This window comes from Muntiacus reevesi, chromosome 8 (genome assembly GCF_963930625.1).
Source record: "Muntiacus reevesi chromosome 8, mMunRee1.1, whole genome shotgun sequence".
Lineage (NCBI taxonomy): Eukaryota > Metazoa > Chordata > Mammalia > Artiodactyla > Cervidae > Muntiacus > Muntiacus reevesi.
The window spans coordinates 24,150,739-24,434,044 of NC_089256.1; the positions used below are offsets into that span (position 1 = coordinate 24,150,739).

Genomic DNA, 283,306 nt, shown 5'->3' on the forward strand with positions numbered 1-283,306 from the left:
AGCACTGGAGTGGGGTGCCATTGCCTTCTCCGGATATTAACCTTAGTCACATACATAAGATAGTTTCTGCTGTGTTTCTTCACTGTAAATCTACTATTTCTCCCTTCACAGTTCATAAATATATTGAGGATGATACTTTGATTCTATGGAAACCTTAAGGAAACTAAATATAAAGACATAGAAGGGAGGAAGGATAAATTGGGAGGTTAGGATAAAATAGATGACTATGCAGATATACACTATAATATATAAAATAGATAACTAATAAGAACCTGCTGTACATCACAGGTTGTTGTTCAGTTGCTCAGTCACGTCCAACTCTTTGTTACCCCATGGACTGCAGCATGCCAGGCTTCCCTGTCCTTCACCATCTTCTGGGGCTTGCTCCAGATCCACTGAGTCAGTGGTGCAATCTAAACTTCTCATCCTCTGTCATCCCCTCGGCACATTTAGTTACCTATTCTATCCTGATCTCCCAATTTAATCAGCACAGAGAACTCTACTCAATTCTTTGCAATGGCCTATATGGGAAAAGAATTCTTTAAAAAGAAAAAGAATATGTGTAACTGATTCACTTCGCTGTATACTTGAAACCAACACAGCATTGTAAATAAACTACACACAAATAAATTTTTTTTAAAGACACAGGAAGTTAAAAACAAAAAGAGTGGAGGAAGGTAACTCATCTTTTGATGTTAATCCATCAAAAAAGAGAGTTGGAGTGGCTAGTATGTCAGAAAAGTAGAATTCAGGGCAAAGAATCTGGGGATAAGGAAGCTCTTTTCATAATGATAAAGCGCTCAATTAATCAAGAGGACATACTAATCTGAATATAAAGCTTCAAAATACATGAAACCAAACGTGATAGGACTTCAAGGAGTAACAGACAGATCTCAGGAGCCTCAGTTCACCTCTCTCAATTATTAAGTAGCAAGTGGATGGAAAATAAGTAATCACTAGTAATGGAAGGAAGCTTCCTTATACTGATAAGGAGAGCTACAAAACCCTACAGTCAACATTATTCCTAATGGTGAAAGATTGAATGTTCCCCACTACGGTCCGGAGGAACAAGATATCTGCTCTCACTCCTCCTTTTCATTATTGAACTAGGGCTCTAGCCAGTGCAATTAGGCATGAAAATGAAGTAAAGGACATTCAGACTGGGAAGAAAAGTATAATACTCTTTTTACTTATAGATAACACAATTGTGTTAATGTATGTAGAAAATCTTAAGGTGTCTACTAAAAAGGTGTCTACTAATTAGTTCTAGTAACTAATAAGTGAGTTTAGCAAAATCCAGATCAGTATGCAAATGCCAATTTTATTTCCATATATTAGCTTTTAACAAAGATACACTTAACTTAAAATACTATTTACAGTAACATTGAAAAATTAGACAAATCTGACAAAAGATGTATGAAACCAAAAACTATAAAACACATATGAAAGAAATAAAAGAAGCTCTAAATGAGAAGATATACCATGTTCATAGAATGGCATACTCAATATTGTCAAGATGTTAATTCTCTTAAACTGATCTGTAGATTCAATGCAATCCCAAACAAAATCCCACTAGACTCTTTTGGTAGAATTTGTCAAGCTGATTCTAAAACTCATGAGGCAAAGCAAAGGGTCCTGGATGACCAAAAGAACTTTATGAAAGAACAAAGTTAGAAGATTTATATTACTTGACTTCAAGAATTACTGTAAAGCTTCAGTAATGAAGACAGCTTGGAACATTTGCATAAAAATAGACAAATAGACCAACTGAACATAGAAAGTACACAACAGACTCATACAAATACAGACCTCTGATTTTCAGTAGAGATGCAGAGATAATTCAGTAGAAAAAGGATCATTAAAAAAAAAGTCCTGGAAAACTAAACATCCATTTGCACAAAAAATAAACTTCAAATGGTATCTCACACCATATACCAAATGCAAAATGTAAGTGCACTATATAAGGTTTGTTACTTATGACACCAGAAGGATGAGCCATAAAAATGAAAACATTGATACATTGAACTTCATCAGAATTAAAAATTTCTCTTTGAAAAACTTTTAACAAAATGAAAAGATAATCCACAGAATCAGAGGAATATATACAAATCACATGTCTGGTAAAGGAATTGTATCCAGACTATATAAGGAATTCTCAAAACTCAACAATAAGAAAACAACTCAATTAAAAGAGGGTAAAAGATTTGAACAAAACACTTCCTTAAAGAAGATAGACAGCAAACAAGTAGATAAAGACATTCAAGTTCTGAAATACAAATTAAGTGAAATTAATTAAGTGAAATACAAATTAAAACCACAATGAAATGTACTCCTACACACTTATTAGAATCTCTAAAATTAAAAACAGTGACCATACCAAGTGCTGGTGCTGCTTTGGAGCATATACAGAACAGGAATGTAAAATTGTACAATCACTTTGGCAGTTTCTTAGAAGTTAAACATAAGCCACCATAAGAGCCAACCAATCCACCCCTAGATATTTATCTGAGAAATCAAGAGTATTTGTCCAAACAAAGATTGTACACAATGTTCATATCAGCTCTGGTTGTAACAGCAGACAACTGGAAACAACCCAGATATCCACAAGCAAGTGAGTGGATATGCAAACTGTGGAACATTCATGCAATGACTCATTACTCAGCACTAAAAGGAATAACCATTGATAAACGCACCAGCACCTGGTGAACCCAAATTAATCACTCTGAGTGAAAGAAGCTAGACAAAACGTATTTATCTATGATTCCATTTATATAAATTACAGGAAATGCAAACGGATCTAGCAACAGAGCTTGCCTGGTGATGGGCATCAGAGGGGATGGATTGAAAAGGTGAAACTTTGGGAGTATTTTGTGGTGTTGGTTTCATGGGTATATACAAACGTCAAAACGTAACAAATTTGAATATGTGGTCGATCGTATATCAATTACACTACAATCAAGCTGTCATTAAAAAAAACCCCTAAGAATGGCTCAGGTCAAGTTTAAAAGCCTCCGTCCCCACATTCCCTACGCTCCTCGGAATGCCCATGTTAGGGCCCTAAGATGCTGGGTGGAGAGGTGAAAGTGGGAATATGGGGGGTGGGCAGGAAGAGACCCAGGGGGACGGAGATCTAACTCTATTAACGCTTTGGCTGCCGTTGGCACCAGACCTGCTAGGGAGGCTCAGCAGGGTCTTCGCACTGACCCAAAGGTCTCCAACCTCCCTGCTGGCTCCTCCACCCCCCATCACCTTATCCCTTCCACCGCCTTCATGGCCCCCATCCTGGGGGCCAGGGGCAGGGTTGGACTTGGACAGGGGAGGGGCTCTCGCGCTCCCACGGCCCCGCCCACATCCCAAGAGACACACTCCCGTCTAAAATCCTGCTCCAAGGTCCGCTCCACGCCTTACCACAGGCTACGCCCACAGACTATGCCCCCAGGCCCCGCCCCGTGCAGCTTCTACGGCCCCTCCCAAGGCTCCGCCCCTCGTCTTTACGACTCGCGTTTTCCAGGCCGCGACCTGCACACAGGCTCCGCCCATGCCCCGCCCCTAAGTCTCAAGCCCTGCGTCGTCCAAGCCCCGCCCCGTACCACAGCCCCGCCCCCAGATCCCTCCCAGGACCGCCCCGCCCCGCCTCTCGCCCGCAGGCACCGCCCCACGAGCTCAGGCCGAGCCGCGTGTCTCCCGAGCGGCCGCGGACGTGGGCTCAGGCCTCGGGGTAGCGGCCGCGCTCGGGCGTGGCGCCGGGTCGGGCTCCGAGCGGCAGGGATCCTCAAGCACAGCAGTCTCCTGTCGCGGCCGCGCAGGTAAAGCCCCCGCCCTACCCCAGAGCGTAGACACCCTGCCCCGGTCCATCCCCCTCCCTGGAGTCCCGGGGGGCCCTAGGGTTTGGGGCCCGGGGATCTATAGGTCCGATATCCGGGGTCCCTGGGGCCGGAGTCCCGCCTGCCCAGGCCCCGCGCGGCCCCGCCTCTCCACGCCCAACGCGGGCCGCGCGCCCAGGGCTTGGCTTTTCTCTTTTCTCATTTTCTCTTTTTCAAACATAATTGAAATGAAAGGCGCCCGTGCGGGTGGTTGTTCCCAATAGGACCGACAGAGAAGAGCTTTAATATTAATAATTGTCAAAGGGATTGTAAGGATTAGCAAAGAGCTGAGCTTCTGACAGCAGCCTAGCCCCAGGGCGATGAGACTGCCCGCCTGATTCTCAGGCGCGGCCAACCATCACCCCTACATTCCAGTTTCTTAAGAAAACCCTGCAGCCCCAGTCTTCCTGCTTTCCAGCTTTGAGCTGCTAGAAAGGGGTGGACTCCCATTACCCGGTGCTATCCAAGCCATTGATCCCCTAGGGTGTGCGGTGGGTGTGTCCAGGGCAGGGTGGAAGCAGTAAATCACAGAGACCCCCGCTGGTCAAGAGTGTCTGGAAGTCAGAGTGTGCCCGCAGGTCCCCAGGCGGATCATGGCCAGCAATGCTGATCGCTCCTTTCTTTTAGAACCAAAAGAGGACACCTGGCATGTGAGGGAGGAGAGTTTACATCTGCGCGATGCTTCTTGCACAGCGACGACCAGGCCGTGGGGCAGCGTGTAGCCCGCAGCCCTGAGCGACAGCAGCATCCTGTCTGTCCCCAGATGGTCAGCATGGGCCCAACAGGCAGACAAAGCCCCTCCTCCCTGCCAGTCCCTGCAGGAGGGCCCTGTCTGCTCCTGCTCTTCTGCCTGAGGCTGGGTGCCTCCTGCCCGCAAAACTGCCAGTGCCCTGACCACGCGGGGGCGGTGGCTGTCCACTGCAGCGCGAGGGGCCTGCAGGAGGTCCCCAAGGACATCCCCGCGGACACTGTGCTCCTGAAGCTCGATGCCAACAAGATCGCCCGCATCCCCAATGGGGCCTTCCAGCACCTGTACCAACTGAGAGAGCTGGACCTGTCGCAGAACGCCATCGAGACCATCGGCCCTGCTGCCTTCTCAGGCCTGGCTGGGGGCCTGCGGCTGCTGGACCTATCTCACAACCGCCTTCGGAGGATCCCCAAGGACGCGCTGGGCAAGCTCAGCGCCAAGATCCGCCTGGCGCACAACCCGCTGCACTGCGAGTGCGCCCTGCAAGAGGCCCTGTGGGAGCTGAAGCTGGACCCCGACTCTGTGGACGAGATCGCCTGCCACACCTCGGTGCAGGAGGAGTACGTGGGCAAGCCGCTGATCCAGGCCCTCGACTCTGGCGTCAGCTTCTGTAGCGTCCACCACAAGACCACCGATGTGGCCATGCTGGTCACCATGTTCGGCTGGTTCGCCATGGTGATCACCTACGTTGTGTACTATGTGCGACAGAACCAGGAGGATGCCAGGAGGCACCTGGAGTACCTCAAGTCCCTGCCCAGCACCCCTGTGTCCAAGGACCCCACCAGCCCTGCGCCCTAGTACCCACCCGCCTCCCACCGCTGCCGTGGCAGATGGGACCGGCTCTGCCACTGGTGTCCCTCAGGGAGGTGGTGACGTGGCTGATTCTGCCCCGTGCTCCACCCCCACAGAGCATTTTCCTTCAGGTCCAGCAGTTTATCCATCTGACCCACTGATGGATGGGGAAACGGGCTCAGAGAAATGGGAGGTCTCGGGCAGGAAGCGGTCCATTCAGGACGTAAAGCCAGGCCGTCCATCCCCGATGTGTTCCTTCCACTCTGGGAGCTTGTCCCATGGGGCGCCCATAGGGTGGACAAGCATTCAGGGGCGGAAGAGTGCCTGCCCGTGAGTGAGGCTCCCCAAGGAGGTGGGGTGCAGCTCATCAGTTGAAGGTACGGGTCGTCTACACTGTGGAGCTGCTTTACCTCTTCTTCCCCAGTATGTCCCAAACACAGCTGACCACAGGCTCCCTGCAAAGCCAAGTGGTAGAGACCAGGTTTTTCTAGAGAGGTAAGTGGAACGTGTAACCTTTGAACAACTCTTGTTTATTCTCAGAGTGTTTGTTAAGAGTAACACGTACCAAATTTCAGTCCAGCGAGAAGGAAACAAAACAAAATCAAAAACCAAAAGAATAATTAAACCACAGAGAGAACCTGAGACAGGTCCAGCGTGGCTCATGGGAAGCCGTGTCAGCAGCCAGATAAGGTAGCCCTGCCCGACTCCCGCCCCGCGGGCTGTGTCCCGCCAGGGAGCCCATCATCGGGGGTCGCTACGTGCCTTGCTTTTCTACTCACCGAAGCAGCTCCTTTCCAGTGGTTGAGAGCCAAAGGGAGGACCAATGTCTGATGCTTCAAGGCGGGCTGGGGCTGCTTCCTCTCTCCAGGAACAAAAACTCTCTCTCTCCTTCTCAGCTTTGCTGCCAGGAATCTCAGAGCAACTTTACTGCTCGGTTTTCCTATCTAATTCATGTTCAGGGTAGACCTTACCTCCACCTACATACCCCAACTCTTGTCTTTGCAGTTTTATTTTTTAACGGCCTTTTTGTATGAGTGTTTATATTTTAAACTACTTCAGATATTCTGAGGGGGAGCAAACTCGGGGTACACTGCTCGTGGATCTGAGGTATAAAGGACAGGAAGGGCAAAGGTGTATGAAGGTCTGTACTGGGAAAGCGTCACGTGGCCAGACACGGGAAGCACATTTATGCGTGGATGCAGAGACGCGGTGTCCGCAGCCGAGAGACCAGAAGCGGCAGCAGAAACCCGAAAAACACATCTGAGTAAGGTCATGACTTTTCAGCTGTGGTGCGTTAAAGAGAAAATGACCAGCAGATGCCAACCCTCGTCCACACCCCAGCGCCCCACCTGCCCTTGCTGGGGGCACAGCAAGCACCGTGTGAACAGGGGGCTCCGTGCTGAGTGTGGGGTGGGCGCCTCTCTGCCCGCTGCCCACTAGGGTGCGGGGATGGAGGGCAGGGCTCAGACGATGCTTGGAATGACCCCAGTCCTCAGGAAATTGATGGCCTGCCCACCCTTCCAGTGACCGCTAAAGCCCAGCAGCCAGCCTGGGCGCCAGTTCACTTGTGGGACAGACGCCGTGGGAGTAGGTGAGTGTGGGCTGACTGACCATGGGACACAGGCTCCATGGGTGAATCGGGCCCCCTCCCGCATCCATCCCAGGGTGCACACAGCAGGGAGGGGTCCTGCCACACAAGGAGCTCATCACCCCACAGGTTTGGGGACGTGACCCTGGGTCCCTGGATCAGGGGAAGAGAGGGAATTGAGGCCTGGATGGTGGTGGGGACAGACGCCAGGGTCCTGCTGCCTCGGCTCAGGTCCCGCAGGGGCCAGTCAGCCTGGGCACCTCCAGGGCCTTTCCTCGCTGCTCGCACCCGGAATCAGCTCAGAGCCTCATGCCCCCAGGTGCTCTTCTGGGGATACACGGGGCACATGCAGGGCTTTCCCCTCATCCTTTGCTGCTGCCCAGAGCCCAGTGCCCTGCCAGCTTTCCCCCAGGTGTGGGCCTGCTGGCTCTTGTCCACACAGCTGGGAAGAGGAAGTGGGCCCAGGACCCCAGAGCACCCCAGAAGGGTCCTCTCCCTCTTGTCCTGAGCCCAGCGGCAGGGGGCTACCAGGCCCTCCTGGCCTTTCTGGGCTCCTCAGCCCTTGTGCAGTCTCCTGGCAGAGGGTACCTCCCTCCCAAGACCACCAGGATCCCACTCCCAGGAGCAGAAGCTCCTTCCTGCTCACTGGAGCCCCCGTCAGCCCTGGGCTCTCCTGGGAACCCAGCCCTCCCTTTGCCCCTTGCCCCCTCGTTTCTCTGTCCTTCCCTCCCCTCCTTAAGGAACTCCTGAAGATGACACCTAGCGTCTCTTGCTGCCATGTGTGAGCCTGGACACCCCACCACCTTCATGGGCCCTTTGACTGACCTCCCAGCCCCACCTCAGCACCCTGAGCGTGCATCTGCCTGTCTCCTAGTTCTGCAGAGGCCAGGGTCCAGCCAGCCCAGTCGAGGGGACCGGTGTTGACAGTGGTGGGCACGTGGCAATGGGGATGCCTCAGTCGGGTGGCAGGGAGGCAGCAGCCTTTGGGGTGTGGGTGGACCCCAGCTCTCATCATAGTCCAGAAAAAGCCATTGCATACAACCCTGCTCAGCCCTGTCCACCGAGCCCCTCCTGCCTTGGGAGGTGGCTCTTCACAGGTTCTGGGGGTCAGGGGGGGATGATTTTGGGGGAGTTTATGGGGCCGAGGGGTGGCATGAGCAGATTGGCCAGACAGCCACCTCAGCTGGGCCTGTCTTCCTTCTCACAGGAGTTGGGGTCTCGATTCTGGGAGGCCTAAGGGCAGAGGGAAGGGGAGGGGCAGCCCCCCAGGAGCCCGGCCCCCTTGCCCACCACTCTGGGCTGGGGTGGGACTTCGTGCTGGCTTGGTCCCTGGCCTCAGCATGGACGGTCCCCTTGGAAACCAGAGCCCCACCCTTGACCTTGACGCTGACCCTAGGCAGAGATCCCCACACTTGCCGCTTCCTGACAAGCCCTGACAGTCCTCTTTGGGCTTTGGGACCCCAGGCTCTCTCGGGTAGTCCAGCAGTGGGGGACGAGCAGGTGTACCGTGAGCCCCCAGCAGAGCCACTGGGACACAGGTTATCCCTGGCATGGAGCCACCTTCCCGGGACCTCCAGCGGGCACAGCAGCAATGGTGGGCACAGGCCGGGCACTCCCAGGGCACCGTCCCGGGGCAGCACTCTGCACCTGCCCTGCTGGCCACCTGCCTCCCCAGCACTCCCTGGGCTCCCTTGCAGCGGGTTCTCCAGGATCCTAGCCTGAGTTCTGGAGAGCAGGCCCAGCGGACCATGGAGGAGGTGAAATGGTCTGGACTCTTGGCAAGAGCCTGCAGTGGTTACCTGGAAGCTTGGCCCCAAACACAATCCTACTGTCCTCCCCATTGTCTTTGAACCTTCAATAAACCACTGAGCTCATGACCGCTGGAGTGGACTCTGTTGTTGCGGCTTGGTGACCCCACCAGGTCTGACCCACCCTCACGCCGACCTCGCCAAGTCATGGAGCTGCCAGCCCCACGAGCCGAGGACTGGAAGAACCAGGTCGGGATGGGGTGTGGTGGATGCTGGGCCTGCCTGGACGGCTGGACCGGCTTATGATGGCCAGTTGTCAGGCTTTAGGAATTTTGTGAGCCAGCTGGCGTCATGATAGAGGCTTGAGGTTGCCTATGGGAGAGTCTACTTCAAGGCCCTTGACAGCAGCTACAATCAGGATCCTCTCTCCTGCCCAGGGAGGCAGTTAGCACCACTTCTGGGCTCCCTTGGGAGCACCATGGGCCCCCAGCAAGCGGGTTCTACTTTCATATCATCTCTGCTTCAGGCTGGTTCTGAGGGAACAGTGGTCCCTAAAGACATCCAGGCCCTGGCCCTGGGAACCTGCGAAGATCGGGCATGGGCAGCAGTGAGGACTGCGGGGGGTACAGCAGGTGCCCAGGAAGCTGGGAGAGGCTGGGATGGGGTGTACTCTGGAGCCTCTGGGAGGAAGCGGCCCCACATACCTTGGTTTAACCCAGGAAGATCCATGTCAGCCTCTGACCTCCAGAATTTTGAGAAAACAAATTCATGCTGTTTAGGCTGCTGAATTTGGGTCCTTTGTAACAGCAGCTTCAGGGGGCTGAAACAGTCTCCCCAGTTTGAGAGCAGCCAGCGTGCCCAGAGCAGATGGCCAGCCTCGCCCTGTGGCCACCCTCCTCATCCTCACTGAGCCCTGGTCCTTGGGGTCAGTGCATGCTCCCTGCCTTGGCCAAGTGACCAGGAAAGACCTTGGGAACTCACCTCACATGTTGGCCAGAAGACACCCTCCAGATGAAGGGCTGAAGTGCAGGGTCTGCAGCGGGATGGGAAGTCAGAGTCTGCCAGCCTCCATGCCCCCCTCCACATACCACACGTGCACACCGCGCACCTACACTGTGCAAGTGTGCACACACACTCCTGAACACATGCTGGGGAGGGAGGGCAGGACTTGTCAGCCCCTAGGCTGGGGCCCTGGGGCAGATGTAGGGGCTTCCTGAGTGCAGGCTGGGGTAGGGATGGGGTCAGGAGAAGGAGGCCATGTGTCAGGAGGGAAGGCTCTTCAGGGGGCAGCAGCTTGGAGGAAGGGCCTCTGGGTGGGCGCCCAGTCCACAGTGCATGAAAGTAGGCTGGGTTTGGGGGGGCTGTACATAGGGGGCCACTATGGAGGACATGCTGACTGACAGGGTGAGGTCCGGTCTCAGCAGTGGCCAAGCCACACAGTCTTGTAGGAACCGTGTGCGGAAATCAGCACTCAGGCCCCAGAGGGCACCCTGGGCAGGCTGCCTGCTGGGAGTGGGCAGTGGCTGCGAAGGCATGTGGGCGGCGGGTACTGCCAGGCAGGGCGCCTCAGGGAATTCCCACCAGGCCCTGGCACGGTCGGTAATATTTCTATTTTCAGACAAGAAACCCAAGACTCCAAGGTCCAGGGGAAGAAATGACAGACAGGAGTTGGCTTGTGGGCAGAGTGGAGCTGGAATCCAGGCCTTCTGACACCCAGGCCTGGAAGTTCTCACTTGGGCCCTGGAGTGTTGTCAAAACAAAGAAGCGAGTCCTGGGTTTCGCCCTGGTTTGGAGAAGGGCCAGCATCAGCGGCCTCGCAGGTCCCCTCCCTGCCAGCAGCTGCACTGGCCAGGAGAGGGGGTGCCCCTGCTGGGACCCAGGCCTGCCAGGGTCTACATCTCTACCCATGGTGACAACACTGGCCACAGAGGTCGTTGCGGGGTTGGCTCAGCTGTCAGAAGAAGCCTTGTGCCCATCTTGGGTTCTGTGCAAAGGGCGACGGGGAAATAGTTCCCCAGAGAGACAAGCCCATGGCTGACCTTCCCTGTGAGCCTAGCAGCTCTCAGAGGAGAGGGGCCTTCGGAGGAAGGGCTGGAAGAAGGAAGGAAGGAAGAAGCAGGAGAGAGAGATGCAGAGAGAGGGGCCGCTGGGCTGGGAGGCCGACTCGGGAGCCCACGTTAGCAGCTGACCCTCACTAACAGATGGGGCAGCCAAGGCCCAAAGCACTGATAGGGCTTTCCCAAGGCTGTTGAGCTGCTGAACGCCCACCGGGGCTGTGACCAGGCTGCCGGGCAGCAGTGGACGGCGGAGAGACGTCTAGGAGACGCCTATGAAGCTTCCACAGCCGGGCAGTGACATGGGAGCAGTTAAGATGCTGAGAAAACCCTGAAGGAAGAACGCATTTATGTCAAGACTCGGTAACCACAGTTGCCAGACTTAGGATTGTGGCAGGTGTGTCGCTCTCAAAACAGAGGATGTTGAGCTGTCTGTCACCTGTTGAACGTCCCTTTTCTCATCAAGTCATACCAGCTCCCAGTGCCCCGTCAGCCTGGGGCAGGGACCCCATGAGAATGCTCACCCTGTCTTTGTACCCTCCCCGACTCACGCCGTCCCACCCCTGACTCACTCAGACCCTCAGCAGGTCGGCGATGAGGCCCGGAGACTTCTCTGGGCAGGGTTACCTCCGTGCTGGAATTCTCTCAAGGGCCTGTCTTCTGAGATGGTGTGCAGGGTGGGCACTCAGGCCCCTCGGCACAGCTCTGAGCCGCTGCCCCTGCCAGGCCCCACCAGGGTAGCCCTTCCACCCACGTGGGTGAACTGGAGGGGGTCCCCTTGGGTGGGCACCCACCGTTCTGCTCCCCAGAGCACTTAGCACCCTGCTGTCTCGGCTCAGCTGGCATTCCCCTGCACCCACCTCTGGCACCAGCCAGGGTAGACTTTGCTTGGCTGGAAGGCCTGTGTCCTGCTGTCCCTGCAAGATGGTCAGCCATGGAGAGCGGTGCTGCCAGAGGGCAGCCCTGCATACAGTCAGACGGGTCCAGTTCCCTGCCAGGCTCCCCGGGCATAGCGTTCTCCCAACTTCCCGTCCGTGCCCCAGGCTGAGGAGTCGCCTTGGAATCAGAGCCAGTCAGTCTGGGCGTCACAGTGATCAGGACATCAAGACTGAGGTTTTCCACACCAGTAACTTGTAAACAGAACTGCTTCGCTCAGATTTTAGCTATTTAGCAGCCCCAGGAGAAGGAGAAGGACCTAGGCAGGTCCTGGTCACTGCAGCCAGCCCCGGAGCACCTGTGGTTTTTTTTTTTTTTTTTTTTTTAGCACCTGTGGTTTTGACGTTGGCCAGAGGCGCTGTGGGTGTGACACCAATTTAAGTCTCTTTTGCACCATTTGGTGGAAGGGAAGGCACAGACAGCAATTCAGAGAGGGGGGGTGGTGAAGAAGACGCCACTGCCCACTGTGGTCTTGGAGGTGGAGGAAATACTGAGACCCCAGGATGTGGGCGCTTCTCGAATCTGGAAAAGGAGGGAACATTCACTCCTGGAGCCCCAGAAGGAACCAGCTCTGCCCCACCTTGTCTTTGGCCCAGTGAGACGCGGGTGGGACCCCTGACTCCAGGGCTGTGAGGCAATGCAGTCCCTGTTGTTTTAAGCCACAAAATGCGTGATAATTCTGGCCCAGAGACACAAGTCTAAGGCAGGGGCTTCTGTGGTTCTGTAAACACACAGGTAGTGCTGGTCTGCAGTCCTGTCTCCACGGAAATGAAGTAAGACAGGTAGGGTGGGCTCAGATTCTTATACACCCTTCATGGTCAAATGAGCTCGCAACGTTCTCATGCTGATTCTAGTAGGTTCTATCAACAGAGAGACTGTCCACGGAGCATCACCCTTTGTCTCTCTCACATCCTGTCTCTCTGCCCTTTGCTCTCACCACAGAGGCCAGGACTGGCTGGACTTTGATACACAAACAGTGGCGCCACCCGGCTGCTGGGCACATCTGTGATTATAATCTGAGGGCTCGACGGTCCCGTGGTAAAGACCCCGCTGGCCTGTGGCCTGAGCGCTTCTTTGTTGTTATGGGAATTATAGACGTGGATGCGGGTCCCCAAGCTGGAGAACCACTTGGAGGTTTGTTACAGAGCGAAGCCATCGCGGACCCAATGGCCCCCGCTCCCATAGATGTTTACCAAGGGAAATAAACACCTGTCCACACAAATCATCCAGTGATGTTTATAGCGGCCCCAAACAGAAACAACCCCAGAGCAGATAAAGAGGAACGGTGGTGGACTATTGATACGATGGACTGAAGCCACAAGCAAATGGCAAAAAGCAGCAATGAAAGCAGAGAGCCTGCAGGTGCGACAGCTCGGATGAGTGTCAGAAACACTACGCGGAGAGAGGGACACAGACAGTGCCCTTCATGGTACCACAGGAGGGACGCCTGAGGCAGGCAGGACTTCCGGAGACAGAAAGCAGATCGCATGTATGTGTGTGTGTGTGTGAGGGGTGACCGGAGGGGGCACAGGAGACTCCTGGGGGGTGGAAATGCTCCTGGCTTTGTTGAGGGTGTTTCCCCATATGTGTACAATTAGTAAAACTCACTGAATGAAACCCTTAAGGTTGGTGCATTTTTAATTAAATAAAAATAAATCAAAATAAAATTAAGGAAAGATAAGGGCCTTTAACAAAATTAAAAATAACATTCGAGTCATGTAAAGAGCCACAGACTCTCTGAGATGCCCTTTTTCTTCCTCTGGGTTTGCTCTCACGTTGCTGGCACAGCGGATGGTTTCAAGGGCTCTTCTAATATTGACCGTCTTTCTGTGAGAGGAGAAACTGTCTTTGAGTATTACGTGTTACTGACGACTTTGATTCAGGAGCATGTGGTTTAAATCTGTAAATCTACTATCAAAAATGCGACTGGCTCAGCATTTTCTTTCCAATGGGATTTTAGGTCCAACTTTGTTCAGGAAAACTGGCAGGCAGGTGAAAAGGATGAGGGGCTGCTATTGTCCACTCGTGGATCCAGGAGCTGTGCTGGGGCCACAGAGCACCCACATCACTTCGCCCTGGCGTCACCTGAGGGAGGTGGGTCCTCTAGGTACTAAGATTGAGGGGATTCAGTAACTGGCTAAGTTAAAACAGTGAGTGAGAGAACTGGGGTGGTCAGTCCTCTCAGTCTGACAGGAAAGCCGTCCTCTTCACAGTCCTGCTGGACTGGGTCTTCTCAGCAGTGAACACCTGGAGCCCTGCTCTGGGGGGTGGCGGTGGGGATGGGAGCCCCTGGAGCACCTGCTCTAAAGTTCCAGAGGCGGAGTGGACATGAATGAGTTAACAAGCATGAGCGTCTGGATTTCTGCAGATGCTGTTCACTGATGTATGCAGGTGACAGTGAAGGGAGTGTTCTGCGCACTGCGTAGGGTGAGGTGGACCGGCTCTGGTCACGGGCCTGGGAGGTCTCTCTGAGGGGCTAAGGACAGGCAGGTCAGCCTGAGGAAGGAATGGGCTGGGCGGGACAGGGGAGGCAGCCGGGCAGTCGTTCAGCGCCTGGAGGTCACCTGGGACTCTGGGTTCTCTAGCCACTGGAGGGTGTAAGCGTGGCTGGGACAGTATTTCTCCAGGAAATCATGACCCTGAGGAAGGAACCGCAAAGAAAAGCAATTTGTGCAAAGATGTTCTTGAAGTGTTATTTATCACAGTAAAGTCTGTTGAATCTCCGTGTATTAACAAAAGATGATCAGGCCAGCAAATTCCTGGATGTTCCCACAAAGAATGCAACATGGTTGTCAAAATGACAAGGATGTAGCCACATCACAGAGCGTGCTAACTTCCGGGAGCCGCACGCGCCTTGGGAAAGTTTATCAATGGGACAGACGCTCGAGAGCTGACTTGAAAAGATATAATACTGGCATGCTCTCTGCGGTCATTCCCCCTGAGGTTTGCACTTATAACTCAAACAGATCTTGATTGATGCGTTCTGTTTCCACCCACCAGAGCAGAGATAGGATATTGTCGGAGCCACAGTGGCACTGCTTGGCCAGGACAAAACTCAGAGCGGGGACAGGAGGCGGTTGCTCCCTCTGTGTTGCTGGTGTGCTGGTGACATCAATGTCGGTCATCTGCCTCCTTCCTCCCCGGGCACCAGATGGGCATCTGGATCACCCCAGGGGGAGAGAAGCTGCTTAGGTGGGTGCTTGGGGAGTGTGGACAGTCCCCAGTGGGCCCCTCTCCTATAGACAAACCCGGGAATGGGAGCAAACACAGCTGTCCTGACTCTTGGGCACCTTGGCCCATTTGGGCATTTTCTTCTTGGGGGTCGGATTGGGGGCTCTCCAGGAAAACAGTGTGTAGAGAGAAGATGTTGGCAGGGTTGGTTCAGGGGATTGTGGAGGCTGCTGAGCCCCAGATCTGCAGGGAGGAGGGCCTGGTGGAAACCCAGGTAGCCAACAGGCAGTGCCAGGTCTAGTGTGGCCTCTTGGGGAGCCCCCATGCTCAAGGAGGCCCCCACACCACGGAGGGTGAGCCCTTTACCCAGAGCCCATGGATTTAATGTTCATGTCACCAGACACACAAAAGCCAACCATCCCTGGCATGGAGATGGGTCTGAGGCCCGCTGTGCTCCTGGCCCAGATGGCCTCCCCTCTCCTGTGAGGGTGCCCTGGCTCTGGGGGCACTTCTGGGGCCCACCTGCAGAAGGAGCACTGAGACGTGACACATCGTGGACCCCAGCCCCCAGCCGACCCTGCCTGAGGCTGCATGCCTACAAGCCCTGGACCCTTCTCTTGTCCCTCTCACAACTGCTCAGGCCTGGCCTCAGATCCAGTTAAAATCAGAAGCCTCAGCAGACCCCCACACCCCTCTCAGGGAGGGTGGGCGATTGAGCATCAGAATCAAAACATGATGCCTGCTTGAATCTGAACCTCAGATAAACACCAAATACCCCTTTACTACACAATTTTTTAAAAAGCATTCATTGCTTATCTGCAATTCAAGCTTAACTGGGGAGCCTACCATTTTTCTCTGGTACCCATGGCCCAACCTCCCTGCACCAGCAGACCCATAGCCCTTCTGCCCAGCCCATGAGGCCCCCAGCTGCCCAGGGCAGGGACCAAGCCAGGTCTTAGGGACAATGACAGCAAGGGAATGTGAGTCCAGCAGGTGCCTGGGGGCCGCAGGAGCAGAGCCTGACTTGCGTGTGGGCACATCCTTTTTCCTAGTACTGAGTGTATATAAGGTCTGGGGGTTCTTTGTCCTGGGAATTACCCTGGGGGCATCCTAGCCCCAGGACTTCTCTCTCACACAGGGCCCCTGGCCTGCACCCCTTCTCACCTTCCACTCTGCCATTCTCCCAGGCAGGGGACATCCTTGACCAAGGTCAACCTCAGCCTCCCCAAGGCACGTGGCTGACCTGCTGGCCTGGAGGAGTCTCTAGAAAAATCCCTGCTTTGGGAAATGAAGAGGGTCCCAGTTACGATCCTGAGACTCCAAATCTGGCCTGGATGGAGGGGGAGCAGATGCACACAGATTCCTTCTTGGGTGGTTAGGCTGGCACAGTTCTCACCTGCAGCTGACCACAGGCAGCCAGGACTCCCATTGGCTGTGTGATCCTGTGCAAGAACCAATGAGAATTTGAGATGGAAGTAGCAGAGCCCTCCTGCTAAAAGCATGGGGCCCTCCTGCTGCTGAGGTCTTGGCTCCCACAACCCATCTTAGAACAGGTGGGCCTGGGTGATGGAACAGGCCTGTCTTGGCTACCGCCCTGTGGTTTGGACCCCAAGGGCCTTCCCAACAAATCTAGCATGCAGGATTTCCCTTCCACCCAGGGGGCTTCCCGGTGGTGATGGCACCTCCATCCTCCTCCCCAGGTTCCCAGGCTATTGTCATGTCACACCTGGCATCCATCTCCAGGAGGCTGGAAGCCCTCACCCAGTGGAGGGTCAGGAGTTGGACACGGGAGGAGCTGGGCAAGTGCTGGCCCCAAGGAAGCATTCCAAGTCCACCTGGCACACCCACAAAGCCGTGTGGAGCCCAGGGAGGCCTGCCTGGATGCAGAGGCATGAGGGTCCATCTGCCAGGCATCTCCCATGGGAGAGAGAGACTGGACCCACACCACGCATGCTTGGGATTCCTGACCTGACCCTACCCCACCGCATTCGTGGGAAAACTGAGGCTGGAGGAAGATGCTCCTGCAGAGAGAGGCATGCTGGTGACCAGGGATGCAAGGGTATGTCAGGCTGAGGTGGCCAAGTGAGTGCTGTGGCCCTGGGCTGCGCTTGCTGGGGGTCTAGTTCCCACCAGAAACACAGACACAGCAGTACTTTTTGTAAGAAGCATCATAAATATATTTCAGTATAGACAGAACACAATAAATAGCTGGTACAAATATGTGAGGCAGCACGAAGCCGGTCCCTGCATCAGGGCTCCCCAGCCAGAGCTGAGTGTCTGGTTACGTGGTGGACACTGTGGGACGGTGACCAGGCCCTGCTGTTTTTGAGGTAAAACTTTGTATGAACTTTTCCTTTAAAGCAAAATCCCTGCAGGACAGCAGACTTGCAGGAGCAGCTCTGGTCTTCAGCTTGGATGCTCACAGAGCCACCTGTCTGGTCACCATGCTTGTCTAGGTGACGATGTCGTGGCTGGACAAGGGCCAGAGAAAGAGAGTTGGTGGCTCTGGAAGCCACAACTTCTCCCACTTGTCCCACTCCTCAGAGGTTTTTGGGGTTCCTGGTGGGGTTCTGAGGTGTGGCCACGCAGGTCTAGCTCCTGGGGTTCAGAGCCCATCACCCCGTTCTCAGCTTCAGCACCCGGGACAGCGGTTCCTTGGCACTGGAGTAGACCAGGTAGGATCCTGCCGCCGTGCGGAAGGCCTCCCAGTCCCTGCAGCCGAAGGTTGGGAGGCTGTGCACAGCCACGAATCCTTCGTACCCCTGCCACCTGTGGGGAGAGATGCCATCAGCTTCCAGGCTGGGACACCGGCCCCAAGGAGATGAGTGAGTGTCTGGGCTGCTCCCTCTCCCCGGGGCTCCCACTCCACCCTCCCTGACCCTCACCAGGGTCCCCCCTGCCTTTCCCACCCCTCACAGCATGAGGGGCCATGCATCCCAGCCCCAAAACCTCCCCAGGTTTCAATCATGGGAAGCTGGGCCAGGAGGGGCCTTAGCCTGTAAAGAGGGAAACTGAGACCCAGAAAGGGGAACCTGCCCTGTCCAAGATGATTCAAGATCATCCTGGAATTTCTAGATAACTTAGATCAGCAGTAAAAACATTAGAAATACAGAGGCAAAGGTGCTTTTGTTTGCAGACATAGTTATACTTCTAGAACTCCTATGAGACATTTCTTTAGAAAACTATTAAAACTAATAAGATACTGTGGTTGCGTGACCAGACACAACAATTAATTGTGATACACAGATGAAAATGGACATGTGCTTACAATACTCGGAAAACTCCTGGAAGGGAAGGTCGTGAGAACGCCATGGTGCCTCTAAGACGAAGTGTAAAATTTTACTGAAGGACACGTGAAAAATAGAGAGATCTACCACAGCCTTGGATGGAAACATTTAATAGGATAGCACACTAATAACTCTCACATTAGTGTATCCTCTCACTGCATCTCCAGCAGAACCCAAAGTTGTGTCAGCAGGGCTAGCGGTCACCTAGCTGACTCGGGGGCCTGACCCAGACTCAGCCTGCACTCAGGTGCACCCAGTGCTAGCTGACGCATGGGGCTCCATGACCTGTGACTCACTCTGAGCCTGTGGTCATTCATGGGGAAGGTGGGCCCACCCAAGTGAACCGAGGTGTCTAGCAGGGGCATGGCCTTTACCTGTAAATAATACTGTTTACCGAGAAGGTATTTCCGTCGAAGGAGTTTGCAACCACCAGGAAATAATCTTCTCCCACCGAGAAGAACTCCCAGTCCAGAGCACTGCGGGAGCAAGTGAGCAGAATTAGGACCTGGAGATGCTGCCTGGGGACTTGGGGGTTGGTATTCGGCTGGTTCTCCCCCTAATCTCAGGATTCAGGGGGCTAGGTCCCACCTCCAAAATCCATAGAAAGAAGAGCAGTTTCCTCAGTCATACAACCAGTTGGTCTATTCCAGGGAAATGCAAATTAGTTGTTCAATTTTTAAACTTAAAAAATTTAATTGTAATAAAATACACACAACACAAAACTTTCTATTTTATTCATTTTTAAATGAACATTTAAACTTAGTGGCATTGGTACCTTCACACTGACATGCAACCATCACCACATCCATCTCCAGAATTTCTCCATCTTCCAAACTGAACCTCTGTCCCCAGGAAACACTCACTCCCCATCCCCTTCCCCAGCCCCTGGTCCCCACCATCTACTTCCTGTCCCTAAGGATCTGCAACTCGAGGGACTTCAGGTAAGTGAATCACAAAATATTTGTCCTTCTGTGTCTGGCTTATGTCACAGAGCATAATGTCCTCAAGGTTCCTTCGTGGTGTCAGGTGTCAGGATGTCCTTTTTTGAGGCTGAACAATATTCTACTGTAAGAATGGACCACATTCATCTGTCTATGGACACTCAGGCTACAAGGGTGAACACTGAAGCTCTGAATATGGATGCAAAAGTTGTTCACTTGGAAGAGGTTGAAATAGAGGAACTGTCCTAAACTCGTGGCCACTCCCAGCGCCCCCTGGAGGCGAGAACTTGAGGACCCTGGCTGTGAGGTCACCCTTCACGTGCTTCTTCCCTGACTCCAGTTCAGTTCAGGTGCCAGCAGGGTCTGCTGACCTAGAGACGTCCCCCTAAATTTGGAAGTTGTGGTTCTTACTGCAAACAGGCCACTGCATCCTATTTTCAACAAACGCCCCTGAACTTGCTAAGGGTGAGTCTGTGCTCAAAGGCATCTTAGTTCTCAGGGATCTGACAGAGGGCTTCTCAGAAGGACATCCTAGAGCCCTGTCTATCCCAGGAGGCCAATCTGGGCATCAGCCGTGGTCCACAGTCACCACTATAATTACTGCAGGCCCACTTTACAGGTGAGGAAACTGAGGCTGCAGCCTTGCAGGAGTCACTCAGAAGCCCAAGGCCAGGCCAGTGCATCTGCATCCAGAGGTCTCAGGCTTATGGCCTGTTCAGACAGCACACAGTCACACTCTCTTGGCTGCTACTCACCCTGGGTTCCTTCTCAGTGGGGCATTGAGGGCACTGGCCTACAGCTCCAACAGAACCCTGGGCATGAGACGGCCACAGAGGTACCTGGGGACAGGCAGGGGGGCAAGGCCAGTGGGGGCCCTGGGGCTCCTGACTCTTCCTTCTTCTGTTATTTGGAATCCTGTCTCGGCCACTTCCACCCATGGCCAGTTGTGATTCATCATTAAGAAAAAGTGGTGACTGTGGCCACGCTCACTGAGGGGTTTCATGCAGTGTGGCAAGGGTGGGGGCGGTAGTGCGGCCGTGTGGTCCCACGTGCAGTATTCTGCCAACGGTAACTGGTTCTGGAACCAAGGCCCATGGCCTTGCTTTTGCAACAAAATGCTGACTGCACCGTCTTCCCCCACGGCTCGCATCAGAGGCTGCTGGGGCTTAACCCAGTAGGAAATCAAGGTCTGGCATGACTTCCAAAGCATCAGGGCAGCAAGTCTGCTAACAGTAATGTGAAGCATATTTTTAATCCTTCAGAGCCACACCATTTGGTCAAATGGTGGAAATAGACAAATATCCATCAGCTGATGAAAGGTAAACAAAGTGTGATAAACACAGTGGAATATTACTTAGTCATTAAAAGAATGAGGCACTAAGGTACAACATGGATGAACCTTGAAAACATGACAAGTAAAAGAAGTCAGACATATTTGAATGCAATGTCCAGATGGGGAAACCCAGAGGGACAGAAAGCAAGCTGGTGGGTCCCAGGGGCTGCAGAGGTCGGGGCAATAACAGCTGAGGGGTGGGGTTTCTTTTCAAGGTAATGAATATGTTCTAAAGTCACTGTGGAAATGGTTGTACACATATGCAAAATTCATTATAAAAACCCACAAAACTAAATTCTAAAAAAACAAGCACATGAGCCACAGCTTTTAAAAGCAGTTAGAGTCAAGGCTACAGCAGGAGCCGGGGTCCCTGAGCTGACCGTGTGGAAGGTCTGCGGGAGTGGACAGCGAGGCCGCTCCACACCAGTGGGCTGGGCGGTGGGCACCGCGGACCCATAGAGGCTCAGGTGCGCGCGCTGCGGTCTGGGCGGCTTCCGAGGTCGTAGGACGGGGGCCCCTGGATCCCCGCCCCGGCCGCCCGCCGCCCGCGTACCTGCAGGTGCGGATCTCCTGGAAGCGGACGAACGTCTGCGCGGTGACGTTCAGCTCGTATATGACCGAGTTGATGACGTAGGAGTCGTTCTGCACTCGCATCTCCACGTCGTAGCGGTGACTGTTCGCCACGGCGAGGAAGACCCTCTCCCCAATGTGGAAAACCTCCCAGTCTGCGGCGCCAAACGTCTGGGAACGTGAGAGGGAAGCCGAGAGCACGCTGTGGGCAGAGACCCTCAGGATGGCCACCCACACGGCTCCAGCCCCTGCGTTCCGGGCGTCAAGCAGGCGCCCCTCCCGAGGGCGCTGTCCTTTCCCAGCCTCCTCCAAGGCCAGTCAAAGGCCCATCTGCCTAGAGAGCTTCTTACCACCTGTGCTGCCCCTTCCCCAGGCCCCAGTGTGCCCTGGAAGAGGCCCAACTGCTGTAACACCTCTTCCAGGGAGCCCTCTCTGCTCCCTCCAGTTATGAACTCAGAAGCAACATCTAGGTACCTCCTGAGTTACTTACTATACACTCTCCCTGACCTGAGGCTGTCCTCTGGCTCTCTGGACAGTCCCGTCTTGTGTAGGCTACTCCTCCAAAATCACTCATCAACCTGGAGGGTGAAGTGTACATGGGCCCATGGGGCTAGACTTACACAAATGGCCGGCTGCCAAGCCTTGGCTGCAGACCTCAAACTGCATGAGCTGATTTACACGTGGGCCCACCAGGAGGTTATGACCAGCATCTCTGGGATGCTGGGCTGGGAGTGCATGGGGAAGGGGAGGACCAGACGAGTCCAGGTCCATCCCTGTTCTGAGAAACAAAGGAGTGACCACACCAGACGGCAGCTTCAGTGGGGCGGGGATAACATGGCAGCTCCCCAAAACAGGGGCCTGTGGCTGGTGGAACTGTGCAAAAGCTCCTGAGGACTCCAAACCACAGCCTGAGAAGGCTGCTGGGGTCTGAGTTCCTGTGTCAGCACAAAGGGGTTGACTCTGTCTGTTCCCATAAGCAGGTGAGGGCTGCAGCAGCTCTGATGGACACTTTGCATTGAAATTGTCTTTAAATGTTTTGTCTCTTGACTTTTGACTTGTGATACTGGTGGAGAGACCGACCCGCCTGTTGATAATAATCATAAACTCTGGATACAATCAGAGAAGGAAATGGCAACCTACTCCAGTATTCTTACAGGGAAAATTCCATGGACAGAGGAGCCGGTGGGCTATAGTCCCATGGGGTCACAAAGAGTCGGACACGACTGAAGTGACTAAGCACTGGATATAATACTTAAAAATGTACACAATGGCTTGAAGTTTCTGGAGAAGGGCCAGGGGCAGGCAGAAAGTGGAGGGGAGATGATGGCCCTTGAACGCATGTTTGTCTGACTCTCTCTCTGAGGACATTCCTGGTCCTGTGGCATATGGGCTTGGCACTCAAGTAGAGGCAGCAGCCTGGCTGGACACAGACCTTGAACTGCATGACCTGATTTACACATGGGCCCACGTGTAAATAAAAGGACATTTATGACCAGCATCTCTGGGATGCTGGGGTGGGAGTGCATGGGGAAGGGGAGGACCAGAGGAGTCCAGATCCAAGGTTAGGGTTTGGGGCTTGCAGAGTGTCTAGAAACCAAAGGAGACTAGCCTAGAAGGAGGAACTTTCAGTAGGGGGAGGCCTCAGTATCTCCTTATTAACTTCTCTCAAGTCCATTTTAGCTCCTGAAGTGCATACACAGGGGACAGGACCCCAGGGACCCAGAGACAAACAACAGCTGGGCAGCTGGAGGAACTGACCAGAGAGTTAGACAGCAGGGGAACCAGCAGGTGAATGTGACCTATGACCAGGAGAAGAAACAGCAAGTAGAAATAGGTTGACACAGCGCAAATACTGGAGTGAACAGACACAAACTTTATAGTAACTGTGATCAGACCCTATAGGCAAATATGTATGTAATCAACAATAAGATGGGGAGATTTGGAGAGTTATGAAAACTCTAAAAGGAGGCAAGCAGAAATCCTGTACCTGAAAAGCAAAATGCCTGTATTCACAAATCTATTGCATGGGATCAAAAGCTACCTAGACAATCCAGAAGAAAGAATCTATGAACTAGAAGATACACCAATAGAAATTATCTGATTTGAAGCACAGAAAGGAGAGGGGAATGTTTACAATGGTTACAATGTTTACAAAGTAAACAGAGCCTCAATGATAATAGAATGCAGTCTAGTGCATGAAGCTAGGACAAACCTAGACAGCTTATTAAAAAAGAGACATTACTTTGCTGACAAAGATCTATATAATCAAAGTTATGGTTTTTCCAGTAGTCATGTATGGATGTGAGAGTTGGACCATAAAGAAGGCTGAGCACTGAAGGAATGATGCTTCTGAGCTGTGGTGTTGGAGAAGAGTCTTGAGAGTCCCTTGGGGCTGCAAGGAGATCAAACCAGCCAATCCTAAAGGAAATCAACCCTGAATATTCATTGGAAGGACTGATACTGAAATTGAAGTTCCAATACTTTGGCTGCCTGATGAGAAGAGCCAACTCATTGGAAAAGACCTTGATTCTGAGAAAGATTGAAGGCAGGAGGAGAAGGGGGCAACAGAGGATGAGATGGTTGGATGACATCACTGACTCAATGGACATGAGTTTGAGTAAACTCTGGGAGATAGTGATGAACAGGGAAACCTGGAGTGCTGCCATTCATGGAGTCACAAAGGGTTGGACATGACTTAGTGACTGAACAGCAACAACAATGTGCATGTAATTGGATCACAGAAGGAAAGGAAAGGAGAATGAGGCAGAAAAAAATTTAAGTAAATGTTGGCTAAAATTTCCCCAAATATGATTAAAACCACCAAACCACAGATCCAAGATCAGAGATCCCAAACAGAATAAATACACCCCCCCCATAACCTCAACACATCATATTAAATATCTAAAGATAGACAGAGAAGATTTCAGAAGCAGCCAGAGGAAAAAGACATTTGCTATAGGGAAACAGTGGTACCAAAGGTACCCAACTTCTCATCAGAAACAGCTCGATGTCAATGGAAAAACATCTTTAAAGGAAATGAAAGAAAACCATGAACCCAGAATTCTACAACCAGTGAAAACATCCTTCACTGTAAAGTTACTTTCAGATAAAAGTGGTAGAATGAACTGCCAGCAGACCTGCTTTACAAGTAGTCCTGAAGGAAGCTACAGAGGGTAAAACTCTACAAGGAGCACAGTGTCTGCAAGAAGCACGCAGAGGGCACTGGGAACGGTGAGCTGGGTGTCAAGACAACTCACTGTTTACAGCAAACAAGAGGACAAGCTTCGGAGCTCATACCCTAAGTAGACATGTGAGTTTATACATGCTCCCCATAGCCCAATGAACAGGTAAGGATAAATGAGATCATGTAGTTGTAAGGTTATCACATTATATGTAAAGTATAATATTAATTCAAAGATAGATTGTACACCTGAAACTAACACAACATTGTTACTCAACTATAGTATAAATTTTAAAAATTTTTAAAACTTGAACATATTAACACAAGGCCTTCCCTAGTAGCTCAGACAGTAAAGCATCTGCCTGCAATACAGGAGACCTGAGTTCAATCCCTGGGTTGGGAAGACCCCATGGAGACAGAAATGGCAACCCCACTTCAGTATTCTTGCCTGGAGAATTTCATGGACAGAGGAGCCTGGCGGGCTACAGTCCATGGGATCGAAAAGAGTCAGACACAACTGAGCGACTGACACACACATGGTTAATTAAAAAATAAAAAATAGATTGCAGTGTGGATATGGGGTGGGGCAGAGGAGTGTGAGATGAGTTGGGAGATTAGGATTGATATATATATATACACCACCACGCACAAAAAAGATACCTAGCGGGAAGCTGCCTTATAGCACATGGAGCTCAGCCTGATGCTCTGTGATGACCTAGTTCAGTGGGATGGGGGTGGGAGGTCTAAGAGGGAAGGGAAATATGTATACCACAGCTGATCGACTTCCTGGTACAGCAGAAAATAACAACAGTGTAAAGCAATTATACTCCAGTCAAAAATAGACTGCAGTTAGTTGAACATGTATATTGTGATGGCTGAAGCACACAATTACACAACAAACTGAATTAATACAAAAAAGAGGGGATAGAAGGCTATGGATGTGACAAAGAACTTGTTTTATACCTAATGTATAAGGAACTCCTACATATCAATAATGACAGGCAAAAAAATGAAAGTATGGGCAAAGACGTGAATATGCATTTTGCAAAAGGGACTCTGGCAAACCAGCAGGTGGGTGGACATGTGCCATCGTTAGTTACCAGGGTACTGTGACTTAAAAACCACACGGTGGTGCTGCTTCACACCTTGTAAGTAAGACTAAAAATACAGACAAAACCGGGTGTTGGCTAGAGTGTGGGATGACTGGCACTCACGCTGTTTTGGGGAGTGTATAAAACGGTAGAACTGTTTTGGAAAACCGCTTGGCAATTTCTTTAAGAAGTTAAACATCCGCCTACCTCATGGCCTAGAATTCCACTCCTAGGGTTTTACTCAAGAAAAGTAAAAACAATTTGCCCACAGAAAGCCATGTATGAGATGCCTTTAGTAGAATTATTCATGATAATGAAAATCTGGAAACAGCTCAGGTCGTACAAAGAATTGAGCCTAGAAGCCACACAGCGATCAGTTTCTGGACACGGCTGCTTCCTGGGGACACGTGCCTACCCTGAGGTAGGCAGTCCTGGCCGGCCAAAGCTGGTCACTGCGATGTCCAACGATGCTGGAGGGACCATTGCATTCCCTGCCCACGTGGGAAGGGGCTCTGTAATCCTTGACTCCGACCGGCGGGGGACGGGTCTGAGGACCACCCCTCCTCGGGGGTCCCTTCCGGCTTGTACAATTCGCCCAGCGCGGCCTCTGGTCCCCGCGGGTCCGGTACCCCCCACCCCCCCCTCCCCGCCCCCCAGCCGCTCGCCTGGTGTTTTCTCCACGTCCAGCAGAGGGCGCGGCTGCCCGTTCTACCGCTCGGTGCGCGAAGGCCCGGCTACCACCGCCTCCCGCACCCCACCCCACCCCCGCCCCGCGGCCGAGGGTCGAGGGGGCCGAGAAACAAGCTTGGGCCCATCCGAGGGTCGGAAACAAGGGAACTCAAGCTAAAAGAGTGACTCACAGGACAAGGACAAGAACCAGGGCACCTGGCGTCGCTGACCCTGCCGGATCAGGAACTGGGCTGAGGCCTTCCTGGGTTAGCACCCTCTCCTCACCGCGGGTCGGAGGTGGCACTATTTCTGTCCCCTGGGGCCACGCCGCAACTTCCGAGCTGGGGGGACACTTGGGCCCGTGGGGCCTCCAGCCTCATCAGAGGACCGACGTTAGAGACTCACAAGACTGTGCAGAGTGACACACACGTGCCAGCCCAACCAGGTCGCAGAAACCACGGGAGTGGCCAGACTGTGAGTCGCTGGTTCTGCCCCATCCTTTGCTGATGAGACCACCACAGTGGGAAACGCACACGCACGCACACACCTGCACGCACCCGTGTATACATGTGCACACACTTGCATGGATGCGATTTTACACACAATCCTGCACGCATGCATCTATATACATGTGCACATAACTGCAAGCGCCCACATGCACACACCTGCACATGTACACACCCACACAGAACAAGCGGCCAGGGCTGGTCTGAGAAGGGGTCTCCCCCAGATCACCAGAGCTTCCTTTCAGCTCTGAGCCACTCCACCCTCAGCTCACTGGCCTTGAGCCCCAGCAAGAAGGGGTTGGCCTGCAGACAAGGGTCGGTAAAAGGGATGTCTGGGCCTGGGAACTGGGAGAAGAGGGCCCGAGCCCAGCGGGAAGGACGGGGGCGTGGCCAGCGGCTGGGGAGGGGAGGAGCATCCAGGTGGGCGTGGCTTAAAGGGGCTCTCGCCTCGCCTCGGGTCTGTGCGCCCAGCCGGGTGGGGGCGCCCGATACAGTAAGTACGGGGTACCTCATTCAGTTTGCGTTTCAGATTAAAATGATGTTTCAGTCTATGTATATGGGCACGCTTTTACTAAAAACTGATTCGTTGTTTATCTGGCTTTCACATTGAAATGATGCTGCTGCTGCAAAGTCGCTTCAGTCGTGTCCGACTCTGTGCGACCCCATAGACAGCAGCCCACTAGGCTCCTCTGTCCCTGTGATTCTCCAGTCAAGAATACTGGAGTGGGTTGCCATTTCCTTCGCCAATGCATAAAAGTGAAAAGTGAAAGTGAAGTCGCTCAGTGGTGTCCAACTCTTTGAGACCCCATGGACTGTAGCCTACCAGGCTCCTCTGTCCATGGGATTTTCCAGGCAAGAGCACTGGAGTGGGTTGCCATTGCCTTCTCCTTCACATTGAAATAGGCGTCCTGTATTTTATTTGCTAGGGGCTAGCAGAGTCCGGCAGGGGGCCGCCTGACTGCCAGTCATTGGCTGGCAGTGAGCTTCCCTTGAAGCCTGGGGCCCACACCTGCGCCCTCAGCCAGAGGCTGGGCTCCTCCCATTCGGAAGTAAACCGGGGAGAATCCCAGCCCAGGGCTGCACCAGCCTGGGCAGGGGTGAGCTGGCCTGAGGCCCCTCTGTCAGGCCACTCCTGGATTCTGAGCGTATTAGGGACACGTCAGGGAGAGAAGAAATTCCCACATCAAACAGCCCTGCCAAACCCTGCCTGGCACCAGAGCAAGGCAGCCGGGCACCTGCTGGGCTGGGCGGACCCTTCCCGCCCTTCTTTGAGTGGAATTCCCCGGAGCCCTGCCCTGGAATCCCCTGGAACTGCGCCTGCCTGGGCCTGGAGCACCTCGAGGGAGGATGGTGCTTTTGGGACTTGGCAGCCAGAGCACCTGGAGCCCTTGACAGTGCCCTAGAGGGTGGGTGGGCTCCCAGGGATCAGCAGATTGCTTGTTGGCCAGGAGGCCCTTGGGTTCTGGCTTTGAAGGAGCAGAGAACCCAGGTCTCGGAGTGCGTGGGGAAGGAGGACCAGGTGACTGCCAGGAGAAGCCAGGCAGGTCCCAAAGGACCCTGGGGGATTCAGCCCTTGACCCTGTGGGCAGTTGGCTGTCTCCCCTCCTGGGAGATTGCAGGGGGCAGCACACTCCCTGGCCAACTTTGGGGTGCCCTCCGGCTCTCCCCCAGTACAGCGACCCCTCCACACCTTGCTCTTCCCTGGGCTGCCTGGTCTACTGCCCGCTCCAGCCTCACAGAGCAAACGGGAAGCATAGGAGGAAGTGCCCTGGCCCTGGTGAGCACACGGGCCGGTCCCTTCCGGGGCTGACCACGGGGGGCACTCTCACAACACCCTCCTTACAGACTGCTGCCTCCTTTTGTGGACAGTTACATTCTTGGGGCTTCTCTGGTGGCTCAAGCAGTAAAGAATCTGCCTAAATGCAGGAGACTGGGTTCAATCCCTGGATGGGGAAGATCCCCTGGGGGAGGGCATGGCAACTCACTCCAGTATTCTTGCCTGGAGAATCCCATGGACAGAGGAGATGGGCAGGCTACAGTCCATGGGGTTGCACAGAGTTGGACACCACTAAAGTGACTTAGCATGCATGCACATTCTTGGTGGAGACTGCCTTTCCGACAAACCCCAGCTTCATTCTCTGTCTCCTTAAACTCACTGATGACTCTGGGTAGCTCCTCTGCCTGTCCCTCACCTGCCCTGATAAGTGGCGCCTATCCCAGGGCGCTTCATTGGCCCTCTTCTTGGAGACCCTGTCAGCCCTCAGCCTACACCCTGCCAGAAATACCCCATTGCCCTTGGTTCTCATTTCTGCCAGTGGCCCCTCCCAGCAACAACCCCCAGTCTTGGTCCACTGCAGCCCCTCCCCTTCCCCACCCCCTCCACTCCAGGTCTACACGTGATGACTGTAACCACAGATCCCACAGCCAGACAGCTCAGGGAGCACAAGTCCCAGCAGCTGGAGGCTGGGTCTCTGTGGGTGAAGCCCATCCTCCCTTGACACGCCCAGCTTCCACCTCCTTTGGTCCAAGATGGTGAGGCCAAGTGGTTGGAGCCTTGGTCTCTGCCACCTGGAGGAAGATTCTAGAATTCCTGGTGGGAGAGGTGGGAGGTCTGGAAGGGGTTGCCGGGGAATGCATCAGGGTGGACAGCTGATCTCCCGTGCACCCCAGCATGAGCACAACCTTCCTCATGAGCTGAACTCACCCTACCAGCGAGGGACCCACCTGGTGCCCCCCTCAGCCTGTCTGTGTGCACAGCGCCACCAATGCAGCAACCTGCGTCCCTTGCCCGGCCATCCCTTCAGAAAGGGCTCCCCTCGAGGTTGGCGCCTCTCTACACACACTTCAAACTTCAACGCCTGCTTCAAACTCATGTGAGGCCATGAGAGATGCTGCAAAGCTCCAAACCAAGTGCAAACATATGAAGGTGTCTTCAGGACCTAAGAGAATTTAAACACCATACAAAAATACCTGGCAGAACATGAAAATGGGATCTGGTGGGTTCTGGAGGGACTCGGCTTATAAGAGAAGGCAGGGTACTCAGGTGTGTGTGTGGGCGCAGGGAGCAGCAGTACCCCCTTGCAGCCCCCGGAATCAGCTCCTGGGGCAGCTCTGCCCACCGGCTGGAGATGCACCCTCTCGCAGCCACTGTGGTTCTGCCCATCCCCGCCCCCGCCCTGCACTTCTGGCTGATTCTTCCAGCCAGCGTCACACCCCTGGGCTGGCTCTGGTTTGGGGCATGGAGCCCAGATTGCCCCCATCCTGGCTCAGTTGGGCTTGTCTCTGCCCCTCGGCCCAGTCTCCCTTCTGAGGATGCCCCATGTCCGAGGCTAGACACAGACTGGAGACAGATCCTGATGCTGCCTTAAAATACAGAGTTTCAGGGGCTCACAGCTCTGGAGCCAGTATACTGGGGAGCGTTCAAGGAGATGGGCCAGAACCTGGAAGGGATCTGAGACATTTTGCATGACAGACAGTGGCAGGAACGAACGCTGCTCTGAGAAATTCAGGCGAACTGTTTCCCCATGGTGTCCAGAAAACACAGAGGCCCGGCATGCGGCCTTCTGGTCAACCACACAGGTCCCTAGCTGGGCTGTCACACCAGGCACGTGACATGAAGAGGCATCCTGCAGCTGGTTGGAGAGTGCAGTTTGGAGATTATCATCCTATGTGACCTCTCCTATGTTTGCACAAAAGGCCAGTTTAGAAGGCACCTCATCAAGGGCCTCAACCAGACCCCTAGCTCCCTGGGGCACAAGCCAGCAATGACAATGCCGCCCCCTGCCATGCTCGACATGAAATATAAACAGAAAACAAAGGGTCCTCCAGACATGTGATAAAGGACCTGGAACATGAGAGTCAGGCTAAAATATGTACATACACTCATACTGGAATAAACCGAGCTGGTTCTAGAAACAAACCAGAATTTTTTAAAACTATAATGATCTTCAAAAGTATTCAAGAAGATACTGCATTTATAGAATAAATATAGAACGGCATGAAGAGGAAGAGTTCTTGGATATTAGAAAGATGATTCCTAGTTTTATGAGAAGATGTTCCTCAACATGATCGGAGAATAAAGATAGGGAAAGATTCTAGGTTGAAAAGATAACTCAACCCAGGAGATCTGAAAGTCCTCTAACCAGTGTGCCGGGGTGGGGTGGTATATGGAATGATCAAGAAAAACCAAGAAAATCTCCCAGGCCTGGAAAAGCACACCTTGGAGCTGAAAGGGCCCTGAAACAAAGCAGTCAAGAGGCCCAGGAAACCACTGTGAAGAACCCTGCGGGCGCTGAAGGCAAAGAAGGTCAATGCAAGGACACCTGGGGAGGCAGAGGGGCCACTGCACCCCTGGCTTCTGGGAGGCAGGGGGCCACCCTCCGTGTCCTCAAGGGAATGACTTCTACCCTAAAATCCTGTACACCGTTTATCAGGCCGGGCAAGGGACGCGGCCACCACGAGCGTCCACACTTCCTGCCACAGATGGTGGTTCTCACTGAGAGGAGGCTGGCAAGGTCATGGCTCCCCCAGCCTGTGGTTGGGCCATCAGGCCAAATGACCCATGTGGCTGCACAGGGTGAGGGGTGGGCTGTGACCCCTCAGTCCAGATTTGGGGCTCGCTCTGCTCTACACCCATTGGCTGACTTTGGTCACGTGACCCGGCCCAGCTGCAGGGATGCTGGGGAGCGTGGGGGAGTACCTGGAAGGGGGCGTCTCTGAGGTGTCACCCGAAAACCTGAGGTCAGCTGGGACACTGGAGATCAGAATGGGATGTGGTGACTCCAGCCAAAGATGGCAGTAAAGGAAAGTTCCAGAAAAGGGACCACTGTCAGCTCTAGAGACAGTCGGCCTGGATGGCACAGGCAGGAGGGCCCAGGAGGACGGGCTGCAGGGGAAGAGGGCTCTTTGTGGACACAAACTGACTAGAGACCTCACGGTCACGAGGGGAGCAGCGACACACGGTGGAAACCCAGGAGGCACCGAGGACGCAGTGCTAACAGGAGCCTGGGGACAGGCAGGATCAGCAAGAAGCTGGGGGACGTTACCATGTGCAGAGATGGTGGTTTTCTTCCCCCACAAAGGAGAGGAGAGGGAGGGAGGGAGTGATATGGGAAGAAGCAACTAGGAACTGGAGGTAAAGTGTCCTGTGCAGCACCTGGGGTCCATGCGTGAAGTTAGCCACGTGCTGGGCTTGTGGTATGAAGAGTCTGACCTGCATGCAGGGCCTGTCCCCAGGGGCTGGCCAGAGGTTGTCCCAGCCCACCACTGGGAAGGGAGTGGTCAAAACGCACACTTGGCTCTGCAAGAAGGAGCTTATGACGTGGCCAGGATGATGCAAATGCCGACCTCGACTGTTCATTTTAGTCATCCATGGGGGCTTGGGCTTCCCAGGTGGCTCAGTGGTAAAGAATCCGCCTGCTAATGCAGGAGACTCAGGTTTGATCCCTGGGTCAGAAAGATCCCCTGGAGTAGGAAATGGCAACCTGCTCCTGTATTCTTGCCTGAAAAATCCTATGGACAGAGGAGCCTGGTGGGCTACAGTCCATGCGGTTGTACAGAGTTGGACATGACTCAGCAACTGAGCACATGGGGGCTTGGTCTGGGGTCTGACACTGACAGGGACAAGCCAGGCAGCTGGGAGGGAGGAGGGCAAGGGAAGGTAGAAGAGGGTCTGGACCCCGTATCATCATCCTAGACCACGGTGGGGCCCGAGGAGGGGCTGCCAACACTGCCCACTAGCCTGGGACTGATCAGTACACACATGGTTCACTGGGGTGTTCAGTGATGCCCCACCTAATAAGGCCTCTCGCTGCCTCAGTCTGATGCTTTGCCAGGCAGCCCACAATGGCTGGAACCAGCTAAGGGATGATCTCAGAGAAGGTGAAAAGTGCTGTCCCCACAGCTGGCCAGGTCAGGGACCAGCTGCCGGCTGCCTCAGGACAAGAGCGTGACACCCACATAAAGGCGGGTTAGACTGTGGGGCCCGCCAGGGGGCCAGGTGACTCATCTGAGCACATGTACTGGTGGGAGCTCCATGCCAGGGAAGCCCTTCCACATCGTCTGCAGGCTCCCTCACCTGGCCTCTGGGGAGGCGCCTGGTGTGGACAGGCCTGGGGCTGGGATGGGTGTGTGTGTGGGGTGCCATGGGGAGCGCAGGGAGGGTCCTTACCAGAAAGGACTGGAAGAGCTGGAAGGAGCCGCCCAGCCGCACATACAGGTGGGACTTCAGCCGCGTGGACGTGCCGTTGAAAGCGTTGGCCACAGCCAGAAAGGCGTAGGGCCCCACCGTGAAGAACTCCCAGTCGTAGGCACCCGAAGTGGCGATGGTCTGGTTGGCCTCGAAGAGCCGCGTCCCCGGGTTCCACTTGTAGATGACGCTGTCAATGTTATGGTTGTCGCCTGGAAGCCGAGCAGCATTGAGGGAGGGAGACAGGCTTCTGCGGCGGCTTCATGCCAGCGCCCTGGGACCAGGCCCCATGGGACCCTGCCCAGGCCCTGCAGCCCATCCAACCAGCTGGACCCTGATCTCCTGCACCCTTCCCGGGTCCCCAGCCACGTTACCCGTCACGTGATCTTCCTGCCTCTGTGCCCATGAGAACCCTCAGTGGCCCAGCCTTTGGGGGACTACAGACCCCTGTGATTATCTACTGTGTTGGAGGTGGGACTCCCCACCCCCTCCGCAGCCTCACCCTTCACTCTGCTTGCCTTCCCCTTCATGCTCCCTCCCCCCAGATATCAAACCTGGGGGCTGGACGCCCTGTCCCCACATTGTGCTCCTTAGGGCCTCCCACTGCCCCCCACACACCCCGCTGGGCCAGCCTCTCCTGGAACACTTACTGTCCTCAGAGGTACCTGCTAGCAGGCTCCTGGGATCCCTCTGCCCATGAATGGTGGTGGGGTCTCCTCCCTACACCCCCACAGAGCTCCCTGGCAGGTTGTAGACTCAGGTAAATTCTGAGCCTTGGAACCTGCAGAGGTTGGAGACACTCTGCAGGGCCAGGTGCCCCCAGGGTCCTGTCCCCCTTGAGTTATAGCACCCGAAAGGGCTTGCTGCGGTCACTCGGACAGGCATCTGGCCCAGAAGCCAGGTTTCCCAGGCCCTCCTAGGCCTGTCCCCACGTATCCATTGCATCTCACAGAGTTTGTGCCCAGAATGGATGGGGCCAGGGACCCCTCCCACCTGAACAGGTGAGAGGGTGCTCAGTTGTGTCCACCTTCAGATGCCACTGTCATACAGCAGAGCCTGAGGATGCAGGCCAGGTGAGGTTTATTATACATTTCTAATGAAACACACTGACCGCTGCAGGCAATCACGCCCAAGCCCAGAGTCAAGGCCATGGCCCCTACCTTCCCGATGGTTGGCCACGGCCAGGAAGTGCTCGCCGGCCACCTCAAAGGCCTCCCAGTCCCGGGCACTGTGGGTGGGCACCCTCTGGTATGGCGTGAACCTCAGCCTTCTCTGGCTCCACTTGTAAATGACCGAGAACTCCTGACCCTTCTCATTCGGCTCAAAATTAGCCACAGCCAGGAAGATCTGGGGAGAGGACCAGAACAGGGTTCTCATCATCCGAGTGAGGGGCTGGTGCTCTGGGTTTCTTAATGTCAGCCCTGGGACACGGGCTGAGCCCCGGGACAGAGGCTGAACCCCGGGGTAGAGGCCAAGCCCCAGGACCGAGGATGAGCCCAGGACAGAAGATAAGCCCGGGACAGAGGCCAAGCCCTAGGACAGAGGCCGAGCCCCGGGACAGAGGCTGAGCCCCGGGACAGAGGCCGAGCCCTGCGACAGAGGCAGAACCCCGGGACACAGGCCGAGCCCCACAAAACAGGCTGAGCCCTGCGACACAGGTCGAACCCCGGGACAGAGGCTGAGCCCCGGGATAGAGGATGAGCCCAGGACTGGCAGCTTGGGCAGGCTCCATGACGTGACACTGACTCCAGATCTTAATTACTCTAAGACCGGTAGCCAGGCCCATGTTTACCAGCCTATTAGCTCTGTTTTTATCTCCCAAACCCAAGAAAAGCCTTATGCACAGCAGTGTGCTTAACTCAGACAAGGAGGAGAGATCTTAACACACTGCTGTCCGTCAAGAAGCACGTGTGTGTCACACACTTGAGGCTCATGTGGCAACGCCCTACGTGTGACACAACCCAGAGGCCCAGGTCGCGGGTCATGTGATGTGACAGAAGCCGGAAGCCTAGGGTGGGGGGCTCACTTGCTGTGGCTGAAGCAGCCCCAGGGACCCTCTGTCTGCTTAGGGGACCTGACAGATTTTTCTTATTTTTCTGAATTTCCCAATTTTTTGATATAAAGTTATTTTTTATTAGGAAAAAGTAAAAATCTTTAAAATGTCATCAATCATAAGACCAGAGAGCCAGTCACTCCTTCACCAGGCTGCCCTGGAGTGCAGGACCCTGACAGTCAGTAGGGACCGGGAACAGAGATTTGTGTTTCGCTCAGTTTTGCCCCCACTGCATGGGCCTTGGGGGTGGGGTGTGCAGGGCTGGAACTGGGCACATTGGTGACTGACTTGAGAGCAGGCGTGGGAGGGGGCCCAGGGATCCTGCCATTTGGAGTGGAGGGTTAGAAGGAGCTGGGAAGGAAATGCTTATCTCAAGGGGGCAGCCCTCTCCGTCCCACCCTTGGGCTTACTGCCCAACACAGTCCTGATGAAAGGAAGGGGGCCACCTGCCAGGTTCTCCCATCCAAGGCCTCAGGTCCAGCCCTCACCACCTCACCTGTCCCCTCCATCAGGACAGCACGTGTCCCCCGTGTTTACGGGGCCAATAGAAGGAGGCCGGGATGGAGCCCCATTTCCACTCCCATTTAGGTCAGATAAAGAAAGCTGAGCACCAAAGAATTGATGCTTTTGAGCTGTGGTGCTGGAGAAGACTCTTGAGAGTCCCTTGGACTGCAAGGAGATCCAAACAGTCCATCCTAAAGGAAACCAGTCCTGAATATTCATTGGAAGGACTGATGCTAAATCTGAAGCTCCAACACTTTGGCCATCTGATGCGAAGAACTGACTCATTGGAAAAGACCCTGATGCTAGGAAACATTGAAGGAAGAAGGAGAAGGGGACGACAGAGGATGAGATGGTTGAATGGCAACACTGACTCAGACATGAGTTTGAGCAAGCTCTAGGAGTTGGTGATGGACAGGGAAGCTTGGTGTGCTGCATCCATGGGGTCGCAAAGAGTCAGACATGACTGAGTGACTGAACTGAACTGAACTTAGGTCAGATTATCTCAGAGCTTTAAGGAAGCAGTGGCAGGTCTGCATGGAGTGGGAAATGTCTCAGCAGCAGTCTGTGTTCATTTTGTAGGAAACCGAACAGATTTTCTCAGTCACATTCCAGACCAAGAGAAGCAGGTGTGTTTGATTCAAAAGCCATTTAGAACCTGTATGAGGCTCTGAAACCAGTAGAAATGCTTTCCCCATAAAATCTACATAAAGTGAAAGTCACTCAGTCATATCTGACTCTTTGAGACCCCCATGGACTGTAGCCCACCAGGTTCCTCTGTCCATGGAATTCTCCAGGCAAGGATACTTGCCATTCCCTTCTCCAGGAGATCTTCCCAACCCAGGGGTTGAACCCAGGTCTCCCACATTGCAGGCAGATTCTTTAACATCTGAGCCACCAGGGAAGCCCAAAATCTGCCTAAGGAGCCCCAACTCTCAGACTCTGTGGGTTTTTCCAAGATGAAAATGACCGATACAGTCGCACACATGAACTTGCCTTTTTCCCAATGGTGAAGTGTCTCCAGGACTGGGCCTGGTGCGTGGGGATGTCCTGGTATGAAGCAAACTTGCCGTCGGTCCACTTGTAGATGGCGGATGTGGTTTTCCGGTTGGCGGTTGCTACAAAGAGCCCGGCCTCAGGGATGACGAAGACCTCGATGCCCAGCGTCTCTGAGTTAGTGAACAGGCTCTGATGCTCCTCCACATAATCCAGCCTTTCTTTGGCTTGTGATAGAGACATGGAGACCAGTTAAGGCTTCCCAGAACAGGAGCCCTGATGGACGACATCCAGGAGTGACCCCAGGGCCCTGGGACATGACCCTTAGCATGAGGTCAGGCGAGTGGCCCTAAGTCTTGTGCCACCCTCATCTGGAGGCCCAGCAAAGGAGATTCTGGTCCCTGAATGGGCTTTAGGGCCTGCAGAGCCTCCAGGGACATTTGCTGGATGGAAGTGACATGTCAGGTCCTTACTAGATATTTCACAAGGCTCCGGGCTTCTACAAAAAGCTGTGCCCGAATGTGAACTAGAGAGTAGAGGCCACGGCTCCTGGACAGCCCCCTGGAGCCAGTTCCCATTTCCCAGGGACCCCCACCCTCAGACGGCTCCTCTGCTCACCTCCCTGCCAACAACACCACTCTTGGGCTCCGGGCACCAGCATATCTCATCTGACCGGAGAGGGAGGAGAGGGTGAGGACAGTGGATGGGGCACCCTGGAGAAGGCCCATGGTCTACCCTAGTTGGGACTGTGGATGAGAGTCTGCCAGCCCACGAGTCTGGCCCAGGTGGGTGCTTGTTTCCAGGTGAAACACTCAAGCTCACTGCTCTGTGAAGTTCATTCCCTATTCCTACATAACGCTGGCTCTGAGAAAACCCCTAGGCCCCTGGAACCCTGCATGTCTCACCTGCTAACACGGAGACCCACTCGCTGCCCACGCACAGGTATAGCCCCTTGCGGCTGGCGTCAAACCAGAACTGGGCATCCTCCGCTTTGGTGCACGGAGGCCGGGGTCCCAGCGTCACCTTCATGTCGGTTTCTGATGGGGGCGACAGAAGACAAATGTCCTGTGGGTATGTGCTCCCCAGAGGGAGGCAGATTCAAGGGTGTCAGGTGACCCCTGACCCCTGCCTTCCTGCCAGGAAACACTCAGGGTCATCAACAAGGCCTCTGGGAGGCAGGGAGACCCAAAAGCCCAGGGCTTGCCCTCGGTATCTGTGCACAGGACCCGGATATGCCCCTGAAGTCCAGCCACCTGCCCACCAAGTTCTTCCCCAAACCCCAGCTCCTCTGAGAACCCTCAGTAATCATGCCGCCTCACTCTCTCCTCCATCTAAGACTCACTGGCACAGGTTCAGCTAACTTCTGTCTGCTTGGTTCTCAGGCACCTTGACCCCCTCATTCCTGGTCATCGCGGCTTCATCCAGGTCCAGCCCTGTCCTTATGATGCCACGTGGCCTCCCTACAGTGACTCCCGAGCTGAGACCCCAGTGGCCAGGCGGTGAAACAGAGCATCCTCAACCTCGCCAAGTGCCTGGCAGAGGCCTTGGGGGTCAGACTCCTGTTCAAGGCCCAGAAAACATCCCAGAGGTCATGAGACTCTGGGAATTTGGGGACGCTGGCCGAAGACTGGGTCTAAGGGCCGACTTACTCAAGGGGCTCCCCTGACTTGTGAAGCAAGGGCTGTGAGGCTCTAGGAGTCAGGGGTCTCCCCACCTCCCCAGTAGGAGTTGGGGTTGTTAGTGGAGAGAGTTTTGGATTCTTCATGGCAGGGGGTATGACTTAAATAAAGTCAACACTGACTTTACATTGGGGAGGTGCAAACACAAATGAAAGACGCCAGTGCTGGGGACCTTCTAGGCTGAGGGGTCCCAAAAATAGAACTGAACCTCATGAAGATCAGGGTTCCCATTGGGGGGTTGAGGTTTGGTGTCTGTTGGAGAGGGAAGGGGAGAACCGGCCCCAGATGCTGCTCTGGGGCAAAGCAGGTGGCAGGTGGGAGTCAGAGAAGGAATTCATGTCAGCTCAGCCCTGGGTCCCAGGCAGGATGAGCGGTCCATCAAGGGCATTGTCTGGCGGGGCTTAAGCAGCCGACAAGGGAGCCCTGCAGAAGGAGGGTGGATCTGAGAGCATTGTCTGCCTCCCCAGGGAGGGGGTCATCTGCATCAGGCCCCAGCTATCCGTTCGTCCACACAATAAGCACCCTCCTGTTTTATGCCTGGGGAACCTGGGGGTGACCAGGCTTTCGGGGTCTACCATCAGCGTGGGGAGGGGCAGCTTTGGCCTACTAACCATAGGGGTATTTTAGCACCTCGTTGTCTTCCGGCTTCCCTGTGAGGCCATGCAGGATAGCGGGGATGGACAGCACAGCGAGCTCAGGATTCATGCAGGGACAGAGCCTCGGGGTGGCATCCGAGCCAGGCAGCAGAACCAGCTGCCTCACCAGGCCCTGCAGGGGGGGTGCAGGGCACTCAGACCTGTGCTGTTGCAGGACCCGATGACCCCTGGGCTCAGCCCACCCAGACCCTGAAGGAGGGGTGGCCAAGACAGAGGTCTGCCTATAGGTTAGGGGGCACTGGGAGCAATAGTGGAGAGCTGTGCATGGTTCTAAGGTGATTACACCATGGAACAGGTTCTTCCTGTGGACTGACCTAGAATAACTAGGTGCATTGGTCATTCACCTGTATGTTCACTCATTCATCCTGTCCACTTATCTGCCCATCCATCTATTCATCTCTCTGTTCATCCATCCATCTCTTTGTCCAGCCATCCATTCTTCCATTCTCCCACCCAAATGCCCATTCATCCATCCATCCATCTATCTATACGTTCATTCACCCATCTGTTCACCTAGCTATCCCCCTATCTGTCCATCTACCATCCATCTTTCTATTACTCTGTCCATCCATCTAGCTATCCATCCATCCATCCATCCAAGCATGCCATTGGTAAATATTCAGATCTCACCTCTTATGCACAAGGCATGGTTCTCAACACTGGACACAGCAAGAAACAAAAGCCCATATCCTCACTGAGCAAGGTCCCCCCACTCACACTCTAAGGGGGAGACAGGCAATGACCAAACACACAACTGGTCTGAAGGAGGTCATGGCTACAAAGACCATCTGGAGAGGGGATGAGAGGGCTGGGTGTGGGGGCATCTTCTCAGGGGTGGGCAAGGCCTTCACGGTACAAGGGCACAAGGCAAGGCCCCAAGGTCACTGGAGTGCGCCACGGCAGGACTGGGGACTCACGCTCCAGGAGGAGGGCACAGCAGGTGCAAAGGTCCTGTAGGGAAGCGTGTCTAGCTAGCAGGGGTCTCCTCTGAGCCCTTATGCTCCCCATTCCCATTTGGCACACACAACTGTTTAATTAGAGCATTGGGGTGCCAGGCCAGTGGTGACAGCCCCCGGGAGCACTGGTGTTGGAGGGCCTGGGGGGCAGCGCCTCCATCCTTACCGTGAACCGGCCTTTGGTCCTCCGCCGACTGCCGATGAAGAACCGGGCTCCTCGCACAGACAGGGTGGCTGGGAAGGGCATGTCAGCCATTCTGAAAACATTGGAGGGTGGTTTTAGGGCCATGGGAGAGCAGACTGGGGGCCCACTTATGCAGAAAGGAGAGCGGGCAGCACTGTGAGGCTGTATCAGTGTCTAGGAGCAGCTGTGACCAGCTCTACCAACTGGGTGCCTTAAACAACAGAAGTGCGTTCCCTCATGGTGCTGGAGGCCAGAAGTTGAGATCAGGGTGTCAACTGGGTTTGTCCCCTCTGAAGACTGGAGGGGAGTCTCTTTCAGCTCCCGGAGCTCCTGGCTTGTGACCAAATCGTGTGGCCTCTCCTCTGCTCCTCTTTTCATCAGGTCACCAATCACTGACTCAGGGCCACCCTCCTCCAGCATGACCTCAACTGAGCTCGGTTATCCCTACAGGGATGCTGCGTCCAAACCATTCCCGGTTCTGGCAGATGTGAATTTGGGGGACATGCTTTGCCTCAGGACAGGGTCTTCTACAAAACCGTGTGCTGCAGAAGTGCTCAGTGGCCTTCTCCATCTCACAGAGGCCTCCAGTGGCTTCTGTCCACACGGGGTCCCAAGCCCGCCCCCATCCTCCGAGCCCAGGGCGAAGGGACAGATGGTGTCAGAGCTAAAGGGGGTTCACCTTGTTGGTGACCCAGGGGATGTAGGAAGATGTAGCCGGAGTTGGGACTGAACAATTTCTCGCCTGGAGCATGGCTGGGGTTGTGTCAAAGCTGTGAAGGCTGTTCTGCACCTTTACTTGGGAGTTTTGCTGACTATTTATTCCCTCATCCCAGAAAAGGACACTGAGTCAGAGAGGTTACATGATGGGTTGAAAGTCACAAAGCAAGACCTGTACCTCAAGATTTCCCTGGTGGTCCAGTGGTTAAGAACCTGCCTTCCAATGCAGGGGACATGGGTTCGATCCCTGGTCTTAGAACTAAGATCCCACATGCTGTGGGGCAACTAAGCCTGTGCAACACAACTACTGAGCCCCAGAACTCTGGAGCCGGGGGACACATCTAGACAGAAGGCTCTGCAACAGGAGGAAAGATCCCCCTTGCTGGGGAAACTGAAACCAGACCGAGCCAAAAATAAATACATACATGAAAGTGAAAGTGAATTTGCTCAGTCCTGTCCGACTCTTTGCCACCCTGGACTGTAGCCTACGGGGCTCCTCCGTCCATGGAATTTTCCAGGCAAGAGTACTGGAGTGGGTTGACATTTCCTTCTCCAGGGGATCTTCCCGACCCAGGGATCGAATCCGGGTCTCCCACATTGCAGGCAGAAGCTTTACCGTCTGAACCACCAGGGAAGCCCCCCAAAATATATACATATAGGGGGAAGAAAGCCCTGTACTGGATCAGCTGCAGCTCCTTTTGGGCTCCTGGTGCCAGAGTTCACCCTGACCTTCCTCTGGGCCTTTAAGCGATGCTACTAACTCTTTAGCAGTGCTTTTACCGGGTCAAGTCCAATCCATCCAGCGAGGACACGGGCAGGCTTCGGCTCCCTTCCCACCCGTGCGCCCCCCCACCCACCGCTTTTCTAACGGGGCAGCTCCAGGTCCACCAGCGGAGCCTGGCGCTCCTCCTCCAGCCGGACCGCATCCGCCAGGGCTCAGGCCCTAAGCCCGGGGCCACATGTGCACTGAGAGCTGTCCCGGGGAGGCCACATGTACCGGCTGGCTGTGTGGATCCACCTTGCCAGGCAGCACACAGCCCCACGCGACCCTCTCAGGGTGTCGCAGTACCTACATGTCCACGGCGGGGCCGCAGTCCGTAGTGAGCGAAAAGGAGCCCTCGGACACGGCCAAGACCAGCACGTGCCACTGGCCGTCCACCAGAGCCGGGCTGCGGAAGGACACGCGGGTCTGCCAGGCGCCTGCCCCGTCCTCGCTGAGGAAGAGGAAATGCAGCTGGGTGGGCGAGTAGCGCAGGCCCAGCAGCAGCGAGTCACGCTCCTCGGCCACCACCGCCAGCAGGTACTCGTTCTTCTGCAAGAGAGGGGGCGGGGGTGGGGCGGGTGAGGTGAGGGGCGGGGCACTGAGGAGCCGGGAGGGTGAGGGGGTGGGGCAGGTGAGGTGATGGGCGGGGCAGGTGAAGTATGGGGCGGGGCATTGAGAGGCAGGGCGGGTGAGGGGGCGTGGCGGGTGAAGGGGCGGGGCAGGTGAGGGAGCAGGTGGGGGCAGGTGAGGGGGGGGGGGCGCTCCAGACTGCAGTGCTTCAGGCAGTAACCCGAGTCTGTGATAAAATCAAACAAACCCCTCGTGTCCCTGAGGACAGCTACTGTCAGTGAAGCAGAAAGCTGCAAGTGTTGGCGAGGATGTGGAGAAATCGGAGGCCCTGTGCACTGTTGGTGGGGATGGAAAATGGAGTAGGGGTAATATTAATAAAAAACAGTAAGGAACGTTGGGGTACATGTGCCTTTTTGAACTGTGGATTTCTCAGATTATATGCTCTCCAATTAAGAAATAAAAAAATAAAACAATAAGGAGACTCCTCAAAAAATTTATGTCGCATTACCATCTGACTTAGCAATTCCACTTTTGGCAGACACCCCAAAGGACAGACAGCAGTGTCCGGAAGAGGCAATTGTACACCCCTGTTCTTACATGCATTACTTTCAGTAGTTAAAATGTCACAGCAACCAGTGTCCATCAGTGAAGAAACAATAAGTAAGATGTGGTGCATTCATGCAATGAGATATTATTCAACCTTAAAAAGGAAGTTCTGACATCAATGTGGATAAACCTTGAGGATATTATGCTGAGTGATGTAAGCCAGTCACAGAAGGACAGCTAGTGTACAATGCACTCATATGAGACTGCTGAAGGGGTCAGATCCAGAGACAGAAAGTAGAGTGGGTACCAGGGGCTGGGGGTGTTGGGGAGCTATTATTCAGTGTCGAGGTCCATTTTGGGGAGGATGAGAAAGGTTCTGGAGGTGGGCGGTGGTGATCGCTGCACAACAGTGTGACTGTCCTTAATGCCACTGAACCATACACTTAAAAGGGCTAGAAGGGAAATTCCACCTTACGTGTATTTTACCACAATTTTAAAAACCTCTCACAACCCGCATGATCACCTTCTCCAAACACCAGCAACCCCAGCTGAGCATCACTTTCCAGTTTGAACCACAGAGAGACCAAAAATACTTGACTGTTTGTTAATGCAACTTAGAGTCTGTTCATTTCTAGCCTAAAAATAAAGAAGGTTGAGTGCCAAAGAATTGATGCTTTCAAACTGTGGTGCTGGAGAAGACTCTTGAGAGTTCCTTGGACAGCAAGGAGATCAAACCAGTCCATCCTAAAGGAAATCAACCCTGAATATTCATTGGAAGGACTGATGTTGAAGCTGAAGCTCCAATACTTTGGCCACCTGATGCGAAGAGCCAACTCACTGGAAAAGACTCTGATGTTGGGAAAGAGTGAGGACAAGAGGAGAAGAGGGTGACAGAGAATGAGATGGTTGGATGGCATCATCAACTCAACAGATATGAGTTTGAGCAAACTCCGGGAAATAGTGAGGGACAGGGAAGCTCGGCATGCTGCAGTCCGTGGAGTCAGAAAAAGTCAGACACAACTTAATGACTGAACAACAATTTCTAGCCTAATATCACAAAAAGGTAAAGAATCGAAAATGATTAAATCTGCATGCTAAGCAGCTATGTAAAATATAGAATATAATCTTTTAGCAAGTCTCTGCCCATGTGAAAGTATGAGTGAAATTTCACGAAAGTATTACACTAAAGTGGAAAGACTTCATGGTCCTCATGTTTAATTTAACACCTAATTTAGTAACATCCATGTGAACAGTTTGGGTCACTTGGCCTCTGGCCACTCCAGAGCCAAGGGAACACTCGTGGCCCCTGCGCTTATCTTCCCCCAGAAGGGATTTCCAGGAGCTAGCACTCAGGAGTGTGTGCCTGAGGGCCAGTGCGACAAAATGCTCACGGTGGTGGTTGGGGCAAGGCAGGAGTTGGGAAAGACGCTGACGTCACAACCAGCGCATGCAGGCTGGACAGGCACCTCCACTGCCCCCACGTTCATCTCCCAGGACCACAGGACCTGAGCAACCTGGTCCTTCCCAGCGAGGAAAGGAGCCCCACCCAGTGTGCCTGCCCAGAGGAGTCAGGCCACTGCCCTTCCGGTGGCTTGTCACTCACCCCTAGAAACACTTGTAGCTGGAGAAGACCAGTGTCTGGTCAAAACCCTGGGTTTACCCTCAGTGAAGATGAGATGAAGGGAGCAGATCAGCTGATGAAGTGAGTTTATTTATCCCAGTGCCCAAGGGGGTGCACCCAAGGTTGGAAGTCGAGTGACCCAGACAGAAAACCTGGAGGGGTAGCAGGGTTGGTGAGCCAGAGACAGCTGGACGTGATTCCTGGGAGGCAGGAGCCCTGGGAGCCGTGAGGTTGGGGTTCCTGGAGCAGGAGTGAGAGGTCAGTCGGTCAGGACAGTGGAGACATCGGGGAACCTGTCCTGAGTGAGGGCAGCCACCCAGCCCAGGTCAGGACAGAGGGAGGCTGGGAGGACCGACTCACAGGTGGCACCTGAGCCTGGCTGGCCCTCGGGTGACATGCCAGGTCAGCAGCAGGGCTCTGGGGCCGAGATGGAGACATAGCAGGCGGGGTGGGAGCATGCAGGCCGGCAGAGGAGGGACACGGAGGAGGAGGGTCTGCAGCAGGAGGGGGTTGAGCAGGGGGAGGCATCACAGCACACGGGCCTGCAGCAGAAGGGCCTGCAGCAGGCCTGCTGGCAGGGGGAGGAGGTGCAGCAGGAGGACTGGCAGGAGGAGGTGGGCACATAGCAGGCGGGGCGGGAGCAAGCGGGTTGGCAGAGGAGGGACACACAGGAGGCTGGGCGGCAGCAGCTGGGCTGGCAGGAGGAGGTGGGCACGCAGCAGGCGGGGCGGCACACGGGGCGGCAGAGGAGGGACACGGAGGAGGAGGATTTGCAGCAGGAGGATGGGGCTGAGCAGGGGGAGGCCTCACAGCACACGGGCCTGCAGCAGACGGGCTCACAGCAGACGGGCCTGCAGCAGACGGGCGTGCAGCAGACGGGCCTGCAGCAGATGGGCTCACAGCAGGCCTGCTGGCAGGGGGAGGAGGTGCAGCAGGAGGACTGGCAGCTAGACTGCTGGCAGCCCAAGGCCGGGCAGGAGCTGCTGCAGGCTGGCTGGCAGCAGGGGCTGGACTCGCAGCTCACTGGGGCACAGAGGAGGGTCAGGCGGGGGGCCGGGGCGCAGCAGCTGGGGGCACAGCAGGGGGGCTCGCAGCAGCTCTCTGGACAGTTGTAGCTCAGGTCGCTGGAGCAGACAGACAGGGTGGAGGAGGCCATGGTGGAGGCGGTGGGGCTGGAGGACGGTTTGAGTGTGTGTGAGTGTGTGAGCTGTGTGTGTGAGGTGCTTGGGGATGCACAGCTTTTATACCTGGCCCCTGGCTTGTGTTGTCCCCACAGGAGACTCCCAGGCCCTCCCTTCCTTGTTGGGGTTGAGAGCAGGCTGCAGGAGCCCCTCATTAGTGCTGGCGTAGTTTCCACAATAGTTTTCACTCATTAAACCTGTGAGCGTAAATAGCCCATGTTGCAGGATGTTTTCCCATTTCTCTTTTGTTTGGTTCCAGAAAAGATATAGAAAATACCTGAGGTAAGATCCTAAAGGAAATCAAACCTGAATATTCATTGGAAGGACTGATGCTGAAGCTGAAGCTACAATCCTTTGGCCACTTGATTCAAAGAACTGACTCCTTAGAAAATACCCTGATGCTGGGAAAGATTAATGCAGGAGCAGAAGGGGACAACAGTGGACATGTTGGTTAGATAGCATCACTGACTCAATGGACATGAGTTTGTGCAAGCTCTGGGAGGTGGTAAAGAACAGGGAAGCCTGTTGTGCTGTAGTCCATGGGGTCATGAAGAGTGGAACATGACTGAGCAACTGAACTATGGGAACGATGCTGAGTGAAGGAAGGAAGGAAAGCAAGAAGTTTCCTCAGCAAGGAAGTTTCTGTAAATAGATGAGGAAGCCCAGGCATAGAGAAGTTAAGCAACCATCTCCAGGTCACACAGCCCAAAGAATCAGGACTGGGACTGGAAGCCAGCCATCTGTATATAGGATTGAGGTTCTTATCCAGGCCTTCCCCCACACCAACTGAAGTGCTAGATGGAAGCATGTGCCCAAGGAAATTTACCACCAGGCAGCTGAGCTGAACATTTATAACAGAGGCAGGAAAGAGCAAAATTATCACCACAGAAAATCAACTCTGTGGTTTTCAGCACAAACACTGCTAGTTCCTCCAAACCACAGAGGTAAAGTATGCATGCTTACTCAGGTGCTCAGTCGTGTCCATCTCTTTGTGACCCCATGGATTGTAGCCTGCCAGGTTCCTCTGTCCATGGGATTCTCCAGGCAAGAATACTGGAGTGAGGTGCCACTTCTTACTCCAACAGAGGTAAAGTATAAATCCCAAAATACAATGAGAAGAATTATAATAAACAGACCATGTGTTTCGCTGACACCAAATGTGATCACTCAGTTGCTAACAAGGAAGAAGGAAGAGCTAGGATAAGACAGTAAAGACAGGACTGAACACGAACCACTCTGAGCTGAGTGCACCAAGGTGCATGTGTTTTTACTGGAAGGGCCTCATGAATTCAAGAGCATTGGATTCTTAGAGCCCACCCTAGTCATACATTGGCAGTTTTTAAATGAACCGAATGAAGGGCAGCTCCATTTCCAGGCAGGAAGAAATGGCTAACAGTCTGGAAATGAACCCTGACCGGGTGGACCCCAGACCTCTCCCATCAAACAGTGAAAGACACAGAGCTTTTGGGGGAACACTGCAGACTAAGGCTTATTTTTTTCTTTTTTCAAATTATTACATCTTTCTCCTGTGTTGGCAGGCCAATTCTTTACCACTAGTGCCACCTGGGAAGCCCCTTATATCTTTCTCAAGTAAAGAGAACAGCAGTGTATTTTCACATAAGCTAGAGCTTGGGAAACACTCTATGCACGTTTCCCTCTTGGAGAAACATTTAAAGAGATAAGACAAATGATGGTCCTCCCCTGGAGGTCCAGGGGTTAAGAAGCCATCTTCCAGTGCATGGGATGACCAGTCCCTGGTCAGGGAGCCAAGACCCCACACACCCCTCAGTCAGAAAAGCCAAAACATAAAAAAGAAGCAATGTGGGAACAAATTCAATAAAGACTTTAAAAATGGCCCACCTTAAAAAAATCTTGAAAACAAAAACCAGAAAGAAAGAAGACAAAGGGCCAAGTGAGGAAACATACAGACCCACGTGGGAAATTGGGCAGGTATAGGTGAGAAGGGGAGGAAGAAAAGTCTAAACAGCCAGAGTGATGGGTTCTGTTGGTACACAGAGTCTGATCCTTCCCAGGCAGCGACCCTGGTGAGGGTCTGATACTTTATTAATATCAGATGTATTGAAACGTAAAGCTTTTGGATTATTGTTGCTGTTCAGTCGCTAAGTCAAGTCCAATTCTTGGCGACCCTATGGACTGCAGCACGCCAGGCTCCTTTGTCCTCCACTATCTCTCAGAGTTTGCTCAAATTCATATCCAGAGTCGATGATGCTATCTAAGCATCTCACCCTCTGCCTCCCGCTTCTCCTTTTGCTGTCAATCTTTTCCAACATTAGAGTGTTTTCTAATGAGTCAGCTCTTCGCATCAGGTGGCCAAAGTATTGGAGCTTCACCTTTAGCATCAATCCTTCCAATGAATATTCAGGCTTGATCTTGTTGTCCAAGGGACTCAAGAGTCTTCTCCAACACCACAGTTCAAAAGCATCAATTTCTTGATGCTCAGCCTTGTTTATGGTCCAACACTCACATCCATACACGACTACTGGAAAAACTATAGCTTTGACTAGACAGACCTTTGCTGGCAAAGTAATATGTCTGCTTCTTAATATGCTGTCTAGGTTGGTCACAGCTTTTCTTCTAAGGAGCAAGCATCTTTTCATTTCATGACTGCTGTCTCCATCTGCAGTGATTTTTGGAGCCCCCAAAATAAAGTCTGTCACTGTTTCCATTTTTCCACATCTATTTCCCATGAAATGGTGGGACCAGAGGCCATTTTCTTAGTTTTTTGAATGTTGAGTTTCATGTCAGCTTTTTGACTCTCCTCTTTCACCGTCATCAAGAGGCTCTTTAGTTTCTCTTCACTTTCTGCTATAAGGATTGTATCATCTGCATAACTGAGGTTGTTGCTATTTCTCCTAGCCATCTTGATTCCAGCTTGTACTTTGTGCCGCCTGGCATTTCGGATGATGGACTCTGCATATCAGCAAAATAAGCAGGTTGACAATATAAAGCCTTGATACTCCTTTCCCAATTTGGAACCAGTCCACTGTTAAATCTCCAGTCTAATCATTGCTTCTTGACCCATATACAGGTTTCTCAGGAGACAGGTAAGGTGGTCTGGTATTCCCATCTTTTTAAAACTTTTGCATATATTGGGTTTAATTAAATGTAATTAAATAAATTCTACCTGTCTTTTTCACTTTTAAATGCAGCTATTATAATAGTTGGGCTTCCCCTGTGGCTCTGCAGGAAAGAATTCTCTTGTTAGCAGAAACTGCAGGAGACACATATTTGATCCCTGGGTCAGGAAGGTCCCCTGGAGGAGGGCACAGAAACCCACTCCTGTACTCTTGCCTGGAGAATCTCATGGACAGAAGAGTCAGGCAGGTTACAGTCCATAAGGTAACAAAGAATCAGAAATGCTTGAAGCAACTCAGCACATATGCATGCATATTATAAAGGTACAATTATATTTGAGGCACCAAGTCAAGGCCCATCACAGTCCTGCAAGTGTTTGCCTACCCAGCACTGTCCCGACAGGGCCAAGGTATGTCCCTCCTATCCACATTTCCCAAGAGGGATAGCTGCCTTAATATTTGAATTCCTGAGGGCATCACCCAGTGAGCACCTGCCATTTCCAAATTGCCCATCCCCCTTGGCTGTTGGTCCCTGGGATGGATAATTTCAAGTGTCAACTTGACCAGGCCATGGTGCCCAGTTGTTTGGGTAAACATGTCTGGATGTCATGACATGGTTGTTTCTTAGGTGAGATCAACACTGAAATCATTGGACTCTTAGTAAAACAGATTGCCCTACAAAATGTGGCTGGGCCACACCCAAGCAGTTGAAGACCTTGAGACCAGACTGATGTCCCCCTCGGAAAAGACATTCTATCAGCAGGTCATCTGTAGCTGCAACACCAACTCTTCCCAGGAAGCTCACCATACAGATTTGGGTCTTTCCTGCCTCTAAAATGTGAACTAGCTCCTCAACATCAATCTCTGCATATGTGCACATTTCTTATTGGTTCGTTCTCTGGAGAACCCTGACTCACACAGGCTCCCAATATCACTGCATGTGGCTCTCAACATCCACACCTCTGCACACAGAGAAAAGCACTCATACTCATGTCCAGGGCACTAGAGAACGGCTGGCACCAGCCTGTCTGAAGCTGTTTCTGGAGAAAGCTTTACGTATTCAAGGCAGATGTTTATTAAACGGGGTCTCCTTTGTCACTACTGAGGCCCCATGTTCCTAGTGTGCAAGCCCGGGGCCTGAACATGGGTCCCACTCCCCCACATCACTCGCTTCATGCAGGGTCTACAGGTGAGCAGAATACTCTGGACTGGAGGCTGCAGGAGAACCTCGGCCACAGGACACCCAGGCAGAGAGGAGCAGGGTGTGAGGAGCCGAGCCTGATGATGTTACTGTCCTGGATGCAGCTCAAGGACAGGTTTCTAAACCATCCCAGCTCAATGTCCACAACAAAGGTCTTTCCCAGGGCTTGACCAGATATGCACTCCAGGCACAGAGATGGCATGACAGTGACTTTATTTGTTAACAGGCAGACCCCTCACCTAGGTCAGGACAAAATCATGACCAACAAGGATGGAGAGCAGGATGCTGGCTGAATCTCAGGGCCTGGAGGGAACCAGGAGCCAGCCCAGCCTGCTAACAGGAAATTCTGGGGCAGAAGGAGACCCCAGACTGGGCTCAAGGCTGCAGAAGTTTCAGGTGAAATTTAGTGTTGGCCCTGGAAGGAGTTGGCAATGTGCCAGGTCAGCAACAGGGCTCCGGGGCCAAGGTTGGGATGCAGCAAGCAGGGCGGGAGCACGCGGGCCGGCAGAGCAGGGACACGCAGGAGGCCGGGCGGCAGCAGCTGGGCTGGCAGGAGGAGGCGGGCACGCAGCAGGCAGGGCGGCACACGGGGCGGCAGAGGAGGGACACGGAGGAGGAGGGTCTGCAACTGACCGAGGAGCAGGGGTTGGGCAGGCAGCACAAGGAGGCTGAGCAGGTGGAGGCCTCACAGCACACGGGCCTGCAGCAGACGGGCGTGCAACAGACAGGCGTGCAGCAGACGGGCCTGCAGCAGACAGGCTCACAGCAGACGGGCCTGCAGCAGACAGGCCTGCAGCAGACGGGCCTGCAGCAGATGGGCTCACAGCAGGCCTGAGGGCAGGGGGAGGAGGTGCAGCAGGAGGGCTGACAGCTAGACGTCTGGCAGCATGAGGCCAGGCAGGAGTTGCTGCAGGCTGGCTGGCAGCAGGGGCTGGACTCGCAGCTCACTGGGGCACAGAGGAGGGTCAGGCGGGGGGCCGGGGTGCAGCAGCTGGGGGCACAGCAGGGGGGCTCACAGCAGCTCTCTGGACAGTCGTCTACCTGCCAGGAGGAGCCGGTGCAGGAGTCATAGGACCCAGGCAAGCAGACCCGGCTGCCGTAACTCAGGTCACTGGAGCAGACGGACAAGGCAGAAGTGGCCATGGTGGAAGTGGTTGGGCTGGAGGAGGGTGAGGATGTGAGTGTGTGTGAGTGAGTGAGTGTGTGAGTGCTGCTCAGGGCTCTGGGCCTTTTATACCCCGTCCAGGTGTGTGTTGGTCCAGCTGAAGGCTCCCTGAGGCTTCCCTTTCCTTGTTGGTGTTTTGAGCCCTTGTTACTTCTTGTTTATTTACACAAGAGTTTGCTGGTTGTAAAATGCATGTCCTGGTTGAGGGCTGGGTCACTCCTGAGCTGTGTGAGTTTCTCTAAGGAAACACAGGACTGATCTAGGGTTCCGAAGCCGCACCCGTGTGTGCCTGCCAGCTGCTCCCCTCCCAGCTGTCTCCAAGGCTCTGCAGGTGAAGGGCTGTGAACTCTGCAGGTGAAGGGTTGTGAAGTCCATCTCAGTGACCGGGCATCTCAGAGCTCAAAGTTGGGTCAGTGCTGTCACCTGCTGTAGGACGTCTCCCTCAAGCACCAGGGCTGAACAGTGGACAGACCAGCCAAAGGGAGAAGGAGTGAGTGAGAAAAACCAAGACATGTCTCAAGCACAGAGCATGATGGAGGGAAGGTCGAGCTCCATCAGCTGGGGTCTCCAGAGAGAGAACGTGGGCAGCAACGGGAGAAACAGAACATTTTCCAGAGAGAAGGGAAAGAGACATGGTGCTTCAGATTTGGAACTTTGACCAAACACAAGACAAGATGAATGGAAAACGGTGCCTATCTGACACACTGGTGAAACGTCTGATACCAAATATGAGGAAACAGCCTAAAAGCTTCCAGAGAGTTTGGCATCCGACTTTGCTCAGCCAATCAATGTACCTGAAGACAGTGGAACCAAATATTGAAAGTCTGAGGGAAGTGGATAATCAGGTGGATGGAGATTAGAGCATTTAGGATAAGACAGCTATTCTGAAAAGAAGCCAGTCGTAAAAAAAAAAAAAAGAAGCCAGTGGTACACTATCTACAAAAACCACCTTCAGGGTACAAGGTCCAGAGAAAGGGTGAGCCCAAAGGCAGGCAGAATATAGCAAATATTAATAAAGAACAACACAGTCAGCACACAGCAGATTAAGGGAGAGGAAGTCCATTGCTTGACCTTGTAGAAGCAAATACTGCTAGCTGCCCTACCCCTCTGGCCTTCGATACACTCTTTGCCATGTGCAGTTTTGAGTTTTGAGTTTTGACAAACGCAGACACACCCCCACTAGACTGTACAGGCCCCAAACTCCTGTTCCACTGAAATCAGCCCCTCCCTCGGTCCAAAGCCCAGTGAAACTGCTCATTCAAAGTGACTGCAGTGGTGATTTTCTAGGAGGTCACATACGTGGAATTGTACACCAGGTGGCCTTTGGGGTCTGGCTTCTTTCGCTCATTAAATGCAGTGGCCGTGGTGCTGTGGGCACCGGAGGCTCCTCCCTTTTCCTGCTGCGTAGTGTCTGTAGTGAGGGTGCCCCACCATTTGTTCTTTGGGCAGTTGGGAGACATTTTCATGACTTCACGTTTTTGATGATTATGAACAAACCTGCTGTCAACGTTCCTTGTGTACAGGTTTCTGTGTGATCGTGTTTTCACCTCTCTAGGACAAACACCCACGTGTGGCATAGCTGGATTAGATGGGAACTGTCTGTTTAGCTTGATAGGAACCTGCTAAGCTCTTTCCCCAAGTGGCTGTGCCATTCTGCATTCCCACCAGCAATGTGTGAACGTTCTCGTGGCTGTGTATCCTTGGCCAACATCGATATTGTGAGGTTTTTAATTTAGCCCATTCTAATAGGCGTGAGGGCTTCCCAGGTGGCTCGGTGGTTAAGAATCCACCTGCCAATGCAGCAGATGTGAGTTCGATCTCCGGGTGGGAAAATCCTCTGAAGAGGGAAATAGCACCCCACTCTAGTATTCTTACCTGGGAGATCCCATGGACAGAGGAGCCTGGCAGGCTATAATCCATGGGGTCACAAAGAGTGACACACAACTTAGTGACTAAACAGGGCTTCCCTCACAGCTCAGTTGGTAAAGAATCCACCTGCAATGCAGGAGACCCTGGTTCAATTCCTGGGTCAGGAGGATCTGCTAGAGAAGGGATAGGCTACCCACTCCGGTGTTCTGGACTTCCCTTGTGGCTCAGCTGGTAAAGAATATGCCTGCAATGTGGGCGAACTGGTTTTGATCCCTGGGTTGGGAAGATGCCCTGGAGAAGGGAAAGGCTACCCACTCCAGTATTCTGGCCTGGAAAATTAAGAGTCAGACACAACTGAGTAACTTTCACTTCACTTCACTTCAGTTAGTGACTAAACAACAACAATAGGTTCGCATAGTACCTTAGTATGGGAAAAGGCACTGGCCACCCACTCCAGTCTCTTGCCTGGAAAATCCCATGGACGGAGGAGACAGGTAGGCTGCATTCCATGGGGTCGCTAAGAGTCGGACACGACTGAGCGACTTCATTTTCACTTTTCTCTTTCATGCATTGGAGAAGGATATGGCAACCCACTCCAGTGTTCTTGCCTGGAGAATCCCAGGGACGGAGGAGCCTGGTGGGCTGCCGTCTATGGGGTCGCACAGAGTCGGACACGACTGACGCGACTTAGCAGCAGCAGCAGTACCTTAGCAGAATTCAAACTTGCATTTCCCCAAAGACCAGTGATATGTTGAGGTTCTCTAATATAAAAAGTAAAAGACATTTAAGTTGAAAAAGAAGAAGTAAAATCATCTCCGTTCACTGATGTTATATGTGCATAATCCTTCTATGTACAAAATTTTAAAAATTCCATGCCTACACACAAAACCATTACCACTCTTAAATGAATTCAGAAAAACAGTAGGATACAAAGTCAGTATATAAAAAATAGTTGCATTTCTACACACTACTAGTGAATAACCATAAAAGGAAATTTAAAAAATGATTCCATTTAGAATAACATAAAAAAAGTAAAATACTGAGGAATTAATCAAGGAGGTTGAAAACTTATACAGTGAAAACTACAAATCATTGTTGAAAGAAATGAAAGAAAATATAAGTAAATGGAAAGACACCCCATATTTATGGATTGGAAGCTTTAATATTGTTAAGATATCATTACTATCCAAAGCAATCTATATATTTAAATGCAGTTGCATTAAATAACAAAATCAAACATCAAACAAAATCAAAACACAAAATCAACATCTGGATAACTTTTCGCAGAAATAAAAAAACCCATTCTAAAATTTATATGGAATCTTAAGGGACCCTGAATAACCAAAAAAAAAAAAAAAAAAAAAAAAACCTGAAAATGAACAAAGTCAGAGGGATCCTACTTCCTGGTTTCAAAACTCACTATAAAGCGACTGTAATCAAATAGAGTGGTCCTGGCACAAAGTCAGACATACAGACCAATGGAAGAGAACACAGGGTCCAAAAATAAACCCTCACACATTAGGTCAAACCATATTTGGCAAGGCATTAAGTCCATTCACTGGAGAAAAGACAGTCTTTTCAACAAATGCTTCTAGGAAAATTGGATATTCACTTGCATAAGAATGAAGTTAGATCCATACCTAACATCATACACAAAATTAACTCAAAGTGGACCCTCAATCTAAATGTAAGACCTGTAACTCTAAAACTCTTTGAAGAAAAAATAGGACAAGCCTTTACAACCTTGAATTTGGCAGTCATTTCCTGGATATGACACCAATGACACAGTCAACATAAGAAAATAGAAAAACTGGACTTCACGAAAATTTTAAATATTTTTCATCAAAATGTAGTATCAACAGAGAACAAAGGTAACCCAAAGAAATGTGAGAAAACATTTGAAAATCATACATTTGATAAGAGATTGATATCCAGAATGCATAGAGAACTTGTAAAACTCAATAACAACAACAAAAAATCTAGCTGAAAAATGAGCAAAGGCCACAAATAGATATTTTTCCAAAGAAGATATACAAATGTCCAATAAGCACAGAAAATATACTCTATATATCTAATCATTAGAGAAATGCAAATCAAAACTACAGTGAAGTACCACCTGACACCTCCTAGTATAATGATAATTTATTTTAAGAAACAACATAAATATTGGTGAGACTCTGAAGAAACTGGAACACTTGTACACTGTTGGTGGGAACATGAACTGGTACAGCTTTGTGGAAATCCTTATGATGGTTCCTCAATAAATTAAAAGTAGAATTACTCTATAATCCAGTATTTCTACTGGGTCTATGCTGAAAAGAATTGAAAGCAGAATCCTGAAGAGATATTTGGGAAACCACATGCAGAGAAGCATTTTTCACAATAGCTGAAAAGTGGAAGCAATTCAGGTGTTCACTGATGGATGAATGGATAAGCAAAATGTGATATACACATAGAATGGAATACTATTCACCCTTAAAAAGAAGGCAAATTTGGCACATAATGTGATACACACATAGAATGGAATATTATTCACCCTTAAAAAGGAAGTAAATCTGGCACTGTTGTGGATGAACCATGAGGACATTATGGTAAGATAAATAAGCCAGTCACATAGCGACAAATACTTTGTGATTTCACTTACATGAAGTACTTGAGAGATAAAAAGTAGAATGATGCTTTCCAGGGACTGTGAGAAAAGAAGTATGGGAATTGTTTAAGGTGTATAGAGTTTCTTTTGCAAGATAGAGTTCTGAGTATGGATAGTGGTGATGGTTACACTAGGTTATGAATGTACTTAATACCATTGAACTGTACACTTTAAAGTGGTTAAGGTTGTAAAATTTGTGTTATGAATATTTTACCTTAATAAAAAAAATACAAAAAAAGCTATCAAGACATGAAGGAACATGAAGGAAACGTAAATGCACATTACTAAGTGAAAGAAGCCAATCTGAAAAGTTTCCATTCCTGATGGTTCTGAGGATATGACATTCTGGAAAAGACAAAACTATTGAGTCAGTAAAAAGATCAGTGGTTGCCAGGGGTTAGCAGAGAAGAAGAAATGAATAGATGGAGCACAGAGTATTTTAGGGCAGGGAAATTATTCCATAATGGTCCATATGTGTTACTATAATACATTTATCAAAACACATAGAACTTAGCAACAGCAAGAGTGAACTCTAATGTAAACTACGGACTTTGGGTGATATTAACATGGCAGTGTAGGTTTATCCATTATAACGAATGTAGCCCATTTGTAACAAATGCATCAAATCACAAGATACTGATGGTAGGGTAGGCTGTGCTTGTGTGAGGGTGGGGATATATAGGAACTCTGTACTTCCCACTCAGTTTTGCTGTGAACCTAAAACTGCCCTAAAAAACAAGATAGGTTAAAGTGATACATGTCAGGGGAGGTTTAACAGTAGGATTCCTGTGTGTTATATCCTCTCTCTCTTGAGCCCCTTGTTCCTAATCAGTTCCTGTAGGAGCTAAAGGAGCGGGAAGCCACTCCCAGGACTGAGATCAAAGAGGTGGGATCCTTGCATAGGATTTCCCTCATTAACTTTTCCATTTGGGGAAAGGGATTATTTACAACCCTCTTTTGATGTGGATTGCCTTTTGGCCTTATGGCCTCTATAGAGCCTTGTTTCCTTGGTAACTTGTAAAGTCTGGTCTTTTGATCTTGATCTGAAGAAGCTACCTTGTTTTAAGGTATATATACTCACACAAAATTCAAGAAAGCACCCTTGTTCCACCAGAGACTTGGGTCCCCATGTCCTTCTTTCTCTCTCTCTCTCTTTCTTTGTGGCTGATTCCCTGGAGCACAGAGGTCTGCTGAGCTCATTTTCCTGCCTGGGCTTTCAAGACCTCTCAAGACTTCTTGAGAGGGCATCCTGTGCCTACATAAGTGGAACAGACCTGTCCAAGGGCTTTATTGGTTTTCTGCATAACCCAGAGAATATTAGCCTCTTTCCTTCTTTCACTTTCTTATCATTGACTCCAGATCACCAGGTTCCAGTCCATTTAAGGGCCCCAACAGATACAGGACAATTAAGGACATCTGGTTTTTTTAAAGTGAGTTTTGGTTATTCGTGTTTTCAAGGAATGTGTCCATATCACCTTAACTGCTTATTGCATTCCCTTTGAATATCTGTGGGGTCTGTGCTAATTTCTCCTCTTCCATTCCTACTATGTTATCTCAGAGTTGAGGCAACATCCTTTGGAAGAACCAACCCATGTCCTGAGAATTATGAATATGTCCAACTTTCTCCTCCTGCTCATCTCTATCTCCTTCCTCCCTCTCCTCTTCTTCATGTAACTCTGTGAACCTCTCTGGGTGTCCCTCACAGTGGAGAATCTTTTCACCATGAACCTAGAAGTTTTATTATCAGTGCTGTAGTTGGAGAAACCTTGAGGCTATTGGAAGAATAAGACTGAAATCCAGAGGCGGGAGACTTAAGTCCCAAACCTGAGAACACCAGAGAACTCCTGACTACAGGGAACATTAAGTAATAAGAGCTCATTCAAAAGCCTCCATACCTACACTGAAACCAACCACCACCCAAGAGCCAATAAGTTCCAGAGCAAGACATACCATGCAGATTCTCCAGCTACGCAGGAACATAGCCCTGAGTGTCAACATACAGGCTGCCCAAAGTCACACCTAACACATAGACCCATCTCAAAACTCACTACTGGACACTCCATTGCACTCCAGAGAGAAGAAATCCAGTTCCACGCATCAGAACACCGAAGCAAGCTTCCCTAACCAAGAAACCTTGACAAGCCAATTGTCCAACCCCACCCACTGGGAGAAACCTCCACAATAAAAAGGAATCACAGACCACCAAAATACAGAAAAGTCACTCCAAACACAGCAATCTAAACAATATGAAAAGGGAGAGAAATACCCAACAGGTAAAGGAACATGAAAAATGCCCACCAAGCCAAACAAAAGAGGAGGAGATAGGGAATCTACCTGAAAATGATAATAAAAATGATCCAAAATCTTGAAAACAAAATGGAGTTACAGATAAATAGCTTGGAGACAAGGATTGAGAAGATGCAAGAATGTTTAACAAGGACCTAGAAGAAATAAAAAAGAGTCAAGTAAAAATGAATAATGCAATAAATGAGATCAAAAACACTCTGGAGGGAACCAACAGTAGAATAACAGAGGCAGAAGATAGGATAAGTGAGGTAGAAGATAAAATGGTGGAAATAAATGAAGCAGAGAGGAAAAAAGAAAAAAGAATCAAAAGAAATGAGGACAACCTCAGGAACCTCTGGGACAATGTGAAACGCCCCAACATTCGAATCATAGGAGTCCCAGAAGAAGAAGACAAAAAGAAAGGCCATGAGAAAATACTCGACGAGATAATAGCTAAAAACGTCCTTAAAATGGGAAAGGAAATAATTACACAAGTCCAAGAAACCCAGAGAGTCCCAAACAGGATAAACCCAAGGTGAAACACCCCAAGACACCTATTAATCAAATTAACAAAGATCAAACACAAAGAACAAATATTAAAAGCAGCAAGGGAGAAACAACAAATAACACACAAAGGGATTTCCATAAGGATAACAGCTGATCTATCAATAGAAACCCTTCAGGCCAGAAGGGAATGGCAGGACATACTTAAAGTAATGAAAGAGAATAACCTACAACCCAGATTACTGTCCCCAGAAAGGATCTCATTCAGATATGAAGGCGAATTCAAAAGCTTTACAGACAAGCAAAAGCTGAGAGAATTCAGCACCACCAAACCAGCTCTTCAAAAAATGCTAAAGGATCTTCTCTAGACAGAAAACACAGAAAGGTTGTCTAAACGCAAACCCAAAACAACAAAGTAAATGGCAATGGGACCATACCTATCAATAATTACCTTAAATGTAAATGGGTTGAGTGCCCCAACCAAAAGACAAAGACTGGCTGAATGGATACAAAAACAAGACCCCTATAAATGCTGTCTACAAGAGACCCACCTCAAAACAAGGGACACATACAGACTGAAAGTGAAGGGCTGGAAAAAAATATTTCATGCAAACGGAGACCAAAAGAAAGCAGGAGTCGCAATACTCACATCAGATAAAATAGGCTTTAAAACAAAGGCTGTGAAAAGAGACAAAGAAGGACACTACATAATGATCAAAGGATCAATCCAAGAAGAAGATAGTTTATAAATATATATGCACCCAACATAGGAGCACCGCAATATGTAAGGCAAATGTTAACAAGTATGAAAGGGGAAATAAACAATAACACAATAATAGTGGGAGACTTTATTTTTTTATTTATTTTTTTAGTGGGAGACTTTAATGCCCCACTCACATCTATGGATAGATCAACTAAACAGAAAATTAACAAGGAAACACAAACTTTAAATGACACAATGAACCAGCTAGAACTAATTGATATCTATAGGACATTTCACCCCAAAACAATCAATTTCACCTTTTTCTCAAGTGCACATGGAATCTTCTCTAGAATAGATCACATCCTGGGCCATAAATCTAGCCCTGGTAAATTCAGAAAAATTGAAATCGTTCCAGTCATCTTTTCTGACCACAATGCAGTAAGATTAGATTTCAATTACAGGAAAAAAAAAACTATTAAAAGTTCAAACATATGGAGGCTAAATAACACACTTCTGAATAACTAACAAATCATAGAAGAAATCAAAAAAGAAATAAAAATATGCATAGAAATGAATGAAAATGAAAACACAACAACCCAAAACCTATGGGACACTGTAAAAGCAGTGCTAAGGGGAAGGTTCATAGCATTACAGGCTTACCTGAAGAAACAAGAAAAAAGTCAAATAAATAACCTAGCTCTACACCTAAAGCAACTAGAGAAGGAAGAAATGCAGAATCCCAGGGTTAGTAGAAGGAAAGAAGTCTTAAAAATTAGGGCATAAATAAATGCAAAAGAAACAAAAGAGACCATAGCAAAAATCAACAAAGCTAAAAGCTGGTTTTCTGTGAAGTTTGCTCTGCATTGAATTGTTCTTTCAATGAATTTGTAGGGGAGAAAGTGGTCTCCCCGTCCTATTCCTCCGCCATCTTGGCTCCTCCCTCCAAAAGCTGGTTTTTTGAAAAGATAAACAAAATTGACAAGCTGTTAGCAAGACTCATTAAGAAACAAAGGGAGGAGAACCAAATTAACAAAATTAGAAATGAAAATGGAGAGATCACAACAGACAACACTGAAATACAAAGGATCATGAGAGACTACTACCAGCAGCTCTATGTCAATAAAATAGGCAACTTGGAAGAAATGGACAAATTCTTAGAAAAGTATAACTTTCCAAAACTGAACCAGGAAGAAATAGAAGATCTTAACAGACCCATCACAAACACAGAAATTGAAACTGTAATCAGAAATCTACCAGCAAACAAAAGCCCAGGACCAGATGGCTTCACAGCTGAATTCCACCAAAAATTTAGAGAAGAGCTAACACCTATCTTACTCAAACTCTTCCAGAAAATTGCAGAAGAAGGTAAACTTTCAAACTCATTCTATGAGACCACCATCACCCTAATTCCGAAACCAGAGAAAGATGCCACAAAAGAAGAAAACTACAGGCCAATATCACTGATGAACATAGATGCAAAAATCTTTAACAAAATTCTAGCAAACAGAATCCAACAACATATCAAAAAGATCATACATCATGACCAAGTGGGCTTTATCCCAGGAATGCAAGGATTCTTTAATATCCACAAATCAATCAATGTAATACACCACATTAACACATTGAAAGATAAAAACCATATGATTATCTCAATAGATGCAGGAAAAGCCTTTGACAAAATTCAACATCCATTTAAGATAAAAACTCTCCAGAAAGCAGGAATAGAAGGAACATACCCCAACATAATAAAAGCTATATATGACAAACCCACAGCAAACATTATCCTCAATGGTGAAAAATTGAAATCATTTCCCCTAAAACCAGGAACAAGACAAGGGTGACCACTCTCACTGCTACTATTCAACATAGTTTTGGCAGTTTTGGCCACAGCAATCAGAGCAGAAAACGAAATAAAAGGAATCCAGATAGGAAAAGAAGAAGTGAAACTCTCACTTTTTGCAGATGACATGATCCTCTACATAGAAAACCCTAAAGACTCTACCAGAAAATGACTAGAGCTAATCAATGAATATAGTAAAGTTGCAGGATATAAAATTAACACACAGAAATCCCTTGCATTCCTATACACTAACCATGAGAAAACAGAAAGAGAAATTAAGGAAACAATACCATTCACCATTGCAACAAAAAGGATAAAATACTTAGGAGTATATCTACCTAAAGACACAAAAGACCTATACATAGAAAACTATAAAACACTGATGAAAGAAATCAAAGAGGGCACAAATAGATGGAGAAATACACCGTGTTCATGGATTGGAAGAATCAATATTGTGAAAATGAGTATACTACCCAAAGCAATCTATAGATTCAATGCAATCCCTATCAAGCTACCAACAGTATTCTTCACAGAACTAGAACAAATAATTTCACAATTTGTATGGAAATACAAAAAACCTTGAATAGCCAAAGCAATCTTGAGAAAGAAGAATGGAACTGGAGGAATCAACCTGCCTGACTTCAGGCTCTACCACAAAGCCACAGTCATCAAGACAGTACGGTACTGGCACAAAGACAGAAACATAGATCAATGGAACAAAATGGAAAGTCCAGAGATAAATCCACGAACCTATGGACACCTTATCTTTGACAAAGGAGGCAAGGATATACAATGGAAAAAAGACAACCTCTTTAATAAGTGGTGCTGGGAAAACTGGTAAACCACTTGTAAAAGAATGAAACTAGAACACTTTCTAACACCATACACAAAAATAAACTCAAAATGGATTAAAGATCTAAATGTAAGACCAGAAACTATAAAATTCCTAGAGGAGAACATAGGCAAAACAGTCTCCAACATAAATCACAGCAGGATCCTCTATGACCCACCTCCCAGAATATTGGAAATAAAAGCAAAAATAAACAAATGGGACCTAATGAAACTTAAAAGCTTTTGCACAACAAAGGAAACTATAAGCAAGGTGAAAAGACACCTTCAGAATGGGAGAAAATAATAGCAAATGAAGCAACAGACAAAGGATTAATCTCAAAAATATACAAGCAACTCCTGCAGCTCAATTCCAGAAAAATAAATGACCCAATGAAAAAATGGGCCAAAGATCTAAACAGACATTTCTCCAAAGAAGACATGCAGATGGCGAACAAACACGTGGAAAGATGCTCAACATCACTAATTATCAGAGAAATAAATCAAAACCTCAATGAGGTACCATTACATGCCAGTCAGAATGGCTGTTATCCAAAAGTCTACAAGCAATAAATGCTGGAGAGGGTGTGAAGAAAAGGGAACCCTCCTACACTGTTGGTGGGAATGCAAACTAGTACAGCCACTATGGAGAACAGTGTGGAGATTCCTTAAAAAACTGGAAGTAGAACTGCCATATGACCCAGCAATCCCACTCCTGGGCATACACACCAAGGAAACCAGATCTGAAAGAGACACGTGTACCCCAATGTTCATTGCAGCACATTTATAATAGCCAGGTCATGGAAGCAACTTAGATGCCCATCAGCAGATGAATGGATAAGGAAGCTATGGCACATATACACAATGGAATATTACCCAGCCATTAAAAAGAACTCATTTGAAGCAGTTCTAATGAGATGGATGAAACTGGAGCCCATTATACAGAGTGAAGTAAGCCAGAAAGATAAAGACCAATACAGTATACTAACGCATATATATGGAATTTAAAAAGACGGTAACAATAACCCTATATGCAAAACAGAAAAAGAGACACAGATGTACAGAACAGACTTTTGGACTCAATGCTCAATGGGAGAAGGCAAGGGTGGGATGTTCTGAGAGAATAGCATTGAAACAAGTATACTATCAAGGGTGAAACAGATCACCAGCCCAGGTTGGATGCATGAGACAAGTGCTCAGGGCTGGGGCACTGGGAAGACCCAGAGGGATGGGATGGAGAGGGAGGTGGGAGGGGGGATCGGGATGGGGAACACATGTAAATCCATGGCTGATTCATGTCAATGTATGGCAAAAACCACTACAATATTGTAAAGTAATTAGCTTCCAATAATAAAAATAAATGGAAAAAAAATTTTTTTTTAAAGAAAAAAAAATTTGGAGAGTATGGAAGGATTCCAGACTATTCCTGGATTCTCATCTGGAAGACAGTCCTCAAGGGCAACAGGGAATAGAGAAGAAAAGCTAGTTAAAAAAAAAAAAAAAGAATATGTCCAACAGGCAGGTGGGGGCAGGTCCTTTTAAGGCTCTCTTTCAACTTTGAGAATCAGTGCAACTAACTTTATGGGTTTTCCCAGACTCAGCCTCACACCTGTTTCCTTATCATTTCTCAGGGGACACTTAAGGGAGAACCTCCGTGGAAGGGGAGTTCCTCAGAACAGTTCTCTTCTCTCTGGCATCCTGATCCAGGACACCAGCTTCCCCACAGGCCCACAATTCACAAACCATCTCTAAAACTGAGAGACCCATGGTATTCCACCTGGATTTCTGACCTGGATCCTGGAACCACTCTTGAGGTGGTGAGCTGGGCCGCTGTGAGGCCCACTCTGTTTCTTTTCCCTCCCAGGTGGGCCTGTGCTGTCCTCCTCAAGTCCAGCATCTCAAGCTCCTTGTGTTCTGACCTTGTTAGCTGTCTGGATCAGTCAGGTGGGAAGGTCATCCAGGCCCTCTCACCCCACACGGTTGGAGCAGGCCTCCCCCCTCTCACCACATTTCTGCTAAAAGTGCAGACCCACTTGTGGACCAAAAGAGGTGACCCCAGCCACATGCATGTTGTGTTACATGGGGTCCTTGGGCCACCTGCATGGAGCAGACTCAAGGGGCCAGTTTACCAATATGTTTCAAGTGGGCAGGAACAGTCCAGGAGCCTGAGGAACCCCTAGACCATGACAGGTCTTCAGGGGGCCAGCTGCAGGCCAGGGTCAGAGCAGGCACTGACTCCCTGGAGAAGCGGGAGCCCCACCTGGGGACCCTGCCCTTTGGGGTCTCAGTCACTTACTGCCGGGGGTTCCTTGGTGACTCAGACGGTGAAGAACCTGCCTGCAGTGTAGGAGATCCAGGTCGATCCCTGAGTCAGGAAGATCCCCTGAGAAGGGAATGGCAACCCACTGCAGTATCCTTGCCTGGAGAATTGTTTGGACAGAGGAACCTGGTGTCTACAGCCCATGGGGGTCTCAAAGAGTCGGTCACGACTGAGTGACTTACACACTCACTCACTGCCAGAGATACTCGTGGCTGGAGGAGACAGGTGTCAGTTCACAATCGTGTGTTTCCTTCCATCCCTACACCCACCCCAGCAGAGAATCACATGAAGGGAGCAGATCAGGTGATGAAGTGAGTTTATTTATCCCAGTGCCCAAGAGGGTGCACCCAAGGTTGGAAGTCGGGTGACCCAGACAGAGGACCTGGAGGGGTAGGGGGACAGGTGACTCAGAGGCAGTTGGAGGCGACTCCTGGGAGGCAGGAGCCACAGGAAACTGTGAGGTGGGGGTTCCTGAGGTAGGAGTGAGAGGTTAGTTATTCAGGATAGTGGAGACATCAGGGATCCTCTCCTGAGTGAGGGCAGCCACGCACCCCAGGTCAGGACAGATGAACGAGTCACAGGTAGAACCTGAGCCTGGCTGGCCCTGGGGTCACATGCCAGGTTAGCAGCAGGGCTCTGAGGCAGGGATGCAGCAAGCAGGGCGGGAGCATGCGGGCTGGCAGAGCAGGGACACGCAGGAGGCCGGGCGGCAGCAGCTGGGCTGGCAGGAGGAGGCGGGGATGCAGCAGGCGGGGCGGCACACAGGACGGCAGAGGAGGGACACTGAGGAGGAGGGTCTGCAGCAGGGGGCCGGAGCTGAGCAGGGGGCGGCCTCACAGCACACGGGCCTGCAGCAGACGGGCCTGCAGCAGACGGGCTCACAGCAGACGGGCTCACAGCAGACGGGCCTGCAGCAGACGGGCTCGCAGCAGACGGGCCTGCAGCAGACGGGCCTGCAGCAGACGGGCTCACAGCAGACGGGCTCACAGCAGGCCTGCAGGCAGGGGGAGGAGGTGCAGCAGGAGGGCTGGCAGCTAGACTGCTGGCAGCCCAAGGCCGGGCAGGAGCTAATGCAGGCTGGCTGGCAGCAGAGGCTGGACTTGCTGCTCACTGGGGCACAGAGGAGGGTCAGGCGGGGGGCCGGGGCACAGCAGCTGGGGGCACAGCAGGGGGGCTCGCAGTAGCTCTCTGGACAGTTGTAGCTCAGGTCGTTGGAGCAGACAGACAGGGTGGAAGTGGCCATGTTGGAGGCGGTGGGGCTGGAGGACGGTTTGAGTGTGTGTGAGTGTATGAGCTGTGTGTGTGAGGTGCTTGGGGATGCAGGGCTTTTATACCTGGCCCCTGGCTTGTGTTGTTCCCACAGAGGCCTCCCAACCCTCCCTTCCTTGTTGGGGTTGACAGCTGGCTGCAGGAGCCCCTCATTAGTGCTGGCGTAGTTTCCACAATAGTTTTCACTCATTAAACCTATGAGGGTAAATATCCCTTGTTGCAGGATGTTTTTCCATTTCTCCATTGTTTGGTTCCGAAAAGATACAGAAAATATCTGAGGTAAGATTTTAAATGAAAAGGACCCTGAATAATCACTGGAAGGACTGATGCTGAAGCTGAAGCTCCAGTCCCTTGGCCACCTGATTCAAAGAGCTGACTCATTAGAATAGACCTTGATGCTGGGAAAGATTAAAGCAGGAGGAGAGGGGACAGCAGAGGATGAGTTGGTTAGATGGCAACATTGACTCAATGGACATGAGTTTCAGCAAGCTCTGGGAGTTGTTGAAGGACAGGGAATCCTGTTGTGCTGTAGTCCATGGGGTCACGAAGGGTGGGACACGAGCAACTGAGCAAGAGGAACAGTGCTGAGTGAGGTTTAGAGGTGAACATGTCTTTAAATTGGTGAATTTAGATGTTGCAGCTCTCCTCTGTTTGAGGTACAATTCTTTCAATATTATTTTGACTTTTACACATTTTAAATTTTACGTGTAAAGTGACATGTGCACGTAATGCTAGTGGCCCAGGGGATGTGACCGTGGAACCAGGGGAGAGTCATGTTGAGCAGGGGCTGCTGGGAGATCCTGGGACCACCCCCCTCCAGCAGCTGCTCTGCCAGCAGGAAGCATGGTGAGAGGGACATTCAGTCCCCTGCAGCCCAGCCAGTGTGCCTGAGAGGAGCGTTAATGGAGTGTGGTCATATGTGCAGTTTATTAGGAGTTCTCTTCAGAGAGCAGTGCTCACAGGTATCTGAGTCAGGGGCCACGTTCATCAACCTTTCACCCAAACCCAACTGCTCACAACACAACGTGCACCCCACACTTCTCAACCGAGCAACCTGCCCCTCTGGCAGGGTTTGTCTTCCTCAAGGGTTTCGGGGAGCGGCTTGAAAGAGCTGACTGTGGGAGCTGCCTTGATTGATTATCAAGGGTCCCTTCAAGGACATAGCTCTCTGTTCCGCCACCCCTCTGAATTTACTATCCAAAGTTAAACAGAACACTAATAAGCCTTGAATGCACACAAGACTCAGACAGATAGCCTTTTTACGATTACCCCTAATATAAACCAGGATGCCATTCCTGTGCTCTGGCGCCTAGTGAGAGTTCTAATTATTGTTATCTTAAAGATGATGTACATGGGGAAGAATTTTCTTTGGGATGCCTCCTTCTTGGTTTAAGTATAAATGAAGCTTAGAGAAATAAAGGAGCATCGTTGACTGCAGCGATCCTCTCGACCCCATCTGTCCTGTGTCTTTATTTCTTAGCCTAAATGAACGCGTCGTGTTGCTCGTTGAAATCTCCCGGCTGGTCCGGCAAAGGGTGATGCCCTGAAAGACTCAGAGAGAGGGAGGGTCTCCTCCTGGAGACCTCGCATGTGAGCAGCAGAGACTCAAGGACCCAAGGCAACACCCAAAATAAAGCTTAGGCAAGTGTTGGTTTCCCTTGTGGATACAAGAAGATGTGATCCCACGGAGCCTGGAACAGAAAATCAGCATGGGCTGACTGTGGGAAAAACCGTGACATATGGGCAGTGGTCATCATGGTGGTGCTGACCATGGCTGTGGGGTCAGATGACAGTGTCTGAGCACCTGGTCTAGGCCAGGTGGTGACCTGAACTCTCTACACCTGCCAAGTCACTTGATTCACATCCTCTCAGCAAGGAAGTTTCTGTAAATAGATGAGGAAGCCCAGGCACAGAGAACTTAAGCAACCATCTCAGGTCACACAGCCCAAAGTATCAGGACTGGGCCTGGAAGTCAGCCGTCTATATATAGGATTGAGGCTCTTACCCAGGCATTCCCCCAGGCCAACTTCAGTGCTAGACACAGAAGGAAGCATGTGTCCAAGGAAATCTACCACCAGGCAGCTGTGCTGAAAATTTACAACAGAGGTGGGAAAGAGCAAAATTAACACCACAGAAAATCAACTCTGGTTTTCAGCACAAACACTGTTAGTTCCTCCAAACCACAGAGGTAAAGTATGCATGCTTACTCAGGGGCTCAGTCGTGCCTGACTCTTTGTGACCCCATGGAACTGTAGCCCGCCAGGTTCCTCTGTCCATGGGATTCTCCAAACAAGAACACTGGAGGGAGTGCCACTTCTTACTCCAACAGAGTGTAGTGAAACTTTCTCAGTCGTGTCTGACTTTTTGTGACACCACAGATTATACAGTCCATGGAATTCTCCAGGGCAAAATACTGGAGTGGGTAGCCTTTCCGTTCTCCAGGGGATCTTCCCATTCCCAGGATAGAACAAGCTCTCCCTCATTGCAGGCAGATCTTTACCAGCTGAGCCACAAGGGAAGCCCAACAGAGGTAAAGCATATATCCCCAAATATGATGAGAGAAAATGTAGTAAACAGATCATGTGTTTCGCTGATTCCAAACATGATTGCTCAGTTGCTAACAAGGAAGAAGGAAAAGCTAGGATACAACAGTAAAGACAGGACTGAACACGAACCACTCTGAGCTGAGTGCACCAAGGTGCATGTGTTTGGACTGGAAGGGACTCATGAATTCAAGAGCATCGGATTTTTAGAGCCAACCATAAACATACATTCACTCAGTTCAGTTCAGTCACTCAGTCAGGTCTGACTGCGACCTCAGGACTGCAGCACGCCAGGCCTCACTGTCCGTCACCAACTCCTGGAGTTTACTCAAACTCATGTCCATTGAATCGGTGATGCCATCCAACCATCTCATCCTTTCTCGCCCCCTTCTCCTCCTGCCTTCAATCTTTCCCAGCATCAGGGTCTTTTCAATTGAGTCAGCTCTTCGAATCGGGTGGCCAAAGATTGGAGTTTCAGCTTCAGCATCAGTCCTTCCAATGAACATTCAGAACTGATTTCCTCTAGGATGGACTGGTTGGATCTCCTTGCAGTCCAAGGGACTCTCAAGAGTCTTCTCCAACACCACAGTTCAAAAGCATCAATTCTTCGGTGCTCAGCTTTCTTTATAGTCCAACTCTCACATCCACACACAAATACTGAAAAAACCATAGCTTTGACTAGACAGACCTTTGTTGGCAAAGTAGTGTCTCTGCTTTTTAATATGCTGTTTAGGTTGGTCAGAACTTTCCTTCCAAGGAGTAAGCTTCTTTTAATTTCATGGCTGCAATCATCATCTGCAGTGATTTTGGAGCTCCCAAAATAAAGTCTGCCACTGTTTCCACTGTTTCTCCATCTATTTGCCATGAAATGATGGGACTAGATGCCATGATCTTTGTTTTCTGAATGCTGAGTTTTAAGTCAATTTTTTCACTCTTCTCTTTCACTTTCATCAAGAGGTTCTTTAGTTCTTCTTCACTTTCTGCCATAAGGGTGGTGTCATCTGCATATCTGAGGTTATTGATATTTCTCCCAGAAATCTTGATTCCAGCTTGTGCTTCTTAAGCCCAGCGTTTCTCATGAAGTACTCTGCGAATAAGTTAAAAAAGCACGGTGACAGTATACAGCCTTGACATACTCATTTCCTATTTGGAACTGTATGTTGTTCCACATACAGTTCTAACTCTTGCTTCCTGACTTGCATACAGATTTCTCAAGAGGCAGATCAGGTGGTCTGGTATTCCCATCTCTTTCAGAATTTTCCACAGTTTATTGTGATCCACATAGTCAAAGGCTTTGGCATAGTCAATAAAACAGAAATCAATGTTTTTCTGGAACTCTCTTGCTTTTCCTTTTTTTTTTCTCTCTTGCTTTGTCAATGATCCAGCGGATGTTGGCCGTTTGATCTTTGGTTCCTTTACCTTTTCGAAAACCAGCTTGAACATCTGATAGTTCACAAGTCACCTACTGCTGAAGCCTGGCTTGGAGAATTTTGAGCATTAATTTGCTAGTGTGTGAGATGAGTGCAATTGTGCAGTAGTTGGAGCATTCTTTGGCATTGCCTTTCTTAGGGATTGGAATGGAAACTGACCTTTTCAGTCCTGTGGCCACTGCTGAGTTTACCAAATTGGCAGTTTTTAAGTGAACTGAATGATGGGCAGCTCCATCTCCAGGCAGGAAAAATCGGCCTACAGTCTGGTCTGGAGATGAACTACTACCAGGCAGACCCCCGACCTTTCCCACCAAACAGTGAAATGCACAAACCTTCAAGGGAAACACTGGGGACTAAGGCTGACGTTTCCTATTTTCAAATTATTACATCTTTCTCCTGCATTGGCAGGCAAATTCTTTACCGCTGGTGTCACCTGAGAAGTCCACTATATCCTTCTCAAGTAAAGAGAACGGCAGTGTATTTTCACATAAAAAAAAAAGCCCTTAGAAAACACTCTACTGATGTTTCCCTCTTGGAGAAACATTTAAAGAGATAAGACAAATGATGGGCTTCCCCTGGAGGTCCAGGGGTTAAGGATCCACCTTCCAGAGCATGGGGTGTGGGTTCAGTCCCTGGTCAGGGAGTCAAAGATCCCACACGCCCCTCAGCCAGAAAAACCAAATCATAAAACAGAAGCAACATGTGAACAAATCCAATAAAGAGTTTAAAAATGGTCCACTTAAAAAAATCTTAAAAACAAAACCAGAAAGAAAGAAGACAAAGGGCCAAGTGAGGAAACATACAGGACCACGTGGGAAATTGGGCAGGTGTAGGTGAGAAGGAGAGGAAGAAAAGTCTAAACAGCCAGAGCGATGGGTTCTGTTGGTCACACACAGTCTGATCCTTCCCGGGCAGTGACCCTGGTGAGGTTCTGATACTTCTTCAATATCAGGTGTATTGAAATGCTAAGCTTTTGGATTGTTGTTGTTGTTCAGTCACTAAGTTAAGTCCCGTTATTTTGACCCTATGGACTGCAGCATGCCAGGCTCCTCTGTCCTCCACTATGTCCCAGAGTTTGCTCAAATCATACCCACTGAGTCGATGACACTATCTAAGCATCTCACCTTCTGCCGCCTGCTTCTCCTTTTGCCATCAATTTTTTCCAACATTAGAGTGTTTTCTAATGAGTCAGCTCTTCGCTTCAGGTGGTCAAAGTATTGGAGCTTCAGCTTTAGCATCAGTCCTTCCAATGAATATTCAGACTTGATCTCCTTGCTGTCCAAGGGGCTCTCAAGAGTCTTCTCCAACACCACAGGTCAAAAGCAATTCTCTGACGCTCAGCCTTCTTTATGGTCCAATTCTCAAAACCATATATGACTACTGGAAAAACTATAGCTTTGACTAGACAGACCTTGTTGGCAAAGTAATGTCTCTGCTTCTTAATATGCTGTCTAGGTGGGTCATAGGTTTTCACCAAGGGGCAAGCATCTTTTATTTCATGGCTGCAGTCACCATCTGCAGTGATTTTGGAGCCCCCCAAAATAAAGTCTGTCACTGTTTCCATTTCCCCCCATCTATTTCCCATGAAAAGATGAGACCAGATGCCATGATCTTAGTTTTTTGAATGTTGAGTTTCATGTCAGCTTTTTCACTCTCCTCTTCCACACTCATCAACAAGCTCTTTAGTTTCTCTTCACTTTCTGCCATAAGGGTGGTATCATCTGCATAACTAAGGTTGATGATATTTCTCCTAGCCATCTTGATTCCAGCTTGTACTTCATGCCACCTGGCATTTCAGATGATGGGCTCTGCATACAAACTAAATAAGCAGGATTACAATATACAGCCTTGATACTCCTTTCCCAATTTGGAACCAGTCTACTTTTATATATCCAGTTCTAATCATTGCTTCTTGACCCACATAAAGGTTTCTCGGGAGATAGGTAAGGTGGTCTGGTATTCCCATCTCTTTGAAACTTTTGCATAGATTCAGTTAAATAAAATGCAATTAAATGAATTCTACCCATCTTTTTTCACTTTAAAATTTTGCTATTATAATAGTTGGGCTTGCCCTGTGGTTCAGCAGTAAAGAATTCACATGCCAGCAAGAACTGCAGGAGACACAGATTTGATCCTCAGGTCAGTGTGATCCCTTGGAGGAGGGCACAGAAACCCACTCCTGCACTCTTGCCTGGAGAATCTCATGGACAGAAGAGTCAGGCAGGTAACAGTCCCTAAGGTCACAAAGAATCAGATGCACTTGAAACAACTCAGCACACATGCATGCATATTGTAATAGGAACAATTACATTTTAGGCCCCCAGTCAAGGCCCTTCACACTGCCCTCAAGGTCTTTGCTTACCCAACACTGTCCCAACAGGGCCAGGGTATGTCCCTCTTTCCTGTATTTCCCAAGAGGGATAGCTGCCTTAATACTTGAATTCCCGAGGGCTCATCCAGTGAGCACCTGCCATTTCCAAATACCCCATCCCCCTTGGCTGTCAGTCCCTGTGATGGATAGTTTCAAGTGTCAACTTGATCAGGTCATAGTGCCCAGTTGTCTGAGAAAACAGGTCTGGATGTCATGACACAGTTGTTTCTTGGGTGAGATCAACACTGAAATCATTGGACTCTGAGTAAAACAGATTGCCCTACAAAATGTGGCTGGGCCACACCCAAGCAGTTGAAGACCTTGAGACCAGACTGAGGTCCCCCATGGAAAAAGACATTCTATCAGCAGGTCATTTGTAACTACAATACCAACTCTTCCCAGGAAGCTCACTGTACAGATGTGGATCTTGCCTGCCTCTAAACTGTGAGCTAGCTCCTCAACATCAATCTCTGCATATGTGCGCATGTCTTATTGGTTCTTTCTCTGGAGAACCCTGACTCACACAGGCTTCCAACATCACAGCATGTGGTTCTCAACATCAAGACCTCCGCACACAGAGGAAAACACTCACACTCATGTCCAGGGCACTAGAGAACAGCTGGCACCAGCCTGTCTGAAGCTGTTTCTGGAATAAGCTTTACGTATTCAAGGCAGATGTTTATTAAACGGGGTCTCCTTTGTCACTACTGAGGCCCCATGTTCCTAGTGTGCAAGCCCGGGGCCTGAACATGGGTCCCACTCCCCCACATCACTCGCTTCATGCAGGGTCTACAGGTGAGCAGAATACTCTGGACTGGAGGCTGCAGGAGAACCTCGGCCACAGGACACCCAGGCAGAGAGGAGCAGGGTGTGAGGAGCCGAGCCTGATGATGTTACTGTCCTGGATGCAGCTCAAGGACAGGTTTCTAAACCATCCCAGCTCAATGTCCACAACAAAGGTCTTTCCCAAGGTTTGGCCAGATATGCACTCCAGGCACAGAGATGGCATGACAGTGACTTTATTTGTTAACAGTCAGACCCCTCACCTAGGTCAGGAAAAATCATGACCAACAAGGATGGAGAGCAGGATGCTGGCTGAATCTCAGGACCTGCAGGGAACCAGGAGCCAGCCCAGCTTGCTAACAGGAAATTCTGGGGCAGAAGGAGACCCCAGACTGGGCTCAAGACTACATAAGTTTCAGGTGAAAGTCAGCGTTGGCCCTGGAAGGAGTTGGCAATGTGCCAGGTCAGCAACAGGGCTCCGGGGCCAAGGATGGGAGGCAGCAAGCAGGGCGGTAGCACGCGGGATGGCAGAGCAGGGAAACGCAGGAGGCTGGGTGGCAGCAGCTGGGCTTGCAGGAGGAGGCGGGCACGCAGCAGGCGGGGCGGCACACGGGGCGGCAGAGGAGGGACACGGAGGAGGAGGGTCTGCAACTGACCGAGGAGCAGGGGTTGGGCTGGCAGCACAAGGAGGCTGAGCAGGTGGAGGCCTCACAGCACACGGGCCTGCAGCAGACGGTCGTGCAACAGACAGGCGTGCAGCAGACGGGCCTGCAGCAGACGGCCTCACAGCACACGGGCCTGCAGCAGACGGGCCTGCAGCAGACAGGCCTGCAGCAGACAGGCTCACAGCAGACAGGCTCACAGCAGGCGGGCTCACAGCAGGCCTGCTGGCAGGGGGAGGAGGTGCAGCAGGAGGGTTGGCAGCTAGACGGCTGGCAGCATGAGATCAGGCAGGAGCTGCTGCAGGCGGGCTGGCAGCAGGGGCTGGACTTGCAGCTCACTGGGGCGCAGAGGAGGGTCAGGCGGGGGCCCGGGACACAGCAGCTGGGGGCACAGCAGGGGGGCTCACAGCAGCTCTCTGGACAGTTGTAGCTCAGGTCGCTGGAGCAGACAGACAGGGTGGAGGAGGCCATGGTGCAGGCGGTGGGGCTGCAGGATGGTTTGAGTGTGTGTGAGTGTATGAGCTGTGTGTGTGATGTGCTTGGGGATGCAGGGCTTTTATACCTGGCCCCTGGCTTGTGTTGTTCCCACAGGAGACTCCCAGGTCCTCCCTTCCTTGTTGGGGTTGACAGCTGACTGCAGGAGCCCCTCATTAGTGCTGGCGTGGTTTCCACAGTTTTCACTCATTAAACCTGTGAGTATAAATATCCCATGTTGCAGGATGTTTTCCCACTTCTCCTTTGTTTGGCTCCAGAAAAGATATAGACAATGTCTGAGGTAAGATCTTAAAGGAAATGAACCCTGAATATTCACTGGAAGGATTGAAGCTGAAGCTCCAATCCTTTGGCCACCTGATTCAAAGAGCTGACTCTTTAGGAAAGCACCTGATTTGGAAAGATTAAAGCAGGAGGAGAAGGGACAACAGAGGATGAGTTGGTTAGATGGCAACTTTGATTCAGTGGACATGAGTTTGAGCAGGCTCTGGGAAATGGTGAAGGACAGGGAATCCTGTTGTTCTCTAGTCCATGGGGTCACGAAAAGTCGGACACGACTGAGCAACTGAAAAAAGGGACTATGCTGAGTGAGGTTTAGAGGTGAACATGTCTCTAAATTGGTGAATTTAGACGTTGCAGCTCTCCTCTGTTTGAGGTACAGCACTTTTAATATTATTTTAACTTTTACGTATTTTAAAATTTAGGTGTAATGTGACATGTGCACGTCTGTATAATGCAAGTGGTCCAGGGGATGTGACCGTGGATCCAGGGGAGGGTCATGTTCAGCGGGGGATGCTGGGAGATCCTGGGACCCCCCCCTCCAGCAGCTGCTCTGTCAGCAGAAAGCATGGTGAGAGGGACATCCAGTCCCCTGCAACCCAGCCAGTGTGCCTGAGTGGAGCGTTAACGGAGCATGGTCATACGTGCAGTCTGTTAGGAGGTCTCTTCAGAGAGTAGTGCTCACAGGTACCTGAGTCAGGGCCACGTTCATCAACCTTTCACCCAAACCCAACTGCTCACAGCACAATGTGCACCCCACACTTCTCAACCGAGCAAGCTGCCCCTCTGGCCAAGTTTGTCTTCCTCAAGGGTGATGCCCTGAAAGACTCAGAGAGAGGGAGGGTCTCCTCCTGGAGACCCCACGTGTGAGCAGCAGAGACTCGAGGACCTGAGGCAACACCCAAAGTAAAGCTCAGCAAGAGTTGGTTTTCCTTGTGGATACAAGAAGACATGGTACCAGGGAGCCTGAAACAGAAAGTCAGCAAGGCTGACTCTGGGGAAGACAGTGACATCTGGGCAGTGGTCATCACGGTGGCCCTGACCACAGCTGTGGGGTCAGATGACACTGAGCACCTCTTCTAGGCCAGGTGGTGATCTGAACTCTCTACACCTGCCAAGTCACTTGATTTCACATCCACTCAGCAAGGAAGTTTCTGTAAATAGATGAGGAAGCCCAGGCACAGAGAACTTAAGCAACCATCTCCAGGTCACACAGCCCAAAGTATCAGGACTGGGACTGGAAGCCAGCCATCTGGATATAGGATTGAGAGTCTTACCCAGGCATTCCCCCAGGCCAACTTCAGTGCTAGACACAGAGGGAAGCATGTGTCCAAGGAAATTTACCAAGACAGCTGTGCTGAAATTTTACAACAGAGGCGGGAAAGAGAAAAATTTACCCCAAAGAAAATCAACTCTGTGGTTCTCAGCACAAACACTGCTAGTTCCTCCAAACCACAGAGGTAAAGTATGCATGCTTGTTCAGGGGCTCAGTTGTGCCAGACTCTTTGTGACCCCATGGAACTGTAGCCCGCCAGGTTCCGCTGTCCATGGGATTCTCCAAGCAAGAATACTGGAGGGAGGTGCCACTTCTTACTCCAACAGAGTGTAGTGAAACTTGCTCAGTCGTGTCTGACTTTTTGCAACCCCATAGATTATACAGTCCATGGAATTCTCCAGGCCAGAATACTGGAGTGGGTAGCCTTTCCTTTCTCCAGGGGATCTTCCCAACCCAGGGATTGAACCCATGTCTCCCGCATTGCAGGCAGATTCTTTACCAGCTGAGCCACAAGGGTAGCCCAACAGAGGTAAAGCATAAATCCCCAAATATGATGAGAGAAAATGTAGCAAACAGACCTTCTGTTTTGCTGACACCAGATGTGATCACTCAGTTGCTAACAAGGAAGAAAGAAGAGCTAGGATAAAACAGTAAAGACAGGACTGAACACGAACCACTCTGAGCTGAGTCCACCAAGGTACATGTGTTTGGACTGGAAGGGCCTCAGGAATTCAAGAGCATCGGATTTTTGGAGCCCACCATAAACATACATTCAGTCAGTTCAGTTCAGTCGCTCAGTCACGTCCGACTGTGACCCCATGGACCACAGCACACTGTCCTCCCTGTCCTCCCACACAGGCCTCCCTGTGTCCTCCCACACAGGCCTCCCTGTCCATCACCAACTCGTGGAGTTTACTCAAACTCATGTTAATTGAGTCGGTGATGCCATCCAACCATCTCATCCTCTCTCACCCCCTTTTCCACCTGCCTTCAATCTTTCCCAGCATCAGGGACTTTTCAAATGAGTCAGTTCTTTGCATCAAGTGGCCAAAGGATTGGAGTTTCAGCTTCAGCATCAGTCCTTCCGATGAACATTCAGGACTGATTCCCTTTAGGATGGACTGGTTAGATCTCCTTGCAGTCCAAGGGACTCTCAAGAGTATTCTCCAACATCACAGTTCAAAAGCATTAATTCTTCAGCGCTCAGCTTTCTTTATAGTCCAACTCTCACATCCATACACAACTACTAGAAAAATCATAGCTTTGACTAGACAGACCTTTGTTGGCAAAGTAATGTCTCTGCTTTTTAATATGCTGTCTAGGTTGGTCACAACTTTCCTTCCAAGGAGTAAGTGTCTTTTAATTTGATGGTTGCAGTCATGATCTGCAGTGATTTTGGAGCCCCACAAAAATAAAGTCTGCCACTGTTTCCACTTTTTCTCCATCTATTTGCCATGAAGTAAGGGGACAAGATGCCATAGTCTTTCTTTTCTGAATGTTGAGTTTTAAGCCAATTTTTACTCTCCTCTTTCACTTTCATCAAGTGGCTCTTTAATTCTTCTTCACTTTCTGCTATAAAGGTGGTGTCATCTGCATATCTGAGGTTATTGATATATGTCACAGCAATCTTGATTCCAGCTTGTTCTTCTTCCAGCCCAGTGCGTGTCTCATGCTGTAATCTGAATATAAGTTAAATAAGCATGGTGACAATATACAGCCTTGATGTACTCCTTTTCCTATTTGGAACCAGTCTGTTGTTCCACGTCCAATTCTAACTGCTGCTTCCTGACCTGCATACAGATTTCTCAAGAGGCAGGTCAGGTAGTCTGGTATTCCCATCTCTTTCAGAATTTTCCACAGTTTATTGTGATCCACACAGTCAAAGGCTTTGGGATAGTCAATAAAGCAGAAATAGATGCTTTTCTGGAACTCTCTTGCTTTGTCAATGATCCAGCGGATGTTGGCAATTTGATCTCTGGTTTCTCTGCCTTTTCTAAAACCAGCTTGAATATCTGGTAGTTCACAGTTCACGTACTGTTGAAACCTGGCTTGGAGAATTTTGAGCATTACTTTGCTAATGTGTGAGACGAGTGCAATTCTGCGGTAGTTTGAGCATTCTTTGGCATTACCTTTTTTGGGATTGGAATGAAAACTGACCTTTCCAGTCCTGTGGCCACTGTTGAATTTTCCAAATTGGCAGTTTTTAAATGAACCAAATGAAGGGCAGCTCCATCACCAGGCAGGAAAAAATGGCCAACAGTCTGGTCTGGAAATGAACTATTACCAGGAGGACCCCAGACCTCTTCCACCAAACAGTGAAAGACACAGACCTTCTGGGGGAACACTGGGGACTAATTCTGATTTTCCCTACTTTCAAATTATTACATCTTTCTCCTGCATAAGCTGGCCAGTTCTTTACCACTAGTGCCACCTGAGAGGCCATTATATCTTTCTCAAGTAAAGAGGACGGCAGTGTATGTTCACATTAAAAAGAGTTTGGAAAACACTCTACGCATGTTTCCCTCTTGGAGAAACAGTTAAAGAGACAAGAGAAACGATGGGACTTCCCTGGAGGTCCAAGGGTTAAGAATCCACCTTCTAGTGCATAGGGTGTGGGTTCAGTCCCTGGTCAGGGAGACAAGACCCCACATGGCCCTCAGCCAGAAAAACCAAAACATAAAAAAGAAGCATCGTGGGAACAAATTCAATAAGACTAAAAATAGTCCAGGTTAAAAGAATCTTAAAAACGAAAACCAGAAAGAAAGAAGACAAAGGGCCAAGTGAGGAAACATACAGGTCCACGTGGAGAATTGGGCAGGTGTAGGTGAGAAGGAGAGGAAGAAAAGTCTAAACAGCCAGAGCAATGGGTTCAGTTGGTACACACAAAGTCTGATCCTACCCAGGCAAAGACCGTGGTGAGTTTATGACACTTCATTAATATCAGATGTATTGAAACGCTAAGCTTTTGGATTGTTGTTGTTGTTCAGTCACTAAGTTAAGTCCAATTTTGCGACCCTATGGACTGCAGCACTCCAGGCTCCTCTGTCCTCCACTATCTCCCAGAGTTTGCTCAAATTCATACCTACTGAGTCGATGATGCTATCTAAGCATCTCACCCTCTGCCGCCTACTTCTCCTTTTGCCGTCAATCTTTCCCAACGTTACAGTCCTGTCTAATGAGTCAGCTCTTTGCCTCAGGTGGCCAAATTATTGGAGCTTCTTCTTTAGCATCAGTCATTCCAGTGAATATTCAGGCTTGATCTCCTTGCTGCCCAAGGGACTCTCAAGAGTCTTCTCCAACACCACAGTTCAAAATCATCAATTCTTTGGTGCTCAGTCTTTTTTTTGGTCCAACTCTCACATCCATACATGAATACTGGAAAAAGGATAGCTTTGACTAGACAGACCTTTGTTGGCAAAGTAATGTCTCTGCTTCTTAATATGCTGTCTAGTTTGGTCATAGCTTTACTTCCAAGGAGCAAGCATCTTTTAATTTCATGGCTGCAGTCACCATCTGCTGTGATTTTGAAGTCCCCCCCAAATAAAGTCTGTCACTGTTTCCATTGTTTCCCCATCTATTTTCCATGATATGATGGGACCAGATGCCATAATCCTAGTTTTTTGAATGTTGAGTTTCATGTCAGCTTTTTCACTCTCCTCTTTCACCGTCATCAAGAGGCTCTTTAGTTTCTCTTCACTTTCTGCTATAAGGGTGGTATCATCTGCATAACTAAGGTTGTTGATATTTCTCCTAGACATCTTGATTCCAGCTTGTAGTTCATCCCACCTGGGATTTTGATGATGTACTCTGCATATAAGCTAAATAAGCAGGGTGACAGTATACCGCCTTTCCCAATTTGGAACCAGTTTACTATTATATATCCAGTTCTAATCATTGCTTCTTGACCCACATATAGGTTTCTCAGGAGATAGGTAAGATGGCCTGGTATTCCCATCTCTTTAAAAATTTTGCATATTTTTGGTTTAATAAAATGTAATTAAATAAACTCTACCTGTCTTTTTTCACTTTTAAATGTGGCTATTATAATAGTTGGGCTTCCCCTGTGGCTCAGCAGTAAAGAATTCGCCTGCCAGCAGCAACTGCAGGAGACACAGATTTGATCCCTGATTCAGGAAGATCCCCTGGAGAAGGGCACAGAAACCCACTCCTGCACTCTTGCCTGGAGAATCTCATGGACAGAAGAGTCAGGCAGGTAACAGTACCTAAGGTCACAAAGAATCAGACAAGGTTGAAGCAACTCAGCACACATGCATGCGTATTATAATAGGTACAGTTACATTTGAGTCCCCCAGTCAAGGCCCTTCACACTGCCCCGCAGGTGTTTGCCTACCCAACACTGTCACAACAGGGCCAGGGTATGTCCCTCCTCCCTGTATTTCCCAAGAGGGACAGCTGCCTTATTACTTGAATTCCTGAAGGCATCAGACTGTGTGCACCTACCAGTTCCAAATACCCCATCCCCGTTGGCTGCTGATCCCTGAGGTGGATAGTTTCAAGTGTCAGCTTGACCAGGCCACGGTGCCCAGTTGTCTGGGTAAACATGGCTGGATGTCATGATATGGTTGTTTCCTAGGTGAACAATTGGAATCTGGACTCTGAGTAAATCATTGGACTCTGAGTAAAACAGATTGCCCTACAAAATGTGGGTGGGCCACACCCAGACAGTTGAAGACCTTGAAACCGGACTGAGGTCCTCAAGGAGAAAGAGATTCCACCAGCAGGTCATCTGTAGCTGCAACACCAACTCTTCCCTGCAAACTCACCCTGCAGATTTGGTTTTTGCCAACCTTCAAACTGTGAGCTAGCTCCTCAAAATCAATCTCTGCATTTGTGCACATGTCTTATAGGTACTTTTCTGGAGAACCATGACTCACACAGGCTTCTAAAATCACTGCATGTGGCTCTCAACATCAAGACCTCCACACACTGGGGGAAGCACTCACACTCATATCCAGGGCACTAGAGAATGGCTGACACCAGCCTGTCTGATGCTGTTTCTGGAGTAAGCTTTACGTCTTCAAGGCAAATGTTTATTAAACGGGGTCTCCTTTATCACTAGTGAGGCCCCATGTTCCCAGTGTACAAGCCCAGGGCGTGAATATGTGCCCCACTCCCCCCCATCACTCACTTCATGCACGGTCTACAGGTGATCAGGATACTCTGGACTGGAGGCTGCAGGAGAACTATGGCCTCAGGACACCCAGGCAGAGAGGAGCAGTGCGTGGGGGAGCCGAGCCTGATGATGTTACTGTTTTGAACCGAGCTCAAGGCCAGGTTTCTAACCCAGCCCAGCCCACTGTCCACAACAAAGGTCTTTCCCAGGGTTTGACCAGATATGCACTCCAGGCACAGAGATGGCATGACAGTGACTTTTATTTGTTAACAAGCAGACCCCTCACCTAGGTCAGGATAAAATCCATGACTAAGAAGGATGGAAAGCAGGATGCTGGCTGAATCTCAGGGCCTGGAGGGAACCAGGAGCCAGCCCATCCTGCTAACAGGAAATTCTGGGGCAGAAGGAGACCCCAGACTGGGCTCAAAGCTACAGAAGTTTCAGATTGGCCCTGGAAGGAGTTGGCAATGTGCCAGGTCAGCAACAGGGCTCCGGGGCCGAGGTTGGGATGCAGCAAGCAGGGCGGGAGCACGCGGGCCGGCAGAGTAGGGACACGCAGGAGGCCGGGCGGCAGCAGCTGGGCTGGCAGGAGGAGGCGGGCACGCAGCAGGCGGGGCGGCACACGGGGCGGCAGAGGAGGGACACGGAGGAGGAGGGTCTGCAACTGACCGAGGAGCAGGGGTTGGGCTGGCAGCACAAGGAGGCTGAGCAGGTGGAGGCCTCACAGCACACGGGCCTGCAGCAGACGGTCGTGCAACAGACAGGCGTGCAGCAGACGGGCCTGCAGCAGACGGCCTCACAGCACACGGGCCTGCAGCAGACGGGCCTGCAGCAGACAGGCCTGCAGCAGACAGGCTCACAGCAGACAGGCTCACAGCAGGCGGGCTCACAGCAGGCCTGCTGGCAGGGGGAGGAGGTGCAGCAGGAGGGTTGGCAGCTAGACGGCTGGCAGCATGAGATCAGGCAGGAGCTGCTGCAGGCGGGCTGGCAGCAGGGGCTGGACTTGCAGCTCACTGGGGCGCAGAGGAGGGTCAGGCGGGGGCCCGGGACACAGCAGCTGGGGGCACAGCAGGGGGGCTCACAGCAGCTCTCTGGACAGTTGTAGCTCAGGTCGCTGGAGCAGACAGACAGGGTGGAGGAGGCCATGGTGCAGGCGGTGGGGCTGCAGGATGGTTTGAGTGTGTGTGAGTGTATGAGCTGTGTGTGTGATGTGCTTGGGGATGCAGGGCTTTTATACCTGGCCCCTGGCTTGTGTTGTTCCCACAGGAGACTCCCAGGTCCTCCCTTCCTTGTTGGGGTTGACAGCTGACTGCAGGAGCCCCTCATTAGTGCTGGCGTGGTTTCCACAGTTTTCACTCATTAAACCTGTGAGTATAAATATCCCATGTTGCAGGATGTTTTCCCACTTCTCCTTTGTTTGGCTCCAGAAAAGATATAGACAATGTCTGAGGTAAGATCTTAAAGGAAATGAACCCTGAATATTCACTGGAAGGATTGAAGCTGAAGCTCCAATCCTTTGGCCACCTGATTCAAAGAGCTGACTCTTTAGGAAAGCACCTGATTTGGAAAGATTAAAGCAGGAGGAGAAGGGACAACAGAGGATGAGTTGGTTAGATGGCAACTTTGATTCAGTGGACATGAGTTTGAGCAGGCTCTGGGAAATGGTGAAGGACAGGGAATCCTGTTGTTCTCTAGTCCATGGGGTCACGAAAAGTCGGACACGACTGAGCAACTGAAAAAAGGGACTATGCTGAGTGAGGTTTAGAGGTGAACATGTCTCTAAATTGGTGAATTTAGACGTTGCAGCTCTCCTCTGTTTGAGGTACAGCACTTTTAATATTATTTTAACTTTTACGTATTTTAAAATTTAGGTGTAATGTGACATGTGCACGTCTGTATAATGCAAGTGGTCCAGGGGATGTGACCGTGGATCCAGGGGAGGGTCATGTTCAGCGGGGGATGCTGGGAGATCCTGGGACCCCCCCCTCCAGCAGCTGCTCTGTCAGCAGAAAGCATGGTGAGAGGGACATCCAGTCCCCTGCAACCCAGCCAGTGTGCCTGAGTGGAGCGTTAACGGAGCATGGTCATACGTGCAGTCTGTTAGGAGGTCTCTTCAGAGAGTAGTGCTCACAGGTACCTGAGTCAGGGCCACGTTCATCAACCTTTCACCCAAACCCAACTGCTCACAGCACAATGTGCACCCCACACTTCTCAACCGAGCAAGCTGCCCCTCTGGCCAAGTTTGTCTTCCTCAAGGGTGATGCCCTGAAAGACTCAGAGAGAGGGAGGGTCTCCTCCTGGAGACCCCACGTGTGAGCAGCAGAGACTCGAGGACCTGAGGCAACACCCAAAGTAAAGCTCAGCAAGAGTTGGTTTTCCTTGTGGATACAAGAAGACATGGTACCAGGGAGCCTGAAACAGAAAGTCAGCAAGGCTGACTCTGGGGAAGACAGTGACATCTGGGCAGTGGTCATCACGGTGGCCCTGACCACAGCTGTGGGGTCAGATGACACTGAGCACCTCTTCTAGGCCAGGTGGTGATCTGAACTCTCTACACCTGCCAAGTCACTTGATTTCACATCCACTCAGCAAGGAAGTTTCTGTAAATAGATGAGGAAGCCCAGGCACAGAGAACTTAAGCAACCATCTCCAGGTCACACAGCCCAAAGTATCAGGACTGGGACTGGAAGCCAGCCATCTGGATATAGGATTGAGAGTCTTACCCAGGCATTCCCCCAGGCCAACTTCAGTGCTAGACACAGAGGGAAGCATGTGTCCAAGGAAATTTACCAAGACAGCTGTGCTGAAATTTTACAACAGAGGCGGGAAAGAGAAAAATTTACCCCAAAGAAAATCAACTCTGTGGTTCTCAGCACAAACACTGCTAGTTCCTCCAAACCACAGAGGTAAAGTATGCATGCTTGTTCAGGGGCTCAGTTGTGCCAGACTCTTTGTGACCCCATGGAACTGTAGCCCGCCAGGTTCCGCTGTCCATGGGATTCTCCAAGCAAGAATACTGGAGGGAGGTGCCACTTCTTACTCCAACAGAGTGTAGTGAAACTTGCTCAGTCGTGTCTGACTTTTTGCAACCCCATAGATTATACAGTCCATGGAATTCTCCAGGCCAGAATACTGGAGTGGGTAGCCTTTCCTTTCTCCAGGGGATCTTCCCAACCCAGGGATTGAACCCATGTCTCCCGCATTGCAGGCAGATTCTTTACCAGCTGAGCCACAAGGGTAGCCCAACAGAGGTAAAGCATAAATCCCCAAATATGATGAGAGAAAATGTAGCAAACAGACCTTCTGTTTTGCTGACACCAGATGTGATCACTCAGTTGCTAACAAGGAAGAAAGAAGAGCTAGGATAAAACAGTAAAGACAGGACTGAACACGAACCACTCTGAGCTGAGTCCACCAAGGTACATGTGTTTGGACTGGAAGGGCCTCAGGAATTCAAGAGCATCGGATTTTTGGAGCCCACCATAAACATACATTCAGTCAGTTCAGTTCAGTCGCTCAGTCACGTCCGACTGTGACCCCATGGACCACAGCACACTGTCCTCCCTGTCCTCCCACACAGGCCTCCCTGTGTCCTCCCACACAGGCCTCCCTGTCCATCACCAACTCGTGGAGTTTACTCAAACTCATGTTAATTGAGTCGGTGATGCCATCCAACCATCTCATCCTCTCTCACCCCCTTTTCCACCTGCCTTCAATCTTTCCCAGCATCAGGGACTTTTCAAATGAGTCAGTTCTTTGCATCAAGTGGCCAAAGGATTGGAGTTTCAGCTTCAGCATCAGTCCTTCCGATGAACATTCAGGACTGATTCCCTTTAGGATGGACTGGTTAGATCTCCTTGCAGTCCAAGGGACTCTCAAGAGTATTCTCCAACATCACAGTTCAAAAGCATTAATTCTTCAGCGCTCAGCTTTCTTTATAGTCCAACTCTCACATCCATACACAACTACTAGAAAAATCATAGCTTTGACTAGACAGACCTTTGTTGGCAAAGTAATGTCTCTGCTTTTTAATATGCTGTCTAGGTTGGTCACAACTTTCCTTCCAAGGAGTAAGTGTCTTTTAATTTGATGGTTGCAGTCATGATCTGCAGTGATTTTGGAGCCCCACAAAAATAAAGTCTGCCACTGTTTCCACTTTTTCTCCATCTATTTGCCATGAAGTAAGGGGACAAGATGCCATAGTCTTTCTTTTCTGAATGTTGAGTTTTAAGCCAATTTTTACTCTCCTCTTTCACTTTCATCAAGTGGCTCTTTAATTCTTCTTCACTTTCTGCTATAAAGGTGGTGTCATCTGCATATCTGAGGTTATTGATATATGTCACAGCAATCTTGATTCCAGCTTGTTCTTCTTCCAGCCCAGTGCGTGTCTCATGCTGTAATCTGAATATAAGTTAAATAAGCATGGTGACAATATACAGCCTTGATGTACTCCTTTTCCTATTTGGAACCAGTCTGTTGTTCCACGTCCAATTCTAACTGCTGCTTCCTGACCTGCATACAGATTTCTCAAGAGGCAGGTCAGGTAGTCTGGTATTCCCATCTCTTTCAGAATTTTCCACAGTTTATTGTGATCCACACAGTCAAAGGCTTTGGGATAGTCAATAAAGCAGAAATAGATGCTTTTCTGGAACTCTCTTGCTTTGTCAATGATCCAGCGGATGTTGGCAATTTGATCTCTGGTTTCTCTGCCTTTTCTAAAACCAGCTTGAATATCTGGTAGTTCACAGTTCACGTACTGTTGAAACCTGGCTTGGAGAATTTTGAGCATTACTTTGCTAATGTGTGAGACGAGTGCAATTCTGCGGTAGTTTGAGCATTCTTTGGCATTACCTTTTTTGGGATTGGAATGAAAACTGACCTTTCCAGTCCTGTGGCCACTGTTGAATTTTCCAAATTGGCAGTTTTTAAATGAACCAAATGAAGGGCAGCTCCATCACCAGGCAGGAAAAAATGGCCAACAGTCTGGTCTGGAAATGAACTATTACCAGGAGGACCCCAGACCTCTTCCACCAAACAGTGAAAGACACAGACCTTCTGGGGGAACACTGGGGACTAATTCTGATTTTCCCTACTTTCAAATTATTACATCTTTCTCCTGCATAAGCTGGCCAGTTCTTTACCACTAGTGCCACCTGAGAGGCCATTATATCTTTCTCAAGTAAAGAGGACGGCAGTGTATGTTCACATTAAAAAGAGTTTGGAAAACACTCTACGCATGTTTCCCTCTTGGAGAAACAGTTAAAGAGACAAGAGAAACGATGGGACTTCCCTGGAGGTCCAAGGGTTAAGAATCCACCTTCTAGTGCATAGGGTGTGGGTTCAGTCCCTGGTCAGGGAGACAAGACCCCACATGGCCCTCAGCCAGAAAAACCAAAACATAAAAAAGAAGCATCGTGGGAACAAATTCAATAAGACTAAAAATAGTCCAGGTTAAAAGAATCTTAAAAACGAAAACCAGAAAGAAAGAAGACAAAGGGCCAAGTGAGGAAACATACAGGTCCACGTGGAGAATTGGGCAGGTGTAGGTGAGAAGGAGAGGAAGAAAAGTCTAAACAGCCAGAGCAATGGGTTCAGTTGGTACACACAAAGTCTGATCCTACCCAGGCAAAGACCGTGGTGAGTTTATGACACTTCATTAATATCAGATGTATTGAAACGCTAAGCTTTTGGATTGTTGTTGTTGTTCAGTCACTAAGTTAAGTCCAATTTTGCGACCCTATGGACTGCAGCACTCCAGGCTCCTCTGTCCTCCACTATCTCCCAGAGTTTGCTCAAATTCATACCTACTGAGTCGATGATGCTATCTAAGCATCTCACCCTCTGCCGCCTACTTCTCCTTTTGCCGTCAATCTTTCCCAACGTTACAGTCCTGTCTAATGAGTCAGCTCTTTGCCTCAGGTGGCCAAATTATTGGAGCTTCTTCTTTAGCATCAGTCATTCCAGTGAATATTCAGGCTTGATCTCCTTGCTGCCCAAGGGACTCTCAAGAGTCTTCTCCAACACCACAGTTCAAAATCATCAATTCTTTGGTGCTCAGTCTTTTTTTTGGTCCAACTCTCACATCCATACATGAATACTGGAAAAAGGATAGCTTTGACTAGACAGACCTTTGTTGGCAAAGTAATGTCTCTGCTTCTTAATATGCTGTCTAGTTTGGTCATAGCTTTACTTCCAAGGAGCAAGCATCTTTTAATTTCATGGCTGCAGTCACCATCTGCTGTGATTTTGAAGTCCCCCCCAAATAAAGTCTGTCACTGTTTCCATTGTTTCCCCATCTATTTTCCATGATATGATGGGACCAGATGCCATAATCCTAGTTTTTTGAATGTTGAGTTTCATGTCAGCTTTTTCACTCTCCTCTTTCACCGTCATCAAGAGGCTCTTTAGTTTCTCTTCACTTTCTGCTATAAGGGTGGTATCATCTGCATAACTAAGGTTGTTGATATTTCTCCTAGACATCTTGATTCCAGCTTGTAGTTCATCCCACCTGGGATTTTGATGATGTACTCTGCATATAAGCTAAATAAGCAGGGTGACAGTATACCGCCTTTCCCAATTTGGAACCAGTTTACTATTATATATCCAGTTCTAATCATTGCTTCTTGACCCACATATAGGTTTCTCAGGAGATAGGTAAGATGGCCTGGTATTCCCATCTCTTTAAAAATTTTGCATATTTTTGGTTTAATAAAATGTAATTAAATAAACTCTACCTGTCTTTTTTCACTTTTAAATGTGGCTATTATAATAGTTGGGCTTCCCCTGTGGCTCAGCAGTAAAGAATTCGCCTGCCAGCAGCAACTGCAGGAGACACAGATTTGATCCCTGATTCAGGAAGATCCCCTGGAGAAGGGCACAGAAACCCACTCCTGCACTCTTGCCTGGAGAATCTCATGGACAGAAGAGTCAGGCAGGTAACAGTACCTAAGGTCACAAAGAATCAGACAAGGTTGAAGCAACTCAGCACACATGCATGCGTATTATAATAGGTACAGTTACATTTGAGTCCCCCAGTCAAGGCCCTTCACACTGCCCCGCAGGTGTTTGCCTACCCAACACTGTCACAACAGGGCCAGGGTATGTCCCTCCTCCCTGTATTTCCCAAGAGGGACAGCTGCCTTATTACTTGAATTCCTGAAGGCATCAGACTGTGTGCACCTACCAGTTCCAAATACCCCATCCCCGTTGGCTGCTGATCCCTGAGGTGGATAGTTTCAAGTGTCAGCTTGACCAGGCCACGGTGCCCAGTTGTCTGGGTAAACATGGCTGGATGTCATGATATGGTTGTTTCCTAGGTGAACAATTGGAATCTGGACTCTGAGTAAATCATTGGACTCTGAGTAAAACAGATTGCCCTACAAAATGTGGGTGGGCCACACCCAGACAGTTGAAGACCTTGAAACCGGACTGAGGTCCTCAAGGAGAAAGAGATTCCACCAGCAGGTCATCTGTAGCTGCAACACCAACTCTTCCCTGCAAACTCACCCTGCAGATTTGGTTTTTGCCAACCTTCAAACTGTGAGCTAGCTCCTCAAAATCAATCTCTGCATTTGTGCACATGTCTTATAGGTACTTTTCTGGAGAACCATGACTCACACAGGCTTCTAAAATCACTGCATGTGGCTCTCAACATCAAGACCTCCACACACTGGGGGAAGCACTCACACTCATATCCAGGGCACTAGAGAATGGCTGACACCAGCCTGTCTGATGCTGTTTCTGGAGTAAGCTTTACGTCTTCAAGGCAAATGTTTATTAAACGGGGTCTCCTTTATCACTAGTGAGGCCCCATGTTCCCAGTGTACAAGCCCAGGGCGTGAATATGTGCCCCACTCCCCCCCATCACTCACTTCATGCACGGTCTACAGGTGATCAGGATACTCTGGACTGGAGGCTGCAGGAGAACTATGGCCTCAGGACACCCAGGCAGAGAGGAGCAGTGCGTGGGGGAGCCGAGCCTGATGATGTTACTGTTTTGAACCGAGCTCAAGGCCAGGTTTCTAACCCAGCCCAGCCCACTGTCCACAACAAAGGTCTTTCCCAGGGTTTGACCAGATATGCACTCCAGGCACAGAGATGGCATGACAGTGACTTTTATTTGTTAACAAGCAGACCCCTCACCTAGGTCAGGATAAAATCCATGACTAAGAAGGATGGAAAGCAGGATGCTGGCTGAATCTCAGGGCCTGGAGGGAACCAGGAGCCAGCCCATCCTGCTAACAGGAAATTCTGGGGCAGAAGGAGACCCCAGACTGGGCTCAAAGCTACAGAAGTTTCAGATTGGCCCTGGAAGGAGTTGGCAATGTGCCAGGTCAGCAACAGGGCTCCGGGGCCGAGGTTGGGATGCAGCAAGCAGGGCGGGAGCACGCGGGCCGGCAGAGTAGGGACACGCAGGAGGCCGGGCGGCAGCAGCTGGGCTGGCAGGAGGAGGCGGGCACGCAGCAGGCGGGGCGGCACACGGGGCGGCAGAGGAGGGACACGGAGGAGGAGGGTCTGCAACTGACCGAGGAGCAGGGGTTGGGCTGGCAGCACAAGGAGGCTGAGCAGGTGGAGGCCTCACAGCACACGGGCCTGCAGCAGACGGTCGTGCAACAGACAGGCGTGCAGCAGACGGGCCTGCAGCAGACGGGCTCACAGCAGACGGGCCTGCAGCAGACAGGCCTGCAGCAGACGGGCCTGCAGCAGATGGGCTCACAGCAGGCCTGAGGGCAGGGGGAGGAGGTGCAGCAGGAGGGCTGACAGCTAGACGTCTGGCAGCATGAGGCCAGGCAGGAGTTGCTGCAGGCTGGCTGGCAGCAGGGGCTGGACTCGCAGCTCACTGGGGCACAGAGGAGGGTCAGGCGGGGGGCCGGGGTGCAGCAGCTGGGGGCACAGCAGGGGGGCTCACAGCAGCTCTCTGGACAGTCGTCTACCTGCCAGGAGGAGCCGGTGCAGGAGTCATAGGACCCAGGCAAGCAGACCCGGCTGCCGTAACTCAGGTCACTGGAGCAGACGGACAAGGCAGAAGTGGCCATGGTGGAAGTGGTTGGGCTGGAGGAGGGTGAGGATGTGAGTGTGTGTGAGTGAGTGAGTGTGTGAGTGCTGCTCAGGGCTCTGGGCCTTTTATACCCCGTCCAGGTGTGTGTTGGTCCAGCTGAAGGCTCCCTGAGGCTTCCCTTTCCTTGTTGGTGTTTTGAGCCCTTGTTACTTCTTGTTTATTTACACAAGAGTTTGCTGCTTGTAAAATGCATGTCCTGATTGAGGACTGGATCACCCCTGAGCTGTGTGAGGTTCCTCAGCAAACACAGGACTGATCAAGGGTCCTGAAACCCCACCCGTGTGTGCCTGCCAGCTGCTCCCCTCCCAGCTGTCTCCATGGCTCTGCAGGTGAGTGGCTGTGATTCCCCCCATCTCAGTGACTGGGCATCTCAGAGCTCAAAGTTGGGACAGTGCTGTCACCTGCTGTAGGATGTCCCTCTCAAGCACCAGGGCTGAACAGTGGACAGACCAGCCAAAGGGAGCAGGAGTGAGTGAGAAGAATCAAGACATGTCTCAAGCACAGAGCATGATGGAGGGAAGGTCCCACTCCATCAGCCAGGGTCTCCAGAGAGAGAACGTGGGCAGCAATGGGAGAAACAGAACATTTTCCAGAGAGAAGGGAAAGAGACACGGTGTTTCAGATTTGGAACTTTGACCAAACACAAGACAAGATGAACGGAAAACGGCGCGTATCTGACATACTGGTGAAATGTCTGACACCAAATACGAGGAAACAGCCTAAAAGCTTCCAGAGAGTTTGGCATCCGACTTTGCTCAGCCAGTCAACGTTCCTGAAGACAGTGGAACCAAATATTGAAAGTCTGAGGGAAGTGGATAATCAGGTGGATGGAGATTAGAGCATTTCGGATAAGAGAGGTATTCTGAAAAGAAGCCAGTCATACACGATCTACAAAAACCACCTTGAGAGTACATGGTCCAGAAAAAGGGCAAGCCCAAAGGCAGGAGAATATAACAAATATTAATAAAGAACAACACAGTCAGCACACAGCAGTCTAAGGGAGAGGAAGTCCATTGCTTGACCCTGTAGAAGCAAGTACTGCTAGCTGCCCTACCCCTCTGGCCTTCGATCCACTCATTGCCTTGTGCAGTACTCTGAGTTTTTACAAATGCAGACACACCCCAGTCAGACCATACAGGCCCCCAAACTCCTGTTCCACTGGAATCAGCCCCTCCCTCGGTCCGAAGCCCCTGGCAAGTGCTGATCCAAAATCACTGCAGTGGTGTCTTTCCTGGGAGGTCACACACATGGAATCGTACACCAGGTGGCCTTTGGGGTCTGGCTTCTTTCGCTCAGCAAAACGCAGTGGCTGCGGTGCTGTGTGCATCCGAGGCTCCTCCCTTTTCCTGCTGCGTAGTGTCTGTGGTGAGGGTGCCCCACCATTTGTTCATTGGGCAGTTGGGAGACATTTTCATGACTTCACGTTTTTGATGATTATGAACAAACCTGCTGTCAACATTCTTTATGTACAGGTTTTCGTGTGATCGTGTTTTCACTTCTCTAGGACAAACACCCAGGCGCGGCATAGCTGGATCGGATGGGAACTGTCTGTTTAGCTTGATAGGAACCTGCTAAGCTCTTTTCCCAAGTGGCTGTGCCATTCTGCATTCCCACCAGCAATGTGTGAATGTTGTCGTGGCTGTGTATCCTTGGCCAACAGTCGATATTGTGAGGGTTTACATTTTGGCCATTCTGATAGGCGTGAGGGCTTCCCAGGTGGCTCGGTGGTTAAGAATCCACCTGCAATGCAGCAGATGTGAGTTCGATCTCCGGGTGGGAAAATCCTCTGAAGAGGGAAATAGCACCCACTCCAGTATTCTTGCCTGGGAGATCCCATGCACAGAGGAGCCTGGCAGGCTATAGTCCATGGGGTCACAAAGAGTTACACACAACTTAGTGACTAAACAGGGCTTCCCTCAGGGCTCACTTGGTAAAGAATCCACCTGCAATGCAGGAGACCCTGGTTCAATTCCTGGGTCGGGAAGATCTGCTAGAGAAGGGATAGGCTACCCACTCCAGTGTTCTTGGACTTCCGTTGTGGCTCAGCTGGTGAAGAATATGCCTGCGATGTGGGAGACCTGGGTTCAATCCCTGTGTTGGGAAGATGCCCTGGAGAAGGGAAAGGCTACCCACTCCAGTAGCCTCCACTCTGACCTGGAGAATTAAGTCAGACACAACTGAGCAACTTTCACTTCACTTCACCTTACTTAGTGATTTAACAACAACTTTAGGTATGCAGTAGTACCTTAGTACTGGAGAAAGTACTGGCGACCCACTCCAGTACTCTTACCTGGAAAATCCCAGGGACCCAGGAGCCTGGCAGGCTGCAGCCATGGGGTCGCTAAGAGTCAGACATGACTGAGCGACTTCATTTTTACTTTTCTCTTTCATGCATTGGAGAAGGATATGGCAACCCACTCCAGTGTTCTTGCCTGGAGAATCCCAGGGACGGAGGAGCCTGGTGGGCTGCCGTCTATGGGGTCGCACAGAGTTGGACACGACTGATGCGACTTAGCAGCAGCAGCAGTACCTTAGCAGATTTCAAACTTGCATTTCCCCAAAGACCAGTGATATGTTAAGGTTCTCTAATGTAAAAAGTGAAAGGCATGTAAGTTGAAAAAGAAGAAGTAAAATCATCTCCGTTCACTGATGTTATATGTGCATAATCCTTCTATGTACAAAATCTTAAAAATTCCATGCCTATACACAAAACCGTTACCACTCATAAGTGAATTCAGCAAAACAGCAGGATACAAAGTCAATATATAAAAAATAGTTGCATTTCTATACACTACTAATGAATAACCATAAAAGGAAATTACAAAAATGATTCCATTTAGAATAATATCAGAAAAGTAAAATACTGAGCAAATTAATCAAGGAGGTCCAAAATGTATACAGTGAAAGCTACAAATCATTGTTGAAAGAAATGAAAGAAAATATAAGTAAATGGAAAGACACCCCATTTTTATGGATTGGAAGCTTTAATATATTTAAGATATCATTACTATCCAAAGCAATCTATATATTTAAATGCAGTTGCTATCAACATCTGGATAACTTTTCGCAGAAATAAAAAAACCCATTCTAAAATTCATATGGAATATTAAGGGACCCTGAATAACCAAAAAAAAAGAAAAACCCTGAAAAAGAACAAAGCCAGAGGGATCCTACTTCCTGATTTCAAAACTCACTATAAAGCGACTGTAATCAAATAGAGTGGTCCTGGCACAAAGTCAGACATACAGACCAATGGAAGAGAACACAAGGTCCAAAAATAAACCCTCACACATTAGGTCAAACCATTTTTGACAAGGCATTAAGTCCATTCACTGGAGAAAAGACAGTCTTTTCAACAAATGCTTCTAGGAAAATTGGATATTCACATGCATAAGAATGAAGTTAAATCCATACCTAACATCATACACAAAATTAACTCAAAGTGGACCCTCAATCTAAATGTAAGATCTGTAACTCTAAAACTCTTTGAAGAAAAAATAGGACAAGCTTTTACAACCTTGAATTTGGCAGTCATTTCCTGGATATGACACCAATGTCACAGTCAACATAAGAAAATAGAAAAACTGGACTTCACGAAAATTTTAAATATTTTTCATCAAAATATAGTATCAACAGAGAACAAAGGTAACCCAAAGAAGTGTGAGAAAACATTTGAAAATCATATATCTGATAAGAGACTGATATCCAGAATGGATAGAGAACTCCTAAAACTCAATAACAGCAACAAAAAATCTAGCTCAAAAATGAGCAAAGGCCACGAATAGACATTTTTCCAAAGAAGACATACAAATGTCCAATAAGCACATGAAAATATACTCAATGTAACTAATCATTAGAGAAATGCAAATCAAAACTACAGAGAGGTGCCACCTGACACCTCCTAGTATAATGACCATTTATTTAAAAAAACAACATAAATTTGGTGAGAATGTGAAGAAATCGGAACACTTGTACACTGTTAGTGGGAACATGAACTGGTACAGCCACATGGAAATCAGTATAATGGTTCCTCAATAAATTAAAAGTAGAATTACTCTATAATCCAGTATTTCTACTGGGTCTATGCTGAAAAGAATTGAAAGCTGAATCTTGAAGAGATATTTGGGAAACCACATACAGAGAAGCATTTTTCACAATAGCTGAAAAGTGGAAGCAATTCAGGTGTTCACTGATGGATGAATGGATAAGCAAAATGTGGTATACACATAGAATGGAGTATTATCCACTCTTTAAAAGGGAGTAAATCTGGCACTATTATGGATAAACCATGAGGATACTATGGCAAGATAAATAAACCAGTCACAAAACGACAAATACTTTGAGGTTTCACTTACACGAAGTACTTTAGAGATAAAAAGTAGAATGATGCTTTCCAGGGGCTGTGAGAAAGGAAGTATGCGAATTGTTGTTTAATGTGTATAGAGTTTGTTTTGCAAGATAAAGACTTCTGTGTCTGGATAATGGTGATGGTTACACAAGGTTATGAGTGTATTTAATACCATTGAACTGTACACTTTAAAGTGGTTAAGGTTGTAAACTTTGTGTTATGACTATATTACCTCAATAAAAAAAATTTTAAAAGGCTATCAAGGCATGAAGAAACATGGAGGAAACTTAAATGCACATTACTAAGTGAAAGAAACCAATCTGAAAAGTTTCCATTCCTGATGGTTCCAAGGATATGACACTCTGAAAAAGACACACTATGGAGTCAGTAAAAAGATCAGTGGTTGCCAGGGGTTAGCAGGGAAGAAGAGATGAATAGATGGAGCACAGAGGATTTTTAGGGCAGGGAAACTGTTCCGTAATGTTTATAGGTGTTATAACACTGTTCCATAGGTGTTAAAATACATTTATCAAAACACATAGAACTTAGCAACAGCAAGAGTGAACTCTAATGTAAACTATGGAGTTTGGGTGATATTAACATGTCAGTGTAGGTTTATCCATTATAACGAATGTAGCCCATTTGTAACAAATGCATCAAATCACAAGATACTGATGGTGGGGTAGGCTGTGCTTGTGTGAGGGTGGGGATACACAGGAACTCTGTACTTCCCACTCAGTTTTGCTGTGAACCTAAAACTGACCTAAAAATCAAGATATATTAAGTTGCTACAGGACAATTCAGCGGATCTCACACAAGGAGGCTGAGATGCTGGACTTGAGGAGGAGAGCAGAGGCCCACCTGGGAGGGAAAAGAAACAGAGGGGGTCTCACAGCTGCCCAGCTCCCCACCTCGAGAATGATTCCAGGTCCCAGGCCAGAAACCCAGATGGAGCACCATGGATTTAAGTGAGTGATTTAAAATATAAGTGAATTTTGGTTATTTGTGTCTTCGAGGAATGAGCCCATATCACCTTAATTGCTTATTGCATTCCCTTTTAATATCTGCTAATTTCTTCTCTTCCATTCCCACTATTTTATCTTAGAGTTGAGGCAACATCCTTCGGAAAAGCCAACCCATGTCCTGAGAATTACGAACATTTCCAACAGGCAGATGGGGGCAGGTCATTTTAAGGCTCTCTTTCATCTCTGTGAATCAGTCCAGCTAAATTTATGGGTTTTCCCAGGCTCAGCCTCACACCTGTCTGCTTATCATTTCTCAGGAGACACGGAGGGAGACCCTCCGTGAACAGGGGAGTTCCTCAGAACAGCTCTCTTTTCTCTGGCATCCTGGCCCAGGACACCAGCTTCCCCACAGGCCCACAATTCACAAACCATCTCTAAAACTGAGGGACCCACGGTATTCCACCTGGATTTCTGGCCTAGGTCCTGGAACCACTCTTGAGGTGGTGAGCTGGGCCACTATGAGGCCCACTCTGTTTCTTTTCCCTCCCAGGTGGGTCTGTGCTGTCCTCCTCAAGTCCAGCATCTCAAGCTCCTGGTGTCCTGACCTTGTTAGCTGTCTGGATCAGTCAGGTGGGAAGGTCATCCAGGCCCACTCACCCCACACGGTTGGAGCAGGCCTCTGCACTCCCACCACATTTCTCCTAAATGTGCAGACCCACTGGCAGACCAAAAGGGGTGACCCCAGGCACACACAGGTTGTGTTTCATGGGGTCCTTGGGGCCACCCGCATGAAGCCGACTGAAGGGGCCAGTTGGCCAATATGTTTCAAGTGGGCAGGAACAGTCCAGGAGCCTGAGGAACTCCTAGACCATGACAGGTCTGCAGGGGACGAGCCGTGGGCCAGGGCCAGAGCAGGCACTGACTTCCTGGAGACGCGGGAGCCCCATCTGGGGACCCTGCCCAGAGGAGTCAGGCCCCTGCCCTTTGGGGTCTCAGTCACTTACTGCTGGGGGTTCCTCGGTGACTCAGACGGTGAAGAACCTGCCTGCAGTGTAGGAGATCCAGGTCGATCCCTGGGTCAGGAAGATGCCCTGGAGAAGGGAATGGCAACCCACTGCAGTATCCTTGCCTGGAGAACTCCACGGACAGAGGAGCCTGGTGGGCTACAGTCCACGGGGGTCTCAAAGAGTCGGACATGACTGAGTGACTTACACACTCACTCACTGCCAGACATACTCGTGGCTGGAGGAGACTAGTGTCAGTTCACAATCGTGTGTTTCCTTCCACCCCTACACCCACCCCAGCAGAGAATCACATGAAGGGAGCAGATCAGGTGATGAACTGAGTTTATTTATCCTGGTGCCCAAGAGGGTGCACCCAAGGTTGGAAGTCGGGTGACCCAGACAGAGGACCTGGAGGGGTAGGGAGGCAGGTGACCCAGAGGCAGCTGGAAGCGACTCCTGGGAGGCAGGAGCCCCAGGAAGCCGTGAGGTCGGGGTTCCCGGGGCAGGAATGAGAGGTCAGTTGTTCAGGACAGTGGAGACACTGGGGATCCTCTCCTGAGTGAGGGCAGCCACCCAGCCCAGGTCAGGACAGAGGATCAATTCACAGGTGGAACCTGAGCCTGGCTGGCCCTCGGGTGACATGCCAGGTTAGCAGCAGGGCTCTGAGGCAGGGACGCAGCAAGCAGGGCGGGAGCATGCGGGCCGGCAGAGCAGGGACACGCAAGAGGCCGGGCGGCAGCAGCTGGGCTGGCAGGAGGAGGCGGGGATGCAGCAGGCGGGGCGGCACACAGGACGGCAGAGGAGGGACACGGAGGAGGAGGGTCTGCAGCAGGAGGCTGGGCAGGGGGAGGCCTCACAGCACACGGACCCGCAGCAGACAGGCCTGCAGCAGACGGGCTCACAGCAGACGGGCCTGCAGCAGACGGGCTCGCAGCAGACGGGCCTGCAGCAGACGGACTCACAGCAGACGGGCTCGCAGCAGACGGGCCTGCAGCAGACGGGCTCACAGCAGATGGGCTCACAGCAGATGGGCCTGCAGCAGACAGGCCTGCAGCAGACGGGCCTGCAGCAGACGGGCTCACAGCAGGCCTGCTGGCAGGGGGAGGAGGTGCAGCAGGAGGACTGGCAGCTGGACTGCTTGCAGCCCAAGGCCAGGCAGGAACTGCTGCAGGTTGGCTGGCAGCAGGGGTTGGACTCGCAGCTCACTGGGGCACAGAGGAGGGTCAGGCGGGGGGCCGGGGTGCAGCAGCTGGGGGCACAGCAGGGGGGCTCGCAGTAGCTCTCTGGACAGTTGTAGCTCAAGTCGCTGGAGCAGACAGACAGGGTGGAAGTGGCCATGGTGGAGGCAGTGGGGCTGGAGGACGTTTTGAGTGTGTGTGAGTGTGTGAGCTGTGTGTGTGAGGTGCTTGGGGATGCAGGGCTTTTATACCTGGCCCCTGGCTTGTGTTGTCCCCACAGGAGACTCCCAGGCCCTCCCTTCCTTGTTGGGGTTGAGAGCTGGCTGCAGGAGCCCCTCATTAGTGCTGGGGTGGTTTCCACAATAGTTTTCACTCGTTAAACCTGTGAGTATAAATATCCCATGTTGCACGATGTTTTCCCATCTCTCCGTTGTTTGGCTCCAGAAAAGATATAGAAAATATCTGAGGTAAGATCCTAAAGGAAATGAACCCTGAATATTCAGTGGAAGGATTGATGCTGAAGCTGAAGCTCCAATCCTTTGGCCACTGAATTCAAAGAGCTGACTCCTTAGAAAAGACCCTGATGCTGGGAAAGATTAAAGTAGGAGGAGAAGGGACAACAGAGGATGAGTTGGTTAGATGGCAAGACTGATTCAATGGACATGAGTTTCAGCAGGCTCTGGGAGATGCTGAAGGACAGGGAAGCCTGTTGTGCTGCAGTCCATGGGGTCACAGGAGTGGGACACGACCAAGCACCTGAACAAGAGGAACAATGCTGAGTGAGGTTTAGATGTGAACATATCTCTAAATTGGTGAATTTAGATGTCCCAGCTCTCCTCTGTTGGAGATGTCTGTGTTAGTTGCTCAGTCGTGTCCGACTTATTTCCACCCCATGGGCTGCAGCACACAGGCTCATCTGTCCATGCAAGGATTTTCCAGGCAAGGATTCTGGACTGGGTTGCCATTTCCTTCTCCACTGTTTGAGGTAGAGTAATTTTAATATTATTTTGACTTTTACACATCTAAAATTTAGCTGTAAAGTGACATGTGCACGTCTGTATAATGCAAGTGGTCCAGGGGATGTGACCGTGGAACCAGGTGAGGGTCATGTTCAGCGGGGGATGCTGGGAGATCCTGGCACCCTACCTCCAGCAGCTACTCTGCCAGCAGGAAGCATGGTGAGAGGGACATCCAATCCCCTGCAGCCCAGCCAGTGTGCCTGAGAGGAGCATTAACGGAGCGTGGTTTGTTAGGAGATCTCTTCAGCGAGTCCCGCTCACAGATGTCAGAATCAGAGGCCGCGTTCATCAACCTTTCACCCAAACCCAACTGCTTACACCATACTCTGTGCACCCCACACTTCTCAGCCAAGCAACCTGCCCCTCTGGCCGAGTTTGTCTTCCTCAAGGGTGATGCCCTAAAAGACTCAGAGAGAGGCAAGGTCTCCTCCTGGAGACCCCACGTGTGAGCAGCAGAGACTCGAGAACCCGAGGCAACACTCAAAAGTAAAGCTCAGGCAGGCGTTGATTTTCCTTGTGGACCACAAGAAGACGTGGTCCCAGGGAGCCTGAAACAGAAAGTCAGCAAGGCTGACTCTGGGAAAGACAGTGACATTTAGGCAGTGGTCATCACGGTGGCCCTGACCACAGCTGTGGGGTCAGATGACAGTGTCTGAGACCCTGTTCTAGGCCAGGTGGTGATCTGAACTCTCTACACCTGCCAAGTCCCTTGATTTCACATCCACTCAGCAAGGAAGTTTCTGTAAATAGATGAGGAAGCCCAGGCACAGAGAACTTAAGCAACCATCTCCAGGTCACACAGCCCAAAGTATCAGGACTGGGACTGGAAGCCAGCCGTCTGGATATAGGATCGAGGCTCTTACCCAGGCATTCCCCCAGGCCAACTTCAGTGCTAGACACAGAAGGAAGCATGTGTCCAAGGAAATTTACCAAGGCAGCTGTGCTGAAAATTTACAACAGAGGCGGGAAAGAGGAAAATTAACCCTACGGAAAATCGACTCTGTGGTTCTCAGCACAAACACTGCTAGTTCCTCCAAACCACAGAGGTAAAGCATACATGCTTGCTCGGGGGCTCAGTCGTGCCTGACTCTGTGACCCCATGAAACTGTAGCCCGCCAGGTTCCGCTGTCCATGGGATTCTCCAAGCAAGAATACTGGAGGGAGGTGCCACTTCTTACTCCAACAAAGTGTAGTGAAAGTTGCTCAGTCGTGTCTGACTTTTTGCAACCCCATAGATTATACAGTCCATGGAATTCTCCAGGCCAGAATACTGGAGTGGGTAGCCTTTCCTTTCTTCAGGGGATCTTCCCAACCCAGGGATCGAGCCCAGGTCTCCCGCATTGCAGGCAGATTCTTTACCAGCTGAGCCACAAGGGAAGCCAAACAGAGGTAAAACATATATCCCCAAATATTATGAGAGGAAATGTAATAAACAGACCATGTGTTCCGCCTACACCAAATCTGATCACTCAGTTGCTAACAAGGAAGAAGGAAGAGCTAGGATACAACAGTAGAGACAGGACTGAACATGAACCACTCTGAGCTGAGTGCACCAAGGTGCATGTGTTTGGACTGGAAGGGCCTCAGGAATTCAAGAGCATCAGAATTTTAGAGCCCACCATAAACATACATTCAGATAGTTCAGTTCAGTTGCTCAGTCATGTCCGACTGAGACCCCATGGACCACAGCACACCAGGCCTCCCTGTCCATCACCAACTCATGGAGTTTACTCAAACTCATGTCCATTGAGTCAGAGATGCCATCTAACCATCTCATCCTCTGTCATCCCCTTCTCCTCCGGCATTCAATCTTTCCCAGCATCAGGGTCTTTTCAATGAGTCAGCTCGTCATATCAGGAGGCCAAAGGATTGGAGTTTCAGCTTCAGCATCAGTTCTTCTGATGAACATTCAGGACTGATTTGCTTTAGAATGGACTGGTTGGATCTCCTTGCAGTCCAAGGGACTCTCAAGAGTCTTCTCCAACACCACAGTTCACAAGCATCAATTCTTCAGTGCTCAGCTTTCTTCATAGTCTAACTCTCATATCCATACACAACTATTGGAAAAACCATAGCTTTGACTAGACAGACCTTTGTTGGCAAAGTAATGCCTCTGCTTTTATGCTGTCTAGGTTGTTCATAATGTTTCTTCTAAGGAGTAAGCGTCTTTTAATTTCAAGGCTGCAGTCACCATCTGCAGTGATTTGGAATCCCCAAAACTATAAAGCCAGCCAATGTTTCCCCTGTTTCTCAACCTATTTGCCATGAAGTGATGGGACGAGATGCCATGATCTTTGTTTTCTGAATGATGAGCTTTAAGCCAATTTTTTCACTCTCCTCTTTCACTTTCATTAAGAGGCTCCTTAGTTCTCACTTTTTGCCATAAGGGTGGTGTCACATGCTTATCTGAGGTTCTTGATATTTCTCCCAGAAATCTTGATTCCAGCTTGTGCTTCAGCCAGCCCAGCCTTTCTCATGATGTACTCTGCATATAAGTTAAATAAGCATGGTGACAATATACAGCCTTGATGTACTCCTTTTCCTATTTGGAACCAGTCTGTTGTTCCACGTGCGGGTTTAACTGTGGCTTCTTGACCTGCATACAGATTTCTCAAGAGGCAGGTCAGGTGGTCTGGCATTCCCATCTCTTTCAGAATTTTCCACAGTTTTGTTGTGATCCACACAGTCGAAGGCTTTGGCATAGTCAATAAAGCAGAAATTGATGTTTTTCTGGAACTCTCTTGCTTTTTTGATGATCCAGCAGATGTTTGCAATTTGATCTCTGGTTCCTGTGCCTTTTCTAAAACCAGCTTGAACATCTGGTAGTTCACAGTTCACGTACTGTTGAAGCCTGGCTTGGAGAATTTTGAGCACTACTTTGCTAGTGTGTGAGATGAGTGCAATTGTGCGGTAGTTGGAACATTTATTGGCATTGCTTTTCTTAGGGATTGGAATGGAAACTGACCTTTTCCAGTCCTGTGGCCACTGCTGAGTTTTCCAAATTGGCAGTTTTTAAATGAACTGAATGAAGGGCAGCTCCATCTCCAGGCAGGAAAAGTCAGCCTACAGTCTGGTCTGGAGATGAACTATTACCGGGCGGACCCCCGACCTTTCCCACCAAACAGTGAAAGGCACAAATCTTTAAGGGAACACTGGGGACTAAGGCTGACGTTTCCTATTTTCAAATTATTACATCTTTCTCCTGTGTTGGCAGGCCAATTCTTTACCGCTAGTGCCACCTCAGAAGCCCATTATATTCTCCTCAAGTAAAGAGAACGGCAGTGTATTTTCACATAAAAAAGAGCTTGGAAAACACTCTACGCATGTTTCCCTCTTGGAGAAACATTTAAAGAGACAACACAAATGACGGGCCTCCCCTGGAGGTCCAGGGGTTAAGGATCCACCTTCCAGTGCATGGGGTGTGGGTTCAGTCCTGGTCAGGGAGACAAGACCTCACATGCCCTTCGGCCAGAAAAAACAAATCATAAAAAAAAAGCAACGTGGGAACAAATTCGAAAAAGATTTTAAAAATGGTCCAGTTTAAAAAAAATCTTAAAAAGAAAAACCAGAAAGAAAGAAGACAAAGGCCCAAGTGAGGAAACATACAGGAGCACATGGGGAATTGGGCAGGTGTAGGTGAGAAGGAGAGGAAGAAAAGTCTAAACAGTCAGAGCGATGGGTTCTGTTGGTCACACACAGTCTGATCCTTCCCAGGCAGTGACCCTGGTGGGTTCTGATACTTCATCAATATCAGGTGTATTGAAACGCTAAGCTTTTGGATTGTTGTTGTTGATCAGTCATTGAGTTAAGTCCAATACTTTGTGACCCTATGGAATGCAGCATGCCAGGCTCCTCTGTCCTCCACTATCTCCCAGAGTTTGCTTAAATTCACACCCACTGAGTCAATGATGTGATCTACACATCTCACCCTCTGCCGCCCACTTCTTCTTTTGCCATGAATCTTTCCCAACATTAGAGTCTTTTCTAATGAGTGAGATCTTCGTCTCAGGTGCCCAGAGTATTGGAGATTCAGCTTTAGCATCAGTCCTTCCAATGAATATTCAGGCTTGATTTTGGTGTCCAAGGGACTCTCAAGAGTCTTTTCCAACACCACAGTTCAAAGCATCAATTCTTACATAAGCTTAATGTATTCAAGGCAGATGTTTATTAAACGGTGTCTCTCCTTTGTCACTAGTGAGGCCCCATGTTCCTAGTGTGCAAGCTCGGGGCCTGAACATCTGCCCCACTCCCCCCCATCACTCACTTCATGCACGGTCTACAGGTGAGCAGGATGCTCCGGACTGGAGGCTGCAGTAGATCTATGGCCACAGGACACCCAGGCAGAGAGGAGCAGGGTGTGGGGAGCCAAGCCTGATGATGTTACTGTCCTGGACGCAGTTCAAGGCCAGGTTTCTAACCCAGCCCAGCCCACTGTCCACAACAAAGGTCTTTCCCAGGGTTTGACCAGATATGCACTCCAGGCACAGAGATGGCATGACAGTGACTTTATTTGTTAACAAGCAGACCCCTCACCTAGGTCAGGATAAAATCCATGACTAAGAAGGATGGAAAGCAGGATGCTGGCTGAATCTCAGGGCCTGGAGGGAACCAGGAGCCAGCCCATCCTGCTAACAGGAAATTCTGGGGCAGAAGGAGACCCCAGACTGGGCTCAAAGCTACAGAAGTTTCAGATTGGCCCTGGAAGGAGTTGGCAATGTGCCAGGTCAGCAACAGGGCTCCGGGGCCGAGGTTGGGATGCAGCAAGCAGGGCGGGAGCACGCGGGCCGGCAGAGCAGGGACACGCAGGAGGCCGGGCGGCAGCAGCTGGGCTGGCAGGAGGAGGCGGGCACGCAGCAGGCGGGGCGGCACACGGGGCGGCAGAGGAGGGACACGGAGGAGGAGGGTCTGCAACTGACCGAGCAGCAGGGGTTGGGCTGGCAGCACAAGGAGGCTGAGCAAGGGGAGGCCTCACAGCACACGGGCCTGCAGCAGACAGGCGTGCAGCAGACAGGCCTGCAGCAGACGGGCCTGCAGCAGATGGGCCTGCAGCAGACGGGCCTGCAGCAGACGGGCCTGCAGCAGACGGGCCTGCAGCAGACGGGCTCACAGCAGGCCTGCTGGCAAGGGGAGGAGGTGCAGCAGGAGGACTGGCAGCTAGACTGCTTGCAGCCCAAGGCCAGGCAGGAGCTGCTACAGGCTGGTTGGCAGCAGGGGCTGGACTCGCAGCTCACTGGGGCACAGAGGAGGGTCAGGCGGGGGGCCGGGGTGCAGCAGCTGGGGGCACAGCAGGGGGGCTCGCAGTAGCTCTCTGGACAGTTGTAGCTCAGGTCGGTGGAGCAGACAGACAGGGTGGAGGCGGCCATGGTGGAGGCAGTGGGGCTGGAGGACGATTTGAGTGTGTGTGAGTGTGTGAGCTGTGTGTGTGAGGTGCTTGGGGATGTAGGGCTTTTATACCTGGCCCCTGGCTTGTGTTGTCCCCACAGGAGACTCCCAGGCCCTTCCTTCCTTGTTGGGGTTGAGAGCTGGCTACAGGAGCCCCTCATTAGTGCTAGGGTGGTTTCCACAATAGTTTTCACTCGTTAAACCTGTGAGTATAAATATCCCATGTTGTAGGATGTTTTCCCATCTCTCCGTTGTTTGGCTCCAGAAAAGATATAGAAAATATCTGAGGTAAGATCCTAAAGGAAATGAACCCTGAATATTCATTGGAAGGACTGATGCTGAAGCCAAAGCTCCAATCCTTTGACCACGTAATTCAAAGAGGTGACTCATTAAAAAAGACCCTGATGTTGGGAAAGATTAAAGTAGGAGGAGAAGGGACAACAGAGGATGAGTTGGTTAGATGGCAAGACTGATTCAATGGACATGAGTTTCAGCAAGATCTGGGAGTTGCTGAAGGACAGGGAAGCCTGTTGTGCTGTAGTCCATGGGGTCAGGAAGAGTGGGACACGGCTGAGCACCTGAACAAGAGGAACAATGCTGAGTGAGGTTTAGAGGTGAACATGTTTTAAATTGGTGAATTTAGACGTCGCAGCTCTCCTGTTTGAGGCGCTGTACTTTTAATATTATTTTGACGTTTATGCATTTTAAAATTTAGGTGTAATGTGACATGTGCTTGTCTGTAAAATGCAAGTGGGATGCGACCACATTCCAGGTGATGTGACCATGGAACCAGCTGAGGGTCATGTTCAGCAGGGCCTACTGGGAGATCCTGGCACCCCGCCTCCTGCAGCTGCTCTGTCAGTAGGAGGCATGGTGAATGGGACATCCAGTCCCTGCAGCCCAGCCAGTGTGCCTGAGAGGAGCGTTAATGGAGCGTGGTCATATGTGGCATCTGTTAGGAGATCTCTTCAGGGAGCAGCGCTCACAGGTGTCTGAGTCAGCGGCCGAGTTCCTCAACCTTTCACCAAACCCAACTGTTCACAGCACACCCTGTGCACCCCATACTTCTCAGCCGAGCAACCTGCCCCTCTGGCCAGGGTTTGTCTTCCTCAAGGGTGATGCCAGGAAAGATTCAGAGAGAGGGAGGGTCTCCTCCTGGAGACCCCACGTGTGAGCAGCAGAGACTCGAGGACGCGAGGCAACACCCAAAAGTAAAGCTCAGGCAAGAGTTGGTTTTCCTTGTGGATACTAGAAGATGTGGTCCCAGGGAGCCTGAAACAGAAAGTCAGCAAGGGCTGACTCTGGGGAAGACAGTGACATCTGGGCAGCATCATGGTCGTGCTGACGACCATGGCTGTGGGGTCAGATGACAGTGTCTGAGACCCTGTTCTAGGCCAGGTGGTGACCTGAATGCTCTACACCTGCCAAGTCACCTGATTTCACATCCACTCAGCACACAAGATTCTATAAATAGTTGAGAAGCCCAGGCACAGAGAACTTAAGCAACCATCTCCAGGTCACACAGCCCAAAGTATCAGGACTGGGACTGGAAGCCAGCCGTCTGGATATAGGATTGAGAGTCTTACCCAGGCATTCCCCCAGGCCAACTTCAGTGCTAGACACAGAAGGAAGCATGTGTCCAAGGAAATTTACCAAGGCAGCTGTGCTGAAAATTTACAATAGAGGCGGGAAAGAGGAAAATTAACCCTACGGAAAATCGACTCTGTGGTTCTCAGCACAAACACTGCTAGTTCCTCCAAACCACAGAGGTAAAGCATGCATGCTTGCTCAGGGGCTCAGTCGTGCCTGACTCTTTGTGACCCCATGGAACTGTAGCCTGCCAGGTTCCTCTGTCCATGGGATTCTCCAAGCAAGAATACTGGAGGGAGGTGCCACTTCTTACTCCAACAGAGTGTAGTGAAAGTTGCTCAGTCGTGTCTGACTTTGTGCGACCCCACGGATTATACAGTCCATGGAATTCTCCAGGCCAGAATACTGGAGTGGGTAGCCTTTCCTTTCTTCAGGGGATCTTCCCAACCCTGGGATAGAATGAGGTCTCCCTCATTGCAGGCAGATTCTTTACCAGCTGAGCCACAAGGGAAGCCAAACAGAGGTAAAGTGTAAATCCCCAAATATGATGAGAGAAAATGTAGTAAACAGACCATGTGTTTCGCCGACACCAAACGTGATCGCTCAGTTGCTAACAGGGAAAAAGGAAGAACTAGGAAAAGACAATAAAGACAGGGCTGAACACGAACCACTCTGCGCTGAGTGCACCAAGGTGCATGTGTTTGGACTGGAAGGGCCTCAGGAATTCAAGATCATCTGATTTTTAGAGCCAACCATAAACATACATTCAGGTAGTTCAGTTCAGTTGCTCAGTCATGTCCGACTGAGACCCCATGGACCACAGCATGCCAGGCCCCCCTGTCCATCACTAACTCCTGGAATTTACTCAAACTCATGTCCATTGAGTCGGTGATGCCATCCAACCATCTCATCCTTTCTCGCCCCCTTCTCTTCCTGTCTTCAATCTTTCCCAGCATCACAGTCTTTTCAAATGAGTCAGCTCTTTGTATCAGGAGGCCAAAGGATTAGAGTTTCAGCTTCAGCATCAGTCCTTTGATGAACATTCAGGACTGATTTCCTTTAGGATGGACTGGTTGGATCTCCTTGCAGTCCAAGGGACTCTCAAGAGTCTTCTCCAACACCACAGTTCACAAGCATCAATTCTTCTGCACTCAGCTTTCTTCAGAGTCCAACTCTCACATCCATACACAACTACTGGAAAAATCATAGCTTTGACTAGACAGACCTTTGTTGGCAAAGTAATGTCTCTGCTTTTTAATATGCTGTCTAGGTTGGTCAGAACTTTTCTTCCAAGGAGTAAGCGTCTTTTAATTTCATGGTTGCTATCACCATCTGCAGTGATTCTGGAGCCCCCAAAAATAAAGTCAGTCACTGTTTCCACTGTTTCTATCTATCTGACATAAAGTGATGGGACCAGATGCCATGATCTTTGTTTTCTGAATGATGAGCTTTAAGCCAATTTTTTCACTCTCCTCTTTCACTTTCATCAAGTGGTTCTTTAGTTCTCCTTCACTTTCTGCCATAAGGGTGGTGTCATCTGCATATCTGAGGTTCTTGATATTTCTCCCAGAAATCTTGATTCCAGCTTGTCCTTCAGCCAGCCCAGACTTTCTCATGATGTATTCTGCATATAAGTTAAATAAGCATGGTGACAATATACAGCCTTGATGCACTCCTTTTCCTATTTGGAACCAGTCTGTTGTTCCACGTGCAGGTTTAACTGTTGCTTCCTGAGCTGCATACATCTTTTTCAAAGGGCAGATCAGGTGGTCTGGTATTCCCATCTCTTTCAGAATTTTCCACAGTTTATTATGATCCACACAGTCGAAGACTTTGGCAAAGTCAATAAAGCAGAAATTGATGTTTTTCTGGAACTCTCTTGCTTTTTTGATGATCCAGCAGATGTTTGCAATTTGATCTCTGGTTCCTGTGCCTTTTCTAAAACCAGCTTGAACATCTGGTAGTTCACAGTTCACGTACTGTTGAAGCCTGGCTTGGAGAATTTTGAGCATCACTCTGCTAGTGTGTGAGATGAGTGCAATTGTGCGGTAGTTGGAGCATTCATTGGCATTGCCTTTCTTAGGGACTGGAATGGAAACTGACCTTTTCCAGTCCTGTGGCCACTGCTGAGTTTTCCAAATTGGCAGTTTTTAAATGAACTGAATGAAGGGCAGCTCCATCTCCAGGCAGGAAGAAACGGCAGACAGTCTGGTTGGAAATGAACTATTACTGGGTAGACCCCAGAGCTCTCCCACTGAACAGTGAAAGACACAGAGCTTCTGGGGGTACAATTGGGACTAAGGTGATTTTTCCTATTTTCAAATTATTACATCTTTCTCCTGCACTGGCAGGCCAATTTTTTACCACTAGTACCACCTGAGAAGTCCATTGTATCTTTCTCTAGTAGAGAGAACAGCAGTGAATTTTCACATAAGCAAGAGCTTAGAAAACACTCTATGCATGTTTCCCTCCTGGAGAAACATTTAAAGAGACAAGACAAATGACGGGCCTCCCCTGGAGGTCCAGGGGTTAAGGATCCACCGTCCAGTGCATGGGGTGTGGGTTCAGTCCCTGGTCAGGGAGCCAAGACCCCACACGCCCTTCGGCCAGAAAAACCAAATCATAAAACAGAAGCAACGTGGGAACAAATTCAATAAAGACTTCAAAAATGGTCCAGGTTAAAAAAAATCTTAAAAAGAAAAACCAGAAAGAAAGAAGACAAAGGCCCAAATGAGGAAACATACAGGAGCATGTGGGGAATTGGGCAGGTGTAGGTGAGAAGGAGAGGAAGAAAAGTCTAAACAGTCAGAGCGATGGGTTCTGTTGGTCACACACAGTCTGATCCTTCCCAGGCAGTGACCCTGGTGAGCTTCTGATACTTCTTCAATATCAGGTGTACTGAAACGCTAAGCTTTTGGATTGTTGTTGTTGTTCAGTAGCTTGTGCACATGACTTATTGGTTCTTTCTCTGGAGAACCCTGACTCACACAGGCTCCCAACGTCACTGCATGTGGCTCTCAACATCCGCACCTCTGCACACAGAGGAAAACACTCACACTCATGTCCAGGGCACTAGAGGACAGCTGGCTTCAGCCTGTCTGAACCTGCTTCTGGAGTAAGCTTAACGTATTCAAGGCAGATGTTTATTTTTTATTTTTTTTTTTTTAAATATTATTTTATTAGTTGGAGGCCAATAACTTTACAACATTTCAGTGGGTTTTGTCATACATTGACATGAATCAGCCATATAGTTACACGTATTCCCCATCCCGATCCCCCCTCCCACCTCCCTCCCCACCCGACTCCTCAGGGTCCTCCCAGTGCACGCTGTGGTACATATACACCATGGAATATTACTCAGCCGTTAAAAAGAATTCATTTGAATCAGTTCTAATGAGATGGATGAAACTGGAGCCCATTATACAGAGTGAAGTAAGCCAGAAAGATAAAGAACATTACAGTATACTAACACATATATACGGAATTTAGATAGATGGTGGCGATAACCCTATATGCAAAACAGAAAAAGGCAGATGTTTATTAAACAGGGTCTCCTTTGTCACTACTGAGGCCCCATGTTCCTAGTGTGCAAGCCCGGGGCCTGAACATCTGCCCCACTCCCCCTGATCACTCGCTTCATGCGGGGTCTACAGGTGAGCAGGATACTCTGGACAGGAAGCTGCAGGAGAACCTCGGCCACAGGACACCCAGGCAGAGAGGAGCAGGGTGTGGGGAGCCAAGCCTGATGATGTTACTGTCCTGGACGCAGCTCAAGGCCAGGTTTCTAACCCAGCCCAGCCCACTGTCCACAACAAAGGTCTTTCCCAGGGTTTGACCAGATATGCACTCCAGGCACAGAGATGGCATGACAGTGACTTTATTTGTTAACAAGCAGACCCCTCACCTAGGTCAGGATAAAATCCATGACTAAGAAGGATGGAAAGCAGGATGCTGGCTGAATCTCAGGGCCTGGAGGGAACCAGGAGCCAGCCCATCCTGCTAACAGGAAATTCTGGGGCAGAAGGAGACCCCAGACTGGGCTCAAAGCTACAGAAGTTTCAGATTGGCCCTGGAAGGAGTTGGCAATGTGCCAGGTCAGCAACAGGGCTCCGGGGCCGAGGTTGGGATGCAGCAAGCAGGGCGGGAGCACGCGGGCCGGCAGAGCAGGGACACGCAGGAGGCCGGGCGGCAGCAGCTGGGCTGGCAGGAGGAGGCGGGCACGCAGCAGGCGGGGCGGCACACGGGGCGGCAGAGGAGGGACACGGAGGAGGAGGGTCTGCAACTGACCGAGCAGCAGGGGTTGGACTGGCAGCATAAGGAGGCTGAGCAAGGGGAGGCCTCACAGCACACGGGCCTGCAGCAGACAGGCGTGCAACAGACAGGTGTGCAACAGACGGGCCTGCAGCAGACGGGCCTGCAGCAGACGGGCTCACAGCAGACGGGCCTGCAGCAGACGGGCTCACAGCAGACGGGCCTGCAGCAGACGGGCTCACAGCAGGCCTGAGGGCAGGGGGAGGAGGTGCAGCAGGAGGGCTGGCAGCTAGACGTCTGGCAGCATGAGGCCAGGCAGGAGTTGCTGCAGGCTGGCTGGCAGCAGGGGCTGGACTCGCAGCTCACTGGGGCACAGAGGAGGGTCAGGCGGGGGGCCGGGGTGCAGCAGCTGGGGGCACAGCAGGGGGGCTCACAGCAGCTCTCTGGACATTCGTCCACCTGCCAGGAGGAGCCGGTGCAGGAGTCACAGGACCCAGGCAGGCAGACCCGGCTGCTGTAGCTCAAGTCGCTGGAACAGGCAGACAGGGTAGAGAAAGCCATGGTGGGGTTGTGGGGCCAGAGGAGGGTGAGGATGTGAGTGTGAGTGAGTGTGTGTGTGAGTGCCTAGAGCTGCCCAGCTTTATACCTCTCCTTTGTGTTGTATGTTGTCTGGCAGCAGCTTGATGAAGTCTTTCCTTCCTTGTTTTTGTTTAGTGTCTTGCTCTGTTTTGGCAGCACTGGTCACTGTCTGTAAATACCTTTGACTGGTGAGGCTCCTGAGTGGAGGCAGGGATATCCTGCCCATGTTTGTCTCCAGAGGAAAGATAATAACAAAGCTTTTGATGCGTTTGCAAGGACAGTAGCAGCCAGGTAACTTTCTGAGAGCAATGGCCCTCTGCTCCAGTGGGGACAGCAGTTGCTCTTGTAAACAAAACTCCTAGTCCCAAGGAAGGGATGAGAGCCAATCCCAGAATCAGGGCTTTGAGAGAAGGGAGGTATGTTCAGGAGTGGACAGGTCTGGCCATGCCCCACTAGCGTGGCTGCAGGGTGTGAGCTGATACTGTGGTTGTTGGGGGAGACGAGGGGACCTGTGTCTACCAGGAGTGAACCCTGGGTCAGATGTGAGGGGCTGTGTCCTCCTGGGGCAGAGACTGGCTCACAGAGAATGGCTCGGATGCCGACGCAGGCTAGCCCAGAGCAAATGACCACTGGAGCAATTGCCTTTTGCTGCATTGCAGCTGAGCTTTTATAGAAGCTGCACAAAAGAGTCTTAATGCTCACACCTTCCTCCTCTCCTCACAGTCCAGACAATGTCAGGGGCTCCTGCAGCCCTGGGTGCTGATTAGAACAACATCTCCTCCCTCAAGGACCCCTTCCACTGGTAGGAGTTCACCAGGATGAGGTCCTGGAGTCTGCATAGCAAACGTCAGTAGGAGGGCCTGGTTGTCCGAGAGCCTTGTGCACAGACACCTGCACAGTGCGTCTCCAGAACTCCATCTACAGCTGTGACCTAGTGAGCACAGCGGCATCTGGCCACAACCCTGTGTGTCCTCATTTTTCAGCCATTGTGTTCTTCCAAGTCTCTGAAGGGGCAAGGGCAGGACCTTGGTGATGTCCTTGTCTGCAGGTAGCCCCCAGATTCCATAGAAGACTTGTCAGGGGCCAGTGGGCTTCTGAGTTCCAGCCTTCACTGACCTCTGATGAGTGGGGCTGGGCACGCGACTGTAGGACGGCTTGGCAGTCAGACCACAACGGAGAAATATTATCTTAAAGAAATAATAGGTTAAAACTGTATAAATGTAATGAACAACTTTAACCTACACATCCAGGAGGTTGAATAAATGCCAAATAAGTTACACACATAAGAGTCACAAACAGATACATCCTAGTAAATACACTGAAAGTCAAAAGCAGAAGGAGAAAAATGCTGAGTCACTCACAAGGGAATCCCAGTAAGACTTACAGCTGGCTTTCCATCAGAAACAATGGAGACCCGAGTCAATGGGACCATGTATTCTCAAATTGCTCAAAGTATAAACTGTCAATCATAATGCTATATACACTCTCTGACATAAATCACACAAGGATCCTCTCTGACCCACCTCCCAGAGTAAGGGAAATAAAAGCAAAAATAAACAAATGGGACCTAATTAAACTTAAAAGCTTTTGCACAACGAAGGAAACTATAAGTAAGGTGAAAAGACAGCCTTCAGAATGGGAGAAAATAATAGCAAATGAAGCAACTGACAACGAATTAATCTCAAAAATATACAAGCACTCCTGTAGCTCAATTCCAGAAAAATAAATGACCCAATGAAAAAATGGGCCAAAGAACTAAACAGACATTTCTCCAAGGAAGACATACAGATGGCTAACAAACACATGAAAAGATGCTCAACATCACTCATTATCAGAGAAATGCAAATCAAAACCACAATGAGGTACCATCTCATGACAGTCAGAATGGCTGCTACCCAAAAATCTAAAAACAATAAATGCTGGAGAGGGTGTGGAGAAAAGGGAACCCTCTTACACTGTTGGTGGAAATGCAAACTAGTATAGCCACTATGGGGAACAGTGTGGAGATTCCTTAAAAAACTGGAAATAGAACTGCCATATGACCCAGTAATCCCACTGCTGGGCATACACACCGAGGAAGCCAGAATTGAAAGAGACATGTGTACCCCAATGTTCATCGCAGCACTGTTTATAATAGCCAGGTCATGGATGTCTCTGTGTCAACAATGAAGACTCAGCACAACCAAAAAAAATTGTTTAAGTTATTTAAAAAAATTTTTTTTAAAAAGCTAATTCTATAAAGCTCTTAGAGAAAAATTTGGAATAAATCTTCATGTCCTCAGATCTGGCACTGGATTCTAAGATATGGCTTTAAAAGTATAAGCAAGAAAAAAAAATAGGTAAATATGACTTCATCAAAATTAAAACATTTTGTACTTCAAAGGAGACCATCAAGAAAGTGAAAATACAATCCATAGAATGGGGAAAAATACTTGAAAATCCTGTATAGCACAAGGATATATATATAGGATATATAAAGAACTCTCATAACACAACAATTTAAAAGGCAAATAATCCAATTAAAAACTAGGCAGAGGACTTGAATAGACATTCCTCCAAAGAAGAGACATAAATGGCCGGTATGCACATGAAAAAATACACACCATCACTACTCATCAAGGGAATGAAATCAAAGCCACAGTGAGATACTGCTTCATGCCCACAAAGGTCACTAGAATAATGAAGTCAGATACCAACAAAGGTTGGGGAGGATGTGGAGAAACCACAACCTTCATCCAGGGCTGATGGGGATGCCAGATGGTGCAGCGACTTTGAGAGACAATCTGGCAATTTCTAAAATGTTAATCCATTGATGTAAGAGCCATCAACTCCACCAAGTATATACCCATGAGAGATGAAAATCCATGCCCCTACAAAAATGTGCACGTGAATGTTTATAGTAGCATTATTCATAATACCCAGAAGACAGCAACAAGCCAAACGTCCATCAGTGATGGATGGGGTGATCAAAATGTGGTATATCCTCACAGTAATCTACGGAGTGGCCACAAAAAGGAATGAAGCACTGATACACGTTATGACACGGGTGAACCTTGGACACATACCACACAAGTCATTGACAAAGACCATACATTATATGATTCCAGTGCTATGAAATGTCCAGGCAAACCCAAAGATAATGTAAAGTCAATGGTTGCTGCCTAGGGCTGGGGGTGGGGAGTGTGGGGTGAAGGGTGGGAGCCCATGGGCTAAGGGCTTCCTTCTGAGGTAAGAGGCATGAGCTACAACAGGCTGTGGTGAGGGTTGCGCTTGGAGGTTGACTCCACCCAACGCCCCGACATGTGCACCTCAGATATCCGAATCACGGCTCAACAAACCTTTTTTTAAAAAAGTTACTGAGAATCACAGGAAATAAAGAGATGGAGTCAATTTTCTGGGAGACCCATGGATTGGATCTTGTTCAAGAAAGTAGCTGACATGACAAAGACTTTTACCTGAGAACTGGAAATTACAAAAAATAGAAGACAATGGAGATTATAGTACTGAAAACACAATGGCTGGAGCTGAAAACTCAGCAGATGGGTTTGCAGGTAGATTGTGCGGAATGAAAGCAGAGAGGATGAGCGAGCAGAAGTCCCTGGAGAGTATCAGGATGGAATCACAGTTGACAGAAAACCCACAGCGAGAGTCTCGGTTATGGAAGGATGGGGCTTTCTAGGTGGCTCAGTGGTAAAGCATCCACCTGCCAATGCAGGAGACACAGGAGACGTGGGTTCAATCCCTAGGTCGGGAAGATCTCTTGGAGGAGGAAATGGCAACCCACTCCAGTATTCTTCCCTGGAAAATTCCATTGGCAGAGGAGCCTGGTGGGCTATAGTCCATGGAGTCACAAATAGCTGGACACAACTGAGCCCGCATGGACACTGCTAAGAGAAGACGGAGGATCCTGACTTGGAACATGAAGGATGGGTTGCATGCCTAGCAAGTGCCTCTCCTGGACCCTGCAGAACCTTCCAGAGTGCTCCCATCCTGGCAGGAGAGGATGGGGATGTTAGCTGAATCTGGGCTGGATGGGACTGCAAATCACAGGTAAGCAGACCCCAGAAGGGTATGTTTTGTTATTTTGTTCACATTTCCTGCCATAGGATGTCAAAGTAAAACCTGTGGCATCATCCCTCGCCTTTGACAGCTAAGCACACCGGAAGGTTACAGGTGTTGTACAGACCCCTGGCGACGCTCACACAGGCTCTGCCTGCACACTCACAGCAATGGGCACCTCAGTATCTACCAAGGCCGGCCACTCTTGAGCTCTTGATGGGCGGGTCATGCCCTCTGCACACTCTGGCACTGGGAACATGCAAAGGCACAGGGGTAAGCCAGAGGCTCTACAGGTAGGGCAGGAGGAGTCACTGACCTTAGGGGGGAGGCTGGGGGCTCTCAAGGTCACAACGATGGAAAATTCCTCCGGGAAGAGGTCACATCTGAAGAAAATCCTCGAGGCAGGGAAGCTCAGGGCATGGGGTGCGGCGGCTGAGAGCTGGAGTCCTCGAGCACCTTGGACCTGCATCACCCTGACCCCGACTGCAGAGCCATCGGGAGGGACCGCCTCTGCCAGCACATCCAGGGGCCGCAGGTCTGTGTCAAGGAAATCACAGGAGGGTTACAGGGTGCCCGGGTGTGACTTCAGCATCTTCACAAGAGCTCTGCAAGCTGGGTGTCACAACTTCCCTCTAACCAGTGAGCAGGCAGAGGCACGGAGAGCTTACAACCCAATGGGTCTGCCGTGACCTCTCCTTCCCACGCCTCCACCTTGTCCTCCCATTGACAGGCGCTGTGCTGGGCCTGCTGGAGGTCCAGGAAGGCCCCGCCTAGCCCCAGGTGTCCAGGAGACAGGTTCCCACGCGGGAAGCATCCGGGTCTGGACGCGGCAGGTACCGCATCCATGCCCCGCAGAGCCGTCTGTAAGGTTCCCTGTGCTGCTGGAGGGCGGGCACCTGACAAGACCTGGACTCACCCCGGCCCGGGCACTGCCTCCTCCACACACTGTAGAAGAGCAGGCAGGCTCCTGTTCTGAAGTTCAAGGTCATCAGACAAAACACACCCAAGGCCAGATGGTAGGAAAGGACAGTGGGGAGCCGGGTGAGCACCTGTGACTAGTGGCGGGGGTCGTGTCAACCCCACCACCCCGTGGTCCCACAGTGGGAGGGAAGGACTGGCTCGGGGCAGAGCCCATGGCTGCCCCTTGGACCCTTCCAGACTTGACCTCCATGTGTCAGGCCTTGGCTGGGATAAGTGACAGGCACGTGCGAATGAAAAGCCACTCCCCAGAGCTGTCTCCCTAGGGGCCTGGCGGTCCTGCTAGCAGGCCTGAGCCTGAATGGAGCTGGCAGTCAGGGCACTATGGGGATGGGTCAGCAAAGTCAGCAGGGCTGCGACCATGAGAACAAAGGATGCCCCAGTGCACTCCCACCGCACTCAGGCCCAGCCCCACCTGCCCCAAGGCTGCTCTGCTCAGCCCCAGAGGGTGACCAGAGTGGGCTTTGTGGAGGCTCCCAGCGACGGGGTGTCACAAACGGGGAGGATGAAGCAGAAGACAAGGAGCGTGTTTTCTCCATTAAATTAAGGGGATTTAGGAAGGGAAAGGTCTCTCCAAACCAGCTAAGAGGAAAAACACTGAGTCCAGAGAAGAGAGGAGTGAAGTGAAAGTCGCTCAATTGTGTCTGCCTTTTTGGAACCCCATGGGCTATACAGTCCAGGCCAGAATACTGGAGTGGGTGGCCTTTCCCTTCTCCAGGGGATCTTCCCAATTCAGGGACCGAACACAGGTCTTCCGCATTGCAGGCGGATTCTTTACCAGCTGAGCCACAAGGGAAGCCCAGGAATACTGGAGTGGGTAGCCTATCCCTTCTCCAGCGGAACTTCCCGATCCAGGAATTGAACCGGGGTCTCCTGCATTGCGGGCGATAGCCACTCAAAGTCAGAGCGCAAAACGTGGAAGGTCAGCGGTGAGAGGGACCAGAGCAGACCAGAGTGGGCGGGGGGAGGGACGAGGTCCAGAGAACAGAGGGATTCTACCCAGAAGGCAGGAAATTCTTACTGGGAAAGTGGGTGGCCTCAACAAGCAAGGGACTCGGGCTCTTAAAACCAGACCACACTGTCCAACCCCCAGTGCTCAACAAGTTTCAGAGTTAAGGGCCATCAAGCCTGGGGCACACAGCCAGGGATGCTGATGTCCTCCTGGAGAGGGCCAGGGGCCATCCTCGTGTGTCTGGAGGCACCCCACCGGGTGTGGACATACCCGAGGGTGCAGGGCCTGAGGGCAGGCTGGACACCGATTTGAGGCTCACACCAGCTGGGCAGCAGCACTGGGGACCCAGGGATGTGGTGGCCTGAGCAGGGTCTGGGAGGACAGACAGGTGAGACCCTCTGGAGGATGTGGTGAGGGAGGGATGGATGCTGCTCTGTGATGGGAGGGCAGGTCACGATTGTCATTTCCACCACTGAATATGAGAAGCGGCATGTGGTGGGGGCCTTCGCTTTGGAAAGCACGCCTGCTGCAAACTACACTACTCATGGATTGGACTCTGATGTACCTGAACATCGAGGGCAGGAGCATTAGCTGTGTGTGTAGGGGGCGGGGTTCCCAGACAGATGCCAGGGTCGGAGGTGGAGGGGAGTCTGTTTCGGGAGCAGGATCCTGACCCCAGCCTTGGGCTGCCCAGGTGAGGGGTGAGGTTGTACCTGGGCAGGGCCCCTGGAGAGCCTGGGGCTGTAAGTGAACATTGCTCACCCTACATTCACCCACAAAATGAGAGACACAGGGTACACGGGCCTTGTCTGGCAGTGGGCCCACTGTCAAGGTTTTAGCTATGGCCCCACAGGGGTCCAGCCGCTCCTTCAAGAAATATGTGCCCTCCACCAGGCAGGCCACCCAGCTGCTGGGGCAAGACTTGACCTGGCCAAGCCCCAGGCACGGCAAGTAGGGAGACCTGGATTCCACTAATCCCAGCTCAAGCCTCTCCCTCCATTGTTAACTGAGACAGCCTCTTCCTAGTACCCTGCCCCCCCACCACTCCACTACCCACTGTGCAGCCCAAGCAGCCTCTACACCCCCGCCCTGCCAAGGGTTCTGCAGGTTAAAGAGACAGTGTGTTCGTCTTCCTGGGGAAGTCCCGCTGATGCAGGAACCACTGAGTGACTGATTTCATAAAGGTCAGGGTTCACAAAGGACATTTGGACAGGCAGTGATGGAGTTCAGCAAGATAACTCTAATAGATGTGGCACGGTCACCAGTACCTTCTGGGAGACTGGACACACAGATGGACAATGGCCAAGCCATAGACACATGGCCAGAGAGGTCTGCCCTATAACCTCTGCAGTGACCAGCCTGGAAGCCAGCCCACAGCCTTTGCACTGTTGCCCAGAACGTGATCAGTGACCACCAGCTTCCCTAACATTTGTCCCCAAGTCCAGTTCAGGGCCATATGGGGAAAACCAGACCTGCTCCTTGACCGGGGCACATGGGCACAGCTTCTGGTCCACCCCGCTTTGCACGCCAACAGCCTCCGTCAGACCACACCCGGGCCTTTCTGGCCACTCCAGGCTGTGCCTGAGCCTCTGCCAAACCCAGGTGACAGTGGCAGACTGCCTGTTGGAGCCAGCGTGGAATAGACTGGCTTGTTCTCCTTTGGGTCTTGTTCTCATTTGAGTGGTCTTCATCTATTCCACAAAAGCTTCTTGAAATGCCAGTTTCCAAAATAAACAGTTGTCCCCTGGTGCTCATAATTTAGCAAAGAGGATGTAGCAGCCACAGAGAGATGAACTCAAAGCCGGCTAGGCTGAGGTCCTAACCCTGACCTCAGCCTCATAAGCCCTGACCCACGATTGACTCGCTGCACCTTCTGAGCCTCAATTGCCTCGTCTGTAAGATGGGAGGGTGGTGACTGGCCCTGTCGGTTACTCAGCGCAGCTGAAGAAAGAGCTGAGCAACCTGGGGCTGGAGGAGCTGATCACAGCAACAGACAAGGCAGAAAGCAAAACCCTATCTTCCCCTGGAAGGGAGCCCACTGGGGCCAGGCCAGGGACCCTGGGACAAAAGCCTCCTGCAGAATGAGCCCCGGGGCTGGAAAGGGAGTGGCAGGAAGGGCCGGAGTGTGGAAGTGTCTTCAAAGGAGGCCTGAGAGGAGGCCCGGGGCTGGGGACACAGAGCTCCCTCCAGAACGGCAGTGCCTGGCTGTGTCCCGAATCTGGGCAGGGTAGCATCCTGGAGAGGCCTGTGGGGAGGCCTGAGGTTGACCGAGAGAGTATGCAAAGTGTTTCTGGACAGAAGCCAGGCTCTTCATGTTCGAGAATAATCCCTTAGGGAGGCCTCCTATATGGGGACCAGGGACCATGAAGCCTGAGGTTATTCGTTGGGTGGGGTGCGGGGAGGAACAACTGCCTTTGTTGGATGCCCAGGTGTGAGCCACAGGCCAGCTTCAGATGGTTTCTGAGATGGCTCCTCCATTAGAGGTGGGAAGGGAGGGAGAACAGACAGCCAACGAGGTCTTCTTCATTATGGATTTCATTGAGTTCCCTGGGAGCTCAGGGACTAGGAGCAAGTTCACTACCAAGAATTAGGGGTCCCTGCAGGGCAGTGAGACTGACCACACTGCCTGAGCAACAGAGAGTCCAGTTTGGGCCCAAGGAGAGGCAGATGGACCAGTGACGGGGTGAGATGAGAGCTCAGACACCCTCAGGCAGGATGACAGCAGTTCAGGCACCATGGAGGTATAGTTAGTAAGGAGGAATGGTTGACCTGTGGGTGGTGATGGGAAAGTTGGGGTTCAGCAGAGAGAAAAACCCAGGCCCATTCCTCTCTCAACAGGGCACACAGAGTCAGCTCCAGGCAGGATGGGAAGTGGGACCTCCAAGTTAGAGGGAGAGGTTGGGGGCTGTCTTTGTGATCTGAGGTTACGGAAGGTTTCTCAACACTAGATAACAAACCATCAGGAGGAAGCTGGATCATCTGCTCACATCAAAACAAGAATTTCTGCCCAAGAAAGGACACCATGGGCCACGCTGTATTCACAGAAGAGAGCCCGGGCAGGATTTAAAACTGACAAGGAGTCAACACACAGCAGGAGCAAGACACCCAGGACACCAGCAAGGAAAACATGAGAACAGTCGTTGCCCCGAAGGCAGGCAACCTGAGAAAGAAACAGCCCAAACAGCCTGATCAGTCAGATAAAAGCAAATTGCACAGCGACAAGATATCATTTCCCCCTGTTACACTGGTTAAAAAAGGAAACAGGGAAAAATATTCAGATGGAGCCCAGAAACAACCTACGCATCCATCGACAGGTGAGCAGAAGAATATGTGGTACGTATACACAATGGAATATTACTCAGCCATAAAAAAGAATGAATTAATGCCATTTGCAGCAACATGGATGAAACTAGAGAGTATTATACTAGGCAGAGAAAATCACACAAAGACAATACCATATGATGTCATTTATATATGGAACCTAACATATAACACAAATGAACTTATCTGCAAAATAGAAACAGACATAGACACACAGAGGACAGACCTCTGGTTGCCAAGAAGTGTGGTGGGAGAGGGAAGGATTGGGAGTTTGGGATTGGCAGATGCAAACTATTATATGTAGGATGGATAAACAACAAGGGATCACTGTAGAGCACAGGTAATCATATTCAGCATCCTATCATAAACCATAATAAAAAAAAATATAAAAGAGAAGGCATATGTATATATAGTATAACGGAATCGCTTCACTGTACAGAATAAATTAACAATATTGTAAATCAGCCAGATTTCAACTTAAATAGAAGATGGAGCACAAAAGGGGGAAATCATTCCTGTCCCTGTTCTGTGTTTAAATCGGCTTTTCTTCACTTTTTTAAAAGGCGCTGAAGGGATGTGGAGGGAGGCTGGGCCACTGGACTTCGAATGAGATGGCTGTCTCGGCTTGAGCCTGGAGTGTCCCTGGGACATCCACAGCCTGGAAAGCCACAGCTGTGTGGTGACCGGGCCGCGGAAGCTACAGGGGAGGTGTCAAGACAGCAGGATGCCAGCAATGAATGAACAGCAGGCATGAAGAGACCCCAGGGTCAGCTTGGGCTAAGCCCTTCTCTTGCATCCACACTTTTGAACTCACACACATCCCCTCCCTCGTCACCCTCCAAGGTCTGCGTTAGCCCCGGAGCCAAGGGCTCTCAGAATTCGGGAAGTTGTCCAGAGGGCCCATCAGAGGGTACAGTGACAACCATGGCCTTGGCACAAGCTCTCCTGCAACCTGACCTCTCAGAGGCCTGAGAGGACCCCCTTTCCTGTGGGGTTGCGGGAGGGATTGGAACATCGTCAGGCAGTCAGGAGCTGCCCCCCGAGTCAGACTGCCCCCCAGTGATGGGCAGATGGACCGCCCACCCCGCAAGGCCAGTGCAGTCAGTCCTGTGCTAGGCCACTTTGTAGGTCCCACTTTAACATTCCTGTGAATTTGCGAGAAGCTCTGTGTCTGCCTATGAAAGGACAGCTGCTGGGGCTGGCTGCAAGCAGGTCCCCTAAGAGCCACGTAGCTGGCAAGCAGCTGACTTTAGTTCACGTCGTGTAAACAGGTAACAGGGCTTCCAGGATCCCTCAGTCAGCTGATGCAGGGAAGTCCGCACACGGAGTGGAACCAGTCCAAACCTGAACCTTCCTTTCTCGGATGTTCTCTATAGGGTCCAGCAACTGCCTGACCTCACCAGGCGCCTGGATATTCAGGAGACAAAGACAGCACACGCATCACGCAGGCAGCGGGGCTGGCACGCAGACAAGGGGGTTGGGACAGGATGCTCAGCTGCCTGCAGGGTCCCACCCACAGAAGGCGGTGCCAGTGGTCCAAAGAGCCTCCTCCCTGTCTTCTCCTGCCAGGAGCAGAGGTGGGTGAAGCCAGGATGGAGGGGCAGCACCCGCCCCAGGGACCTTTGCAATAGAAACACCGCTCACTCCTGCAGGGCACGATTATCCCGTGATCCAACCAGCTTTTCGTGTTCCCTTTTCGAGCGTCCTCCTGGTGAGTGAAAACATGACAGTGATGAATGGGGCTGCAGTGGCCTCGGGCTGGAGGAGGTGGAAGTCCAAACACTCAGCAACCAGAGGCTCGGCTGCTTCCAAATCCTGTGCGTGCGAGTGCTCTGACTCTATTATCCTGAAAACTTGTGCAATGATGAAATCAGAGTGAAAAAGAGCCGTGGAGACCAGACCATTTCAAGCCTCCAGTTACAGACCAGGATGGCCAGCACAGAGACGCGTGTGCATGCAGCTGAAGGAGAGGAAAGGTCTGTGGTCCCAGGGCTTCCAGGAGGAAAGGAAGACGGTATCAAGTCAACCATAGAGGCTTCGCTTGAAGAAACTTAAACTAAAGGGGCAAATGGAATCCACCGTGAGCAGAAGGGAGGAGAAGGATGGAAATCACTGTGACCGAAACAAAAGGAAAATTCACTGAAACCAAAGCTGGGTCTTGGAGAAGATCAATAAAATTGATAAACTTCTACCGGACTGATGGGGGCGGGGGTGGAATAAGAAGAAACGATTATCAATGTCAAAAAAGGAAAAATGAGATATCATTGAACATTTTTCAAAAGCTAATAGAAAAGAGACTCACAGACATAGAGAACAGATTTGTGGTTGCCAGGGGAGAGGGGAGAAGGAAAGGGATGGAGTGGGAGCTTGGGATTAACAGATGCAAACTATTATCTATAGGGTGGATAAACAGCAAGGTGTCACTATGGAGCACAGGCAACTATATTCAACATCCTGTGATTAAACCACAATGGAAAAGAATTTGAAAATGAATATATAAACATATATGTATAACTGAATCACTTTGCAGTACAGCAGAAGTTAATATAAGATTATAAGTCGGTTATACTTCAATAAAATAAAATTTTAAAAGGAGGAACTAAAAGAACAATGAAGAGACTCTACAAATAGCATTATGCCTGCATATCCGAATCTTAGACGAAATGGACCAATCCCTTGATAGGCAGAGACTGTAACTGAGTAGGACCCTTCATGGGCCAGACCCTCCCTCCACGTCCTCCACTTGCCTCTTGTTCGTAGACAAACTTTTCATACTGTTTGTGGGGTTCTTGCGGCAAGAATACTGGAACAGTTTGCCATTTCCTTCTCTAGTGGACCATGTTTTGTGGCCACTCTTCTGACGAATGACTCGTCTGTCTTGGGTGGCCCGAAATAGCATGGCTCATTGTTTCATTGAGTTACCCAAGCCCCATTGCCACAACAAGGCTGTGATCCATGAAGGGTTAGTGAATAGTGATATCCCAATGCTGGTTTCAAAGACCTGGTAGCTGATCTACACTTCCATGTGATGTTAACACCAGAGAAAGCTGGAGAGGGGCATATGTGACTTCTTTGCGCTCCTTGTGTGGTTATTCCATAAAATAAAAAAATCACCCCACAAGTTCAGACCATGCCTGGACCAGCAGACGGCCTATGTGTGCTCTGAACCTGTCAGGCCACCTACTGCCTGCACCCCGCCTTTCACGAATGTCCCTAAGGAAGGAGAAAGGACTCCTGCTCGACTCCTTCCACCCAGAGCCTGGCCTTGTGTCAGCCTCAGGGCAGGGACAGCACTTACTAGGGGCTGGTTGTGTCCCGAGAAGATGCTGCTGCCCCAGCCCCAGTACCTGTGAGCTTGACCTTATTTGGAAATAGGGTCTTTGCAGATTAATCAAGGTACGATGAGGTCTCCTGGGTGTCTCTTAATCCCACCTGACTCGTGTTCTCATCGAAAGGGGAAGTTTGGACACAGACATGTGCCCGTGTGAAAAATGCCCTATGATGATGGAAGCAGAGATTGGAGTGATGCTTCTACAAGTGATGGAACTCCAAGAATTGCCAGAAAGGTCACAGAATCCAGGGGAGAGCTAAGAGACCCTGGGACAGCTTGTCCCCCAGAGCCTCAGATGGCGTTAATCTCCGATGTCGGACATTCAGACTAAGACCCATTCGTGTTGTGTGAGCTGGCCAGTCTGTGGGGCTGTCACTGCTGCCTTGAACGCTGGGCCAGGGCTGCCTGCTGACCAGGACTCACATTATCTTTATTTAGAACCAAACACACCTCCTCTCTGACCTTCCAGTCACACAACATTGTTCAGCCAGACCAGCAACCCCAGGAGTGCTCACCCTGACCAGGCCAGGACCCAGCGCCCACAGACACAGGTCCACCTCTGCCCCTAGTGACACTGGTGAAAACAACAGGATAGCTTACACTCCACCCAGGGTTGCTTTCTAGACGAAAAACAAGTAAAGACGTTCAAAGCTGACTTCAAGAGAGAGCTGAGCTCCTGGGACAGAAACAGTTGCCACTTGTTCTCTGAATCTGCTCTCAACAGCGACCAGGAAAGAGGGTGTAGAACCTCCCCCAGGACAATACACACACCAGGAGAGGAAACAAAAACCAGCGGCCCGGACACTTCACACGCTCACTCACGCACACACTCTCATCCTCACCTTCCTCCAGCCCCTCCACCACCACCATGGCTGCCTGCACCTTGCTACGGCAGCTGGATCTGTCTGCCCGGGTCCTGTGACTCCTGCACCGGCTCCTCCTGATGGACGGAGGAGGACAACTATCCAGAGAGCTGCTGCGAGGTCCCCTGCTGCGCCCCCAGCTGCTGCACCCCGGCCCCCCGCCTGACCCTCCTCTGGGCCCCAGTGAGCTGTGAGTCCAGCTCCTGCTGCCAACTAGTCTGTAGCTACTCCTGCCCGGCCTCATGTGGCCAGCAGTCCAGCTGCCAGCCCTCCTGCTGCACCTCCTCCCCCTGCCAGCAGGGCTGCTGCAGACCCGTCTGCTGCAGGCCTATCTGCTGCAGGCCCATCTGCTACACAGGGAAGATCCCCTGGAGAAGGAAATGGCACCCCACTCCAGTATTCTTGCCTGAAAAGTTCCATGGACAGAGGAGCCTGGTGAGCTGCAGTCCATGAGGTCACAAAGAGTCAGACATGACTGAGGGGCTGAGCATGCACTGTTGCACACCAGTCTGCTGCAAGCCTGTCAGTCACATATCTGTCTGTTACACACTAGTCTGTTGCATACCTGTCTGCTGCAAGCCTGTTAAACAACTGTTTGTTACACATCTGTCTGCACACACCTGTGTATCACACACCTGTATGCTGCAAGCCTGTCTGCCTTTCAGTCATTGTACCTGGAGATTTCTCTTTAATGTTAATTTTAAGTTGGTCTTCTGGTGTTGAATTTGCTCAGTTTTTGTCTGGCATCATTTTGTTTCACCTTCACCTTTGATGGTGTTCTTACAGGTTTGCAGTTATTTTCTTTCAGCCCCTTAAAGATGCCCTCTCACTGCCTCCTAACTTTCCTCTTTTCTGATGGGAAAACTACTATAAATCTTCTGCTGCAACTATGAAGTTAATGTTTATTTTTCCTCTGATTATTTTCAACAATTAATCTTTATCTTTGACTTTCATCAGCTTCATTATGATGCACTTAGGTGTGGCTTCATTAATATTTAGTTCTCTTAAGGTTTATATTATTGCTTGAATTTGTAGCTTGAATCTTTGTTTTAGAAAAATATTTACCATGATCTCTTCAAATATCCCCCATTATATCTCTTGCTTTCATTTTGGGCTCCAAAGAGGAAAAAAAAAAGTGAAATTGCTTCACCACGTTCTCCCATATTTATTCAGTTACCTTCCCTCCTTTTTATGCTCTAATCGCATCCTAAATGCTTCATAGCTTCTATCAGTAATCCACCCTCTGGCCACCTCTTCTACTATTAAATCCACCTATCAAGTCATAAATACTGTTATTACATTTTTGCAATTTTTTGAGTCTAGAATTTCTACTTACTTCTTTTATAATATTTCAGTTTTAGATAAAACTGTCCATCCTTACATCTGTTTTCTTAAGCATATTCATCCCAGTTACTTTAAAAAGCTGTGTCTGACAGCTCTGATGCTGTGTCACCGATGGGTTTGTTTCTACTGTCCGTTTTATCTCTTGGTGCTACTCTTGGCATGACTCTCATCCTTGATTGAATGTCTGAGGTTGTATACGCAAACTCCTAGCAGCTCTGAAGTTTTCTCTTCTCCTGAAGCGATTCACCGCACCCTGGGCAGATGGCTTGGGTGTGGCAGAGGACTGTTATTGTTGTGAGGCTGGGGGGCAGACTCTGTAAGCTCTGGTCTTTGCCCGGTTTTCCCCACTCCCAGGACTGAGCTCTCTGGGGTCCTGGCTGAGAACTGCTTCTTTTTGGCTAGTCTTAACTCGGGGTTTTGTCTCCTTGGTAGAGACTGCAAAAACTCTGCTCGGCTTTCTGTGACTTTCTGATGACCTTCTAAGTATCTTCCCTGCACAGTGTGAAACTCGGCAGATGCCTTGAGGGTTGAATCTACATTTCTAGAGATCTACCTCCCATTTGTCTGGGATCTTGTCCCCTTGAGTCCTTGCTGCCTCCGTGTTCACAAACCCCATGTAATTTTATCCAGTTCCCTGAGATCTCGGGAGCTCTCCTGGCTTCCCTTCATTGTAGTTGCAGCCATTGGCCATGTTTCTCCTCTGTGCACCCAATGACAAGACTTGTCAGCCACATTTCAGGGAAAAGCCATCAGGAAAAGCTGGCTCATCTCTGTTAGTTCCCTAACATTCAACAAGTTTGCCTCTCAATTCTTAGTTTCATCAGTAGCCCTCCAAAGCTTTGAACAGACATTTGAGTTTTATCCAACTTTTCAAGTTCTCCTCGGCAGGAGTGTATCCGGCACTGGCTCCTTATCATAGATGGAAACAGACATCTCTCCTTCTCTCTTCCTCTCTGTGTGTGTCTGTCTGTTTCTCTCTCTATCTCATGCATTCCTAGTCTATAAGATGAGTTCCTGGATCTCCAGAGAGGCCAGGAACCTGAGCACAAGAGGCCAGGTTCAAATGTATTTTATTTGTATAACTTAAAATATGCAAAAAGACAATTCAGCCCACAATTTGACTGAAATCCTAGACCCCTCTCTTTGCCTTTCATAGACTTCCAAGGAGTTGAGAGGCCTGGACTGAGCCCCATTGTTGGAAGCACAGAACAGCCAGGAAGGGTGAGAATTTGAGCACCCAGACTTAGCAGAAGCATCAGTGTCCCCCAGAGTCCTCCCACAGGGGGGAGGTGTAAGTCCTCCAGGCCGATGCACACCATACTGTGCTGGACCTGGTAGTCACAGCATCATAGGGCACCAAGAACTTGACTTTCCTAGGCTGGCAGCTCAGGGCTCTGCTTGTTCATCTTTGCATTTCTGAGCCTGCCGCACAGATAGGCAGGTCCCCAGGTGTGCACACAGCAGTCCTGGGTGTCAGTCAGGGAAGGTGGAGTTAGGCTAGATGGATCTCTAGCCTAACTCCTGAGAGTGCAGCCCCCTGAGACATTACTGCAGACATACTCCCTTCCTACCTTGATATTATGTTCTGTCGTAAATGTCATAAAAGTTATGACCAACCTAGACAGCATATTAAAAAGCAGAGACATTACTTTGCCTACAAAGGTCTGTCTAGTCAAAGTTATGGTTTGTCCAGTAGTCGTGTATGGATGTGAGAGTTGGATCATAAAGAAAGCTGAGTGCTGAAGAACTGATGCTTTTGAACTGTGGTGTTGGAAAAGACTTTTCAGAGTCCCTTGGATTGCAAGGAGACCCAACCAGTCCATCCTAAAGGAAATCAGTACTGAATATTCATTGGAAGGACTGATGCTGAAGCTGAAACTCCAATACTTTGGCCACCTGATGCGAAGAATTGACTCATTTGAAAAGACCCTGACGCTGGGAAAGACTGAAGTCAGGAAGAGAAAGGGATGACAGAGGATGAGATGGTTGGATGGCATCACCGACTCAATGGACATGAGTTTGAGTAAACTCCAGGAGTTGGTGAATGGACAGGGAGGCCTGGCATGCTGCAGTCCATGAGGTCGCAAAGAGTCGGACACGATTGAGCAACGAACTGAACTGAAAGGTGCTCAGGATGTGTCAGCAGACTTCCAGATACACTCAAGAGTTTTAAGAGCTGAGCAATACCTCATAAAACCAAACAAAAACTGGCACTAATGAGAGATCACGGGGTTCCAAATACCAATCAGGAAGATAGGGTGTTGTGAGCTTCTTTGGGACAACACACAACACAGAGGAGGGGTATAAAGCCAACAGTCTGAGCACCTCACACACATACACACACACACACACACACACACAAACACACTCAAACCCTCCTCCAGCTCCTCCACCTCCACCATGGCCGCCTCCACCCTATCCGTCTGCTCCAGCGACCTGAGCTATGACTGTCCAGAGAGCTGCTGTGAGCCCTCCTGCTGTGCCCCCAGCTGCTGCGCCCCAGCCCCCCGCCTGACCCTCCTCTGTGCCCCAGTGAGCTGCGAGTCCAGTCCCTGCTGCCAGCCAGTCTGCAGCAGCTCCTGCCCGACCTTGGGCTGCCAGCAGTCTAGCTGCCAGCCCTCCTGCTGCACCTCCTCCCCCTGCCAGCAGGCCTGCTGTGAGCCCGTCTGCTGCAGGCCTGTCTGTTGCACACCTGTCTGTTGCACACCTGTCTGTTGCACACCTGTGTGCTATGAAGCCTCCCCCTGTTCTATCTCCTCATGCTGCCAGCCGTCTAGCTGCCAGTCCTCCTGCTGCACCTCCTCCCCCTGCCAGCAGGCCTGCTGTGAGCCCGTCTGCTGCAGGCCCGTGTGCTGTGAGGCCTCCCCCTGCTCAGCCCCCTCGTCCTGCTGCAGACCCTCCTCCTCCGTGTCCCTGCTTTGCCGCCCCGTGTGCCGCCCTGCCTGCTGCGTGCCTGCCTCCTCCTGCCAGCCCAGCTGCTGTCGCCCGGCCTCCTCTGTGTCCCTGCTCTGCCAGCCCGCATGCTCCCGCCCGGCCTGCTGTGTCCCCGCCTTGGCCCTGGGGCCCTGCTGCTGAGTGTTCCTCTCAAGGTCACCCCAAAGTGTGAGAGCTCACAGTCATCTGCAACCTTGGACTCCTTACTGATAGCCTAGACAGCTTTCCGGTCGCCGCCCCAGGCCCTGCCGTGAAGGCTGCCAGGTCACCCCTCCTGGGAACGGCACACCCACTTCTTCCAGTGCCGACTCCCCTCCCCCCACCCTGTCCTGTGTCAACCTTCCCTCCACAACCTGGCTTGGCAGCCCAGCTCTCCCAGGGGTTTGAGCCTCACGTGGCACAAAGGAAGAGAAGATAAATACTTGGAGTTGGTTTCTCATCCTCGCCCTCTGAGCTCTGCTGCGACCCCTGCTCCTCCGCTCGTTCCTAAGCTGGTTTCAATTTCCCCTCCCCTGTGAGCCGTCAGTCCCTTCCAATAAATTCCTTTCCTGATCAGTTTAACCTCAGTTCATTTCTGTTGTTTCCAACGAAGACCCTTGCTGGACACTCCCCCATGTAAGGTGGTCCTGGGTCACTCCCAAGGGCTTCTGTTCCTACCCCTTCGGTGGTGTCCAGGAGCCCCTACTCCAGAAAGATGAGCACCCTGGCCCTGGGCAGGAGAGCGCATAGCAGGCCCGGGACACTGTCCTCAGGAGGGCCTCGGGAGGCCTGTGTCTAGCGCCCCTCGACTTCTCCCCAGGCCATGATCCCTGTGCTGATTTACTCTGTGTTGAGTCCTGTGAGATCTAGGGGATCACCAGACCTCTGGTGGTGCAGACCCCAATACCCATCAGACTGGCAAAAATGTTCACGTTTGAGAACAACAAGCATGGTCTGAAGTATATGAAACAAGATCTGCTCTGAGATGCAGGCAAGGTTTCCAGTTTTCAGAGTAGGTTAGTAACACCTGGGAAAGCTGCATGGGTGCACACCTTACCCCCCCCTCCCCGGGGGGGTGGGGCCTCCTGGGGATGATATCACTTGTCTGCACATGAAACCCACACAGGTCATCTCGCAGCAATGCTGAAAATAACCTAAGTGCCCCTCAGTAGGAGAATGGACAATTAAACCACAGTGTGTACACACAAGGGGGGCACACAGTGGTTAAAACAGCTGAACCAGGGAAACACATCTAGGCGTGAATTCCAAAACATAACATCGAGTAAAAAGAAAATCATATTGCTGATTAATACATACAGAGTAATACATATACACAGGTCAAAACACTACTTTGACTCCACAACTATAAACATCTCTATGAAACTACAAAAATATCCGTGGGAGTGACAGACACCAGCCTCAGAACAGTAACTCCCCTGGTGGGGGCATGTGGAGAGGGCATGGTACCTGTGATGTGCCTTAAATTCGGCAAAATGTAAAGACTTGTTACTTGTTACTGATTTGTAGATGCGTGGGTGTTTATTATACTATTTTCTATACTTTCTGAAATATAATAAAAAAAAAAACTACCTCGAAAAGTAAAAGGCTGTTACACAGACCACATTCCTGAGCCAGATTCAATAAGATAAACTTGCAATAATTAAAAGAAAATTTCCTCTGGAGAATTCAAAGGTGGTCTCTCCACTTCCCAGGTAGCGCTAGTAGTAAAGAATCCACCCACCAACGTGGGAGACATAAGAGACGAGGGTTAGATCCCTGGATGGGGCAGATCCCTTGGAGGAGGGCATGGCAACCCACTACAGTATTCTTGCCTGGAGAATGCCCATGGACAGAGGAGCCTGCTGAGCTACAGTCCACAGGGTCACAAAGAGTTGGACAAGACTGAAGCGACTTAGCACACCAGTTGAGGAAACAGAAACCTAATTACAAACTCTCTGAAAATAAATGAAGCAAGCACTACACCCCAGGACACATGCGGTTTAGGTAAAGTAGTACCCAGGGAGTAAAGAAATCCTTAAAGACATATAGCACAGAGTAGGTGGGATTGAAAACAAAATCTCAACTCTGAAAGTTAGGAAAACTTCAGAAAGGAGAGGAAAGAAATAAATTAGCAAAATTAAGGAACTAAGAACAAAGAAAGAAACAGTAAACATAAACAACAACACTAAATATTTGCTTTTAAAAGATCTATAAAAGAATTTAAATGTCAACAAATCTAAAAGAGATAAATAAACACTAACTGAAGATAAAGAAAAAAGTTTATGAGAAAAAGCTACATCTGTGCATCAACACAATCAAAATTTTTAGGTGAAGATGGCAATTTTCTAGGAATATCAACCCTGGAATCAGTGCAAGAAAAGGTATAGAACTTGAATGGCCGTGATCACAACGGAACTTAAGATAGGGGAATGCTTTCTGGGGCAGTAGGTACCAGATCCAGACACTGGTACAATGACAGAAAATAGACCAATGAAACTCAGTTGTGTCCAGTAACTGCCCACACCTGTGCTGACACTTGGTTCACAATCAGGGTGTCACTGGAATTTCATAGGTGGTGATAGTACTGGACGACCAGATATCCGCATGGGAGGAAGTGAGCTTTGCCTATCCTCACAGCACACATACACATATTGACTGGAGGTAGATTATAGAGCTGAATGTGGAAGGCAAAATATTGAAGATCTAGAATAATACACTGAACAATGTCTTCATGACATTGTGGTAGGCAAAGACTTTTGAAGCAGGATATAAAAAAACATTAAGCATAAAAGGAAAGAATCAATAAATTGGACTTCATTAGAATTAAGAACTATTCACAGAGAGGTAAAACTATCATTATATGCAGATGACATGATACTACACATGGAAAACCAAAAAGATTCTACACAAAAGCTACTAGAACTGATAAATGAATTCAGCAGGGTAGCATGATACAAGATTAACACACATAAATCAGTTGCATTTCTTTACACTAACAATGACATATCAGAAAGGGAAAAGAAAAAAAACGTTCTTTTAAAGTTGCATCCAAAATAAAATAAAATAAAATAAAATAAAATTGCATCCAACAAAAGACACAACTTGGGAATAAACCTGATCACAGAGGTGAAAGACTTATATGCGGAGAACTATAATATATCAATAAAGGAAACTGAAGATGACTCAAAGAAGTGAAAAGATATTCCATGCTCTCAGTTTGGAAGAATTAATATTGTTAAAATGGCTGTGCTACCCAAAGCAATCTACAGATTTAAAGTAACCCCTATCAAATTACCCACATTTTTCACAGAACTAAAACAAATAGTTCTGAAATTTATATGGTACCATAAAAGTCCCAGAATTGCCAAAGCAAGCCTGAAGAAAGAGAACAAAACTGGAGGCATAGCCTTCAAGACTTCAGACAATACTACAAAGTTACAGCAATCAAAACACCACAGCATTGGCACAGAAACAGACATGGGTCATATATGGATCAATAGAACAGACTAGAGAGCCCAGAAATAAATCCACACACCTACGGTCAATCAATCTTCAACAAAGGAGGCAAGAATATACAATAGAGAAAAGACAGTCTTTTCAGCAAGTCATGCTGGGAAAGCTGGACATCGAAATGCAAATCAGTGAAGTAAGAAAAGATTGTCACACCCTACACAAAACTCAAAATGGCTTAAAAACATAAATGTAAGACATGACACCGTAAACTCCTAGAAGAGAACATAGGCAAAACATTCTCTGACATAAGTCAGTATCAATGATTTCTTAGGTCAATCTCCCAAGGCAATAGAAATAAAAGTAAAAATAAACAAATAGGACCTAATCAAACTGATAAGTTTTTGTTCAGCAAAGAAAACCATAAACAAACAAAAAGACAACCTACAGACTGGGAGAAAATATTTGCAAATGATGCAACTGATAAGGACTTAATTTCCAAAATATATAAATAGCTCATACAACTCAATAACAACAACAAAAACAAAATAAAAAAGTTGGCAGATGATCTAAGTAGACATTTCTCCAAAGAAGACATACAGATGGGCCACAGGCACATGAAAAGAAGCTCAGCATCACTAATTATTGGAGAAATGCAGACAAAATTACAATGAGGTACTACCTCACATTGGTCACAATGGCCATCATCTAAAAATCTACAAGTAATAAATGCTGGAGGGGGTGTGGAGAAAAGGGAGCCATCCCTACACTGTTGGTGGGAATGTAAACTGGTTCAGTCACTATGGAGAACAGTATGGAGGTTTCCTGAAAAACTAAAAATTGAGTCACCATATGATACAGCAATCCCACTCCTAGGCATATATCCAGAGAAAACTGCAATTTGAAGAGAAATTTGCATCTCTGTGCTCATCGCAGCAGTGTTTACAATAGCCAAGACACGGAAGCACCTACATGTCCATTGATAGGTGAATGGATAAAGAAGGTGAGATATATATATAAAAGAATGGAATTTTTTAAAAAATGAAATAATGCCATTTGCAGCAACATGGACCTTCTCATACATAATCAACAGGGAGATTATCATATTAAGTGAAGTATATCAGTCAGAGACAAATACTGTATAATATCACTTACGCATGAAATCTAAAATATGACACAAATGAACTTATTTATGAAACAGAAACAAATTCACAGACATAGAGAACAGACTTGCGGCTGCCAAGGGAAAGTGGGATGAGGAATAACTTAGGAGTTGGGAATTAGGAGATACACACTACTATATATAAAATGAACAATAAGGACCTACTGTACAGAACAGGGAACTATATCCAATATCCTGTAATAAATCATAATGGAAAATAACATAAAAAAGAATATGTATATATGTATAATTGAATCACTATACTCCAATAAAAAGAACTATTCATCGAAAGACACCATGGGTCTTTCCTGGTGGCTAGTGGTAAAGAATCTACCTGCCAATGCAGGAGACGTGAGTTCAACCCTTGATCCAGAAAGATCCCATATGCTGCACAGCAACTAAGTGCCACAACTACTGAAGCCTGCACGCTCTAGAGCCCATGCTCCACAAAAAGAGAAACCATTGCAATGTGAAGCCCATGCACCACAACAAGAAAGTAGCCCCTACTCTCCACAATGGAGAAAAAAAAAAAAAAAAAAAACCGTGAAGCAACAAAGAACCATCATAGCAAAAAATAAATAAATGAAATTTTTCAAAAAAGAAAGACACCGTGAACTCACACATCCATTGGAATGACTCATATTAAAAAAAGACTAATGACACCCAGTGTCACAAGGAAGTGGAGGAACCAGAATTCCTACACATTTGCTGTTTCAAAGATAGAATGTGACCATATACACACTTACATTCCTCAACATGCTGGGGAAAGAGACCATACTGCATATTCCAATTTACACGCAACTTCAGAAAAGACAAATGTAGTCTAGATGGAGAGGAGAGCTACGGTTCAGGGTCAGGAGTGGGTGGGATTGACTCTGAAGGAGCACGTGGCAACTCTGGGGATGACGGGGAAGCTCTAGATCTTGCTGTGGTTTCGGTCTCATGGTGCCCATGTTTCCCAAAACTCAGCAAATGAAACTTTGAATAAGTCCATTTTGTAGTATGTAAAGCATGCCTCTATGAAGTTGACTTCTTGAAAAGGACACCCTCAAGAAACAAAAAAAAAGAAAATGAAAATCACAGCCCTGGACCTGGATAAGCCGGAAGAAAGTGACTGTCTTGTGGGGGGTGGGCTGCAACCACTTGCACCAGCTCTCGAGGGCTGACTGTGCATCACTGTGCATTTGCTAACATCACACTGGTAGCAAAGCTGAGGGTGTCCACACTGTGGAAACCGACAAACACAACAAACCAGGGCTTTCTTGTTTTTGTTTTACAGTCAGATGGTTATTATATATTTACCAGCACAAAACTGCATAGATACAAAGATAACTCATATTCAGAATGCATAAAAAATTTCTACAAATCAGTAAGAAATGCAATTAACCCTACTAAAAAATCAAATGACTTGAACAGGCACCTCCCAAGAAAAGATATCTGAATGTTAAATTTTACTGCATCAGGGATGCAAACTAATTCAACATTGTGTACTGAAATGGAGCAGGACCCTGTGGTCTTGACCCCCATGTCTTCAGCCTACCTTTTGTCTATAGAAAACTTTCACCAAAGAATAATTTTAATCAGAGAAGTGAGAAAACAGAAGCAAAGGAAAACAGTCCAATAAGACTAAATAACAGTTTAGTCATGAAGCAAAGTCAAGGACCTTCAGTTTCTTCTCAAGGGCAATATACTCTGAGTCATCTCCTGTGAACTTTCTTATAGATACTGAAACCCCCACTGGGTGAAAGAAGTTACCTACATTAGGACCAGACTGTAGCCATGTCATAAGATGCCAAATTCTGAGAAATGGCTCCAAAGAAATGGGAACAAACTGACCCTGGAACTGAATATTAACGGTACTCAGTCAAGATGATGCTGATCAGACAACCGATGACCAATTTCCAGATGACTGTCAGAGCTGACTGTGCTGTTTCTCCAGGTAACTTCTCCCTCCAGCAATAAAACCTCTCACCCTCTTATTGTTGGTGAGGGCCAAGGTGGTGGAGGGGAGGGGAAGCCAGCTTTTGGACAAGAGTCTGCCCTCCCCCAACCTGCCAGCATCCAAAATAAAGCAAACTTTCCTGTTTTCCAAACTTCCCTCTATATTGGCTTTTGAGCAAGCAGCTGGACCCTGCTTTCAGTAACAGTAACCCTATATTTTCCATAAGGGATAAAAACACCTTTAAAAAAACTATAGAGCAACTGAAATTCATAAAACTCACTTGTGGGGAAGTAACTCTGTAAAAAGTTGTTGGTCAGTACATGATAACCTACAGATATCCCATTCATATAATCCAACATTTCAACACTTGGGTATATACCAAAGAGAAATTAGTGAATACACCCACCAAAATATACAAGAATTTTTATAGCAGCATCTTTCCTATTAGCCAAAATCTAGAAATAATCCAAATCTTGATCACCGGGAAAGAGAATATTAAGCAAAACACAGTGGGGTTTAATGCAATGGTTTTCATCACAACAGAACAATGAGCTATGACTCAGGCAGCCACATGGAGGCTTATTACTGATGTTTGTTGAGTAAAATAATGAACAAAACAGGAGAGAGAACAGATGAAACTAATCAATGGGAGGAGAAGGTGGAAATGTGTCTCCTTCCTAGGGGGAAGTGAGTTAACTAAGAAACAGCACAGAGGGATAGCTAGAATTCTGGAAATGTTCTCCACCTTCAAAAAATATACTGCAGGAAAACTTTCCCAATCCAGAAGACCGTCCCAAGCTAAACTATCAGTCAAGTATAAGGGCAGAATAAGGCATTTTTAGTTATGCTAGACTCATAAATTAATCTCCCATTAACCTGTTTTCAGAAAACCAATTGAGGGTGTGCTCCACCCAAATAAGGGCATAAACTTAGAAAAGACACAGCATTGGGGAAATAAGAGACCCATGATAGGAGAGACATGAAGGAAAATCTAAAGGCAATAGTGAAGAGAGGTCCTTGAATGATACCTGCACATCTGGCTTAGAGAAGAGCCAATGGATCAGTTTAGTTCAGTCGCTCAGTCGTGTACGACTTTGCGACTCCATGGAGTGTAACACACCAGGCCTCCCTGTCCATCACCAATTCCTGGAGCTTGCTCAAGCTCATGTCCATTGTGTTGGTGATATCATCCAACCATCTCATCTTCTGTCATCCCCTTCTCCTCCTGTCTTCAATCTTTCCCAGCATCAGGGTCTTTTTCAATGAGTCAGTTCTTCCCACCAGGTGGCCAAAGTATTGGAGTTTCAGCTTCAGCATCAGTCCTTCCAATGAATATTCAGGACTGATCTCCTTTAGGATGGACTGGTTGGATCTCCTTGCAGCCCAAGGGACTCTCAAGAGTCTTCTCCAACACCAAAGTTTAAAAGCATCGATTCTTCAGTGCTCAGCTTTCTTTATGATCCAAATCTCACATCCATACATGACTACTGGAAAAACTATAGCTTTGACTAGATGGACCTTTTTTGGCAAAGTGATGTAATGTCTCTGCTTTTTAACATGCTGTCTAGGTTTGTCATATATCAGCCAATAGATATAGACCCACAGATACAGAGGGCTCCAGAAGATGGATTTCCAAAAATAAATGAGCCAAAAGATTCCCTATTATGTTGGAACCTCTTGAATGAGCTTGGGATGAATTAGTCAGAGAACCTGGGAATGGTTTATTGATAGGTACACAGAAGAATTAACACTTTCAAATTGTGGTGTTGAAGAAGACTCTTGAGAATCCCTTGGGCTGCAAGATCAAACTAGTCAATCCTAAAGGAAATCAACCCTGAATATTCATTGGAAGGACTGATGCTTAAGCTGAAACACCAATACTTTGGCCCCCTGATATGAAGAGTTGACTCCTTGGAAAAGACCTTGATGATGGTAAAGACTGAGGGCAAAAAAAGAAGAGGGTGTTAGAGGACGAGATGGCTGGATAGCATCACCAACTCAAGGGACATGAATTTGAGCAAACTCCAGGGGATGGTGAAGAACAGGGAAGCCTGGTATGCTGCAGTCCATGGGGGTCACAAAGAGTCAGTCATGACTTGGCAACTGAACAACAAAAGAAAGTTAAGTAAATAAACACAAGAAGCAATTGTTTACTCTAAGAAATGAAAAACACAAGCAAAAACAAAACATGTATAAATAAGGAAGTTAAGTATCATTTCACTACACAGACTTGGCTATGGACAATGTTCAATTAAAATATTGATGATAATACAGATTTTGACCATGAGTTTAACCAAATATTGGGGTTTCACTGCCTTCTGACTATGCAGAGAGGGAGTTTTCCTGGGGCTGATGGAAAACAAGAGAAAGGCTTCCTTCTACAATAGGAAATCAGATCATATCTAAATCTGAAAACTCAGACATAACATAATATGCATATAAGTAACTGCAAGATAAATAGAAGAACTAAAAACAGTGCTTAAGATGAGCACTGGAAAAGACGCATATAGGGATGAGTCGTGGACACCCTACCACCAGGTCGGCAGATGGAGAGGCTAACAGGGCACCCTCCCACCAGGATACCTATTGTTCAACACAAGAGGGTCCGCAACATGTGTGGAGCATCTGTAGGCACAAAACATCCTGGGACCAGAATTCATATCAAAGAAACACAAGCAAAGAGGTGGAGAGTGCAGTCAAGGCTCTACAGACGCACCCAGAGAGTCTGCATCTCAATGCTTGCTTTTAAGACAAAAAACAAAAAAACCTCCAGTCATCAGAAGTCTCAAGGACAGTGTGATAAACATTTCAAGTAAATAAACTAATAACCTCCTCTGGAAACATCCTCTGAGCAGTAACGAGGAAAAGGAAGGTCTGCTGAGCCTCAGGTGAGGCAGAGCATCCCAGGGAGGGATATAAAAGCCTCAATGCCCAGAGCACCTCATCCACTCACCCACCAATCACACCCCCAACCAGAACACCTCTCAACACAAACCCCCAGCATGGCTGACACCTGCTGTTCCAGGACTTGTGTTGTTGCTGCATCCACCTTGTCTGTCTGCTCCAGCGACTTGAGCTGTGGCAACTGGGTCAGCTCACCCAGTGCCTGCATCGGCTCCTCCTGGCAGGTGGATGATTGCCAGGAGACCTGCTGCGAGCCCCCCTGCTGTACCCCCAGCTGCTGTGCCCCAGCCCCGCGCCTGACCCTCATCTGTGCTCCAGTGAGCTGCGAGTCCAGTCCCTGCTGCCAAGCAGCCTGCAGCAGCTCCTCTCCCTGCCAGCAGGCCTGCTGTGTATCTGTCTGCTGCAGGCCCATCTCTTGTACACCTGTCTCCTGCAGGCCTGTGTGCTGCAGGCCAGTCTCTTGCGCACCTGTGTGCTGCAGGCCTGTCTGCTGCAGGTCTGTCTGCTGCAGGCCCATCTCTTGTGCACCTGTATGCTGCAGGCCCATCTGCTGCAGGCCCGTCTGCTGCACATCTGTCTGTTGCACACCTCTCTGCTGCAGGCCTGTGTGCTGTGAGGCCTCCCCCTGCTCAGCCCCCTCATCTTGCTGCAGACCCTCCTCCTCCGTGTCCCTCCTCTGCCACCCCGTGTGCCGCCCCGCCTGCTGGATCCCCGCCTCCTCCTGCCAGCCCAGCTGCTGCCACCCGGCCTCCTCTCTGTCCCTCCTCTGCCAACCCTCATGCTCCAGCCCAGCCTGCTGAGTCCCCGCCTGGGTCTTGGAGCCCTGCTGCTGGCGTGACATGTCCCCTTGGAGCCAGCAGGTTCCAGAGATCTTGCCCTCCATCAGACATACTTCAGCTCTCTGATCCCCCTGGCTTGCTCAGCCTGTCCTCCCCAAGTCTGGCTCAGCACACGGAAAAGACCAGATCCCACCACATCCCAGCCCTGGCCAAGCTCTGAGGGCCTGACCTGCTCAGGGAACTCCTCTCCTGACCTTGGCCTGTGAGTGCCCTGGCTGATCCATACCTGCTTCCTTGATCCCTGATCATCCTGGGCCCTGCTGTCCCTGGTCATGGCCTGAGCAGTGTCACTCTGCAACTCTGAGCACCAATAAAATTTCTGCTCCCCTTACTGGGTCTCCGTGCTGACACCTGGGGCAGGAGGGGTGGGTGTGAGGCCTAGCCCTCCTTTACATCATCAGATCTGGGGAACCTAAGTGGCTCTTGCACCTGACACCTGTCCAGCTTGTGCCACTGTTCTGCTGTCCAGGCATCACCCCGGCCCTGAAGCTTTGCTATTGGGCAAGTCCTGTGGGCACCACCTGGGCTCAGATCAAAGACCCCCCAACTCCCTGTGGTAGCGGCAGCCTCTCCAGTCCCAGGGACCGCCAGGATCCAGCAGTGCTGGGAGGGGGACACGGGGTGACTGTGGTAATTGGCTGGTCCAGCATCCAGAGGGGTGCACCCTCCCAAGAGGGTGGGTGTCCTGGACTCACTCACACACTCACAGACACTGGGATGCCCTGGGCTCCAGCATGTGCCAGTTACTGGGAAGCAGAAAGCAGACAAACTGCAGCTTCTGGAGCCCCACCTCCCCGCTGCCTGCCAGGCTGAGCTGGTGGAGAGCTGATGGGAAAGGCTAGACCTCAGGCGGTGAGGATGGACAAAGCCCTGAACAATGTGAGCACCTGCCTGATCATGGGCAGGAGACACATGGGAACACACATGTCCAATGGAGCCATATTCGGTGTCACACACGACCAAGCATCAGAGAACAGACTCCTGGAGTTGAAGTCTGGAGCAGAGGTGCAGACACTGGTGACATGACAATCACCTCATTGCCCACAAGGGGTTCTAGGTCTTTACTCCTTAACAACAGTGTAGATTCACAGCACAGGGGCACACGTTTTTCGATTTTTGCCAGCTTGATAAAGAAAAACTCATGTGGGAGGGAGGTTCAAGAGGGAGGGGACATACGTATACCTATGGCTGATTCATGTTCATGTATGGCAGAAACCAATACAATATTGTAAAGCAATTACTCTTCAACTAAAAATTTAAACAAAGATTTAGGCAAGTAGTATTTTGAGAATAAAGAGCATGGAACATGTATGTAGTTAAATGTAAAAATGAAAAGAAAACAAAAATTTTATCATGGTTTCTTTTGCCTGAACACAGAGCATCCCAAAGTGTGGGTCCACCATTATTGATTTATTAGCCCTAGGTGGACACACACTTAAAGTCTCCCTGTGTGTGCTCACTCAGTCATGTCCGACTCTTTGTGGCCCCATGGACTGTAGCCCACCAGACTCCTCTGTCCATGGAATTTTCCAGGCAAGAATACTGGACTGGGTTGCCATTTCCTACTCCAGGGGATCTTCCCAACCCAGGGGCCAAACCTATATATCTTGCATTTCCTGCATTGGCAGGTTGATTCTTTACCACTGTGCCACCTGGGAAGCCTCAAAGTCTCCCTACTTCTGACTATTATAAACATCACCACTAGAAGAGTCCTCAGCATATACCTGTGGCACTAGTGAACACGGTGCTTAAATTCCCAGACATGGGATTGCCCCATCAAAGTGTTTGCCCATTTTAGATTCTGGATGATATTGACAAATACCCTAAAAGGGACTTTTCAAAACTGTGCCCACTAAGAGTGATGTCAGGAAAGACAGGAACTAGAGAACTCGAAGGGCTCACTCCCCACAGAAACACCAAAGAAATGGGCAAAACTCTCAGCATAAGCCACAGCTGAACTTTGGAAATGGTAAAAGTTTTACAACAACCAGGAAAAGGCTCCACCAAGAAAAAGGCAACTGAGGCAGGTAGGAGAACTTGGTGGCATTTTAGCAGAGCCTCACCCCACCACACCACCACTCCACTCCCCCACCCCTGTTCCCCAGCTCAGCAGCAATCTTGAAGACAGCAGCCTGTGTGCTGGTGAGGTTCCTGGTGCTAAAGGGAGCAAGCAGACCTAATTCTGAAAGAAGTGTGGCTGTCTGCTTTAACCTGTTGGTGGCTTCTGGAAGGACTCACACTAAGGACTTGCCTTCATTTCTCATAACTCAGAACTCTCTGGAGGCGGAGAGGTGACTGCATGGACGTGTTTGTCAAATCAACTGGCTGCTATGCCAGGGGGAAAATACCAGTTGTGACAAACAAGATACCCCAAAGAGCCTAAGACAAAGATCTGGGAAGTGAGATGCTTTGTGGAACGGGACTTTCGGATCTACCACAGCCTCCTGAGGGCAAGAAGAGCCTGAGCATTCTCATGAGGGGACGCAAGCTCGGACAGCACCTGAGAGGGCCCTTTGCACTCACCTCTGGCCCCACCTCCAGGCCTGAGCAAGCAGGAAGTGGAGGTGAAGGCAGAGTCGTAAACTGCCCGGCTGAGGTCTGAAAGCATCCCCTGACTCACAAACAGAGTACAACTACACAGAGTGGAAAAAATATTTTTGGCTCCAATGTTTCAGGAACTTTCTGTCAAACCACTACCTGACCACTAAGCTAATGGAACACGAGAAAGGGTACAGTCATTCCAAAACAAGTTCAGAAGAGTCATCAAACAAAACAACAAGTCACAACAATCAGCAACCACAAACTACAGGAAGGGAGGAAAACCTGATGTTCAGAATTATTGCACTATCATATTCAAGATCCCCCATTTCCATAAAAATTTGTGCAGTATGTAAAGAAAAAGTATGGCTCATTGGCACTCAAAAAAAAAAAAAAAAAAAAAAAAGAAGAAGAAGAAGAAGAAAGAAAAGCAATTAGTAGAAAATGTCCCTGAAGAAGCCCAGGAATTGAAATTACTAGAAAAGTCTTAAATCAACTCTTAATGTACCCAAGTAGTTCAAGGAAACCATGAACAAAGGTTAAGTCTCACGAAATAGAACAGCAATATAGAGACAGAAATTACATTTTTTAAAAAGTACCAAAAAGAATTTTGTTGAAATGTATAAAAACTGAAATGAAGATTTCACTGAAGGGGCTCAATAGCACATTTGAGGAGGCAGAAGAATTAGTAAATGTGAAAATAAGTCAGTTGAAAGACTCCAGCTTGAGAAGCAGATGGGAGAAAAGAATGAAGATAAATGAAGAGAACTCAAGAGACCTGTGGGACAGCATCGAGTGTACCAGCATACACTTACCAGGAGGCCCAGGAAGAGAGAAGAGAAAGGAGCAGAAAAAATTGTTTGAAGAAATAATGGCCAAAAACTCCCCACATTTGAGGAAACATGCAAATCTACATGTCCAAGAAGCTCAATGATCTCCAAGTAGAATAAACTCAAAGAATCACACACTGAAACATGTTCCAGGTAAATTATTCAAAGACAATGATAGGATCTTACAAGCAGCAAGAAAAGAATTAACACCCAATTTATTATTAGAAACTTTGACTAGATGCAGAGGATGACTTTTAAAGTGCTGAAAGAAAAAACTGCCCACCAAGAAGTCTACATCCAGCAAAACTACACCTCAAAAACGAGAGAGAAATTAAGACATTCCAGGTAAATAAAAACTGAAAGAGCCCATAGTTATTAGACATGCCCTACAAGATATGATAATTGAGATTGAGATAAAAGGGCACCAAACAGTAACTTGAAACAATATAAAGAAATCAAGAACATCAGGAAAATTGTCCATTTCGGTAGTTTGTGTTTATGAGATTTCCATTTTTCTAGGTTATCTAACTTTTCATCAATAGTTGTCCACAGTGCTCCCATATAATCCTTTTTGTTTATGAAATATCAGTAGTGATGTCCCCATTTTTATATCTGATTGTAGTAACTTGAGACTTTTCCTTTTTTCTTAGTCCATCTAGCTAAATGTTTGTTGATGGTGCTGCTCTTTTCAAAGAACTAACTTTTAGATTCATTGACTATCTCTATTTTTCCAGTTTCTATTCTTTTATCTGAGTTCTAATCTTTATTTCCTTCCTTCTGCTACCTAAGGGTTTAGTTTGTTCTTCTTCTTCTAGTTCCTTGAAGTGTGAAGTTAGATTCTTAATCTGAGATTTTTCTTCTTTTTTAATGCAATTGTTAACAGGTATAAATTTTCCCCTTAGCATTGTTTTTGCTGTATCCTGTAAGTATTGGCTTGCTGTGTTTTCATTTACATTCACTTGAAAAGTATTTGCTAACTTACCTTTTGATTCTTTCTTAAACCATTGGTTGTTTAAGACTGTACTGTTTTTATTTCCACTTATTTGTGAATTTTCCAGTTTTCCTTTTGTTAATTGATTTCTAGTTTCTTTCTATTGTGGTCAGAGAAGATATTCTGTATGATTTCAATCTTTTAAAATTTATTGAGATTTGTCTTATGGCTTAACACACAGTCTAATCTGGAGAATGTCCCAAGTGCACCTGAAAAAACAATGTGTACCCTATTGTTGAGTGTTTTGTATGAATGCTAGTCTGGCTGGTTTATAGTGTCCTTCAAGGCCTCTATTTCATTACTGAACTTTGATCTAGTTGTTCAATTTCACTGTTTAGTAATGGAAATAACATTATTTTTTTAAAAATGCTAATTCTCTCTTCATTCTGTCGATTTTCACTTTATATAGTTTAAGTCTACTGTTAGGAGCATATAGGCTTATAATTGTTATATCTTCTTGATATAGTAACATTTTTATCAATATTTAATTTCCTTATTTGCCCCTTACTACAATTTTTGACTCAAAGTTTATTTTGTCTAATTTTATGATTGCTATCCATCTCTCTCTTGGTTATTATTTTCATGAAAATATCCCCATCCTTTCACTTTCAGTCTATTGTATCTTTGGCTCTAAAGTGAGTGAACTGACTCAAAAAGAAATAGGCAAGACATAAATCAAATAACAAGATTAAATCAGTAATCGAAAACCTCACTAAAAGGAAAAGCCCAGGACCACCTCAATGCTGAATTCTACTAAACATTTATAGAACAATCACTACCAATCTTTCTCGACTCTTTCCAAAACAGAAGATATGGGAACACTTTCTAACCACTTTCTAACTGATTCTATGAGGTCAAAACCATCCTGATATCAAAGCCACACAAAGACTAAGAAAAGGAAAAAAGAAAACTACAGACTGAAATTCCTTATAGATACAGATTTTTTAAATCCTCAGCAAAATACAATCAAATAAATCCAGCAGCATATTAAAAGGATATCCACATTGTGGATGTACACCACAACTAAATGGGATTTATCCAAAGAATGCGAGAGTGATTCACCATGTGAAAACCAGTCATGTAATGCACCACATTAATAAAATAAAGGGGGGGGGACCCCACATGATCATCTCAATTGATACAGGAGAAGAATTTGAAAATAGACAACATTCCTACCAACAGTGTAAGAGGGTTCACTTTTCTCCACACCCTCTCCAGCATTTATTGCTTGTAGACTTTTGGATAGCAGCTATTCTGACTGGCATGTAGTGGTACCTCGTTGTGGTTTTGGTTTGCATTTCTCTGATAATGAGTGATGTTGAGCATCTTTTCATGTATTTGTTAGCCATCTGTATGTCTTCTTTGGAGAAATGTCTGTTTAGATCTTTGACCCCTTTTTTGATTGGGTCATTTATTTTTCTGGAATTGAGCTACAGGAGTTGCTTGTATATTTTTGAGATTAATCCTTTGTCTGTTGCTTCATTTGCTATTATTTTCTCCCATTCTGAAGGCTGTCTTTTCATCTTGCTTATAGTTTCCTTTGTTGTGCAAAAGCTTTTAAGGTTAATTAGGTCCCATTTGTTTATTTTTGCTTTTATTTCCAATATTCTGGGAGGTGGGTCATAGAGGATCCTGCTGTGATTTATGTTGGAGAGTGTTTTGCCTATGTTCTCCTCTAGGAGTTTTATAGTTTCTGGTCTTACATTTAGATCTTTAATCCATTTTGAGTTTATTTTTGTGTATGGTGTTAGAAGGTGTTCTAGTGTCATTCCTTTACAAGTGGTTTACCAGTTTTCCCAGCACCACTTGTTAAAGAGGTTGTCTTTTTTCCATTGTATATCCTTGCCTCCTTTGTCGAAGATAAGGTGTCCATAGGTTCATGGATTTATCTCTGGGCTTTCTATTCTGTTCCATTGATCTATGTTTCTGTCTTTGTGCCAGTACCATACTGTCTTGATGACTGTGGCTTTGTAGTAGAGCCTGAAGTCAGGCAGGTTGATTTCTCCAGTTCCATTCTTCTTTCTCAAGATTGCTTTGGCTATTCGAGGTTTTTTGTATTTCCATACAAATTGTGAAATTATTTGTTCTAGTTCTGTGAAAAATACCGTTGGTAGCTTGATAGGGATTGCATTGAATCTATAGATTGCTTTGGGTAGTATAGCCATTTTCACAATATTGATTCTTCCAATCCATGAACATGGTATATTTCTCCATCTATTTGTGCCCTCTTTGATTTCTTTCATCAGTGTTTTATAGTTTTCTACAGATAGGTCTTTTGTTTCTTTAGGTAGATATACTCCTAAGTATTTTATTCTTTTTGTTGCAATAGTGAATGGTATTGTTTCCTTAATTTCTCTTTCTGTTTTCTCATTGTTAGTGTATAGGAATGCAAGGGATTTCTGTGTGTTAATTTTATATCCTGCAACATTATTGTATTTGTTCATTAGCTCTAGTAATCTTCTGGAGAGTCTTTAGGGTTTTCTATGTAGAGAATCATGTCATCTGCAAAAAGTGAGAGTTTCACTTCTTCTTTTCCTATCTGAATTCCTTTTATTTCTTTCCCTGCTCTGATTGCTGTGGCCAACACTTCCAAAACTATGTTGAATAGTAGTGGTGAGAATGGACACCCTTGTCTTATTCCTGACTATAAGGGTGGAGATTCCTTAAAAAACTGGAAATAGAACTGCCATATGACCCAGCAATCCCACTCCTGAGCATACACATCGAGGAAAATACATCTGAAAGAGACAAGTGCACCCCAATATTCATCGCAGCACTGTTTATAATTGCCAGGACATGGAAGCAACCTAGATGCCCATCAGCAGATGAATGGATAAGGAAGCTGTGGTACATATACACAATGGAATATTACTCAGACATTAAGAAGAACTCATTTGAAACAGTTCTAATGAGGTGGATGAAACTGGAGCCCATTATACAGAGTGAAGTAAGCCAGAAAGATAAAGACCAATACAGTATACTAATGCATATATATGGAATTTAAAAAGATGGTAATGATAACCCTATATGCAAAACAGAAAAAGAGACACAGATGTACAGAACAGACTTTGAGACTCTGTGGGAGTAGGCGAGGGTGGGATGTTCTGAGAGAATAGCATTGAAACAAGTATACTATCAAGGGTGAAACAGATCACCAGCCCAGGTTGGATGCATGAGACGGGTGCTCAGGGCTGGTGCATTGGGAAGACCCAGAGGGATGGGATTGAGAGGGAGGTGGGAGGGGGGATCGGGATGGGGAACACATGTAAATCCATGGCTGATTCATGTCAATGTATGGCAAAAACCACTACAATATTGTAAAGTAATTAGCCTTCAACTAAAAAAAAAAAAAAAGATAATAATTGGATTGATTGTTCTCAATAACTATTTATTTTCATATGAAATTCAACTAGCTTTTAGCAATAAAAACAATTGAAACAAAGATTCTGTCTCCCATGAACTCAAAATAAAAGGACTAAATATATATTTTTATATAATTAAGATTTCTTTTAAAAAATTAGCTGGAAAATTTAGTGTCTTTACTCAATTTGTTTTCCATTAACAATCTAATGACAACAATTTTGTAAAACTTTATTATTGGAAGACTAACTCAGAAGTACCAGCTGCAATTTAAAATTTTACTAATCCTAATCTGAAGTACATATAATTCACTTTTTATCTTGCACGTTTCATAACTAAAGTCTCTTACTGCACTTTAAAGGGGATGGCATAGTTCAAAAGTGAAAATTTTATCTTAGTGAATTTGATTCAGTTGTTACACTGGAATATGTAGAATTAAACTTTTCAAGTGAAGTAAGTTTATATAAACAATTTGAGTGAACAATGATAAAATGATTATGGTCATACATGTTTTCTTGTATCTTCTGTGGCAGTTTTCCTAGTTTGTAAAACTAGAATTGAAATTCATGAGTTGTAGTAATGAGCATTTTTAACTTTACTAGATGATACCAAATTTCCTTCTAAAGTAGTTTTTAACAATTTATACTACCTGCAGCCTGGATGCTCCTGATGCTTTCCATCCTGGCCAGCATTTGGTATTGAGAGATACTTAAATTTTGTTGTTGTTGTTGCCAATCTGATAATGAGTTATTTTCTTTTATGTTCCTCTGACTACCAGTGAATATGAGCATGTTTTCTTTTGTTTATTGGACAAAAGAAAAAATGTTTCATGTTTCTTCTGTGAATTGTCTGTTTACATTATTTGCTATGGGAATAGGACTGTTTATTATGTTGATTTGTAGGAGTGCTTTAAGTATGCTGCATGCTAATTATGTAAAGGTTGTATGTATTTTAAATGGCTTCTCTCTCAGCAAGTGGGCTTATTTTTTAAAATTTTTTGTAACATCTATTGGTATGCACAAATAAACTTTTAATTTTAATAAATTTTAAAGTGTCAAGAAAAAAAATGAAAGAAAATAGAAAACACTCTTTCAAGATAGAAACACTCAGAAAACTAAGAGTACAGAGAATTTCCTCAACTGTGTAACAGAGGTCATTTTGAAAAACCCACAGTTATCAACATGCTCAGTGGTAAAATACTGAAAACTTTTCCCTACAATCAGGAAAAAGACAATGATGTCCACTTTCACCACTTCTAGTCAATGCTGTCCTGGAAGTTCTAGTCAGAGAAATTAGGAAAGAAAAAGAAGTAAAAGATACCCAAATTAGAAAGAAAGAAATAAAACAGTACAGAGCTATAGTCTTCTAAATAGTGGTACTGACACGAGGATAGACATAATAGATCAATGGAATAAAACTGAGAGTCAAGAAATAAAACCATACATCTATGGTCTGCTGATTTTCAACAAGATTATCAAGACCATTCAATGGGGAAAGAATAGTCTCTTCAATAAATGGTGCTGGGACAACTAATAGTTACAAGCAAAAGAATGAAGTTGAACCCTATCATACACCATATACAAAAAGTAACTCAAAATGCCTCAAAGATCTAATTATAAGAGCTAAAACTACAACTTTTAGAAGAGAACATAAAGATAAATCGACATGACCTTAGATTTGGCAACAGTTTCTTAGATATGACACCAAAAGCACAAGCAACAAATAAAAAAAAAAATTCAACTTCATAAAAATTAAAAAGCTTTGTATATTGATGGACAACATCAAGAAAGTGAAAAGGCAGTCCACAGAATGGAAGGAAATATTTGCAAATCATAATTCTGATAAGGGTTTAATATTCAGAAAACAAAGAACTACAACTCAACAACAAAAAGACAGACAACCCAATTAAAAATGGTCCCTGGGTTAGGAAGATCCCCTGGAAAAGGAAATGGCAACCCACTCCAGTACTCTTGCCTGAAAAATTCCATGGACAGAGGAGCCTGGTGGGCTACAGTCCATGGGGTCACAAAGAGTCGACCATGACTGAGAGACTTCACTTTCTTTTCTTTCTTTCTTTCAAAGCACTTTGATGGACACCTCTCCAAAGAAGATAAAAGAACAACCAACAGCCAACAAGCACATGGAAGGAAGTCCAGTGTCAGTGGTCATCAGAGAAATGCAAATCAAAATCAAAAGGAGATGCCACTTCCAACTCACTAAGGAGGATACAGTTTAAAGAGAAAAACAGAAAATAACAAGTGTTGGCAAGTATGTGGAAACCACTAGTAGGAATGTAAAGTGTTGCCCCTGAGTGAAAACCTGCCAGGCAGTACCTCTAAATGTTAAACACAGAGTCACCATATGACCCAGAAATTTCACTCCGAGGTATACACCCAAGAAGTTAAAAAGCAATGTTCAATCAAAAACTTATACAAAATTATCTATGGTGAAACAGAATACAGGCCCAGGCGGGATGCATGAGACAGGTGCTCGGGCCAGGTGCACTGGGAGGACCCAGGGGAATCGGGTGGGGGGGGGGGAGGTGGGAGGGGGGATCGGGATGGGGAATACATGTAAATCCATGGCTGATTCATGTCAATGTATGACAAAACCCATTGCAATGTTGTGAAGTAATTAGCCTCCAACTAATAAAAATAATTGGAAAAAAAAAAAAACTTATACAAAATGTTCAAAGCAGCATTAGTCACATTAACCAAAAGGTGGAAATGACCGAAATGTTCATCAACTGATGAATGGATAAATACATTGAGGTCTATCCATATAATGGAATATTATCCCTAAAAGGAATGAAGCACTGACACATACTACAATGTGGATGAACCCTGAAAACATGCTGAGTGAAAAAAGTCAATGCAAAAGGTGCATATTGTATGATTCCATTTACACAAAATGTGCAGAACAGGCAAAACCGTAGCGAAAGAAAGCAGATTAGTGACTGACAAGGGCTGGAAGGGACTGCTTAATAGTACAGGATATCCTTTTGGAGTGATGAAAATGTTCTAGAACTGGGTGGTGGTCATGGCTGCACATGTGACTGTACTAAATGTCACTGAATTGTACACTTCAAAATGGAAGAAATAATAAGTTTCATATTATGTGAAAAAAGCATGGCTGTTTAAGAGTGAGCCCCCACATGCAGCAGCACTGGAAATGTTTAGCTTTGTAAATCTTGGTTCATCTTACAGATGGGACATTTATGTTTTAATTCGGGAAACTTTCACTGTTGACATCAAGTAGTTTTTCATATGATTATTGAAAACAAATGTTTTTAATTTTGTTCAATATTTTATATCTTATATTGTTTTAGTTTAATCACTTTAAAATGTTCATATTAACTTTTCATCCATCATGCAAATTACAAATATTTTCTGGCAGTTCAATATTCTCGATTTGTACACAAAAAAGATTCCCTTTGGATTTTTATTGAAATTACATCAATGACAGATTGTTCTCCAGCTTCTCCACACCACCTTCATCCACGCCTGTCTCATGATTAAATCCTGATCCAAGACCTGCCTCTCAGGACAACTGACCATGGGCTCTAGAGGAAGTGGTTTAGCACTCAAGGTTCAGTCCTTGGATCTGGTCATCCTAACGCGCCAGGGAGCCCCGGCATCACTGGAGCAGTCCATCTCCTACATAGGGGAGGGAAGATCCTCTTCTGTTCTCAGGCCCCATCCTCCTTGCTGACATGGGGACCACAGAAGTTCACAGAGCCCGCCAATAAGGCACTGTCCTCTCCCGCTGCCTTTTCCCCCAAACGGATACCTCTGTCCTCTTCTCCCTAATCACAGGCCAGGTCAGCTAAACCAGGTGAGGCCCTACACACAGACTGGACCCACACGGTGCATGTTCTCATGGGCCTGGAGCTCTCAAAAGGTGCCCACGCATATGACCTGCCTGGGAGAGGCTGAGGGGTCAGCCACGGGAAGGCTGCAGGGTGCCTCCAGGTGTCCTGCAGAGCCAGTCTCAGGCCACCATCCGGTACCCTGCCAGCAGTGACCCCAAGTTTTATGAGCTGACCAAGGACATCTCATGACAGTGGGGCTGACCCTAATGAGAGTCCTCACAGGGCCCCATGCCAACCAGGAAGAGCGGGCACGGAAGCCTCTGTTGGGACAACACACACGCCCAGGAGGGGTATATAAGCCACTGTTCTGAGTCCCTCATACACACACATACTCACACACACACACACCTCCTCCAGCTCCACCATGGCCTTCTCCAACCTGTCTGCTTCCTCCAGCGACCTGAGCTACAGCAGCCGGATCTGCCTGCCCGGGTCCTATGACTCCTGCACCGACTCCTCCTGGCAGGTGGACGACTGTCCAGAGAGCTGCTGTGAGCCCCCCTGCTGTGCCCCCAGCTGCTGCACCCCGGCCCCCTGCCTGACCCTCCTCTGTGCCCCAGTGAGCTGCGAGTCCAGCCCCTGTTGCCAGCCGGCCTGCAGCAGCTCCTGCCTGGCCTTGGGCTGCCAGCAGTCTAGCTGCCAGTCCTCCTGCTGCACCTTCTCCCCCTGCCAGCAGGCCTGCTGTGAGCCCGTCTGCTGTGAGCCCGTCTGCTGCACACCTGTCTGTTGCACACCTGTGTGCTATGAAGCCTCCCCCTGTTCTACCTCCTCATGCTGCCAGCAGTCTAGCTGCCAGCCCTCCTGCTGCACCTCCTCCCCCTGCCAGCAGGCCTGTTGTGAGCCTGTCTGCTGCAGGCCCGTCTGCTGCACTCCTGTCTGTTGCAGGCCTGTCTGCTGCAGGCCCGTGTGCTGTGAGGCCTCCCCCTGCTCAACCTCTTCATGCTGCCAGCAGTCTAGCTGCCAGCCCTCCTGCTGCACCTCCTCCCCCTGCCAGCAGGCCTGCTGTGAGCCCGTCTGCTGCAGGCCCGTCTGCTGCACGCCTGTCTGCTGCAGGCCCGTCTGCTGTGAGGCCTCCCCCTGCTCAGCCCCTTCCTCCTGCTGCAGACCCTCCTCCTCTGTGTCCCTCCTCTGCCGCCCCGTGTGCCGCCCCGCCTGCTGCGTGCCCGCCTCCTCCTGCCAGCCCAGCTGCTGCCGCCCAGCCTCCTCCGTGTCCCTGCTTTGCCGGCCCGTGTGCCGCCCTGCCTGCTGCGTGCCTGCCTCCTCCTGCCAGCCCAGCTGCTGCCGCCCGGCCTCCTCCGTGTCCCTGCTTTGCCGGCCCGCATGCTCCCGCCCCAACTGTTGTGTCCCTGCCTTGGCCCCGGAGCCCTGCTGCTGACTTAGCTGGCATGTTCCCTCAGGGCCAGACAGGCTCCAGGGTCCCTCAACAGAGAGGCTCAGCTCAAAGATATCAGCCCTTAACCTCCCCCAGGATTTTAACCCCAGAAAGGACACCCACGGGCTGACTCCTCTGTGTCACCAGGAATGACAAGGACTCCTCATCCTCCAGGGTTTTCTCAGCAGTTGCGGCCAAGGTCATCCTAGAGCCTAAGCCCAGGCTGAGTCATCACGGGAGGTCTGGTTCTCTGGGCCCCGCCCCTCATCGCAGCCCCGCCCCCTCCAGGCCCCGCCCCCTCTGTTCCCAGACTCTCCTCCACAGGACCTGCCCGCCTAGCCTGATAAACGCCGCTTCTTCACTCCACACGGTTCCTCATCCCGTGTCCTCTCCTGATCTGAGTGTGGTGGTGGCAGGAGCTCTGGGGAGAGGCGCACGCCACCCTCAGAACTCCAAATAGAACCTCCCATGCCCCTTCCTGGGAGAAGAGAACCAGGAAGGCCCCGGAGTTGGGACCTGGCAAGACAGGGCGTGGCCACCCTGTGCTTCAGGCCGAGGTTGCTCTGTCCAGGCCTCCCCGACAAAGCCGAGGAGTGGCCAAACACCCCGAGGTCAATCATGAGGCCTTGAAGGCCTGCCGCTCTGCAGCCCAGCCACATTCTGCCTCTCTCCTGTGACACTTGGAGCCCTCCCGCCCCGGTGAGGTCCCGAGGACAGTGAATAGTGTTTTCAGCTCTGAATGCTGCTTATCAAAGGCGTACTGTGTCCATCCTGAAGGCTCCACGCAGATCCCCACACAAGAACCCACCATGGGGTCCCAGCTGCCACCGTTGCTTTGACCCCAGCATCCATGCCAGACTGCTCCCAGCATACGATTGGGACAGCAGGACACAGGCCTCGTGCTCCAACTGTACATCCATCTGCTGAGGCATTAGAGCTGTGGGGAGGGCCAAGGTGCTGCCCACCAGGCCCTCCTTCCTTCCTGCTCCCCACGCAGAGGAGTCTGGTCAACCTGGGCATGTCAAGGCCCTTCCCCATTCTGCTCCCCCTCTTACTCTTCCCACAGGCATCCCCAAAATAAACTTCTAGTGAGTCTATCCTATGCTGGCATTGGCTTCTTGGAGAACCCGAAAGGACTCCTGCAGCCTCATTCTAGTGCACAAAGAGGGGAGGGAGGGAGGGAGACAGAAGGAGGGGGAGGGCGGGGTGGAGGAATGAGTGATTAAGCTATGGCCCAGTGCCAGAGCAACACCTTACATGAAAAATTCACACCAGCCTTTGCATACAAGTGTGCTCAGTCATTTCAGTCATGTCCAACTCTTTGCAACCCCATAGACTGTGGCCTGACAGGCTCCTCTATCCATGGGATTCTCCAGGCAAGAATACTGGAGTGGGTTGCCATGCCCTCCTTCCAGGGGATGTTTCTGACCCAGGGATCAAACCCATGTCTTCTGTGTCTCCTGCACTGCAGATGAAGTCTTTACCACTGAGTCACCACTGAAACCCCACACCAGTCTCTGTTTGCCTTTAAATTACTTCAATCTATTCTGAGGAATTTTGGCAAAATTTTCACCTCAATATGCATGTATCTCAGTCTAAATCCATAATGAATTCATCTACTCATTTCTTGTGGACATCACCTTTTCCTGGCTGCTGGAAAGATCTGAGTGCACTAAGATACAACACAAAGACTTGTGCTAATAAGCCAACAAAGGAAACAATATGAAATCACAAACAGAATCGATTAATCCAAAAAGAAAGCATAAAATGAGGAAAAGGGGAGGAAGAGTATGGAACAAATAGCATTATCACACTAAACATAGGTTGTCTGCATGTTCCAATTAAGATGGAGACTGGTTGACTGAAGTGACCTAACTTTATGCTGACTATGAGAAATGCACTTTAAATACAAAATAAAAATGAGTTAAAGATAAAAAGTTGGAAAGAGATATATCATGTTAACATTAATCAAAAGAAAGTTGGGGAAGTTTTATCAATACCATAAAATATAGCTTCCAGATCAAAACCTATTGCCAGGGATGGAGAGGATCCTTTCATAAAGATAAAACAGTCACTCATTCCTAAATACTGATGCACCTAACAGTAGACCTTCAAAATGTATGAAGCAAACACTGATCGACCTGCAGTGAGAAACAGACAAATCTGCTCTTACAGCTTGAGATTTCAATAATCCTCTCTCAATAACTTATAAAACACGGAGACAGAAGGTCAGGAAGGATATAGACTATTGACTGGCTCAGTAGTGAAGAATCTGCCTGCAATGCAGGAGACACAGGTAGACATGGGTTCAATCCCTGGGTCAGGAAGATCCCCTGGAGAAAGAAATGGCAAAACACTCCAATATTCTTGCCTGGGAAACCCCATGGACAGAGGAGACTGGTGGTCTACAGTCCATGGGATTTCAGAGTCAGACATGACTTAGTAACTGAACATAAACATATTAACCAGTGAACTATTTGACATTGAAAAAATACTCCACCCCCAAACAGAAAAACCTTTCATTTTCAATCTAAGCAAAACATGTATCAAGAAAGTTCACATTTGTTAAGATAGACTATAAGGGGGCTATAAAAGCAAGTCTCTGTAAATCTGAAAATATATGAATCACAAAACAGGTATTTTCTGACCACGTTGGGATTAAATTAGAAACCCAGGAACAGAAAAATCTTGTAAAATCCCCAACTACTTAGAAATGAAATAAACTTCTAAATAAAACATAAATCAGGAAATGTAGAAAAAAGGAAATCAGGACATATTTTGACATGTATAAAAGTGAAAATACCACATATCAAAATTCGTGGGATGTTGCTAAAGCGATGCTGAGTGGGACATTTGTAGCACTGAATGTCCTTGTCTGAGAAGAAGAAAACTCTCAAATAAACGACCTCGGCTTCTGCCTTGAGAAACTAGAAGGCAAATTAAATTGAAAAAAGAAAACCAAAACCAAAGATCAGAGTAGAAAATAAATGGAATGGGAAACAGAAAAATAAAAGAGAAAATCAAATAAGCCAAAAGCTGTTTCCTTGTGAAAATGAATAAAATCGAATAATCTTTATCCATACTGACTAGCAAGCCAAACAGAGAAGATACTAATCACCAATATCAAGAATGAGAAATGTGACATCACTAGAAATCCTACAGACATTGGAAGTGTAATAAGGGAACATTATGAGTCACTTTATGCCCGTAAATTTAACAAACTAAGTGAAACAGATTAATTACTTAGAAGACACAAACTATCAAAAATCACTCAAGAAGAAATATATAAACTGAATAGCCCTATATCCATCAGAGAAATTGGATTTATAGTTAAAAACCTTTCCATAACCCACCTGCCCATTGACAGGTGAATGGTTAGCAAACTGAGAAAACTATACACCTTGGAGTCTTACTCTGCAGTAAAAAGGAGCAAATTATTGACACACACCACAGCCTGAGTGGATCTCAAGGGAGTTGTGTGGATTGAAAAAAGTCAATCTCAAAAACTGACATATTGTAGGATGCCAAAAAATGCTCAAACCACTGTACAATTGCACTCATTTCACATGCTAGTAAGGTTATGCTCAAAATCCTTCAAGCTAGGCTTCAGCAGTACCTGAACAAGAGCTTCCAGATGTACAAGGTAGATTTAGAAAAGGCAGAGGAACCAGAGGCCAAACTGCTAACATTCACTGGATCATAGAGAAAACAAGGGAATTCCAGAAAAACATCTACTTCTGCTTCATTGACTATGCTAAAGCCTTTGATTGTGTAGTTCACCACAAACTGTGGAAAATTCTTAGAGATGATCAGACCACCTTACCTGCCTCCTGAGAAACCTGTATGCAGATTAAGAAGTAATAGTTAGAACCCAACATGGAACACCTGACTGGTTCAAAATTGGGCAAGAAATACCACAAGGCTGTATATTGTCACCCTGTTTATGTAACTTATATGCAGAGTACATCATGTGGAATGCCTGGCTGGATGAATCACAAGCTGGAATCAAGATTGCCAGGAGAAATATCAACAACCTCAGATTTGCATACAATACCAGTCTAATTGCAGAAAGTGAAGAGGAACTATAGAGCCTCTTGATGAAGGTGAAAAAGGACAGTGAAAAAGCTGGCTTAAAACTCAACATTCAAAAAACTAAGATCATGGCATTCGGTCCTGTCACTTCCATGCAAATAGATAGGGAAAAAGTAGAAGCAGTGACAGAATCTGCCTGTGATGCAGGAGACTCAGGTTCAGTCTGGGTCAGGAAGATCCCCTGGAGGAGGGCATGGTAGCTCACTCCAGTACTCTTGCCTGCAGAATCCCATGGACAGAGGAGGCTAGTGGGCTTCAGTCCATAGGGTTGCAAAGCGTCAGCCACGACTGAGCGACTAACACTTCCCCTGCTGACGGACACACGGCTGGTGCCCGCTTCCACCTGCTGCCTTCCAGCCTTTCAGTGCTGGAAGCCAGGACAGTAGCCAGGTGGCTTCTGTTCAGGGTGGCTCTGACTTGTAGGAAACTCTTTTCTTGAGCTTACATCTGCTCCTCTGCCACCCTGACTCCTGGTCCAGCCTTCAGTGAAGCTTTCAGTGAACCTTATTCCTGGAAAGCCCTCTGGGAAATTGCAGGCAGCTGCAAGTTAGGCTCTGCCTACCGCCGCCCCATTACTCTTTCCTTAAAGAGCCCAGGATCAAGCTTCTCAATGGAGACGCTGGGAGAATGGCCCTTTGGATTCAGCGGCCTGGGCCGCCCCTCCCCACAGAGTGCCCCCCACCTCAATGTCACAGGGGCATGGCTTTCTCAGAAGAACCCCCACCCCAGGACAGGAGTTCCATGCTGGCCTCGGCTTGTCCAGGACAGCAAATGGCAAGGAGACAAGGCTTAGGGGAAAATCACAAAAAAGCCAGCATTGAGGCTCAGAGATTTATTTTTTATAGATCGCTAAGCTTTCATGGATAAGAAAAGTAAGGTGGATGTCCCGCCTCTATGGGATGTAGGCCTGTCACCGATTCAGCACTGAGATGTGTGGATGGAATCCTGTTAATTAGACAAGGAGAGGCCTTTCGCGATCAATAGCAGAGCATCGATTTTCTGGGCGATCTGTCAGCAGCAGGGAGGGGTTCCACAGGGGAGGGGCCTGCAGATGAGGGCAGGGCGGGAGGGCTGGCAGGCAGGGGCCACACACACGGTGGGTTGGCAGCTCACGAGGACACACACGGGCCTGCAGCTCACAGGGACACACACTGCTGGCTGGCAGCTCACGGGCACACAGCAGGACGCCTGGCAGGGGCTGGGCTCGCAGTAGGAGGCCACTGGGCAGCATGGGGATGGGCACCCGCCGGCAGGTTGGCACAGCAGAGCCACACGGCGGGCACCGCAGGGGCTCCCGCAGCCCAAAGCGGGGCAGCAGACAGCAGGGCAGGCCGGCTGGCAGGAGCTGGGCACACAGCAGGCCGGCTGGCAGCCCGCAGGGCAGCTGGTGTCACACATGGTGGTTTGGGGCTGGGAGGGATCGGAGTGGAGGACGGGGCTGGTCTGGAGGCTCCCTCCCCAGGGTGTCCTTTATACCCAGGCCGTGGCGTCCTGGCAATGAGGCACTGGATGTCTTCCTCATGGCTGCCTGCTGTTTTTCCTCCTCCTCCCCGCAAGGGTCTCTTCCTGGAGCTTCTGGCGGCGGTGACTCAGTTCATGATGCTCCCTCAGCTGGAGGCTGACAGTGACCCAGTGGCCCTGGGATTTCTGGAATCAGAGCCTGGGTTGGATGGGGAAGGACCGTCAGGCCAGGACTGGGTCCCCTCATGATTTTCAAGGTCCTCTCCAGTTTAACCACCCTGTCATCTGTCCACACAAGCACAGTCACACTCACTGCACCAGTACCCCATTTGATTTGTCATCCAGAAGGTTCTCCCTCGGGGTCAGGCTCCTCACTGGGGGCTGTGGCCACGTTATTGCCATAATCGCTAACAACAGGGTTTCAGTTCATGCCAGGGCTGAGCTAAGCATTTTACATGGAGTGTCTCATAACTGATCAGTTATCAACCCTGCCACCATTCAAGGGGCTGGCAACACAGATCCAGTCAGGAAGACCTGGAAGGTCCTGTAATGCATGCAGGTCCCACCCCTGCGAATAGAGAAGCTCTGAAGCTGCTCGGTCTCACTCTGCAATCTGTGGTCTTTACATTGCTCCTAACGGAGTGGGATTTAGATGTGGTAAATGATTCTTGGATCTGTAAATTAGAATTTTCCTAATCAGATTTGGGGGGGGGGGTTGTCCCTTATTTCTTCAAAATATCCTTAGACTTCGGTGTCATTCTTTTCTCCTGATGAGGTTGAAAGTACTTGCATGTTAGCCTTTCTGATATGGTCTCAAAAACCCTCTTCATTTTTTTTATTTCTTTGTCCCTCTTCTTCAGATCGGATACTTTCTACTGACATGTCTTCAAGCTCACTGACTTTCTTCTTCCATAGCCCAGGTTGTGCTGACTGGTCCTCAGGCTCTTTGATCTGAGACTGTCTCCCTACACTGGCTCTCTGGCACCCCACACTGTGGGATTTCCCACTGCTCCTGGAACATTTCTGTTTCTGCAGCAAGGTCCTCACACCTGCTCCTTGCTGCCTCTGCCTAGAGCACCCCCACCCCTGACCTTTCACTGTACCCACTGTCAGCTCAGCATCACCTCCTCCCAGAGGCCCCCAGATCACCCACCAGCACTCACTTCTTCTCCACTGAACCTGCTTTCCTTTCTGGGCCTCAGCCCCCACCTCCCAGAATGCATTGATTTTTCATTCACTCATTTATCCATTGCCCTGGAGGGCTCATGAAGCTGGACGTCTGTACCCCAGCACACAGAATAATCTGCTGCCTGAGCAAATCGGTTCTTGCATGATTACAATAAGGCAGGAGCTGACAGACTTTCTGTAAAGGCAGAAAGTAAGCATCTCAAGCTTTGTAGCTACATGGTTTAGCTCATAGCAACCCAACATTGTAGGGAAAAGCAGCCTTAGACACACTAAATGCATGTGTGTGGCTATGCCCCAAAGAACCTCATTGATACACAGGCAACAAAACAGATTTTCCCCGAGACTGAAGTCTGCAGGCTCCTGCTTCAGTGTTTTCCCATGCAAAATAAAAAAGCTCGAGGGCTTCCCTGGTGGCTCAGACAGTAAAGCATCTGCCTGCAACGCAGGAGACCCAGGTTCGATCCCTGGGTTGGGAAGATCCCCTGGAGAAGGAAATGGCAACCCACCCCAGTACCCTTACCTGAAAAATTCCATGGACTGAGAAGCCTGGTAGGCTACAGTCCATGGGGTCACAAAGAGTCAGACATGACTGAGCAACTTCACTTTCACTTTCACATGCAAAGTAAAAGCTCAAAATATACGATGGCCTCAAAGTCGTCTTCACTGACAGCATGAGATTAAAAGGAGTAAAAGGATACAGTACTTTTAGTCAATCTGGGGGTGCCCCATGCACAATGATAGTCTGGAGAAACACCATGAACCCCATGGAAAGGCAAACTAGAATATCCTGTTTAGAGGGAGGAACTGGCCTCAAAGCCAAATTAATTTATGGAGGAGAACAGCCCAGAAAAGCGTGCCCCAGGATAATAAGATGTTGGGGAAACACAGTGGCAACAACCACAAGGAAGTCAACAGTTGTGCTTCTATGTTGCTGGGACGCCCACAACCTGGGTATAAAAGCTGCCAAGACAGGCAGCCTGCAGACAGACATCACCAGCTCTCCTCCCAACACCAGCCAGCCCCACGCCACCATGTGCCACACCAGCTGCTCCTCAGGCTGCCAGGCTGCCTGCGTGCCCAGCTCCTACCAGCCATCCTGCTTCACGTCCAGCCCCTGCCAGGCGACCTGCGTGCCCGTGAGTTACCGACCAGCCACATGCCTGCCAGTGACCTACACGCCCACCCTGTGTGTGACTCCTTCCTGCCAGTCCTCTGTGTTCCTGCCCGTGCGCTACAGGCCAGCAGTGTATGTGGCCCCCTCCTGCCAGTCCTCAGGGTGCTACCAGCCCTCCCGCCCCACCCTGGTCTGCAGACCTGTCTCCTGTAGCATCCCTTCCTGCTTGTGATCACGAGCCTCCTCCCAGCTGCTCCCAGTGCAGACCGGATCACTCCTATACCCCTCCCAGCACGAGTCCTCAGGGGGCCTTCAGTTCTGAATGTGGCAGATGAAAAGCATGATCAACCAACATCTGAACCCAGGCAAGAACGTGGCAGGATGATCTGGTCCCTTCTGTGAACTGGTGCATCTGCCCCTACTCAGAGGAAGCCCTGGTTGCCAGGGTCCTTCTCTGTCTTCAGCAGGAAACCACACCCCACGTGAGCGAAATACAAATAAACCATGCTATCTCAATGCAGCCTGTCCTGTTTTATCTTCACATATTTTGAAGTTTTCTTCTTGCAAGTGTATACAAATCATAAGTACAGAGGACTCTCCTCAAAGACCCCTCTTGACAGCTCAGCTGAAGGTGGAGGGTCCTTGGTGGGTGGAGGGTGGGGAAGGTATGTCCCCACATCAGCCACTTGAGACTCACATTGTGGGTGGGGAAGGACTTCCCCTGCCTCTGAGTGGTGGGTGGGAAACAGGCCCAGACCCAGGTCTGACCTGGTGCCTAAAGGATGACCACACAGGGAGGCCAGAAGGCTCACACAAACCGACCACACACACAAAGGGGAGTCCAACCATCCCAGGGAGAGGAGACAGATCTGAGAAAGCCTCACCCCTCAGGCTCAGGCACATAGGGCCTGCCAGGGTTGACCCTGGCCCAAGACCAGAGAGCCCCGTTTCCTCCTGGCTCCAGCCTGGCCAGCACAGCTGCCTGAGCAGCATCAGGCTCCAGCAGGGGCAGCTAAAGAATGTAGGACGGAGCAAACACACTGTGTCCACAACCCCTGTCCTCCGCACAAGATGCTGACAACCACACAAGGAATTTGAGGTCACTGGTACCCGGAAGGTCCTCAGAAAACACCAAAACCCAAACCGAGGTCAACATCTGAGCAGGCTGATTCAAATGCCCCCACACACTGATGACCTGATACCTATTCGCAGGAAGAAACACAGTTTATGTCCATTTAAATTAACACATCTGAGGTTGACAAAACTTAGAAGACATTCAAAAAAGCGGTGAAAAATCAATTCATTGACAAGAGAGAAAGCAGTCAATACAAGCGGACTCCAAGTGACCCAGATGCTGCAGTCATGAAACTGAAATTTAAAAATAAATGTGACTAATATGTTAAAGGGTTGAGTGTAAAACACGGACCACACATATGAAGAGATGGGGAATTGCTGCAGAGAGACGGAAAATAGAGGAAAGGGTCAAATGGAAAGTATAGAAATAAAAATACAATATCAAAGATGAATTCCTTCAGTGGGTTCTTGAGTAGACCTGACAGTCAAGTGCGGAATTGATGAACTTGAAGATGGGGAAATAGAAACTACCATATTCAAACGCAAAGAGCAAGATGGTGGGGGTGGGAATAAGAACAGAACATCACAGATTCTGGGACAATATCAAACTATCATTGATGCAGGTAACTAGAGTCCAGAGAGAGAAAAGGCATAGAATTTATCTCTTCACAGAAGAAATATTTGAAGAAATCATATCTGAGAAATTTTCTACAAGTGATGAAAGACATAAGCCTAAAAACACTAGAGCACCTCAAGTGGGATAAGTATCTTCTCCCTTCCCCACCCCTGACCAAAAAAAAATGACCTGGACATATCATATTAAAATAGTGGCTGTCAAAAAAATAAATAAATAAAGTGGAAATCTTGAAAACACTCATATGAGAAATACATGCCATGCAGAGAAGAGTAAAAATAAGAATTACATCAGAGTTCTAACTAGAAAGTATACAATCCAAAAGACAATGGAATGACGTCTATAAAATACTAAAAGGAAAATTTGTCAGCCCACAAAACTGGGAAAAATCTTTCAAAATTGAAAGTGAAATAAACACTTAGATAAACAAAAAATGAGAGAGATCAGCAGATGATATATGCTACAGGAAATATTAAGAAAATGTCCTCAGGTCAAGGAGCATGATAGCATAGAGAATCTTGGGCCCACACAAGGAAAAGAATGGCTCTAGAAATTATTTTAAAGAGAAGATAAATACAAAAATCATTATTAGATAGTTGTCTAGAGCAAATATAGTAATAGTGCACTGTGGGATTCTTAATAAATGGAAAAGTAAAATATGACAATAACACAAAGGATATGAAAGGGACATGGAAGTGCTGTGCTGTGGAATCCTGACGTATGGATGCAATGGTAGAATACTGTCTGGAAGCAGACTGTGTTATATTAAAGTTGTATAGTATAAAGTCTAGGTCAAGCGGCATCCAAAAGATGTATAAGTGATGAACTAAAAGTAGAGATTAAATGGAATAATTAAAAATATTAGACCTAAAAAGAAGGAAATGAGGAAAAAGAACAGACGGGACAAACTGAACACAGCTAGCAAGATGGTATTCTACCTTTAAAAATTGTAACAATTACATTAAATGCAAAACGTCTAAACGTCAAAATCAAAAGACAGAGATTTTCACATTGGATCAAAAAGCAGTACCCAACCATAAGCTATCTATCAGAAATCCCACGCAGGGCTCAAATTTCCTCCCTCTGAGTGATGTCCAGCTGGTCTGTCCTCCTCAGGGGCTACAGAGGCATGCAGGCAGGAGTCTGGACCCATCACCCCAGGGTTCTCCCCTCCTTCCCAACACCAGGTCCCCACACCGGCAGGCAGGACACCCAAATGTCCCCATAGCAAGAGGCCCAGCGGGGAGTTGAGCGGAAGAGCTGAGCAATATGCCCCAGCCCTTTGCACAGCTTGCAAAGACACCCCAGGGCATGTGAGTGTTGGCGCCCACCAGGGACACCCAGGGACTGGCAGGACGGGTACACCGGGACCCTGACTCCTCAGGCAGTTTGCCCACCTCACACCACCAGTAGGGCCCAGTGGCCAGCACGAGCCCTGCCCGGCTTGAGCACGGCCACTCCCACCCCGGAGACTGCAAGCTGTCCTTGCTGGACTGGCTTCACGGGGCACCCAGCACCGGGACAGGAAAGTGCAAAGAGGATCAACAGCACAAAGAGCGGCCGCGTTGCCGGGACACACATCCCGGGTAACAAAGGCTGCTGGGGAGGGACCCGCAGAGCGGACCAGCAGCCCCACCACCATGTGCTGCGTCGGCTCGCCCGCCGGCTGCGGTGCCCTGGGCTGCGCCCCCATCTGCTGCCCACCCCTGGTGTGTGGGGGTGCCTGCGACACCCCCGACCCCAGCGGGTCTCCGCTGTGCTGTCCCGGTGACTGCATGGTCGCAGCCTGCCAGCCGCTCTGCCACCCTCACTGCTCGTGCAGCCCCGCCTGCTGCATTCCTGTGACCTGCCAGGCCATGCCGTGTGAGCCCCACACCTGCTTCTGCGTGCCTCTCTTCATCTGCATCCCCGCCTGCTGCTGACGCCACAGTGGGTGAAGCCATGACTCCTGAGCCCGGACACTGAGCTGTCGGTCAAAGGTCTTCACCCTCTGCTTCTGCCCTCCGTGGGGAACAAGCTCTCCAGACCCCACAACTGGCTGATCACCAAAGACCCTACCCGCTCCTGCTGGGTTGCTGAACCAGGAGCCCACCCCACTGGCTGGTTAATAAACGCATCCACCCAGCTCCCTCTCTTCCGAAATGGTCAGAAGCCCACGCCCCGGGGCCGGGAGGGCAGTCTGTGTGTGCAAAGGGGCTGGGGGGCAGAACTGGGAACTGGCCTGTTCTCGTGAGGATGTCCCAAGGGGGGCCCAAGCTTGGTGCCCACCTCTGTCCTCCCTGCCCTTGTGGTCCTGCCTGCAGCCTGCAAGGCTGGCCAAGCGCCACACTGCCCTTGCTCATGAGCCAGGGGACACTCGGCCACTCCCGTGAAGAGCCCTGACCCGGGGGTCTAGCACCAGGACGGAAGGGGGTGTGGTGACAGCCCAGCCAGGCTGCTTCCCCAGCCGCCCCATTCCAGCCTCTGCCTGGCCCTCAGCAGGGAGAAGCAGCACCCGTCTTCTGAGCACCTGGGGTACCCGGCCAGTGTGCTGGCCGCCATGACGCCTAGCCAAGGGAGCTCCGGGTCGTGGATGCTCGGGGATGGAGAGGAGCGGGGCTGTAGGCCCTCCCTGGTCACGTCCACCTCCACACCCACTGAGGGGGCCCAGAGCGGACAGCCTTGAGACATTGCAGTAGAGTCCTGGCCATGGTGAGTGAGGTGACCCTCAGATGACCACGCAGGCGAGGGTGAATGTGCAGCAATGCCTGCACACCTGCCGGACCCCCTGCAATCTGCCGTCCTCCCCTCCCTCACATGATGTGTGTAGCCTGGTGTGGTGGTCTGTGCGCGGGCTGGAAAAGAATTCCCAGATATGAGACAGAATGAGAGGAGAATAGAGTTTATTAGAGTGGGAGACGCAGCTAAAACGGGGTCGGCTCAGCAGAAAGCCGACTTCGAAAGTGAAGACTTGGTCAGCTAAAATATAATTCTGGCATTGCTTTTAATGTTATGGACAATCGTACTCACAATCCGCGTAATCCTTTTTCCACTTGTAACTTCTCTTCAGATAATTTTAATTTAGCTTCATGTATCTTACAGTAGGCAGAGAGGAGGATCCAGTCTGCCACCCAGCACGGCACATTCTAATCCTTTCTAAACTGGCGCTAGCCACCAACATTCAATAATTTCTAAAGGTTCAGTCCACTTTAACGTAAGGTTCCAATTCTCACACAATCCGGTGAATATGTCCCATTCATTAGCTAGTAAGCAATACGGTGAATTGTCCCATTCAGGAATAAAAGCTTCATCCACTTTAAACTCTTTCTTCTTAAAGACTGGCATTCTGTTTCATGAATCCTGCTCACAGTGCCAATTCGATGTTTCGCCTAAACTTTTAACTTTCGTTTCAGGTTGAAAAGATTCGTTAACAAAAGAAATCACTCATTATACACAAACAATATTTAGTAGAGAATTACCAATATTTAATCAAGCATTATCTAACTTACTTTCAATATACAAACATTAAAATAACAGAGCAATAGAAACAGTAGAGGAATGTAACCCACATACATCACCTAACTGGGCCAACCAACATCCAGCCTCAAACAGTGCTGGGAAGCCCCATGTAACAGCAATCTGGAGTCCCACTGTGGAAAAGGTCCTGGGCAGCGTGTCTGCTCCACTGTTCAGACTTCAAAATTGCAGTTTTGGGGATTCCTGCTTATAATTCCAGGCCACAAACTGATATCATCGTCAGTTTGTGAGCAAATTGCAGCTCTGGTTTTATGTTAATCTTTTTTTACAATGCTGTTTGTTTTATCTTGTGGGTCTTAGGATGTTGCTAAACCCGAAGTGTGGTTGGCCAGACCTCCTCCACGGGCTCAAGAATTCCAAGACCTGCTCCCTAAGTTACCTGTAGTGCCTCTCAGCTTGCACTCGTGAGCAGGCACATAGTCAGGGCAGTGTCCAGACAGGTCAGGAGCAAGATTGGAGGCCTGCCTGCTCTCCTTTCTTGTCTCTGAAGCCTGGACAAGACCACTTCCATTTAATTCCCCTAATACCTAGGGGGCTCAGCACCCCATCACCACGTGCCTGGCAGGGGTTGTACTACATCTACAAGACCCTGTGGCCTGGGTAGCCACATGCCTGCCTATCACATCATGTTCCCATCTGTAAGGTGCATCTGTAAGGAGTGCATCTGTAAGCACTCCTTCACTCAGAAGTGCTCCGTGAGATATGGTTTACAATGAGCTGCACCTGACCCCGGCACACACTTCCCTGAGGCCCCCAGCCCACTGGGCAGTGTTAACACAACTGAGAACCTGAGAGTGAGCTCACAACCCCCAACACAGTGCATGTTGTCCACATGTCCACACACCAAGGGCAGCAGACACAACAGATGTCCCCAGAACTTCATGCTGTGGGTTGTTATCCACAGACTTGTAAGCAAGCGTGCTTTAACATCCAAGGAACTAGAAAATGGGATGAAAAACATGAGAAAGGAATAAGATGCTATTTTTAAAAACAGATATATCTGAGAGAGTCAAAGACAACTGCTAAAGCCAAAACATATAAAAATCATTGCAAGAAAAGCCCACAGCCTGGGTGGGATGGCAAGTTGGGGAGACCAGTGCACACGAACCAAACACTCACCTAAAAAAAATTACACAGAAACTAAGACATTTATTTAAAAAATGACAAGCAGCCAGCAGACTTGGGAGATAGAGAAGGGTCAATACATGTCACATGGTTCCCCAGAGAGAAGCAGGGAGAGGCGATACTCAGGGACAGAGACCAGATTCCAGAAAAGAAAACACACAATTACGAAGAAATCCACGTGGTGAAAACAGAGAACACTCAGGTCAGGGAGCATCCACAGCACCAGAGAGATGCGCTGGGGCCTGGGACCCTTCGCTGCAGGGCCTGCACCTGGACAAATGTTGTCTCCAGCTACAGATACCAAGAAACTAGAGGGACTAAAAGTAACTGCCTGCATGTGCAGTTGGGACAGATTGTGGACAAAAGATAGAAAAAGACCAAAAACCTGACTACCACTTCCAAGGTGTCAGGAGCAAAGGCAGGGTCCGGCTCACATCCCCTGCACGCAATAGCACGAAGGGGGTGGGCAGACCACCCAGGACACCTCTCTGGCCTGACCCCTGGACCTGGCACCGCCCTCACCCATTTAAGGAACCAACTCGTACGCCTCCTCGGGGAGAGAGCAGGGCACCCGTTACTTGTTCTCCCTCCCTCCACTGCTGCACGAGTTCCAATAAAGCCCTGCCTGAATTTCTCACCTGACCTCTCATCAATTCCTGCTGACGGAGATGGCCAAGCACCTGGGTGGTCACAAAAGGAGCAGGTTGGCCACAAAGGACAGTGAAGAGGGGACTTCTCAGCAGTGACAAAACCTGGCTGATTCCAAGGAAGAAAGGCAAAGCCTCCAACACAGAGAAGACACACACTCTTCTCAGAACACGGCAGAGCAAGCAGACCAACAGTATTCAAGGGTAATGTATTCAAAATCTGAAATTTTTCAATTACTTTTCTCTAGCTTTAGATGAATCTTGCTGAAATGAGACTTTGTTAACTAATAATCTGGGTACATTTTGTCTCAAAGAATTTCCAATTTCATGAAGAAATGTCACAGTGGCCTAAAAAAAAAAAATTGTGCACAGTGTATAAATACATGTGGATCTTTTACATCTGTCAAAGAATTTCAGCTAGATACCCCCTAAAATGGTATTTATCACAAGATGATACCCTGTTACAACAGGCCAGAAACTGACTTTACTGTCACTTTGAAACAAGGGATTGACATTTCCCTTTTGACTTTATTCCACTGTATGACATATTGAAAATAGCTGTGCTATTTTCTGAAGCTTGTCTATGAAAAGTATCATGGAAAAGTAGTTAAAATCATTCAATATATGCATAGCAAAATCAGGGGCAGAAATTAAACAGAAACAGTTATCCACAGAGACTGACAAGGTCAAAAGATGGTTCTCCGAAAAGACAAGTCTTTGGCTTGTGCAACTGGCTGGCAGAATAAAACAGAAAGCACAATAAAGGCCCCTAGGAAACTGGGGCTGAAAATTACGCCAGAACTACAGGAATCAGAGATTTTTAATACAATCATTGGCTATTGCAGCAATTTTGTCCCAATAAATTCTCTAAAGATATTAAAACTTATTGTGATGAATTTATTAGAAATGTAAATCAACCTTTAGGCCCTAAAGAAACTGAATCAGGATTTAGAATCTTCCTGCCAAGACCATACCAGAGACGGTGTAGGAATAAATGTCTCCAAAGTGACACAAAGCCTCCCAGAGAATACAAAGATGAGATAGCTCCCTCACTATATGAAGTGAGACTCCCCAGAGTGCCTAAAGGTAAAGGTAAAGACTGTCAACAAAAGGAACCATGTCCGATGCGATTCAAACAGCTCAGAGCACATCATTCCTGCTAGAGGATGGGGCAGTGGTTACTCAGGGAGGATGGGGCTGGGGGCCACTGGAAGAAGCCTTAGATGGTGTTGGGGGTGGGTATCCCCACTTCCTAGACCTAGAGGCAGTTATAGGCAGTGCACACTCTGTGAAAAGCCATCAAGTTTTGACCTTGTTTTGCTTCCTTTTCTACATGAGCATCACCCTGTAAAAAATATATAAAATAGAAAATAAAGTTCCTAAGACATTTCACAATGACCAGCCTGTCCACACTTGGAACATCCGATAATGGTGGCTGTGGTTTAACATGTGAAACAGCCAGTCCCACACCTGCTGGCAGCATAGTTTGGGAACAACCCCTTTGTGGTGAGATTTGCACCCTCTGGAGTTGGTGAAGGCATGCACAGTGACACGCAAACAGGGCCTTTCTCAACAGACATGCTCAAGGGACACTGACACAAGGAAGAAGTCAAAAGAGTGAAAATTTATGTCAGAGAGTGTTTTGCCTATGTCCTCCTCTAGGAGTTTTATAGTTTCTGGTCTTACATTTAGATCTTTAATCCATTTTGAGTTTATTTTTGTGTATGGTGTTAGAAAGTGTTCTAGTGTCATTCTTTTACAAGTGGTTGACCAGTTTTCCCAGCACCACTTGTTAAAGAGATTGTCTTTTTTCCATTGTATATCCTTGCCTCCTTTGTCAAAGATAAGGTGTCCATAGGTTCGTGGATTTATCTCTGGGCTTTCTATTCTGTTCCATTGATCTATATTTCTGTCTTTGTGCCAGTACCATACTGTCTTGATGACTGTGGCTTTGTAGTAGAGTCTGAAGTCAGGCAGGTTGATTCCTCCAGTTCCATTCTTCTTTCTCAAGATTACTTTGGCTATTTGAGGTTTTTTGTATTTCCATACAAATTGTGAAATTATTTGTTTTAGTTCTGTGAAAAATACCGTTGGTAGCTTGATAGGGATTGCATTGAATCTATAGATTGCTTTGGGTAGAATAGCCATTTTGACAATATTGATTCTTCCAATCCATGAACACGGTGTTTCTCCATCTGTTTGTGTCCTCTTTGATTTCTTTCATCAATGTTTTAAAGTTTTCTGTGTATAGGTCTTTTGTTTCTAAGCAAGATCTTCTATGACCCACCTCCCAGAATATTGGAAATAAAAGCAAAAATAAACAAATGGGACCTAATGAAAATTAAAAGCTTTTGCACAACAAAGGAAACTATAAGTAAGGTGAAAAGACAGCCCTCAGATTGGGAGAAAATAATAGCAAATGAGGAAACAGACAAAGGATTAATCTCAAAAATATACAAGCAACTCCTGAAGCTCAATTCCAGAAAAATAAATGACCCTATCAAAAAATGGGCCAAAGAACTAAACAGACATTTCTCCAAAGAAGACATACAGATGGCTAACAAACACATGAAAAGATGCTCCACATCACTCATTATCAGAGAAATGCAAATCAAAACCACAATGAGGTACCATTACACGCCAGTCAGGATGGCAGCTATCCAAAAGTCTACAAGCAATAAATGCTGGAGAGGGTGTGGAGAAAAGGGAACCCTCTTACACTGTTGGTGGGAATGCAAACTAGTACAGCCACTATGGAAAACAGTGTGGAGATTTCTTAAAAAACTGGAAATAGAACTACCATATGACCCAGCAATACCACTTCTGGGCATACACACTGAGGAATCCAGATCTGAAAGAGACACGTGCACCCCAATGTTCATCACAGCACTGTTTATAATAGCCAGGACATGGAAGCAACCTAGATGCCCATCAGCAGATGAATGGATAAGGAAGCTGTGGTACATATACACCATGGAATATTACTCAGACGTTAAAAAGAATTCATTTGAATCAGTTCTAATGAGATGGATGAAACTGGAGCCCATTATACAGAGTGAGGTGAGCCAGAAAGATAAAGAACATTACAGTATACTAACACATATATACGGAATTTAGAAAGATGGTAACGATGGCCCTATATGCAGGGCAGAAGAAGAGACGCAGAAGTACAGAACAGACTTTTGAACTCTGTGGGAGAAGGGGAGGGTGGGATATTTCGAAAGAACAGCATGTATATTATCTGTGGTGAAACAGACCACCAGCCCAGGTGGGAGGCATGAGTCAAGTGCTCGGGCCTGTTGGGCTGGGAAGATCCAGAGGAATTGGGTGGAGAGGGAGGTGGGATGGGAGACCGGGATGGGGAATTCGTGTAACTCTATGGCTGATTCATATCAATGTATGACAAAACCCACTGAAAAATTAAAAAAAAAAAAAAACCATAAAAAAAATTAAAAAAAAATAAAAGCATGATTTGAGTATCAAAAAAAAAAAAAAAGGAGTGAAAATTTGCAGCATTTGTGGGAGGAACTACAAAGTCAGAATGACCTAAGCATCTGTGACTGGAGACTAAATCGATGGATCCCAGTATATTTGGATGGTGGAATATTATATAGCCCTGAACAGATGCCAAGAGCTGGCATATCTGCAAGGATGAGTTACTCCAATGTAATGTGGAGGGGGAAAGCAAGTTACAAAAAGATACACAGCATATGACAACATCTGAACTTTAAAACATACCAAGGATCTAATGTATTGTCTCAGAACCTGGATGAAGAAATGCACTGGGGAGAGAAACCCCAAGTTCACACGGGGGTTCCTGGGAGGAGAGCCAGGGAAGGTGCTTCAAAGGCAGTAAAACCCATTTCCCCGCTGTGGCTCTGCTGGCATCTTTTTCTTGCTCACAGCCCACCCAGCAACAAAGCTACGGCCCCTGCCATACCCCCCCACACCATCCTCACTGGCTCAGTGAGCTTCACAGGAATTACCATAGGCCAGCTTAACCACCCGCAGAGCCAGCCCAGCGTGTGTGCGTGCATACCTCTGTGTGTGTGTGTGCACGCGTGTGTGCCTGGAGTTGGTGAAGGCACGCACACGCGAGCAGGGCACTTCTCGACAGACGTGCTCAAGAGACACTGACACGAGGAAGAAATTAAGAGTGAAAATTTGCAGCATTTGTGGTAGGAGCACACTCATGTGGTCCAGATGGAGATGGGCCAGAGGAACTGCCTGCAGTAACAGCCTGGAGCCAGGAGAGGGCGGCAGACGAAGACGCCGAGACGGGGCTTCGCGGGGAAGCTGGGGCTCACATCTCCATCCCCGCGCGCACCCCTCCTGAGACAGGAAACACGGGGGCCATAGTTCTGAGTCTCCCTCTTGGTCACACAGGTTCTGAATCCCTTACCATAATCCCTCTTATGTTCTCACAGCTCTTTACCTTGGATTTTCACTATATGAGGTTCTTACATGTGGCCTGTTTGCTAATATTTTCTAAGACTCTGACGTGGCAAGCATTATGCCCAAAGCTCATACATGTTGTTTCTAATCCCTTCTACAACTCTGCAAGGGAGCTCCCTTCTTGAGATGAGGGAAAGGCAGTTCAGAACGGATAAAGAACTTGCCCCAGCTGAGACTGAAGCCCACACTTGCCTACCTCCACAGGCCACACGCGCTCAGCCGTGCTGTGAGCTCCACCAGCGGCCTGGAAAGTAGAGCCCCGACTAACCTGAAAGCAGAGAACCGGTTCTGCTTCTGCAGGCAAGGCGTGTTGTGGAGGCCGCGATGGCCGTCAGACCCGCGGTAAGCCCACACTGTGGGGGGAGGGGGCGTGCGCCCCGCGCTGCCTGCGGGTGCGTGCGTGAGTGTGCGTGCCCTATACGTGTTTACGCTGCATGTGGGCACGTGCGTCAGTGTATATGACGAGTGGGAGCACTTACATGTGTGTTTGCGTGTGTGTGCTGCATACATGTATCCTTTGGGTGTGCACATGCATGTGAGAGTATACCTCCAAGCTGACTGGTTCCATTTCTGGCTCAGTTTTACCCAAAGTCCTTGAAATGTAAGCAACAGGAATATGTTCCAGATCACCTGGACAGATCAGCTCTATCATCTGCCTCCAGGACATAAATTAAAAGGTTGGAAATCGGGTTGTCAGCAGTGAGAAAGTCCCGGGAGGGACTGTGTCCCCTTGCCTGTGGGCGGGGACTGCCACCACCCTTAACAGCAAGCGGAGGAAGCCCAGGCTTCAAGGGCTGCCCCTGGGGAGCTGGGGTGCCTCCCACCACACTGTCTGTCTGGGATCCCCCACTGTATTGTGCATCTGGTCCCCTAAGGGACAGATACCTGGAAGGTGCGCGGGGCAGGGCTCTCTCTACAATCGGAAACAAAGACGAGACCACAGCTAACCACCATGGTGCTTGTGTGTCTCAAACCACACCCATCTCACCATCTTAGAAAAGCTCCCAGGAAAATCCATGACAAAATAAACCCCCAGAAACAAAAGGCATGGAATTTGAGGTTGCTTCAGAGCATGTGGCAGGGAGTCAATTCACCTGCATCTCCAGCTCGGTGAAGCTGGTCCCGCTGTGCACACCAGTTCCCTGCCTGGCACTATCCTGCAGGGCTGGCCTCTACCCCGTGCTGTCACTGTCTCCGCTGAGCACCCTTCTCAGGGTGGAGCTTGGCTTGGCCTCAACAGAAAGGTCACAGATGCCAACAGGAGGAGGAGGAGCAAGGACAGACCACAGCCATGTCCTCCCGCCCGCTGTCCACTTGGCCCCTGCACACCAGCCCTCTACTGGAGTAGGTCTAACCTGAAATAGTCCCGCGAGCAGACAGTGGGGAGGGGTCTAGACCGATAAACCACATGGCACAGGCGTGTGGAGAAAATCTAGCTATAGTACAAAGAGTGGAAAAAGAAAGTTCCAGAAGATTACACTTGGGATAGCGCCCTTCCACCATCGTGGGAAACCAGCGAATCAGAAATTCTGCCTTTCAAGAACACAGAGATGTGGATCCACTCTATGATGTTAAAGGTAATGGAATAATAAACATACGTTTCTAGCTGAAACGTACCCAAGAAGTTAGGGGCAAGTCACTGCCCGAGCCTCCTGCACCCGAGCCTCATTGACCACTCCCCCCACCCAAAACCTCCCACCTTCCCATGAGCCGCTGGGGATGGGGATCACTGAAGAGGTGATCAGCCTTAAATTCTTGGTAACAGTCTGGTGGTGGCTGTAGTTGCTCAATCGTGTCTGACTCTTTGCAACCCCATGGACTGAAGTCCACCAGACTCCTCCGTCCACGGGATTTCCCAGGCAAGAATACTGGAGTGGGTTGCCATTTCCTTCTCCAGGGGATCTTCCCAACCCAGGGATCAAACCTGGGTCTCCTGCCTTGTAGGCAGATTATTTACCACTAGAGCCACCACGGAAGCCCTGGTAATAGCCTAGCTAGCCAGAAAACAGACACGAAAAACAGCTAGGAAGAGACTGTTGCATGGGGAAAGCACAGTTTATTTGACTCACATGGGGTGTGGGTTCCTGCTGGAGACAGAGAAGGACCCTGGGAACCAGGGCTTCCTGGGGGGAATGCAGCAGTTCACAGAAGGGTCCAGATCATCCTGCCATGTTCTTGCCCGAGTTCAGAGTCGATTTAGCGTGCTTTCTTCATCTGCCACATGCAGAACCTGGAGGCCCACTGAGGACTCATACTGGGAGGGGTGCAGGAGTGACCCCGTCTGCACTGGGAGCAGCTCGGAGGAGGCTCGTGATCACAAGCAGGAAGGAGTGCTACAGGAGACGGGTCTGCAGACCAGGGTGGGGCGGGAGGGCTGGTAGCACCCTGAGGACTGGCAGGAGGGGGCCACATACACGGCTGGCCTGTAGCGCACGGGCAGGCACACAGCCGGCTTAAAACTCACAGGCACATACAGGGCAGGCCTGCAGCTCACGGGCAGGCGCACAGAGGGCTGGCAGGAGGGAGTCACACACACGGCTGGCCTGTAGCTCACGGGCAGGCAGGACGGCTGGCAGGGGCTGGGCGTGAAGCAGGACGGCTGGCAGGAGCTGGGCACACAGGCAGCCTGGCAGCCTGAGGAGAAGCTGGTGTGGCACATGGTGGCGTGGAGTTGGCTGGTGTCGGGAGGAAGGTGGGTGAAGTCTGCAGATTGCTTCCCTGGACGGCCTTTATACCCAGGCCGTGGGCGTCTGGACAACACAGACGCGACTCCTTGTTTTGCCTCTTCCGGGCTATCTCCCAGGACATAGTTTTCTGTTGTAGATTTTTTAGTTGCTTGTTTGGCTTTTACTTCCCTTCATGACTAATTGCCCCTCCTCAAGCTCTTGTTCACTTGGCAACCTGCCTGAGTGCCTTACTGGCTGTGTCTGGATTCTGCTTCATTCCTTAAAATTTTACTTGACTCACTTTTGTACGAATCTCCAGATGTCCCTCCCTGTGTGATACTGGTCCTCAAACAGCCACGGAAACCACCCTCCTCCCATGTCAGCTCTACCGTGGAGCAAGGAGAGCAGAGTCCATCTGTCTGACCCCCGAGTGTCCAGCGTGTCAAGCTGAAGGTGGGGCACCAGAGGACACAGGAAGGATGGGGACTCCTCACCCACAGGGTCCAGAGGACAAACGGCTGAGTCTCAGAGAGCTTCTGGTGGGTGGTGACCCTGGTCCTTCCTCTTGAGATAGCCTCATAGTTAGAGAAGTAAGTGACAAAGCCAGAAGAGGCCAGGGGTCGGAACTGGAAGCACCTAGCATGTGAGCAGGGGGAGCATCAGAAAGGACCCCCAGTAAATCTTCAGAAGAAGGAGGGGCTCTCTACGCTCAGTTCAGGACCACTGGAGGCTATGGAGAAGCTGCTGCAGGATTAAGAGGAGACCTCTGCTGGCATCCCACTGAGACCCCACAGCCTGCACCCATGGAACAGGGGTCCCTCCCTCACCCTGAAGTGGGACCTGCTCCAGATCCATCCTGATAGCCTGGCCAACCCATGACAAGACTTCCAGGGAAGACAGTTTGGAAATGAAGTCTCACCAAAATAGAGAGCTCGGGAAGCACTTTGGACTTTCCACAAATACACCCTAACAAAGTATAAAACCAAACCCCCATAAACAAGCTCGAGGCGACCAGTTAGTAAGTGACTGTTCACTAGACAAAAAAGTGAATCATCAGGAAAAGATAAGAGAATGTAGGCTCTCTGAATGTTCATAATTTCTAGTCTATAATCAAAAATCACTAGACATAAAAGATATAGGAAAGGGCTTCCCTGGTGGCTCGGTGGTAAAGAATCCACCTTCCAATGCAGGAGACATGGGTTCAATCCCTGATCCAGGAAGATCCCACATGCTGAGGAGCAACTGAACACATGTGTCACAACTATTAAGCCTGTGCTCTAGGGCCCAGGAGCCACAACGATTGAGCACACGTGCCACAACTACTGAAACCCTCACAGCAATGAAGACGCAGCAGAGCCAAAAGTAAATAAATAAGTAAAAATTTTAAGAAAGATATAGGAAAATATAATTCATAATTAAAGGAAAAAAATACAGTGATGCAGTGTAAGATGGTCCAGATATTGGTCTAGCAGGTAATGACTTAGAGCAGCTGTATGTTTAAAGAATCAAAGGAAGATATGTTCAAAGAATCAAAGGAAAAGATTATATCCATGAGTTAATAGATAGAGAATCTTAGTTGAGGAATGGCAATTTTTAATAGATAGGAAATCTCAGCTGAGGGAGGGGGGATTCTAGAACTGAGGAGCACAATAGCTGAAATAAAATATCCATTGGGTGGGCTTTACAGCAGACTGGAGGTGGAAGAAGAAAGAGTGAATGTGAAGATCTATGAATAAAAATTATCCAATCTGAAGGAGAAAAAAGAATTAAGAAAAATGAGAACTGCACAGGTGCAGAGGGTTTCCGGGACACAGCCTCAGAGAAGGCAGCAGCACTGCCCTGAGAGATGGCCATCCCAATAAACAGCACCCACCGTAGAAGAACGTGCTAAGGCTGACGTGTAGACAGAACACAGGGCGGGAGTGGTGCAGGAGGAGCTCGTAATCCACACTCCAGCAGCTGCCCCCTGCCTGGAGGAGGACCCCAGTCTCCCACACTGGCTCCAGCCTGCCTCACAGGGCCTGGCTGAGCAGACCCTTGGGTGGGGAGAGGAATCGTAGGTGGCTCAGCCCCCTCTCCACCCCAGTCCTCCTGGGACCTACCTAGGGCTGCCTGACCTGGTTGCGCAACCCTGAGTTGGAAGCTCATGGGGGGTCACACCCTTAAGCCTTGATCTTCAGGGCCAAACAAGATGAATATTTTCATCTGCCTGCCCCTCGCTCTTGTCTGTGCCAACTAATTCCAGCCTATGGGCTATGTCACCAGTGAACCCCTAAGTCCCAGCTCCGTTAGATGCCAAGTAAGGACCACAGATTCCACAGTGAGACCAAGCACCTTCAGAGCTGCTCCATTTGCAGGGGTGGAACCTGCATGCATTACAGGAACTTCCAGGTCTTCCTGACTGGACATCTGTGTTGTCGGCCCCTTGAATGGTGGCAGGGTTGATAACTGATCAGTTATGAGACACTCCATGTAAAATAAAGACACTCAGACTTGGCACAAAGCTGGAGCCCTGTTGCTATAATTATGGCAAAAATGTGGCCACAGCCCCAAGTGAGGAGCCTGACCCCGAGGGAGAACCTTCTGGATGACAAATCAAATGGGGTACTGGTGCAGTGAGTGTGACTGTGCTTGTGTGGACAGATGACAGGGTGGTTAAACTGGAGAGGACCTTGAAAATCATGAGGGGACCCAGTCCTGGCCTGACGGTCCTTCCCCATCCAACCCAGGCTCTGATTCCAGAAATCCCAGGGCCACTGGGTCACTGTCAGCCTCCAGCTCAGGGAGCGTCATGAACTGAGTCACCGCCGCCAGAAGCTCCAGGAAGAGACCCTCGGGGGAAGGAGGAGGAAAAACAGCAGGCAGCCACGAGGAAGACACCCAGGGCCTCATTGCCAGGACGCCACGGCCTGGGTATAAAGGACACCCTGGGGAGGGAGCCTCCAGACCAGCCCCGTCCTCCACCCTGATCCCTCCCAGCCCCAAACCACCATGTGTGACACCAGCTGCCCTGCGGGCTGCCAGCCGGCCTGCTGTGTGCCCAGCTCCTGCCAGCCGGCCTGCCCTGCTGTCTGCTGCCCCGCTTTGGGCTGCGGGAGCCCCTGCGGTGCCCGCCGTGTGGCTCTGCTGTGCCAACCTGCCGGCGGGTGCCCGTCCCCATGCTGCCCAGTGGCCTCCTACTGCGAGCCCAGCCCCTGCCAGGCGTCCTGCTGTGTGCCCGTGAGCTGCCAGCCAGCAGTGTGTGTCCCTGTGAGCTGCAGGCCCGTGTGTGTCCTCGTGAGCTGCCAGCCCACCGTGTGTGTGGCCCCTGCCTGCCAGCCCTCCCACCCTGCCCTCATCTGCAGGCCCCTCCCCTGTGGAACCCCTCCCTGCTGCTGACAGATCGTCCAGAAAATCGATGCTCTGCTATTGATCGCGAAAGGCCTCTCCTTGTCTAATTAACAGGATTCCATCCACACATCTCAGTGCTGAATCGGTGACAGATCTACATCCCATAGAGGCGGGACATCCACCTTACTTTTCTTATCCATGAAAGCTTAGCGATCTATAAAAAATAAATCTCTGAGCCTCAATGCTGGCTTTTTTGTGATTTTCCCCTAAGCCCTGTCTGCTTGCCACTTGCTGTCCTGGACAAGCCGAGGCCAGCATGGAACTCCTGTCCTGGTGTGGGGGTTCTTCTGAGAAAGCCATGCCCCTGCGACATTGAGGTGGGGGGCACTCTGTGGGTAGGGGCGGCCCAGGCCGCTGAATCCAAAGGGCCATTCTCCCAGCGTCTCCATTGAGAAGCTTGATCCTGGGCTCTTTAAGGAAAGAGTAATGGGGCAGCGGTAGGCAGAGCCTAACTTGCAGCTGCCTGCAATTTCCCAGAGGGCTTTCCAGGAATAAGGTTCACTGAAAGCTTCACTGAAGGCTGGACCAGGAGCCAGGGTGGCAGAGGAGTGGATGTAAGCTCGAGAAAAGAGTTTCCTACAAGTCAGAGCCACCCTGAACAGAAGCCACCTGGCTACTGTCCTGGCTTCCAGCATTGAAAGGCTGGAAGGTAGCAGGCGGAAGCGGGCACCAGCCGTGTGTCCGTCAGCAGGGGAAGTGTTAGTCGCTCAGTCGTGGCTGACGCTCTGCGACCCTATGGACTGCAGCCCTCCAGCCTCCTCTGTCCATGGGATTCTGCAGGCAAGAATACTGGAGTGAGCTACCATGCCATCCTCCAGGGGATCTTCCTGACCCAGACTGAACCTGAGTTTCCTGCATCACAGGCAGATTCTTTACCATCTGAGCCACCAGGTCAGCACGGGAGCTGATCATGAAGCCCAACTTGGCAACAGAAGAAAATCAGTACAACAGCAAGGATAAACCTCAAAAATACCACTCTGGTGGAGGGAGCCCGGCACAAGGGCGCCTGCGGTGTGACTCCATTCAGGTGAAGCCCTGAGATGAGCTGAACTAACGTGTGACTTGAAAATACACGAAGAGTGGCTGCTTCTGGAGGCTGGGGCTAAGTTGACTGGGCGGAGCGGGAGGGAGGTTCTGGGTCATGACCACTGAACACTACTTAATGCTCCACCTCCTAGCACGTTCGAGTGGTGTGTACTGCTGTTGGTAACCTAGAAATCCTTCAGAAAGTAAGACACATGGACGAGGGTTTCCTGGGCAGGTACCTGAGGAAGCAAAGCACAGGGTCCGTGGTGGACTCTCAGAATGGACGTGTGGACACTCTCTGTTTAAGCCTTTCAACTTCCCGTATGTTTGAAATTTTTCACACAATGAAAATAAAGAATTGAAAATATAGTTAAAATGAAAGAATTAAAATATTCGTGAAAAGAACAGGAGCCACATATGGGGTTCCTGCTCTGGATGGGGAATTAAACCGAGAGTTTCCATGCCACAGCCAAGTGAACTGGGGTGCCGCCCAAGGAAACCAAGTCTCGACCCCCAAGTGGAGTAACAATGGAGTCCAGGTCAGCCGGATGTCCAGAGTGCGGGTGGCTGTAAGAAAGCCAGTCTTCCAATTCAAGGTGGGGGCTCAGCCCACCCACCATCCTAAGACCCACGGTGGGGCCCCAGGGAATCAGCTTACAGACAAATGAGGGACTCAACACCTGAGACGGAGGCAGAGGAGAGTGTGCTGACCACAAGGCGGGGCAGCAGAGGTGGGGACCAGCCTGGCCGGGAGCCCCACGGCACTCTGCCCACTGCAGGCAGGCCTGGGGGAAGGAGGGTGGGACGTGGCCACGTGGACCCAGGGAGAGTGCCCAGCGGTCCCACATTCACCCAGGATGTGTGTATCTCCAGCAGCAGTATTGACACCTCATGGGAGGAGTGGGGGTGAGGCTACCAGGCAGCTGCTGGCAACCTCAGCACAGAGCTCTCTTGTTCCTGCATCTGGGTTCCCACCTGCTACTCCAAAATGAAGTCCACCACCGGACAGACCCCCACCCCGATCCCCATGTAGACGAGAGTCCTCTAATACAGCACAGTGTGATACACACAGTGGAAAGGAGCCTGGACCACCAAGGACCACCCCACCCTCACCTCAGCAAACGAGGAAAAGTTGTGGCATGAAAACGAAAGACCAGACCGGGAGGCAGAAAATACAAGAAGGAGGAGAGACATTTTTAAAAATCCCTAAATGTAACTCAAAGACATTCGAGAAGATGCCACAACCAGAAAACCAGGATAAGAAGTTTTGAAAAGGAAAAAAATTAGAAAACTTACCAAAATGGTCCAGATTTTTAAAATAGCTTCTGTAGTTAGAAGTGGGATGGGGAGTCCAGAGACCTGTTACTTTGTCTTCCTTCCTTCCCCTCCCCCCGTAGCCCATCCCTCATCCCCCTCTTTGTATTCTTCTTCCCCTCTTCTCTTTCTCTCTCTCTCTCTGACACATGTCCTCTCCTCTGAAGTGTCTCCCCAGGACTTGGTGTTAAAACCTTGCCAATTTGAGTCCCCCCATCTCTCTCTACAAGCTTTAAGGAATCATGGAGTTAACATGCACATCATTGGGTATCAAGGTGGAGAACTGACAGCAAAAAATGACCTTCACCTGTATGTCTCCAATGTCTTAAATTGTTAACACAGTAGGATGAACTCAATTCAGTTCAGTTCAGTCGCTCAGTTGTGTCCAACTCTTTGCGGCCCCATGGACTGCAGCATGCTAGGCCTCCCTGTCCATCACCAACTCGCGGAGTTTCCTCAAACTCATGTCCATTGAGTCGGTGATGCCATCCAACCATCTCATCCTTTGTTGTCCCCTTCTCCTCCTGCCTTCAATCTTTCCCAACATCAGGGTCTTTTCAAATGAGTCAGCTCTTCGCATCAGGTGGCCAAAGTATTGGAGCTTCAACTTCAACATCAGTTCTTCCAATGAACATTCAGGACTGATTTCCTTTAGGATGGACTGGTTGGATCTCCTTGCAGTCCAAGGGACTCTCAAGAGTCTTCTCCAACACCACAGTTCAAAAGCATCAATTCTTTGGTGCTCAGCTTTCTTTATAGTCCAATTCTCACATCCATACATGACTACTGGAAAAACCATAGCCTTGACTAGACAGACCTTTGTTGGCAAAGTAATGTCTCTGCTTTTTAATATGCTGTCTAGGATGGTCATAGCTTTCTTCCAAGGAGTAGGTGTCTTTTAATTTCATGGCTGCTATCACCATCTGCAGTGACTTTGGAGCCCCAAAAAATAAAGTCAGCCACTGTTTCCACTGTTTCTCCATCTGTTTGCCATGAAGTGATGGGACCAGATGCCATGATCTTAGTTTTCTGAATGTTGAGCTTTAAGCCAACATTTTCACTCTCCTCTTTCACTTTCATCTAGAGGCCCTTTAGTTCTTCTTCACTGTCTGCCATAAGGGTGGTGTCATCTGCATATCTGAGGCTATTGATATTTCTCCCAGCAATCTTGATTCCAGCTTGTACTTCCTCAGGCCCAGCGTTTCTCATGATGTACTCTGCATAGAAGTTAAGTAAGCATGGTGACAATATACAGCCTTGACGTACTCCTTTTCCTATTTGGAACCAGTCTGTTGTTCCATGTCCAGTTCTAAATGTTGCTTCCTGTCCTGCATACAGGTTTCTCAAGAGGCAGGTCAGGTGGTCTGGTATTCCCATCTCTTTCAGAATTTTCCACAGTTTATTGTGATCCACACAGTCAAAGGATTGGCATAGTTAATAAAGCAGAAATAGATGTTCTTCTAGAACTCTCTTGCTTTTCTGATGATCCAGTGAATGTTGGCAATTTGATCTCTGGTTCCTCTGCCTTTTCTAAATCCAGCTTGAACATCTGGAAGTTTATGATTCACATATTGTTGAAGCCTGGCTTGGAGAATTTTGAGCATTACTTTACTAGCGTGTGAGATGAGTGCAATTGTGCGGTAGTTTGAGCATTCTTTGGGATTGCCTTTCTTAGGGATTGGAATGAAAACTGACCTTACCCAGTCCTGTGGCCACTGCTGAGTTTTCCAAATTTGCTGGCATATTGAGTGTAGCACTTTCACAGCATCATCTTTTAGGATTTGAAATAGCTCAGCTGGAATTCCATCAGCTCCACTAGCTTTGTTTGTAGTGATGCTTCCCAAGACCCACTTGACTTCACATTCCAGGATGTCTGGCTCTAGGTGAGTGATCACACCATCATGATTATCTGGGTCATGAAGATCTTTTTTGTACCGTTCTTCTGTGCACTCTTGTCACCTCTTCTTAATATCTTCTGCTTCTGTTAGGTCCATACCATTTCTGTCCTTTATTGAGCCCATCTTTTCATGAAATGTTCCCGTGGTATCTCTCATTTTCTTGAAGAGATCTCTAGTCTTTCCCATTCTATTGTTTTCCTCTATTTCTTTTCACTGATCGCTGAGGAAGGCTTTCTTATCTCTCCTTGCTATTCTTTGGAACTCACATTCAAATGGGAATATCTTTCCTTTTTTCCTTTGCTTTTTGCTTCTCTTCTTTTCACAACTATTTGTAAGGACTCCTCAGACAGCCATTTTGCTTTTTTGCATTTCTTTTTCTTGGGGATGGTCTTACTCCCTGTCTCCTGTACGATGGCATGAACCTCCATCCATAGTTCATGAGGCACACTGTCTATCAGATCTAGTCCCTTAAATCTACTTCTCACTTCCACTGTATAATCGTTAGGGATTTGATTTAGGTCATAACTGAATGGTCTAGTGGTTTTCCCTACTTTCTTCAATTTAAGTCTGAATTTGGGAATGAGGAGTTCACGGTCTGAGCCACAGTCAGCTCCTGGTCTTGTTTTTGTTGACTGTATAGAGCCTCTCCGTCTTTGGCTGCAAAGAACTAGTCATGACCTATGGTTGTCTTCCTCTATAATAAACTTATTATTTTCAAGAATTCTTAAGTCCCCACAACACACTAAGAATTGAAAAACTGACACATAATACTTACCAAGGACCTATTCATCCATATTATACCAACCATAAAAATGCACAAGAGAAGGACACTATGTATTAATAAAAGATTTAATTCATCAAGATGATATAAAGATTAAAAATATATATGCACCACACAACAGAGACCCAAAAATATATGAAACAAACGTTGGCAGAATTGAAGTAAGAACCAGACAGTTCTGTGATAACAGTTGAAGCCTTGGATACTCTATGTTCAATAATGGACAAAACATCTAGACAGATCAATAAGGAAACAGAGGACTTGAACAACACTGCAAATCAACTAGTCAAAACAAACACACAGAATACACCACCCATCAACAACACCTTAAATGCTCTCCAGGACAAGTCATATGTTAGGACACAAAACAAGCCTCAGTGAATTAAAAAAAAACAAACTGAAATCATACAAAGGGTCTTTTCCAATCACAATGGAATGAAATTAGACATCAATAACTGTCTAGAGCCTCTCCAACTTTGGCTGCAAAGAACTAGCCATGACTTATAGCTGTCTTCCTCTATAATCAACTTATTATTTTCAAGAAAGAAACTAGAAAATTCACAATATGTGGAAATTAAACAACAGATAATTTTTTAATGGGGGTCAAAGACAAAAGTTGGGAAATTAGAAAATACTAATAATGAATTAAAATGAAAACACAATGTATCAAACCTATGGGATGCAGTGAAGGCTGTGCAGAGGGGAAGTTAAGCCTCTAAATGGTCCAGTGGTTTAAAATCTGCCTTCCAATACAGCGTATGTGGGTTTGATTCATGGTCAGGAAACTGAGCCACAACTACTGAGCCTGCACACCTCAACTAGAAAGAAACCTGTACGCTGCAAAGAAGACCTCACATGCCACAGCTAAGGCCCAGTGCAGCCAAATATTAAATAAATATTTTAAAAAGAATGATCACAAATCAATAAACTAACTTTATACCTTAAGGAGCTAGAAAAGAGCAAACGAAATCTAAAGATAGAAGGAAGGAAATACTGAAATTAGAGTGAAAATAAATGGCATAACAGACAGAAAAATAGCAGAGAATTAACAAAACCAAGTTTGACTCTTTGGAAAGATATACAGATAGACTAGCAAAGAAAAAAGAGAAAAGGTACAATAACTAAACTCAGAATTGAAAGTAGGGATATTACCATGAACTGCAGAGAAATAAAAAGCATTATAAAAGAATACCAAGGGAAATTTTGTATGCCAACAAATTATAACCTAGATGAAATAGGAAATTTTCCATAAATATGCAAATTAATGAAACTGACTAAAAAAGAAACAGAAAATCTCAACAGACCTATAACAAAATATTGGATCATTAATCAATAATCTCACAGGGAAAAAAAGCCCAGGACCAGATGGCTTCATTGGTGAATTCTACCAGCGTATAATAAACTAACGCCAAACCGTCTCAGGCTTTTCCAAAAGCCAGACGAGAGAACACTTCCTAACTCATTCTGTGACACCAGCATTTCCCAGAAGTAAGGAAAATTACTCACCAGTATACTTCATGAACATAGATCCAAAAATGCTCAACAAAACACTAGGAAACTGACTCCAATAGCATACCAAAATGATTATATACCATGACCAAGTGCCATTTATACCAGGAATGCAAGGTTGCCTCAACATTTTTTTTAAAAACTAAGCAATGTAATATACCACATTAACAGAATGAAGGAAAAAAAGATACAAGTTCTCAGACTACCCTGGTGGTACAGTGAATAAGAACCTACCTGCCATTGCAGGGGTCGCAGGTTCAATCCCTGGTTCAGGAAGATTCCATGTGCCACAGCTACTGAACCCTTGCTCTAGAGCCCATGATTTAGAGCCCACGCTCTAGAGCCCACGAGCCACAACTAACAATGAGGTCCATGCTCCTAGAGCCTGTGCTCCACAATAAGAGAAAGTCTTCCCACAGAAACAAAGAGCCAGCGCAACCAAAAATTTAAAAATAAATTAAATAATCTTTAGAAGACACGATCTCAGTTGATGCAGAAAAGGATTTTGACAAAAGCCAACACAATTTCATAATTTTAAAAAATACTCAGGAAATTAGGAATAGAAGAGAAATTCTTCAACCTCACAAAAGGGGTATGTGAGAAATCCACAGCTAACATGACACTCAATGCACACTTTGTTGGTGTATGAATTGAGGAGAAAATAACATGCCAATGAAGAGAGTATTTAAAAAGAACAAAGCATGCTAGTGATTCAACTGAGTGTTGAGAAGTAAGGGGATAATAGCGAGAAGCCCCAGAAAGATGCTTGGTGGGGGAGCTGTGAGAAGCTGCTGGCCATCTAGAGTCCACCCACAGGATGGACTCCAGCATACTGGACACCACCCCTGGGGCTGGACCCCTGTTCCATGGATCCCCCAGGCTCCAGCTCCTCAGAAGTTTACTGAGTTGAGTGACCTGTCATGGGATTATGGCAAGCGTCCTCTGGACCTGCTCCGACAACAAGGAAGTAGATGCTGCTGCTCCCCCGTGATGCAACAACACACACCCCAGAGCTGTATATAAGCTCCAACCACCTAAGAACATCACACAGCCTCACCCATCCACTCCCTCATACACTCACACCTCTTCCAGCCCCACCACCTCCACCATGGCCGCCTCCACCCTGTCCGTCTGCTCCAGCGACCTGAGCTACAACTGTCCAGAGAGCTGCTGTGAGCCCCCCTGCTGTGCCCCCAGCTGCTGCACCCCGGCCCCCCGCCTGACCCTTCTCTGTGCCCCAGTGAGCTGCGAGTCCAGCCCCTGCTGCCAGCCAGCCTGCAGCAGTTCCTGCCTGGCCTTGGGCTGCAAGCAGTCTAGCTGCCAGTCCTGCTGCACCTCCTCCCCTTGCCAGCAGGCCTGCTGTGAGCCCGTCTGCTGCAGGCCCGTCTGCTGTGAGCCCGTCTGCTGCAGGCCCATCTGCTGCAGGCCTGTCTGTTGCACACCAGTCTGTTGCACACCTGTCTGTTGCACACCTGTCTGCTATGAAGCCTCCCCCTGTTCTATCTCCTCATGTTGCCAGCAGTCCAGCTGCCAGTCCTCCTGCTGCACCTCCTCCCCCTGCCAGCAGGCCTGCTGTGAGCCCGTCTGCTGCAGGTCCGTCTGCTGCAGGCCCGTGTGCTGTGAGGCCTCCCCCTGCTCAGCTCCATCCCCCTGCTGCAGACCCTCCTCCTCCGTGTCCCTCCTCTGCCACCCCGTGTGCCGCCCCACCTGCTGCATCCCCGCCTCCTCCTGCCAGCCCAGCTGCTGCCGCCCGGCCTCCTCCGTGTCCCTCCTCTGCCGCCCCGTGTGCCGCCCCGCCTGCTGTGTCCCTGCCTCAGCTCCGGAGCCCTGCTGCTGACCAGGCACATCCCCCCAGGGCCAGCCAGGCACCATGGGGCAACCCCCCACCACCAGCCTCATGGCCGCCTTCACAGTTTCTCCAGGAGCTCTGAGCTACATGGACACCCCCTTGTTCTCTCTGCCCAGGAGTGGGGTCTGCTCAAACTCCAGATGACCATGCCCGTGCCCACTGCCCACTCCTCCTGGGACCCAGTGTTCAGGCCTGGGGACCAGGTTTCACAATCCAGGCCCCAGTGGTCTCACCTCGGAAGCTGCTTGAAAATGTAATAAACCTGACTGCATTTAATGGTGCTTTACTCTCTTCCAGTCATTTCTGGTAGCATTGCCAGCCAATCTCCACAGAGGCCAGGGCACGTGCACTGCCCGGGTCCTCGCTGCCCTCCTGTCCCCAGCCACACAGGCCTCCTGGGGGCCGCGCCCCACGCAGGCCTAGCACCCAGGTCCTGTCCTAGGAGCCAGCTGGGCCGGCAGGTCCTCAGCAGTGGCCAGTCGCAGGCACAGGAACTTCAGTGCCCTGGGCATCTCCTGGCCCCCTGTGGTGGGGTGCTGGCTGGACACAGGATTCGGGCCACTAGGTGGAGAGGATGAGGCCTCTGCCTGCAGCGGGAGGACTCGGAGCCTGGGCAAGCGGCCTCTCTCAGTCCCTTGAGCTTTCCTGCCCCACCTTCCTTCTTCGGCACCTACAACCCCTCTGTCCATAGTCCTTGCTCCAGCCACACGCCCCAAGGTCTTTTCTAACATAAACAATGAGTGAGACTCAGCCCCCATCCCTCCCAGCTCACCACACCCCCAGAGCTTCCGCACAGTTCTCCAGTCCCTTCTCCACCTTGACACCCTCCCCTCTACACTCCCACCCCCATGTTGCTGACCCTACTCCCGGCCTGGTCACCAAAGGCCCCTTGGCAAAGGTCAGTGTCCCCCTCGACCTTCTATCCCTGAAGAATTTAGCCCTCGACTTGGGGACAGGTCCCTCTGCTCCTCCTCACCCCTCTGTCTTCCGGGGCCTTCACCCTGACCTCCGTCCACCTCCTCACTCCTGCATCTGGACCTTCTGATGCATCTTGGGGCCTCTTCTGGGCTCCAGGCCACTCATGGCACCTCCAGACACGACCCCACTCCAGGACCTGTGGAAGCCCTGCGTGGCCCACCCGAAGCTGAATTAGCACTTTCCCCAACTAGCCTCTACTCACACTCCATCCCCAGGGTGTGGGTCCCCTGCTGGGCCAGTTGGACTCCGCCCCCACCCCCACCCCACTGTCCTGGGCCTTAGCCTGAGGCTCTCCGGCCACTTGTTTGGGGTCTGTCCCTGCCTCTCACGGACACCATGTCCCCGGCTCAGGCTGACGCTGCCGTGTGTTTACTAAACGGCTCTGAACAGTGGACAGGGCCAGGGTCCCAGCTTCAGGGCCCCTGTGGCTGCCAACAGCCCGTCCTCAGCATAAGAGGCTGTGCTTGGAGGACTCCCAGTGATGCACATTCTTCTACAGAATTTATTCTGGGAAGAAACTGTCACTGTCCAGTAAAACATGCCAATTTTGGAGAAAGAAGAAAAGTTTAAAGATTTGGGGGAAACTCTGCCTTCCAGGGTCCCTCAAGATATCAGCTCAAAACCCCAAATGCTAAAAATAAATCAAACTTTCAAAACTTTTTTGAATTGTTAAGAACCAATAAAAATTGCTTTAATTTATAAAACAGACTTCCCTGGCAGTCTAGTTGATAGGGATAGAATGAAGGGACAAAATAGGTGATTAAATAGTAAATCCCACTAGGGGATTGTAAGTAAAAATTATGAGAGACCCCTGTAAGTTAATGATTATTCGAGAAAGTAGGTTTCAGTTCAGTTCAGTTCAGTTGCTCAGTCGTGTCTGACTCTTTGCGAGCCCATGAATCGCAGCATGCCAGGCCTCCCTGTCCATCACCAACGCCTGGAATCTACTCAAACTCGTGTTCATCGAGTCGGTGATGCCATCCAACCACCTCATCCTCTGTCGCCCCCTTCTCCTCCTGCCCCCAATCCCTCCCAGCATCAGGGTCTTTTCCAATGAGTCAACTCTTTGCATGAGGTGGCCAAAGTACTGGAGTTTCAGCTTCAGCATCAGTCCTTCCAATGAACACCCAGGACTGATCTCCTTTAGGATGGACTGGTTGGATCTCTTTGTAGTCCAAGGGACTCTCAAGAGTCTTCTCCAACACCACAGTTCAAAAGCATCAATTCTTCGGCGCTCAGCTTTCTTCACAGTCCAACTCTCACATCCATACGTGACCACTGGAAAAACCATAGCCTTGACTAGACGGACCTTTGTTGGCAAAGTAATGTTTCTGCTTTTTAATATGCTGTCTAGGTTGGTCATAACTTTCCTTCCAAGGAGTAAGCGTCTTTTAATTTCATGGCTGCAATCACCATCTTCAGTGATTTTGGAGCCCAAAAAAATAAAGTCTGACACTGTTTCCACTTTCTCCCCATCTATTTCCCATGAAGTGATACTTAACCATAAAACCAAATAGGCTTGCTTAGCAACAAAACTATGCAACAGAAGTACAAGACATGTCCCAAACCAACCAACCAGTGGTGACATGAGACCCACATCCTGCCCAATGAGCTCAATCAGTTGTTCCACATGCTGAGTCACTTCAGTTGTCTCCAATTCTTTGCGACCCTACAGACCATAGCCCACCAGTTTTCTCTGTCCATGGGATTTCTCTAGGCAAGAATATTGGAGTGGGTTGCCATTTCCTCCTTTAGGAGATCTTCCAAGCCCAGGGATCAAAACCATGAGCACCATCAGTTAGTAACCCCCAAAGCTTGTTCTTTGGCCTTTAAGACACACTCTTTGCACAATATCCCCAAAACAACAAAACAATAGTAGAAAATGGGGCCTGCAACCTGCCCAATGATGTCATCAAGTCAATGACCCCCAAACAGCTCTGTGCACACAGAAAACAATCACTTATGGGAAGGTGACTTTTCAAACTGAAAGATACTCATTGTATTGAGACCTGAAAACTTTCTGAATTGTTATGACAGTCCTGGCCTGACCATCTAGGGAGGGACAGGTAAATTCCCCTGCCCCACCCAGGGAGGAACTAATGATGGAAACATGGCGTCTCCTGAGAAAGACAGAGAAGTTCTCCTCTCCTCCCCACTTTTCCTTTGATTAGAAAACTGTGTCTGCTAAGTTATCAGGGCATGGCATTTCTCACCTATCCACCTGTAAGCCTCACAGTGTCCTATTCTAATAAGTGAAAGTGAGAGTGTTAGTCGCTCAGTCGTGTCTAACTCTTTGTGACCCCACAGGCTGCAGCCACCAGGCTGCTCTGTCCATGGGATTCGCCAGGCAAGAATACTGGAGTGGGTTGCCTTTCGATTCTCCAGGGGATCTTCCTGACCCAGGGATCAAACCCAGGTCTCCTGCATAGCAGGTGGATTCTTTACCATCTGAGCCACCAAGGAAGCCTATTCTAATAAACCACTTCTTATCTACCACTTTGCTCTCACTGAATGCTTCTCTGCCCTGACACATAAAGGACTATGATACCGGAGCTCTTCAGAGGCCCCCTGAAATGACACCAAATGGTTTCACAGTGACTAAGGCCTCATGCTTCCAAAGCAGGAGGCTTGGGTTCAATCCCTGGTTGGGGAGCTAAGATCTTATATGCTGCAGGGGGCAGCCAAAAAGCAAAAATAAATAAGTAAATAATTATTTTAAAGGCCAGAGCACGGGCAGCAGAGTCTCAGGCAGCAGAGGAGAGCTGACACTGGGCTGCCTGGGCAGGGCTGAGCCTTCACCTGCACCCCGGGTGCTCCCGAAGCGTATGCGGGAAGATGGAGAGAAGGTGAATGGAGGCAGGAAGAGAGGAGAGCAGACCCCTAGAGCTCCCTTTCTGACCCAGAGCCTCCCAGCAACCACAGCCCGGAAGCTTTTTCTGGATCAGCCCACACCTGTGCACATGACCTTGGGAGGAAAAAGAACTTTGCAGACTGACTGCAACTTGCTGATTAAGGCTCTTGACCAGGAGGAGGGGACGCGAAGACAGGCTGAGGCTGAAGGGAAGTGGCCACAAGCCCAGGATGCCCGGAGGCACAGAAGCTGGAGGAGGCAGGAAGGGCCCTCCCCTCTGGCCATAGGATGCCCCGATCTCAGCTCATTATAACTCTTCTCAGACTTTTGGCCTCAAAACTGTGAGAGAATACAATTCTGTTGTCTGGATATTTCACATAATCCAGTGTTGACCATTTTGTCACAGCAGCCACAGGAAACTGGTGCAAATGTACATGATAAACAGATTCATAATTTCTAAGTATTGCGGCTTAAGATGTCATTGAGATGATATAAAAACAATTAATAATGAAATAAACCTTCCTGTCCAGCCAACCACTCCCCGTGCACACCATCGAGGGTCAGCCTGCCTTTCTGACCAGCCCCAGACTCCTCGGCAGGGCCTCCCTACCCCCAGCTCCCACCCCTTCATGGTAGCTGTCACATCCCAGCTGCATGCTGGCCTCGCTAACCCCTGCCACCTGTGCCACCTGTCTCTCCCCTCCCCAACCCTTCACCCACAGAGCCGCCCTGACCGCTGAACCTGGCAGCGTCAGGCTCAAACAGTTTTTGGTGACTCTTCCCTCAAACACCGAGTATCCCACCAGGGTGTCCCAGGAACCCACAGACAGAGGTTCAGGCTCAGCTCCCAGGAAAGATGCAGCGGGGGCGGGGTGGGGCAGAGTCTGAGTGGACGTCTGCAAGGAGGCAGGAGGAGAGGCAGAAGGAGCCCCAGCAATCTGTCCAGTGGAAGGAGGGGTGACCCATCCTTGGGAGCCTGAACAGGTGCCCAGCTTTGGGAGGAGGGGGCAGCCACTCCCAGCCCCACCTGACTGAGCCTCTGCTGGGCCCCCCGCTGTGGCCCGAGCCACAGGGATGCCTAGATCCTAGCAGGTGGAAATGAGACACGCTGAGCATGGGGACCACTGCCCATAAACATGAGCCCACCCCTGGAGACGCAAAGTCTGTTGGTCTCGGCCATGCCCTTCCTGCAAGCCTCGCCCAAAACAGGGCAGCTGGACACACCCAGCCAGAACCCACCCAGGTAACCCCTCTCCCTCCATCTGCAGGGGCTTGTGACAAACAAAAGTAAAGGGGCCACAAGCCCCAGTAAAGAGCCCTTCCAGGGCCCAGAATGCAAGTCCCATTCCCTAATCCCCTGGTGCCCAGAATGAGTGCCCAGCAGCCAAGAGCCCCCACTGCCCACGCTGGGTCCACCCCGGCCTCGTACTCCCACACCTACTCAGCACGTGGTCAGAAGCAGCATGGCCCGACACACAGGCAGGACATTTACGAGCTGGGCCTCCATCTCCTGGGAAAACAACGCAGCCCTAATGAGGGTTCCCTGGAGCCAGATCCAAACACCAACCAGGAAAGGAGCGCGTTGTGAGCCTCTGTTGGGACAACACACACACAGAAGAGGGGTATAAAGCCGGCAGCCTGAGCACCTCACACATACACACTCACACACTCACTCACACACACACTCATACCCTCACCCTCCTCCAGCCCCACCGCCTTCACCATGGCCACCTCCGCCTTGTCCGTCTGCTCCAGTGACCTGAGCTATGACTGTCCAGAGAGCTGCTGCGAGCCCCCCTGCTGTGCCCCCAGCTGCTGCCCCCTGGCCCCCCGCCTGACCCTCCTCTGTGCCCCAGTGAGCTGTGAGTCCAGCCCCTGCTGCCAGCCAGCCTGCACCAGCTCCTGCCCGGCCTTGGGCTGCCAGCAGTCTAGCTGCCAGCCCTCCTGCTGCACCTCCTCCCCCTGCCAGCAGGCCTGCTGTGAGCCTGTCTCCTGCAAGCCCATCTGCTGCAGGCCTGTCTGCTGTGAGCCCGTTTGCTGCAGGCCGGTCTGCTGCAGGCCCATCTGCTGTGAGGCCTCCCCCTGCTCAGCCCCCTCGTCCTGCTGCAGACCCTCCTCCTCCGTGTCCCTCCTCTGCCGCCCAGTGTGCCGCCCCGCCTGCTGCGAGCCCTCCTGCTGTGCCCCCAGCTGCTGCGCCCCGGCCCCCCACCTGACCCTCCTCTGTACCCCAGTGAGCTGCGAGTCCAGCCCCTGCTGCCAGCCAGCCTGCAGCAGCTCCTGCCCAGCCTTGGGCTGCCAGCAGTCTAGCTGCCAGTCCTCCTGCTGCACCTCCTCCCCCTGCCAGCAGGCCTGCTGTGAGCCCATCTGCTGCAGGCCCGTCTGCTGCAGGCCCGTGTGCTGTGAGGCCTCCCCCTGCTCAGCCCCATCCCCCTGCTGCAGACCTTCCTCCTCCGTGTCCCTCCTCTGCCGCCCCGTGTGCCGCCCCGCCTGCTGCATCCCCGCCTCCTCCTGCCAGCCCAGCTGCTGCCACCCAGCCTCCTGTGTGTCCCTCCTCTGCCAGCCCGTGTGCTCCCGCCCAGCCTGCTGCATCCCCACCTCAGCCCTGGAGCCCTGCTGCTGAGCTGGCATGTCCTCTCAGGGCCACCCATGTGCTATGGGCCACTCCGTCCCCCTCTGTTGCCAGCCTCTGGCCCCCTTCAGGATCTGATCCAAACCTACATGAACATGCACTGACCTGAAACCCCAACAAGCAGGGCTTAGCCCACCTGCAGCCTCTGGGCCAGGCCCAGATGAACCCGAGACAGCCCCATGTTACCGAGGGTCCACAGGCTTCTCCCGACAGTCATGGACACTGCTGTTCCCCCCAGCCTTTGGGGGCCTTGCTCTTCCCTGTCTCTGCCCCTCCTGTGCTGTGTACCGTCCTCCCACAAGGGTCTTGAGCTGAGTGAATAAACTCACCATCCTCGCCTCCGCTTGTCCTCTCTCCTAAATAGCCATATGTGTCACTGTCTCCAGCCTCCCGGCTGACATAAGTAACCCCATCCTCAGCAGCCGTGTCTTTGGAGCATTTCCAAGGGGGTTGAGCTCTAAGGCCCACTGCGGTCATCCCCCCAGCCCTCGACTCCTGCGTCTGACTCTCCAGGCAGCTCTGGGGGGCTGTGCTACGTGACCAAGACTGTGGTGGCAACCACTGGCCAGTGGGCCCCTTGGCAGGAGGGCCCGCTTGGCCCCATCTGGGTCTCCCTGGTCAGCCTGAGACTCACAGGGGTGGGGCTTCCTGGGACACAGCTGAAGTGGGCCATTCCTGCTGACCCCCAGCTCACCTGCCCTCAAACTTGGCGCTTTATTCAGTCTTCAAATGCCCCAGCCTGCCTTGTCTGTGCCACAGACCACTGACCCGCCCCCTTCCCAGCCTCTGGTTCAGGCTGGGTGTGGCAGGGTTCAAGGGAGGAAGCCAGAGGGTCGGTGACTTCCAGGGCCCACACTCTAGGTCCTGAGGCCCAGGTTTGCTGCCTGAGGTCTACCCATGGGGGCGCTCTGGAGTGCCCCTCATGTTTGCCAGAGCCGACCCTCCCTGCTAACCTGCCTTCCCCTACCTCACCCCTTCCCCAGTGCCACCTCCTAACTCTTGACATGACCCTCCTAGTAACATGACACTGCTCCCCTCAGGAGGCCATGAAATCCCAAAGGAGGGGGGGTCAGAGAGACCACCTGACCTCTGATGGGCTCCCCTGGAGACCCTGGTCCAGACTCCCAGGGCTGGGATGGCTTTTCCAGTGCCACTGTCCCCCCCAAAACGGATCTCTGGGAACCTGTCAGTGGGAGTAGGGCCCTCTTGCAACTAGAATTGGGTAGTGGAAATGGGTGCAGACAGACTCACCCTATGCCCTCTACCTACACTCTGCGGCTGCAGGGTCCTGATCCTGCCTCCCCTACCCCCTGCCCCACAGGACCCTGCCCATGTCTTTTGGGACCCTCTTATGGAGAAGGTGTGAGACATCAACTTCCCCAGCTGTTACGGTGATAGAAAATCTCCTGGAGCTCTCCCAACCTGGGCCTCCCTATGCCTTCACCAGCTTCCCTCTGGCCAGTTTCACCAACCACCCAGGGACCAGGGAACTGGGGGCTCCAGCTTCCTGTATGCCTCAACTCCTCTGGCCAGCTACTGAAACCCACAGGCCCCTTCTCAAAAACACATATTTAAATGCACTTAATGTAATCTTCCGGGCTTCCCAGGTTGCTTAGATGGTAAAGAATCTGCCAGCAATGCAGGAGACCAGTGTTCAACCCCTGGGTTGGGAAGATCCCCTGGAAAAGGGAATGGCAACCCACTCCAGTATTCTTGCCTGGAGAATTCCATGGACAGAGGAGCCTGGCGGGCTACAGTCCATGGGATCACACAGAGTCAGACACGATTGAGTGACTAACATTAATGTAATCTTCCAGATTGCAAGAAGAGACCATGATCACTACCAATTATCAAAAAAAAATTTTTTTTTCTACTGACTAGTAAGATGTGGGATTTCCCTGGTGGCTCAGTGGTAAAGACTCCACCTCCCAATGCAGGAGACGTAGGTTCCATCCCTGGATTGGGAAGATCCTCTGAAGAAGGAAATGACAACCTGCTCCGGTATTCTTGCCTGGGAAACCCCAAGCTCAAAGAGCCTGGCGAGGCTACGTACGGTCCATGGGGTCACAAAAGAGTTGGACACGACTTAGGTACTAAACAACAACAAAACTAAGATGTGGGCTTTCTCACTAAGACATTAAGAAGAGGGAGCGGCAAGCCTCATTTGGATAGGGGACAGAAACTTCATGCATATTTGGAAGGAGCACAGGGATGCTGGCACCTCAATTGGCGCCTCAGCTGGAGACAGTCCCAGGTGTTGCCAACACTGGGCACATCCCTCACTGGGAGCTGTTGTTTCTGGGTTAGTTTTGAAAGGGAAGGTGCAGCCAGTTTCACCCAAGTTCACGGCAGCTGAATTCCAACCCCCAACTCTGGATGGAGCCACCTGCCTAAGGGATAGAGCACCTGTGTACAGCGGCAGCAGCCAGTCACCACTGACCTTTCCCTGGGGCACCCCAAGTTCAGTGTGCGACACCCCAGACACACGACACGCGGAGCGCATTGTCCCAGGGAGGGTCATTGCCCAGTGCAGGGGTTCCCGGAGTCGGGTCCCCGGGAGCCTGCACCTGAGTCTGGATACCGCTAACAGTGAGCCCCAGCCAGGCCCCACCGTCCAGCCCACCTGCACCGGGTGGTGGCCTGGAAGGGTATCGCGTCTCCCTTGGTTACGCACGCTGCCAGGCCACTGCAGAAACCAGGGAACTGCGGGAGCCAAAACCACAACCGAACTTCACCTCCAGGCGGCTGTGCTCTGGGTTCTTCCCAGCAGCGCAGAGGTGCACATGCACTCACACACTAATACCCATACATATTCACACACTTACACACACTCACATATAGGTGCGCACCCCGCTTTCCCCTCGACACAGGATGACGCCCTTGGTTGACTCACACCCCGCGGTCCAGGCAGGCCTGCAGATGCGACGCAGAGGCCGGCACGGTGGCCCCCACCCCGCCCCGCAGGGCCCAAAGGTGGGCAGCTCTGGCCTTTGGGGTTGCCTCCCCTCCCCCTTCCATTACCCGAGGCCGATGTGGAAGGGCTCACTGGGCTGCAAACCCATCGCAGGGTCACCGTCGAGGGAGTGGCGGGGGCATTCTCCTTTCCCTCGCCCTCCTCCCAGCAGCAAGTAAGTATCCCTGACTTTGCCAGAGACGCTCATTAGATTGGATTTGCCAGAGACCCCCACAGATTCCCTAAAGCACAGTGCCCCGACCTGGGGGCGGGATGAAAAGTGAGCAGCTAACACAGGGGTCCCCTACCCTGTGCCCCAGGCGCTCCCAGGACCAAGACCCACCGCTGGAAGGACCGGCTTTCAGGCTTTGTGAGCAGAGCTGGGGGTAGCACGTGGGCATGGCTGAGAGGTGAGAGGAGGGTGAGGCGCTCCAGAGCCCCCAGCCCCCACCCAGAGTGCTCCGGCTGAGCCACGTTCCACCCCTGCCCACTTCAGGTGGAAATGCGGGGTTAGGACACAGAGGGCCCCCGCACTCCCCAGACTCTCAGGACACGGAGAGAAATGGGCACCCTCCCACCCTACCCAACACCCACACAGAGGTCCCCTCTAAGCGTGGAGCTCAGGATCCACCCAGGAGCATGGGGCAGGGGGGAGGGGGAAATGAGGCAGGTGGGGAGGGCAGGGTTCCAGCTGGAAACAAAGCCCAGACCCCAAAACTCAGAATGGTGACTTCTTAGATTTTGTCCTGGAAAAAGGCCTCCTGGAAATCCATTATTTACTCTTAAAAATCAAAACCATAGAAGCAGCGTAGAGTGTATGTTGTTGCTATGTTGTTACTTAGTGGCTCAGCCATGTCCGACTCTTTGTGACCTCATGGACTGTAGCCCCCCAGGCTCTTGTCCATGGGATTTTTCAGGCAAGAATACTGGAATGGGTTGCCATGCCCTCCTCCAGGGGACCCAACCTGTGTCTCCTGTGACTCCTGCATTGAAGCAGATTCTTTACCCACTTAGCCATCAGGTGAGACTCTTTGTGTATGAGGTTCCATTGCAAAAATGAATAAACTTTGTTTCCTAATTTCTGTGCAGTGTCCTAGCTTAATGGTTGAGAATGTTTTAAAAGGAAATGGGTGTCAGGCTGACAGTCTGTCCCCACCTGCAAGCCACCTCCCAGCCCTGCAAAACTGTCAAGCAGGTGAGGTGGACCTCTCAGCCTGGGTCCCCTCACAACTGTGCAAGGCAGCCTCCCCTCCCTGTGGCACATGCAGAGTGGGGTCACCTGGGCTGTGGGGCTCAGAAGGCTGCTCTTGAACCAGGTGCTGGCCTGGGGCTGGGGCTATTCCCAAGCAGCCTGGTAGTCATAGTACCAGAGGGTGGGGTGGGGTGGGGTGGGGGCCAAACCCACGTGGACAGAGGTCCCCTGACCTGAAAAGCAAGCTGCAGCTTCCAGATTGCCAACTTCTCAGACGGCCTTGCCACGTGAGCCCAGCAGGGGGTGTTGTACCCACACTGACTCCCAGGAACCCACCTGCGGGCCTCACCAGGCGGGTGGATTCCCCAGCTCACTTCCTGCATCGTTTTCATTAAAGGAGCCCAAAAGACAAGGTGGGAGAGTTCCTGGGAGCTGCCAGAGGCGGGGCAGGGAGGGCTTCCTGCTACCCCCAGATGCCCTTCACTGAGCTGCCTGCCTGCCTGCTGGCCTGCAGGTTCCACACTCCAGCTAGCTTCTATAATGCAAACCTGTGCCCCACCTCTCCTGGGCACTGCCTCTAGCCCCAAGGATGCGCCCCACCCCAGATCCCAGGTCTGATCCCACCCACAGCCTGCCCTGGGGTCCCCCACGTCCGCTGACGGCCGTGTCCATGTGCCGGTGTGCCAGCTCACAGCCTGGGGCATAACACCTCCCTGGCAGGGATGTCGGGCAAGTGAAGGAGGGAGGGGGTACTGCGGGTGCCAGATCCATCAGGTACCCACACCTCAGCAGGGCCCTGAGTCCTAGGTGAGGAGCCGCCTCTGACTACTCCCGGGATTACAGGGGATGCTGTTCCGACACCCCACAGTAAGTCCAGCCCCTGGACAACTCCCTCTCCACCCCCTTCTCTCTGCCCTGCCCCCTACACCCACCAGTGACCCAGCCTTGGGGTCCAGCTGTCCCCATTATGGCTCCCACTGAACCCCTCCACCTTTCCTGTCCACATGGAGACAACACCGGGTGAGGATGGGCTGAGTTAGGGGTGGACAGCAGGCTCTTTGGCCACAGCTGCTGGTCACTCCTTGACCAAGAGCACTGGTCTAGAATTCAGGCCACCAAGCTGTCCCCACAGGACACACCCAGCCACTTTGCTGGCACTACACGCATTACACTCCCCAGAATTGTGGACTTGGTGTTGGGAGCTAGTAGAGTCTTACAGTCATGGTTCACCCTCTGTCAAAGGGCAGCTGGCCCCACTGGGGGGAGCAGGGGAGGGGTCTAAGCATCAAAAAACCCAGGCTGACTCTGGGGTCAGGGAGGCCCCAAATCCTGCCTGACCCACTCATCCCAGGGGAGCTCACCCCACACACCCCATGTGTGCCCAGAGACCCTGCAGACCCGCCTGACTCATCCTCCCACCCTGAGGCCGCTCCAGCAGCTGCAGCCGGTCTTCCAGCCTGCCCCTACTCCCTGCTCTCCGCAGCCTTGGTCATGCTGACCACCTGCCAAAGTCTTCTCTCCATCTTGGCTGAGGCTCTGTGACACTTCACTTGTCCTCGGATGCCCCTGTGCAGCAGGACCAGCCCCAGGCCCCTGCCCTTATCAGAAGGTCTGCCCACCAGACTCTGGGCAGAGATGTGACCTCAATTTCCCCATCGGCAAATCTGGTCACCCCACCTCCTGTAAGAGGCTGCTCTTTCTGGGTCACAGGCTCTGATGGGGTGGAGGGGCAGAGGACTTCAAAGCCCAGGGTCACAGGGTTGCATGCAGTCAAGGCCCCAGCACTTCCCAGGCACAGGCCCAGGAACAAAGGCCAAGGGAAAGTGAAACCCAAACCCCACACAAACCCTGCGGTGTAAACTCCTGTGCTTTTCAAAACCAAACTTGATCAAAGTGACGATTTGAGTCCTGACTGGCCATTATCAACTGTCCTGGGAGTGTTCCAAATTTAGCTCAATATTATTTACTTGGCTTTTATCTCTCCTCCCTGGTTCGAGGTATTTATAACTGGGTCATCTTTTAACTATCTGCAACATGCCTTCAGGGGAGAGGGGGCGGGCTTTATAAATAACCTTTATTATTACTATGCAGGTTGATTCTGTTCCCAGCGCTGAAGGGAACATGAAGACACACGTCTGTGACTCACCCACCAGGGAGACACCGAGTGCTCAGGACAACGGGTTCGGGTGCTTCACCCCGGCACCCTAGACCTGCATGCAGGTCTGTCCTCCATGCTCTAAGCCAGGGATTGAGGGCTGCAGGTGGGCTTGGCCTGTGTGTGGTTTGCAAATCACACGTCCTGAGGCTTCGACTGTGGCAGGTGCAGGGGCCTGGGGGCTCGGAGGCCCGGTCTTCAGTCCTTCCCGACATCCCCACTCCAGGGCTGCTCCTCTTCACCTGCACAATCTGGCTGTTCCCTGGAGGAATGGGGGAGCTGAGGACCTTTATGGACCCCCCCATGTGGGTCAGCGTTCCAAACACTGGGATACTGCGGGGATAGGGGGACATCATGGGCCACGGTCCCATCACTGGGAGCCAAGCCCCATCAGAGCAAAGCGCCACAACATGCAGGAACCAGGGAGGGTTCCAGGAGCCCAGGACCAGATACTTGAAGGTAAACCCAGAGCCTCACACAAGCCATCCCAGTGCCGTCCTGCCCTCGACAACAGCCGGCCAAACCACCACCCTCCATAGCTCTCCCGCAGTCACCATCACTCACTCCCCTTCCTGAAGCCTGGCCTCTGGCTCCCAGGTCTCGTTCTCCCTGTTACTCTGACGTTCAGTGTTAGGTTTTGATTTATAAAGTCTCTCGGTAGAAACTCCAGAAAGTCATGATGAGGTCATGGTCACTGACAGGTCAAGGCGCCCTTTCTAAGGAGGAGGGGGCGGAATCTCCCCTCCAACTTCGCTCTCCGCTTGGGGGTGGGGTGGGGGTCGGCGTGCTAGGGGCTGTCATCACTCATTCTGCATCTCAAGGGACTGCGGCCACCAAGACTGCACGGAGCTGAGAGTGCAGCCTTGGGTTCTCTGTCCGGGGCAGGTGACGGACCTGCCAGCTGCCAGGCCTCATTCCTCCAGCAGGTGTAAGGCCTTCTCGGGAGGCCCAGCAGGTAGGTACCTGTGAAGGGCCTCGGGTGGGGGCGGCAAGGTCTTTGAAAGGAGTCCGCACCCTGCTGGCATTGCTATTGTGAGCACCGGGCTTGCTGCTCCCTTTAATCTCTGCCTCCTCCCGTCCCAGTGCTGCAGTTCCCACAGCCAGCTCCGCACGGTGACCTGAGCTCGGCCCGCCAGCTCCCCTCCAGACCCCCGGCCCGCCCCACCCCCACCCGCACCTCCCTCCCCCACTCACCAGTGCAGGGCTCCCATTGCCGGGCGCCGCGGCCCGGGGTCGCCAGGGGCAGGAGGAGCACGACACACAGAGTCAGCAGGGCAGACATGAGGGGCCCGGGTCCCAAGCTCCATCCAGCGGCTCCGCACACGCCCGCGTCGGGGAGGCAGCCGCCGGCTCCTTGCGCACGTGGCTCGGCCCTGGCGGCGACCTCAGCCGGCAGTCACTGTGGCGGCCGCATCCCTGGGGCCGGCGCAGGTGCTGCTGGCACGTCGGGCTGCAGACAGCTCTATCTCCTCTATTTCCGCCCCGGGCGGGGGTCCTGCCCTGCCGATAGCATCTCCGTGGGCCTGCGATTAGTCATTGGCAAAGCGCATTTTTCCCAAAGGAAAGACAGAAATAGATCATCTGGGAGGGCAGAGAGCGAACAGAAAACTCCCAGGACCTGTGTCTCCCGGTGCGGACTCCGCCGCTGGGAGGAGGCAGCAGCCGGGCGGGCGGTCCCTGGGCCCGCAGTGGCCGTCCAGGAGGCCGGCTCCCGCGAAGGCTTTTATCTGGTGCCCAGCCTTCCCAGGGTGTGTGGGTTTGTCAACTGCTGGGTTTCAGGAATTTCCCTCCGGAGGGAAGTCAGTCATTCAAGGGAACAGCTAATGAGGAGACAGGAGCGTCCCGGGGGAGGGGCAAGGTGGTGGTTCCTCTCCCCCGTCCTCTGGGCTCTGACCTCCCCAAACCACAGTCGACCTGCGATCCTGCTCCAGGTGGGACAGTTACTCAGCGTGATTATACTTTCCGAAACCCCTCTGAGAGTGTGCAAGGACAGACTGGGGAGGGGAGAGAGTTCCCAGGCCCCCAAAGGCACCCCTTCCTTGTTTAGGAGACAGCGATCTGGTTGTGAACCCCAAGCTCTCCCTGGGAAGCCCCAGCTCCGAGGTGTGGGCGGCTGCCAGTCTGACACAGAAGGTACTTGTGGGGGCGAACAGAGCCTGGGGTCAGGGCTTGTGGGAAGGGGCAGCAGGGACAGACAGAGAGAGAGAGAGACATGGGCATAGAAAGAGAAATGGGGTCAGAGAGAGGGAGAGAAAGAGAGAGAGGAGGAGGGAGACGGAGAAAGAATATGCCAAAGGCATGCTAAGTCACTTCAGTCATGTCCGACTCTTTGCGACCCCATGGACGATAGCCTGCCAGTCTCCTCTGTCCATGGGATTCTCCAGGCAAGAATACTGGAATGTGTTGCCAAATCCTCCTCCAGGGGATCTTCCCAGCCCAGGGATCGAACCCATGTCTCTTATGTCTCCTGCATCGGCAGGCGGGCTCTTTACCACTAGTGTCACCTGGGAAGCCCATGCCAAAGGCGCTTCCCACAAAATAGCCCCTGTGACTCCAGAGATTGTCCCTCTGTCTGTTTCTCTGTCTGTCTGTCCACGTACAGGTGGTTTACGTCCTAATCACAGGAATTCCTGTCGCCTGAGGAAATCCCACAAGCCCCCTCTTACACCTGCCCTGTCACAGGACCGGGAGCCCCGAACCCAGAGAAAGCTCAGCAGGTCCTTCTCCAGATTGGTTCCTATGAGATCCTGAGCAAAGTCACATGGATGCAATGAATTGTCTCCTTCTGTCCGAGGTGACTAGTCAGCCCTGCATGGCAGGGACCCAAGATATGTGGTGGGCTTAGTTCATAGGAAGCAGCATTTCTGCAATGTGTGTCAAGCACATGGGCTTTGAGGGGCACAGCGAGCGCAGAGGGACGAGGGCCCTCCCTGGGGACACGCAAGCACCCATGAGTGGAAGCCTCTGAGGCTTTGGCAACACAGAAAGCCTCAAAGTCTTCCATCCCGGGTTTCCCCGGCTCATGCACCGTGGAAATCACTTTTTCCCACATCACAGGGACATGTCCCAAGAACCCACTAGACACAAGCATGTGCAAAAAACAGCAGGACCCTGCTCTGTGGTTGTTCAGAACCTGCCAGAATGGTTCATGGTTGGATTTTCCCTCCTGGGAATGCCTGCCAACTTGGGTCGGTTAACTGCCTCCAAGTGAAAGCATAGAAAACCTCCCAAGAGTGTCCCCAAACACATCCTGCCTAACTCTGATGCCAGCCGACCATCTCTCTCTCTTGTGTGTCCACTTCTCTTTGGGGACGTTCAGCTTGGAAGAGAGGCTTATATTCCAACCACGGCTGAAGCTTTCTCCAGGAAAAACGGGGAGCGGTGACAGATAAAGGGGAATTTGAAATGACAACTTCATGTTACAAGAGCATATCACCGAATCCCCTGGTTTTTTCTATTAAACTCACCTGTCCCTTATGCAGACTGTTTAACCTTGATGGTTTTTAATAATTTAAAGACACACACACACCTCAGGAATATGCCATGTTTTGGTATTTAATGACCACTGTTCTAAGGATGTTTGCAAAGATCTCTGAGAACATAAGAGAACACTCAGCATGTGATGGCAAGTCTAGATGGACTTGGGAGGACCCGGCACGCTTGCACAGGGAGCAGAACCGACCCTACACTATCTGCTCGTGGGCCAGCCCCCCTGCCAGGGCTGGGCTCTCACCTGGCACCCAACCGTGCGCCTGTCAATCTCGGACTCAGCTAGAAAGAAGCACGTGAGGTCATCGTTTCCAGCAAGTGCAAGCTAGGATTGCATTTAAAAAGTGGTTTGATAAGAGGTCTCTTTAGGTTATTGAATAAGAGTTTGCTTTTATTATTTTTTTCAATTTTTAAAATTGTATTTACTTTTGACTGCGCTGGATCTTCATTGCTGTGAGGGCTTTTCCTTAGTTGTGGTGAGTAGGCGGCTAACTGCCTAGTTGCGGGACACAAGGTTCTCCCTCCGGTGATGGCTTCTCCTGATGGGGAGTACGGGCTCAGTGGTTGTACCACCTGGACTTAGTTGCTCTGCTGCATATGGGATTTTCCCAGAGCAGGGATGGAACCTGTGTCCCCTGCATTGACAGGTGGACTCTCAACCACTGGACTGCCAGGGATGTCCTAGGGTTTGCTTTTGTTTTTTTATATAATTTTATTTATGTATTTACTTTTGACTATGTTGGGTCTTCATTGCTGCCCAGATTTTTCTCTAGTTGCAATGCACAGGCTTCTCACTGGGGTGGCTTCTCTTGCTGTGGACCACGGACTCTAACACACAGTTCAGTTCAGTTCAGTTTCTCAGTCGTGTCCAAGTCTTTGTGGCCCCAAGGACTGCAGCACACCAAGCCTCCCTGTACATTATCAACTCCCGGAGTCCACCCAAACCCATGTCCACTGAGTCAGTGATGCCATCCAACCATCTTATCCTCTGTCATCCCCTTCTCCTCCTGCCCTCAATCTTTCTCAGCATCAGGGTCTTTTCCAATGAGTCCTCTTCGCATCAGGTGGCCAAAGGAATGGAGTTTCAGCTTCAGTATCAGTCCTTCCAATGAACACCCAGGACTGATCTCCTTTAGGGTGGACTGGTTGGATCTCCTTGCAGTCCAAGGGACTCTCAAGAGTCTTCTCCAACACCACAGTTCAAAAGCATCAATTTTTTGGCATTCAGCTTTCTTTATAGTCCAACTTTCACATCCATACATGACCACTGGAAAAACCATAGCCTTTACTAGACGGACCTTTGTTGGCAAAGTAATGTCTCTGCTTTTTAACATACTGTCTAGGTTGGTCATAACTTTCCTTCCAAGGAGTAAGTGTCTTTTAATTTCAGTAGTTGTGGCTCACGGGCTGTAGAGCTCAGACTCAGTGGTTGTGGTACACACACTTAGTTACCCTGCCCAGCATGTGGGATCTTCCCAGAGTAGGAATCGAACTCATGTCCCCTCTATTGGCAGGTGGGCTCTCAACCACTGAGCCGCCAGGGAAGCCCATGAGGTTGCTTTTCTCATCACAAGAAGCATTCTTTGGATAGCAGGACTTCTAAAGGGCTGTTAAAGGGTTACTGCATTTATTTTCTCCCTATCACTTCTTTTTTGATGCTGTTGGGGGGAACACTTTTTGATGCTTTTGTCTTTTGCCAGGTATTTAAATTTTTTATTTAGTAATGTTTTTATCGAGACATTTGGGTCTTATAGGACTTTTCAATCTGTGTATGTGTAACTCTCTTTTCCGTCTGGACTGTGGTCCAGGATGTTTGGACTGCTATGAGTTGAACTCTGCTCCCAAGAAGCTGTTCTGCATGCATCATTATTAAACACCCCTCCTTTCCCACCATTTTGAAACATCACATTTATGATGGATCAGGCTTCTCTATGGGGCTTCCCTGGTGACTCAGATGGTAAAGAATCCACCTACAACACAGGAGACTCAGATTCAATCCCTGGGTGGGGAAGATCCCCTGGAGAAGGGAATGGCAACCCACTCTAGTATTTTGGCCTGGAGAATTTCATGAACAGAGGAGCCTGATGGGCTGCAGTCCTTGGGGTTGCAAAGAGTCGGACACAACTGAACAACTAACACATAGAAAAACACACAGAGGCTTCTCTATACACTCAGATCCTTTCCACTGATCTCTGTCATATTAATCTCTTTCTCTGTTTCCTTTACCAGAGTATTATTTTGAAACAGCATTTATGGTAAGTGTTCATACATGCAGATAAAGGATGTATGAACTAGTTTTCCCTTTTCAGGAATGCATCAGCAGTTCTTACGTATTTTCCCATTTGAACTTAAAAATGATTGGTTCTTACCTCCGCCTTCCAAATGAAATTTGAACAAATGAGCAAAAAGCATTATAGGAATGCCTATTAGAATGACATTAAGTTCATAGATTAATCTTAGAATACAGGGCATTTTTATGGCATGAAGTCTTCCCACCCAGGGATATGTATATCTCTCTGTTTATTCCAATCTTGAATTAAAAGTATAATTTTGACTGTAGAGGTCCTGCATTTATTCTGTAAAGTTATTTCTGTAAATATTCTATAAGTTTATTCATGATTTTATCACCATTTGTCATTGGTTATTGCTAGTATTAGGAAAATTTATTCATTTTTGTACAGTTATCTAGCAACCTTAAACTTACTAAGTCTTTTTTTTTTCCTTATGAAAGCAGAAAACTTGGGGAGGTTGTTTTATTTTTTATTTTTATTTATTTTTTTGGCTGAGGCATGTGGGATTCTTGTTGCCCAGCCAGCAATTGAACTCACACCCTCTGCATTAGAAGTATAGAGTCTTTACCACTGGACTGCCAGGGAAGTCCCTGCTAAGTGATTCTAGCATCTCTTGTTTTTCTAGACAAAAGTTGTCTGCAAATGAAAGTAATGTTGGCCCTTCTGCTTTAATATGTGCACTGTCTGTCTTCTTATTTTATGGTATAATCTAGAACCTTCAAAAAATGTTGGAAACAGTGACAATAGCAGGCTTTTCTTGTCCCTGTCCCTGAGTTCAGTGGGAATCTCAGCGGGGTTTGGAAGCATCATCCTATTAAAGAATTTTTCTTTTCTTTTACTAGGGGAGGAGGGGCTGCTACATTTTCTCAAATGCTGTTGCACCTCAATTGATATGATTTCACGTATTTTCTATTTTACTTTGTCAGTGGAATTAATCACAAGATCTCTTCCTAATGCTGAACGATCCTTGCATTCCTGGGGTAAAGCATACAGAGTTATGGTATGTTTTCTCCTAATTCACTGGACGTTCCACCCAGCGTCTCACTTGCAGCACTTGCTTTCTTCCTCACATCCCTCTCTTCTCAGGCAGCCCCTGGACGCAGAAGGCACAGCCTGTACCTCTGTGCTGAGCATCAGGTTGTATTTGCAGTAGCTCACCTGAAATCCTCACCCCCTCCTCCACCCCCAACCAGTGTCTCAAAGGCATTGTTCCAATGCTCCCCACTCAGAGCCGGCTCCATCCTGGGTGTAGGCCAGTAACCCAGAATTCCTCCTTGGCACCTCCCTCAGGAAGTCCCACTGAGTTTACCCCCAAATGCTCCTGCCTCCTGCCCCCGTCTTCCTGGCCCAGCCACCTTTGTGCCACAGTGCCACTGCCCAGCTGTCTCCTGCACCCTCCGGGCCTCCCGCACCCGCCCATAATGGCCCCTGCAGAACCCAGCCCTGGCCTGGCTGCTCTCCCTCCATGGCTCCCAGGATAAAGAGAACATCCAGGGTGTGGCCTTCAGGCCTGGGGTCCAACCCTGCCCAGCACCCGGCTGCAGTTTCAGCTGTCCACACACATGCCATGTCCAGGGGGTGCCTCCTCCTCCCAGGGGCTGTTCCAGGCGGGCTGCTCCCTAGCACTCCTGCCCACTCCCCCCCACCCTGCCTCCCTGGCCTGACTAACCCCTCTGGGGAAATGCCCCTGCAGGAGCCACTTCTTCACGTTCGGTCACTCATTCAGGCGACCCTTTGAATGATGTCCAAAGTTCCAGTGCCCAGATCACGCCTTGTAGGGCTCAGCCTTGCATCTTAGCACTCAAAAATGCATAATCAGGGACTGCCCTGATGGTCCAGTGGTCAAGAATCTGCCTTCCAATGCAGAGGACTTGGTTTGGTCCCTGAGAACTAAGATCCCACATGAGCAACTAAACCCCATGAAATAACTACTGAGCCTGCCCTCTAGAACCTGCACACAACTGGAGAGAAGCCACGCGAAAGATCCTGTGTGCCACAATAGACCCAACACAGCCAAATAAATAAATTAATTAATTACAAAAAAAAGCCCACAAAACCCGCTCCAGGTCCCCCGAAGCCCTCCCAGCAGCTCACTCCTCCAAGTTTGATGTCCACATGGCTGGTCTCTTCTTCCACACACCAGACGGCCCCACACAGATTCCTGCCTGACTACAGAAGTGCCAGGAGGGCCTGCAGGAGGGCTCTCCCTTTGAGGACTCAGGGTCAGAGTCACAAAAAGGAGATATTTGAGCCTGTCCTCCAGCAACACACAACCCCCACAATCACACGACCTCCCCAATTACAATCACGGGAGCCAGCTCCTTAAAATTTGAATCTCTCTCTCTCTCCATCTCCTATTGGTTCAATTTCTCTGAAGGACCCTGACTACCTCAGCTGAAGGAGTGCTTCTAAACTTATCTTCAAGACACACCCGAGAGTGGAGAGCAGAGCAGAAGGGGAGGCAGGGGAAAAAAAGAAGAGGAGCTGAGAGGTGAGGGTACTGTATGCTGACCCCTCTGCATACAGGACTGCTTTTATTATGCTTATAACCTGAAGTTCTGGGTTATGTCACTTTAGCAGGGGAAAGAGTCCCTTACATTAAAATTTAAGTCTAGAAACCACTGTTGCAGGGAATTTCATTTCAATGCAATCTATTAACGTGTATCCAGATGGTAGGGTCTTTTTTCAGCGGGCACCTCTATTCCCCAAGTGGGTTACAACACACTTAGGCACCTGTTTACTGTTTCCTATACTGTTCTGCCCTATAACAGCATCCCATAATCCCCTAAGAGACTCTGGTATAGACTCCACCCAGACAAACCCCATCCAAGAGCTCAGTGTCATATCTGCGGTTCAAGGAGGCCCTAGCAGTTTTCCTCTGAAGGTTCCAGGTCAGGTTTGCTGGAAATGTGGGTCTGACCAAGGGAGGCCCCTTCCAGGAGGAGGGCAGGCAGGAGGCTATCGCCAGGAGGCTGCTCAGAGCAGCTGCTGAGTTTCTGACACCTCAACCCCCTGCTCCAATCCCAAGTAATTTTTTCTAGCAGCGTATTTCCTGCTGGAGCAGCCGTCTTTTGGGGCTATCCAGGTGGCTCAGTGGCAAAGAACCTGCCTGCCAATGCAGGAGACGTGAGAGACCCGCCTTCGATCCCTGGGTCGGGAAGATCCCCTGGAGAAGGGCACGGCAACCCACTCCAGTATTCTTGCCTGGAGAATCTGCTGGGCGGAGGAGCCTGGTGGGCCACAGTCCATGGGGTCACAAAGAGTCAGACATGAATGAAGCAACTCGGCACGCACATAGCCGTCTCTGAAGGTGCCACTCGGTATGTTGGGACCACATGTGGGGAGGGGAGTGGGGATGGGTAAGAAGGGAGTATGAGTCTACCTTTCCCCCCACCAGCACGCTCTTGGCTCATTTCAAATTCCACACACTGCATTAGTTTAATAATTCACATTAGTCTTATTAATCATATATAAAAAAGAAGCAGACACAAAAGTGGCCAAGCAGCCAGAGCTTCTGCTTGATGCCATTTCTGGGGCCGCTGTGCTCCACATACAGGACAAGGACACAGGGAACCTCGGCACGTCTGCCCACGTAGGACCCGTGGCACCAGGCTGCTTCCTCTCCCGGTTCCCCAGGTCTGTCATTTCCAGCTGGCCGGGGGCACCAGTCCCCGCCTCCAGGCTGAGCCCATCCTTGCCACACAAAGCATGTTCTTAAAATTCTTTACAGATTAACCCACATTAATCTAAACCCGATAAAAGCATAGGTTTTACCTTCTGCTTGGAACTGCACTGTAATTTCCCCCAACAACCTGCTGAAAAAACCAAGAAAAACTTAGCAGCCAGCAGCAGGGCCTGGAAAGGGGCTGCAAATTAGGAGTGCGAGGCCTGGGGGGGGGCAGCGGCGCCCACTTCAAAGGCCAGGGTGGGGGCGGGAGCAGGCAGAGCTGTAATTAGCGGCCAAGGAGAAGCAAGAAAGCCCCGCGCGCACACACGCAGAGCGGCTGGAACAAAGGCCGCACTGTTTGATGTGAATCACCCCAGTACAGGAGGGAGGCGGCACCTCCACCCCCCACCCTGCACCCGGGGACCCTGCAGGCCTCCTCTCTCGGCTTGGTTCACGCAAACTCAGGGGTGCAACAGGCCAGGCTTTGGGAAGAACAGCAAGACTTATTTGCTCCCTATCAACACTAGCTGGGGCACCCCAAAGCTGGCTGGAGATGGCCGTGATCTGCCACCCACATGTGGAGGGGCATTTTCAGGGACAGGGCCAGTCTGGGCCCCAGCCCACACCCTGTCGGGGCCCCAGCCACCCTCAGAGGTAGAGCTCAGAGCCTCCCTGGGCTGGGCATCCTGGGGACCTGAAGAGCAGGGGTCCCACCCTCCCTGCCACGGGGTCTGGCCATCTGGGGACCTGGGCACCTGGGTATCTGTGCACCTGGGGACCTGGGTATCTGGGCATCTGGGGAGGGAAGTCATTTGGGGGAGGCCTCCAGAAGGACCCACCCAGGGAGAAGAAAGCTTGGGGTTCTGGGCCACCATCCACTGACCACTTGCCTGATGGCCAGTTGGCCCCAGACTGGCCTCAAATCAGGTTCTTTGGCCTCTGGGTTGGTGTCCTGTCCGTGCTACCTGATGATATTTTTTTTGTTTGTTTTTCTTCCATTTTGATAAAGCACAAAATGCACTGTCTTCTCTGGGGAACATTAGGTACCTTTCCTCTCCATCACGCAGTACATAAATCTTGAGGGTTTGTGTTTCTTCAAGAAAGAAGAAAACGTGAGGGTCCTGAGATGCAGGACTGCCCATTTCTCCCCTCGCCCAGACCTCGGGAAGATGTAAGTGCTACTGCTGGTGACAATGTTAAAATTATGCCTCCAGGAAACAGGATGTGCAGATGCTAGCCCTGGGGCACTCTGTGCTCAAGGTTAAGTGGGTTTAGGGCAGTGACAGTGAGGTTCTGTGAGCAGTGAAGGCAGTTTTTGTGGCTTCGATAGAAATGGAGTTTGTGGCATTTGTGGATTCTTAACCCTGCATCGAGATTTTCTTTGGCAATTTTTTGGCAAAATCTCTGGCAAGATTTTCTCAGTCCTCTTGGCTGGGTGGACATGGATGTCCTCTGCCTGGTCAGTAAGATGGTCAGGGTCATGCCCAGCCTGCTCCAGTGGGGGCGTCAGAGTGCATGTGGTCTCACCATTACTACCACCAGCGCCACCCTGTCTTCAGCCTCTTTCCTGGGTAGGGGGCCCCGTGCTCAGAGATCATGTGCTCTCCCAGGGGCTCTCTGCAACCCCCTTCTCCCTCAGCTGAGCGACCTCACTCCACCCCACCAGGTCCAAATGCCTGCGCCTTTGCACTGCAGCTGAGGCCACATTCATGGTCACTGCAGCCCCTGGGTGTCCAGCCCCTCCTTCTCTCCACTGCCCTCGTTCCTGAGGGTCCCCTCCCTCCCAGCCCCACCACCTCCCCCTCGAAGGACCATTCACTCCATCTGCTAAGGGAGGCTCCAGGGAAGCAGTTCTCAAAGCTGGTGCCTGGGAACGCTCAATCTGGGCTGCGGGTTCCCATGAGGCTCCTCCTCCCCTCTGGAGAGTTTACCATGGGGCTCCTCCTTCCCCCTCCCTCCCCTCTCTCTCCCCTTCCTGCTCCTGCCTCTGAGCACAGACCTTGAGCTTTTACTCCCCTAAGTTCTGGCTCCTTGGTCCCCACCCCCCAGTGCCCAGGAGGGGCTCAGCAAGTGGGTGTGAGCCTCTGTGATGGAGATCACAGAGGTTGGAGGCTGGCAGAGGACTTCCTGTCACAAGACCCCCCTGGGTTTCCCCCGAAATGCCTCAGTATGGGGTGCTTTCCAGCAGAGCCACCGATAACCCCCTGAATCACCCATCGTTCACGTGCTCTGTAAGCGCTGATGGAGGACCCACCCCACTTCAGCCACCATCCAGGCACTGGGCTGTGGCAACAGTGAGGGCCCTGGCCGTCCTCCTGTTGTCCTCCTGGGATTTCCCTTGAGTGTGTCTGGGTCCTAATCTCTCATCCTAAGTCTTATCGGATCAGGGCCACCTCTATAACCTGTAATCCTGGTGGCTCAGATGGTAAAGATTCTTCCTGCAATGCAGGAGACCTGAGTTTGATCCTTGGGTCAGGAAGATCCCCTGAAGGATGAAATGCAACCCACTCAACTATTCTTGCCTGGAAAATTCCATGGGCAGAGGAGCCTGGTGAGCTATTGTCCATGGGGTTGCAAAGAATCAGACATGACTGAAGTGACTAACACATGTAACCAGAACCACCTCCCAATACAACCGCAAGTTCTGATACTCCGGGGGTTAGGGCTCCAACAGATGAGTCTCAGGGACACAGCTCGGCCCACAAAACCATCATCACAGAAGAGACGCGTTACATTCTTATTTATTTAAAATAAAAGCAGGTACATAAACACATGGATGGCCTTAGTCTTTTTCTCAGTTCCAGGAACCAAATCAGCAGCACGATAACTCATGTTTGTCTCCACTCACGTCTTACTTGTGTGATTTGTTAGAATAACAGTGACAGAGGCCGATGAGCTTTCACAAGTTTATTCCCGCTGACAGATTCGAGGGCGCCATCGGTGGGGACCTCCCGCAGTCGTCTGGACGGTTCTGGTCCATTACTCCCAGCAAATACGTTACAGCACTTGGACACACAAACCTTTAAAAGTAACTCTGCTGTGTTTATCACACAAGTAAAGATAGGTTCACTGTTGAAGCTTCATCACATTCTGCTGACAAAGAGAAGGAGGCGAAGGTCTTCCATGGTCCTGCTTTCTGAGGACCAGCTTGTACACAGCAGCTGGGACCCCTGGTGTGAACTGAAGCCTCTCTCTGCTGTCTGCTCTCAGCCGGCAATGAGCTGACACGTGAGCCACCAGATCGCTGAGGCCATCCCCGTACCCCTTCCTTAAGGAGACCAGGTCAGGAGCCTCCCTCATACCCAGGGCCGGGCCCCCCTCAGGTGACTGGAATGCTATGGCAGCGGATCTGCGTGAGCCGGGGCCCTAGGTGGCCCTCTTCCAGGGCAGAGAGGCAGAGGGTCAGGGTGCGCCCTTGAAGGCTGCCTCCGCCAGGGTGTGGCTGTCTGCCGCTTCCTCCTTCAGGGCTCTGGACTTGTACTCCTGGACGAGGGCTGGGGGTCCACCCCTGACTTCCCTAAGCTCCATTTCTTGGCCTGTACTCCAGCAGGGCCACTGCCCTGCCTCCCAGAGCTGGTGCAAAGCAGATGAGCTGGGGGTCTGTGCCCAGCCCCTACCCTGGGTCACAGATGTGTAATCACCAAGAACAAACAGATGGATCTGGGAGAATGAACTTCAGGGAATTCTCTGAGGTCGACCCCGGGGCCTCCCAGCCGCCGTTCTGGTCTCATAGAAGAGGCCAGACCTCAGGGGTCCTTTCTCAGGGTAGAGTGATTCTGCCACCCAGGATTCTCTCTGTGTGGTTCAGTTCAGTTCAGTCGCTCAGTCGTGTCCGACTCTTTGCAACTCCATGAACCACAGCACGCCAGGTCTCCCTGTCCATCACCAACTCCCAGAGTCCACCCAAACCCATGTCCATTGAGTCGGTAAAGCCATCCAACCATCTCATCCTCTGTCGTTCCCTTCTCCTCCTGCCCTCAGTCTTTCCCAGCATCAGGGTCTTTTCCAATGAGTCAGCTCTTCGCATCAGATAGCCAAAGGAATGGAGTTTCAGCTTCAGCATCAGTCCCTCCAATGAACACCCAGCACTGATCTCCTTTAGGATGGACTGGTTGGATCTCCTTGCAGTCCAAGGGACTCTCAAGAGTCTTCTCCAACACCACAGTTCAAAAGCATCAATTCTTCTGTGCTCAGCTTTCTTTATAGTCCAACTCTCACATCCATACGTGACCACTGGAAAAACCATGGCCTTGAGTAGATGGACCTTTGTTGGCAAAGTAATGTCTCTGCTTTTTAACATGCTGTTTACGTTGGGCATAACTTTCCTTCCAAGGAGTAAGCGTCTTTTAAGATTTGCTATCTAAATGGAGGGCTTATCACCCACACATCATGGTGTAGGGCACGGCCCAGTTCTTCAGAATCCACATGTTTCATCCTCGTGCTTCCCCACACTGGGAGGTTTGCTGGAAAACACGGCCCACGCGTGAAGAGCAGCCATGCCACCCATGGATTCCTGCCCTGTCCTGTCCCTCCCCTCACTCCAGGGCCAGCCCCCGCCTCCTCTCTCTGAGCACAGATAAACCCTCCCCTGCGGACGGACTTCCTGTTCCCAGACCTGGCTGGGCCAAGAGGGCACACAGTCCCGGCTCTCCAGGCCCTTCCCAACAGTAGGGGCCCGGGAACTGCCTTGGGTCCCCCTGACCCAGGTGCTAAAGGGCAAAGGAGCCCCTCCAGAGCCGAAGGGCTGCACGGGCCATGGGGCAGAGGTGCGCTGGGGGTGGGGTGGGGGCGTGCGGTCTTCCTGTCCTGGGGGCCCAGGAGCTCTGTCTGAGAGGCCGGAGGCACTGGGGTGCATCCGAGGGGATGCACCGAGGCAGCAGTGCCCACGCTCCTAGCCTGGCCCTCCACATCCAGTCCGTGCTGGGCAAGCACCCTTTCCAGGGTTTACTGGACCGAGGCCCTGCCTCTGATGGCGCTGTAACCTGGAAGGCAGTGAACTGAGCCTGGCTCTGGCTCTGCTGACTCAGGACAACCAGCATGGTGGGGCCGGCAGAGGACCCCACGTTGAGATGCCTCCCCACACCCCATCACCAGGGTGCTTACTAGTTTGGGGTACAGGCTGGGAGGGGAGAGGACACAGTCACGTTCAGGGTCTCCACCCCCGGGGTCCTGTGGAGTCCGAGCTCTTGGTCACATCTCTGCCCCTCGTCCCGGGCTCCTCCCTGAGTCTGCCTTCTCTTGACTCCACTCAAAGGTGCCCACCGTTGGGTAGGGCCTGCCTGCTCCAGCCAGGAAAGTGGGCCAGCTGGTGCTGCCGTCCTAGCCCAGGGGCCCCCTGCCTTCCGTGGGAACAGCCACCCCTCTGACCCAGCAAGTTCCGTCAGGGACACTTCACAGACTTGCTCCCCATCAGCACAAGGAAAGAGAACAAGGCTCTTGGCAGCGCCCGGTGCAGGAGGGAGGCGTCCTGACCATCAGTCGGAGGGGAGCCTTGAGTGGGGTGGGCAGGAGCGTGGCAGGGGCTCACAGCGGAAGGAACATGGAGGACACGTCATCATGTCTCCCCCAGCTGCCTGCTACCCAGGAGCCAGGACAGATCGAGGATGGCGAGTTCCAGGCCACCCCCGGGTGACCGCATATGGCGCTGGCAGCTGCACGCCAGGCAAGGGATCTCACCACCACCCGGGCCCCAGAACCGCCTCTGGCCACTGCCTCTTGTCCCTCCACAGGTCCCAGCCTGTGACCCCAGAGGCCCGGCCAGTCTCCCTTCTCTCTGGCCCCTGAGAAGGACCTTCCTGTACCCAAGCTGTCCCCTCTCAAGAGCCCAGCCCAACCCCTGCATGGCGTGGGTCCCGGGGCCAGTGGATAGCTGTCTGTGGGGCGAAGGTGGAGGAGGCAGCCAAGATCCCCAAATCAGTGCAGGTGGCCCTGGGGTGCAGGCCTGGAGGTTCGGGGGGTAGACCCAGTCTCTCCCTCTCCCTCCCTTCCCCCGTTCCCTCTCAGAGCCCAGCTGCCAGGTAAAATAATCCAGGCCACCCCACTGAAGAGGCCACGGGGCAGAGCACTCAGGCACCCAGCTGACGACCTGCAGGATGAGGCCAGCCCTCGTGGACGTGGACCCCCCAGTGGTGGGCCCCGGCAGACACCTTGACACCAGCCCCATGGGGGGCCTGAGCTGGGACCACCCAGCCGAGCGGCTGCAGGATCCTGACCCTCAGAGACAGACAGGTCTTAGAGCCTTAAGTTTGGGTGACACGTCACAGAGCAGGCCCTCACCAGTCCTCTGCTGCTCGGACACAGCCTCCCCTGCCGTCACCTGCCGCCACCTCACGTATCCATCCAGCTCCACCGAGTACTGATCTGATTCCTACCAAACTGACAGCAATGAAGTGTCAACTCCAATTCTCCTGAGACACTACCTGGGCTTCTGAGCGGCCTGAGGCAATGTCATCAATTCAGTGTTAATGCCCATCAAGCCTTGTTTGATCCTGCCACTGTGGTTAGTCGCTCAGTCATGTCCAACTCTTTTCGACCTGTGGACTGTAGCCTGCCAGGCTCCTCTGTCCATGGGGATTCTCCAGGCAAGAATACTGGAGTGGGTTGCCATACCCTCCTCCAGGAGATCTTCCTGACCCAGGAATCGAACCAGGGTCTCCTGCATTGCAGGCAGATTCTTTACCAACTGAGCTACCAGGGAAGCAATAAGTGAAGCACAGAAAAACCCACACACCCATCTGAGCAAGAGATGCATTTTCAAAAAAATTAAAAAAAAATGCCTACTGTGGTTTTACATATTTTTCAAAAATATAATTATAATATGTGCAGTTTTGTGCATTTTGTACTAAGATTAACTTAAGGCAAAATCCAGAAAAATCTAAAAGAAACTATTGAACACTGAGGGCCTGATGTTCACAGAACTCCATAGATGTTAGTTTCAATTGGCATTTGTTGCAGAGAAGTGTGACAGGATGGCCCACGGGAGCCTTTCCCAATAAAACTATGGGACCTTGGTTCATCGTAAGAATGGGCAGCAGAGCCTCCCTTCGAGAAACCAGGTCCCTGCCCCGTGTTGTCCTCTGGGTGTCGGCAGACAAGCCTGTTCTCGGCCGTGCCTCACGCAGGCCCTGCTCTGCCAGGGCCTGGCCAGACCTGAGTTAGAGGCAGGCGGCACCTACAGGTGAGGCTCCCAGTGCCCAGGGCAGGAGAGCAGCCCCAGGGGCATCACCTGGGTACTCGCTACAAAGGCAAATTCTCTGGCCTCACCCAGGCTCCAGGGCCCAGTCCTGATTCAACAAGCCCTCTGGGTGGTGCTGACACTGGGAGCAGCTGTGGGGAGGAGGAAGGAGGGGCCTGAGGCTGGAGGAGGAAGGCTGGGCCCTGAGCACCTGCAACAGGAAGGCCGAGGACCCTCAGACCCTCAGTGCGGGAGGCGTGGACCCGGGGGACTGCGTGGCAGTAGGGGTCAGGGTGCCAGAACTTCTGCGGGGAGAACATAAACGAGGCAGAGCCCCGGGTTCCCTGACAGCCCCGCCCAGAGGCCCTGCTGGGCACTGACTTTCCTCCCGGCAGCTGCATTGTGGCCGGACCTCCCCACGCTCCACAGAAGCAGACAGACCCCAGAACGGCGGCAAAGAGCAGATCCCTGGGTGCTAGCAGAGGGAGGGAAGGCGGTGACGGCTGGGGGGTGCGGGGTCATCTGTGGAGTCATGGGCGTGTTCTGGAACTGGGTAGAGGGGGTGGCGGCTTGATGATGTGAACGTGCTACATGCCACTGGGCGGTCACTTTAAAACCAGTGATTTTATGTCATGTGCTGCTGCTGCTGTTAAGTCGCTTCAGTCGTGTCCAATTCTGTGAGACCCCGTAGATGGCAGCCCACCAGGCTCCCCCGGTCCCTGGGATTCCCCAGGCAAGAACACTGGAGTGAATTGCCATTTCCTTCTCCAATGCGTGAAAGTGAAAAGTGAAAGTGAAGTTGCTCAGTCGTATCCAACTCTTTGCGACCCCATGGACTGCAGCCTACCAGGCTCCTCCGTCCATGGGATTCTCCAGGCAAAAGTACTGGAGTGGGGTGCCATTGCCTTCTCCGTCATGTGAATTTTATCTTAAAAGAAAAAACAAAAAACCCACTCGGGACCACAGCCTGATTCTATCTGTCTGCCCCTCGCCCACCCTTTCCTGTCACTTAGGTCATGAGCTGTTCGAGATCCTTCTCAGCCAGCATAGCTGTCCCATGTGAGTGACCAAAGACCTCACTGGTCAGCGTGCCAAGCGCCTGGGCCAGCCTCAGAGCCCAGTGCCGACACGGCACTGCGCTGCTGCTGGGCTGTGCCTGGCCCCATGGCCCCCGGAGTGTCCTGGACACAGAGACCCTCTTAAGGCCTTGTGTGGGGTGGGGGGCTGCCTGCTCCTGGGACAGGGCACGCGTGCAGCGTCCCCACCAGGCGGCCCTGAGCCCAGGGGCACTCTGTGTGTGCTTAGCTTGGAAGCCTGGCATCGGGCGCCCTCACCCACTGAACGCTGTCACCCATGTCTCGTCCCGGTCACCGCCTGCCGCCCTCAATGGGGAGCAGGAAAGGCAAGCGCCAGCACTCAGTTGTTGGCTAGGTTTGGGGGATCAGGGTGCCTAGGGTCCCCTTCAAGTTGGGTGAACCTGGCCAGGGGTCTCCAGACACAGGACACTCACCGCTGACCCAGCCGACCCCTGACTACTCTCCGGCAGGTCCCAGGAGCCCCTACGAGAAGCATGGCCGCCCACCCAGTCTCCACGCGATGGGCCCGCTGGCTCCATCCTGCAGGGTCCATGCTTACCTTGTTCTTCCACCAATCAGAGCCCACGTGACCCACGGGTGAAACGGTCCTGACGTGTGGGGTCTGAGCCTTCGGAGCCTGTGTCCAGGGATAACACAGGCCGTCCAGCCCCTGCCCATGGTATGAGACACTTGGCCACATCGTTCCAAGATGTGTGCAGTGACCTTACAGTTAGTTATTCCCAGCACCACCAGCCTGAGCAGCACACCAGTTCGTACCAAGTGAATGAATAAATGAACCAAGTCCCTGCCCCTCTGATGGCTCACGGAGGACCTGGCGGATGCCTGGGGTGGGCGGCCTACCTGCTGTGGGTGTAGGCCCCCCCCAAGCCCCTCAAGACCTGGTTGCAGCCTGCCGCACCCCTGTACCATCCCCCATCCAGGACTCAGACCCCAGACCGGGGCACTAGCCAGCTCTCACCACCTCTGAGCAGCAGAGGGGCCCCATCAGAGCTCTGACATTTCCAGCTGTGGACACGGATGCTGAGCTGTGTTCTCCCCACCCTCTGCACCCTGTCGTTCAGGTGGTGAGCATCTGCTCTTGCTCACAAACCAACACAAGCGGTTGGTTTCCTGCTGCGAAGGAGTGGTTCTTGGCAGGGTTAACCCCTCGCTCCTCGTGGCGGGTGTCCGTGTGCAGCAGGCAGAATTAAACACCAGGCATGTGTGTGCCAGACTGTTGAGCTGTGCCCCCCAAGCAGGCGGGGTAAGGGCATGGGTGAGGGGGTACAGTGCCCCGCAGAATTCAGCAGAACACACAGACCAATCATGGGTAAGCAGAACAGACAGGAACATCCCCTTGGAAGCCTGGCCCTTTCGGACCTCAGCCATTTCATTCCTGGGGTTTGTGCCTCCAACCTGCTGTTGACCCCAGAGCTCGGGATAGGACGTGTATGTCTTAGGGTGAACGTTTCAGAGTCCTGGTGTTGGGCTCCTTGGGGACGGAAGTGGGTGGGGGCTCCGGGGTCACAAGACCCAGGACGTCCATCCAGAGGGGGCCTTTTTGCTCAGGATGTGTCTGTCCCAGGACTCTTGGCTCAGGCTCCCACTCCCGAGGCACAGTCCCAGTGGCTGAAGAGTGGGTCACGGGCTCCCCATCCCACCCATTGCACCCTATGGAGGGAAGCAAATTCCAGAGGTAACTGGGGCGTGTGTGTGCTCAGTTAAGTCGTGTCTGACTATGTGACCCCATGGACTGTAGTCCACCAGGATCCTCTGTCCACGGAATTCTCCAGGCAAGAACACGGAACTGGGTTGCCTTGCCCTCCTCTAGGCAAGACACCCAGAGATGGAACCTGGGTCTCCTATGTCTTCTGCATCACAGTCTAATTCCTTTCTGCTGAGCCACTGGGAACTGGGGTTGAGGTATTGCTAAACTAGGGGAGAAGGGCCCAGGCTGCAAACAAATATCTCTCAGGTCACACTGCCCCAGCACCTTCATCTCTTGGCCACCCGACTTCAGCCAGCAGTTCTAGTCCCTTGCCTCTGCTCCTCCTCAGACCCACTGCAAATCCCATTGGTTCTTCTCTGAAATCAGCCTCAAGTGCATCCAGTCACCATCTTCAGGGCTGCCTCCAGCACGGCTTCCAGCTGACCGGCCTCCATATCTGCCCCCACCTGCTCCCCACCAACAGGAGAGGCCTGTGAAGACGCCATCCCACATGGGCGGCTCCTGGAACCTTGATGGCCCACTGCCTGCAGAGGGACAGTCACGCCGGACACACCACCCATAGGGCCACATCCAGGCTGCTTCATCCAGCCTCATGAGGAAGTCTGTTCCCAGCTATCTCTGTGCATGTCTGCATGTGTGCACGTATGTCTGCAATTGCCTGTGTGTGCATGTGCACACGCGTGTGTGGCCGTCTAACCAGTAGGGACAACGGCCCCACGACATTCCGAGGTTTGTGCGTCACCTTCCGCTGCAGGTGATGCATGCCGGGGGCAGGCCTGCGGCTTCAATAGGATCTGAGCCGACCAGGTGAGTGACTGTATCTCCAGGTGGCTGAAGGGAGGAGACTGGACAGGTTCCGAGCGTGACTGTCGCCCGCTGCCATCGCTAATGAGGGACTGGCAACTCGTCTGGACACGTGGTGCACATGCAGACAAGGAGGGTGAGCTTCTTGTGCGGGTGATGCTCTGTCTGCAGAGGGGGGCAGCGGGGGGCAGTGGGGGATGCTGGAAGGCAACCTAGTAGAAGGTGCCTGTTACTCCAGGCTTGGTCCTGGAGGACCCCGGGAGGTCAGTGGGCGGCGATGGTGATAAGTGACACAACAGTCACAGGTCCCATTGACCACAAGCCACTGAGAACCAGGCTGTAGCTCCAGTGAGTAGGATCCAGGCCCAAACTCAGGTCTGGCTGCTCCCTCAAGTAATCAGTCGGCCCTTGGACAAGGACAAGGGACGTGACCTCTGGACGAGTCCTCATGGGCCAGTGAACCTTGGCTTCTAGCCTGGCTGAGCCCTCACATTGGAAGGTGGTGCCCGGGCTCCTGAAATGAGGTGGGAGCACCCCCAGGGGCTACACTCTCTGTGGGACCTGAATCCTAACTGCAGGAGTTCAGGAAGGTGGGTCTTGACAAAGCTGAGCCGGGGAACCCCATCCTGGAGGGGCAGACACAGCAGGTATGCAGCCTCATCTCAATGGCTGCTGGGCGATCAGAACCCAAACCCACGTGGTGCAGGCAGTTAGAGGAGAGAGGCAGACCCTCCTGGGGCAAGCGCTGGGCTGCAGTACAGGGAGAACTGGGAGCTAGAGCCAGGCCGGCAGAGCAGAGATGGGGGGCCGCAGACCCTCAGAGTGAACAGCCGCAGGCTGTGTTAGAACTGTGCTGGCAGGTGGGAGGCCACTGTCACCTCCTGACGCCACCAGACACAGAGGGCCGGCAGGTCCCAGCCGAGGGGTCCTGGCCCCTCCACCCCAGACCTGGACACCCTTCCAGGGAGAGTCCGCCTGGCATACACTCCAGCTTCCTGGACAGATGTAGAGGTGGCTGGAGTGGTCACACTCACTCGTGTGCATTTATAAAACTTAAAAGGTACAAAGTTTTGCTGTTTTGTTTTTAAACATACAGCTGAAGGAAATCTTGGCAGGTGGGCTCCTCCCCAGGAGACATCACAGGCCCCAGGTGAGTCCTTGGGGGCAGGGAGCGGTGCCAGGTGAGGGAGGTGAGAGGAGAGACCTGACCTGAGACCTGTGCTGGGAAGCTGTGTGAACAGCCACCCCCCAGTATGTCCAGGCCCGGGAGGCCCTGACCTTGTCCAGAGCCCTGCGTGTGACTGCTTCTGGCCACAGGTGGTGAGCAAGATGACCGCATCCCAGAAGGGTGGTGGCGGGAGTGGCCCCGAGCAGCCGAGGCCCACACGTCAGGGGCCTGCAGGTCACACACAGAACAATGCACTCGCTGAAGACTGAAGATGGGGAGGTTACACCCACAAAGAAACCCACCCAGGCCCCAGGCTCAGGACCACTACCCGGGAAGGGCTGAACGTGCAGCTAGTGCGGCTGCAGAGCTGGGCCTGGGCCCCCGTTGGACGGGAGGAAGAGGAGACCAGGTGGGCTCACCTGTTCAGTCCTGGCTGCAGGGCAGAGCAGGCCAGCTCCCTTCTGATGGATGGGTGGTCTCAGAGTCCTTGGGGTGTGCAGGTCTGCAGCCCTTGCGGCTAGAATCCAGCAATGCGGTCCAGCAGGACCCCTGGCGCCCCCTTCTACTCAGCACTCAAACGGCAAGGCACTCCTTCAAAGCACTGTCAGGAAGATCTAACTGCATTTTCTGAAGAATTAGGGTTTCAAAAGCTTAATTTTAATAATTTTTATTTCCATGTTATACTTATTATATTTTGTTTTTTGTAAGTTTATCAGTCATAATTTGCAATTTTACTTGTAATATGTACCTTTGAGTATCTTAGAGCAACACTTCTTGAAAACACAGAAAAGTATTTTGTTTGTTTTTTACACTTTAAAAAATATTTATTTATTTCTTTGGCTACATCGGGTCTTCATGCAGCATGTAGGATCTTCCGTTGGGGTGCACGGACTCTTGCTGTGGTTCAGGTTCAGTCAGTTCAGTCACTCAGTCACGTCCCACTCTTTGAGACCCCCCTGGACTGCAGCACGCCAGGCTTCCCTGTCCTTCACCACCTCCTGGAGCTGCATGAGGGCTTAGCTATTCCAAGGCATGTGGGGTCTTAACTCCCTGACCAGGGATTGGACTCGTGTCTCTGGTATTACAAGGGGGCGATTCTTAATCACTGGACCACCGGGGAAGTCCCTTGTTTTTTATTTAACTTTATTTTTTTTGATGGAAATATATTCAAGTTTTGTAAACTTTGAATACAATTATAGTTTTTAAAGATACTGTAGAGCAGCACTGTTAACAGACACCAATTTAATGCAAATTGAATATAATGTAATTAGTGATTGCTTCAAATGAGGGTAAGGAATATAAATTTTACGAGATAAATGTACAACAATGAGTGAATAACACATCTGTCCTTGTTACACGTCTGATGCCACCGGGTCATGAACAGAGGCCCAGACCTGAGTGGCCAAAACTGGGTTTTCATACTTTGCTATTGGCTGTGGACCCGCCAGAGATATCTTCGCCGAGACGGGGACAGACCTGTTATTTCAGTTTGTTGTGTGTCTTTCTTCTTTCCATGTACAGATCCCCCCTCCACAACACTCTGGCTCTGAGCCCCCTCCCTTCCTGGAGGGGCCCATGCGGGTGAGGAGCCGATGGATGGGGGCAGGGACAGGGCTCGAGGAGCGGGCACACCCCTCCTGGCCGTCCTGGAGCCCCACAGCCATCTGAGTACAGCATGAGCGGCCGCCAAGGCCAGGTCTGCCGACCCCACTGGGTCCCCACCAGAGGACGACCCTGGCTGGAGCGCTGGACAGAGGGGCCAGCCAGTGCCCACGGGCTGCGGGCGTGAGCTGGTCTCGATCACTGCGGCCGCCTGGGGCATGACAACAGCAGCGCTCAGGGGCCTCCTTTGCCACCTATGGTTGTCAGGGGGCAGCAGGCGGGCAGTGGGGGTCGGAAGGGGAGGTCCAAGTCCTCCGACGAGGCTGGGGCCCCTCCCCCACAGCGGGCAGCTGTCTGCCCCGCGGTGACGATCACCTGGAGCCAGGCGTGTGCAGGCTGGCAAATCACAGGTGATTCATGTGGCTAATTTATTTATGACAATCAGGCTAAATTTAGGTTAATTACTTTTTAATCATTCTCTCGAGGGTATATGAAAATACTTGAAGCCAGCCCACAAGCGCAGAGCGCTGTCGGGTATGGGCGCTATCTGATGGAGAGGATGCCAGCCGGCGGGGACTCGGAGCGGGGCGGGCCTCTGCCCTGCTGTGAGGGGGCTGGGGGCCCCTCGCGGAGCGTTCAGGCACTTAGATGTGAATGTGTGTTCCAGCACAGTCTGCCTGCCCAGTGTGCAGCCCCTCCCGTGAGAAGCCTGGACGCCGTCCCCATATATGGGCTCCCACCCCTGCCCCTCTGTCCTGGCCCCTCACCCCACCACCCTTTTCCACTCGGCCCCACAACTGAACTTTCCAGAAGGTCAACCTAAAAAACCCTAGGGTGCAGAGCCCCGCAGTCTCCCGGCATCCCCCACAGTGGGACTCTGAGTCCTGATTTAGAACATGCTGACGCTCCCCTCACCCCATCCAGCCCCTTCTCCTGGCTCCCTCCCTTGAGACTTCAGCCTCCCCTGACCCCCCCCCCTCCCCCCCGCCCCTAGCCAGAGCCCTCCTCTGGGCCACCTGCTGGTGGCTCAGCCATCACTCTGGAATTTCTGGCCCCTCCAGCTGACCAGAAGTGGGCAGCAGGGAGGGGAGTCTGCCTCCCCCTGCAGAGGAGCTGGCGGAACACAGTCAGACAGACAGCACCAGCCTCAGCTGGCTCCTTCCACCATCAACTCAAACCCTCCAGCAGCTGAGGTGCCCTCACTGCCCCATAGCCACCCACCTTGCTCTCCACGCCCTCCTCCTTGTGGCAGGAAACCCTGTCCTGCTCCCATGGCCACAACTCCTGGGGGGGCTGCCCACAGACAGCGGATACCCTCATGCCCAGAGTCTGTTGCCCACCACGCCGACGGCCCACAGGCCTGCACACAGCACGGCGGCCTTGCCGGGTCTGGGGTTCTCGTTCTTGCTGCTCTGCGTCTTCAGATGGACCTGACACCAAGGTCCACGTGAGACCCCGACACAGAGTGTGGGCTACACAGAGGATGCTAAAGCCACAAATAATGTGAAATATTTAAATATTATAATAACCTCCTGGTGTCCAGGGGAGAGAGAACTTAGCACAGAAAAGTGAAGGGAGCAAGGATGGCGGACAACCGCTCCACTCAGGAAAACGCTCTAAAGCTGTGACACCCTACAGGACAAGCTTAACGGGGGCCCAGGCCGGACATACCCTGGTGTGAGAACCAAAGACGGAGGTCGGGGCCTGGAGGCCATCAGGGGGAGGAGAATTCGGGGGACAGCAATTCCAGCCTCAAGGATTCCTCCCTGGACACAGAGGCCAACAGGTAGTGGGACAGTGCATCTAGTGTGTATCCCACATGGAGTGCAGTCTCCAGGAACACAGGCAAAAATAACAGGCTCGGATGAAAGAAAAGAGGATGTAGCGACCACAGGAAGTTCTCAAGGCAATTGTCAACAGGGGGACGAGGCCCCACAGGCAGGGGAAGAAAGCAGTGAGCAACTCAACAAGTGTAATATGCTGCTGGCCTCCGTCAAAAGTCGGCTTAAAACTCAACATTCAGAAAACCAAGATCATGGCAGCGGTCCCATCACTTCATGGCAGATAGATGGAGAAACAATGGAAACAGTGACAGACTTTATTTTGGGGGGGCTCCAAAATTACTGCAGATGGTGACTGCAGCCATGAAATTAAAAGATGCTTTTTTATCATTTTAATTTTTAAATTTTTTAAACCTATTTTCCCTACATTTATTCCTTTGTTTGCCTTTCCTACTGTTCTTTTCCCCTTGCAGTTAATCTTTAATGTATATAAATCTTCTTCATCTACCTCTATGCAACTTTCCACATCTATTCTTTCTTTCTTTTCTTTCTTCCCTCCGAACATATTTGTTAGTTTTGTTTCCCCTGCTTTATTCCCCAATTGGCATCTTGCTTTAGTTTTGCTTTCCAGTTTGTGCTTTAGTTAGTTTTGTTCTTAATTGGTAAATATAATTTTTGATTTCTTTTGTTTTCCAGGTCAATCTACTGTACTTAATTTCTTGAACTGTTTTGACTTTGCTCATGGGTGTTTATGTATATGTATATATTCCTTTAATTATTATTTGCCTGATTTTGTAACTGCCATTTGTCTGGGGTTCATCTTTGGTTTCTCATTTGGGGATATTTGTTTTAATCTCACTTAATGCCATAACAAACCACTTGTGGAATCTTTGTTCCTAACCAGAGATCAAGCCCTGAGCCTTTGGAGTGGGAGCACTGACTCCAAGACCCTTGACTACCAGAGAACTAACCCTAGGGAGTATCAAATAGTGAGAACTCACACAAAGGAAACCACTTGAATACAAGACCCAGCATCACCCAACCACCAGTAGCACCCTGTGCAGGATGCCTCATCTAAACAACAAACAAAAAAAAATACAAACCCAATCATCAGCAGACAGGGCTACCACCTCACTCAGCCTTGCCCATCAGAGGAAAAACAAACAAGCTAATGAACAAACAAAAACTCAGCACAAATCCCACCCTATGCAAAGCTTACACAAACCACTGGATCAGCCTTAGAGGGCAGAAACCAAAAGGAAGAAAGAATTCAACCTTGAAGCCTGGGAAAAGGAGGTCTTAAACACATTAAGTTTAAAAAACAATAATGAAAAGGCTGAGAAATACTACACAAATGAAGGTGAAGGAACAAACTAGAAACACAGAAGTTCAAAAAATGAAGAGGAAATAGGCAAACTACCTGAAAAAGAACTCAGCATAATGATAATAAAGATGATCAAAATTCTTGAAAACAAAATGGGTAAAATGCAAGAATCAATTAACAAAGACCTAGAAGAATTAAAGAATAAACATACAGAGACAAACAACACAATTACTGAAATTAAAAATACTCTAGAAGGAATCAATAGCAGAATATCTGAAGCAGAAGAACGAATCAGTGAGCTGGATGAAATGGTGGAAATAACTTCTGAAGAGCAGAATAAAGTAAAAAGAATGAAAAGAACTGAGGATAGTACCAGAAGAAACATACTAGACACACACTAATCATACTAACAAAGACTAATCACAAAGAAAGAATATTAAAGGCAGCAAGGGAGAAGCAACAGGTAAGATACTAGGGAAATCCCATACCCTTAACAGTTGATCTTTCACCAGAAACTCTACAGGCCAGAAGGGAATGACAGGATATATTTAAAGTACTGAAAAGGAAAAATCTACAACCAAGATTACTATACTTGGCAAGGATCTCATTCAAAATTGATGGAGAAAGAAAAAGCTTTTAAGACAAGCAAAAGTTAAGAGAATTCAGTACCACCAAACCAGCTTTACAACAAATGTCAAAGGGACATATATAGACAAGAAATACAAGAGATGAAAAAAGATCTACAAAATCAACCCCAAACAATTAAGAAAATGGCAACAGGAACATATATATCAATAATTACTTTAAATGTAAATGGATAAAATGCTCCAACCAAAAGACACAGACTGGCTGAATGGATACAAAAACAAGAGCCATATATATGCTGTCTACAAGAAACCCACTTCAGACCTAAAGACACATAGACTGAAAGTAGGAGGATGGAAAAATATACTCCATGCAAATGGGAAGCAAAAGAAAGCTGGAGTAGCAATCCTCATATCAGACAAAATAAACCTTAAAATAAAGATTACAAGAGATAAGGAAGGACACTACAGAATGATCAAGGGATCAATCCAAGAGGAAGACATAACAATTATAAATATCTATGCACCCAACATAGAAGCACCTCAATACATAAGACAAACACTAACAGACATAAAAGGAGAAATGGACAGTAACACAGTAATAGTAGGAGACTTTAACACCCAACTCACACCAACAGACAGATCATCAAAACAGAAAATTAATAAGGAAACACAAGTCTTAAATGATACATTAGATGAGATGGATCTCATTGATATCTTCAGGACATTCCATCCAAATGCAGAAGAATACACCTTCTTCTCAAGTGCACATGGGACATTCTCCAGGATAGACCACATCTTGGGTCAGAAATCAAACCTCAGTAAATTTAAGAAAACTGAAATCATATCAAGCATCTTCTCCAACCTCAACACTATGAGACTAGATATCAATTATAAGAAAAAAACTGTAAGAAACACAAACACATGGAGATTAAACAACACGTTTCTAAATAGCCAACAAGTTACTGAAGAAATCAAAAAGAAATCAAAAAATTTCTAGAAACAAATAATGAAAACACAACAACTCAAAACCTATGGGATGCAGCAAAAGCAGTTCTAAAAGGAAAGTTTACAGCAACAAAATCCTACCTCAAGAAACAAGAAAAACATCGAATAGACAACCTAACTTTACACCTAAAACAACTGGAAAAAGGAGAACAAAAAAACACCCAAAATTAGAAGGAACAAAATCATAAAGATCTGAGTAGAAATAAATGAAAAAGAAACAAAAGAAACAGTAAAGATCAATAAAACTAAAAGCTAGTTCTTTCAGAAGATAAACAAAATTGACAAACCTTTAGCCAGACTCATCAAGAAAAAAAGAAAGAAGAATCAAATCAACAAAATGAGAAATGAAAAAGAGGTTACAACAGACAATGCAGAAATACAAAGGATTATAAGAGACTATTATGAGCAACTATATGGCAATAAAATGGACAACCTAGAAGAAATGGACATATTCTTAGAAAAGTTCAATCTTCCAAGACTGAACCAGGAAGAAACAGAAATTATGAGCAACCCAATTACAAGCACTGAAATTGAAGCTGTGATCAAACATCTCCCAAGAAACAAAAGCCCAGAACCAGATGGCTTCACAAGAGAATTCTATCTAACATTTAGAGAAGAGCTAATGCCTATCCTTCTGAAACTCTTTCAAAAAAATTGCAGAGGAAGGAACACTTCCAAACTCATTCTACGAGGTCACCATCACCCTGATACCAAAACCAGACAAAGACAACACACAAAAAAAGAAAACTACAGGCCAGTATCACTGATGAACATAGATGCAAAATTCCTCAACAAAATTTTAGCAAACAGAATTCAGCAACACTTCAAAAGGCTCATACACCATACACCAAGTTGGGTTTATTCCAGGAATGCAGCGATTCTTCAATATATGCAAATCAATCAATGTGATATATCATATTAACAAATTGAAAGATAAAAACCATATGATAATCTCAACAGATGCAGAAAGAGCCTTTGACAAAATTCAGCACCCATTTATGATTAAAACTCTTCAAAAAATGGGCATAGAAGGAACCTACCTCAACACAGTAAAGGTCATATATGATAAGCCTCAGCAAACATTATTCTCAATGGTGAAAAACTGAAAGCATTCCCCCTAAAATCAGGAAAAAGACAAGGGTGTCCACTTTCACCACTATTATTCAACATAGTTTTGGAAGTCCTAGCTATAGCAATCAGAGAAGAAAAAGAAATAAAAGGAATCCAAATCAGAAAAGAAGAAGTAAAGCTCGCACTGTTTGCAGATGATGTAATACTGTACATAAAAAACCCTAAAGATAGTATGAGAAAATTACTAGAGCTAATCAATGAATTTAGCAAAGTTGCAGGATACAATATTAATACACAGAAATCACTTCTATTTCTATATATTAACAATGAAAAATCAGAAAGAGAAATTAAGGAATCAATCCCATTCACCACTGCAACAAAAATAATTAAATATATAGGAATAAACTTATCGAAGGAGACAAAAGAACTGTATACAGAAAATTATAAGACACTAATGAAAGAAATCAAAGATGACATAAACATGAAGAGATATTCCATGTTCCTGGGTAGGAAGAATCAATATTGTGAAAATGACTATACTACCAAATGCAATCTGTAGATTCTAGGTGATCCATATCAAATTACCAATGGCATTGTTCACAGATCTAGAACAAAAAATTTCACATTTCATATGGAAACACAAAAGACCCCGAATAGCCAAAGCAGTCTTGAGAAAGAAGAATGGAGCTGGAGGAATCAACCTTCCTGACTTCAGATTATACTACAAAGCTACAGTCATCAAGACAGTATGGTACTGGCACAAAAACAGAAAAACAGACCAATGGAAAAAGAGAGAAAGCCAGAAATAAACCCATGCACCTATGGGTACCTTATATTTTTACAGGAGGCAAGAATATGCAATGGGGCAAAGGCAGCCTCTTCAATAAATGGTGTTGGGAAAACTGGACAGCTACACGTAAAAGAATGAAATTAGAACACTTTGTAATACCATATACAAAGATAAACTCAAAGTGGATTAAAGACCTAAATGTAAGACCAGAAACTATAAAACTCTTAGGGAAAAACATAGGCAGAACACTCGATGACATAAATCAAAGTAAAATCCTCTATGACCCACCTCCTAGAATAACAGAAATAAAAACACAAGTAAACAAGTGGGACTGGATTAAACTTAAAAGCTTTTGCACAGCAAATGAAACTATAAGCAAGGTGAAAAGACACTACTCAGAATGGGAGAAAATAATAGTAAATGAAACAACTGGCAAAGGATTAATTTTCCAAATATACAAGCAGCTCATACAACTCAATGCCAGAAAAACAAACAAACCAATCAAAAAGTGGGGAAAAGACCTAAACAGACATTTCTCCAAAGAAGACACACAGATGTCTAACAAACTCATGAAAATATGCTCAACATCGCTCATTATTAGAGAAATGCAGATCAAAACTATAATGAGATATCACCTCACACTGGTCAGAATGGCCATCATCAAAAAGTCGACAAACAACAAATGCTGGAGAGGATGTGGAGAAAAGGGAGCACTCTTGCACTGTTGGTGGGAATGTAAATTGATACAGCCACTATGGAAGACGGCATGGGGATTCCTTAAAAAACTAGGAATAAAACCACCATATGACCCAGCAATCCCACTCTTAGGCATATACACTGAGGAAACCAAAATTCAAAAAGACACATGTATCCCATTGTTCATTGCAGCACAGTTTACAATAGCTAGAACATGATGATCCATCAACAGATGAATGGATTAAGAAGTTGTGATACATATACACCATGGAAGATTACTCATCCATAAAAAGGAACGTATTTGAGTCAGTTCTGAGGTGGATGAACCTAGAACCTATTATACAGAGTAAAGAGAGTCAGAAAGAGAAAGATAAATATTGTATTCTAACACACATATACAGAATCTAGAAGAATAGTACTGAAGAACTTATTTACAGGGCAGCAATGGAGAAACAAGACAGAGAATAGATTTATGGATATGGGGAGAGGGGAGGAGAGGGTGAGATGTATGGAAAGAGTAACATGGAAACTTACATTACCCTATGTAAATTAGATAACCAACGGGAATTTGCTGTATGGCTCAGGAAACTCAAACAGGGGCTCTGTATGAACCTAGAGGGTTGGGATGGGGCAAGAGATGGGAGGGAGGTTCAAAAGGGAGGGGATATATGTATACCTATGACTGATTCATGTTGAGCTTTGACAGAAAACCACAAAATTTCGTAAAGCAATTATCCTTCAATAAAAGAAAAAAGAAAAAAAAAAAAAAAAGACGCTTGCTCCTTGGAAGAAAAGCTATGACCAACCTAGACAGCATATTAAAAAGCAGAGACATTACTTTGCCAACAAAGTCCATCTAGTCAAAGCTATGGTTTTTCCAGTAGTCTTGTATGGAGAGTTGGACTATAAAGAAAGCTGAGTGCTGAAGAATTGATGCTTTTGAACTGTGGTGTTGGAGAAGACTCTTGAGAGTCCCTTGGGCTGCAAGGAGATCCAACCAGTCCATCCTAAAGGAAATCAGTCCTGAATATTCATTGGAAGGACTGATGCTAGAGTTGAAACTCCAATACTTTGGCCATTTGATGTGAAGAACTGACTCCTTGGAAAAACACTGATGCTGGGAAACATTGAAGGCGGGAGGAGAAGGGGATGACAGAGGATGAGATGATTGGATGGCATCACTGACTAGATGGAAATAAATAAGCTCCAGGAGTTGGTGATGGACAGGGAAGCCTGGCGTACTGCAATCCATGGGGTTGTAAAGAGTCAGAGACAGCTGAGCAACTGAACTGAACTGCCTCCTTCAAAGCCTTTAAATAACTGACTCCTGAAAGTGAAAGCTAGAACATCATCTGGGTGATCCCTGTGGCATGTTACTCAATGAAAAACGGGGGGTCTTGAACGGCTATAGGATTCTGGGTGTCCCTTAAATATTAACTTTTGTTGTTGTTGTTCAGTCGCCAAGTCGAGTCCCACTCTGCGACTCCAAGGACTTTAGCATACCAGGCTCCCCTGTCCTTCACTGTCTCCTGGAGCTTGCTCAAACTCATGTCCATTGAATCTGTGATGCCATCCAACCATCTCATCCTCTGTCATCCCCTTCTCTTGTCCCCAGTCTTTCCCAGCATCAGGGTCTTTCTCATCTGGTGACCAAAGTATTGACACTTCAGCTTCAGCATCAGTCCTTCCAATGAAGGTTCACAAAGTCAGGTGTATCTATTATAATCCCTAGATGAATCACTAAAAGATAACATAAATCTTTACACAAATCACACAATACATATATTTCAGAAACTAATAAACTAAATGGAATACTGAAAAAAAGTTCAAATAACCCCAAACAGGGCAGGAAAACAGGAACAAATACCCCAGCCAGAGGAGCAGACAGAAAGCAGATAAAGCTGTAGACAGATCCAAGCACCTCAATGATTTTATTAAATGGAAATACACTAATTATTAGAAGAGAGATAATTAGAAATAATAATTAGAAGAGAGACTGTCACATTGGATAAAGATAATAAAAACCTAAAAACAAGATCCCAGGATGTGCTATCTATAAGAAATCCACTTTTCAAAAATCATTTTGAGTCAACTTTACTTTTATTTAAAAAAATTTTGGTGAAACTGGAGCCCATTATACAGAGTGAAGTAAGCCAGAAAGATAAACACCAATACACTATACTAAGGCATATATATGGAATTTTAAAAGATGGTAATGATAACCCGATATGCAAGACAGAAAAAGAGACACAGATGTATAGAACAGACTTTTGGACTCTATGGGAGAAGGCGAGGGTGGGATGAACTGAGAGAACAGCATCGAAACATGTATATTATCAAGTGTGAAACAGGTCGCCATCCCAGGTTGGATGCATGAGACAAGTGCTCGGGGCTGGTGCACTGGGAAGACCCAGAGGGATGGGGTGGGGAGGGAAGTGGGAGGGGGGTTCAGGATGGGGAACACATGTAAATCCATGGCTGATTCATGTCAATGTATGGCAAAAACCACTACAATATTGTAAAGTAATTAGCCTCCAACTAATAAAAATAAATGAAAAAAAAAAAAAAAAACTGGGGGGGGGGGGGTTGTGCTGAGTCTTCATTGTGGCGCTAAGGCTTCTCCAGCTGCGGTGCACTGCTCCAGATTGTGTGGGCTCAGTAGTTGCATGGACTTAGTAAATGCATGGACTTAGTTGCTCTAAGGCATGTGGGAATCTTAGTTCCCTGACCAGGGATCAAATCTGTGTCCCCTGCACTGGAATGCAGATTCTTAACCACTGGACTGCCAGGGAAAGTCCCAAGAAATCCATTTTACATACAACACTATATATGGCTTACACATTAAAAACAACCCAAAAAAAATCCCCAAAGAAAACAGCAGGTCCAAGTAGTTTAACAGGTGAGTTCTAACCAACTTCCAAGAAACAGGTGAACCAGTAAGAAAACGGAGTGGAGATTCTTCAAACGATCCTTGAGGCCTTGACTCTGGTGCCAAAACCAAGACACAGGGAGAAGCCCGCCCTACAGCTTCATGAGTGCTGCCAGGATGCTGGAGCAGATAATTTCAGGAAGAACGCACCACAGGCTGACGGGATTACCCACAAACACCGGATGGTTTAATTACAGAAAATCCGGAAATGCAACTCCCTTGAGGGATTAACAGGGAAAGGGTGCTTGTGGGTACAGGCAGGTGGCAGGGCGGGGCAGGCATCCTGAGTGAGTGAAGTCTAAGCAACACCCTGAAGATGACCCAGAGTGGGGGTCTCAGCACGGGGCTGGGGGGGTGGTGCCAGGCTCTCCCAAGACATCCTGCCCTCCACTGACGCCCTTGGGCGTCACAGCACAGGAGCAGCAGGACTTGGCCTGTGCTTCAAAAGGCGAGGGATCTGGGGGCAATTATTATCTCCCAACAATGACCGGCGGGCCCCCTCCATGTGTCCTCTCGGCCCTGGGCAGCAGAGTGATGAACACCCAGCTGGCCCTTCACTGGGCTCGTCCACACGGATTCCAAGTCCACAGCGGGCAAAGCTGATGTGATGGAAATGGCCTGGCTGAAGGCAGGAAGAGGAGACAGAGATGCAGATGTGGGTGGGAGGGCAGGCCCTCTCCCAAGTGGTTCCAAAGACCCAGGGCCCTGGCTCAAGAATGTGTGTCCACTCCCTCGACCACCTGTAGGCCCCAGCGCAGAAGGCTGGCCCCGAGGGCTCCCTGTGGGCCCAGCTCCCTGTGGGCCCAGGGTGCTCTGAGCCTGGGGCCTGGTCCACCGCCCCCTTCCTCCTCTATCCTGGCTCAGGCTCTGCTTTCGGGGGCATCTGTGCCCTCTGGTTTGGGGCCTGGTTTGCCCGAGGGAAGGCCGAGTATTTCCCCACTGTCCAGGGAAGTGTGGACAGGAGGGGATTCACCCCACCCTCCCCCGACGCGGGGCTCTGGTTGGCTGGGGCTGGTCCCTGGCCAGCAGTGATCACAACCCGGTGATCTCAGCTCCCTGCAGTAGGCCTGGGACTCCCTCCCTCCCTTGTCCCTGTGGCCCACGCCCAATGGTCCCTGTCAGCCCTCTGGGCTCTGGGCAGTGCCCAGGGGGTGCAGGGGGTGGGGGACGTGAAGGCCGAGCTCCATGCCCCCCATGTCCCACAGGGCCGGATCTCAGGTGGTCTCCTCCTCTCTGGATACTGGAGGGTCTGATGAGTGGGGGCTGGCGCTCACCCTCCACCAGCCCTCAAGGCTTCTTGCCCCGAGGAGCCCGTGTGTCCACATGTGCGTGTAGGGGGGGCACCAGCCCTGAGCAGGCAGGGCCGGGCTGGGCAAGGTGGCGGCCGAGGTCTGCAGGTGGGACTTCCTGCCATGCTGTCACCCAGCAAAGCTGCCCTAGGAGGAGAACCCTGTGAGAATCCCCAAGACTGCTCTGCCCCGAAGCTCCAAATGTTTCATGTGGTTCCAACTTGTCGAGTACATCACCCAGAATTTCAAAGAGCCACCAGGAAAGCAATCCTCCGTCTCTCCTTTCCCTCCGAGGCTGTTCCAATGTCAGGTCCTCTGCCAGGAGGGTAAGCCCACACCCGCACGCACACGCTCACACCAACTTGAAAGGAATGTGTCACCACCGCTCCCTGGAGCCAGCCTAAGTCACAGGGATATCCAGTCACTCACACACAGCTTGGCCGAGCCCTGTGGGGTGGGGACAGGCTGTGGGCATGCACCCCTGCAGCATGTGGGACTCACGATCTGTCTGGCTGCCCCAGGGCACCCCTGCCTGGCAGCTCCCAGTCTGAGGTCCCCACTCCACAAGCCTGGGTGCCCCCACTGTGCTGCCACCGGGGCCCCGCGGGAGCTGCTCCAACGGGGCCTTCCCCAGCCGCAATGGCAGCAACCTGTGCAGAGGGACGGAGGTGGTCAGGTCTCACCCAGCAGGGCTGTGTCTGCGGGCACAGGTGGAACCTGCCTGGCCGCACCCACGGGGGCCGCATCAGCCCCTGTTCAGTTGAGGAACCCAGGGTGCCGGGGCCTGACCAGCTCACCTGGCTGCTGAGGGTTGCCTACATGCAGTGGTGAGCCCCAGGGCCCCACCCCTGCCAGGAAGGAGGGGAGAAGCCAGAGGGGGACACGGCACAGCTTCCCGAGGCAGGGGTGGAGCAGACCGCAGCATGGAGTCTGTGCCCCAGGCCACACGGTGCCCCAGGAGGGAAGGTGCTGGTGAAGAGGGAGCCTAGGGGCGACGGTGGGCCCAGGTAGATGGCCTTGAAGGGACAGAGGCTGGAAGGGTGGCCTCCGCGTGACCCATCTGTGCTGGTGTCCTCGGAAGCTGGGCTTCACTCCAGGGGAGGGTGGGGGCCCCAGGGTGAGTCCACACCCAGGAACCCTGGGCCATGGGTGGGGAAGGCAGACTGTCCTGTCTTCTACAGGAGCGTAACGAGGGGTCTGAGCCCCCTACAAAGGCCGCTCCAGCATCCTGCTGTGCTCTGACGCACTGGGAAGGCACCCAGGGCCCAGGCATAGCCTCCTGGCCACGTCATCCGCGGTCAGGCCTTGGGGTGGGAGGACCAGTAGCAGGGGAGCCTGGGGTCACCGGGGTGGGTTCCGTCCTCCACCCAGGGCCCCTGACTGACACATACGAGGGGTGCAGACACCAGCATGACCTCAGAGCAACCTGACTCTATAAAAACCAGACAGGAAGCAGCCATGGCCACACATGGGAGGGAGTGGGGAATGGACCCTGAGAGCTCTCTTCTTCCAGTCACCTGGGCCAGAGCCCACAGCGACGCCCTGCCCAGGACACACCCAGGACATGGCAGTGAGCAGGCTCCCACACCCACAGCTCTGCTCACCATCCCCGGAACCAGATAGGCAAATAGGAGAACGAGGGTGGGCACTCACCCCAAACATCCTAACACCTGCGGAAGCCCAATGCCATGGGAGAGGGGCGCCAAACCAACAGAAACATTCACAGAGCCACCAAACATCCTGAAACAAACCTAACTAAAATCCCCAACGGGAAAAGCTCAGGATACGTGCACAGCAGGCCCAGGACGCCATGCTGAGGCAGGAGGGAAAGTGTGGGGAGGGGTCTCACGTGGGGCCTCAACCATCTGCACAGCTGTGAGGTGTGTGCTGCATACCTGCTCTTGCTCAGCAGCTGGGGTCTTGGTGCCAGGCAGAGGGTGCCCACGTGACCAGCCCCTGGTAAACTCCCTCAGCGCTTGTCTCCCAGGAGCTCCCTGCTGGTGGATCAAATGCACCCCATGTGACCTGGCCAGGAGGGTCCCAGGAAGCCTGTGTCTGGTGCCCCCCGACCTCTCCCCAGGCCATGTTTCTGGAGGTGCTGGAGCTCCTGGGCCTTTCCCCGTAAGAGCTGGCAGCTGAATCAGGGTGGCATCAGGGACTCCACCTCACTATCCTGTCAGAGATCAAAATAACACAAAGTGGGACGGAAGCCCCCCAGCAAAGGGCAGAATGAGTGCTGCTGGGAGGGGCCGAGACCCAGCCATACACACACGGAGCCAGGGAGAAGGGGGCAGGAGGACGTCATGGGGCCACACAGGAACAGTATGGCAGGTCAGCAGCTGGCCTCTGCACCAACACAGCCCGAGACCAGGCTCACGTCAGCAGTTGAGATGAGACCTGCAGCTGTGACGGGTGTGAGATTGGAGGGCAGAGCAGTAGCACCGTCTCGGCGTCTGCTGGTCTCCCCTTGCCCAATGAGGTTGGTGAAAACATCCACAGACCCTGACGTGGACACCGGGAATTCAGGGGAGACCAGAGGGCGGGAGGAACAGGAAGCCAGTGGAACTTGCCGAAGTTCAGGAGTCTTGGGGAGATGGGGCAGTGGGGGTCCCAGTGCCCGTGCTCCCCAGGGGGACACTCTGCTGTTCCCATACAATTACATTTCAACACGACAAAGAAAAACACTGCTTAGAATAGGGGGAAAATAGAACTTTATTTTTACCGTAGGAATTAGACTCTGTCACAGAATAAGGACACCACGGGACTCTCTCGGTTCATTTAATACAAATGAATAAAGATATTCTGCAGAGGGACCGCCTCTGCTCCGTCTGCAGACTCGCTGCCCTGTGGCCACCTCGTCCCGCAGTGCCCGCCCTTCACACCCAGCCCACGGCCGCTTTCTCCTCTCCATGAAGGCGCTGCAGCCCCACACCGGCCTGTGAACATCAGTAGGTGCAACAGCTCCATTCCCACCCCTTTCCCAGGACCAGTCCTCGGACTGAACTTCAACTTGTAAATGATCCCTTTCTGAGAAGAAGGACTCGGGTTCCCACAGAAGCCTCTTAGCCAGAACTGCTGAACACCAAGCATCAGTGAGCTCTCAGGAAGCAGACCCCTGCCCACGGCAGGTCGAGCAGGGCAAAGAACAGCACAACATCAAGTGTCCTGTACGTCTTGTAGATTGTTCCTTATTTCAAAAATAAAACTCCTATGTAAATTGAACCTGTTTGCAACAGGCCAAATGTGTGATTCTGCACGCAACAGATCTGTTATTGCTTGAAACGTAACCCCCAGGGCTGAGCTGCCCATGCTGGGGCACGCAGACCATCTCGAAATCACGAACCACAGCTGAGCGCCCGCCCACAACAGGGACCCGGGACCCGCACCACGCTTCCCAGGCGCCAATCAGGTCCAGGTAAGGCACGCTCTGTGCTCTGCGCTGAGGGGAGCCCTTCCCTTCCTTCCCCTCCCAACCTGCAAAGAATGGTTTTGTCCCAACAGTCACAGATGCTGCCACAGCCACTGTGTAGACATGCTCAGAACCTCCTAGCCTTCAGACTGGAAAAAAAACCCCTGCACACCCAAAAGGTGCCTGGACCACAGTCTTGGCTTCACATGCTCGCACTCCAAGAAATGCACTAGTACTCAAGATTCGAGGGTGAGCTGCAGTGAACACCAGCAGGGAAGATGCTGGTCCTTACAGACAGTACGACACTTTTCTATGCACCCCCTTTTCATTAATCCACATTTTAAAAAAGTATTTCCTGACAGTATTTCTAAATGTGACTATTTGTAACATACAACAAATGAAAAATATGACTAGACTGCAAGGAAAAAAACCTGCTTGTGAAACAAAGTACTGAAACAAAGTCATGTGCTCCTTGTTGGGGACAAGGGGACCGAGAGGGGCCCGGAGACATCCAGCTGTAGCCCTCCACCTGCGCAACAAGGCCCCAGATCTTCAGGAGGAGCGTCACTGGCTCTAGTCACAGAGCTGGCATGTGCCCTCACCACTCCCACTCCCGCTTCAGGAAGTGCTGGGTGCACAGGCGCGGCAGCTGGAGAGGTAGTGGTGACAGCGCGTCTGTTCCCCAAGGCTCTCGCAGGACGCCCCAACTGCGCCTGGCTGCCATCATCCTACAGAAGCCTGCATTTCAGAAGAGAAGCCCGCCTGGGGTGGGGAAGGTACAAAAAACACAGATGCTGTGGTTCTGCAAGCTCGCCTTTTTTGGTACCAGCACAGAGTGTCCCGGTCACTGAGTGTCCCAGAGGAAACCCCGCGGACCACCTGTGGTGCGTCTGCGCGCGGCTGTGCACGGGCGCGGGAGGCTCAGAGCCCCAGCGACTTCTGCACAATCTGCTTGGCGACCTTGTAGAACTGCTCCCGGTCGTCCCGCCACATCTTGGAGGCGTCCACGTTGGCACCACTCTCATCGTTGGGCTCTGAAAGAGGAAGAATCTCCAGGTGAAAGGGGCTCGGCAAGGAAGGGCCTGGCACGACCTCCCACGTCCCGTAATGGCATAGGCCATCTCCCCACGGAGGTGACCAGGGAGACCAGAAGCTGTGGGAGGTTGTCAGTTCTCTGGGGAGAAGAGCCCCTCCTGAGGGGCCAGGCTGAAAAGTGGTGCAAGCCACCCTCGGGCTCCTCCACCCAGAGCAACAGCTTCACTCTGTAACACCAGCTGGCAGGCCGAGCAGCTGCAGGGCCAAGCCTCTCCATTCCAGGGAAGCATTCCCCCTACAACCAGGGTTTCAGGTCACTCCTCCCTCAGCTCCTCTGAGCCCCCATGTCCCGCCTACAGGATTCCCTCCAAGCTGCGTCCCCTCCAGCCTCCTCCAGAGACAGCCCCGCACCTCCCCTCCATGGCCAGGCCTTGGAGAGCCCCCGTCAAGGGTGGACACTCACACTCAAACTCTGCTCTTCCCCAAATCCTGCTCCCTCTGGACTCCCGCCCCAAAGACAGCAGCCCTCCCCCGCCGTCAGTGCAGGAGCAGGAGACCCCTCACACCAGGTCCTGAGCCTCAAGGGTCTCCCCAGCCTCGCCTTCCTCTCTGCTGGGACCCTCCCCACCTGCTTCAACTGCGTGGGCTGCAAGGACGACTCCTCTTGGGCACTGCCGTATGGTCCAACAGCCCCATGAGTGTCAGGCTCCGAGAGAGCGCTTGTCCACAGGGCATCCCCCCCGCCGCAGCTGGGCTGCAGCCACACCCAGTCCTGGCAGTGCAACCATGGGGCTCAGCTCAGTGGCTCACCCCCAGTGCCCCATCCCCTGTTACCTTGTTAACTCCTCTGTGTTCTAATCTCACCTCAGGGAGAGGCCCAAGTGCCCCTGTGTCCTCACCTCAGATTGACTGCTGTGGCTGCACCATTGGTGGGTGTGAAAGTGCCCTAGATTGTGGGCCTTGAGGCTGGGGTCAGTGCCTCCTGAGCTTTACACCCAGGACACGGTGTCTGTAATACAGCGGACTCCCAGGTCAGTGCACAGCTAACCAGCGCCCATGACACAGCAGACAAACACAAGATCATCTTTACATCCACAGTTATGAAAAGTAAGCTTACGCTTGGAGAAGAGTATGAGATTAACACTAAATAAAAAAGCAGAGAAGAATATAAATCAACTACTCAGGGAGCAGGTTCATGACACTGTACAGGAGGCAGTGATCAAAACCATCCCCCAGAAGAAAGGCAAAAAGGAAGCCTTACAAATAGCTGGGAAAAGGAGAGAAGTGAAAGGCAAAGGAGAAAAGGAAAGATATACCCATCTGAATGCAGAGTTCCAAAGAGTAACAAGGAGAGATAAGAAAGCCCTTCTAAGTGAACAATGTAAAGTAATAGAAGAAAACAACAGAATGGGAAAGACTAGAGATCTCGTCAAGAAAATCAGATTCCAAGGGAACATTTCATGCAAAGACGGGCACAATAAAGGACAGAAGTGGTATGAACCTAACAGAAGCAGAAGATATAAGAAGACGTGGCAAGAATACACAGAAGAACTATACAAAAAGATCTTCATGACCCAGATAATCACAAGGGTATGATCCCTCACCTAAAGCTAGACATCTTGGAGTGTGAAGTCAAGTGGACCTTAGGAAGCATCACTATGACAAAGCTAGAGGAGGTGATGAAATTCCAGCTGAGCTATTTCAAATCTTAGTGTTGCACTCAATATGCCTGCAAATACGGAAAACTCAGCAGTGGCCCCATGACTGGAAAAGATCAGTTTTCATTCCAATCCCAAAGAAGGACAAAGCCAAAGAATGTTCAGACTACCACACAACTGCTCTCATTTCACATGCTAACAAAGTAATGCTCAAAATTCTCCAAGCCAGGCTTTAACAGTACATGAACCAAGAACTTCCAGATGTTCAAGCTGGATTTACCAATGGCAGATGAACCAGAGATCAAATTGCCAACATCCACAGTATCATAGAAAAAGCAAGAGAATTCTAGAAAAACTTCACTGACTATGTTAAAGCCTTTGATTGTATGGATCACAACAAACTGGAAAATTCTTAAAGAGATGGGAATACCACGCCACCTTACCTGCCTCCTGAGAAATCTATATGCAGGTCAAGAAGCAACAGTTAGAACCGGACATGGAACAATGGACTGGTTCCAAATTGGGAAAGGAGTACGTCAAGGCTGTATATTGTCACCCTGCTTATTTAATTTATATGCAGAATACATCATGCAAAATGCCAGGCTGGATGAAGCACAACCTGGAATCAAGACTGCCGGGAGAAATATCAATAACCTCAGATATGCAGATGACACCACCCTTATGGCAGAAAGTGAAGAAAAACTAAAGAGCCTCTTGATGAAAGTGTAAGAGGAGAATGAAAAAGCTGACTTAAAACTCAACATTCAAAAAACTAAGATCATGGCATCTGGTTCCATCACTTCATGGCAAATAGATGGGGAAAAATTAGAAACAGTGACAGACTTTATTTTCTTGGGCTCCAAAATCACTGCAGATGGGGACTGCATCCACGAAACTAAAAGATACTTGCTCCTTGGATGAAAAGCTGTGAAAAACCTACACAGTGTATTAAAAAGTAGGGACAGTACTTTACCAACAAAGGTCCATATAGTCAAAGCTATGGTTTCTCTAGTAATCATGTATGGATATGAGAGTTGAACCATAAAGAAGGCTGAATGCCGAAGAATTGATGCTTTTGAGCTGTGATACTGGAGAAGACTCTTGAGAGTCCCCTGGACTGCAAGGAGATCCAATCAGTCAATCCTAAAGGAAATCAATCCTGAATATTCATTAGAAGGATTAATGCTGAAGCTGAAGCCCTAATACTTTGGCCACCTGACACAAAGAGTTGACACATTAGAGAAGACCCTGATGCTGGGAAAGATTGAGAACAGGAGAAGGGGACGAAAGAGGATGAGATGGTCGGATGGCATCATAGACTCAATGGACATGAGTCTGAGCAAGCTCCGGGAGCTGGTGATGGACAGGGCAGCCTGGCGTGCTGCAGTCCATGGGGTTGGAAAGAGTCGGACACGACTAAGCGACTGAACACCACCACTCAGGGGGGACCATTGAGTTGCAAGACAAGGGTTAGTGAAGAAAGAGAAGCAGGCCCCAGCGTCAGTCTCTTCTCTGGGCCAGAACTGCTCTTGTCGTGGGGCGGCGGGGCGGCGTTACCTGCCAGCATGCTCACCACCGACAGGAGGATCTTCTCCACGCTCTGCACGGGGCTCCAGCGCTCGGCGCTGCTCTCGTAGCCCATGGGGTCATCGCCGGGAGCGTGCAGGATGGAAATGCAGACTCTGCCGTCCGGGTAGACTGCGGGGCAGGACACACACGGTGAGCCGAGGAAACGCTGGTGACAGGGCACCCGGTCGGACCATGGAAAAGAGGCACGAGCAGTGGGCACTGAAGGGGGCAGTCTGCATGACGACACAACCATGGCCTGGGCGCCACACTAACATCCACGCACCACCCACAGGCCCAACGGGCTCCCAGGGCACCGCTCAATCTCGGACAGGGTGTTGGGCTGGTCTGCAGAGCCCTAAGTCCCCATGGGGTGGCTCCATTTTCAGGTGGATTTTACAGGTATTATATCCAAGGGAATAAATGAAAGGCCATCTGGTTGTCAGATATTCTACCCATGTGTCTCACGTAGTTAGGATCTTCACAACACTCTCATAACGAGCTTCTCAGATACTCCTCATTCTGCCATTAAACCCCTGAACTGGACTGTGTAAAACACTGGTCCCTGTGACTAGGAAAAAGGCTACAGGAATTACTTAACTATCCAGAAAAAGACAGGTACTGAGATTTCTCCTGGTAACAGGAAAAATGTTATTCTAACAGAAAAATGACCACCTGAATTCTCTGGAAATCAGCTGTGCTTGAATTGAAATGCATCTTCCATCAACAGCACCAACTAGACCCTCGAGACAGACCTGCCATTTTCCTTTCACAACTCTCAGATAAATCGGTACATGCTCAGATACCCAGGGATCACGTGTCAACCTGTAAGGCTATTAAGTGATAACAGTAACAGGCAGTTTTAAATATACTGGCTGACTTCACCCCTACCATCTCATGACCCTCTAGCAGAGGGAGAGGCTCTAAATAGCCTTTCCTCCACACCTCGCCCCTGCACCCCAACATCCAGTTCCAGCAGATGCTGCGCTCTCACTGAAGGGTTAGAAGACCACGTGCCATCTGTCCTGGACAATGGGATGTCCGTGTGAGGTCCACACGCACGGGACCCAGGCACCCAGGACACTTTGAACAGCTCTCCCTGCCATGTCCAGTTTTCAACTTGAGCGTCACTTCCTCAGAGCAGTAGTACCATGTGATGGCACTGCTGCCCCCAGAAAGATCAGAAAGCATCTGTGTCCCGGCCCCCACCCCACTGCAGCCACCAGTGTGACCTCCTGAAACCCACCCCACCCCCAGGGCTTCGTCACCAGCGCCCACACCTGGTGCCAGGCTGGCAGTCTCTCTCCTCCAGCCACAGCAAAGCCCCAGCCTGTGCATGCACTCTGCCCTCCACACTGCACACCGTGGCCCTTCCGAGACCACGCTGGTCATGCCAGCCTCTCTACCCCCTCACACCCTCTCCCAGCCCCTCAGCGGACCTCCACTGCTCCTCAGACAAACATCAGAATCCTTAACGTTGACTAAGAGGCCTGCCCTGGTTTGCCCCCCTACTCCCAACACAGGGCCTCTGCACAGGCCAGATCCCCTCCCTGCCCCACACAGACCCTGGCCACCCTTGCTGCTCCTCCCACGGGAGGGGGGCTCCACACCCATCTTGCAGGTGCCCTCCTGGCCCCCATGGGGTTTCTTACCTGTACAGTCCCATAATCAGCACCCATCGCTGCCCTCAGATGGGAGCTCCTGGCATCAAGCCCCCACCTCTGATAATCTGCTCACTGCTGCACCCCACCAACCCACAGTGAATTTGCTGGGTTACCTTCTGTAAGTGTTTACGACTGACCAACTTTCATGATACTGTCAAACAGTTCTCTCAAAAATAACAAAATAAAAGTGACACACATACTCACTTGCAGTAAGGCTAAATTTTAAAACTGTTTGAACTGATTATCTGAACATCAAATATAATAGTATCAGACTATTAGCACCCACATAACTCAACAACTTTATTAGCCATATTCACCTTTAAACTATATCACAGGTGTCATTTTAAAGAATGTATTTATCTTCAATGTAATCTTATTTTTAGTTACACACAATTGTCTTCACAGCTGCATTTTACTGTTAATCACCTTGAACTTGCTGACTTCTTCAATTGCCTCTACCAACCATAGTGAATGTATAAATGCTATATTATGGGAAATTCCAAGCACACAGCAGAAGCGCGGCACACAATGCACGCCCACCTGCACACACCTCCAGGGGTCCCTGGAGCCAGCACACTACTTCAGAAGCACTTACTGTTGGGGTGAAACATCTCGCAGGTAAATCTCATCTTTGGGGGACTTAATGGGTAATCAAGTGGGAAACTCAGGATGGCAGGAAACACCCCAAACTCAAAACAGGTGTCTTCTGGGCCCCTGGAAGATATAAAAAGAGAAACAGAACTTCCAGATAGATTTTCTTCAATGTCTATCACATTTTAGACATAAGTACAGGACACTTCTACTGCTTTACAAATAAATGCACGGGAAAAGATTATCTAAATAACACGATGAATTGGCTCTGGGTGCAAAGCACTATGTCACCGTCCCCTTCCAATCTGGTTTAAACCATGCAGGGCAGGCCAGGCAGAGTTTCACATTAACAAGGTTGAGAGTGAGGCTGCAGCACCTGCCAGAGGAGCGGAACCAGAGAAGAGAGCCGGAGCCAGTGGTGCAGAAGCCCAGGATCCTGTCTGTCTGTGCAGTACAACTACACGCTACGATAAAGACACACACCAAGGAACATGTTGCAGCAAGGCTCCGCTGTACTGAAGGAACAAGCGGTCACCAGCTGTTGTCTCAAAGGCTAGCTGCAGCTTCTGAAAGTGCCTGAGAAGGGACTCTGACCTCCAAGGAGCAGCCCCAGAGCACACAGGGATGGCTGACCGACGAGACTCAAGTGCTCATGTGCGAGCTGCAAGTGCTGACCTGCAGGCCTGGGCTCGCACGACATCCTGGGCTGACAGTCACCTAAGTCCTCACTGTCACCAGGCACGTGCCTGCCTGCCTGGGTTCACGTCCTCCTCATGTGGAAAGGGGCAGAAACGGGCCAAACCACTTTCAAAGTCCCGTCAAATTTTAAAAACACTGTTCTGAACAACAGACAAGATGGAAGGTCAGCAGAGAGAGAGAAGAACCCACAGTGTGACAGGGAGGAACCTTCTACCTCCACAGATACAAATGTCTCATGAAACAGGCCCAACACTTAGACCAGCTTTCCTAAGCAAACGTTCATAAGGAGGCAGAACTGACGAATAACAGCTACAGAACTGACACAGGGCAACACGGTGGGAAGAGCAGTCAGTCCAACAGGGAGGAAGAATCCTGTTCTCTCCTCAGGAGCGGAGAGGGCTTGAGGCCAGTGTAACACGCGAGCCCTGCAGACGGCAAGGGGACAGGGCGCCTGCGCCACAGCAGAAGTTCCCTCTGCAGAGACACTTGACTTCTGCCTGGTGAAGACGCCCAGCGCAGGCAGCAGAGCTGGCACTGCGTCATTGCTGGGGGGGCAGGTGGAAAATGTTCAAAGTGAGATCAAGACAACAAGTGTTTGGTGGAGCCATTTCTTCTCAATGGAAGACACATACGAGGATTCTGAAAACTGTGTCCCTGCTACTCTGGGGGAGACCAGAGGGAAAAGTTGGTCAGTGTGGAACATGAATGTCCAACACAGCGGTGCCAGAGTCTGGGACAGGACGGCCACACAGGGGGCGAGTGTGGGGGGCTCCCTGACAGCTGCCCCAAGCCTTCCCCTCTGAAGGGGTCTGCACCCCGCCCCCTTCTCCAGTTGACAGCTCACAGCAGAGGATGAACACCACTGCGGGGCTCCCCACGTATCCCCCCAGGGGAGGTGCCAAGAAGGAGGGCTGTGGCCTCGGCCAGGGTACCCCCACCTCGGGCCGGGTCCCAGACCGGGCGGCTGAGGGGGCGCGGCGCAGAGCACAGCCTAGGCGGCTGACCCAGGAGCCTGCAGAGCAGGCCACAGGCATGCCAGGAAGGCTCGCAGCGCCTCACTGTCCCTGGCAGCTCCGAGCCAGAAAAGAAAAGAATGTCTAGGTAGGTCGTGTTTTTGGACTGAGCCAACTGGTATTTGCTCAAGACTTTGATAACAGGTCTTTGTTTCTCATAACAGGGCTTTCTTTAAAATAAAACAAAACCCACTGCATTGTCCGCAGCTTCAGAAGCAAGATCAAACATTTCCTAAAATGCTCCCACATCTGAAATATCAAAGCTCCTTTCAAATGCTCTGGTTTGCTACTGGTTAAAATGGGGGCTTCCTCTCTCCCAGGACACCCGGCGCCTTGGCCCAGCACACAGGTGTGCCCACGTGCACGGTGGCACGCCTGCTGACTTCACGGAAAATGCTATCGAGTAAATTCCTGAACTAAGATGGGAGACATAATTAGTGTTGTTTTTGGACAGCTTTCTTGCCACACTCTAGGACAGCCTCGCTCCTCCTCCACTAAAGAGGGCCTCATCTCAAAACCAAATTTATCTGAGGCAAACTCAAATTCTTCAAAGTCTAGAGTTATTTTCTACTGTAATTGATTAAAATGATGGCCTCAATTACTGCAGAGCTCTGAGAGACATATTTTATTTCCTTTCTGAGCCCAGCATTCAGAGCAAAGCAGAATGGCCTTGGTCTCCTCCGTAAAGGCAGCAGTCCATTCTGCTCTCCCGGCCGAGCGAGAGGCTGGGGCCAGCACCGTGAGCGCAGCACCCACGTCCCTGCCCAACCAGGCCCAGCAAGGCTTGGTCCTCTTGTAGGACAGTGGCTGCAGTCACTTGTGGAGCCAATAAACACTGGAGACACCCGGGGTTAATCTTCCGTCTCACCCTCAAGTGAAGAAGTGTGCTTTGCTTCTCATCTCTAAAACTGTAACACAAGAGCTAACACAAGAAGCCCACGGCTGCATTCCGAAGGCGACGGGGAGGCCAGGGCGCTCCACCGTGGAACCTGGGTGTGTCTGGGCTCAGTGAGCCATCTGCCCGCCAGGCATGTTCCAGGACCGCAGCCTGCCCGCCACGCCAGCTGCAGCAGGTGTGGAAGAAGCTGGTTTTATGCTGTTCTCTTTTTCAAGTTTGTCACAGCACACAGACAAGATGTCCCAAATGTACATGCAAGGCTTGAACTAATGGAGAGGCTGTAAACCCGTTCACTAGCACACCCTTGAACTGGATCACCTAGGAACAATTACTCTCCAAAGCCAGGACCATAAAAAGCATAAAAAAGCATATGAAAGCATAAAAAAGGGCACACGGCTTCACTGACACCCTCAGTCAGGGGAGCACACCGCCCTTGCTCACACACTGCAGAACCATGCAGAGCACCCAGCTGGCGGGCGGGTGGGCAGCTGTGAGGGGTGTGAGAGCAGGGGCACTACCTCCTTCCTGCACCCTTGGCCCTGCTCTCAGTCAAAACTTCATGCCAAAGCCCCTGCCTCCCCTGCCCACATGGGCTGCATGCACAGCCCCCAGGAACCAGGACTCCAGCTCTGGGGTGCCCTGCTGTGCTTCAAGGCCCCCAGGTGCTCACTGAAGGAGCGCTTGCTGCATGGGGGCCACCTGGCCAGCAACAGGGCTGCAGAAGCTGCCAGGAAGGTCCTGAGGACAGGACTCACATCTGCAGGACAGACAGGCCAGGCCACAGCAAGCTGTCGTCCCGGGGGCCAGTGGGAGCCTGGCGGTCTTAGCTGGACCAAGTGTCTACAACCACCTGGGACCAGCCCTCCTCAGCACTGTCTCTGGGATGGACCCAGACAGCCGTGTGCCTCTGTTGTTGTGTTCTCAGGACCCCAGGGATCCTGACGTAGAGAACCAGTGCCGGTCACTCTGAGGAAGAAAAGCACCGGGCTTCCATTTCAGGAAAGCACAGCAGTAACAAGTACAGTTTCCTTCCATGTAATTATTTTCATGATTAACTCTCTCTAAAAGTAGCCTATAGTTATCCCCTAATTTTTGCCTGTAATAGAAATTTCTGAAAACTTTACATCAAATATATTTGAACTATATTTAAAGCTCACAAAATAAGTCCATCAATTAGAAGAATGTCATAGTGAATGCTGACAAAGGACAATAGCATCGACAACATAAACTCTGACTCTAGAGCAAACAGGTATGTTAGAAAACACGGAAACACAGCAGCATATAGAATAAGTGCAGATGTCTGCTCCCCTCCCTGACCCAGCTGTGAGGCAGCCACTGCGGGGTCTGGTTACCCGCCAGGCTTCCTTCCACACACATCCACTCACACCTTCACCCACAAAACGGGGTCGCTTTTCATTAACAAGTATCATGGCACCACTGAGAGGAGTTTTTAAAGACCTGAGTAAGTGGAGAGACATTCCACGTGCACAGAATGGAGCACTCAAGATGGTTAAACAGTCAACATGCCTCCAACTGATCTAAAGACTGAGCACAATCCCGATCAAATCCCAACGGCTTCTTCACAGAAGCTGACAAGCTGATCCCCAGATTCCAGTGGAAACACAGGGGCCCAGAACAGGCAAAACACCTTGGAAAAGGAGAACAGAACACTCCCCAAGTTCCAAACATACTATCAAACTGCAGTGATGGAGAACGTGCGCTCACAGAGGGTTAGACATGGGTCAACAGGACATAATTCAGAACCTTCACACCAAGGGTCAACTCATTCTGACAAAGGTCCAAAGTGATTCAATACAGGAAAGATTTTCTTTTCAACAAATGGTGCAAGACAAATGAACAGCCACATGCAAAAGAATGAAGCTGCCCCCTACCCAATGCTATACCCCCAAATTATCCAAAACAGGCCCCAAATCTAAATTTAATAGCTTTAAATATAAAGCTTCTAAAGGAAAACATAAGAGAAAATCTTTGTTACCTTGGGTTACAAGGCAACAAAAGCATAATCTATACACGGAAAAACTGCTCTGCTAAACTGCACTTTATCAGCAACAAAAATCTTTGCATTTCAAAAGACTCTCTTAAGAAACTGAAAAGAAGGGACTTCCCTGGAGATCCAGTGGTTAAACCTCCCAAAGCAGGGGGCACAGGTTTGACCCTTGGTTGGGGAACTAAGATCCCAAATCCCATATGCCACACAGCGTGGCCTAAAAAATTAAAAAATGGAAAGAAAATATGCAGACTGGGAGAAAATATCTGAAAATCATACATCTGATAAAGGACTTGCATCCAAAATATATAAAGAATTCTTAAGACTAAATAAAAGACAACCCAATTAAAACTGGGCAGAAGTTTCTAAGTTCACCAAGAAAGACATCTGAATGGCTCGTTAGCCCAGGCAAAGATACTCAGCAGCATCGGTCACCAGGGCAATGCAGACCAAACCCACACGGAGACCCACCTCACACCCACCAGGACAGCTGGCATCAGACGACACAGAGAGGATGAGGAAGTGAAGAACTGAACACTCAGCACTGAGGTGGGAACGTGAAACGGTGGCTCCGCAAGTCTACTCCTGGGCATTCAGCCCAGGGGATGGGACACCTGTCTGCACGCTTAGACCCAAAGTTCACAGCTGCACCGTCACAACAGCCGAAGAGGGAAGCAGCCAAACAGTTGCCGGCGGATGAGCAGATCCCTGCACAGTGGACAGGGAGGATAGAGCTCACAGCGACAGGCAGGAGCCGCTGCCCCAGACTGCACAGAGGAACCTTGAAGACACCACGCCCAGAAAAGGGGCCAGAAGCCCTATCCTGTGACTCCCCTTGTGGAAAAGTCCAGAAAAGCCAGCCAACAGTCAGAGAGGAGATCAGAGGGTGACGGCAGCTGAGGGTGGGAGTGGGGACTGAGTGCACAAGGGGATGAGCACCTTTCTGGAAATGCTCTAAAAATGACTGCAAAACTCTCCCTATTTAATGTACTAAAAAAGTCACCGACTTGGCACACTCGATCCAGGTAAAACTTTGCATGTAGATCCTTTCTCAACAAAGCTGCTCAATGTACCCAACCACGCCAGGGTCTCTCAACTTCAACACCACTGCCACCTCGGGCATCCTGGGCACTGTGGGGCACTCAGTACTCTCCCACCCAGGACAGGGCAAGAGCTTCCCCTGACACCCGGGGTTGTCAGCCACGGTGTCTCCAGACATAGCCCAGCATCCCGCAGGAGAGGCCGTATTCAGGGACAACACTGGTCTAGGCCCGCATTCCAACATCTGCCAGAACCATGGCTATGCTGTCAGCATCCCTCGGACCGGACGTCCGTAACTTGGGCAATGACGTTTCCACTTTTTTTTATGACTGCAGTGAATGTTGCAGTGAAAGACCTCACACACAGGTCTTTGTAACACCTCTTTTTTTCTCGGGTTTTGTTTTTGGCTACGCTGGGTCTTCGACACCGTGTGGGCTTTCTCCAGCTGCAGAGAGGGGGGCTACTCTCTAGTTGCAGTGCAGGAGCTTTTCGTCGTAGTGGCTTCTCTCGTTGAGGAGCATGGGCGCTAGGCCCGTGGGCTTCAGTAGTTGTGGCTCGAGGGCCCTACAGCACGTGGGCTCCGAGAGGTGTGGTGCAAGGGTTTAGCCGTCCCGCAGCCTATGGGATCTTTCCAGCTCGGGGATGGAACCCATGTCCCCTACACTGGCAGGCAGGGTCTCATCCACTGGACTACCAGTAAGTCCCTTGTAACACTTCTGATGAAGGACCCCCAGGTGGCGAACTGCTGGGCCAGAGGACATGCAGTACAAATCATTCACACGTGCTGTAACAGCTCAGGTTCATCTGAGCAGCCACAACACTAACGGGAGCCAGCTTTTGTACTCGTCATGAAAGCCTGGTATAGAGGCAACACCAGTGCCAGTGGCTTTGGCACTCAGCACAGGCCATGCACAGCCCAGGAAGGGCCTCGGTCCAGGAACCCTAGCCACGACCTAGAAGGGGCCTTGATCGGGGAGCCCTAGCCACGGCGGGTGTGAACCAGCTGGGACCCAAGTGTGCCGGCAGACACGGGGATGGAGTCAGCCAAGGGCCCAGCCATTCAGGAAGGGGGGCGGGTCTGCTCGTTTCACTACAGCCTCAGGGCCCTGACCTGGAGATGGGACAGCAGCCTGACCACAGCAGCTGCTTTAAGAAGCCTGAGGTAGGACAGAAACCAGGCAGCGAAATTCCAAGGATTTCACGCCTTGTCCTGACACAGAGGATAAACTACCACCCTGCATGGCAGGGCTCCTCCTGTTCTGCAAAAGCGCGTGTCCACCCCCCCCAGCACTGCCACAGCACAGCCAAGGGCCAGTGAGGTTGCACAGGCCAGAGACCCTGGAGCTGGACAAGGTGGACGTGAAGCCATTTGTTGACCAAAGTTCTGCTCCAGCGAGGCAGAGTGACTGCCCGAGACCATGAAGCTACACCTGACACACACAGCCCAGGGACCCACAGCCCTCAGCAGGACTGAGTGGAAGCCCCAGTCCTTTCCCCCTGGGCCACGGGCTCAAACTCTACCTTAAGCCAGGCCGAGAGTCACTGGAGTTCCTGTCTCCTTTAGTCAAAGAACAGGCTGTGGTGACTTAATTTGCTGGGTTTCCCATCCTAGGCCCTTCGCCTTGCTTTTTCAGGGCAGCGCTGTGGGTTACCAAGGACACGTCTGTATCCTCAGATGAGGCCCCCACATGACGGGCTCTCAGTATCTGCTGCTGGGACATCTGAACAGACGCTTTCCTCGCGGCACAGCTGAGGCCTCGTAGGTAAGCACTACAGCAAGCCCAGCAGCACCGGGCCCCAGAAACAGGCACGGGGCTTTTCAGAAGCACGAGGGGACGGGGGGAACTCTGGAAACAATCAGAGAGTAAAGAGAGGGAAGAGAAAACCCATCACCAAGGAGCAAAACTCAGTCAGCCGTCTGCCAGAACAGCAGAGTGAGACAAATCAATGGGAGGACAGTTAATTCCTTAATAGATGTTTTCAGCACATTTGTAAACGGCCTCTTGTTTGTGGAAGGATCTGGAACGGGACCAAAACCCACAATCTCAGCAGATCCCGAGGCCGGGGAATTCCACACTAACGCAAAAGCCTATTCAAACACAAAAGTGCTCTACCAAAAGTAGTTCTAATCACTTTTTTTTTTTTCTAATCACTTTTTAAGATAAGTTTTCAAAATATTGGTTTAATTTTATACTATTTACCTATAATTAGTAATACTTACTCTAACCGACTCTTAACAGTAAATCCTTTAAAAGACACACTCACTGGAAGGCTCGAGTGTCCCAGGAGGGCTTCTTGTGTGTCCTGCTAAGTGCGCCTCAGCCACAGCTTGGGAAGGCGGAAGGGCCATCAGGGGCTCACGGACCCCTGTGCACCCAGACGGCCGCCCTGGGCGGCTCAGTGCGTTACACAGAAAGAATGCATGTGCCCTGACAGATGGGAAGGATGCATTACAGACCAAGTTCACAGGATTCAATGTCCTGTTTCCCCAAAGATAAAAAGCCACAGTTGACCCGAGTGCATCAAACACAGACAAGCTGACCAGGAGACACACCCTCCAGTTTGGACCTGCTTTAGGGGGTGAAACACAGTACCTATTAGATACAAACACATACTGTGAAGTCATCCTCCTGCCCAAAGTGCTTCAACACAGGAAAGAAATTTTCGGGCATCACAGGCCCAAGCCACTGGCTATAACAAATGATGAGGCAATGCTAGGTGTGACATATTTTCTTTGGATAGTGTTACTGATGATTTTTAAAACAATTTGCTTATCAAAAAACCTCACTTTCACACCAATTTTCATGAATTAATCTAAGCTCCACAGACAACATTCAGCAGCAGTTTGTCTCTCAGACTAAACCTGATATGAGCACTGAGCAAATGCAGAGCATCTACTGATGCTAACAGTACACTTCAAACCCAAGTGCACACCTGCTCCAGCAAACCTCACATACCTCCCAGGCCTGCCCCATGAGAGCATGCCTCAATCCAACAAAACCCCACCTGAAGAAAACTTTCTAGCTAACTGAAAGGTCTTATTTTACTAACAAGAACACTGAAACAGATTATAATTTCAACTTCCTAAATTCTACCTAACCACATTTTGTTAAAAATACCACCTAAGAATGGTCAAGAATCACACACAAAGAAAACAAGAGCCTGGGTCACAGGGCCAAAGAACACTCTAGAGTCAGAAGTCCACTGTTCTTTCCAAGCAGCGACACTTAAACAGTGAAATATGATATTCGGGCAGGACCTTTCTAGAATGAAGTCAGGAACCACACCGCTCACCTTAGAACTAAGCCATGTCTCTAAGTCAGGGACAAGGGAAGGCCAGACAAGGTACGGAAAAGGAGCAGCAGCAGAGGACCTGAAGGACTGGGACGGTGGGGAGAAGGGAAAGGGGAGAAGGGGAGGGACAAGAAGGAGGGAGATGAACCCAGGCTGCACCCACAGACCTGGGGCCACACCCACACCCTGAGGAGCCCTCCCCACCGCCAGGGCCCCAGGCTCACAGGGACTCTACGAAGCCTGAGCCCACTGTGTTTGAGGCCCACTATGTTTGAAGTTTGGACCAAAGTCCAAACTTCATTATTCTGAAACTCTACAAATACAAATACTTAACTAAGCCTTTCACTGGCTTTAAGGAAACACTCGTTCCATCTGGATAAATGTTCCTGCTGTTTGTTTGTTTTCTTTTCAAACTTTTAATTTTATATTTGGGTATAACTGATTAACAGTGCGATAGTTCCAAGTGGACAGCAAGGGGACTCAGTCATACATATACATGTATCCGTTCTCTCCCAAACTCCCCTCCCGTCCAGGCCGCCACATATCACTGAGCAGAGTTCCAGTGCTACCCAGTAGGTCCCTGTTGGGTATCCATTTTAAACATAGCACTGTGTACACATCTATCCCATACTCCCTAACTATCCCTTCCCCCATCCATCTCCCCAGGCAATCATATATTTATTCTCTGAGTCTGTGCAACAGTTTCTGTTTTGTAAATTAGTTCAAGTGTTCATGCTGTTTTTTGCTTTCAGATCAGCAGACAGAGAAAAACTCAACAAAAGCGGTGCACTTGGCCTTTCTCTCTCCACTGACACCTCCAAGCAGTCACACTGCTGAACGTGATTCACAGTTCTAATTCCAGTAAAGGCTTAAAACCAAACAACACATATGATGAACTCACATGATCAATGCTTCCCATTCAAAAAAATTCTCTTCATTCATGGGGCCTGCAGGGAAAGAAGAAATTCCACAACTTTAATTCTGTAGGAAACTTTGGCAGTTAGGAGTAAATGATAAAGACTGAACTTCACAGAACCTTACCTGCCACAATTCCTTCTGGAGGATTCAGAGTTAACTCTGTAAGATAAAAAGTAAAGCCATTATGAAAAAGAATGCATATTACCTTGCATTTTAACAAAAAACTGTAAAACATATATAAAGCTATACATACATGACATGGCATACATACTAGCAAATGGAAATTCTGCTTGTCCCAAGTGAATGCCGGCTGCACTGACACTTCAGATCAAGACTGTGTGAACAGTTCTTTCTGCCGGCAAAAAGGAAACTTTCAGAACTGCCAACACTTTCACTTTACAATGAAGAAACAAACAAAAGGTGTTGTTAATGTTCCAAAATACTCCTGCTGGTTATTCTGATTAAAGCCCATAAATCAAACATGATATATTATATCCCAACTGAATGGGAATTCCTGTCATGTTGACAGTGGTCATCAAAATGATAATGCTGCAGTAAGGACCTGCAGCCTCCTGAGTCCTCTCTGGGAGAGGACCCCGCAGGGCCCCACGGCGTTCAGCACCTGCTGGTGTGGTGACCCGACCACTCTGCTCCTACTGAGCTCACTCTGAGCCAGTGAGCATGAAGCCCCAAGAAACCCTGGCGCCTTGCTGAACTCTGCGGGCCACTGAAGTCAGGGAAAGTCAGAGGTACAACTGCATGGTGGACTTGAACCACAGGGAGGATGCGTGCTGCTGAGCTGGAAAATCCCACCAGAGAAACAGGTTTCAGAAGGACGAAAATAGTCTAGTTCTGAAACATCAAGTTAAAGATGCTTACAAGTCATGTAAGTGCAGACTGTCCAGGGGGAAACTGGACCTGTGACTAGAGCCCTAAAGAGTAGTCCAGGCCGGACACATAAATCAGGGGTCCTGGACACAGGATGGCGCCTGAAAACAGGAATGGAGTAAAATTAAGTAAAATGTAAAATGTATGTGCCCACAGACTCGCTCCTGGCATAGAACATCATAACAGCCCCACGTAGGAAACAACCCAAATGTCTATCTATGATAAATGAACAAGGTATGATCCATCTATACCACGGACACTGCTCAGCCACAGACACATATTCTTGCCTGGGAAATCCCAGGGACAGAGGAGCCTGGTGGGCTACAGCCCATGGGGTTGCAAAGGAGTTAGACACGACTTAGTAACTGAACAACAATAGCCATGACCCAGAAAGTCATCTCCAGAGTGTAAATTCAGGTATGTGTGCACATGGGCACCAAGAGACACACTGAAGAATTTTTTTTTTTAACTGATCATGTCATGACTTCAAAGACTAGCTTCAGAATCTAGGTAGCAACCAGCACTCTTCTGTGCAGAGCAACTTGTAACAAATTATAACAACCATCACTATGAATCCACTTCCAGAAAAATATGAGGAAGTAGCAGGTGAGACGTCACTGGATGTGACTAAGCAGTTCTAGACAGTAACACATAGCATGCTACCAAAAGGGACAGAGAATGGACTCTGATCAAGGATAGTAACTTAAGAGTAAGAAGACCTCTCTGGAATCATTCCTTCCAATGAATACCCATGGTTGATTTCCTTTAAGGTTGACTGGTATGATCTCTGTGCTGTCCAAGGGACTCTTAAGAGTCTTCTCTAGTATTAACAACTTGAAAGCATCAATTCTTGTGTGCTCAGCCTTCTTTATGGTCCAACTCTCACATCTGTACTTGACTACTGGGAAAACCATAGCTTTGACTAGACGGACCTTTGCTGGCAAAGTGATGTCTCTGCTTTTTAATATGCTGTCTAAGTTTCTCAAAGCTTTCCTTCCAAAGAGCAAGTGTCTTTTACTTTCATGGCTGCAGTCACTGTCCACAGCGATTTTGGAGCTCAAGAAAATAAAATCTGTCACTGCTTCAACTGATTAGGGTAGATGAATCACAGAGCTAAAGAGGGGTGGGGGATATAATGTCGGTAGGAAAGGGAGCGAGGTGCCTGGGCCTGAAGGAGGAACTTGCACCCAAAAGAGCTGGCCCTTTTCCTCCTGCATGGAGTTCCCCTGGGAACTCCCCCGCAACCCTCTCAATGACACCCTCCCTTCAGGGAGGGGCAAGGCCTAAACTGCAGCTGGAGAACTGCTACCTCCGGCAGCCTGCCCACCCTTATCCTTGGTCAACAACGGCATCTACTGGTCGGCAAAGAATTACAGCAACCGAGTGAAACAGATGGAGGGACCATTACTGGAATAAGAACCCACCTGCCAATGCAGGAGACTCAGGTTCAATCCCTGGGTTAGGAAGATCCCCTGGAGAAGGAAATGGTTACCCACTCCAGTATTCTCTTGCCTGGGAAATCCCATGGACAGAGGGGCCTGGCAGGCTACAGTTCATGGGATTGCAAAGAGTTGGACACGACTTAGCGACTAAACAACCACCAATGCTGTTTACTTGTTCTGTTGTTCTGTTTTTAAAACACATACACACAACCATATTGTTTCATGTTTAATGATAAAAACAACTTCAAAAAGAGAAACAAAATCTTAATATCAAAGAAATTTGCAATGCCCATTCTTTGCCACTGATTCCTTGAGAATGATAGCTGGTTAATAAAAATATGGTTTTAAATAGTGGCTTAAAAAATAGATACCGCACAAAATAAAATATAAACTCTGACCAGCAGTCCTATTTCTTTGAATTCATCCCCCGGACACAAGGGTAAAAATAAGAAAAGACATGTGGGTAAAGTTAGTTATTTCAAGGCTTTTTATAACAGCAAACAAACAAACAAAAAAGTTGGCAACAACCCAAATGTCTATCAACAGGGGACCAGTCATATTGTGACCTCCCTACTGACGGGACACCTCTGTGTCCTCATACAGGATGCACTTCAGGATGCACTAAGCGGCACAAAACGGAGAAAAGTGCATAACTGGGGTCTTTAAAAAAGAATTAAAATTAAATGAGGTCATGGGGTGGGCCCTAATCCAATCTAACAGGTGTCCTTTTAAGGAGATTAGGGCACAGGCATGCACAGGGATGGACATGTGAGGTCAAGGGAGGAGACAGCTGTTTACATGCCCAGGAGAGAGGCTTCGGGGGAACCAGTGCTGCCACAACTGGATCTCTGATGTAAGGAAGTGATTTCCGTGGCTTAAGCTCCTCATCCTGTGGCACTTTGTTACAGTGGCCCAGGGCAACTAACACAGCACTCAAAAATTCAGAGAGCCATTTGGAAATCATCTACAAATAAACCTTGATCTTTATCCCATACCACACACAAAACCTGGACATGAATCACAGATTGAAATATAAGAGGTAACAGTATAAAGAAATCACAGGAGAAAACCTTAGTGAGCTTATGTTAGGCAACGATTTTTTAAACATAACACAGAAAGCAAGAAGTGGTTTAAAAGTCAATCAACTGGACGTCACTGAAAATTTTAAAATCCTAGGTCTCTCAAAAGCACTGTTGTGAAAACTACAAGGCAAGCCACAGGAGCTGTCATTCAAGGGACAGAGGGGAGCCAAGTGAAGGAGCGACAGAGTCCTGCCAAAGAGCCGGTGCACACAGCTCACAGCACGGCACAGTACATTTCAGGTGCAAACAGGGCAACAGCACCTGCTTCTTACAAGTTTTAAAAAGACAAGCCACCGTCTAAGTGAAAATATTTTCAAAATATCCAACAAAAGACCTGCACCAGCATTATATAAAGAACTCTGAGGATGTAATAAGGAAATAATAAACTCAATTAAAAACTGAGCAAAAGACTCAAGACATATTATCAATAAAGGTATAAGGATGGCATATAAAAACAGGAACTAAAACCATAATGAGATACCACTACACACCCAGCAGAATGACTAAAACTTTAAACCTGATCACACCAAGTGTCAGCAAGTCGGTGTGATACCCTACTGGTGGGGAGGTAAAATGGTACAACTGCTTGGGAAAACAGTTTGGCTATTTCTTTAAAAATCAAACACACATCTCACATATCACCCAGGAATTTACTCAAAAGAAACAAAAGCATATGTCCACAGAAAGACAAGGACCCAAATGGTCACAGCAGGTTTAGCTGTAACAGCCAAGAAAACCAGAAACAACCCAAAGGTGCGCTGACAGGTGAGTGCAGTAACAAGCTGTGGTGGGTCTGCCGACACAGAGGAACATCCCTCTGCAAGGACAGGAAGTGACAACTGGCCAAGGCAACAACCTGGAGGAATCGCAACATGATTACGCAGAGTGAAAGACCTCTGACAAAGAAAGTACAAACAACTAGAAGAGTGATAAAGGTGGACTGAAGGTGGATTAGTCATTGCCTGGAAGCTGGGGGTGCAGGAAAGATAGGGCCCAGAGGATTACAAATAGGCAGGAGGAGGCTGGGGAGGTGGGACAGCTGCATGTACACCAAAGTCATCAATGAACACTTACGTACACCAGCTTACTGCAGGTCAATTATACCTCAATAAAACTGTTTACAAAGGGCGGCTAGGAAAATAGACATCATAAAGGTTGAAAGACAAAGCACAAACAGGGATAAAATACTTGTAACACATAACCACTACTCAGCAGTGAAAATGGACACAGCTCTAATAAATGAATCTCAGAAACAGTGCTGAGCAAAAACTCAATTTGCAGAACACATACTGTGCAATCCTATCTCCACTAAGTATAAAACCAGGCAAAAGTGAGTAAAATGTGTAGGAGGATATTACAGGCTTCCCAGGTGGCACTAGTGTAAAGAACCCGACTGCCAATGCAGAAGACAGAAAAGATGTTGGTTCAATCCCTGGGTGGGGAAGATCCCCTGGAGGAGGAAATAGCAACCCACTCCAGTATTCTTGCCTGGAGAATCCCACAGACAGAGGAGCCTGGTGGGCTACTGTCCATTGGGTCATAAAGAGTCAGACACGTCTGAAGCGACTTGGCATGCACGCACGCAGGAGGACATTAAGTGATAAAACTATAAAGAAAAGAACAAGTCACACAAAATTCGGTGGTTGTCATTCCTGGTGGGGGTGGGAAGGAACCCACACCAGAATGCTCAGTTCCTGCTAACCTCCTTCTTAAGCTGGTGTCATTTTACTATATCATCTGAATGTATATCTTCTATATTGTTTAAAATATAACATCTTTCACAATAAAAGCTTTAAAAAGCTAAAAAGAGTTAAAGATAGGGAAGGACGACAGTAACGGGAAGGCCAGAGTGTCTGGTGTTCAGAGATGGCATTTCCAGGGGAGCGAGGCAGGGAAGGGCTGCCCATGGGGCTGAAGAGTCGTACTGGGCAGAGGGGTCGATGAGATCAGAGGCAAGAAGGGCTGGGGCACGCAGAGGCTAAGAGGTCAGAGGCTAAGAGGGCTTCTGGGCAGAGTGACCCAATCTGACTTTCTCCTGTGCTGGGAACATAGCCTGGGCCAGCGTGGAACCCCAGATAAAGGAGAAAGTCTGAAGGTGGGTCAACAGACTACACGTGGATACAGAATAACATGAATCAGCAAAGACAATCGAAGGCTTACAGCCCAAACTGGAAGAACAAGGCTGCCACCAACTGAGACAGGGAGGGCTGTGGGCAACAAGGAGCAGGGGCACAGGGGCTCGGCCTACACCCCTCAGTCTGGGGCTCCTACTCCACCGTCCTGGCTTTAACAGCGCCCCCGAGAGTCTGTGAAGGGAACCTTATCTGGAAACAGGCGCTGTGCAGATGTAACTGAGTTAAAACAAGGACACGCCGGATTAGGATGGGTCCTAACCAATGACTGGCATCTTATTAGAGGGAAGCCAGCCATGGGAAGCAATCCGTAGAAGTTGGGAGAGGCAAGGAAGGATCCTTCCTAGAGCCTTCAGAGGAATGAGGCCCGCCGACACTTTGCTGGGACTTCTAGCCTCCAGACTGTGACATAATAAATTTCTTTTGTGTTAAGCCCACTTGATTGTGATGTGTTGCTACGGGAGCCCTAAGTCCATCTATGATACCCCGAGAAAATCCCAGATGCATGAAGATAAAACATCAAGAAAAGAAGTTGGTTTAAGACACTTTGGTTCTTTCCCTGCCTCTCCTTTTTTCTGGCTGTAAGAACCTGGGCAAATCATTTTGTCTGTTACTCAATTCCCTACAAAATCTGTAAAATCAGGAGCCGAACAGACTCACACCCAAGGTCCTACCACCTTAGAGTTTCTGCAGTTCTATGACTACTCAAGTAGAAGACAGTGGGCCTAAACCCCATCCAAATCTATCTAATCCCTCGTGCACAAAAGCTGCTTCTGGGGGGATACCTTCCCAATAGATGCACCACCCTAAAATTCGGGAGGACAGCAAGCCAGGATGCTAGGGCACAAAAAGATAAGAATCACTAAGTGGAATTTTGTCATGTTCCTGAGATACAACATCAACAACAAAACCCCCATAATAAACTGTAGTCAATTTTTACAGCTGATGTGACAATGGCCACAAACTCAGTGGCTGAAAACAACACCCACTGATGACCTCACAATTTTTCTGTTAGAGGTTGGGCACCCACAGGCCAGTTGGCTCTCTGCTGATAGTCTCACAAGACTGCGACCCAAGTTCACTCAGGGGCCTGGCAGGATCTCACTCCAAGCGGCTGCAGGACCGAGGCTCCAGGTCCTCACTGCTGCCAGCGAGGGGTCATCCTCAGGTTCGAGACCACTGTGTTCCTCTGGACCTGGCCCAGCCCTGTCAGGGGGGTCCTTCTCCTGCTCTGGGTCCCCGACCTCCCCTCCTGCCTCCTCATCTGTTTGGGGGCCTCATGTGATGACTGGGTTCCACCCCGATAACCCAGGACACACTCCCCACCTTAACGTCAGCTCCTTAGTTACCAACATCTCCAAAGTCCCTCACCGCGGTGCCCAGGTCAGTGTCTGATGGGTAACCGAGCTCTTAGGGGGATACCTGTAGCACTCTGTCTGCTACACACACTCCAAAATGTTGTGCGCTTACACATTAAAATACACAAGATACATTTCTGTGATACAGCTTTGAAAATCAACTGCTATTTACATTTTATTACTACAAACTGACAATATGGTTGAAATAGTTAATGAGACTTTTTTGTAAGTACGGTAAACGGACAACATGAGAAAATACAAGCTCAGTGATGCAAAGACTGGACTGTAGCAGCCACCTAAATTCCCTGTGCAGGAGTTTTATAGTGTCTTCTACAAAAATAACACCTGCTGGCATTCTAGAACCAAGGTCAAATACACAAACAGATACAGCAACACACACTAGGATGGTAGGAGACAGCATGTGTCCCCAGACACCTGACCCCAGCCAGGTGTCCCATGAGGAGACAGAGGCAATGGCCCTCCACCCCCAATCTGTTCAGGGGGAACCGTTATCTCCCCACTCCGCCCCCAAAAGTCTTTCCTAAATATACATCCTTACTTTAGAGAACACTGGAAGGTGAGCACTATCTAAACGTTTATTTTAATAAGCCTGCACTTCCAACACTGTGGTTCCCTCCAGCCAAACACCAATACTCCCAGTGCAAGGCCATCAAGACGGTTTAGGGTGCACGCATGTTTACCCGTTCGCTTTATGACATTTGTTACTGTAGTTTATCTTAAAGTTTCTTCTGAAAGTGTCCTCAGGATAAGGACAACTTCACAGCGCACATTCTAGACAGCCAGCTGTCAGGCACCTGCCTAAGGTTCATCCTCACAGATGGGGGTGGGGGAAGGTGAGGGCGAGGGCCAGGCCAAGGTCGGACAGCTAACCGGCAGGTCTGAACTGCAAGCAGGCTGCCACCGTGTCCCAGCAAACACAAGAGCACCCGTCCCCCACTTATCACCAAGACTCCAAGGGCGCCTCCGCGGTAGACGGCAGAGGACGGTTCTCGTTTTCCCCTTTGCCTTCAGCAAACATCAGAAAATCCTGCGGGCACTAAGGACGCTGTGTCAACACCACCCGAAAGAAAGGTAGGTGGCACCGCTCAAAAACCCTTCGTTAAAGCGAAGACCCGAGTCTGATCTTTCACCTCCAGCCCATCGCAGTGCGCTCCCCACTACCCCCAGGACGCTTCCTGGACTTCTCAGGAGGCCGGCGAGACGCGCCTCCCCGACCCACGGGCGTCCGCGAGGCTAGGGCAGCGGGCCCTTTGGTTACCGCAGAGCCGGTGTCTCCAGACCAGCGCCACGCCGGCCTCTCCCAGCCAGACGTCGCGGGAGGCCCCGGGCGGCCGCGCTAACCCGTCCCGACGACGCACCGACGGAGTCCACGCCCCGCACCGGACGGCAGGCAAGGTGCAGTCTCGAACTCACGTTTGTACTCGGCCATCAGCCTCTTGAGCGCCGTCCCCGCCATCGTCCAGGCAACAGCTGCCCCGTCAGCCTTGCCTCCTCAGCGATCTTCCCTCCCGCCCGAGCCCGGGGCCACTTCCGGGTCGCCGTGGGGGTACAGGAGCCCTTCCGGGGCGTGGGGCGCGTGCGCGGTGTGCGGGGCGGCTCCGGTGTCCGGGCTCCGAGGCTCTTTGCGGGGTCAGCTCCGCCCCGGCGGATCCAGGTTCCAATAGGAAAGTTAGCAGATTTCGGAGCCCCGGGCTCCAGCAGAGTGTGTGTGAACCGCCTGTTCTGTCCTCGAGGCCTCCGGGGTTTCGGCGGCGGGGACGCGGACGGAGGGTGGAGACGCCGGGGAGGGCGGATGGAAGGGCGGGTGGGTAAGGCGGCTTCTCGCGGGCCGAGTGAGCGGGTGTCTTTCAGATTGTTTTGGGGGTGCACCTGGGACCGTGTTGGGGCTCCTGCACCCGCACAGTGCAGAGGCGGTGACTTTCAGACGCAACTACAGTTAAAGCGAGAACATCCACGCGGAGAGCGGTTGGTGCTCGGTGGCGACTCTCACACGGTTTTAGGTTTGAAAAACTTAGATTGGCGATTGTGGCCGTTTTATGCTGTCAGTCTGGGTTCAGCTTGGCCTGGAGGGGAGCTTTGGAGACCGAGGAGGGAGCAGAGCAGCAGCCAGACCCAGGGTGGATGGGCTTCCCGCACAACCGCAGCCCACCGCCCCACGACCCGCACGCCCCAGGCAGCGGCCCCCTCGGCCTTTCCCTAGTCCTCTGCCTCCAGAAGCCAGCATCCACCCCCGCTGCTCTGACTTCTCCACTGACTAATGTGTATCAGGTCACTAGATGAGTCCTTTTTTCATTAATATTCACGGTGGGTCTACAGCTGATTGGCCCATTGATATATCTACTCCTCTTTGTGCTTCTTAGAACCCCATTCCTAAAAGTTTTTATCTTCACAACACTTATTCCAACGTATTCTTGTGTAGAATTTACTACATTATGCCCTGTGTAGTTTTCTAGTATAATATATATATAACTTATTATCTGTCTCCTTTAACCAGAAACATGTCCCATGAGGGCAGGGAGTTTTTGTCTCCTGTGTTCTTGGTTGTGGTAAGAAGCATCTGTTGAGTTGAATAAAACCACGCAAATAAACCTCATAATGATGCATGTTTGGCAGGAGAGGCATCAACAAAAATTCAGCCTGACACTGTCTTCTCAAATGACCATGGTGATTTATATAAAAACACTGTATTTTTTTTTTTTTTTTTTTTTTAAATATTATTTTATTAGTTGGAGGCCAATCACTTTACAACATTTCAGTGGGTTTTGTCATACATTGACATGAATCAGCCATATAGTTACATGTATTCCCCATCCCGATCCCCCCTCCCACCTCCCTCCCCACCCGACTCCTCAGGGTCCTCCCAGTGCACCAGGCCCGAGCACCTGACTCATGTATCCCACCTGGGCTGGTGGTCCGTTTCACCATAGATAATATACATGCTGTTCTTTCAAAACATCCCACCCTCACGTTCTCCCCCAGAGTTCAAAAGTCTGTTCTGTATTTCTGTGTCTCTTTTTCTGTTTTGCATATAGGGTTATCGCCACCATCTATCTAAATTCCGTATATATGTGTTAGTATACTGTAATGTTCTTTATCTTTCTGACTTACTTCACTCTGTATAATGGGCTCCAGTTTCATCCATCTCATTAGAACTGATTCAAATGAATTCTTTTTAACGGCTGAGTAATATTCCATGGTGTATATGTACCACAGCTTCCTTATCCATTCATCTGCTGATGGGCATCTAGGTTGCTTCCATGTCCTGGCTATTATAAACAGTGCTGCGATGAACATTGGGGTGCACGTGTCTCTTTCAGATCTGGATTCCTCAGTGTGTATGCCCAGAAGTGGTATTGCTGGGTCATATGGCAGTTCTATTTCCAGTTTTTTAAGAAATCTCCACACTGTTTTCCATAGTGGCTGTACTAGTTTGCATTCCCACCAACAGTGTAAGAGGGTTCCCTTTTCTCCACACCCTCTCCAGCATTTATTGCTTGTAGACTTTTGGATAGCAGCCATCCTGACTGGCGTGTAATGGTACCTCATTGTGGTTTTGATTTGCATTTCTCTGATGATGAGTGATGTTGAGCATCTTTTCATGTGTTTGTTAGCCATCTGTATGTCTTCTTTGGAGAAGTGTCTGTTTAGTTCTTTGGCCCATTTTTTGATTGGGTCGTTTATTTTTCTGGAATTGAGCTTCAGGAGTTGCTTGTATATTTTTGAGATTAATCCTTTGTCTGTTTCCTCATTTGTTATTATTTTCTCCCAATCTGAGGGCTGTCTTTTCACCTTACTTATAGTTTCCTTTGTTGTGCAAAAGCTTTTAATTTTCATTAAGTCCCATTTGTTTATTTTTGCTTTTATTTCCAATATTCTGGGAGGTGGGTCATAGAAGATCTTGCTGTGATTTATGTCGGAGAGTGTTTTGCCTATGTTCTCCTCTAGGAGTTTTATAGTTTCTGGTCTTACATTTAGATCTTTAATCCATTTTGAGTTTATTTTTGTGTATGGTGTTAGGAAGTGTTCTAGTTTCATTCTTTTACAAGTGGTTAACCAGTTTTCCCAGCACCACTTGTTAAAGAGATTGTCTTTTTTCCATTGTATATCCTTGCCTCCTTTGTCAAAGATAAGCTGTCCATAGGTTCGTGGATTTATCTCTGGGCTTTCTATTCTGTTCCATTGATCTATATTTCTGTCTTTGTGCCAGTACCATACTGTCTTGATGACTGTGGCTTTGTAGTAGAGTCTGAAGTCAGGCAGGTTGATTCCTCCAGTTCCATTCTTCTTTCTCAAGATTACTTTGGCTATTCGAGGTTTTTTGTATTTCCATACAAATTGTGAAATTATTTGTTCTAATTCTGTGAAAAATACCGTTGGTAGCTTGATAGGGATTGCATTGAATCTATAGATTGCTTTGGGTAGAATAGCCATTTTGACAATATTGATTCTTCCAATCCATGAACACGGTATGTTTCTCCAACTGTTTGTGTCCTCTTTGATTTCTTTCATCAGTGTTTTATAGTTTTCTATGTATAGGTCTTTTGTTTCTTTAGGTAGATATACTCCTAAGTATTTTATTCTTTTTGTTGCAATGGTGAATGGTATTGTTTCCTTAATTTCTCTTTCTGTTTTTTCATTGTTAGTGTATAGGAATGCAAGGGATTTCTGTGTGTTAATTTTATATCCTGCAACTTTACTATATTCATTAATTAGCTCTAGTAATTTTCTGGTAGAGTCTTTAGGGTTTTCTATGTAGAGGATCATGTCATCTGCAAACAGCGAGAGTTTCACTTCTTCTTTTCCTATCTGGATTCCTTTTATGTCTTTTTCTGCTCTGATTGCTGTGGCCAAAACTTCCAACACTATGTTGAATAGTAGTGGTGAGAGTGGGCATCCTTGTCTTGTTCCTGATTTCAGAGGAAATGCTTTCAATTTTTCACCATTGAGGGTGATGCTTGCTGTGGGTTTGTCATATATAGCTTTTATTATGTTGAGGTATGTTCCTTCTATTCCTGCTTTCTGGAGAGTTTTAATCATAAATGAGTGTTGAATTTTGTCAAAGGCTTTCTCTGCATCTATTGAGATAATCATATGTTTTTTATCTTTCAATTTGTTAATGTGGTGTATTACGTTGATCGATTTGCGGATATTAAAGAATCCTTGCATTCCTGGGATAAAGCCCACTTGGTCATGGTAAAACACTGTACTTTTAAACAGTTCCAAAAAGTAATGGGTTTGCACAAATACTCCTAAGGTTTCCATCTCCCATTCAAGTAGTTACCTTCTCTGTGATCCAGCTGCACCCCATCCCCTCATGCAGGTCAGGGGTCAGAGGGCGACTAAAGAACAATTCTACTTGGAAGGGAACAGAAGTGCAGGTGATAAGTACTATCATCATCATGAGGCTCAGACAACAGCACCCATTAGATGCTGTGGGTTTTCTGAACTGCATCCATGTCTGTCACTTGGTGTCTTTCTGAGGTCATGGTGTTGTAGCAGTGTGTGTTCAGTTTGTACCAGGATTAGTTTCAAGTGACAAAAACCCAAAATATGAGGTGATAACATAATGGAAGTCTCTCCCCTTGCTGTGGCTGGTGGGACAGGCTCACCTTCAGGGATACTTACACTCCCCTCTGTGCATCCTCCCTGAGATTCAGGTGAGACTAGGCATCCTGTGTTTTATTCGCTAAATCTGGCAATGCTCAGCTCAGGTCAGCTGGTCCTGGTGTTCCGAGCACCTGGTGTGTGCTTAAAGGCTTTCACCCACTGGACAGGCCAGCAAATTTGGAATGAACTAGTTTCTTTGAGAATTGAAGTTCTGAGGTATAAAAAGGGCCTGCTTTTTGCAGATTCTTTCTATGAAAGCTGTGTCATGTACCTGAGATTAACAGGTACGCTCCCACCTGTGCTGTGCCAATGCAGCCAGGCCGGCACCACCCGTGTGCCTGGGGCCAAGGGGTCCTGGGGTGTGGGGTTTTGGTACTGAAACTGGGAAAGCGCCAGCTGGGACTCAGGGCACCCATAATAGAATCAGTAAAGGCGAGCCTGTCTCCTACTGAAGCATCAGTTTAACCCAGTGATTTTAGGAGCTGGTTTTACGTAACAATATTTTAATATATCAGCAGATCTGTTATTCCAAATGCACCTCCAGGACACTGCCTGCTTGTCCATCAGATGCTGGGGTAGGGCTCAGACAGCACTGCACTAGGGCTCCCCAGAAACTGCAGTGCTCCTGAGCTCAGGCACCCTGACATGTCACCCTCCCCACGAGTGCAGGGCCTGCCCTCCTGGGCCCTACGCTCCCCCACACCTCCTCTGGGCCACCCCTCTGCCTGTTGCTGCCGCTGTAAGCAAGTCATGTGCTCGCTGCCCCTGAGCTTTCAGCCTGTGCCCACCTCACCCAGTCAACCTGATACAGTATCACAGTGCAACATGCAGAAGTTTCCAAAACAGTGTCAACTCACTTCCATTTCAAAACAGATGAGGGAATAAGTTGTCAGCTGCAATGCACAAAGGAAAACAGTCTCACATTCAAACACCAAAAATATCAAGAAGCCCAGAGTCATGGTCACCCTCCCACCAGGAGCCCAGGAGAGGGAGGAGAGCTCTTCGGGGGAGGGGGCAGCCTTGGCAGGGATGTCGCAGCCTGCAGAAGTGCAGGTGAGCCGGCCTTCAGATGGAAGTCGGAGTGGTCTTGCTGAAGGGTCACTGCAAATACTGAACATGACACGATGTCCAATCTCCAAATGCAGTATAGAATATGAGCCGAGAGACAGAATACCAAACTATATTTACTGTTGACAGTAGTAAAGGACAACAAATAATGTACAAATTGGGGAATAAACACAAAAGAGCCGCAGACACCCCGCCTGTGCCCGAACAGCAAGGTACAGGGGAAGTGCAGACTTCTCCAGCGAGGTCTCAGGCGAGCAGGAGATGATGGTGGTTGTCCTGCCCAGGTGACCCGAACAGGCAGCCAGGGGCCGTCAGACAGGAGTGAGTCCGCACGGAAGGGCAACAGGACAACCATCGGAGGTTAACCAAAACAGACCCCAAAATGCACAGAACTGAAATCACACATAACGTGTAAGCTCCATACCAACTTGGGGAGCAGAGCACGGTCCTCGGGGAGAACCCGGAGGCATCTCTCACTTGTAGCCACACTTTGAAGCAGCTCTTTTACACAAAAACATAACAGCAAAATCAGCAATATTCTATCTTCCTTGTTTACATACAGACCATTGTTATTCATCAGAAGCAAATACTGGAGGAAATCTGAGGCCCTGGCACCGTGACCACAGCAGACGTGTGGGACTTAATTTCTTCTCTGTTAAGAAAAGGGGAGAAGCCCGTTTTTGTTGTGTCCAAGCAGTGTCACCGGCAGTTGGTGGCAATGGGTCCGGAGCCCCAGACCCCGCCCAGGGCTGCGTTACTGAAGAACTTCTTACCTTTTAAGAAACATTCCAGTATTTTCCCTTCAACTTTACTATATTCTGGCAAAGCTTACATTTCTAATATTTAGCATTAAAAAAAACCTGTGCCCGCAAGAAACAGTAAGTGAAAGTGTATCTCCCATACCAACCATGACCCCAAAACTCGCCCCAGAGAAGCACTCCCAGAGTAGTGACAGTTCTCTCCATGACTGGAAGGAGGTGGGTCAACACCTGGAGTGAGAGCCCCGTCTAGACAGAAAGCAGGCCACAAGCTTGGAGAAAATGTCATAAGAGGGAGAAAAAACGAAAAAGTAAAAACAAAGCCCAAGTCCCTCACCACGCATTTTGCCCAAACACAGGTACCAGGTGGTGGGCCTAGGGAGGCTGGGGACCATCACCACCATGGCACTCAAGTGCATCAGAGCAAAGTCCTCCTGGGGAATGTCCTCGGTGTCTGAGCCTCCCTGCTGATGGGCTTGACCACACGTCCACTGTTCAATAGCAAACACAGCACGGTGCCACGAGGGGATGGGGGCTCTAGAGGCCACTCCCCGAAAGGCAGCTGGCCACCCTGGAGCCCCCTGTCTGCTGCTGGAACACGTCGATGGTGTCCTCATCTTCCATCTCCAGCTGCAGGCACAGAAGGCATATCAGTGTCTTCTCATCCTGGGGGAGGACCCACCCCAACGCACCTGAGCCCACCCCCAGGTGGGCACATGAGGACAGAGGCTCAGCTATGGGTTTCCAGTTAGCCCACTTCTTCCCCAAGTTCTCCTAACAGAATCCACAACGCTAGGACCTTGACTGAAAGAGAAACTAAGTCCTGTTAAAAACAAAGTGTCTCAAGTTTTACTGAGAAACATACAAAATCAGATTTCAGCTAGGAGTGAGTGACCAGAAGTGCTGAGTCCTGGGGACCTCAGAGGTGGGGGTGGAGTCCACACGGGTGCTGCCAAAGCCAACTCCACCCCAAAGGAAGGGGTCCCTGTTGGCCTCCCCATCCCGTCGAGTAGCATCCTGCTCAGAAATCAAGAGCAGTACCCGTGAGGGGGAGGTGGGAGGGCCACGGGAGGACTCCAGTTGCATGCATGACATGACACAGCACGAGCATCGGCGGAGAGGCCAGCACGAGCATCGGCGGAGAGGCTGGGGGAGCCCACGGCTGCCCCCTCCCTCTGCGTAAGTGGCATGTGGTTCCCCACAGGAGCAGAGGTGAAACCTCTATAGAGCAGCCCTTTCACACTAAAGGCTGGCTCATTCTCCCCACGCTCGACCCCACAGTCATCCGGCTGACAAGAGTCAGGACTGTAGCCTGGACCCCAGGCTCTCCCTCCACGAGGAGTGATGTGCAGACCTGACAGAGCTGCACGTGGTGGCTGATGCTAGAGGAAACGGAGCACGCTGCACCCTCTCCGCCCGTGCCCCTTGGCATCAGTGCTCAGAGGGCAGGAGGTGGAGGCAGGAATGCAGCTGCAGACTAACGTTGCGGGTCCAGTGTCCCGACAACACGCGGTGGCAATCCCATCTGCCCAGCTCACCTAGAGCAGGGGTGGAGGTCGGGTCAGGGGGTGAGGACGCTGGGCCTCGGCCGTGACCCTGGACCACCTCAGCGGAGAACCAGCCCTCCTGCTCCTTCTCCCAACACTGATGAGGCTGACAAAGTACATTTTTCTCATTTGAAAACTGAACCTCAAAATTACAAAATCTAATAATCTAAGCCATTAAGAAAATGTAAGGTGAATTCACTGGCCATCCAGTGGTTAGGACTGCGCTTCCACTGCAGGGGGCTGAGTTCAATCCCTAGTCAGGAACTACCTATCAGAAGCCATGCAGCAACGCTCCAAAAAGAAAAAAGAAAAAAAAAAAAACAAGTAGAAAATGTATGGTGTTCTATATAAGCAGCAATCAGTAACTCTCAAACGTGAGCATTCCTGATGGCAGTTACACACGCAGGTCAGAAGTAGCCCTTGAGTGTAGACCTGCTGGGTTCCTACCTGTGCTGGGGTGTCTGTTTCATTAATTGGTTGTCCATCAAACCTGAATCGAATCTGTCTCATTGACAAGCCCTGAAAAGAAAAGCAGTTATCACTGTGTAAGTATTTCCCGCTAACACATCAGTTCAAAAAGAATCACACATTCATCAAAACACCAGACTTCTGAATACACAGATTTATGACCCAGTTGACTACAAAGTCTCACCACTGGGCCTGAAGCTCTGAGGCAGCTAGAAAACAGAGAGTTCCCCCAGGAAAAGGGAGCCACAGAACACAGTAAAAAACAAGGACTTTTGAAAATCAGAAATCATGACAGACACAAGATCACCCATGAAAAGTGGGAACAGAAAGTCGAGAAAACCTCCCAGAAAGGAGACCAACAGCAACAAACCCCATGCAGTCAGAGGAAATGATACAGATGAACACAGGTGACTAAATCAGATGGAATCCCACTGAAGAGGGACACAAATTGTCACTGAACTGACAGAAGGTCCAATTCCTGAACTGAACTGAGTTTCTAGGCCAAAGAGGCCGAGAACGTGCCCAGAAAAGTCTAAGACAAACCTGCCTACCTCAAAGCCCAGGAATAAAGTCCCAAAAGCTATCAGAGATAAACCACCTTACAACAAAGGACCGAGAATCAGAGCGTCAGTGAACTTCTCACACAAACGGGGGAACCTAGAAGAATGTGATGCAGCAACTCCGGAAAAGGAAAATGAATATCAACCTAGAAATTTATGTGCAGTCACATTACTCAAGTGTGAAGGTTTATAAAGCAAATCAGGTTCAGAGAAGCAGTACTCTTCTTATGCTTTCTGAGCAAGATACTGGAAGACATGCTTTATCAAGACAGGGGAAGAAGATTAGTCCAGAAAGATTAGTCCAGGAGGGGGGCCGAGGTCGTGGGCAGAAGGATTCCTGGGAGGCTCTGGGATGACCACAGAGCAGCAGCCCAGGCGGGGCAGGAGGGAGGGGGCCCGGGTGGGAAATAGTGCAGCACGGCAGGAAATGCAGGGCATAAAGTCACGATGGGACACCCTGAAATCAACACACACAGCCACCACCAGACCAAGAACAGGACTCAGACAAGAGCCAGGAATAAGCACAGGCTGCTGTGTGGCTGGGGTGGCTGCCTGGTCACAAAAGCAGCAGATTCCAGTGCAGGCTGGGTGCAGGGAGGGGGCTGTGTGTGGGGGCAGGGGCTGGCTGTGTGGACCACAGGTCAGAGAAGTTCCACCTTTCACAGGGGAAAATAATCTCCAAAATCCAAAATTTCTCCATGAAACAGAAGCACAAGTATATTTACCAAGAAAAAGTGGAAGAAAAAAAAAAAAAGAAGCTGGAATTGACAGTGACCTCCTCTGAGGAATAAAGCCTGAAAAGAGGGGAGAGAAAGAGGAAGCCATGGAGTTTTTTTAGGTGTTTTTAATAGTAACAACAAACAGGCCAAGGCAAGGGTTATCAAAGCCAAGAGTGGAAACTAAGGTCAAGGATTTCCGCATCCCCCACAGAGGACTGGCTCCTGTGGAGAGCACCAGGGGCCCCAGGGCACAGTCTGACACAGACACTCAGGGCGTCAGTGACTCTGATCACCATGGGAAGGCGCCAGTGAGGCAGCTCTTTGTCTTGTAAAGCAATAAATAAATGGAAGTGATGCTTTTGAACTGTGGTGTTGGAGAAGACTCTTGAGAGTCCCTTGGACTGCAAGGAGATCCAACCAGTCCATCCTAAAGGAGATCAGTCCTGGGTGTTCATTGGAAGGACTGATGAATCTGAAGCTCCAATACTTTGGCCACCTGATGCGAAGAGCTGACTCATTTGAAAAGACTCTGATGCTGGGAAAGATTGAAGGTGGGAGAAGGGGATGACAGATGAGATGGTTGGATGGCATCACCAACTCAATGGACATGGGTTTGGGTAGACTCTGGGAGTTGGTGATAGACAGGGAGGCCTGGCGTGCTGCGATTCATGGGGTCACAAAGAGTCGGACACGACTCAGTGACTGAACTGAACTGATTAAGTCTGTCTGGAGCAAACTGTGCCAGGGCAGTGTCTCCACAGACACAGAGGAGGAGGGATGGAATCCGTGGGAACCCACTGCTCAGACTGCAATAGCACCAGACACCTGCCCCACCCGGGGAAGCCCACCAGCCTGCATGGACACGAGCACACACACAGGCCCCTGCACATACATTCCACCGCACCCCCCACACACACACCTGGCGCTCGCAGTAGGCCTTCATCAGCTTGCTGAGCGGCGTGTGTCTCTTGATCTTGAACTGGACCACGGAGCCGTCCTGCCCGGCCACCTTCAGGTTGATGTGGTCGTTCTCCGTCTTCACTCCCTCCTGCAAAGACACGTGGATCTGGGTCTCCACCTGTCGCCCCACAACCACCACTGCTTCTTAAACGTCCCCGGCAATTCAGTCACTGGTGTGTCTGTCGTACCCCTATACAGAACTGACTTATAACTTCTGTTTGCTGAGTCAGGCAAATGCCCTGCCAACCTAGCGTTTGTCACAAACGTCAGCTTAAGGGGAAAAAAATCTGCCTAACACCAGAAAACAATGGAGAGAAGATCCACCTTTGTTGTAAGGTTGCTCTTAAGAGTGGAGCACAGCGGACTTATACTCAAGTGTGAGGGTGAATAAGACACCAGAGATGTTTCTGGCCAGAACAGCAGGCTGTGCAGTGGTTCAGGGTCCAGGCTGCCTGCAGCTTCCCCGCTTGCCTCCCAGGGAGGGCCACCTCAAGTGCGTCCTGGGTCACCAGTCCCAAATGAATGGGGTCACCGCCCTATTCTATTCTGACATGACCCATGGGACACTCCAAGCTGCTGAGCATCAGCAAGGTCTCTGGTCCTTGGAAATTACTGGAAGTTGATGCAAGAAGCTGGTGTTCCGAGCAGAGCTCAACCTGAGAGCACGCTGCTGGGGAAAAGAGGAGTTTCTGCTTTTTCACAAAATGATGAAGCTGACCTAAGTCAATTTGCATAGTCTGGATGGAGACCAAAACAAGTTTGTGTGCTTTCCCGGCCAAGTTCTCCTCTTCCTGGGGCTCTCTTTCCCCACCGCTCCCCCTTCCAAGCCCTGGGACCTGCTCCCCACCACATGGAGGGGAGAGGAAAGGAGGCCCCTGGAGATCAGAGTAGGGGAACTCGGAATGGCTCTGAGAAGTGGTCCCAGGAGGCAAGACTCTAGCAATGAGCCCCCGTCTGATGAAACTGGGGGTCCCACGATCAGCACCTCACCACTCCCCAGAGACCAATAATGCGTTTGCTTTTTCATCTTTTCAAATAAAGGTTTTATTTTTAAATAATCCTACATTTCCAAAAAAGTTGCCATATAGAGGCAGAGCACTCCTACATGCCCCACTGAGTCTCCCTGGTGTTAACATCTCACACACTGCAGTATGCGCCCTGCCCAAGAACATAACACCAGCACACCGCTAGCAACAAAACTGCAAGCTTTTTTGTATATCACCAGTTTTTCCACTAATACCATTTTTCTGTTCCAGAATCCAATCCAGGGTACCTCCTTGCATTTACAGATAAGATTTCCTCTCCATTTATTCTTTTAATTCTTTGCTGTTCATTGTGTTAAAATACACATAAAATTCACCATCTCAGCCATTTTTAAGTGTACAGTTTCTAGTATAAAATACAACCGCCACCACTATCCATCTCTACAACTCTTTTCATCTTGTAAAACTAAACTCTGTCCCCATGAAACCCTCACTCGTCCTCCCCCAGCCACTGGCAACCACCATTCTTCTGCTTCCATGAATCTGACTCCTCTAGGGACCTTCTGAAAGTGGATTCACAGTATCTGTCCTCTTGTGACTGGCTTACATCAAGCAGCATAATGATGTCTTCCAGGTTCATCCCTGATGTAACAAGGGCCAGGATTTCCTTTCTTTTTAAGCCTGAATAATACCGCTGTACACATAGACCAGGTCTGCCTGGTGGCTCAGGTGGTAAAGAATCTGCCTGCAATGCAGGAGACCTGGGTTAGATTCCTGGGTCGGGAAGATCCTCTGGAGAAGGAAATGGCTCCCACTCCAGTTATTCTTGCCTGGAGAATTCCATGGACAAGGAGCCTGGCGGGCTATAGTCCGTGGGGTCGCAGAGCTGGACATCACTGAGCGACTAACACTTTCACCCAGCAGTAGAGTTGCTGGAGCATATGGAAATTCTGCTTTTAATTCTTTGACGAACTTCCATTCTCTCTTCCATGGCAACTGCATCATTTTACATTCCCACCAATGATTCCAATTTCTCCACATCCTCTCCAGCACTTGCTGTTTTCTGTTTTGATTTTTTAAAGCAGCCATCCTAACGGGTGTCAGGCAGTATCTCGCTGTAGTTCTATCTGCATTCCCCTGATGATCAGTGATGTCAAGCATCATTCCACGAGCTTCTTGCCTATTCGTATGTCTTCTCTGGAGAAATGTCTATTCATGTTTTTTTGCTCATTTTTTAATCAGGTCACTTATTTTCTTGTTGAGTTTTAGGAGTTCTCTATATAGTCTAGATATTGATCCTTAATCAGATATGCAATGTAGAAGGAAAATCAAAAGGGAGTTGGTGTTGTTCAGAGAGCCCCTCAGACAGAACCCAGAGACCACTGAGGACGGGACTCACGCTCATCTCAACCCCGATGAAATCTGACCTGTGACCACGTCCTGTCCTGACGAAGCATCCAGGATACCTGCTTAAAACTCGAGACGCCTGTGGAACCCTGACCCTGAAACAACGTGTGACAGCCACCCCTTCAGGACACACATTTCCTTCTTTGTCAGAGTTCAACCTCATGGTTCTTGCCTTTGTAAGCCCCTGATTCTTTCTCTTACCCAGAAAGCCCTTTGTTTTACCCAAATCTGTGTCTCCCAAATCACAATTCTTAACACCCCAAATTACTTTCTTATTTGCAGCCTTCTGTGGGGTTTTTTGGGTTGATAGTGATTTGAAGATATCATCTCCCCTTTCTGTGGTTGCCTTTTTACCCTGTTCACAGTGTCTTTTGATGTACAAAATTTTTAAATTTTCATAAATCATTTTTTTTCATGACACCTGTGTCTTTGGTGTCATAATCAAGAAATCACCACCAAGTCCAATGTGGTGGAGTTTTTGTCCTATGCTTTCTCCTAAAAGTTGTATTAATTCTTACATTTAGGTCTTTGATGCATCTTGACTTAACTTTCAGATCTAGTGTTGAGAAGGGTCCAACTTCATTCTTTTACACATAGACATATGATGCATTTACTTTATTAATGAAAAAATATGGATGTGTTTAAAACAGAGAGATGCAGGGGCCAGAACATAAACAGAAAGAGGGCGGTGGCTACAGACCAGGCAAAGGAAGGCCAGACCTGGGGTGAATCCCTAATAATCAAAACTTGGAAAAAAGGAAAGGGAAGGATGAAACCCTAAAAACCAGAGCAGGGTTCACCTGGTCAGTCCCCTACCTGGACTCTCCAGGGGAGGCAAACTGTCTTCCCAACTGGTCCACAAGGTTTTCTTTGCACCAAGATGGCCTGGGGGTGTACCCCCTACCCCTCCCCTCCAGGCCCGAAGAAGAGAGCATCTCTTGAGTCAGAGCAGCCCGGCAGGAACCGAGGCCTTCGAAGACAAGGGTGGGGCGTGAGGCACAACCAGCTCGCTGTCTTGGAAGTAGTTAAAACAAGTTAATTCTACTGAACTAGGCCTTGGACATTGAACACGTGGGAGTGTTCCTGGGAGCACCCGAAGGGATGAGTACTGAGCGTATTTCACTGTATCTCATTGCATTTAAACTCAGGAAGAGGAGACCACCTACAGGTCATAAAGAAAGGCAGTGACATCTGCTCCCACCCCCACCGGAAAAGCAAAGGCAGCTCCTAGGAGGCTCCAGGGCGGAAAGGGCCGCGTCCACCGGGGCCCCACCGTGGGATCCCATCCAGGGGCTCCGTGCAGGCGCACCCAGCCCTCCCGTACGCACTAGGGTGCGACCTCCAAGCAGCAGCAGCGGGGTAAGAGAGGCTGCGCGCAGAGCAAGAGAGCAGACGAAAAGCTCCAGAAACCCCTTTCCAAGACTAGTTTTCACGGCCTTAGACCTTCGCGAGGACTGCCGGCCAGGGCACCAGACTGTGGAGCGCACACCGGAGAGCCCAGTGAGTAGAGCGTGCTCTGCACCGCGAGATGGGCGCACATCCAGGGGGCCGCAGAGGATCCAGACAGGTCAGGCCCCTCGGAGCCCCTGCGGGGCCTGCACCCTCTGGGCGCTCCGCAGCGAGGACTGAGGAGGGGACCCCGCGCACGCGGGGCAGTAGAGCCCAGGCCGGCTGGTCCCCGTGAGGGGCATAGTTAGGGAGGGTCCCGGCGAGGGAAGAGGTCCTAGGGAGGGGCGGTCCCAGAGATGGTTTGGGGACGCGGGCGAGGTCGGTGGAGGGAGAGGGTCCAGACTAGAAGTGCCGGCTTTCCCAGACTCGGCCCAACCGGGCGGGGTTCCCCGCAAGGCGGGCCGGGCTGAAGCCGGAGGGGTGGAGCTCAAACAGTGGAAGCGGGACCTGGGCGGAGTCGGAGCGCGAGGGCGGGGTCTGGGTAGGGGAGGTGCCTGGACTGGGCGGGGTCGGGGCGCGAGGGTGGGGTCTGGGTAGGGGCGGGGCCTGGACGGGGCGGGGCCCGAGGGAGTGGTCTGGGTAGGGGCGGGGTCTGGAAGGAGGGCGGGGCGCGACACCGGGCGGGGGGAGGGGAACCGAGCGGAGCTGCGCGGCGTGGGGGAGGGGTGGAGGGAGAAGGGGGGAGGGGAGGCTCAGCGGCGCTGCTCGACATGGGTCACAGCGGCTGGCGGCGGAGGGCGGCGGAGGGAGGCGGAGGGCGGCGGGGCCCCGGGGGCGGGCGCGGGGGCGGCGCGGGCATGGGGGCTGAGTCCGGACAGGCCCGCACCCGCCGGCCCTTACCTTGGGTTTCTCCTCGGACATGGCTGCGCTCGGAGAGCAGCGGGACAGCAGGCAGCCCCGGGTGAGCGACTCACGCTCTCGGCCCGCCGCTCTCCCGCCGCAACTGCTCGCGGGGCCGCGCTTTGCCCCCAAATCCCTGCGCGCAGGTTGGCTGGCGCGGGTCACGTGGCTGTCGCGCGTGCACGAGGCGCGCTCCCGGACGTCGGGCGCGTGCCCGGCCGGTCAGGGTTCCTGGCTGTTGGAAATGCGTCACTGGGCGGGCCCTGCGCGGTCAGGCGTCTGGCCTTCGGGGGTGCTCCGGACAGCGAGGCCTGGGGCCGCTGGAGGGGTCGGGGCGCGCTGCTACTCGGGGAGCGCACAGAGCAGCTAGGATCGAGGTCAGGAACGGTGCATAGGGCAAGCTGGGGTAGCAAGGGGTAAGCTGTGGGGCAGGGGGCGCTGAGACCCAGAGGTGCCCCGGGCAGCGAGGGCCCCGGGGGCCGTTGGAAGGCTCGCGGGGACCCCCAAGGGTGCCCAGAGATCCAAGCCATGAGGCCTGACACCTGATCTTGAAGCCTGAGAATGGCCTGTTCACCTCTTCAGTCCACGTCTCCGAACTGGCTCCTCACCTACCGCAGCTCCACCAGCCAAGACCCATTGCACTCGCTAGCTCCTAAGTAGTGCGTGCGTTTCTCAGAGGGAAACAAGGAAAATAAAGCCAGCCAGGCGAACCACCTCCACAGTGGCCCCAGGAGACCTGAGTGAAAGAGCTGCTCTGGAGGGGACCCCCGCTACTAGGAAAGGCCAGCTAACCTCCACTGAGGAGCCGAAGGTCAGGTCATGAGGAAGTGGGAGTGAGGAAGAATGCCTCCCAAGCCGACCCACCTGGCATCTCCGTCCATAAAGGACGCATGGTGTGTTCATTTAGCAAGGCCACACAGGCTCCAAAGTCCGCTGCCTGCACCCTGAGCTCCCGGTGAGCAGAGGCATCAGGGGGCCTTTCTAAGAGGGCCTCGGGGTGGTGGAAAGTCTCTAGTTCCATCCACTTTTCAACCTGTGCTCCTCGACTGTGTGTGGCTCCTTCCTCTCCCCTTGCCCAACCCCCTTCAGGGTACTTCTGAGCCTGGCGAGTGGAAGCTGAGCACTTGGGAGACAGTGGTCTAGCCCATTGGGTTCAGCTCATTGCCTGTCAATATCGAAAAGCCATAAAGTCAAGTTTTCATGGACCTTAATTTAACCGTTTTTGACTCTTAAAAATTCACTTCTTGGGACTTTCCTGGTGGTCCAGTGGTTAAGAATCTGCCTTGCAGTGCAGGCAATACTGATTCCCTGGTTGGGGAAACTTAAGATCCTACTGGACTTGAACCCACATGAGCTGCCATGAAAGCTCCTGAGTGATGCAAAGAAGATGTGCCACAACTAAGACCTGATGCAGCCAAAATAATTTTTTTTAATTATTTAAGAAAAGAGAACACTGACAAAACATTGTCAAAATCAACTTAAAAAAAAAATTTCACTTTGTGGCTAGAGGCACCATCTAGGAGAGGGGGAAAGAGCGCCCTAGAATGGAGCTGCCACATCACAGGCTGACAGTCTCTCAGTTGAAAGGTGTAGTCAGACCGGAACTCCATCTCAGCTAGGTCCAAAAGTTTGGTCCCTGTCATCCTGGAATGTGGCTGGTGGTGTCTGTTCCAGAGGATCTTGGCACAGTGGCCAGCTCAAGTGGTGCTTCCTGGAGAAGGGAGTCTCTGGAGCTGGCCCCTTCCAGGACAGAGGTGGACAACTGGGACCATAATCACCCCCTGCCCCCAGACAACTGGCTGTGGTGTAGCTTCAGATAGGTAGTGTTCAGACCCATCACCCATCAGTGACTCTAAGACACCAGCAGCTATAAAATATGACATTGTTTTATTTAACACAGACACATTAAACTATGCAGGTTACATGTTAGAATTGATGAAATTCAGTATCTAAATGTGTTACAAAAGGAATTACACTATGGTTCATTCATATAATGAACAGCTATGCCACTATTAAATGTGTTTAAAAAAAAAAGTTGATAACAGGAAAAGATGTTCATATGTTGATGACTTTTTTATGAAGCAAATTATAAAACTATTATGGTTTTGAACTACCAGAAAATTTGTATAAAATATTTTGAAAATCTGAAGATACCAGATAGCTGCCAAAACAGAAAAGACTTTTTCTGAGGGGCAAAGTTCCCGGGAAGACAGGAGGTGGTTTTCCTTTTCAGGTATTTGATAATTAGTATGATGGGGTTGCAAACAGTCAGACACAACTGAAGCAACTTAGCTTGCATGCACACACAATGTATCAGCTTCCCAGGTGGCGCCAGTGGTAAACGCCCTGCCCGTGAAGGAAACAAGTGATGGGTTGGGAAAGATGCCCTGGATTAGGAAATGGCAACACACTCTAGTACTCTTACCTGAAAAATTCCATGGACAGAGGAGCCCGATGGGCTCAAATCCGTGAAATTACAAGGGGTCGGAGGTGACTGAGTGACTGAGCAGCATTTATATATTCTTGCTATATTACATACTCTATTCTAGTTTCTCATTTTAGAGCTAGTATAATTTCCTTTGCTTTAATCCTTGCTCTGCTGCTTTTACTAACCAGGTAACCTTGGATGCAAAATTTGTGCTTCAACTTCCCTGTGAATGGCTCAATAATGGTACCTACCTCATTCCGTTAATCTGTATGAAGGTAGCAGAGTGCAAGTCATGTAAGTGCTACGTAAATACCTTGTTATTTTCTACTGTTTCCTTTTACCTGTTTTTATGACTATGTTAATTGGTTTTGTTGATGCCTTGTTCTTGCAGTGGTTTGAAAGTTATTTCTCATTTTCTTGGGAAAATCCACTCCCTCTGCTTCTATTTTATTCTAACCTAACTTCCAGTTCAGAATCATCCCTTCCACTGTGTCTAATCTGTTCTTAAACTCATCTAGCTTCAACAATTGCATTTTTGTTTGCAGATTTCGATTTTTGTATAGATTTCACTTATCAGCTGAAGATTTCCATCTCATAAACTATTTCCTTGAACATATTATTTAAAGTTATTTTTAAATCTATCTATAATGCCAGTGGATTTATTATTAATATATACATATTTCTTTCCCCTTGATTTTGATCATTTGATTTCTGGTTTTCTCCATGAACTTTCTATTCTGAATATTGTATATGAAGATATTTTAGTGAATTTGAGGCCCCAAGTGATGGTGTTTTGTTAATGGCTACTGAGCTGCTACGTCATGGGCTATGTGTGTGCTTGGATGCTCAGACGTGTCTGACTCTTTGTGGCTCCTTGGACTGTAGCCCGCCAGGCTTCTCTGTCCATGGGGATCTTCCAGGCAAGAATACTGGAGTGGGTTGTTATTTTCTACTCTAGGAGATCTTCCCCAACCCAAGGATCAAACTCACATCTCTTGTGTCTCCTGCATTGACAGGCAGATTCTTTACCACTAACGCTGCCTGAGAAGCCCAAGAATAAATAAATACCAGTAATCATACTAGATATTAGTGGATTAAGTTGTTTCATTTAAAGACAGTCGCTTCCTAAATGGGTCAAAAAAGTACAACTATGTTTGTAAGAGATACAACTGAAGAGTAAAAGAAAGGGTAAAAATAAAAGGCAAATTCACTATAGCTTATAACAATTTTTATATCAGATAAAATACACTTCAAGCCACAAAGCATTAAATGGACAATGAGAGATACATTCAGTTCAGTTCAGTTGCTTAGCTGTGTCTGACTCTTTGAGACCCCATGGACTGCAGCCTGCCAGGCTTCCCTGTCCATCACCATCTCCTGGAACTTGCTCAAACTCATACCCATTGAATCAATGATGCCATCCAACCATCTCATCCTCTGTTTTCCTCCTCTCCTCCTGCCTTCAGTCTTTTCCAACATCAGGGTCTTTTCCAATGAATCAGTTCTTTGCATCAGGTGGCCAAAGTATTGGAGCTTCAACCTCAGCGTCAAGAGAGATACATTATCAATACATTAGTAACAGGTTCATTCCACCAAGAAGCAAGTAGGAAAATGCAAATAGGAGTCTGACTCTGGTTTTTTTTTGTTTTTTGTTTGCTTGTTTTAGGCTATTCACTTTACTGACCAGAAGATCGTCACAAAGAAAAAATTGGCATCCCTTTTCATCCATTAATATTTTTAATTTTTATTTTATATTGGAGTATAGTTGATTTACAATGTTGTATTAGTTTCAGGTGTAAAGCAACTTGATTCAGTTTTCAATACCCATATATCCATTCTTTTTCAATTCTTTCCCCATATAGGTTATTACAGAGTGCTGAGTAGAGTTCCCTGTGTACTGCAGTAGGCTGTTGTTGATTATCTGTTTTATTATTTTTAAATTTTTATTTATTATTGAAGTGTAATTCAGTTCAGTTCAATTCAGTTGCTCAGTCATGTCTGACTCTGCGACCCCCTGTACTGCAGCACGCCAGACCTCCCTGTCCATCACCAGCTCCCAGAGTTTACCCAAACTCATGTCCATTGAGTCAGTGATGACATCCAACCATCTCATCGTCTGTCATCCCCTTCTTCTCCTGCCCTCAATCCTTCCCAGCATCAAGGTCTTTTCCAGTGAGTCAGCCCTTCACATCAGATGGCAAAAGTATTGTAGTTTCAACTTCAATATCAGTCCTTCCAGTGAACACCCAGAACTGATCTCCTTTAGCATGGACTGGTTGGATCTCCTTGCAGTCTGAGGGACTGCAAGTCTTCTCCAACACCACAGCTTAAAAGCATCCATTCTTCAGCGCTCAGCTTTCTTTATAGTCCAACTCTCACATCCATACATGGCTACTGGAAAAACCATACCCTTGACTAGACGGACCTTTGTTGACAAAGTAATGCCTCTGCTTTTTAATATGCTGTCTAGGTTGGTCATAACTTTCCCTCCAAGGACCAAGCGTCTTTTAATTTCATGGCTGCAATCACCATCTGTAGTGATTTTGGAGCCCCCCAAAATAAAGTCAGCCACTGTTTCCACTGTTTCCCATCTATTTGCCATGAAGTAATGGGACCAGATGCCATGATCTTAGTTTTATGAATGTTGAGCTTTAAGCCAACATTTTCACTCTCCTATTTCACTTTCATCAAGAGCCTCTTTAGTTCTTCACTTTTTGCCATAAGGGTGGTGTCATCTGCATATCTGAGGTTATTGATATTTTTCTGTATTAGTTTCTCCTGTACAATGAGGGGAATCAGCTATATGTATAAATATATCCCCTCCCTCTAGGACCTCCCTCTCATTTCCCCACATCCCACCCCTCTAGGTAACTGCTGACATCTTTGAAACCTCATCCCTGAGTCTTTTCTTTCTCTCCACATCTTAGCAGACAGAAAAGAAAGCCTGAGCACTGCCTCCCTTGGTACCAGCGGGAAATTCAAACCATGCAGGAGGCACCTGCCTGTGCTGGAACCCTCACCAAGGCCCCACCCCTAACACAACAGAAGCACAGGTGCGTCTCCTTTCCTGGCTCTCAAGTCATTTTTAGACCAGCTTGAGGGGCCTGCACTGGTCACCCCAGAAAGCCTCCTTGTGTAAGGGATAAACATCTCCATACCTTCTTAGTGTGTGTGTGTGTGTGTTGTTATCAGTCTGACAGCTGGACCAAAGTTTGGGTGAGAGTCCATCTTCTTTCTGAAAGATGTTACAATGACAGAAACTAAGTAAGCATTTAGAAGATCTGAGTAACATAATAAACTTGTGATAATAAACTTGCACCTTTTATTACAAGGGGGCTTCCCTAGTAGCTCCAATGGTAAAGTGTCTGCCTACAATGCAGGAGACCCGGGTTTGATCCCTGGGTCAGGAAGATCCCCTGGAGAAGGAAATGGCAACCTGCTCCAGTACTCCTGCCTGGAAAATCCCATGGACCAAGGAGCCTGGTCGGCTACAGTCCATGGGGTCGCAAAGAGTCAGACATGACTGAGCGACTTCACTTCACTTCTTCACTTTTTGTATTACAAGATGGTGGAGTAGAAGGACATTCGCTTATCTTCTCCTGTGAGAACCCCAAAACTGCAACTAACCGCTGAACAACCATCAACAGGAGAATGTTGGATCCCACTACAAAAAGATACCTCGTGTCTCAGTGCAAAGGAGAAGCCCCAACAAGACACTGGGAGGGGTGAAATCACATTTAGGATCAAACCTCATACCAGCTAGAGATGCTTGGAGGATTCAAACAAAACGTTGTGCACACCAGGACCCAGGGACCCTACAGGAGACTGAACCAGACCTGCCTTTGAGTGTTTGGGCATCTCCTGAGGAGGCATGGGTCAGCAGTGGCCTGCTGCAGAGGCAGGGGCTCTGGCTGCAGCAGACCTGAGAGGTGTGTGAGCTCCACCATAAAGCCACTGAATTGACAACCCATAAATTCGAGCACAATTATACCAAAGAAGTTCTCGCACTGTTGCAAAAGTGCTTGGGTCCACAACAGATTTCCCAACCTGGGTATCTGGCAAAGGGACTTAGAACCCCCAGGGAATTTGACTTTGAAGGCCGGTGGGATTTGATTACTGAACTTCCACAGGACTGGGGAAACAGACTCCTGGAGGGCACAAACAAAACCTTGTGTGCACCAGGACCCAGGAGAAAGGAGCAGTGACCCCACAAGAGACTGAGCTACACTTGCCTGTGAGTGTCTAGGAGTCTCCGGCAGAGGCATGAGTTGACAGTGGCCTGCTGTGGGGTCAGGGGGCACTGAATACAACAGTCTTGGCATAAGTCCTTTTGAAGGAGGTCTCCATTACCCCTACCATCATTTGGCTTCAGGCCAAACTACAGGGGGCCCCAACCCCTAATGCCTCAGGCCAACCAGTCCATCCTAAAGGAAATCAGTCCTGAATATTCATTGGAAGAACTGATGGTGAAGCTGAAACTCCAATACTTTGGCCACCTGATGTGAAGAACTGACTCATTGGAAAAGACCCTGATGCTGGGAAACATTGAAGGCAGGAGGAGAAGGGGATGACAAAGGGTCAGATGGTTGGATGGCATCACTGACTCAATGGATATGAATTTGAGTAAGCTCCGGGAGTTGGTGATAGACAGGAAGCCTGGTGTGCTGCAGTCCATGGGGTCACAAAGAGTCAGACTCCACTGAGTGACTGAACTGAACTGAAACTACAGGGAGGGAACACAATCCCACCTGTCAACAGAAAATTGGATTAAAGATTTACTGAGCATGGCCCCACACATCAGAGAGAGACCCAAATTACCCCACAGCCAGTATCTCCCATCCAGGAAGCTTCCATAAGCCTCTTACCCTTATCCATCAGAGGGCAGACAAATAGGATGGAAACCACAATTACAGAAAACTAACCAAACTGATCACTTGGATCACAGCCTGTCTAACTCAATGAAATTATGAGCCATGCCGTGTAGGGCCACCCAAGATGGATGGGTCATGGTGGCGAGTTCTGACAAAACATGGTGCACTGGAGGAGGGAATGGCAAACCACTTCAGTATTCTTGCCTTGAGAGCCCCATGAACAGTATGAAAAGGCAACAAGATATGACACTGAAAGATGAACTCCCAAGGTCAGCAGGTGCCCAATACGCTACTGGAGAAGAGTGGAGAAGTAGCTCAGAGAAAAATGAAGAGGCTGAGCCAAAGTGAAAACAGTGCCCAATTGTGGATGTGACTGGTGATGGAAGTAAAGTCCAATGCTATAAACAACAATATTGCATAGGAACCTGGAATGTTAGGTCCATGAATCAAGGTAAATTGGAAACAGTCACACAGGAGATAGCAAGAGTGAACATTGACCATTTAGGAATCAGTGAACTAAAATGAACTGGAATGAGTAAATTTAATTCAGATGACAATTATATCTACTACTGTGGGCAAGAATCCCTTAGAAGAAATGGAGTAGCCTTCATAGTCAACAAAAGAGTCCAAAATGCAGTACTTGGGTGCAATCTCAAAAATGACAGAATGATCTCTGTTTGTTTCCAAGGCAAACCGTTCAATATTACAGTAAATCCAAGTCTAGGCCCCAATCACTAATGCTGAAGAAGCTGAACAATTCTATGAAGACCTATAAGACCTTCTAGTACTAACACCAAAAAAAGATGTCCTTTTCATCATAGGGGACTGGGATGCAAAAGTAGGAAGTCAAGAAACACCTGGAGTAACAGGCAAGTTTTGCCTTGGAGTACAAAACGAAGCAGGGCAAAGGCTAACAGAGTTTTGCCAAGAGAACGCACTGGTCATAGCAAACACCCTCTTCCAACAACACACGTGACAACTCTATACATGGACATCACCAGATGGTCAATACTGAAATCAGCTCGATTATATTCTTTGGAGCCAAGGATGGAGAAACTATATATAGTCAGCAAAAACAGAACCGGGAGCACTGAAGAAAGTAGGGAGAACCACTAGAACATTCAGGTATGACCTAAATCAAATCCCTTACAATTATACAGTGACAAATAGATTCAAGGGATTAGATCTGATAGAGTGCCTGAAGCACTATGGAGAGAGGTTTGTAACATTGCACAGGAGGTGGTGATCAAAACCATTCCCAAGAAGAAATGCAAAGATGCAAAATGGTTGTCTGAGGAGGCCTTACAAATAGCTGAGAAAAGAAGAGAAGTGAAAGGCGAAGGAGAAAAGGAAAGACATACCCATCTGAATGCAGAGTTCCAAAGAATAGCAAGGAGAGATTTAAAAAAAAGCTTTCCTAAGTGATCAATGCAAAGAAACAGAGGAAGACAACAGAATGGAAAGACTAGAGATCTCATCAAGAAAATTAGAGATACCAAGGGAACATTTCATACAAAGATAGGCATAATAAAGAACAGAAACGGTATGGACCTAACAGAAGTGGAAGATATTAAGAAGAGGTGGCAAGAATACACAAAATAATGGTACAAAAGAGATCTTAATGACCCAGATACTCACGATGGTATGATCACTCTCCTAGAGCCAGACATCCTGCAGTGCGAAGTCAAGTGGGCCTTAGGAAGCATCACTACAACAAAACTACTGGAGGTGATGGAATTCCAGTTGAGCTATTTCAAATCCTGAAAGATGATG

General features: G+C 49.7%; 21 protein-coding genes across 25 annotated transcripts; 8 read left to right on the forward strand and 13 right to left on the reverse strand.

Moving 5' to 3' along the window:
- The first annotated feature begins 3,673 nt into the window (after window positions 1-3,673).
- Window positions 3,674-11,794, forward strand: LRRC3 (leucine rich repeat containing 3). Its single transcript, XM_065943159.1, has 2 exons — window positions 3,674-3,806; window positions 4,491-11,794. Exon 2 carries the CDS (start codon window positions 4,627-4,629, stop codon window positions 5,407-5,409), a length of 783 nt encoding a protein of 260 aa, XP_065799231.1. The 5' UTR covers window positions 3,674-3,806; window positions 4,491-4,626; the 3' UTR covers window positions 5,410-11,794.
- A 5,721-nt stretch (window positions 11,795-17,515) lies between these two features.
- TSPEAR (thrombospondin type laminin G domain and EAR repeats) lies at window positions 17,516-197,978 on the reverse strand. Its single transcript, XM_065943597.1, has 12 exons — window positions 197,874-197,978; window positions 113,538-113,758; window positions 41,481-41,719; window positions 39,673-39,763; window positions 38,506-38,662; window positions 37,121-37,252; window positions 36,216-36,442; window positions 33,826-34,012; window positions 32,648-32,877; window positions 21,015-21,202; window positions 18,562-18,663; window positions 17,516-17,669 (listed from the first exon to the last, which is right to left on the reverse strand). The coding sequence occupies exons 1-12, from the start codon at window positions 197,959-197,961 to the stop codon at window positions 17,516-17,518; spliced, it is 2,016 nt and encodes a 671-aa protein (XP_065799669.1). The 5' UTR covers window positions 197,962-197,978.
- On the reverse strand, window positions 44,311-50,527 carry LOC136173514 (keratin-associated protein 10-7-like). Its single transcript, XM_065943198.1, has 2 exons — window positions 49,839-50,527; window positions 44,311-45,079 (listed from the first exon to the last, which is right to left on the reverse strand). Exons 1-2 carry the CDS (start codon window positions 50,525-50,527, stop codon window positions 44,311-44,313), a joined length of 1,458 nt encoding a protein of 485 aa, XP_065799270.1.
- Window positions 64,172-64,792, reverse strand: LOC136173128 (keratin-associated protein 10-8-like). Its single transcript, XM_065942455.1, has one exon. It carries the CDS (start codon window positions 64,790-64,792, stop codon window positions 64,172-64,174), a length of 621 nt encoding a protein of 206 aa, XP_065798527.1.
- LOC136173126 (keratin-associated protein 10-8-like) lies at window positions 72,410-73,078 on the reverse strand. Its single transcript, XM_065942452.1, has one exon. It carries the CDS (start codon window positions 73,076-73,078, stop codon window positions 72,410-72,412), a length of 669 nt encoding a protein of 222 aa, XP_065798524.1.
- LOC136173125 (keratin-associated protein 10-8-like) lies at window positions 80,266-80,934 on the reverse strand. Its single transcript, XM_065942451.1, has one exon. The coding sequence runs from the start codon at window positions 80,932-80,934 to the stop codon at window positions 80,266-80,268; it is 669 nt and encodes a 222-aa protein (XP_065798523.1).
- LOC136173122 (keratin-associated protein 10-8-like) lies at window positions 88,122-88,823 on the reverse strand. The gene has a single exon (XM_065942449.1). The coding sequence runs from the start codon at window positions 88,821-88,823 to the stop codon at window positions 88,122-88,124; it is 702 nt and encodes a 233-aa protein (XP_065798521.1).
- Window positions 95,812-96,501, reverse strand: LOC136173124 (keratin-associated protein 10-8-like). The gene has a single exon (XM_065942450.1). The coding sequence runs from the start codon at window positions 96,499-96,501 to the stop codon at window positions 95,812-95,814; it is 690 nt and encodes a 229-aa protein (XP_065798522.1).
- On the reverse strand, window positions 102,085-102,723 carry LOC136173127 (keratin-associated protein 10-8-like). The gene has a single exon (XM_065942454.1). It carries the CDS (start codon window positions 102,721-102,723, stop codon window positions 102,085-102,087), a length of 639 nt encoding a protein of 212 aa, XP_065798526.1.
- On the reverse strand, window positions 108,428-109,144 carry LOC136173121 (keratin-associated protein 10-8-like). Its single transcript, XM_065942448.1, has one exon. The coding sequence runs from the start codon at window positions 109,142-109,144 to the stop codon at window positions 108,428-108,430; it is 717 nt and encodes a 238-aa protein (XP_065798520.1).
- LOC136173092 (keratin-associated protein 10-8-like) lies at window positions 126,411-127,085 on the forward strand. The gene has a single exon (XM_065942378.1). It carries the CDS (start codon window positions 126,411-126,413, stop codon window positions 127,083-127,085), a length of 675 nt encoding a protein of 224 aa, XP_065798450.1.
- Window positions 136,480-137,181, forward strand: LOC136173091 (keratin-associated protein 10-8). The gene has a single exon (XM_065942377.1). It carries the CDS (start codon window positions 136,480-136,482, stop codon window positions 137,179-137,181), a length of 702 nt encoding a protein of 233 aa, XP_065798449.1.
- Window positions 149,175-150,185, forward strand: LOC136173090 (keratin-associated protein 10-8-like). The gene is made up of 2 exons (XM_065942376.1): window positions 149,175-149,516; window positions 149,640-150,185. The coding sequence occupies exons 1-2, from the start codon at window positions 149,175-149,177 to the stop codon at window positions 150,183-150,185; spliced, it is 888 nt and encodes a 295-aa protein (XP_065798448.1).
- On the reverse strand, window positions 155,286-155,672 carry LOC136173777 (keratin-associated protein 12-1-like). Its single transcript, XM_065943690.1, has 2 exons — window positions 155,595-155,672; window positions 155,286-155,477 (listed from the first exon to the last, which is right to left on the reverse strand). The coding sequence occupies exons 1-2, from the start codon at window positions 155,670-155,672 to the stop codon at window positions 155,286-155,288; spliced, it is 270 nt and encodes an 89-aa protein (XP_065799762.1).
- On the forward strand, window positions 157,955-158,269 carry LOC136173515 (keratin-associated protein 12-2-like). The gene has a single exon (XM_065943199.1). The coding sequence runs from the start codon at window positions 157,955-157,957 to the stop codon at window positions 158,267-158,269; it is 315 nt and encodes a 104-aa protein (XP_065799271.1).
- LOC136173516 (keratin-associated protein 12-2-like) lies at window positions 171,803-172,147 on the reverse strand. The gene is made up of 2 exons (XM_065943200.1): window positions 171,972-172,147; window positions 171,803-171,911 (listed from the first exon to the last, which is right to left on the reverse strand). Exons 1-2 carry the CDS (start codon window positions 172,145-172,147, stop codon window positions 171,803-171,805), a joined length of 285 nt encoding a protein of 94 aa, XP_065799272.1.
- On the forward strand, window positions 175,146-175,532 carry LOC136173776 (keratin-associated protein 12-1-like). The gene is made up of 2 exons (XM_065943689.1): window positions 175,146-175,223; window positions 175,341-175,532. Exons 1-2 carry the CDS (start codon window positions 175,146-175,148, stop codon window positions 175,530-175,532), a joined length of 270 nt encoding a protein of 89 aa, XP_065799761.1.
- On the forward strand, window positions 183,181-183,909 carry LOC136173195 (keratin-associated protein 10-8-like). Its single transcript, XM_065942644.1, has one exon. It carries the CDS (start codon window positions 183,181-183,183, stop codon window positions 183,907-183,909), a length of 729 nt encoding a protein of 242 aa, XP_065798716.1.
- On the forward strand, window positions 189,474-190,370 carry LOC136173194 (keratin-associated protein 10-8-like). The gene is made up of 2 exons (XM_065942643.1): window positions 189,474-190,013; window positions 190,098-190,370. The coding sequence occupies exons 1-2, from the start codon at window positions 189,474-189,476 to the stop codon at window positions 190,368-190,370; spliced, it is 813 nt and encodes a 270-aa protein (XP_065798715.1).
- Window positions 197,979-233,851: 35,873 nt separating the features above from the next.
- UBE2G2 (ubiquitin conjugating enzyme E2 G2) lies at window positions 233,852-259,403 on the reverse strand. 5 transcript variants are annotated; one of them, XM_065942865.1, is made up of 7 exons: window positions 259,282-259,397; window positions 251,217-251,339; window positions 251,069-251,104; window positions 250,929-250,974; window positions 241,079-241,197; window positions 238,827-238,951; window positions 233,852-235,594 (listed from the first exon to the last, which is right to left on the reverse strand). In XM_065942865.1, exons 4-7 carry the CDS (start codon window positions 250,967-250,969, stop codon window positions 235,289-235,291), a joined length of 591 nt encoding a protein of 196 aa, XP_065798937.1. In that variant the 5' UTR covers window positions 250,970-250,974; window positions 251,069-251,104; window positions 251,217-251,339; window positions 259,282-259,397; the 3' UTR covers window positions 233,852-235,288. The 5 variants fall into 5 exon arrangements, with proteins under 5 accessions (XP_065798937.1, XP_065798934.1, XP_065798936.1 ...); XM_065942862.1 differs by having other exon boundaries at window positions 251,217-251,297; window positions 259,282-259,381; XM_065942864.1 differs by having other exon boundaries at window positions 251,199-251,297; window positions 259,282-259,381.
- A 5,238-nt stretch (window positions 259,404-264,641) lies between these two features.
- On the reverse strand, window positions 264,642-274,390 carry SUMO3 (small ubiquitin like modifier 3). Its single transcript, XM_065943158.1, has 4 exons — window positions 274,235-274,390; window positions 269,515-269,643; window positions 267,296-267,367; window positions 264,642-265,931 (listed from the first exon to the last, which is right to left on the reverse strand). Exons 1-4 carry the CDS (start codon window positions 274,253-274,255, stop codon window positions 265,839-265,841), a joined length of 315 nt encoding a protein of 104 aa, XP_065799230.1. The 5' UTR covers window positions 274,256-274,390; the 3' UTR covers window positions 264,642-265,838.
- Between the last annotated feature and the right edge of the window lie 8,916 nt (window positions 274,391-283,306).

Coding starts and splice junctions, on each gene's coding strand:
- LRRC3 (XM_065943159.1), top strand. CDS start 4,627: ATGGTCAGCATGGGCCCAACAGGCAGACAAAGCCCCTCCTCCCTGCCA.
- LOC136173514 (XM_065943198.1), bottom strand. CDS start 50,527: ATGGCCACTTCTGCCTTGTCCGTCTGCTCCAGTGACCTGAGTTACGGC. Junction 45,080..49,838: donor ATCCCAACCTTGGCCCCGGA/GCCCTGTTGCTG, acceptor ACCGTCCTCCAG/CCCCACCGCCTCCACCATGG.
- LOC136173128 (XM_065942455.1), bottom strand. CDS start 64,792: ATGGCCACTTCCACCCTGTCTGTCTGCTCCAACGACCTGAGCTACAAC.
- LOC136173126 (XM_065942452.1), bottom strand. CDS start 73,078: ATGGCCTCCTCCACCCTGTCTGTCTGCTCCAGCGACCTGAGCTACAAC.
- LOC136173125 (XM_065942451.1), bottom strand. CDS start 80,934: ATGGCCTCCTCCACCCTGTCTGTCTGCTCCAGCGACCTGAGCTACAAC.
- LOC136173122 (XM_065942449.1), bottom strand. CDS start 88,823: ATGGCCACTTCTGCCTTGTCCGTCTGCTCCAGTGACCTGAGTTACGGC.
- LOC136173124 (XM_065942450.1), bottom strand. CDS start 96,501: ATGGCCACTTCCACCCTGTCTGTCTGCTCCAGCGACTTGAGCTACAAC.
- LOC136173127 (XM_065942454.1), bottom strand. CDS start 102,723: ATGGCCGCCTCCACCCTGTCTGTCTGCTCCACCGACCTGAGCTACAAC.
- LOC136173121 (XM_065942448.1), bottom strand. CDS start 109,144: ATGGCTTTCTCTACCCTGTCTGCCTGTTCCAGCGACTTGAGCTACAGC.
- LOC136173092 (XM_065942378.1), top strand. CDS start 126,411: ATGGCCGCCTCCACCCTATCCGTCTGCTCCAGCGACCTGAGCTATGAC.
- LOC136173091 (XM_065942377.1), top strand. CDS start 136,480: ATGGCTGACACCTGCTGTTCCAGGACTTGTGTTGTTGCTGCATCCACC.
- LOC136173090 (XM_065942376.1), top strand. CDS start 149,175: ATGGCCTTCTCCAACCTGTCTGCTTCCTCCAGCGACCTGAGCTACAGC. Junction 149,517..149,639: donor AGCCCGTCTGCTGTGAGCCC/GTCTGCTGCACA, acceptor CCCTGCCAGCAG/GCCTGTTGTGAGCCTGTCTG.
- LOC136173777 (XM_065943690.1), bottom strand. CDS start 155,672: ATGTGTGACACCAGCTGCCCTGCGGGCTGCCAGCCGGCCTGCTGTGTG. Junction 155,478..155,594: donor GCCAGCCGGCCTGCCCTGCT/GTCTGCTGCCCC, acceptor TCCTACTGCGAG/CCCAGCCCCTGCCAGGCGTC.
- LOC136173515 (XM_065943199.1), top strand. CDS start 157,955: ATGTGCCACACCAGCTGCTCCTCAGGCTGCCAGGCTGCCTGCGTGCCC.
- LOC136173516 (XM_065943200.1), bottom strand. CDS start 172,147: ATGTGCCACACCAGCTTCTCCTCAGGCTGCCAGGCTGCCTGTGTGCCC. Junction 171,912..171,971: donor CGCCTGCCCGTGAGCTGCAG/GCCTGCCCTGTA, acceptor CGTGCGCTACAG/GCCAGCCGTGTATGTGGCCC.
- LOC136173776 (XM_065943689.1), top strand. CDS start 175,146: ATGTGTGACACCAGCTGCCCTGCGGGCTGCCAGCCGGCCTGCTGTGTG. Junction 175,224..175,340: donor GCCAGCCGGCCTGCCCTGCT/GTCTGCTGCCCC, acceptor TCCTACTGCGAG/CCCAGCCCCTGCCAGGCGTC.
- LOC136173195 (XM_065942644.1), top strand. CDS start 183,181: ATGGCCGCCTCCACCCTGTCCGTCTGCTCCAGCGACCTGAGCTACAAC.
- LOC136173194 (XM_065942643.1), top strand. CDS start 189,474: ATGGCCACCTCCGCCTTGTCCGTCTGCTCCAGTGACCTGAGCTATGAC. Junction 190,014..190,097: donor CCAGCCCCTGCTGCCAGCCA/GCCTGCAGCAGC, acceptor CCCTGCCAGCAG/GCCTGCTGTGAGCCCATCTG.
- TSPEAR (XM_065943597.1), bottom strand. CDS start 197,961: ATGTCTGCCCTGCTGACTCTGTGTGTCGTGCTCCTCCTGCCCCTGGCG. Junction 18,664..21,014: donor CAGGAGATCCGCACCTGCAG/GTACGCGGGCGG, acceptor TTGCTCCCGCAG/TGCTCTGGACTGGGAGTTCT. Junction 17,670..18,561: donor GTAAACAGTATTATTTACAG/GTAAAGGCCATG, acceptor CTCTCCCCACAG/GTGGCAGGGGTACGAAGGAT.
- UBE2G2 (XM_065942861.1), bottom strand. CDS start 259,324: ATGGCGGGGACGGCGCTCAAGAGGCTGATGGCCGAGTACAAAC. Junction 238,952..241,078: donor CGAGATGTTTCACCCCAACA/GTAAGTGCTTCT, acceptor CCTGCCCCGCAG/TCTACCCGGACGGCAGAGTC. Junction 235,595..238,826: donor AGAAGATCCTCCTGTCGGTG/GTGAGCATGCTG, acceptor TTCCTCTTTCAG/AGCCCAACGATGAGAGTGGT.
- SUMO3 (XM_065943158.1), bottom strand. CDS start 274,255: ATGTCCGAGGAGAAACCCAAG. Junction 267,368..269,514: donor AGGCCTACTGCGAGCGCCAG/GTGTGTGTGTGG, acceptor TTTTCTTTTCAG/GGCTTGTCAATGAGACAGAT. Junction 265,932..267,295: donor AAACAGACACCCCAGCACAG/GTAGGAACCCAG, acceptor CTGTGCCTGCAG/CTGGAGATGGAAGATGAGGA.